This window comes from Eretmochelys imbricata, chromosome 6 (assembly GCF_965152235.1).
Source record: "Eretmochelys imbricata isolate rEreImb1 chromosome 6, rEreImb1.hap1, whole genome shotgun sequence".
Classification (NCBI taxonomy): Eukaryota; Metazoa; Chordata; order Testudines; family Cheloniidae; genus Eretmochelys; species Eretmochelys imbricata.
The window spans coordinates 17258732-17547089 of NC_135577.1; the positions used below are offsets into that span (position 1 = coordinate 17258732).

General features: G+C 47.6%; 5 protein-coding genes across 18 annotated transcripts; 2 read left to right on the plus strand and 3 right to left on the minus strand.

Moving 5' to 3' along the window:
* Window positions 1-65596: 65596 nt before the first annotated feature.
* Window positions 65597-89452, minus strand: LOC144265502 (acyl-CoA (8-3)-desaturase-like). The gene is made up of 12 exons (XM_077818135.1): window positions 89237-89452; window positions 81414-81524; window positions 80630-80827; window positions 79428-79529; window positions 79087-79215; window positions 72897-72957; window positions 72119-72195; window positions 70618-70715; window positions 70168-70264; window positions 69518-69597; window positions 68752-68877; window positions 65597-68025 (listed from the first exon to the last, which is right to left on the minus strand). The coding sequence occupies exons 1-12, from the start codon at window positions 89450-89452 to the stop codon at window positions 67974-67976; spliced, it is 1347 nt and encodes a 448-aa protein (XP_077674261.1). The 3' UTR covers window positions 65597-67973.
* A 28495-nt stretch (window positions 89453-117947) lies between these two features.
* LOC144265503 (acyl-CoA 6-desaturase-like) lies at window positions 117948-152932 on the plus strand. Its single transcript, XM_077818136.1, has 12 exons — window positions 117948-118154; window positions 130378-130488; window positions 132016-132213; window positions 132640-132741; window positions 135665-135790; window positions 141730-141790; window positions 142304-142380; window positions 142574-142671; window positions 146499-146595; window positions 148988-149067; window positions 150544-150669; window positions 152797-152932. The coding sequence occupies exons 1-12, from the start codon at window positions 117948-117950 to the stop codon at window positions 152846-152848; spliced, it is 1335 nt and encodes a 444-aa protein (XP_077674262.1). The 3' UTR covers window positions 152849-152932.
* A 10954-nt stretch (window positions 152933-163886) lies between these two features.
* On the minus strand, window positions 163887-234205 carry RAB3IL1 (RAB3A interacting protein like 1). Of its 11 annotated transcripts, XR_013346304.1 has the most exons (14): window positions 218069-218109; window positions 217104-217353; window positions 216611-216706; window positions 215497-215574; window positions 214515-214730; window positions 210754-210882; window positions 210496-210608; window positions 209361-209384; window positions 206761-206860; window positions 205048-205114; window positions 204386-204509; window positions 175367-175481; window positions 167305-167387; window positions 164373-164508 (listed from the first exon to the last, which is right to left on the minus strand). XR_013346304.1 is itself a non-coding variant. In XM_077818144.1 (12 exons), exons 1-11 carry the CDS (start codon window positions 218092-218094, stop codon window positions 204427-204429), a joined length of 1182 nt encoding a protein of 393 aa, XP_077674270.1. In that variant the 5' UTR covers window positions 218095-218109; the 3' UTR covers window positions 164372-164508; window positions 204386-204426. The 11 variants fall into 11 exon arrangements, 7 of the variants coding, with proteins under 7 accessions (XP_077674266.1, XP_077674270.1, XP_077674265.1 ...); XR_013346303.1 differs by lacking the exons at window positions 167305-167387; window positions 204386-204509 and adding an exon at window positions 191473-191682 and having other exon boundaries at window positions 164372-164508; window positions 175367-175484; XR_013346302.1 differs by lacking the exons at window positions 175367-175481; window positions 204386-204509 and adding an exon at window positions 191473-191682.
* Window positions 234206-253102: 18897 nt separating this feature from the next.
* On the plus strand, window positions 253103-266351 carry BEST1 (bestrophin 1). 4 transcript variants are annotated; one of them, XM_077818146.1, is made up of 10 exons: window positions 253103-253254; window positions 255132-255226; window positions 255395-255628; window positions 258646-258800; window positions 259457-259534; window positions 262050-262202; window positions 262875-262955; window positions 263845-263996; window positions 264553-264782; window positions 264819-266351. In XM_077818146.1, exons 1-10 carry the CDS (start codon window positions 253103-253105, stop codon window positions 265772-265774), a joined length of 2286 nt encoding a protein of 761 aa, XP_077674272.1. In that variant the 3' UTR covers window positions 265775-266351. The 4 variants fall into 4 exon arrangements, with proteins under 4 accessions (XP_077674272.1, XP_077674273.1, XP_077674271.1 ...); XM_077818147.1 differs by having other exon boundaries at window positions 264852-266351; XM_077818145.1 differs by having other exon boundaries at window positions 264553-266351.
* A 1467-nt stretch (window positions 266352-267818) lies between these two features.
* FTH1 (ferritin heavy chain 1) lies at window positions 267819-278071 on the minus strand. The gene is made up of 4 exons (XM_077818149.1): window positions 277800-278071; window positions 275139-275285; window positions 272998-273123; window positions 267819-268144 (listed from the first exon to the last, which is right to left on the minus strand). The coding sequence occupies exons 1-4, from the start codon at window positions 277908-277910 to the stop codon at window positions 267980-267982; spliced, it is 549 nt and encodes a 182-aa protein (XP_077674275.1). The 5' UTR covers window positions 277911-278071; the 3' UTR covers window positions 267819-267979.
* Window positions 278072-288358: the final 10287 nt, after the last annotated feature.

The following is a 288358-nucleotide window of genomic DNA, read 5'->3' on the forward strand; positions in this document are numbered from 1 at the left end:
AGGTCAAAAGCCAGAAATGTTGTTACCATAGAAGCCCACAGTTTAGCACTCTCTCTCACACTGCATCAAATACCATGCCAAGCATATGCAACATTTATAGTTTAATTCTGTTCAGTCAGTTTTCAGTCTAAGACTTCTATGGTACGGGTTCATGGACCACAGGCAGAATTTCCAAAGGTGGCCACACCTCCCTCTGAAATTTTTTGGTGGTCTGCAAATGAAAAAAGGTTGAAAACCATTGTTATAGGACAGACATCTATAGTGTTGGTGGTTGTGAGCAGTCAGACAAAGAAAACCACAGAGTGGTGGGATAATCCATCACACAGAGTAGTGTTTCTTAACCTTTCTGATTCCAGGGTTTGCTGCCTTCCTAAACTGTTATGGACTGCTTGAGAGAGCCGGGGGGGGGGGGGAGGTGGTGGGGGGGAACCAAAACAAAAAACAAAAGTGTTTCACTGGTATTTCTTGCTGTTTTCTTAGTATTGCCAGGAGTTTCCTTTTTGTACTATCTGCATGTAAGACATTTCTTACTTGCTTACCAACACAGGGCCACTACTCCAATTCCGTTTATTTGTTAAAATAAAGTCCAGTTCAACTAGTTATATGATATGAAAAATCTTATCTTTCATTTGAAATAATGTATAAAAATCAGGTTACCAATAATTTTGTAAAAAGAAAGGAGTACTTGTGGCACCTTAGAGACTAATAAATTTATTTGAGCATAAGCTTTCGTGAGCTACAGCTCACTTCATCGATGAAGTGAGCTGTAGCTCACAAAAGCTTATGCTCAAATAAATTTATTAGTCTCTAAGGTGCCACAAGTACTCCTTTTCTTTTTGCGAATACAGACTAACACGGCTGCTACTCTGAAACCAATAATCTTGTCTACAACTGTATATCTCATTTTGTACATTAGAGATGATTCAATTGATTTAGTTTTAAAAAATAATAAAAAACAATCAGATGGATTCACTCACCATACTGTTAATGAGATGTTTGTGCCTGTCTTGTAGACACAAATCTTTCAATCTGGGGATGAATGTTTTACAAGGACACTTGGAGCATCTTTCCAGTGCTCAGCCGGTTGCAGTATTTTGTTTTCGTTGCAGTCATCACTGAAAATCCAATTTTGCAGAGATATGTGGAATGGAACATGAGCAAAGTTTTGACATCTAGTTCACTGAGTTGTGGGTATTCACTCCTGATTTTGATCCAGAAAACAGAGTCACTTAATGAAAGTGTAACTTCAGACCCTCGTGACTTGACAGTTCCAGCAATTTGTCCTCCAATGATAGTGACAAAGAGATCTCAGTTTCTAGAGAGGAGAATGGATCACGAACCCATTGTTTTCCTTTTTGTGGATCAGAGTATGATGGGAAATAGTCCTTGAACTTTTGGGAAGTTGATTTTAGATGGGATGCAATTATGTCACATAGGAGAGGCAGATCCACATCTTTATTGTCATCAATATCTGGAAATGCAAAAGATGGGAACATGTCATAACAATCACACCCAACTCTCTCTTTCCAGACTTGGAGCATTTTTTTAAAGGCCATGATCTTGTCATCCAATACAAAGACACTCAACATAGAGAGATTGAGCTGATGGAAGTGATCAAATATATCTGCCAAATATGCAAGTTTGGCGAGCCATTGTAAATCCTGAAAGTATGCTGCCAGAGGAGACTTCTTTTGAGACAGAAAGGCTTCAAGTTCACGTCGCAGTTCATATACTTGGTTTAATACTTTGCCATGGGATAACCACTACACTTCAGCATGTAAGAATAAGTTCTGACCCCATTCCTTAACACATTGTAGCAAATATGTGAGAATTGAGTCCATTTGCTTTCATAAAATTCACAATTTTAACAACTATACTGAGGACATCATTAAGCTCTGGAGACAATTTCTTGGCTGCCAAGAGCTTTCTGGATGAAACAGTCAGCAATCTTATTTAAATCTAGTTCCCTGGTATGGTCTTGATGCACGTTAAGGACAGCTACATTATTCAGTTGCGTCTGTCCCATTGATAACTGGAGATAATTTTTAAGTCTTCTGAAGCTGTAGAATAAGCATTCTGCAGTTCAGGAGGATACAGGCACAGTGAGAAGGATTCTTATAAATTTGCAGTGCTCTGGAAGGGTTAGGGTTCCAATGCCAGCTACAAAAGTGCCATGCAAATGCCTGTTCTCACTCTCTGATGACACTGTAAATAAGAAAAGGGCAGCATTATCCCCTGTAAATGTAAACAAATGTGTTTGTCTTAACAACTGGCTGAACAAGAAGTAGGACTGAGTGGACTTGTAGGCTCTGAAGTTTTACATTGTTTTGTTTTTGAGCGCAGTTAAGTAACCAAAAAAAATCTACATTTGTAAATTGCACTTTCATGACAAAGAGATTGCACTACAGTACATGTACGAGGTGACTTGAAAATACTATTTCTTTTGTTTATCATTTTTACAGTGCAAATATTTGTAATCAAAAATAATATACACTTTGATTTCAATTACAACACAGAATACAATATATATGAAAATGTAGAAAAACATCCAAAATATTTAATACATTTCAATTGGTATTCTATTGTTTAACAGTGCAATTAAAACTGCGATTAATTACAATTAATTTTTGAGTTTATCGCATGAGTTAACTGCGATTAAACGACAGCCCTATTTGCAACAAACCCATACTTAATGTATGACTAATTGCATTTTTGATTAAAGGCCGAACGTTTCCTTTTCTTTTCTAATCCTTCTTCCTTATTATGTTCAGAGACACTCACATCTCTATTCTGTTTTTCTGAACTTTTGTTAGTTCTGAAAAATAGATTCAGAGGTAACTGCTTTGACAATGACATTGTCTGATTTAGCTAAGTAAAAGCTTTTCTAGAACTTAAATTTTGCTTGCTGCTTTCTGTTAACTACTTTCTTTCAACAAATGTGAACTAATGTGCTTTGCATATCAGCATCATGGCAACCGATGTCAGCCCAGTCAGTTTATTTTTCAGTGTTCAGAAATAATTGAATGAATATAGTCATGTAAAATGCAGTACAAAAAACCTTTACATTTTAAGAATTAATATTCTGTGTCAGGGAAATCTCAGGCACTGGCAAGGAGGCTGCACAGACTGGCCACAGACCAGTCGTTAAGAAAATGACAGAATATAGTGTGCCAATGATCACCCACAATATCAGAATAACATGTTTCTGTTACTCTCACGCACACAGGTCACTATGATATACAGTCTAAGAGCCATAAACACAACCCATCCCAAGAAGCAAATAAAATAGATGGCAAATACCCTGATTGGGAACCAGAAGAGAACACAAGCTGAGGCAATCCACATTTGTTTATACAAAATGACTGCATAAGTAACTGTCTACAATGGAAAACTTGCCCACATACAAATACAAAAAAATACTAGCATCAGCAGCCTGTAGGTTTTCTAAAGGTATTCTTGTTTTGCAAACTAGAATACGATTTCACATCCATGGGGTTGCCAGAACAGAGCATTCAGACTCTGGGCGTGTCTACACCTTTAACTTGGCACACATTTTGTTTTTCTGTGTTGTGATCTGCAACAACCATCGCGCAATCAGCTCATCACACCACATTGTTATCTTGTGACCAAGTTAATGTTGCATTATATCTATGTGGCCATGCAGCACAGCTGTGTCTCACGAGTGCTCAGCATTTTGGTCAGGTTTCCCATGGTACATTGTTCCGCAGCTCTGCTGCATGTCTTCTGAGATGTTTTGAGCTCCACATTCTGACATTTTTACTGGAAAGTAATGGTGTTATGGATATTGTAGTCAAACAAAATAATTTCCGTGACTCCTTGTTTCACCGTGTGGTAAGGCAGATCCCCACACCACCCCAATCAGGAAGGCACCTCTGGGCACAATCTGCCTCAACCCAATGCACTTGTAAGCCTGGAGATGGTACTTTTCCCTTTGGCTTCCTGAAGCTGTAGGACTGTTTTTTTTTGCAGGCTTCAGAAGCATATTGACTTTTTTTGTTTGTTTTACTCTGACTGCAAGGGGGCAGACACTCTGAACAGCACAGCTAGAGGGCTGTGCCCTGGATTCTGAGACAGGAGCAGTGCTCCCAAAGGGAGTACTAGAGAGGGATAGCCAGCCTACCTCACCTAATCATCCTTCCTGTTTCTATGATCCAGTGCCATTTTTAAAGCACTGTCAGGCAGCATGGAGGAAATGCTGATGATCACTGTAATCCTCACACACTCATGAATATAAACAGACTACTGGTAGACTATCTAAAGCAGGGGTCAGCAACCTATGGCACACATGCCAAAGACGGTACGCGAGCCCATTTTTAATGGCACGCTGCTGCCTGCTGGGTCCCAGCTGCTGGCCTCGATCAGCCCGCTGCCGAACCCAGGTTGGAACCCCGACAGGCCACAGTGTGCCATTAAAAATCCTGTCTGCCCTGGCCCATGGGGGCAGGGTGAAGAAGCTTGGTCCTGCCGGCTGCTGCTGCAGGGCAGGCAAGGTCCCTCCTCCCCCGCCTCTTCCCCCGTGCTGGGTTCCTGCCCCTCCTCCTCCGATCAGCTGATGGCCCTTGCGAGGGAGGGGAAGAAGGGGAGCCACAGTGCACTCGCTGCTCCAGGGAGGAGGCGGAGAAGAGGTGGGGACGGAGCCTTGGGGAAGGGGGGTGGAATCAGGGCATATCCCCTCCAGCCCCCTGCCGTGAGCCGCTCTGGGCAGGGAGCACCCCCACAACCCTAGCCCACACCCCCAGTGCTCTGTCCTGACCCCTACACCCCCCCACATCCCCAGCCCTCTGCCCTGACCCCTGCACCCTGCACCCTGCCACGACCCCAGCCTTGGCTCCAGCACCCCCCACACCCCATGCCCTGACTCCTGCACCCCCCTCACACATACCCAGCCCTCTGCCCTGACCCCTGAACCCCCCCACAACCCCAGCCTTGACTCCAGCACCCCCACACATACCCAGCCCCCCCACACCCCATGCCCTGACTCCTGCACCCTCCTCACACACCCCAGCCCCCTGACCTGACTCTTGCACCCCTCACATTCTCACCCCCACCCTGAGCACCAAATGGGAGCTCCTGCACACCGCACCCCCACATTCCCACCTGCACCCCTCACACCAAATGGGAGCTGCCCAGGTAAGCACTCCATAACCAAACCTCCTGACCAAACCCTGAGCCCCCTCCATCATTCTAGCTCCTGGCCAGACCCTACACCCCAAGCCCCAGCCTGCTCCTTCACTCCCAGCCCTGTGCTCAGTGCACCCCCACCATCAGCTCAGTGCAGAGAGAGAGGAAAAGAATGGGCTAGAACCAGGGAGAAGGTAGGTACCCACTCTATGTGGGCAGGGCTGGAATCCCAGATTGGCAGCGGGCTGAGCGGGGCAGGCAGCCGGGACCCTGGCTGGCAGGAGCTGGTGGACGGAACCCCAGACCGGCAGCAGGCTGAGTGGCAGCCACTGCTGATCTGGAGTACCGGCCGCCGGCCCCGCTCAGCCCACTGCTGGTCTGCGGTCCTGGCCACCAGCCCTGCTCAGCCCACTACCAGTCTGGGGTTCTGGCTGCCGGCCCCTTGCCAGCGGGGGTCCTGGCCACAGGCCCCGCTTAGCCTGCTGCTGGCCTAGGTGAATGGAACCCCACGTTGGCAGCAGGCTGAGCGGGCCGGTGGCGTAAGATCAGCATTTTCATTTAATTTTAAATGAAGCTTCTTAAACACTTTGAAAACCTTGTTTACTTTACATACGACAATAGTTTAGTTATATAATATATAGACTTATAGCGAGAGACCTTCTAAAAAACGTTAAAATGTATTACTGGCACGCAAAACCTTAAATTAAAGTGAATAAATGAAGACTTGGCACACCACTTCTGAAAGGTTGCCGATCCCTGATCTAAAGACATGCAGTGACTGTAGAACCAGGGTGATAAGGGCCCCTAAGGAGGCTGACAACAGACACTTCTCTTACTTACATCTTTTCCTGGAACAGTATCTCATGGTGGAGCACTGCATTTGGCTCAGTCAGCTAATATTGACTGGTGGGACAGGATAGTGCTGCAGACCTGCGATGACCAGCAGTGGGAGGCAAAACTTCAAGATCTTAAAAGCCACTTTCTTAGAACTCTGTGCAGAGCTTGCCCTTAAGCTGCAGCAGCAGACCTCCACACATGACAGCCCTCAGTGTGGAGAAGTGCATGGCTATTGCCATTTGGAAGCTTGCCACTCCTGATTGCTACCAGTCAGTTGCTAACCAGTTTGGTGGCAGTAGAATCAACTGTCTGGGCTGTTGTAATGAAGGTGTATGCTGCTATAAGGAAGATGCTGTCCCCCCGTGTCATAAGACTAAGCAATGTGCAGGCAGCTATTAAGGACTGCATGGTTAGGGTTCCCTTATTGTAGAGGGTTCATTGATGAGATTCATGTGCCTACTCTTTGCCCCGCACCCTCAACACCAGGCCTCGGAGTTCATCAACAGAAATGGGTATTTCTCCATGATACTACAAGGCCTTGTTGATCATCAGAAAAGATTCACCAATATTTATGTAGGGCTGCCTGGAAAAGTCCATGGTGACAGGCTGGATTTTTTTCAGTCATTCTAGGAGGTGCAGCTTACCCTCTGCTCTCCTGGCTTATGAAGCTTTCACTGGACAACTGTATAGGTAAAAATATAAAACAAATTTATTAACTACAGAAAGATAGATTTTAAGTGATTATAAGTAGTGAGTGTACAGATCAAAGCAGATTACCTAAGAAATAAACAGAACTTCCTCCTCCTGGTGTGATGGATGGCCATTTTGGTCAGCACCAGGAGGAGGTTGATGAGAAGGTTCTGTAGGAGTTGGAATAGGGGCTGCAACCTGACACACCCTATATAGATGTGTGCCAAGGTGATCTTCTGAAAAAGGGGGAGGTGTCAGGAGAGTTCGTGAACTATGCTAGGTACACTCCTGTGCTCACAGCTCTATGGAGGAGCCACCAGCTAATATCCCCGGCAAGGCATGGAACCAGAGTGGAGTGCCCCTCTCAGGGTGCCCCAATTCACCTTCTCACCCTCCTCAGGTAGCAACAGGTCCTGCCAGTTGGTGTCGGGATGGGACACAAGGGCGAGCAAGTGAATGGTATGAAGCACAAGCATGTACAGATGTTCTCTGGGTGTGGTTTGGAGACAGACTGCCTGGATATTGTGCTGCCAACACAGGTAGTGCATCAGGGATGGCCAGGCAAGATCACACTGCAGGGGCCCCAAACACAAGTTTCTCAGGAATTGGGGTGAGGGGTGGGTGGAGAGCACTTTCCTGCAGGACCTGTTCAAGGAAAGGAAGAGAAGCAGGAGGCAAGGCTGCCCTCATCTTCTGGAACACATGATAGGGAGCCCGCAGTGTGGACAAATCCATGCATTGGCTGAGCACCACAGGATCCACCCAGTCCCTCTGACTGTAGTCCAGGAGGTTTCAGATTCTGGTGCCATCAGCCAGGACTAACCTCCGGCACACCAAGAGAGATTCTGCCACCTACACACATAGATGGGGTTGTGTAGCAGGGGTTCTTCTAGGAAGTTCTTCCTCTCAGTGGCTGCCATGGACCTGGTTGTTGAAACTAGTTCCAGGTTTGAGGCAGTCCTGGTAAAAGACCATCAGCTCAAAGAAGTCTTGGGAGACTTCTTGGGTGGAGATAAAAGAGCTGCCAGTCATATTGGAGCCCTCAAAGGTGGTGGAGGAAGGTGTGCACCAGCATCCTCCATGCCAGACTACCTGCACTATAAAGGAACCTCTGAAGGAAGTGGAGGTGGAATGAGTGGACCTGGCTGTGGCTGAAGACCAGGTCTTGTTTGCCCTCTGTCAGGGGGAAGCTCAAAATACCTGCAGAGACCCAGTGCAGCCCTGGCCAGAAAAACTCCAGGACCTTCATCGGAGGCTGTCCAGGAGTCCTAGGGATGGGCTCAAGGTGTTGAACAGTTGCCAGAGCATGGACTGGACCAGCTGATTGAGTACCAGTGACCCCCCCTGAAAGGAAGGCAGAGGAGCCCCCATCCACCTCTGCAACAGGTCAGGAACCCTGGCTTCTACATTGGTCCAACTCTCCAGTGGGGAGGGAGTGGTGGCAGAAAGATTTACACCCAAATAGAGCAATGGATCCACACCCTACAGAATGGTACAAAGCATGGGTGGGAGGGAGTCTGCCTGTCACCCGTCCCAGACCATCAGACCAGAGTTCTTGACCCAGTTGACCTGGGCAAAGGAGGCCACTGAATAGATGGCTTGTCAAGCTTCCACCCATGCCAGGTCCACCACCATGGTGGGAGAGGGAGCCACATTGAGTGGGTGTGGGCTACATAACCTAATCCTGAGACCTACCTTCTTTCTCTCCCCCTGCTGCCACTAGGTAATGACCTGTGTTGTTTTCTCCTTTTCAGTGTATTTTAGCAGTGTTGTCAACTCTAGATATTTTATCATGAGTCTCAAAACATTTTATATTTTTGGTTGCTATTTAATGGAATAATTTGGGCAATAAACCATTACAAATTAATAAATAAGATGCAATGCAAGATACACAAGAAAACCGTAATTTTCCATAGGCTTTTACTAAAGTGTAAAAGCATAGCCAAGATAAAATAACGAGTGACACAATTTGCATCCAGTAAAAACAACTGCAATGCTCACAATCCAATCCACTGCACCCCCACAATAACAGCTGGATACACATTTGCACATTTTCAGGCTTCAGACTCAGAATAAGAACAAAAGGTGTTGTAACACTACACCCCATATCCTTCTTAGAAATATTGTTATAATATGATTATAGCATATCTAAGATGTATTTTGATACACAAGATGGGTCTTGTGAGGTATCCTTAGAATCATTTCTGTATCTGAAGTTATGAATATTGACTATGTATCAATTACGAGTGAGTTTACACCTGGGGAATGCCCACCAGACAGAATGCAGTCAGTCTGGATGGGCCATTAGGGAGAACAATAGGTCTTTGAAGATGCTACCCTCTCACCTTCCTGAGAAGTTTCCTGGGATGCTACAGACAACTCATGGCTGCTTTGACTCTGCAGAGTCATGTGATCATGTCACCTAGTAATGGATTCCATGATAGAATAGCAGTATTTTTCCACTGAGGGGTGGGAAAACAAAGGGTTCCCGCCATATGTAAAACCTATTTAAGGCCAGGGAGTGACTTAATCAGGGTTCATTTTTCACTGAATCCCCACCCAGGATGACTGCTGGAAACATCTAAGAAACAAAGACAAAAGTGGGGAGAAGAGCTGAGCCCAGGTTGGAAAAGGTGTCTGGCCTGTGAAAGAAATGCCTAAAACAACATTTAGGGTGAGAAATTACTACTTGTAACCAGTTTCTTTAGTGTATTAAGCTTAGTTTGAATGTTTGTTTTATTTGTTCAGTAATCTGCTTTGATCTGTTTGGTATTCCTTATAATCCCTTAAAATCTATCTTGTGTAGTTAATAAGCTTGTTTTTGTTTTCTCTAAAATCAGTTTGTGGAATTCATAACTGGGAGGCAAAAAACTGTGCATATCTTCCTCCACATTGAGGGAGGGGATGAATTTCAATAAGCTTGTGCTGTACAGTTCTCTGTTCAGTGCAAGACAATACAATTTTGGGTTTGCACCCCAGAGGGGGTGTGCACTTGAGTCCTGGGCAATTCCCTAACTTAGTCTTCCCATCTAGAGCTGATTTCAGTGTCTTTCTGCAGCTGGGGGTGTCCCTACCTGTCTGTGTGCTGGAGGAGGCTTGATGGCCTGGCTCAGCAGGACAGCGTAAGGGAGCACAGACTGGTGGAATAGGTGGGCTCAATGGTACCTCCAAGAGTGGCAGGTAACCCATCATAGGCATACCTGAGAATATTGCTCGTGCGGGCAGGCGGTTTATAGTGGATGACCCCTGAGTCATAGAATATCAGGGCTGGAAGGTACCTCAGGAGGTCATCTAGTCCAACTCCCTGCTCGAAGCAGGACCAATCCCCAATTTTTGTCCCAGATCCCTAAATGGCCCCCTCAAGGACTGAACTCACAACCTTGGGTTTAGCAGGCCAATGCTCAAACCACTGAGCTATCCCTCTGCACCTCCCACCCATTGTTAAGGCTTTCTCCCTTACTCATGAACATTGTGCAAAGTACAATATGCAGCTATAATCCCAGGGAAGTTTTCTTCTGCAGCTTTTAAAACATCACCCTAGAACACTCAGCCCTAAAACATCACCCTCTTGCTTTCAGACAGCTAAATGAACACTGCACTGCCATTCTGCAACTACTGAGGTGACAGTTAAACAATTCCTATCTTTTGTCCAAGCGGCCTGTAAATGGCTTCACTGGCCAGGGAACAGAAGATAAGACAGGTCCCCAGGATAACTGGAGCAATGTCCACACCATTATTGATGAGTGGTACTGGGGGTTGTTGTAATAATTGGGCCTACATATTTACCCTACCTGTAAACTCAACTGTAAGAAAAAATGGTTACTCACCTTCTTGTAACTGTTGTTCTTTGAGATGTGTTGTTCATGTCCATTCCAATCAGATGTGCGTGCGCTGCTGACCTGACCCCTTTCAGTTCCTTCTTGCTGGCTATACCGACAGAGGGGAAGGAGAGTGGGTATCGGAATGGACGAGAACAACACATCTTGAAGAACAACAGTTATGAGAAGGCGAGTAACCTTTTTTTCTCTTTGAATGATTGTTCACGTCAATTCCAATCAGGTGACTCCTAGAAGGTGGGGTAGGAATTGCTGATTGGAGTACCGCCTTGCTGAATGCTGCATCATCTTTGGCGTGTTGGGTGATAGCATAGTGAGATGTAACATAAGCACCGATGACCAAGTTTCTCCATGGGGTTTAAGCACGAAGTTTCCAGGTCATGAGGTGGAGGGACTGGAGATCTGGGTGGTGGAGACGACTGTGGTCCTCAGTGATCAGATCAGAACAGAGTGGTAGCACGATTGGGGTGTCCACTGACAGCTCCAGAAGCATGGTGTACCAATGTTGATGGGGCCACACTGGGGCCAGCAGAATCACCTCCACTTTGTCCCTGAGGATCTTGAGCAGCACCCTTGTGTACAAGTGGGACCCCAGTGGGAAGGCATACATGAGGCGGTCTCCCTAAGGTAGCAGAAACGCATCCGTCATTGAACCCGGGCTGTGTTTCTGGAAGGAGCAGAACATTGGGCATTTCTTGTTGCTCTGGGTAGCAAATAGGTCGACCTGGGGAAATCCCCACCTTTGGAAGATGGGATGAACATTTGGGTGGACGGACCATTCGTGGTTGCAGAATGATTTACTGAGGTTATCCGCTAGCTTGTTCTGCACTCCTGGGAGACATGACACCTCCAGGTGAATGGAGTATGCTATGCAGAACTCCCATAGTTGGAGGGCTTCTCGACACAGGAGGGAGGAACGGGCTCCACCCTGTTTGTTGATGTAGAACATAGCAGTGGTGTTGCCCTTCATCACTGCCACGCTTTGGCCTTTTAGCCGGGACTGGAAAGTTTGGCATGCCAGTTGCACTGCTCTGAGCTCCCTGATACTGATATGAAGGGAGAGCTCGTCCCACGATCACAGGCCCTGGGTTCGGAGATCTCCCAGGTGTGCCCCCCAACCCAGATCTGACGCGTCCATTATTAGGGACAAGGAGGGCGGCGGGCTGTTGAAGGGGACACCTACGCATACCATCTGAGGGTTGAGCCACCACTGTAGGGACTCGAGTATTGTCCTGGCACCATAACTACCGAGTCCGGTCTGTTGTGCCCTGGTCAGTATGTCTGGGTCAGCCACGCTTGAAGGGGTCTGAGCCGCATTCTGGCATGCCTGACTATGTATGTGCAGGCTGCCATGTGTCCCAGGAGATTCAGGCATGTCTTTGGCTGTCACCTCTTTGGGGGCAGGGACTCTCTGTGCAGCGCTATACAAACAGTCTAGTTGGGAGAGGGGTTACACTCTCACCGCTGTAAAAGAACTGAAAGGGAAGAGCAGGAATTAAAACTTGTCCCTTGCTGAAAGAAATGTCCATTCACCAGATGGCAGTAATGGTGCGAGCCGCTCCCCCGAGGCGGTAGTGGTTGGGTACTGCCTAAGGCTTTGAATAATGTCTGTCATGGCCTGGAAATGGGTCTCTGGCAGGAACTACCTTGCCTGTACCGAGTCCAGCACCACGCCGATGAATTCAATTCAATGAATTCAATAAGGCTGACTTGTTCACATTGAGGAGGAGCCCCAATCTCTGGAAAGTGGACCTGACCATTCGTACATGAGACTTTACCTGCTCCCTGGTATGGTCCCTGAGCAACCAATCATCTAGGTGTGGGTATACCTGCACCTGCCTCCTCTGGAGGAAGGTTGCTACGACTGACAGGTACTTGGTGAATAGTCAGGGGGCTGTCGACAGACCAAATGGGAGGACCGTGAACTAATAGTATTTGTGGTTGAGCGTAAATTGGAGAAAATGTCTGGTTGAATGGCTATGTGAAAGTATTCATCTTCCATGTCGAGGGTGGCGTACCAGTCTCCCAGATCCAGGGAAGGGATAATTATGCTCAAGGAGACCATGCAGAATTTCAACTTTACCATGAACTTGTGGAGTCCTCGCAGGTCTAAAATGGGTCTAAGACCCCCCCACACACACTTTGCCTTGGGGATTAGGAAATAATGGGAGTAAAACCCCTTACCCCTTAGCTCTTGAGGAACCTCCTCCACTGCCCCTATGGCGAGGAGTGATTGCACCTCCTGGATAAGGAGTTGCTTATGAGAAGGGTCCCTGAAGAGGGACAGGTGAGTGAGTTGGGAGGGAGGGGAGGAGCAGAATTGGAGAGAATATCCCACTTCTACTGTGAGAAGAACCCAGCAGTCCAACGTTATTTGGGACCAAGCATGGTAGAAGTGGGAGAGACGATTCAGAAAACATGGGTAAGGAGCCGGTGGTGTGGTGGGTGCGCCGTCCTCATCTTCAAAAGGCCTGTTTAGCGCCTGATGAAGGTTAAGACTGGCCATGACCTTACCCTGAAGGGGGGTTGGAAGGTTTCTGCATGCCGTTCTTGCCCCTTTGTCTTTAAAAATCCTGCCTCAGCTAAGAAGGATATGAGTGTTGTTGTGGTTGGGGCTTGCGTTGGGTTGCCAGCGATGCATTCCTAACGACTTCTTGGTTGCCCTGGAGTCTTTCAAGCTGTGCAGCTTGGAGTCTGTCTGCTCCGAGAAGAGCCCCATGCCCTCAAAGGGAAGGTCCTGTAGGGTTTTCTGCAGTTCCTGGGGTAGCCCGGATGCTTGAAGCCATGATGTTCTCCTCATGGCTATGCCTGACGAGAGGGTACTGCCGGCCGAATCCACCAAGTTTAGGGACACCTGCAGAGAGGTCCATGCTACCACCTTCCCTTCCTCTATAATGATGGAGAATTCAGCCCTAGAGTCTTCAGGGATCAGTTCTTTGAACTTCAGCATGGAGGACTATGAATTGAAGTTATACCTAGTGAGGATAGCTTGCTGGTTAGCTATACTCAGCTGGAGGCCCCCAGTGGCATAAACCTTTCTACCAAATAGATGCATCCTTTTTGCCTCCTTAGATTTGGGGGCTGGTCCTTGCTGTCCCTGACACTCTTTCTCATTAACCGCCAACACGGCCAGAGAGCATGGCTATGGGTATGATAATAAGTATTCATAGCCTTGGGAAGGGACAAAGTATTTGCACTCCATACCCCTGGCGGACAGCAGAACTGAGGCTGGGGTCTGCCATAGGGTCTTGAGCAGTTTTGATCAAAGGCAGAGCTACCTGTGATGGACCTTCGGGAGTGAGAATATCCACCATGGGGTCCCTGACCTCGGCCATCTCCTCCGCTTGCAACCCCATGTTGCGGGCAGTCTCCCTAAGGAGGTCCTGATGTGTCCTATGATCAATCGGAGGAAGGCCCAAAGCTGATGCTCCTGCCACAACTTCATCAGGGGAAGAGGACAAGGTGGCCAGACGGGGTACAGGATCCTCCGGCCCTCCGGCTACCTGACCTCCTCTTGGTCAGTGCAAGCCCCTGTGGCAGGTTACAGCCTGGGATGCTGTAGCTCGACTCTGTGGCTGGTCCTGTGTTGGGGTCACCTCTGCCGTGACTGGAGCCTGAAAAAGGTGGTTGGGACAGAGTGACCTCGGATCCCTGAGGTGTAGGACTGTCCCTCGGAGGGTGGGGTGGCCGGTGTTCTGATGTTACCGATCTCAACCCCCTTGAAAAGGTACCCTGGGCCTGATGGTAAGTCCAGGGGGTCCAAAAGGGCCATTGCGCTGGGGGCCACCACTGTGGCTGCCAGGCCGGTGGTGCCCTCCTTCATCGCCACTCAGTCCTATGTTGACTGCACCTCCAGTAGTAAGAGTCGGCAGCAGACTCCAAGGAAGCGGATCCCAATCATGAGGACCATGGCGGTGCCAAGGGCCCGTGCACTGACGACCAGTGCTGCGATGAGGAGGGGGACCAGTCCCGGGATGTTGTTGCTGGGGACGGGTGCCTGGAATCTGGCAATGGGGACCAGTAGCCAGTAGTCTTTGCCAGCAATTGAGGATAAAGGCCCGGTGCCGCGGGTTGGTGCCGGTCCTCTGATGTCTTCGTGGGTCAGTGCCAGTTCTCTGCTTGTGCCGGGGATTGGTGTCAGTCTGGCCTCAGTGCTGGGGAGGGGCAGCATCGCATCGCCAGTGCCAGAAGTGATCTCGTGGGGCTCGGTGCCAGGGAGTGGTGACACGGCAAAGGCGACAGAGAGTGGTGCTGGCTATGGTGCCAAGCCAGGGACTGCGAGGGTCGCATCATAGCGGGGTTGGCTCTAGACCAGTGGTGGGCAACCTGCGGCCCATGCCACTTCCCGCAGCTCCCATTGGCCAGGAACGTTGAACCGTGGCCACTGGGAGCTGCGGGTGATCATGCCAGCAGACGGTCAGTGTAAACAAACTGTCTCACAGCCTGCCAGTGGATTACCCTGACGGGCCACATGTGGCCTGCGGGCCGCAGGTTGCCCACTACTGCTCTAGACAGTATCGGTCTTATCGGCACCAGAAGTTTGCCCCTGAGAGCCGGGGGCTGTGCAGCCATCATCTCGATGAGGTCTCTGGCGGTTTCAAAAGTGTCCAGGGTGGAGGGTGACTCTAACACCTCCGCCTGGCATTGCTCTGCTGGAGAGTCACTATGTGATGGACTCAACGGTCCCCTGTGGGGCACTGAAGTCAACGGCACTGATTCGTGCTGACTTGGCACCAGGTCCTTTCTGGTGTGCACCCATGCATCTCCTGACGGTCCTGTAGATATTGGAGCTGGTGAGTGCCCTCTTTCGGCCTTATTGTGTCTCTTGTGCAGCACCGGGAAGGTCAAGTGGTGCCGGATTGCTATCCCTGGGTGCAGTGCGGGGGAGAGCCAGTGCCGAGCGTCTCTTGTGGTAGAGTCCTTCCTCGGCTCTGTGTCGCGTATGGATGCCAGAGCACTCCATACGGATGCGCTCGGTGCTGGGTCCTGGCAGTTCGCAGCTGGCTGTGGGCAGAAAGCAGATTCCATTAACAGTTGTTTTAGTCAGAAATCACACTCCTTTTTGGTTCTTGGCTGAAAAGCCCTGCAGATTTTGCACCTTTCCATCTGGTGCGCTTCCCCCAGACACTTTAGATAAGAGTCGTGGGGGTCACTGATGGGCATAGATGTATTACAAGCACTGCAGGGCTTAAAGCCTTGGGCTCACGGCTTGCCCCGGAGCCTGAGGAGGGTTAGGGATTGGGAAGACACCCTGCTCCCAACCTACTATCTAAACTAAATTAACTATAACACTAACTATAAACTGTTCTGACTAACAGAAGAACGCTAAGGGAGCACTTGCTGAGCAAGTGAGCACTGTTCCAACAGCTCTCATGGATGGTAAGAAGGAACGGAAGGCGGGTCAGGTCGGCAGGGTCATATATTGAGCAGCACCATGAAGACGTCACTCCAGGGGGCTCTACAGCCGACCCAATGGGCACTACTAAGGGAAATCTTTCCCATGACCGTGCACACAGCACGTGCACACCTGATTGGAATCGATGTGAACAAGCACTCGAAGAAGAAGTAAAGGTTCATAAAATATCACAATAATCTATAACAATAAATGTTTATCGGAAAAGATTCAAAAGAGAAACAGACTGTATTGGTACAAACAAAAGGCCTACTAATATAATACTGTATTAAGATCATGCCTGCTAAACATGAAAAGTGTGGGAGAGAAAAATCAATGGATCAAAACTGATTTGTCAGAAATTAGGCCTAACTGGTGAACAAAATAATGAGGGAACAGGCTATTCCAACCAACATTCCCTTTTGGGGTTCTCATAAAGAAAAGACTTTTGAGGGAAAAGCAGTGGAAGAAGCTGCTGTCTGCCAACAACTGCTGTAGTGAGATTTACCATCAGGGCAGCCACCCCCACCATCTTCTGGAACCCCAGGATCTAACATAAAACCATTGGCCTTTGTCATCCTGTGCCTGAGAGCTATCCTGGCCAGATAGGGCCACAGAGAGGGAACCCGCTGTAATTGTTACCTCCATCAACTCCAGCTAAATCTCAAACACTACCTGGTAGTAAGACTTTGTCTTCCCCTCCATGCATCCTTTTTCTTTCCCAACTTATTTAATCTCTTTCCTATATCTCTTTTTCCTTCTGTCTAATCAGAGTCTGGCTTACCCAGCCAAAAACTGTATTTTGCCATACCACTGTAAGCCTGTGATCAGAAAGAGACAGCTAATGTCAATGCCCTAACTACCCTAATGCTAGCACAAGTTTGCCAGCTCTCAGAATGTTGGATAAGACCATGTGCATTCCTTCCTGTGTTTCTCCAGCAGCAAGGTTGCAACTAAAAGGCAAAAACAGAAACAGAAGCTGTGTTTTCTACCTTTGCTGGTCTTTTCCCTCCCTTCTTGTATGGGTTTGACTTATTCTGTCTTCTAGGAAACAGGATCAGACTTTAACAACAAGACCATTAACAACAGCTTCAACCCATCTCAACAAACTTTTTATCTTTTCCCCCAAAAGTACAGTTATTATTACCATCTAAGAGACTGTAAAACAAAGGGGCTAAAGATCTCTCCAGCTAATGGGAAAGGGAATAAGGGAGGCTGTTAAAATGAACATAAGAACATATAAAAACATAAGAATGGCCATACTGGGTCAGATCAAAGGTCCATCAAGCCCAGTATCCTGTCCTCTGATAGTGGCCAATGGCAGGTGCCCTAAAGAGAATGAACAAACAGGTTATCATCAAGTGATCCATGCCCTGTCACCCAATCCCAGCTTCTGGCAAACAGAGGCTAGGGACACCATTCCTGCCCATCCTGGCTAATAGCCATTGATGGACCTATCTTCCATGAATCTATATAGTTCCCTTTTGAACCCCGTTATAGTATTGGTCTTCACAACACCCTCTGGCAAGGAGTTCCAGAGGTTGACAGTCCGTTGCGTGAAAAAATACTTCCTTTTGTTTGTTTTAAACCTGCTACCTATTAATTTCATTTGGTGGCCCCTTGTTCTTGTATTATGAGAAGGAGTAAATAACACTTCCTTATTTACTTTCTCTATACCACTCATAATTTTATAGACCTCTATCATATCCCCTCTTAGTCGCCTCTTTTCCAAGCTAAAAAGTCCCAGTCTTATTAATCTCTTCTCATTCGGAAGCCGTTCTATACCCTTAATCATTTCTGTTGCCCTTTTCTGAACCTTTTCCAGTTCCAATATATCTTTTTTGAGATGGGGCGACCACATCTGCATGCAGTATTCAAGGTGTGGGTGTACCATGGATTTATATAGAGGCAACATGATATTTTCTGTCTTATTATTTATCCCTTTCTTGATGATTTCCAACATTCTGTTTGCTTTTTTGACTGCCGCTGCACATTGAGTGGATGATTTCAGAGAACTATCCACAATGACTCCAAGATCTCTTTCTCTAGTGGTAACAGCTAATTTAGACCCCATCATTGTATATGTATAGTTAGGATTATGTTTTCCAGTGTGCATTTGCATTTATCAACATTAAATTTCATCTGCCATTTTGTTGTCCACTCACCCAGTTTTGTGAGATCCTTTTATAGCTCTTTGCAATCTGCCTGGGACTTAACTATCTTGAGTAGTTTTGTATCATCTGCAAATTTTGCCACCTCACTGTTTACCCCTTTTTCCAGATCATTTATGAATATGTTAAATAGGACTGGGTCCAGTACAGATCCCTGGGAGCCTTATTTAATTCTTTACATTTCAAATGCCTTAATTGCTTTTCCTTCTCTTCTATATCTCTAATAGAAGGTTTAAAAGATTTCTAATCATGTGTTTGCCATGGTACTAAGCAGGGTGAGGTTGCTATATACCAAACCCCGAACATTGTACAACACAGTTTTATATTGGACAGTGACAGGGTCATATTAACACTTCTGACTCTCTGGGCCCACTTATTCCATCAAATTAATAAAACAGGACAAAGTCTTCATGATTCATTAAAGTAAACAGGCATGCACGAGTTCCAAAAGATCCTAGCATCATGGACCTTTCTAGGACTCCCTGCATTTATGTTTGTGAACCTGCCATGTTAGTCCTTTGAGCACCATGGAGAAATACCCCTCTGTTTATAAACTTTGAGCCCTGGTGCAGGGGACAAATGATGGGACAACTGATGGGACCCATAAGCCTAATACAGTTCAGGAACCCCAGGCATGCAGAGCCATAAATAATCTCCCAAGCATTACAGCCCAGCGGAACAATATCTTCTGCAAGGCAGCACATACCTCTATGACAACCCCAACGGTCAATCTCCCCATTCTAAATTGGTTGGCTACTGATCAGTAACATTTTTTTGAGGGAGGCCAGCTTCCAAATGCCAATGGCGACCCACTTCTCAACAGGTATGAGACACTGCATGTTGGTACACTGCAGCTGCAGCTTCAAGGCTAGTTTAGAACAGATCTGAAAAAAAAAGTAACATCATCTTTGTCAATGATTTTCGCTTCAGCATTTATTTCCCAAGCTGCATGCTGCTGCTCCAGCTGCTGCCTGTTTAGTTTGGAGTAAGATTCTTGCTTACTCATTGTACGCTGCTCTGTTTTATTTCCTTTATCCAAAATAAAAAACAGAAAACAACAGACCATAACCTTTTTCTTTACTTGTTTCCAGCCTTCTCACTTGTGAATCTCTCGGTAATTATATTATCTGGTATATAAGTGCCTGAAATGTGATCTTTAGCTGAACAGCAAACTGGTGTAGCTACTGCCATCTACGCCACTGTGACCCTTTCTGGGGATATTGTGAGACACCTCACTACCACCTGCCCTTAGTGTGAGGAAGCCTTGTCTGTGCCTGCCAGAGGTCAGCGTCCCAACAGTCCCTGCCATAGTACTCTCCTCTCAGTCCATGTGGGCTCCACTATCCCTCATGCAGGTTAGCAATAGATACTCTCCAATCCCAAGAGTCCTCCAAGTGTCCTCCTGAAGTGTCCAACCCCTTTTCCACTGGGCAGTCACAGAATTACCAAATCCTCTATTCCCAAAGGAACAATACACCACAGTTTACTAGCTACACCTTAGAACAACTCTGCTTAACACTAGACCACTGTGACACAGGCTTTCAGTAGAAACCATACATGACACTCTTTGGTGAACTAGAATGTAAACACCAGACCCAGGGGATCCGTCTTATACACTCCTGTACCCTCTGCCAGCTGGCATCAAGAGGTCCTTGGGTCACATTTGAATTCAAATCCCTGTTCTACATCAGGTAGAGGGGGATTTGAACCTGACTTTCCCACCTCTCAGGTGAGTGCTCTAACCAGTGGTCTAAATGTTACAAGGAAAAGAGGGGTAACACCTTCTCATTTTTTTGTGAGTGGGAGTTAGGTGCCTAACTCCAGGAGTGGGTTCCTCGCTGTGAATCCCAAACAGAGGGAAGTGCCAGACATTGGAAACCTGCCTGACAGGCGACGTTCTGTCAGAAGCCTGCATGAGTTCCCTCAGAACTTTATCAAAATCAAACTGTCTCCACAAAACATTTAGACAAATCAGTAAAATTCTGATGGAAAAAAAAATGTTTTGTCATAATTTTTCCAACCAGCTCTACTCAAGAGCTCTTCTGCTATCAGCAAACAGCTGCGAAACCCACTGACAAAGTGCATCTCGTCCCTCCTGTAGTACATGATCCACATGGAAGATAACAGTTTAGTACTACCAGTTCCTCTGTTAGCTCTGGTAGAGAACTGTGCTGTGGATCTCCATGTCTCAGCCCAGACAATGACCCAAGTGGAATCCCAGAATGGAATTTTTCTTTTTTCCAGTTTCATTTAAAAAATCCATTAAAAGAAAGATAAGGTTGCAAAGTCAAGTTAGAAAACATCAGAATTCAGATTACTGGTGCAATTCCAATTTCTTCAAGTTGAATCAAAACTGCCCTTGGGACACATGCTTGGAAGTTTTGAATGTACAACAAATCAGTCATGTGATGCATCAGTCCTGAAAAAGCTTCTAAGGAAATCTAATTTAAAGTGGATTTTGTAATGTATGTGTTTGCGCATGCTCACAATAGCCTCCCAGTTGGGCACAGATGTGCACAATAAGCGATTGCAGCTGATACTCTCAGGGCAGAAGCTGCTGTATCTATGTTTAGTCTGAGTGGTGATCTCCTGGCTGTGGGTTTGCCAGGCATACACCTTCAGCTAATTTCATTATACCTTTACTAAGGAGACTGCAGCAGCAGGCTTAATTTTAGGCAGATTAATGAAGAGCTTTTTGTCCCTAGGTACAAATATGTCTTAATAGAAATTTCCATTTCACCATAATCACAACCTGATAAACCAGGTCAGGAAAAGTTACAGAGCTCTTTAAACTTTGCAAGGTTAGTTTTATCTGGGGTTTTGCTGAGGCAGGTGGTTGTTTCATTTTCTAAAAACGTAAGAATCCATGAAGTTAGAGCTGCATTCGTGCTTACTCACTTAATTCTGGGAAGCTTAGCAGCGAGTCTGAGGAATATCACTGAAACTCCCAGTTTCAGAGGTTTCTGCTCTTTAGGAGATGTAGAGGAGAGACACTCTCACCAGAGAGTAAGACTTTGCTCACATGCTGCTTTTAAAGGAGCCTGCACAAGCTCCTTCACCCATCCCTGGGCCATACCTTAAAGAAGAGTGGGTGGAGCCCTGTAAGAGGGAAGAACATGTTGCCAGGAAGATGTATAGAACAGTCTACACATACATATCCTATATGTCTCAGTGAGGAAAAGAGCAATCATGCCATGACCTCCTGAAAAGGGAGGGGAGGTAGATCCATGCTCCCTGATGTTGTGTCCAGGCTGAGTAAGGACCAACCACACAGAATGAGCAGTGAGACAGAGTCACTGGAGACAAATGACTCGTGTATCAGAGAAATTGTAGGAGCGTGGAGAATTCTGCACCACTGCATGTGCACCAAATTCATGTGCCCTGCATTCTTTGCTTCCCCACAGAAAAATGTAAGCAGCACAGGCACGTCATTTCGGGTGCCTAGAGCAGCAGGTGGAGAGGTAAGTCACCACAGGAGGGTTTGGGGGAGAGGTTGGGGATACCCTGGCTGGTGGCTCCTACCCTGAGCTGAGCTGGGAAGGATGGGGCATCCTCTTCCCCTGCAAGGAGCAGCCTGGGCCAGGGCTAGCCCATCCTGAGAAACCTCCCCCAGCTGCAAGAAGCTCCCCCCGCTCCTCCCCCCCGCTTCCTGCCCTCATTGTTCCGTAGCCATGGGGGGACAAGTCACTGTACAGGGAGCTGTTACCCCATCTGCCCAACCTTGTGCATCCGGAGCCCCCCTGCACCCAGATCCCCTCACTGAGCCCCACCCCCCTATAGCTGGAGAACCCCGATTAGACCACCCCAAAGCTGGACCTCCACCCCACCATGTCCCACTCCCCCAGCATCCCCTGCTGAGCCCCAACCAACTTCACCTGGACCCCCCTGCAGAATCCCATTCCCCCTGCACCTGTATCCCCCATAAAAGCTCCTGTGCATCCAGATCCCCCCCTGCACCTGTATCCCCCCACGAGCCACCTACACCCAGATTGCCCCACACAGAATCCTCTCACTGCACACTAAGCCCCTCTATACTTGGCTCCTACTGGGCTGAGCCTGCCTGCTCCACACCTGGATTAGGGGATAAGGCTAGTTGTGTGTGTGAGATGCTGATCCTCCTGCTTGCTTTCTTGGTGCATCTGGAATGGAGGGGCAGGGCCCCAGGGTTATTTCTGGGGCAGACCCAGCCCTTACACTGTGTCAGGGTTGGGTGCAGGCACACTGCCGAGCCTGTGTCCCAGGGAGTGGGGGCGGGGGGCTGCAGGGTGATTTCAGACCTCTTTGCAGCCAGTGGCCTGTGCTCCCCACTACCATGCTGGAGCCTCCATATTTATTTACTGACAAACAAAATATGCAGAATTTTAAAATATTGTGCACAGAATGTTTACTTTTTTGGTGCAGAATTCCCTCAGGAGTAATAACACTGATTCTGGCCTGGTCACAGTGAAGGAAGCTTCCATTTGGCCTCCTGAGCTGTATCAGTGTGTACCTCGCCCTCATGCTGGCAAAAGCCATGTTTCCCTGCAGGCTGTGCAACTTTCTTGGCGTGAACCTCGCCATGTGCTGGCAACAGCCAGGTTTCCCTGAAAGCTGGTTGACTCTTTCATTCACAAGCCGGCTGGGAGCTGGGTTCCTGCATCCTGCTGTCTGTCTTGTATTCCTGACCGGGGAGGGGAAGATAGGGGCTGTCCTTCAAAGCTTCCCCATAAAGACAAAAAGGTTTTTTTTATTTTTTGTTTAGTGGTTTTGAGAAGGGAGAGCCTACAAGCCAACGAAGAAACAGAGAAATGTAATTTAAAATATTTTTTAAATCTTGTGAAAGCTCTGCTACAAAAGGACACCTGGACTCTGCCCAGTGCTGCTTGGAGGCAGAGAATTCTGCAGAGTTCATCCTGGTCTACACTACACAGTCAGGTTGACACAAGGCAACTTATGCTGACATAACTGTAGATATGTCTTCACTTAAATTTGGCTCCTGCCATTGTAAGTGCCCTGCTATGCCGACTTAATAACACTACCTTCCCAAGCACTGTAGAGTCACGATTGATGTAGTTACGTTGACGCAGTGAGAGTGTAGACACTGTGTTACTTACTTTGATCGTTAATGACCTCCAGCTTGGGTTGCTAACCCTCTAGGATTTGTCCTGAACTCTCCAGGAATTAAAGATTAATCTTTAATAAAGGATTATGTCATGTGATGAAACCTCCAGGAATATGTCCAACCAAAATTGGCAACCCTACCTCCAGCAGCAGTCCAACAATGTCCCACACTGACCGCTCTGGTCACCATTGTGAACTCCACTGCCCAGGATTCAGGTAGACAGGAAGCCCCTAATCCCATTTAGAACCCCATGAATTTTTAAAATTCCTTGTCCTGGTTGCCCAGGTTGACAAACACACCTGGCAGCTCTCCATTGCTGAGTGTAATGCCTAGCTGACTGTGCCAGCTACAGGCTCCTGCCTGGAGTAGACAGTAGATATTGGATCTCCTATGCTTGTGGGGAGAAGAGGCTGTGCAGGCATAGTCTGATGCAGTTGAAGAAACAGACATCTATGAGCAACTGCTTGGGGGATGCAGAAGAAAGGCTACAACAGGGACTACCAGCAGTGCTGCATGAAAGCCAAGGAGTTGCGGCAGGCATACCAGAAGGCCAGGGAGGCCAACAATAGATCCGGTGCTGAGCTGCAGACCTGCCACTTTTACATAGAGCTACACGCCATCCTTGGCAGAGATACCACCACCTCTCCCAACACCACCATGGATACTTCTGAGGAGCCCGAGTGACAGGCCCCTGCCATGAACAGCTAGGAGGAAGAGTATGGGGGACAGGCGACTGAGGGACCTAGCTCCAAAGCAAGCCAAGATCTGTTTTTGACTCCACCATAGTCCCACCAGTCAAGCATGGGCAGGGCTGAGGCAGGGGCAGGAACCGCTGGTAAGTATACAGTTTCTTTGAAATTACAGAGATGGCACTCCCAAAGTAGCAGGACACATCTTTTGATTTACTCATTTTTACTTATGCTAGAAGAGGTAGAGGAACAACCAAGAGAGGTAGAGTTGCTATCTGCTTTTCATTTCCTTCTAGAGTTAGGTGGGACAGCCACACAGAGTAGTTTGTTTATGTGCACCAGGTTGCCTGTGAATCTTCTGTAGAGATCTCCATGAAATTTTCATGGAGGTACTCTGCAATCCTCTGCCAAAGGTTTCTGGGTAAGGCTGCCTTATTTCTTCTGCCACAGTAGGACACTTTCCCACGCCGCTCAAAGATTACATCAGCAGACATCATTGCAGTACAAAGGCTAGCAGCATACAGGCCCGGGTGGCATTGGGATGCCAGGACCAGCTGTGCTCTGTTACCATCAGGAAATAAAGAAGGAAAGGAAAACAGCTGACAAAAAAAATTTAATCTCCTTTGCTCTTTGGACTCTCATGGGGCCGGAGTTACAAAACTGAAGCAGAGATCTCAAGGGTCGACCTAGGTTGACCTAATGCCATAAAAGACATTCAGAGCTGATAGATTACTACAATTCTGTCACTTTTTAAAACCATAGACTGTAACTGTTTTAACCTTGTAATAAACTCATTTCTTTTCTTAGTTAATAAATCCTTGGATAGTTTACTTTAGGATTGGCTACAAGCATCGTCTTTGGTGTGAGATCTAAGGTGCAAATTGACCTGGGGGAAGTGACTAGTCCTTTGGGACTGGGAGAAACCTGAGTACTATTGCAATTTTGGTGTAAAGTAAACCATCTCTCACTAAGTCCAGCTTGCCTGGGTGGCAAGATTGGCCCCATGGGTACTCCAGTCTTGCTGTGACTCCATAGTAAGATTTTTACAGCTTTTGGAGTTCACACTTGTTACTGGGTTGGTGATATCTAATTATAGAAGACAACCAATTTGGGGTCTCTGCCCTGCTTATTGACAGTCTGTCCTGAGGTTGTGAGCCACCCAGAAAGTTGCATAAATAGCTCATATTGTTCCTTCCAATGTGCATTACACTATCATTGACACTGAATTTTATCTGTGATTGTGTTATCCATTCAAACTTTGTTACATTGCTCTGTGGTTCCTCATACTCTTCTCCAGTCTTGACGAATACATTTTTTGTGTCACCTGAAAATTATGCCACCTCACAGCTCTCCTGCTTTTCCAGATCACTACTAAATATTGTTATGGCAGGCATCACCAGGTGCCACTTTAAACAGTTTCCAAGTGTTTTTTCTTAGCTTGTAAGCAAGTTTTGATTCTTGGGAAGACATGCTTGGTTAGTTTTTGATTATGCAAATTTGCATGCAGAGGCAGCTTCAGGAGAGAGGGAACTGTGCAATATGTAGAAGAGTTTGCTATCTGACTTGGGCTCTGATTAAAATCAATTCTTGAGGCAGAGTTGCTGTCTGGAAACCAGGCATTAGTGTTGGACTGAGATTCAGAAGAGGTTGCAACTTACCTTATTTACATATATACACACACCAGTCCTGACAATAGGCAGGTAGACTATACCCTCCCTCCCCAGCACTGATTTCTCCTTTAGTGAGACACTAACATTGCATGGCAGTGGGGAAACAATAGTGTCAGAACAGGACACTGGTGTCAGAAACAGGAGCAATAATGTTTTAAACAATGCCAATTCTAGTACAGATCCTTTTAGTAACCTTTTATCACAATGAAACTTTACCATTTATTACTGCTTTTCGGTTTCTATCTCTTAGCCACTTTTTGATCCTTGGCAGTATTTTGCCTCTCATCCCACAATTAGTATCTTTAGTAGCCTATTATGGTGACCTTTTGGAACTTTAAATTATGTCATCTAGTTATCCTTTATCCAGTAGTTTACATATTTGAAAAATTCTAATAGATCAGTGAGGCACAAGTTTCCTTTGCAAAAACCACGCTGGTCAGAGCTTCTTATAGTTTGATTTTCTAGGTGTTTTTCATTTCTATTTTTTATTATTGTTTTGTTCAGAGGTAAGTCTTACTGGTCTGTAATTCCCTGAATAACCCCCTCTAGAGCATTTTTAACTATAATGACTGGCAATGAAAAAAAGCCAAGACAGAATAGGAATGTGTAAAACATGATGGGATGACAGTCAATGGGACACAAGAACACCAGACTAAACACTATATAGGAAAGGTAGATTAGGTGGTGGAGGTGAGGGAATAGCACTAGATGTAAAAGATTCCATGGATTCTAATGCAACTGGATTTCTGAGTGTATTTTTGAGAAACTTCTGTTGGTCTTCTATGGACAGAGCTCAGGGTTCAGAACCCAAACAGCACAAAGCTGCAACAACAACTATACATCAGTGGATACAGTTACATTTTTCTTTTGTTGGACCAGTACTTCTGTGATCAAGACCTAAGTCTTGTCTACACAGGAAAGTGATTCCGGAAAGCTAGGATGTGAATGTAACATGCAGTAGCTATTCTGCAGTAATTCCTTATGTGGATACTCTTATTCTGCAATGAGTGTGCCTTTTTGTGGTTTAGTTTAATCCACTTCCAAAGCTTAACTCCACAATATCTGTTCCAGTCTATTTCCCCACATAGACAAGCCCTTAGATCTGGAGTCCCACCCAGAGAACATTGTTAATGCAGGCAATACCAAATTAAGTTTAAGCCACAGTTTTTCTTCCATAGGAAAGCTTTGTGGGCATTTACCAAACCATACTGCTCCTGAGAAAGAACTTCATAGGTCTTTGAAGGTTCTTTGAGGCCAATGGGTCTCATGGGTACCACCACGTATGTGATAAATTATGCTAGACTCTGGATGACACCACTACAGCATTAGCTGCCAATGATTTAAGCTCCAAATATAGACAGGGAAAGCAGTGAATGTGATATATCTTGACTTTAGCAAAGCTTTTGATACAGTCTCCCACAGTATTCTTGCCAGCAAGTTAAAGAAATATGAATTGGATGAATGGACTACAAGGTGGATAGAAAGCTGGCTAGATCATCGGGCTCAACGGTTAGTGACCAATGGCTCAATGTCTAGTTGGCAGCTGGTATCAAGCAGAGTGCCCCAGTGGTCAGTCCTGGGACTGGTTTTCTTCAACATCTTTATTAATGATCTGGATGATGGGATGGATTGCACCTGCAGCAAGTTCTCAGATGACATTAAGCTGGGGGGAGAGGTAGATATCCTGGAGCATAGGGATAGGGTCCAGAGTGACCTAGACAAATTGGAGGATTGGGCCAAAAGAAATCTGATGAGGTTCAACAAGGACAAGTGCAGAGTCCTGCACTTAGGATGGAAGAATCCCATTCCCTGCTAGAGGCTGGGGACAAACTAGCTAAGCAGCAGTTCTGCAGAAAAGGACCTGGGGATTGTAGTGGATGAGAAGCTGGACATGAGTCAGCAGTGTGCCCTTGTTGCCAAGAAGGCTAACGGCATATTGGGCTGTATTAGTAGGAGCATTGCCAGCAGATTGAGGGAAGTGATTATTCTCCTCTATTTGGCACTGGTGAGGCCACATCTCGAGTATTGCATCCAGTTTTGGGCCCCCGCACTACAGAAAGGATGAGGACAAATTAGAGCGAGTCCAGCAGAGGGCAACGAAAATGATCAGGGGGCTGGGGCACATGACTTATGAGCAGAGGCTGAGGGAACTGGGCTTGTTTAATCTGCAGAAGAGAAGAGTGAGGGAGGATTTGATAGCAGCCTTCAACTACCTGAAGGATGGAGCTCGGCTGTTTTCAGTGGTGGCAGATGACAGAACAAGAAGCAATGGTCTCAAGTCACAGTGTGGGAGGTCTAGGTTGGACATTAGGAAACATTATTTCACTAGGAGGGTGGTGAAGCACTGGAATGGGTTACCTAGGGAGGTGGTGGAATCTCCATCTTTAGAGGTTTTTAAGGCCTGGCTTGACAAAGCCCTGGCTAGGATGATTTAGTTGGTGTTGGTCCTTCCTTGAGCAGGGGGTTGGACTAGATGACCTCCTGAGGTCTCTTCCAACCATAATTTTCTATGATTCTATGACATAAAGGCACCTCTGGATGTTACTCCAAAATTTAAGCGTCTCAGTTAGTGAGAAATAAAGGACAGTGTATTGAAAGAGGTTTTTCTTCAACCCACCCTCTACCTCAGTAGCAATCAATAAGGATGCATCTACTTTCCCACTTCTACAGTTCATAGTCAATGGAAGGTTTATGGTCAATGAAACATAAAAGCTCCACAGAAGTATTTTAGAGCTACAGGCTGCAGACTCTCAGATGGCCTCCACAATTCTTTCTGTTTTTAGTCATGGGCTGCCTATTCCAAGCGTTGATAGGTAAAATATTAGCAGTGTTCTAGATCATCAAGCATGGAATTTTGTTAGGAAGCAATGGCTTAGGGGAGTGGCATCTGGCTGACTAAATTTCTCCAATGTCCCTCCACTTGACCAACAGGAATATTTGTTGATGGATAAGTTAAATTGCAGACTACGAGACCATCGTAAATCATCTCTGAAGGAGTCAGTCCTAGGTTTGCTGTTTAGAAGGTGATGTTATCCTGCATCCTTTGTCACAAGGAGCAATGCAGGGTATCTTTAATTTTGTTTCAGAGCAGCAATGGACAGAAATTCAACAGATGCATGGCGTATTTCTCCTCCAGTAAGAAACAGACCCATTTTAAAGTCCCAGCCTCTACCTATGACTGCTGAGAAGATCAGACAATAATTTGCTCCCATTCCAGTGCACAAAAGCATACATGTCTATGGTAGTATCTTGAACAGATGTCACAATATTTCCATCATAGACCCAGACAGGATAAGACTGGCAGGCAGAGTCAGGGCTAGAACCCAGGTCTCCTATGGTTAGAGAATGGATTTGGAATCAGAAGACACAGGATGAATACCAGGTAGCCATGAATCTGTGTATCCGGGTCTGTAACTTACACATGCATCCACTTCACTCAAGAAAGCAGAATAGCTAGGCAAAGAATGTTTGAGATATGGAGATATGCACTGTCAGCTCCTTGGACTGGAAAAAACCAATCTACAGAATAAATAACTGCTTGGGCAGGTCTGCCTGGTGTTGGCATCTGTTTCTATGTGGGCATGTTGAAACACCCATTTCTGTGACTTAGCTCTTCCACAATCGTTGTTGTTAGAGTACTCCCACATAGGGGGAAGGAAAGGGGAAGGGGAAAAAATCTGTTACCTTTCAAGCTTCTCCTTCAGGCAGAGGAGGGAGAGAGTTTTGTTTATTGTTTTTTCCTTTACCAATGTGGAAAGTGCTCAGACACAGCTGGCCAACGTCAGGCACCTGGCATGACACTCACACATTTGGATGTCCTGTCGCAATTGAGCATTACTGGCTTTTTGCACTAGTGAGAAATGAAATAAATGGTTACTAATCTGTTCCATAAGTGTTATTCTTCATGATGTATTGCACATATGCATTCCACTTTAGGAATCATCAAGCACATGGTTGTTGGAAATTTTTCCCTCAGCAGTACCTGTCAGCATGACACATGTGTCCTCTGCTGCTGCACAATGGTATAAACCCCAACTTCCCTCAGTTTCTTCTTACCAGACAGACTCCAATACAGAGAGGAATGAGTGTGGGCTATGGAATGGACAATATGCAAAACATCTCAAAGAACAACAATTAAGGAACAAGTTAACCATTTATTTGAGTGATTGCACAGGTCCATTCCACTTCAAAGGACTCATAAGCAGTTTGATTTGGAGGTGGGCTCAGAGTCTACCTGAATAACGCTTGGAGGACCACACATCCAAACCTGGCATCATCTCTAGAATGCTGAAATCTGGCATAATGTGAGACAAAGGTATGCACTGGAGCCCACACTGTCACTTTACAAATGTCTAGGATAGGCACTTGAGCTAGAAAGGCCAGAGAGGCCACCTTAGATCTTGTTGAATGTGCTATTACTCTGCTTGGTGGAGCTACATTGGCCAAGTCATAACACAAGCATATAGAAGAAGATATCCAAAATGAGATCCTCTGAGAAGATACTGAGTCCCTTCATCCTGTCTGCCACAGCCATAAACAATTGTAAGGATGATGTAAGCTATTTGATCCTGTCCAAGTAGAATTCTAATGCTTTAACATCCAAAGTGTGAAATTTCACCTCATCATTATGACCATGAGGCTTCAGGAAGAAAGAAAGTAGATATATTGCTTGATTGACATGGAATTGAGACACCATCTTTGTCAGAAACTTTGGATTGGGACATAGGTAAACCTTGTCCTTATAGAAGGCTGTGTACAGAGAATGAGACATTAAAGCATATAATTCATCTATTCTCCTGGCTGAGGTGATTGCCACAAAAAGGCTACCTTCCTTGAGAGATGTAGCAAGGAACAGGTACCTAAAGGTTCAAAGGGAGGACCCATTCATTTTGACAACAAGTTCAAGTCCCAAGGGGGAACAATTTCCTCTACCTGAGGGTATAACCTTTCCAGACCCTTTAAAAACCTTATGTAGAGAGAGTTGTAAAAAGACAGGACAATTATCATTCGGAGGGTGGAAAACCAAAATAGCTGCTAGATGAACTTTGATTGAACTAATGGCCAGTCCTTGTGGTTTTAGGAATAACAGATAGTTCAGACTATGATGCATTGGAGACTGGACCAGGGAAACCCCTCTCTACTGGGACCAGATGGAGAATCCCTTCCACTTAACCAGTTAAGTGTACCTAGTGGATGGTTTTCTACTATTGAAAAGAATATCTTGAACTTCCCTTGAACAAACTCTTCCTGGGAGATTAGCCACAGAGCATCCAGGCTGACAGGTAGAAGACCTGCAAGTTGGGGTGGAGGAAGCGACTAGGATCCTGAGATATTAGATCTGGGTCCTGTGGTAGAGAGAGTGGAGCTTTGATCAAGAGGAACAGCAGAGTGAAATAAAAACAGTGCTGTCAAGGCCACACTGGAGGTATATGTATAATTTGAGCCTGGTCTTTCTGATTTTCAGTAAAATTCAGAGTGAGTTCCTGTTGATATTTAGTTGTATTGTTGCTGGTGAGATATTAATGCTGCTGAGATTTAAATTGTATTGTTAGTGGTGTTAGGCATCTTTTTAGTTATTTAAATTGAGATAAAAATAAATACAATATTAACAGTAATTTCCACATGTCCATGTTCCTCATGGTGGCTCCAGAAACAGTTGGAAGTGTTTGGTGGGCTTTCCAGTGGGTGGCAGCAACAGCACTACTGAGTTATGAAGAAGCAGTCATTGTGCTCAAACTCTTTGCATAGGGATCCCCACCTTCACTTCAGTCAGAGGCATAATCTTCCACCTCACTGATATGGTAACTGCTTCCAGCTGTCCTAGAATCTTCCAGAACCTTCTCCCTCAGTTCTTGCGAGGTCACTCACCAAGCCAGTCTTCTGTAAGAAACTGGCTGATAGTGAAGAATCCTTTGGCCACACACCTTACCACTACCATATACCACAGACCACACACTCATAACCTTAATTCTGACCCTCTACCAATCTTTTAGCATCTCTTTCACCAAACTAATCTGTCCAAACTTCCAGACTATTATACCAAACATCCACAAGTAAGCTTTGGAAGGGGAGTCATGCAGAAGGGAAGGTTGAGGGGCAGTGTGCTGTGTTTGGAGAGAGAAGTTTGGTGAAGAGGTTAGTGGAAGGCTAGTATCCTTCTTGGGGCAGAATTAAGGTTTTGTTTGGTGATTTACTACTGTGTCTGTCTTTGTCTCTGCTTTCCCCTCCGCTCTATGGCCCTTCTCCTCCCCTATCTGGCCACCCATCCTGTCTCACTGTCCACCCTACTGCTTTTGTCCAGTGCCCAGTTCAGCTCTTTCTCTAAGGTAAGAGCAATCCCTATGCTGTCTTGGATATTGGAATTAGACTCTGCAGCCCACCCCCACCCACACCCCCCATGCGCCAAGTGATTGCAAGTCTCAACACAGCAATTACAGAGCAATCACTGTAATAAATGCTTTCCAGCAAATTTCAGAGTATTAGATCTACCAAGTAGGAGATTATAGTGTGATGCCTTGTGAGGTCATAGTAGCCTGGCACAGTGACAGGGAAATGTTCAAGGGAACAGTGGCAGAGCTGAAGAGGTCTGTTCTCCCCTGCTGGCAGCTGCTGTGACCAGGGCAGCAGGAAGCATTCAACCTTCTCTTTATTAAACTAAATAGATTGAGCTGTGAGTCTACAGCTAAAGCATGATTTCTAATCCTTTAATCATTCTCGTGGCTCTTCTCTGAACCCTCTCTAATTTATCAACATCCTTCTTGAATTGTGGACATCACAACTGGACAAAGCATTCCAGCAGTGGTTGCACCAGTGCCAAATTACATGGGTAAAATAACGTCTCTGCTCCTACTCAAGATCGCCCTGTTTATGTACCCCAAGATTGCATTAGCTCTCTTGGCCACAGCATCATACTGGGAGCTCCTGTTCAGCAGATTATCCATCATGACCCCCAAATCTTTTTCAGATTCATGTCTTCTCAGGATAGAATCCCCCATTGTGTAAGTATGGCCTACATTCTTTGTTCCTAGAGGTATATATTTTCATTTAGCCATATTAAAATGCATAGTGTTTGCTTGCGCCCAATTTACCAAGTGATCCAGAGCACTCTGAATAAGTGAGCTGTTCCCTTCATTTACCTATCTGCAAACTTTCTGATTATTTTATGTTTTCTTCCAGGTCATTGATAAAAATGTTAAATAGTGTAGGGCTAAGAACCAATCCCTGCAGGACCCCACAGCAAACACACCCTCTTGACGACAATTCCCTGTCAACTGATACATCTAAAAATATATTTGTAAAGTCAAGAATCAAAGCCTGGATCAAACCCATTGTCCTAGGCATAACAAAGAAACATAATGAAAAAAGACAGTTTTAGCACCAAAGAGCTTACAATTTAAGGTATTTGGGGCAAGGACTATACCTCCGTTTGTCTGTGGACAGGACCTTGCATGTTGTGAGAGCTACCAGAATACATAATTATAATAGGGAGAGAAGAAAGAGAAAAAGGAAATATGGAGAAACAGGTCTTGTGTAAGGGAAGGGACTTTAAAAGGCTAGATCGTCAAGCAACTACGTGCCTGAAACTTAAATACCCAACCAACTAGCTGGCACAGGCATTTGATCAGAGAATCCAAACTAGCCATTGCTCCTAAGCATAAGATTAGAGAGGCCAAGCCGCTGGGGAAGGGGGCAGGACTTGAATGTCAATGGGTACAATATCTACATGTGTGCTTCTTTCTGTATTTGCATAAAAGCAGATGCTCAGCATCTGCATTTCATGCTTTAGATCTGAGATCTCCATTTGTGACAATACAGACTTCCCTAAACCTAGCAACCAGCTCTCAAACAACCACCATTGTGAAAGGGTTCGAAACAATCATTACTGGTGGCTTCAATTTGTCTTTTGTCCCTTAATTCATATCCTGTGGACAATAAGTGTTCTGTAGCAATTGACCAGGAAGTGGCTATAACAGCAGAGTCCAGGTGGGATTTTCAAAAGTGCTATTGACTTTCAATGGCACTTGTTGTTTTTTTAAAATTTTATCCTCCATCCCCAGTCTTTCAGTATTGTTTGCCTCCTCTCCTGGAAGCATTGAGCATACCTCAGCTATTTGAATCCAGTAACTCTTTGCTGGATCATAAAAACAGAGTTAAGAGAACTTGGGATAACAAGAAGGACCACACTAGGAAAAAGACATGACTAACCACTGACTGTGCATGTTCCCAGTATCAAAAATAATCCCATAAAGCACCCTTCAAAGGATCCCACCCCCAACATGCAAGTTTTCACAGGCAGAAATGCCTGAGGACATGCTGCAGGGGCCACTACTGCAAAATAAATTTTATTGTTTCATCATTCAATTCTAGGTGTGAGGGAGGGAACAATACAGAGAGACTTTTCCAGGATTCAGGCGACATTTGCATTTGAAGCATAGGGTCCAGGCAGGTTTGTACTCAGGGTGGCTAGCCTGTGCCACTGCAGAAACACTACTATTTTTAACATGCTAGCTGGATGAGAGCTAGCATGAGTACATTTACACACCCCTAGCTCCAAGTGTAGACATACCCTCAGTTTGTGTAACAGATTCCACTAGAAGTCAAAACAAGGAGCTGGCAAGTTTTCATCTGCTTGTGGCTCAAGAATTAAAGATTTCCCAACTAGGTGTAAGAATTTTCCACACTCCTCCCCTGTGTGCAACTTAATCTGGGCCTCAAAGGTCAGTAGTCTTAGTCCTACTTTGTAGTGTAGCACTTTGCACAGTGAGAGAAGGTGCAGAGGAGAGTTCCCATAGTGTGTGCAAAGAATATCATATGAGGGAGCACTGAAGGGAGGGAGATCCCATAGCAAACAGTGATGTGATAGTGGAAGGTGTGTGTGAGAGAAGAGGCAGGACCACATCTTGGATCTGAAATGCAAGGTAGGAGCACCATGTCCCTACACAGATTAGGAGAAACTCACATCCTAAAATGGGAGAATATGGCCTCAGCAGGAATGTGGTATTATTAAACCACAGTGGTAGGATCTGGAGCCACAACTGCCTCCAATAGAGTGGGAGAAGGAGGCAGGATCCAGACCTGTAGCATCATTTACCAGTGACAGAATGGGCAGGAGTCAAACTCCAGGGTCAGATGAGTCATGGTTTGGTGTTGCAGTAGGTGGCATCCAGACTCACAGCTGGATGAGTTGCAGTGAGGCTGCATCCAGAGCCATGACCAAGGATCCTGTAGGAAAGAAGGACTGTATCTGAATCCATACCTCAGCGCACCATTAGGAAGGCTCTAGATTCACACCTGTTTGTGTTTAGCATGAAAGCTTCTGATAATTGTTCCATTGAGTGGGAACTGATGGGCAACCATTACTGCAGCACTCATAGGAATCTCTCCGGGCCCCTTTCAGGTAGCATAACACATGTCCCATATATCCATCACCTACAAGGAACAAAGGGAGAATTTTGTGCTAGTTCTCATTTGCCCACCATTCTTCAGGGCTTACCAGACTGTTCCTCTGATGCCTCCCAAAGAGCTCACTGACCCCCAAGGGAATATGTACCCATCCACCATGCCTGCATTCTACCTGTTATTAGCCTTGGCTACTTGCTCTTCACATTTCCCTTTAAGCCTTCTACTTTCCTTTTTACCTCACATTGTAGTTTATATTCCTTTCTGTCGATATCACTTGGGCTGGATTTACACTTTTTGAATGATATGATTTTGGCCTGAATAATCTCGTCATTGAGCTATAGTTTGTTTTTATTTGCTTTTCTGCTTTCTTTCATTTAGTAATATACAGATTTTTTTATTATCATAACAGTTTACTTAAATGACCTCCGTGCTGATTCTGAGGAATAAATTCTCACCTTTTGTCTTTAGATTTTAAATATCATCTTCATTTTAAGAAAAGGAGGACTTGTGGCACCTTAGAGACTAACCAATTTATTTGAGCATAAGCTTTCGTGAGCTACAGCTCACTTCATCGGATTCGATGAAGTGAGCTGTAGCTCACGAAAGCTTATGGTTAAATTGGTTAGTCTCTAAGGTGCCACAAGTACTCCTTTTCTTTTTGCGAATACAGACTAACACAGCTGCTACTCTGAAATCTTCATTTTAATAATTCCCATTCCTCAAATTAAGTGTTTTGGTGCTAGTTTTTGATATAATCACTCCCACAATGGTAATGAACTAAATTATATTCCATTAAAAAGACTACAGTAAGAGAATATTATAAGTTGAACTACTAGGCACTCAAAAGTAAAGAAAATTTAATGTTACATGCCTCCTTGTGTGTATGCATCATTTTAAGCCTTTAATTACTTGATCACATATTATTTCCTAAATAACAGTCATTCAACCTAGACTGAAATTGCAGAAAACTTGTGAGTTCACAGATTGTCCTAGTAGTAATGCACAGCATGTAGCTTAATTGCCCCAGGAGTGGATCAGTTGGGGAAGGGAGAGTCAGAATCCCAGTTCCATCCCTGGTTCCCCAGCAGGCGAAGGGGTCAGCAATCTGCTGCTGTTCTCCCCACCATGCTGGGCTCCACTGTGTACACAGCCTTTAGAATGCAGCAACAAATGGAGTGGTTGCTTCTACTCCACTATTGCTGTACTTTGGTTCATCTAAAGTTGGCAGCTTAGTTACAATAGAATCTGCATCTGATACATACTCACTGATATTTCTAATAACTGTGTGTTGGCTCCACAGAATCAGGAAACTCCGACTTACTTGGGCAATACAAGCAAGATCACCTCTCCTCTACATTTAAACTCAACATAGCCCACTCTCCTTTGGCATTACACTGAATCAGGCCCACAATATATTTTAAGAGCAAAAATTAACAACTAAATTCAGAGCAAGAATTAGTTTTCCCCAGGAGCCCTGCAGCCTCAGAGAAAAGAACCTAATCTGGGACTATCTGTGAGGCTGCTCTTCAGAGGAATGGTAAAGATCCAGGATCCAGTGAGCAGTAAATTATATTATTGGAGTGAGGCCAATAAAATATGAAGTATCAAATGGAAGGGATGTGTTGGAGCTGGGCTGCAGTGACCCTGTGTCTAGTGGGTTACTGGGTTAGCAACAAATGTGACGTTTCAGAGTAGCAGCCGTGTTAGTCTGTATTCGCAAAAAGAAAAAGAGTACTTGTGGCACCTTAGAGACTAACCAATTTATTTGAGCATAAGCTTTCGTGAGCTACAGCTCACTTCATCGGAGTGTTTTATGAAAATGACAAATGGCCACATGATGGCACCAGAGCTCAAGTACTAAAACTGGGAAGATGCCTGGATTTACAGGGCCCTCATTTCCTCACATCAGAAGCGGGAAAGCAGTTGAATGTAATATTTTACATCAGTAGTCCAGAATGTGTAAATGCTTAATACTGCAGAAGCAGCATGGTCTGTGAGAAACCATTTCTCTTTCTTTCGGGGAGGAGGATGGACAGAGAAGTGCAGCTAGTCCCTGTCCATAACACTCAGAGGTGAACAACAGGGGAACAATATGTTTAGTTAGAGGAGCCTTGATTAGGAGTTTAAATGATAAACACTTATGAAGAGGGACATCTCTACTACTTTCTGCTCATACTTAACAGAGGAAACTCCCCTACTGCTCACATTTGATCTCAACTCTGTAGACACCGCACTAACAGAGACTGTAAAAACTCCAAAGTCAGAAAACTCAGAGATGATTCCGCAGGACCAAAGGAATTGCCATGCTACATCAGAACAGCAATGCACCTACTCTGGTATCCTGCTTCTTACAGGCCCAGTACCATGGGCTTCAAAGGGAGGTGTAAAGCCATGACAGACAAACATTTATGCAATGACTTTTCTCCCTATGGGATAAATTTCTTCCCTGGCCCATTCTCTTAATGGTTGGCTTTTGTCCTGATGCATGAAGGTTGATACTTCTTTTCATGTCTTATGATTTTGTTGTCCTTCTCTGGATTTTCCTATTTCTGCTGCATCCCTTTGAAATGGAGAAAATTCATCATGGTACGTATTGGTACCAAACACATCGATAAGTGTGAGTCTCAGAAGCTAGTTTTAGATTACAAAAACGGAAGTTTTAAAATTTCTCTAGCATATCTTTATTTTTAAAACCTTCCATTCTCCATTTTCACATACAGGGCTAGTCAGACAACATGCAGTATAGGCATGACAAGATGGAGCAGAAAAGATGGGTTTACATTTATTAGCGACTAGGGAATGTTGTTGGGAGGGGAGATCCAAAACAGAAGAGATAGAGGCCCCACCTTAACCACAACAACCATTCAGTTGGCATAGTGTGCAGAAAAGAAGACTAGTTCAAGTAGGAGCTGGGGAAAAGCAGACAGGTTCTGGGAAGCAGGTCACAGAGATGTGTCAGGAATGTCACAAAGAGAAAAGTAACTTGTATCTGGTAGTACAAATTAGAGCAGAGATTACAGCTGCAATGGAGGAAGAGCAAATTACTTTCATGAAGGTCCTAGTTTCAGATTATGCAGCTACATCAAAATTATTTTTACTTAGTGTAACGGTATTAAATCTACAAGTGTCTGTATACATAGACAAAAACCTTTAGAGAAAAAACGAAGCTAGAAACTGGAAAACGTCAAAAATAGAGCTGGAATTAAAAAAAAAAAAGAAAATAGAAAAAAAGAAGCTAGAAATGACCAGGCAATAATATTAAAAAAAAGGACCTAGACATATACGGACATTTCAGAAACCTAGTGGGCCATACACTTCAAGGCCTTGTCAGTTTGAGATTTCCAAAGAGGCCTCACAGAACTATGTCTACTAACAGGAAAACTACTAATAGGTTAAAATTTAAGCAGAGGTAATATCTACATGAACACCCGCTACTGCAGCACAGCAACTGTAACTTTTGCTTCAACTAGTGACAAATCATAACATTTTGAATCACCAGCAGAAGTGAATGATGGAGGAGGATCAGCATAGCCATCTCCATCAAATGTACATTCTTTACATGAGGAGGGTTGGATTTGTAGATTTCCCCCCAAAAGCAGAAAGGACATTCTGGAGAGCAAGATAACTTTTTTCCTAATCTTCTGCACAGGAGAAAGGCTGCAGATCCATTACAGTTGGATATCCAATAGCAGTCTAATGAGGAATGGTAAGTAACTAAGACACAAATATGTACAGAAAAAGTCCAGACAAAAAATATAGGGCTACTGTATAACCATGGTATGCAGAATCTTCCTGCCACAATATAGATAAATACAAATAACTCAGGTTCTGTTAACTGGCAAGGAAATTCTAGAGGGGAAAATTCACTTTCATTGTCCAACCTCACTCTCTGCGACTGCCTTGTGAAGCAGGAAAAACCTGAGACATTCAGAGAAATCAAAGCTGAAGGTGAAAATTATGTTTCTTGGCTCCTTCCTTTGTGACCTGGAAATATGGTCAGAGAAGCAGGGAACAAAGCAGGGTGGATAAAATTGATTTTATTTAAAAAGAGAAAAATAAAATTTTTATTTAATTTTGATTTTGTTATTTAAGTTATGGTTTTCTTTCTAAAAATAAACCTGTTTAAAATGAAATCTGAATTTAATACAAAATATGTTAATGCCTAAATTATAATCTCTTAAAACACTTCAGTAAAAAATAAATATGCTGAATCAATAAGCCTCTATCAAAAACTTTGAGTTAAAGCCTGTTTTACTACATAAAGAAAGAATCAGAGATGGGGGGACAGGATTAATTTTTGAAGTCAAGCTTTATAAAAATAGCATGTACTGTATTAAGGGCTTGATCCTGTGCAGGAACCAGAGGCTGTGCTACTTGGTGCAAGAGACTGGCAAAGTCATCAAAAGCAGGGAAACTTGTCTCTCTTTCAGTCTATGAATAAAAACAAGGAAGGAGGAAATGAGATCTAAGTTTTAAAAGTTTGAAGGACAGTCTAAGTAATTTAGGAGACTATCTCATTGTCAAAAGACTTAGGCGAGTAGGAATTTATGCTCCACTCACTTTCACTTAGGCATTTTTGAAGATTTTCTCAGCTTGGCCTGAAATAATCAGTTTCATTCATTCACTATGGTTACATATAAGAATGGCCATACTCAGTCAGACCAATGGTCCATCTAGCCTAGTATCCCGTCTTCCAACAGTGGCCAGTGCCAGATGCTTTAGAGAATAATGCAATTATCAAGTGATCCCTCCCCTGTCATCCAGCCCAGCTTCTGGCAGTAGGTTTAGGGACACCCAGAGCGTGGAGTTACATCCTTGACCATCTTGGCTAGTAGTCACTGATGGACTTATCCAGTTCTTTTTTGAACCCACCCATTCATACTTTTGGCCTTCACAACATCCCCTGGCAATAAATTCTACAGGTTGACTGTACATTGTGTGAAGAAATACTTCTTTAAGTTTGTTTTAAGCCTGCTGCCTATTAATTTCATCAGATGACTCCTAGTTTTTGTGTTATGTGAAGGGGTAAATAACATTTCCTTATTCACTTTCTTCACTTCATTCATGTTTTTATAGGCCTCTAGCATTTCCCCCCTTAGTCATCTCTTTTCTCTTCATAATGAAGCTGTTCCATATCCCTAGTCATTTTTGTTGCCCTTCTCTGTACCTAATATGTAATCCTTGTTTAATAAATCATTTAGTTGTAAACATTTTTGATGAGAAGTTTATGCACCCAAAACATTTAAGGTTGTTTTGTTTAATAAAATTAAGTCTTATATGCTGCTTTGTGTCCAGTTACCAATCTACTGCAGTTTAACAAGTCATGAGCAAAAAGTTAATTATCTTTTAAATAAGCAATATATCAGTCACCGTTGTCTAACATACTAAAATATACATTATTATACATATACATCTGAAAATATAAATTATATAATTGCTTAAATAAATGTACATAGTTATAGCATACCCTCCTAGGTAGGAAAAAGATGTACCATATCTAATGTAAAGGCTCTACTTAGTTGTAATTCAACATGTTTTAATGGTTATATCAACCAATGAGAACCATTCTTTAGAAAATAAAGAAAGTACAAGTGAAAAAGTTGATTAAAATCGGTGATTTGAATCAAGGATTTCTACAGGGTGATTTAAATTGCTTGATTTAATCAACCACCCTGGAACAAAGACTATGACCAGCTCCACACCTGCCTCTGAGACATGTCAGAACAGAGGGATTTGAGGTACTGACCAACAACATCCACCCCCTGCCAAATTTTCAGCAGGGTCAGCAAAACCTAGTGGTCAGAGGCACGAACAGCGGCTCCTAGACGAGTCACACAGGGCTCTCGTGGAATTCAGCCAGAGCAGCCTGGACCCCACTGGCCCAGAGACCACCCAGACACAGGGGACTGGGCTCTGGTGAGGGGCTCTTACCTTGGTAGCTGAGCTAATGCAGTTACTGCCTCAGTTTCCCCCAGTGACAGGTTGGTTCTTCAGGGAGCTGGCTGGGGGGTTAGTGCGGGTCAGTCTCCCTCTCTGCAGGAGGCCAAGGGAGGTATTTATATCCCTGCCCCTTTCCCAGGATTCCTTGCTGGAGCCCCCCTGGTCCCTGTGGGAACAACAAAGCCCAGGATGCCCCTGGGTTCTGGGCTGACACCAGAACAGGCAGGGCTGGGCCTGAGGCCGGTCCTCAAAGGGACAGCACACCCTGCTGCTCGCCTGGTCAATGCCGAGCTGACCACGCGGCGGGGGGAAGCTCACTGAACACGAGCTGGGCCAGGCAGCCACTCGTGCGCCGTCCCTTCCCGCCCCTGAGGCACAGCCAGGAGCCACGTCTTCCCCGGGGGGCGGTCCTCAGTCTGTTTCTTTCTCCCCGTTATCCCATCCCCGAGGGCGGGTGAGTCTTTCACTCTCCCCCTGCCCCTCACCCCTTACTGCCCCCCTGCCTGGCTTCTGCTGCTCTCACTGCACTTACCCCTCCAACTGCCAATCCCAACTGCCATGGAACCTACCGGACCCAACATTCCGCCCCACCTGTTCGAATGGGCAAAGGGAGGGGACGTCTCACCCTGGGCGTTACCATCACATGCAGACTGACCAGGAGGCAAGAGCTGCTTAGCTCCCCTCCCCAGCCCAGTGAAATTGCTAGAGCTGTTATCACTAAGAACTGGGTGCGGTGGTGGAGCCTCAAAACACCTCGTTGGCCTCGGAGCTGAAGGCAGCCCGGTGATGAGAGATGCTGCCGGAACAAGGTGCCCCCTGCCCAGCAATCCTAGCGTTGCAGAACAGACCTTGTTGAGAAGAACTGTGCCTAATTGTGCCTTTGTCACATGCATCCGACGAAGTGGGTATTCACCCACGAAAGCTTATGCTCTAATATGTCTGTTAGTCTATAAGGTGCCACAGGACTCTGCCGCTTTTACAGATCCAGACCAACACGGCTACCCTTCTGATACTTGTGCCTAATTGGTGGATGGAGCAGAGCTGGAAGGCTAGTTCAGCCATCAGGGAGAGGATTCAAAAATGCACAGGAAGGAAGTAGTGGGGGGAAGAGTGAGTGAGAGATTGATTGATTGTATTTTCCTGCTTGTCTCAGGTGCTGAGGGCTCCCTAAGGCTGTATGTTGTACAAGGGTGGTGTGGGAACCTACATTGTAAATAAACTGCACCAGATGTTTTACCAGTATAAAGGTCTTTGAGCTGTTTGTGGACTTGAGTAGAGACAGGAGCGAGTGGCCCCTTCCACAATGTGTTAAAAGGACATTTGTCCACTGTAAGGTGGGGATACTGAGGCAAAAGACTACTGCCCAAGTTACTGTGGGGTGGATGTGGGAATCTTTGTGGTTTGGGAGAGTGTTCTTCCTCAGGGAAGAGCTGGATCTGATGAAGAAGAAAGAGGTGGTAGGATACTTTTTTAGGTTCTCGTGTGGTTCCAGGACTTTCTGACTTTCTTAATTTCCTTTGGTTGTTTAGGAGAGAGACTCTCCTCCATGGCAGGGGTTTGGTTCCATTTCTTAATCCCAGGGACTTTGTTCCTCATCAGCATATGTAATTGAAGGGGTAGGGGTATATCCCTGTACAGGCTCAGTTCCTTCTCTTGGGAAGAAGGGGAATCAGATGGAAGGCGATTTAAGCACATGAGACAGGACCCTCTAGCTTTTCCTCATAGAAACGAATTGGCCCTCCCGGAGTTAAAGGAAAACTTTGGACTTAATCCAGAGAATGTCTGGACGAATATGACACTCTGGCTTGTTGAGCCCTGGTATTAGAGAGGATTTACAGAGGTGTTTTCAGAGGCGTCTTGGCTGGTGTAGAGGGATGCAGATCCCCTATATGACATCCAGACTCTGAACCCTGATAGCCTGAGGGGCCACGGTTTAGAGTAACTAATAGCAAAGGTTCCCTTCTGTGGATTCTGAGATGGCCTCCTCACAGATGGAGCATCTTCTGGCCACAGGTATACTCTATATAGTCTGCTCTGCTGTGCTGGGGAGAGGGAAACAAAGAGAAAAACCTCTAGAGCACAGCCCCATTAAAACTTGTACAGTGAAAGAGGGAAACATGAGTTTTGTTCACTGCTACCTTAAAATTAGCTTGGAAAGCAAGGATGGAAATACATAAAGTGAGAGTACAGAACTGCTGCTTTGTTCGCACATGCAAAAAGATAATCTGGCCTGTGGGCAGAAGGAAAATGGCCAAGCCCTAGAGCCTCAGAACAAGTCTGAACTGCCTCGAGAATTTGCTTGGAGACAGGACAAATACACAATCGTCCAGGTGGAGGGAAGAGATCAGGATCCAGAAGGGGAGAAGCTATCAGAGCCCAGACTCATTGGGTTCAAAGTGCATTTATTCATAGGCCCCCCTCTGGGTGTCATTACTCCACACTTTGCTGTAACTGAAACAACTGGAATAAGAAGCCATGCTCTGTCTTAAAGCCCTAAACCTTTTATATACTGCTGTCCTATCCTCTGATTACATAACTACTGTATAAGGGTTCATAAGTATAGGTGTCTGGTATTTTCCCATTAAGCAATAACATGCAACAGGCAGGGTGTTGTGCTAGGATATTGCTGAGCTTTGGGTAAGTTATTTAGGAATGACGTTAAAGGATGAATGTGAAAACCACCTGAAATGTGTCAATATCTCAACATTACACACATGCCCAGAAGATCTCAAACTGCCACTATATTGACATTGAGCCAATTTATTATTGATTTTGATGAAAATTGGGAAAACTGGAAAAGTGCGATTTCCACTAAAATCCAACTACATAATCCAAAGTTAATTGCATCTCAACCCAATTTAAGTCTCAGGAAATTTCCCATGAGAATAAATGTTAGTCCTTTGCCATATATTTTCCTAAGAAAAAAAATCTCAGGTTAATTTAAGTACTACTAATGGAAAGGCGTTGGCATTTATTTCATATATATATTGAGCTACACCTACCCTTCACAGAAACCAAGTATTCTCTGTGGTGCCAGCCTCATTTATTCATGGTTCCCATAGACTCTTACCCTCTAGGGACGTGTTGGGGAATTTTACCTCAATTCATGTTTGATTATGCTTACTGTAAGGTTCTGTAAGGTTTCATATGATTTATTGAATGTTTTTCTATGTTTGTAGTTGATGTAAGGTTATGGGGATTCAAATCAAAGATGGAGTCTGAACATTCAAATTGGCATTTGCCATGAAGGACAGCAGTGACTCCATATTGATACCCCATCTTCATGGACAGTTTTGCATGAAAAGTAACTGACTGTGGGGTGACCACTTCTAACTGGCTCTACCACAGAACTGTCATGCCACCAAGGTTATAAATAGACTGCGCAAAACGGACTGTCTTGCTGTCCGTTCAGGAGACAGCCAAGTGCCATATTGTTTGCGTGGGCAACGGACCAAGATTCATCGGATCCAGAGGGCAACAACATCATCTTAACTGCACCTTACCTGTGGTATCCTGGTTCTTGATCCACCCTCCATCTGTGGGTCCGGGTTCCAGAACCGTAGATCCAGGAACTCCTTCCTTGGACTGAGCCTGGCCTTGGACAATTGAAGGTCCTGGGTCCAACGATCTCAAGCTTCAAGCAAGGCACTCACCATCATCAACCTGTCCAGAAGTCATAAGACTGCAGTACAGTATTTGGGGGATTTATGTTTTACGTTAGGCTGTTACCAAGGGAGGGGTTGTTTGGGGTCATGAGCTTCAGGCTCAATCAGGGAAGCAATCACATCTGCATGTTTATGTTTTTCCCCTGTTATCCCATTCTTTGTTCCCTAATAAACCTGTAGTTTGTTTTCGAAGAATATCTTTCTCTCTTGCTTTTCTGTTTCACTGCACCACACTGGTGGGAGATGGGACTGACATTACTGCTCCATAGGTGATAGACCCTGAGTCTCAGACAAGAACCTGGGCCCTGTAAGCCAGGAGTAGATTCTTCTGTTTACAGACGGGGGGAGGGAAAAGAAGCAGGAACACAGCTACATTATATTCTTTACATCAGGGGTTCCCACACTTTATTTGTTTTGCCTCTCTTGGAGATTCATATGCCCCCACCACCATGGGAGATAGGGGAGGGATAGGCCAGCCAGCTAAACTGGCAATGCTGAGGAGAGCAGGAGGCAGGTGGAGGCAGGTTCCTGGAAGGGTGCAGAGGTGGTTGGAGCCTGAGGCAGGTGGGGAGGCAGGGGTGCCTCCCATTCACTCTAACCACCTTTCCCCCCCGCCCCCCACACCCCTGTCAGTAGCAGGTTACCAGGAGCCCAGCTTGTTATTTGCTGCCGAGCCCAGCAAGCCCCTTTGCAGCTGCCTAGGAGGCTCGGCCTGCTCTGCGCTGCTTGTTTCCCACAGCATGAGGCTATGGTGACCCCTCCAGGTCCTGCCAAATCCAGCGCCTTGGCAGTGCAAATGTGCAGGCTCCTCAGGGCTGCCTACCTGACCTGGACTGGAGTGAAGCCCCCTTCCTGAGCTCAGGCCAAATTTCCAGTTGGGTATGGCAGCAGTCTCCTAATGGCACCATCAGGTAGGGCCTGCAGCAGCCTGCAAGATGTGGCTGACTTGGAAGCACTTCTGCTCTGTGCTGCTCACTGACCCCCTGATAAGTTGGTTGTGCCCCCCCTCCCAGGGGTGCGCACCCCACATTTTGAAAACCGCTGTTTTCCATAGTCATCCACAATACATTGCTTTCTTACTTGTAATGTATTTCTCTGAACTTTTTTTCTTTTGTAGCTTGTGTGAGCAGGCCAAAGAAGAAGCCTATTAATCTGTCAGAGTGATTAGGGACATTCCTGAACATTTCTATTCCATTCTCACACCCCCACACTGCTTGCGGTTCCATTTGAGTAACTCCGTTTACAGCATAAGCTCATGCATTGAGCAAACCATGTTCAGCAATAATTCCCAATCCCAGTGCATGTCCCAGTACTGACACTTCAGGATTTTGTGACTATTTCTATACTCCCCTTCCTCACTTTGCTGATCAGCCCCTGTGGTCAGCCCTTGTATTTGGCTGACACATTTAAGAGTTTCTGTTCGGGCAAACTGCAACATCACATCATGATGTTTAAGTTGTTAGCACATCTTGACACGATATGATGACATTGCAGCTGGCTGCCAGCTTGTCATGGTGCAAATTCATGATATAGGTCACACTTAGAATCATAGAATATCAGGGTTGGAAGGGACCCCAGAAGGTCATCTAGTCCAACCCCCTGCTCGAAGCAGGACCAATTCCCAGTTAAATCATCCCAGCCAGGGCTTTGTCAAGCCTGACCTTAAAAACCTCTAAGGAAGGAGATTCTACCACCTCCCTAGGTAACGCATTCCAGTGTTTCACCACCCTCATAGTGAAAAAGTTTTTCCTAATATCCAATCTAAACCTCCCCCCCTGCAACTTGAGACCATTACTCCTTGTTCTGTCATCTGCTACCATTGAGAACAGTCTAGAGCCATCCTCTTTGGAACCCCCTTTCAGGTAGTTGAAAGCAGCTATCAAATCCCCCCTCATTCTTCTCTTCTGCAGACTAAACAATCCCAGCTCCCTCAGCCTCTCCTCATAAGTCATGTGTTCTAGACCCCTAATCATTTTTGTTGCCCTTCGCTGGACTGTCTCCAATTTATCCACATCCTTCTTGTAGTGTGGGGCCCAAAACTGGACACAGTACTCCAGATGAGGCCTCACCAATGTCGAATAGAGGGGAACGATCACGTCCCTCGATCTGCTCGCTATACCCCTACTTATACATCCCAAAATGCCATTGGCCTTCTTGGCAACAAGGGCACACTGCTGACTCATATCCAGCTTCTCATCCACTGTCACCCCTAGGTCCTTTTCCGCAGAACTGCTGCCTAGCCATTCGGCCCCTAGCCTGTAGCGGTGCATTGGATTTTTCCGTCCTAAGTGCAGGACCCTGCACTTATCCTTATTGAACCTCATCAGATTTCTTTTGGCCCAATCCTCCAATTTGTCTAGGTCCTTCTGTATCCTATCCCTCCCCTCCAGCGTATCTACCACTCCTCCCAGTTTAGTATCATCCGCAAATTTGCTGAGAGTGCAATCTACACCATCCTCCAGATCATTTATGAAGATATTGAACAAAACCGGCCCCAGGACCGACCCCTGGGGCACTCCACTTGACACCGGCTGCCAACTAGACATGGAGCCATTGATCACTACCCGTTGAGCCCGACAATGTAGCCAGCTTTCTACCCACCTTATAGTGCATTCATCCAGCCCATACTTCCTTAACTTGCTGACAAGAATACTGTGGGAGACCGTGTCAAAAGCTTTGCTAAGACTTGTAAGACAGAGGACTGTATCATGGAAAGCTGTGACTCTGAAAAGGACTTTGAGGTCACAGTAGATAACCAGTTGAATGTAAGCTTCCAGGGTGATGTGTGAATCGTCACACATGCTACTGCAGGCTTTCTTGGTAATGGAACCATCACATAGCAAAAAAACAAGTTGAATCCGCCCTGGAGTCTGGCTGTGGGTGCTTTGTCCAAAGCCATATTCTGACTGGTCAGTTGGGCCTCTTGGGTGAAGTGTCTTGGTGCCACATAGGTGTGATGCTCTATACCTTGGGGGAACACCCAGCACCCTCATGTTCATCCTTGTAAAATGATGGTGTGGTATCCAGTGCAAACCTTCGGAAGGCTCATGATGCACTGAGCATTGTTGTTGTAGTGATGTCATAATAATTGTTGTTACAGTAATCTATGTCAAGAAATTAAAATAGAAAATGTCATGCAGATTGGATTTGATTTGAGGAATTTAGAGGAGGTATCTAAATCAGGATTATAATGGAGAGCTCATTACAGCCTTAACTATGGAAAGACTATTGTCTCTGCATAAAAGGTAGATTAAAAATTGAATTTAATTAAATTAAAAATAACTCACCTGTGTGGTTAGGTTGTTGATATCTGTGAGCAAACTGTTGTGAACTGGACATAGGCTGCCAAGATCTATCTGGTTTCTCAGCCTGAGAACATACAGTTTCCTGGAAACCATATTCTATATTTCCTGTCTGCAATTAATGGATTTTAGGATAATCAACATATTAAACTTTCTACCATCAAATAATTGCTACAGCTGGTCAAAAATCAAAAAGAAAAGTGTGTGAAAATTTAAACCATTTTCATTCCATTCATTTTAGAAACAGGCCAATTTTTAAAAAATATTTTGCAGAATTTTTATCAAAACATTTGTTTATTTTAGAAATAGGTAACTTTCAAAAATGATATGTTATGATTTTTTAAATAGAGGGTTTTTTTAAAATGGCTTTTGTAAAATAGGGCACTATGTTACTAACCTATCTAAATCAGAAATGCAAAAAACAAAACAAGACAAATGAACACTTGGAAAAAAAAGCAAAACCTGGGCCACCATCAGCCCCTCACTCCTCAATCACGCCAATCCTCCTGGACCATTCATTACTCCCAGTCCACTTCGGCTATCTCATTTACATGGGCCATGATGATGACCTATCAAAAAAAGATGGATGACAACCAGTTATGAAGATCAATGATGACTGAATATGGAGAACACCAATGACAACGATGACCAAATATAAAGATGACTTAACATGAAGTCTGGGGTAAAATTTTCAAAAGCATCTGAGGCTACATCTTTACTACACACCAGTTTTGGCAGCGTGTTGTGTAGGTGTAGTGTACCTACATGCTGCAGTGAAAAGCACGTCGTGCCTACACTGTGGCGTGTAGCTATACGTCAATGAAAGGATTTGGCAGAGGTGAGGCAGCAGGAAAGGCATCAGCAACTGGCAAGCAGAGAGCTGCATATGGTAAGTACATATACACACCCTTCAGTCATGTCTTTATTCTGTTAAGTCAAGTCTTACCATCTACACATTTCACTAGGAGGGCAGTGAAGCACTGGAATGGGTTACCTAGGGAGGTGGTGGAATCCATCCTTAGAGATTTTTAAGGCTCGGCTTGACAAAACCCTGGCTGGGATGATTTAGTGTGTGTTGGTCCTGCTTTGAGCAGGGGATTGGACTAATGACCTCCTGAGGTCTCTTCCAACCCTAATATTCTATGATTCTATGATTCTACTCTGCTATTTATACCTGTGCTAGGAGGGTTACACGGGTATGTGCAATACATGCCACTGAAAGAAGCAATGCAGATTCACCTTAAGTAATTTAGGAGACTGCATTCCAGATTTTGAAAGATATTTAGGTGCCTAAAGATGGACATAGGCACCCTCTGAAATTTCCAAAAGTACCCATTGTGATGTCCCCCTCTGGTGTTATCCAGACCAGTGATCTGCTAGGTTGCTCCAATCCTTGACTCTGGAAACTAGCCTTACCCTGCTCTGCTGTGAGAACGTCCACTCCTGGGCTGTTCATGCAAAGCCTCTGGTATGTAAGCTACTCCTTGGATTGTGAAACTGAATGACACTAGCCAATATCTCTGGTCCCAGGCACAACCCTAGTAACCTCCGTGTTGCAGTGTCCAGTTATGCCCGCTGGACGCTGCAAGCTTATATGAGTTCAGCAATTTAACGAAGAAATTTATATGTACCAGGCTTGGTATCCCAAGGGGAGTCTCTGACACACTTCAGACTAAACACACTGCTTCAGGTAGAATGAACAAACAAATTTATTAACTACAAAAGATAGATTTTAAGTGATTATAAATCAAAGCACAACAAGTCAGATTTGGTCAAATGAAATAAAAGCAAAACACATTCTAAACTGATATTTATACTTTAGTGCCCTTACAAACTTAGATGTTTCTCACCACAGACTGGCTGGTTGCCCTTCAGCCAGGCTCTCCCCTTTGATCAGCGCTTCAGTCGCTTGGTGGTGGTGTCTGTAGATGGAGGTGGAAGAGAGAGAGCGTGGCAAACGTCTCTCCCTTTTATCATGTTCTTTCTTCACTCTTGGCTTTGCCCTCCCCCACTTCAGAGTCATGTGAACATTACCTCATCGTAGTCCCAAACTGACCAAGGGAAGGGGGGTGACTCACTTGAGAGTCCAACAGATCCTTTGTTGTTGCCTAGGCCAGCACCCTTTGTTGCTGTGAGGCTGGTCTGGGTTTCTCTCATACATGCCTTGATGAGGTGTGAACTGCTCCTCTGCTCTTGGAGAGTTTTGCCTGGGCATGTTTTAAGACATGAAGACACATTTTCAGCCTTATAACTATATACATGAAATTACAACCTATAACATTACTATAGCAACAATGTTCAGTGCGTCATGAGCCTTCCGAAGACACCCAACATGACAAACTTTGCATTGGATACCACACAATCATATTATAAGGATGAACATGGGGGTGCACAGTGTTCCCCTGAGGTACAGAGCGTCACAATGGTATGCAGAGAGTAATTTGGGTATATCTTTTCTCTTATGAGAAGAGACCAGGGTAACATTTAATTAAATTGAAAGGTGAGGAATTTAAAGTTGATAAAAGGAAAACTTTCCACCCCCACCCCCAACATAATAAATGTGTGGAACTCATAGCCACTACACACCACTGAGGCTAAGAGCTTAGTAGACTTTGAAAGAAGAGTTGACATTTATATGGTTAACTAAAAGGTCACAGTTACATTAGGCAATATAATAACCAAATACATTAGGAACATGAACCCTCAAGCATCAGAGCATAAGTCAACCTAACTTATGATGGTTGGGGGTTGCTTTCATAGAATCATAGAACATTAGGGTTGGCAGAGACCTCAGGAGGTCATCTAGTCCAACCCCCCTGCTCGAAGCAGGACCAACACCAACTAAATCATCCCAGCCAGGGCTTTGTCAAGCTGGGACTTAAAAACCTCTATGGATGGAGATTCCACCGCCTCCCTAGGTAACCCACTTTAGTGCTTCACCACCCTCCTAGTGAAATAGCTTTTCCTAATATCCAACCTAGACCTCCCCCACTACAACTTGAGACAATTGGTCCTTGTTCTGTCATCTGCCACCACTGAGAACAGCTGAGCTCCATCCTCTTTGGAACCTCCCCTTCAGGTAGTTGAAGGCTGCTATCAAATCCCCCCCACTCTTCTCTTCTGCAGGCTAAATAAGCCCAGTTCCCTCAGCCTCTCCTCGTAAGTCACGTGCCCCAGCCCCCTAATCATTTTAATTGCCCTCAACTGGACTCTCTCCAATTTGTTCACATCCTTCCTGTAGTGAGGGGCACAAAACTGGACACAATACTCCAGATGTGGCCTCACCAGTGCCAAATAGAGGGGAATAATCATTTTCTTTGATCTGCTGGCAATGCTTCTCCTAATGCAGCGCAATATGCCATTAGCCTTCTTGGCAAAAAGCGCAAACTGTTGACTCATATCCAGCTTCTAGTCCACTGTAATCCCCAGGTCCTTTTCTGCAGAACTACTGCTTAGCCAGTTGGTCCCCAGCCTGTAGCAGGGAATGGGATTCTTCCATCCTATGTGCAGAGCTCTGCATTTGACCTTGTTGAACCTCATCAGATTTCTTTTGGCCCAATCCTCCAATTTGTCTAGGTCACTCTGAACCCTATCCCTACCCTCCAGCGTATCTACCTCTCCTCCAGCTTAGTGTCATCCGTGAACTTGCTGAGGGTGCAGTCCATCTCATCATCCAGATCATTAATGAAGATGTTGAATAAACTGGCACCAGGACCAATCCTGGGGCACTCTGCTTGATACTGGCTGCCAACTAGACACTGAGCCATTGATCACTACCCGTTGAGCTCGACAATCTAGCCAGCTTTCTATCCACCTTATAGTCCATTCATCCAATCCGTACTTCTTTAACTTGCTGGCAGGAAGACCTAACTTTGGTTAGATCCTTCTGTAATTCCCTACTGTCTTATCCAATTTTGACTAACCTACATAATTTTGTGTTCGCTACCAGTTTTGCCATAGTGATTCACCCCTCTTTTATAGGTCATACTCCCCTAGCCATAGAACTGGAACTAGAGATGCTGGAACTAGAGATGCTGCTGCACCCCTTGCTTGAAGTGGTTTCTGTCATACCTGGGGTTTAAAGTTTGGTTCAGTGGCACTCAGCACTCCCACTACACAAATTGTTCCAGCACCTCTGCCTTACTTAGGTAGCCAACAAGACAACAATCTTGGCAAGACATTGGGCAAACTAAGTGACTGTCTCCATTGGCAGAAGAGATCACTGACTAGTAAGAGACAGTCCAAAATATCCAGTAATTAGTACTGGATGATTCCTCTCAGCTGAGGAGTCTCATGTGGGACACTGCAAATTTATTTTGTCACTGTTTATTTTGCCCAGGGAAGTGGTGGATTCTCCATCTCTTGATTTCTTCAAATCAAGACTGAATGCCTTTCTGTAAAATATGCTGTAGCCAAGCACAAATTATTGGGCTCAGTACAGGGGTATCTGGGTGAACTTTAATGGCCTGTTATACACAGAGGGTCAGACTGGATAATCTAATGGTCCCTTCTGGCCTTAAGTGCTATGAATGATGTGAAGTTGCTGAGGGAAACAACGACATAGTTTTGGCTGCAATTCCATCAGTATGCTAATAACACCCAGCTCTTTTTCTCTTTTTGATCAAATTTGGAAAGGACTATCTAGCTAGATAATGAGAAACACTCAATTCAATATTTTAAGTGAAGCAAGCACAGACTGACCAGGCTATCTATCATCTAGAATGGTTCCTTTTCACTATTGACGTCCCAATCAGTGTAAGTGACTGTTTCCTCTTTGCTGGGAATTACATTGTCATTTCTTATCAAATTGCCCAGTGTTGCTTTTAGGCTTCATTTGTAATCATAATTAGTTTCCTTTCTTTCTGTACAATAGTAATTGTATTTATTATATAGGCTACTGAAGGAACATGTTGTTCTCTTATCTAATTCAGTTTCTCTCTAGTAAAAAAGAACTTTATAGTTGTTGTTGTTTTTTGTAAATTCATACATTTATAAGACACCATTACTATTTTTTTCAAAATTACCCTGGCACAGCAGAAACTCATCTTGCACTCACAAGATTTTGCAAGTGGATTACTTCTTGCACTGTGTGAATGCCAGAAATCTGCTTTCATCTGTGTTCTGTGTGGGCAGCGTCTTAAAAGTTTGCATTGTGAGCCTTGCTTTCTTTACTGTAGCAATACCATTTGTTAATTTCTCTGATGGGCTTGCAAGAGCTCAGTGGGGATAGCAGGCTGTAACTTGCCAGAGCTGCATGTTCCTGTGAGTTGATTAATTTTTCTCTTTGCTTATTCTTGGCATCATTTATTAAATTTATGGTTTGGTATTTAGGCCACCAAGATCTATGAATTTGTTTGTATATTTCAGTAAGCATGCATCGCTTTGTTGTTAGTTACAGAACCATAGCAATGTAGGGCTCCAAGGGACCTTGAGACTTTATGTAGTCAAGACCCCTGTGCTGAGGCAGGACCAACTATACCAGGTTATACCCGCACACATATCAGATATTTCTGAAGAATGTACTGTTCTCAAAGTTTCAGAGTAACAGCCGTGTTAGTCTGTATTCGCAAAAAGAAAAGGAGTACTTGTGGCACCTTAGAGACTAACCAATTTATTTGAGCATAAGCTTTCGTGAGCTAGAGCTCACTTGAGCTGTAGCTCACGAAAGCTTATGCTCAAATAAATTGGTTAGTCTCTAAGGTGCCACAAGTCCTCCTTTTTTTTTGTTCTCAAAGTGTGGATTTAGTAAGACTCCTTTGCAGTTTCCCAACATGACAATATTGCCAGTTCAGAGAATTGAGAAGCACTTCTCTCTCACAAGCACATGCACACACCTATACATAAAATCATGAGATTTATTTACATGTTTTTTGTTTCCAGTCCCTGATTTTTGACCTCTTGTTTGAAATCTTACTGACTCCTAATTGTATGCCTGTCTCAGGATGAAAATTCAACCTCAAACAAACAGGAAATGCACATGTAAAAATGGGAGTGCGGGAGGAGTTTCCTTGTCTTCCTTCTAACAAGGAGCCTCTACTTCTTTCTCTTACCTTTGAGAGGACATCCCTTCACTCTGTGCACCCTGCCCTGAGTACTCTCCAGCTTCCCCAATCCTGCTTCTCTTCTCCCTTCTACATTTCCTCTAGCCCCTCTGCACCTACTGCCCCAACCCATCAAACTGCAACCATCCCCATTTTGCCATAACTAGCCTCTAACAGACCCCATCTCTAACAGGCTCTTGTTTCCCCTGCCTTGTCTTTGGCACATTCCAGCTCTCCTCAGTTTGGTTCACGCTCCTCTATGAGAAACTGCAGCAAACCCCTTACTCTCCTCATACCACCCCAGGAGACTCCAGCATCCCACCCTATTCCTGCATTTCTAGTGCTGCCTAAAAAAAGACCCCCATAACTTGGGTCCAGCTGCTTCGTCAGTAACACCAACAAATATGCATAACACTTCCTATCTTGGCCCATAGGCGACAGTCTAACATAGCCTTACAGCTCCTATTATTAGCTAGAATGCCCCTTTTCGTCTGTTCCACTGTTAGAGGCAATTAGGTATCAGCCTGCAGTTCCTACTGGCCAAGATAGAGTTCTCTGATATATTCTTTCCTTGGGACTCCCTGGCACATTGTGCTGGTATTAACATAGTGGTTCCCACACATCTCCTGCTAGCAGGCTATTCTGACTATGGGCAACAATTAGGCTGCAAGCCCTTCCCGACAGTCCCCATCCAGTACATACTACATCTGCCTTATGAGAACAACAGGTTCTCCACTGTGGACCTAATGCAGTCATATCAAACTGACCCCTTCCCCATATCTGGGCACTTTGGCGGCCACAATTTGTGTCCAGTTATAGTTATTGCCCTTCTAAGTGCCTGCGAGAGAGTTTGGGGGTGGGTGATTGTCTCGGTGCTCCTGAGAGCCCCTTTAGGCCCTTGTTTGTTCAGCTCTGCTGTTTAGACCGGTATTACGCTGCAATATGTGCCGGGAACAGCCTACTCCCCTGCAAGGATCTGTTCTCACAGACTGTCTTCTTCTTTTGCTGGATCCCCCGCGAACAAGTCCCCTTCCTGGAATAGACCCTTTAAAGGGTTTCCACCTCGCTCATTCTGTTAGCCACAGAATGGGACTAGATCTGCTCACCAGTGCAAGGAGAAAAGTAGTACCTGTTTGGTATGCAGAGCAGCCCTGCTACCAGCAGTGGAAGCGCTGTTGAGTCTTGCTATGAGGCGTGGAGGAGGGCCTGGGTAGGTGCAACCTCCATCGTTAGAGATGAGGCAGCAGGAGCTCAGAATGGGCCACAGTAATTGAAAGGCGCTGCCAGGATGACTTTGCATGGGAAGTAGGAAGAAGACAAACTGGACATGAGGGCACGTGGACAGCAAGCAGGATATTGGAGGATCACATACAGTAAGAGCCAAGTAGTAGGACATAATGGAAACTGGGGATGGAAGGGCAGAAGAGATGTTCCATAGAGAGAGCGTAGATGGGTGGATGCCACCTAATAACACGAGAAAAAGAAATGGGACACCAGTCAAGTGGTTATAACATGGATAGTCGTAGTGGGGGAAGCAATGGGGAGGCTAGAAGCAGAAGAAGGAAAGACAAATTAGAGATAAAATGTATATCAATGAAAAAGAATTGCAGAAGAGAGAGAACTGCAAAGAGAGAAGATAAATGAAGTTAGAGAAAAATCTGAAGGCTTGAAAAAGGAGAGGAAAAAGAAGAGAGAACCAAAATTAGGAGACATAGTCATTTTAGTTAAATTCTGCTGTTAAATTTACATGATGCGTAATCACCCTTGCCCTAGCTGCCCAAATATCTGGTTTTATATTCGTGTCCCCACCACTCCTGTGCCCCAAGTAATTATTTATATAATAATTAAGTATATGAATATAGCTCATGATAAGAGGCCCCATTCTTAACACATGAAAACATGGCCACAAACACCTCGAACATTTGTTCTATTTGTGTCTTAAGCATTCTGTCATTGGCACTTAGAGTGGAGTGGGCAGCAGAGGAAATGCAAGTGAACAGCGGCCCCTAGAGACCACAGAGGCAAACTTAAAACAGCTTGGCAACAATTCCTTGACTGCTTGAGCCTGCTTGTTCATGAACAATATTTACAAATTGTGGCACTTGTATAATGGAAGAATAAATCCTGATACCATGGTAATGGGTGAGGTATTAAAACCTAGATTATAGAGACAGATGGTCATTATGGTTCAAATGATAGTCCCATGTCTAAAGGACCTTATGGAAATACAATGTTATTCATTAACTGCTTCTTAAACACTACACTCCATGAAAGTCAGTAGACTTGATGTCAACAGACAAATAGAAGAATCAAGTTCCAGAAGCAATCAAGAAAACCCTGTCTCCAGTTCTGCAGCATTTACATCCATGTCTCTCTGGTAGTGATTGTTCTTGCAGGATTAGAGAAACACCTCCAAAGCACCCAGACACAAACGTATTAGAAGGAAGACACCCCAAAAAATCACTGATGGCACAAATGGTAGCTCTATCTTATAGTAAATATATATCTAACTTTTCAGAATACATAACACAGCAAGGAAGGCAGTGATAGCAGCGGGGCAAAAGAATAAGTAGCACAGCAAGTACCTAGTATTATTAACAGAAAACTGTTCCCTTAATGAACTGTAAGTGATTTGCAGAACAATGCGTCTCAGTTATTATAAAGGCTCCTAGACCTTTCCTGTTCCTGACTCTTTGTTGATGTAACCCTTCTGCCAGTTGTAGTCGGCAGCAACAAGGGCCGGGTTCAATACCTAGGGGTTCCTTTTCAACAATACAACACAAAACTGGGTCAAGCCCCCACCCAATAACCTGGGACACTTACATATCACTACCTGGGTGCCTCTAAGAGACAATATTTCCCCTCTCACAAACACAGTGTCTGAGTGTAGAAAAGAAGCTTTTAGTAAAAGGAGGGCAGTAACCTGGCATTAATTTGGTGTAAGCAGAGTCTGAATGAGCTCTCCCCTGACATCTAGTGGTGAGTTATGGAAAAGACTTCAGGAGCTGATCTCATTTGCATGAACACACCCACTCTAGGTGCTCAGCATGATGGGATTGCTTGCCTAAATGATCCCATGTGACTGGTGTTGGATCCCCAGTCTCTTTGTTATTGGGGTGGGAGTAATAAAGCTTTGTTATCCTTGTTGTGTGAACTGAGGGCAGCAGAACTGTACCTGCCATACCCCGATGGAGGGACTCACCCTCAACTGAATGCTACTCGCTAGGCAGTGGACATAGGTTCCAAAGCCCAATGAGTTAAGAATGGATGGAGATAGGTATTTAGTGCTGTGGGCCCTGTGAAGTGCTGTTTAAATTTTCTCCAGTTTTCCACACTTCTAGGAAGTTTCAGCAGTGTTAGGGATTTTAACCACACCCTTCTTTCACTCAAGGAACCCTAGCTTTTCTTTCTGTACCTAGTACCATCTGATGTTTTGTGTTCACTCAGTGCTTGGAGGAGATTGGAGTTATTCTGTAGCTGGATCCACCAGGGTTGCTATGCATAACAAAAGCTTTGCAGCACCCCACCCTGGATCTCTGTCTGGGAAGCTCAGCCTTTAAAGGCAGTCTCCATTACCATGATCCCTTGCTGCCACCCCTGCTCCTCCCAAGGGGAGGAGAGCCACAGGGAGGCCCCAAATGAGTAAAATTCAGCCCTGGCTGAGAGTTTTGGATGTAGATTCCAATGCACCATTTAGCAATCACACTAATGAGGCAGCAGAGCAAATAGCCACAAAAGGATCTTGGATTGCTTTTACTGGACCTGAATTCCCAGAGTGGAGAATGAGTTGTGAGGAGGTAACGTTCATTCCACCTCAGTACCTCTAGAGGGCAGCCATCCAGACATGTCTAGCTCTATACCTGTGATATCACAATATTACCCACCTCCAGCCCCTGGGTACCCATGGACTATGCAAGTATTTCTCCTTCCCAGGGGCCCCTCCATGGAAGCAGGGTGCAGATGACAGGGTGTTGGAGATCATATTTCCTCAGGCTGCCAGCCCAAGTGTTACTAGGGAGAGGGCTGTCATCCAAGTGTCCTCAGACCACAGGCTCCAAGAAGAAAGCGATACCACCCTGCCCAACCCCCCCCCCCCCAGTTCCATCACATTCCTGATGTTTATCTATTGAAAATGGCCCGGAAGCCTGTGGCTGAGCCAATTAATCCCACATACCAGATGTGCCAGCATGCGGGAGCTCGAGAGCTACTGACCATGATTTAGGGAGAGTGGGGCAAGGAAAGAAACCAGCGACAAGACAATATTTAACTGCAGATGCTATTTCCCTGAATTGCTTCAGATTCATCTCCAGTTCTTGGGCTTCTGTCCACAACATACAGCAAGCAGACAGGAACACCAGTGAAACTGCAGGTGTTTTTGAATTCCTCTAGGCACGGCCTGCCACTCCATAGCAGCTGCTGCTATAGCACTTAGCGTGAAAATTCAGTGTTAATTTAAAAACTGGGAGAGAGGGAGGAGGCACCTGCATTAACCTTCTGAAAGGAGAAAGTGAATAAAAAATCATTTGCTTCACATCTACCTTTGCAGTATCTCCCACCCCACCCCCCTTGTGCACTCTATGTTCCATGATCCTCTCCAGTCTTCCCTCCCTCCTCTAGGCCTTCTGTCCTCATCCCATTGCTCCTTCTTTCCCTCTGCAATGTCCCTCCTTCCCAGGGCTCAAAGTATAAAATGAAATAATAATAAAGGAAAAACCCATGTGGCCATCTGCTAAAGCATCTGAGTGCATCACAGCTGCAATGCAGCCTAGCAATTCCGGTGGAGGACACATGAAGGGAGGAGCTTTTTCAGATATAGATTGACAGTGCCCCCAAACCCCTGTTGAGCAGCGAGGATGAACATGAAACAATTCAGAGCAATAGTGTTTGCAAGCCAAATCTCTCTCCTCTGATTGTTTCAGCACAGTCCCACTTACAGGGCTCTAGCCAGCAGCCCCAATCAGTGGGTGGGGTCTGACAGTGGAAACAAGTCAGTGAATGACGACACACTTGAAGGAAGACTGGGGCATTTTCCAAATCCCTGTAGTGACAGCTGTTTGTTTGTCAACACTGACTTACAGAAGTCAGTGTTTGTTTTCTGAGATCCCAATTTTGATGAATCATGTGACTGGTCTTTCTTTTAAAACATGAATGTTCATGTTAAAGTAGCACCGGTTTTGAAACAAAAAATCTTTTTTGATAAAATAACTCCATGGAAATTTTCAAAAAGAGAGATATCAGTTTATTTTGAAAAAGTATAGAATGGAAAGGCCTTCAAAATTTTAAAACTTCCCACAAATTTTTTCTTTTTTGACCAGATTTCTTGACTATGAGACCCTAAAAGAGCTAGATCTTAACAAGGTCCAGTCACAAACTGAGTGGATAGATGATGGAGGAAGAAGTCTTAAAATGACCAACCAGCTTCCAGTTGACAGCGACCAGGCAGGATGCAGAGGTTATGTTAAACATCATGAATGCAAAGACTCAGGGTGTGTTCAAAATGTCCAGTTTACACATTACTGCCACTGAACACTGCGTGGTGATGCTCTGGGCAACAAATGAATAGCCATTTGCATCATCATTAACTGAAGGCAAACTTGCTCACATAAATAATATACACCAGGGATCATACTCTGGGCAAAAAAAATCTGCTGAAGGGCATCTGATGCGGAGGTTACAAACAACTGCATCAGTCAGACAAAATACCAAAACCTTTGCAATCCCAAATGGGTTGATAGTTATCAACCATCAGTATTGCTTCTGGGGGTAATATGGTTTTAACCAGCCCTTCATAGCTACCATCTATGACCATGCCTGAGCTTAACACTCCTCTAGGGTGTAGTCCGAGGTTTGATACAAATCCAGCATACACAGTGCTTCTTATTAAGGCTTTTGAAGAGAATTATATAAGCACCTGCGTGCCTGACTTCAATGTGCTCTCTCAACGCTGAGATGGAATCTCCAAATTTTGAGCGGCCACAAGAGATTTCAGATTTGCCAGTTGTTCCACTTTGGCAATGTTCCACTTTCACAGACTGAGAAACGAAGCAAATAGTTTTAATTTTTAATTTTATAAAAATGCACATGGGCAAAAGTTAAAGGAGAATGTAGCCCAATCAGATACAAATCACTCACTTTGTTCCATGCAAACTCAAAATACAGGCCATACTCTGGATTACACCATTGTCATTACCATGGCCTCGGAGCACCTGTACATAGATTCTGAGTGATGTTCTCACTGGCTGCCTGATTGACCAATCCAATGAGTGCACTCAGTTGATGTGACAGGGGAACATTACTTAATCTCTTGTCACTAGTGGAGCAATCTTGGAGATTACCTACACTTAAATTGCTGCACTTAAATTGTAGCGCTTAGTGAAGACACTACCTATGCCGACAGGAGAGCTTCTCCCATAGTGTAGGTCCCCCGCCTCCCCGAGAGGCAGCCACTGTGTCAATGGGAGAAGCCCTCTTGTCAACATAGTGCTGTCTACACCAGGAGTTAGGTCAGTATAACTGCATCATGGGGTATGGATTTTCCACCCCCAAGTGATGAAGTTATACCAACATACATTTGCAGTGTAGTCCAGGACTTAGATACCTTTAGAATGAATGGCTTTGTATGCACATCAAATACGCATTGGGTACAAAATATGTCCTTTGTAACAACTTTCATTCACTGTTGATCTGAACTGAATTGGCCATGGTAATGTAAATGTGAAAGGCCCCTAAACTATTCATTCTTCCAGTAAAGGGTTGTTTAATACATTCATACATGTTCTGATATCTCCCACTTAATAATGGTCAGCACGTTTTAGGAAGTCTTCTCCCACATTAGCAAAAACATGCTTTGAACTGTGGATTGCTGCTTTTTAGAACAAAGTTCTGACCCTTTAAACATTCATCAGTGTTTCTTAAATATCCTGTAAGGCTTGTCAGCCTTCCAAATTCCTCTCCTTTCTCCTACCACTATGTGGTCATTTCATGTCATTCATTTAAGGCTACATTAATTATGTTAAAGTTGACCTACACAGATGAAAGGAAAATGAGTACTATATGCTTATTTAAACTACACTATCGGGGCAATCAACTGAATAAATTTTCACTCACCTTTTGAACCATCTCTAGTATGTATAAAAGAAACCTTGTGGCAGTTCAGCATGAGTGGAAATTTCAGCCTCTCCAGAAGAGCCACTGGACTTTCAAAAAAAGAACAGGAGTAGTTGTGGCACTTTAGAGACTAACAAATTTATTAGAGCATAAGCTTTTGTGGGCTACAGCCCACTTCATCCGATGCATAGAATGGAACATATAGTAAGATAGATAGATACACATACAGATAAGTTGGAAGTTACCAACTGTGAGAGGCTAATTAGTTAAGATGAGCTATTATCAGCAGGAGAAAAAAAGGTTTGTAGTGATCATCAAGATGGCCCATTTAGACAGTTGACAAGAAGGTGTGAGGATACTTAACATGGGGAAATAGATTCAATATGTGTAATGACCCAGCCACTCCCAGGCTCTATTCAAACCCATTCTGAACTTTCAGTCACTAGAAAAGTCCCAGGATGCATTATTCTGGGACAGACAAGGTGAGGTGATATCTTTTATTGGACCAACTTCTGCGGGTGAAAGAGAGACGCTTTCAAGCTACACAGAGATATGCTTGAGGCTGAGCTGACCTGAATAAAAGCTCAGTGTGTCTTGAAAGTTTGCCTAAGTTGGCCCAGTAAAAGATATGACCTCACCCACCTTGTATCTTATATCCTGGGACCTACACAGCTACAACAACACTGCAATAATTCTGGGATGTCCGTGCTACCAGAAATCTCCAGGACTCTTCTGGAATGTATGGCACTCCAGGATAACACATCCCTGGGCATCTTTAAAGAACATGAAAGAGCCAGTGGATTTTCACAGAGGAAAAATATTGTTCAAATTTTAAGTTTTAGATGAGCTCTTTAGAAACTGAGGCTCTATCTGAACAGGTTTCAGAGTAACAGCCGTGTTAGTCTGTATTCGCAAAAAGAAAAGGAGTACTTGTGGCACCTTAGAGACTAACCAATTTATTTGAGCATGAGCTTTCGTGAGCTACAGCTCACTTCATCAGATGCATATCGTGGAAACTGCAGCAGACTTTATATATACACAGAGAATATGAAACAATACCTCCTCCCACCCCACTGTCCTGCTGGTAATAGCTTATCTAAAGTAATCGTCAGGTTAGGCCATTTCCAGCACAAATCCAGGTTTTCTCACCCTCCACCCCCCCACACAAATTCACTCTCCTGCTGGTGATAGCCCATCCAAAGTGACAACTCTTTACACAATGTGCATGATAATGAAGTTAGGCCATTTCCTGCACAAATCCAGGTTCTCTCACTCCCTCACCCCCCTCCAAAAACCCACCCCCATACACACACAGACTCACTCTCCTGCTGGTAATAGCTCGTCCAAACTGACCACTCTCCAAGTTTAAATCCAAGTTAAACCAGAACATCTGGGGGGGTGGGGGGGGCTAGGAAAAAACAAGAGGAAATAGGCTACCTTGCATAATGACTTAGCCACTCCCAGTCTCTATTTAAGCCTAAATTAATAGTATCCAATTTGCAAATGAATTCCAATTCAGCAGTTTCTCGCTGGAGTCTGGATAAGAATAAATGGACACAAATCAGATGTCAAGAATTATAACATTCATAAACCAGTCGGAGAACACTTCAATCTCTCTGGTCACGCAATCACAGACATGAAGGTCGCTATCTTAAAACAAAAAAACTTCAAATCCAGACTCCAGCGAGAAACTGCTGAATTGGAATTCATTTGCAAATTGGATACTATTAATTTAGGCTTAAATAGAGACTGGGAGTGGCTAAGTCATTATGCAAGGTAGCCTATTTCCCCTTGTTTTTTCCTACCCCCCCCCCCAGATGTTCTGGTTTAACTTGGATTTAAACTTGGAGAGTGGTCAGTTTGGACGAGCTATTACCAGCAGGAGAGTGAGTCTGTGTGTGTATGGGGGTGGGTTTTTGGAGGGGGGTGAGGGAGTGAGAGAACCTGGATTTGTGCAGGAAATGGCCTAACTTCATTATCATGCACATTGTGTAAAGAGTTGTCACTTTGGATGGGCTATCACCAGCAGGAGAGTGAATTTGTGTGGGGGGGTGGAGGGTGAGAAAACCTGGATTTGTGCTGGAAATGGCCTAACCTGACGATTACTTTAGATAAGCTATTACCAGCAGGACAGTGGGGTGGGAGGAGGTATTGTTTCATATTCTCTGTGTATATATAAAGTCTGCTGCAGTTTCCACGGTATGCATCTGATGAAGTGAGCTGTAGCTCACGAAAGCTCATGCTCAAATAAATTGGTTAGTCTCTAAGGTGCCACAAGTACTCCTTTTCTTCTATCTGAACAGTGATACTGAAAGTCTCAACATTACCTACTTTTGTGGAATCTGAACAGCCCAGAATGACAAAAGCTGCTATAGAAAGGTAAGATTATTAGAATTTGTTTCTGCTCTAAGATCATCCTATAGCTGGGTGACTTGGAGCAGAGTCAGCACATGCAGCATTTCCGGCCTTGACTCAGTCTCCCCTTTGGTTTTGCACTTTAAGGCTTCCCCTCAGTTGTTTTACCTCTGTTTGCTATTTCAGTGCATGCTGTATTTCCAGGTGAGCTGGAAGATGGGGTCACTGCACTGTGGGTACTTCTTTTTCAGTGTGACAGAGGGAGAAAATACAGAGTTCTGAGAAAAGTTCTGGACAGCACCCAGCCTGGAAGATGTTCACAGGTGTGTGATATTACACTGCATATTCTTTATGGAAATATGCTTATGATATGAATATGGCATAACTGAGATATACTTTCTGCAAGATGGCTCATGTAACTTATCATTGGAAAGGTTGTGATTTACTGAATGTGACTATCCAATTTGTATGCATGCACCATTTCTGTATCTAAAGTTAGGAATATGGACTAGGTAACAATTACAACTGGGTGTGTATTGGGAAGACACCCACAAGACAACAGGCCATCAGATTTGACAAGCCATTAGGAAAAAACAACAAGACTGTGAAGATACTAATCTCTCTCCTTTCTGGGAGGCGTCCTGGGACATAGCTCTGACGCTACCAGGTCAGGTGGTCCCGTCACCTGATACAAAGTACCACCTTGGACACTGCTGGCATTTTTCCTCTGTAGGGAGATGGGAATCAAACAAAGGATTCTTGTCTCATGTAAATCTTATTTAAGGGTGGGGAGAAAGGCAAATGGGACACTCCTCCATGGCCTACCCAAGAAGAAGGACTGCTGAAAGTACCTGAAGGGACAAAGGAACCAACCTGAAGGGAAAGGCAGGGGACAGTCCAGACTGAGACAGGGGTCCAGTCTGTAAGAAGAAATAACTAGAACTCTGAGCTACAGAAACTCTCCATCCTGCCTAATTCAACATTCAGGGTGAGAAATTACATTCTGTAACCTGTTTCTTTAATGAATCAAGCTTAGTTTGTGTGTTTTGTTTTATTTGCTTAGTAATCTGCTTTGTTCTGTTGGCTATCCCTTTAACCACTTAAAATCTGCCTTTTAGAGTTAATAAATTTGTTTTGTTTGTAACATTATCCAGTTTGTGCAATTCATATCTGGGGGGCAGGGGAGGGGGGAGAGAGAAGCTGTGCATATCTTTCTTCACATTGAGGAAGAGGGCGAATTTTTATGAGCTTGCACTGTGCAGATTCTTCTATACAGCACAAGACAATATACCTTTGGTCTGTACTCCAAGGGAGGTGGGCAACTGAGTGCTGGGACAAGTCTCTTAAACTCAGTCTTCCCAGAACTGATCTCAGTGTCTGTGTCTTTCTGCAGCTGGGCGTGACCCTGCCTGTGTGTGTGCTAGAGGAGGCTTAAGAGCCTGGCTCAGCAAGACAGGTTATAGGGGGCCCATTCTGGCAGAACAGGCAGGCTCAGTGGTATCTCAGCACATCAGGTGGCATCTTGAAGGGGAGCAACCCATCACAAGGTGAAATGTAATTCTGTCCTGAAGTGATTTAAGGTGGGAAGAGAGCCTCCCCTGGGTATACTGCCCAATGGACGAGAGAACTCCCTTCACAGATGTGTGAGGATTCTTCCAGATCCTGAGAACCTGGACAGGGAGTAGATGATCAGGGTAGAGCAGCCACAGACACTGCTGCTGCAGCATGGACAAATAGTTGTTCCCCTAAAGATTCCTTTGACTTGATGGATTCTATTTTAGTCTTTATAGGTTCATATTCTGCCCCCACCTCCAGATTATCTCAGCACCTACCAGGCACGCATTCAGCAATGTGACTAAATTCTGTCAGGTGTGATCTGTTTTCCCCCTCATCCTCACCCCAGGGGGAGAATGGTGTGTAGAGTTTTGTTCTGGTAGGGTGCGTTGGTTTGTGTAAAATGTACCTGCTGCTCTGTGTTTATGCTAGTGATGGCCAGGTTGAAGAAGTGCGCCTTGAACTTGGAGCAGAAGGTGGCAAGGTTTGTGATGGTCCTTAGCTCCTGCAGGAGGTTATTCCACAGTTGCAGACCAGCCCTCAGAAAGCCATGTTTCCTGCATAGATGAGATTTACTTTTATGATGGAAGGGATTGCGGAAGGCAGGGGGTTTCCTTACTAATCCCCCACATGGGGGAAAGTGATGGGAAAGAAAAGGGACAAAATAGGAGAAAACAACCACAGAAGCCCAGAGGATTTCTTTTAAATTTACACTCTTTATTCAACACTCCGGACCTATGATTTAATGGCAATTTAACTATTTCCATTAAACAAAAATGAATTCTCATCCCAGCCGTTGTCGAGGGTGAGGTGACACCGCCCACTTCACAGGCCCTCCAATCTTTTGGATGGTGGCCAGAGAGGGGAAGTTACATTTCTTTCCCAGTCCCCTTTAGATACTATGACCATGTCTACACCAGGAGTGCTTTGCTGGCATAATGACACACAGCAGTATACTCTCCTGGCAAAGCTTGCCATGTGTGGATACAGCTATACCAACAAAACTGTGCTTTGTAATGGCATAGCTTATTCCAGTCCCACCCTCCTCCCGCAGGCAAAACCAGCTATCTACGGAAAAGCAGTTTTGTTGGTATAGCTGTGTCTGCACTAGGGGCTTTGCTGGCACAGTTGTGCTGGTCAGAGGTCACCCCGCTTCTCGCCCCTGACACAGCTGTGCCAGCAGAAGTCTGTGCTGTATTCATGGCCTGAATCAGCTATTACCATAGTTGGGAAAAGTTGTCATAATGTTGTCTGGCTGCAGGAGCTACCACGGGAGCGAGGGGAGGGCAGGGAAGAGGGGATGAGTCCTTGCGTCACACTTGTCCATTTAAGAACTCCAGAGAGAGAAGGAAAGAGGCTGGACCCAAAACTTGGAGAGGGGAGGCTCAAACACAAAGAAATGATGGGGGCAGGCAGGGTGCGAGTGATCAAACTGCAACCTTTAGAAAGGTCACGCGAGATGCTACATCTGCTTTGGCAGTTGGGCTGTTTGGCCTTGTAGGTAGCGTCGGCAAAGGCCGTAAGGCTAATTAATACTCTGGCAGTGTTACAGTGAAGCGCATACCCCTTCAGAGCATGTCTTGGAGGCACATTACCTAATAGGGTACGTCTACACTGCAATCAGAGACCCATGGCATGGGTCTTGCAGGGAGGGTCTTGGAGCCTGGGCTCTCGCCTGAGCCCGAACCCCTATACTGCTATTTTTAGCCCCACAGCCCAAGCCCCCCCCGCACCCAAGTCAGCTGACTCAGTGCTGTGGGTTTTTTACTGCAGTGTAGACGTACATACCCATAGAGAACCAGAGGCACAACATGCTGGCCTGTGTTTGTGTGCGCACAATGCATGTCCCCCACTGCCCTCTGCTGGCTGGAATGTTAGACATGTTCAAGTGGAGTCCTGAACCCTAATGCCTCCACAGTGGAAGATTTGCCTGTAGCTCACATGGGAGCATCCTGTGCTTTTGATGCAAAAAATCCTGAGTTCTCTCCCTATTTACAAAGTCCTCAGCAGCCAAAGGGTGCAGTATAATAAGTGTGCACTCCCAAGGAGCCATGGATTGGTTATACAGTCTTCTTCTTCCTCATCTAAACTGCTGGGGGCACCATGGCAGCCAATCTGGGGGGACTAGAGGTTCCACTTGCATTAACGTCTATCTTTTTAGCGTATCAGTAACTGGTCCATCAACTTTTTCACTTTTAGAGTATGGCACTGTGGAAGCTACTCAGGCCATCTCCAGCAGAAGTTGCAATACGATAATTAACCCAGAGATCCAGGGGCTCACCAGTCCTACCTCTAAAAAAAAAAAAAAAAAACCACTCAAGGCATATATGTAGCAGCACTCTCACTGGACACAGCATGCCAAGCCCCCCACATCTAGGAAACAGCTCTTGCATCCCACCTGTGCCTGCTCTGTGGTTTGGTCTCTCTCTTCTCACACTCATCCCTACGAAGTAGTCTAAGCCCTTGCCTGGTGGTTTGGCCTTTCTTCTCTACCCCACGCCCCCAAGGTCTGGACACTTGGTTTACCATTCTTAAATGCACAAGGATGTTTAACAACATAGCCCCTACACAGGTTCTTCTCTTTCCCACACTTACAATTCTCCTTATTTCTCCCTCTTCCCACCACCTCAACTTCTACCTTCAGTGATCTCAGCCTGTCCCAGCTTCCTTGATTCTTTCACATGGGGAAGGAGCAGAGTAGGGGTTAGATACCAAGCTGCCAGGCATCTCAGAAATATTTATGTTAGATAAAAGGTTTCTCTCCTACAGACACAGCAAGTGAAATGTCACCAGACAGAAGGGCGTTAATTCCCAGACCTACAAGCTGCTCCTCCTTCCCGGCAAGTGGTCTCCTCCATTCTGATCCTCTCTATTATTCAGTACCAAAAAAGGAGGAGTAGGAGAAGCATGAGAAGGACTAAGAACAAACATCTTAGAAAAACCCCACACTCATTACTGGAATTAAGCTTGCCCAGCTCCACACCCCTGGCTCAGCCAGCTCTCTGTCCAGTGTCTTCATGGTGACCATCGTGGGAGGCAGCGAGGGTGGGGGAATACCTCTGTTTGGAGCTGCTGCTGCTTATTTATGTAGATAGGCATCGAGCCAGAGCTCCCCCGAATCCTTCAGAGAGCTGCAGGGATAGAGAGAGGGAGGCGGATTAGTTTAGAAACAAATGATGAAATGTGGCAGCACAGTGAGAGTAAAGATCAATAAAGCAAATTTGAGAAGGGGGGGGGCTGATGAAATCTAATGTAATATTCAAATCCCTTGTATGGAACACATCAGGGAGATGCTCAAAGACACAGTGATTCAGGCTACCGATCCTGGGAAAGACACAGGACAAGTCCCTATGGAGTCACGAGAGACGGCTGTATGATCCAAGGGTTAAAGCAAACAACCCAACAGGAGACAAAAAGGAAGGAAGCAAGCAAAGGAGACGACATGGTTAGGTAAGGTTTCAAGGCTATAAAAAAGACAAAGAAGGAATGAATGAGGCTTGGGACAGACCTGACTAGGAGACCCCACCCCGACATAATTCTACAGTGACAGCAATGGAGGCACCTGAGATGGGAGAAGAGGCTGCTGGCGGAGTGTTTTCCATCAGAGTGTCCACACTAGCTATCTGCAACTGACTGAAACCAGTGGCTAGATCTAAAAGGATCCATATCCCACTCTCAGTCCCATGAACCATCCAATCCTATTTCTACTGCATCTCTTCTGTTCCAGCTGTGGCCCTCCCACCCCACGTCCCTAGTGGACCTGCCCTCCCACAACGGGCACTGTCTTCCCACAAGGCCCAGCGTCCCCATCTTGTCAACAGCTATTGCACAACATTTTTACATTGACTGACACCTACTGCACAATGTCGCCAAAGGCAGTGAGTAGGGGCTTGCTCTGGTACTCGATGCCGTGCTTGGCACACAGGGACTTCACCAGGGGGGCCACCTTCCAGTAGTTGTGTCGAGGCATTGTGGGGAAAAGGCTGTGGAGAGAGAAGGGGGCTGATTCCATGAGATCTCATAGACTTTAAGGCCAGAAGGGACCATCAGGATCATCTAGTCTGACCTCCTGTGCAACGCAGGCCACAGAACCTCACCCCACCCCACCTCACTACTGTAATAGACCCATAACCTCTGGCTGAATTACTGAAGTCTTCAAATCATAATTTAAAGACTTCAGATTACAGAGAATCCACCATTTACACTAGTTGAAACCTGCCAGAGAGCTGGTCTCTCATTTAGTGCTTCACAGGCTTCCTGCCTCCCCTCAAGGAGCCAACCTCACAGGTGGCTTATTCTCACTTTGAATCTGGAATCAATTAGTGCCCTATAGTGTTCCCTTCTCACTATATTCAGTGCCTGTACTCACTGATACCCCATGCGGTTCCCATTCTATCTCCCTCAATGGGTGTAGTCACTGGTGCCCCAGAGAGTTCCTGCCTTTCCATCTGGTGCCCAATACAGTTTCCACTCCTCCTCCATGTCTTGTGCCCCATAGATTTCCTGCCCTTTCCTTTGTGCCTGTTTTCACTGATGCCGCACAGGCTCCCTTGCCCTCCCCTGGTGCCCATAGTGACTGGTGTTCCTTAGGATTCCTTCTCTCATCCCTGCACCCATACTCACTGGTGTTCAATCTGGAAGTTCAGGTGCCCGCTAAACCAGTCATTGAACAGAGACTGATGAACATTACACGTTGCCTGGAGCTGGGGGAGGAAGGGGAGCAGTGAGTGTTGTTCCATGAATGCTCATCTCTCATTTACCTGGACAGCAGGATAACCTGGTGCCACCCTCTCATCCTCACTCTCCTCTAGACTGAACAGACTAATCTGAGGACGGGGATGACAGCTCTTATTCCTGAGGACAGTGAGACCAGGCCTGGACATTCTGGGATATGGGATCAGAGTCCTAACCAATACGGAGCTGGTCTCACCAGCAGGATTAGGCCAAATCTGCCCTGACTCTCCTCTGTGGAGGCCTCCTCACCCTTACAGAAATGGGCACAGGATCAAGATACAAGAAGAAGGAAGGACATAGGAGTGTCTTGCACTGGGAGAGCTCCATGCAAAACCCCAGATCACCTGCAGTCACCATGTCACCCCCAATGAGTGCAGACTCCAACCCTATTACCACGAATTTCAGAGTGCTCACAATGCCTTTCCCTACTGAACCCTGTAACCCTCTACGGGCTCCCTGCTGACCCCTAGCATCTATAGCAAAGTGCCATCTGGTCTGGAATTTACACCCACAGCTCCCGGGGACGGAGACAGTCATACCTGAGTAGAGAACCAGTCCACATTCTTATCGTAATCGATGTGCATGGGGATGTGGTTCATTTGCGTCACCCAGACAAACCAGTTACTCTCTATGAGCCTGTGGAGACAAACACACACAAAGCAGTCACTCACCACATGCCCACCTAAGCCTATGAGAGCCAAGGAACAAACACTCTTCCTGGGCCAAAGCAGTTACTGCTTGATGAAACTTCTCCCATGGATTCCAACCAACCGGACAGCAAAAGGCCCACACAGGTGATGACACCACAGGGAAAATAATCTCCCCTGTCAGGTCATAGAAAGTCACAACGGGCAGAAGATTAGGGGGCAGTTAGGAAAAGAAGAGATGGGCAGGTTGGCTAGAGGACTAGAGAAGGGCAGAGCAGAGGGATTGATAAGAAACAGTTATGAGCTGAAGCAACCATAGGGGGGTAGTAGGGTGAGTGATACCTGACCAGAAGAAAGAGCCCCAGGAGCCCTTTCGCCCCCAGTAATGGCAAGTAGGTGAGGAAGAATCGGATGTAGAAGGTCAGCATCCAGGCCAGGTCCTGTCAGAGAGGAGACAGAGAGAAACCTGCATCGAGGCTGTAGATTACAGCCCTTGCCCACTGCCCTGCACTGGCAGCCCCAGAAACCGCCACTATAATTCACAGTCTTTATCTCCCTCCCCTCCCCTCCCCTAGCATGCGCCATCTGAAATGCAGCCCTGAAGACATCCACCCCTCCTTACTGCCCATATGCTTTAGCTCCACTTCGCTCCCTGGCACGTAATCAGCCTGACCTGGGCCATGTGCCAAAAGAAGGCGTACCCTGAAGGGCCATCTCTCGCTCACCTCCGATGCTAGGATGGGCAGCGAGGGCAGAAAGGAGAGACTCGGAAAGTGGAAGGGGAAAGCAGCAGCAGCTATAGACAGCTTTGTTCTGCCTCATTTCCCTCCCACCATTCCTTGTTCCTCTGCACTTTTCTGCGGGCTTTTCTCTGGTACTTATTCTCTTTCCTGCAATAATCCTCTCTCAGTTGCTTCTCTCCCCAGTCAAGACCCCCTTGCGCCTAAATCTCAGGTGAGAGCTCTTCCTTTTCTGCATTTGCCTCCCAACCCCCATTATCCCTCCTTGTCCCAGCATACCCCCCTACCATACTCCTGAAACACACACCCACCCATATTCTCCTTTGCCCGGTCCACTCTGTGCTGCTGGAGGACTGGGTTCTAGGCCATTTGGGAAGCCTGAACAGTGTAAAGGGGGGATAAAAAGAGAGCTTCTGGGGGCAGGGAGAAGTGGCAGATGAGGCCGGATCTCTGCTACAGGAACCTGGCGCTGCTCTGGGTGCTCTCTCATGCTGGGCTGTATAGCAGGAGCCTGGAGGCCCCACCACTGAAACTGGGTGCGGGAATTAGGAGAAAGGGGCCTTCCCCCCAAAAGAGAAAAATCTATTTTTTTTTTTAAATGTATTTGTCCCAGGCAGATGAGGCACTGAATTTCATTCTCAGCCCCTCTCATTTCTATTGCTTTCCTTCCCGCTCCCCTCAGCTTTCAATGGTTTTCCCCCTCAGGCAGCCACAAACCAACCACTGGTTTGATGTGACATTTGATGGTCAGGCTCCATAGAGCTGCACCAACCCCACAACATGAGGGGAAGGCCCCAGAAACCCTTGCTGACTGACCACCATCGGTGCACAGCAGCAGAGCCCAGATAACTCCCTTTGTTACCACAGTTCTCACAGACTGAGAAGCACATGCATTAGGGGGAAGACACCCGCTCTCTTCTTCTGTCAAAGGATTAGGCACCAGTCATACACCCATCCACTGTGTCATAGTGAGACATGGTGACCAGCCACTCCACACTCAGGACTCCTCCCTCTGACTTTTCAGTCCCAGCTCCTCACACTGAACCTTATTCAGAAAACTAGGGGGAGGCACCGCAGGATCTGGCAAAATTGGACATACTCACCACCCACTGTCTGCGCTGCACTGCAAAGTAGAATATGTACCACTGGAAGTAGAGGGGCACCAGGGCTGGGGGTCCAACTAGAGAAGAGAAAAGAAGAATGCAGAGACATGAAGCAGGTAATCATATTCCAAAGGAATTAATTCGGAGGGTTCTGGTGATTCATAGAATATTAGGGTTGGAAGGGACCTCAGGAGGTCATCTAGTCCAACCCCCTGCTCAAAGCAGGGCAAACACCAACTAAATCATCCCAGCCAGGGCTTTGTCAAGCTGGGCCTTAATAACCTCTAAGGATGGAGATTCCACCACCTCCCTAAGTAACCCATTTCAGGGCTTCACCACTCTCCTAGTGAAAAAGTTTTTCCTAATATCCAACCTAGACTTCCCCCACTGCAACTTGAGACAATTGCTCCTTGTTCTGTCATCTTCCACCACTGAGAACTGTCGAGCTCCATCCTCTTTGGAACCCCCCTTCAGGTAGTTGAAGGCTGCTATCAAATCCCCCCTCACTCTTCTCTTCTGCAGACTAAATAAGCCCAGTTCCCTCAGCCTCTTCTCGTAAGTCATGTGCCCCAGCCTCCTAATCATTTTCATTGCCCTCCGCTGGACTCTCTCCAATTTGTCCACATCCTTTCTGCAGTGGGGGGGTCCCAAAACTGGATGCAATACTCCAGATGTGGCCTCACCAGTGCCGAATAGAGGGGAATAATCACTTCCCTCGATCTGCTGGCAATGCTCCTACTAATGATTGCTGGTACTGCATGGGAGTGGAGATACTCACTTATGAAGAAGTACTTATGCTGATGGTTGTAAGGCATGAACTTCTTCTTCTTCATCCCGAGCTGTGAAAGGAAAAGGGATCACGGCAGGTTACCTGGGCTACAGAGACACTTATACAAGCACTTCGATCACCCTCCCTGAGAGGGAGGCTCAAAAATCCCCTACCAACTCCATCAGGAGAAATGTCTGCATAAATACCTCCCAGAGACAGGCATTAACAGGAACCCGCCAGCCGTCTCTTCATACCTGGGTCCCCCACAGCACTACTTCACCTTATTTTATATCTTCTAAAGGGACCCCTCCCCACTGCCTCTGATGCACAACTGCCTAGTCTAGGCCCTTGAAATGTGAATTCTGACCTGCACAACAAGCTGTTCCCCAGTAGGGGGAGCTGGAACCACTTCACAAATGTGACTCCATTTATTACTATGACCAAGACCAAGGTTTTGTCTTATCACAAGTCCTCTCAAGAGACCATTGAGCTGATAAGAGCCACACAGACAAACAGTGGTACTCTACTGAATAATACACCCAACAGCAGGCCATATGCTCAGGTTTCTCTGTGCTCTCAGGGTTAACTCACACCAGCCTGTTAACCAAGAGGAGAAGAAAGCGAAGTTGGGAAACAACCCACACCCAAACCTCTCCAAGATCCTCACCATCACCCAATCCATATCCTTCAATTCAGAGACAGTGGGGCTCAGAAAACAGGAATGCTCTGATGGGTACGCTAAGTTGTTAATGTGTGCAGTGTTGTTGCAGCCATGTGGGTCCCAGGATATTAGAGAGACAAGATGGGCGAGATAATATCTTTTAGTGGACCAACTTCTGTTGATGAAAGAGATACGCTTTTGAGCTACAAAGGGACCTGAAGAAGAGCTCTGGTGTAGCTCAAAAGCTTCTCTCTTTCAACAACAGAAGTTGGTCCAATAAAAGATATTACCTTACCCACCTTGTCTCTCTCAGTTAGTAAGACAGATCTGTAGCAGGCCCTGATTAGAGCTGTCACCTTTGTAGAGAAGGGATGGACGGTCCTACTCTGCTCTACCCTGCCTCCACTGAAAGAATGAAAATCAGCAAAATGGCTCCATGTGGATGATACTAATCCAGAAAGCTCCCTTCACTCTGGCATGCACAAAAGGTCCCACCACATGGTCACAAGAGAGTGCTTATCACCTGGATAATACAGATAAGCCAACAGACTGAACAGTAACTGAATTTTGCCTTCAGTAATGCTCTGGAATGAACAAGCAGCAGGGTCCTGGATCTGGGATGGATTCATCTTCACCACCAACAATACTCACGTGAGTAGTCCTGTTGAAGCCAATGGGACTACTCATGTGCATAAAATTAAGCACATGCCGGACTGCGGCCTTACTCCCCACTGTAACTTGCTATTGGTTGCAGAAGCTGGCAATATCTAGGCAGGCTGCCTTCTAGAACAGCTGCTTAATACAGTTCCTAGAACTGGAAAAATGCATGTGGTACAAAGCATAATTCACATGCTATGCAAAAATACAGAAACCAAAATAAAACACAATGCTATTAATATATGTGGCAGTGTTTAGAACACCCACCCATATCAGCCTCCAAAGCAGAGACAGATAACCACCTAGACTGTAGCTCATCTCCATGGAAACAAGGATGAATAGATTTTCCTATCTTGGAGACACTTGATTTTCAGTGCCCTATGTACAGATAAGTGAGACCATATCACCGCCATCGTCAAACAACTCCACTAGCTCCCCATAAGCCAGGGGTGGGCAAACTTTTTGGCCCGAGGGCCACAACTGGGTATGGAAATTGTATGGCAGGCCATGAACGCTCACAAAATTGGGGGTTGGGGTGCGGGAGGAAATGAGGGCTCCAGCTGGGGGTGCAAGCTCTGGGGTGGGGCTGAGTGGTTGGGAATGCAGGAGGGTGCTCCGGGCTGGGACCGAGGGGTTCGGAGGGCGGGAGGGGAATTAGGGCTTGAGCAGGAGGTTTGGGTGTGGGAGGGGGTCAGGGCTGCAGGCTCCAGGGGGCGTTTACCTCAAGCAGCTCCCAGAAGCAGCAGCATATCCCCCCTCCGGCTCCTACGCGGAGGCGCGGCCAGGCAGCTCTGCATGCTGCCCTGTCCGCAGGCGCCGCCTCAGCAGCTCCCATCAGCCGTGGTTCCCGGGCAATGGGAGCTGTGGGGGCCACACTTGGGGTGGGGGCAGCATGCAGATCCCCCTGGCTGCCCCTACGCGTAGGAGCCAGAGGGAGGACATGCCGCTGTTTTCAGAAGCCAGGCGGAGTGGGGCAAACCCCAATCCTGCTCCCCGGCGGGAGCTCGAGGGCCAGATTAAAACATCTGCAGGGCCGGATGCGGCCCTCGGGCCGTAGTTTGCCCACCCCTGTCATAAGCACAATCACAGAATCATAGAAACGTAAGGCTGGAAGTAACTTGGACAGGTCATCTAGTCCAGCCCCTCACACTAATGCAGGACCAAGTGTACCTAGACCATCCCCAACAGGTGTTTGCCTAACCTGTTCTTAAAAACCTCCAATGATGGAGATTCCACAACCTTCTTGGGTAATCTGTTCCAGTGCTTAACTATAAAGTTTTTCCTAATATCTAACTTAAATCTCCCTTGCTGCAAACTAAGCTGATTACTTCTTGTCCTAGCCTTGGAGGACATGGCGAACAATTAATCGCTGTCCTCTTTATAACAGCCCTTAAAACATTTGAAGACTTATGTTCCCCCTTAGCCTTCTCTTCTTTAGACTCCACATGCCCAGGGTTTTTTTTAACCTTTTGTCAGATTTTTCTAAACCTCATATAATTTTTGTTGCTCTGCTCTGGACTCTCTCCAATTTGTCTACATCTTTCTCAAAGTGTGGTGCCTAGATCAGGACACAATACTCCACTTGAGGCCTCACCGGTGCCGAGCAGAGTGAAAGACTTACTTCACAAGTCTTCCATATGACACTCCTGGTAATACATCCCAAAATGATATTGGCCTTTTTCCCCCAACAGCATCACACTGTTGACTCATATTCAATTTGAGATCCATTATAACCTCCAGAATCTTTTCTCCAGTACTGCTGCCTAGCCACTTATTTCTCATTTTGTATTTGTGCATTTAATTCTTCCTTCCTAAGTGTAGTACTTTGCATTTGTCTTTATTGAATTTCATCTTACTGATTTCAGACCAATTCTCCAATTCATCAAGATCATTTTGAATTCTAATCCTGTCCTCCAAAGAACTTACAACCTCTCCCAGCTTGGTGTCATCTGCAAATTTCATAAGCATACTCTCCATGCCATTATCCCAGCCATTAATGAACATACTGAATAGTACCAATACAGACCCCTGCAGCACCCCACTGGATATGCCCTACCAGTTTGACAATGAGCCACTGCTACCTTTTTTTTGCCTCTGTTTTCACTAACAAGGTCAGCTCCCAGACTGCTGCGCTGGGCATCACAAAATGGGGAAGAGATGGCCAGCCCTCTGTGGAAATAGAGGTGGTTAGGGACTATTTAGAAAAGCTGGACGTGCACAAGTCCATGGGGCCGGACGAGTTGCATCCGAGAGTGCTGAAGGAATTGGCGGCTGTGATTGCAGAGCCATTGGCCATTATCTTTGAAAACTCGTGGCGAACCGGGGAAGTCCCGGATGACTGGAAAAAGGCTAATGTAGTGCCAATCTTTAAAAAAGGGAAGAAGGAGGATCCTGGGAACTACAGGCCAGTCAGCCTCACCTCAGTCCCTGGAAAAATCATGGAGCAGGTCCTCAAGGAATCAATCTTGAAGTACTTGCATGAGAGGAAAGTGATCAGGAACAGCCAGCATGGATTCACCAAGGGAAGGTCATGCCTGACTAATCTAATCGCCTTTTATGATGAGATTACTGGTTCTGTGGATGAAGGGAAAGCAGTGGATGTATTGTTTCTTGACTTTAGCAAAGCTTTTGACACGGTCTCCCACAGTATTCTTGTCAGCAAGTTAAGGAAGTATGGGCTGGATGAATGCACTATAAGGTGGGTAGAAAGCTGGCTACATTGTCGGGCTCAACGGGTAGTGATCAATGGCTCCATGTCTAGTTGGCAGCCGGTATCAAGTGGAGTGCCCCAAGGGTCGGTCCTGGGGCCGGTTTTGTTCAATATCTTCATAAATGATCTGGAGGATGGTGTGGATTGCACTCTCAGCAAATTTGCGGATGATACTAAACTGGGAGGAGTGGTAGATACGCTGGAGGGGAGGGATAGGATACAGAAGGACCTAGACAAATTGGAGGATTGGGCCAAAAGAAATCTGATGAGGTTCAATAAGGATAAGTGCAGGGTCCTGCACTTAGGATGGAAGAATCCAATGCACCGCTACAGACTAGGGACCGAATGGCTAGGCAGCAGTTCTGCGGAAAAGGACCTAGGGGTGACAGTGGACGAGAAGCTGGATATGAGTCAGCAGTGTGCCCTTGTTGCCAAGAAGGCCAATGGCATTTTGGGATGTATAAGTAGGGGCATAGCGAGCAGATCGAGGGACGTGATCGTTCCCCTCTATTCAACATTGGTGAGGCCTCATCTGGAGTACTGTGTCCAGTTTTGGGCCTCACACTACAAGAAGGATGTGGATAAATTGGAAAGAGTCCAGCGAAGGGCAACAAAAATGATTAGGGGTCTAGAACACATGACTTATGAGGAGAGGCTGAGGGAGCTGGGATTGTTTAGCCTGCAGAAGAGAAGAATGAGGGGGGATTTGATAGCTGCTTTCAACTACCTGAAAGGGGGTTCCAAAGAGGATGGCTCTAGACTGTTCTCAATGGTAGCAGATGACAGAACGAGGAGTAATGGTCTCAAGTTGTAGTGGGGGAGGTTTAGATTGGATATTAGGAAAAACTTTTTCACTAAGAGGGTGGTGAAACACTGGAATGCGTTACCTAGGGAGGTGGTAGAATCTCCTTCCTTAGAGGTTTTTAAGGTCAGGCTTGACAAAGCCCTGGCTGGGATGATTTAACTGGGAATTGGTCCTGCTTCGAGCAGGGGGTTGGACTAGATGACCTTCAGGGGTCCCTTCCAACCCCGATATTCTATGATTCTATACCTCCTTTTTGAGAATGGTCTTTTAACCAGTTCTGCGCCCATCTTATAGTAACTTCATCAAGACCATATCCCTATCTTATGAGAATATCATGGTGGGACTGTGTTAAAACATTACTAAAGTCCAGATATATCGAATGCACTGTTTCCCTGCACTGACTAGGCCAATAATTCCTCAGTTCCAGGGAAAAAAATCAGAAAGTCTGAGCCAGTTACTATATTCATTTGGGTTTATGTTTTAAAAAATGCAAATGCCAAAACCATTTCTGGAAGTGTTACACCAGGGATGTATTTGCACTCCAGCTGGGACTAATTCCAAATCTCACTGAAATTCACTGAGAGATTCCCATTGATTCCAGCACTGAGTCCAGCACTGAATTAGCTAGTGTTTTGGCTGAAATGCATAGGAATCTTGATCCACTCTTGTATGCAAGATGGTGTTTCACTTCCTGGAGCATTAAAATTAGCCAAGCTAATCTAAAAATTAACAAAACAAGCAACTTGTACCCATATCTTGTCACAGCCCTCCTCGACCTGAGGAAATGAATACTGCTTTATAATCACGAATCAATCTTTAACACATTCTAAAACATAGCCAAAAAAGCAACTTTTAATGAAGTTTAACTGTATGGAAAGTTTAAAGAAGTTGTAACAAGCTGTTTGGAGCTGGGGAAGACAAAGTAATGTTAAATATAAGACAACATTTCAAATCTGGGTAATTTTTATACTGATTCAAAAGCAGTTTAATGAACTTTCTCTCTGTTACTCTGAAACCTGACTAAAGCTGGACATTTTCAGGCTAAACCAATTTTCCAAGTCAAAGTTATACCAGGACAAAAAAATAATGGAAACTGGTTGCAACCACAGCTACAGGGAGGTTACTGCCACTCCATGATCTCTCACTTCCTCGTCCTCTCTCTCTCTCAGGAAACTGGATTTTAAGCAAGAGGTCCGTCCCTCCCAACTCCTTCCCAGAATGCCTGAAATACAGAGGCAGCCCAGCTGTTCTGCAGCTCTGCATCATAGTGTTCTCCCCAACTTTATGCTGCTTCCTGACTTTGGATCTTTTTAATGTTGCATCGTTCCAGTGACCCAACTTGCCCCCAGACATCCCTCAGACTCACCTCCACAGACAGTGTCTTTCCCAAAGCAAAAAATAAGGGGTGCATGTTAACATCAGGGTCCTTGCGGAAACAGTTGGGTTTGGCATGGTGCTGGAAGTGCAGATGATTCCACCAGCTGGCCGGTGCACCCTGCAGGAACAAATGTGACCAGAGGATTCAAACATCAATGCTGCCAAAAATAAGTCAACTCCTCCAACACTTATTCACCCATTCCCCAGAGCTGCACCACATTCCCCTCCCTGTCAAGTTTAGGGAACAAGATCCTTCTTGAACCCATGGGGCTCCCTTGCTCATGAGTCCTGTTGAAACTCTGGCGATTGCTCTTAGCACTGAACACTTACTTTCAGATGGCCAATCACAAACTTGTGAACCAAGTGGTTCCATTTGGATTTGCTGAACACCGAGAGATGCCCGAAATCATGCTGGAGCCACCCAGCCTGGGCCTGGAAAACAAAAGGAATCACTGAGAAAAAAGCCAGAGTTTAGTGAGCTTCTGCAACAGTGTTCATTCTCCACACATACAGTCATAGGAACAACACTCCTGCTCTCCTGACTGTTGACCTCAAGCAGCGGAGAGCCCCCTGTACTGGTCACAAGGAGATATTTCCATTCTCTACACACAGTCCCAAACATCACTCCCTCACTATACTGCCACTAGACTCCAGCCCAGACCGGGTGAGGTTACAGAGCGCTGGAGAGTTGTTTATGTGGAGAAGGAGGGGCCAGGAAGAAAAGGCTATGGAACTAAGAATCAGGGCATTTATTCTCTTCAAACTGGTCGGAGCACCGTAACAAAGTAGCCTTTGATGAGAAGCCTGCCTCCTCCCAGTGTTTGCAATTCCAGAGGGACCACCTGGGCAGAGGAGGAACAGCTGGGGCTTTCAGAGCTGCTATGTCCTCAGCTCCAGTGCACTATGTGTTCCCATGGGAGCACAAGGAGGGCATGGCTACTGCCTAGTGTCTCTCAAAGTTCATACAAAACAGAGCAGAGTACAGCCTTGTTTCCACTATAGCAAGACGTCCGGGACCAATGACGCGCTCTAGCAGACTATGGGGAGGAGATACGTAGGATACCAGTTCTAACTCCGCTCACTCAAAAAGCACGCGTCAAGGGGCTGCGTTCCCCCCTCCCGCCCCCCAGACCCTAGGAAGGAGGGGGCTGGAATTCTCGTGAGCCTGCCACATCCAGAGCTTCTGCTGTATTTCCAACAGCTCCTCCTCCTAAGAGAGGCTGAGTCTAAAATAGCTGGGAGCTTCCCACCACCATTGCTCCTCCCTTCCAGCTCCTGCTGTTAAGACACGCAAGGAATGGAGAAGCTGTGAGCTCTCCACGTCCGGAACTCTTCACAGTATCTCCTGCTGGGAGAGACCAGAAATGGAGTCGCATTCAGCTCCCCACCCCCAGCATTCCTGAAGCATTTTCAAGTTTATCTTTCCTTGGCTCACCAAGTAAAAGAGCATCAGAGGTACTGACAGAAGCACCCGGGGATATGTCATTGGTCCCGAGTTTGTGGAAGTACAGGATGATCCCTAAGCAGTATACCTGGACGGTGCCTAGCAGCAATGCAGAGAAAAGGAAAGGCAGCAAGGATGACCCAAAGTACCAGATGGTGAGCCAGGCGGCAGCATCCAGCAGCAGAATGTGCAGGAGAAGCAGGAAGAAGAAGAGGTGGTTGGGGTTGAGGAGTCCCATCCTCTCGACGGTGGTGCGCAGCTCCCGGAAGTCCTCTACCAGCAATTTCTGCAGGGAGACCCAACATTCAGCACTCTCCCATGGGTGTGCAGGACAGCAGCCTCGGGAGCCCTGGGAACTCCAGAGGGGTCACTGCAGCAGGAGTGGAAAGCTGGAGTTCCCTCCGAGGCAGTAGCTGTGACATCAGGGAAAGTACGCAGCTCACATGCTATGACGCTTGGGCAGGTGAAGGGTCTCTGTGACACCGGGGAGAGCCTATGGCTGACTAGATCTGCCCTTCTCATTCCCACCCTCAGGTGAGGGTCACTAGGACACCAAAGGGATCCCCTGGTCCGTAAGAGCTGCCCTCTCCCGTCTGCGTCCCTGTATCACTGAGGGGAGCCTGCAGCTAACATGTTCTGCTCCCCGCCTGATGAGTGTTGCAGTAACACAGGAGGGAACCTGTGACCAACAGGCCCTGTTTTTCTAGCTGGTATTGCCGGACACCAAGCGGAAGCCTCAAACAGGCATGATTCTAAGATGGTCATGTGATTTACCATTTACTGGAAGTCCTGGTTGCCAGTAAATGAGCGATATCAGCACATCCCCACTGCTGCCGCAATCCATCCCAACATCCGTCTTTTACGACACTCACGTTTTTGCTGGGCTCAAAGCTGGGTTGCTCCGATGCCAGTTCCCCAATCAACAGCGAGTTCATGTACTTTCTCACCAGAGCCTTGTCAAGGTGGAATGCCCTGAAGGGATCCTGAAATACAGACAAGAGGATCGGGTGAGATAAATCACACACTGGGGCAGGGGAGCAGACAAGATGCTTCGTGAACATCCCCAGTCTAGCAGAAAGTAATCCAGTGGTGGAGCTACTGGACCCTTCTTCTTTCCCTGCCCAACAGCGATCTCTTCAAAGCCAGAACAGACAGCTTGCAGTAGGAGCTCTCTGCCACTTTCTAGCTAGATATTTCTAATGCATGTCACCATGGTATCTGGGCCCTCTTCCTCCGTACCTCTGAATCAGAAGTCTTTCCTTTCCTGTCCAACCCATAACATGACTCCTTGACCCCATTCTCTTCTACCTCCTGTTTCCTCTCATTTCTCTCCTTTTGTGCAACGCCAGCCATTCCCTCTCCTGGCTCCAACCCCTCCACTTTCAAAATATAAACTTATATGCCCTCTTCTGCACTCCACCTGGTTCTCTAACACCCCATTTCCCTCTCTCCTTTGCCTCTAACCATTCCAAGCAATGGTTTATTCCCATTCCCTCCGTTTCCCACACTTCCAGCTGGGCTAAGGGCAGGCAGCAAAGCTTATGCTGCAGTCGCTCCCCCTGATCACAGGAACTGCTGCGACATCTCCAACGGGCATTGCTAGTTTCGATGCTCTGCACTCTCCCTACTGGGCTAACCAGCATGGTCCATCCACCGCAAAGGGCTGGAAGCAGAGTGCTGCCTCGTTGACCTGCAGAATGGGTGCACAAGAGCTAGTGGAGAAACAGGCTGGGGATTGGGGCAACTGGAGGGTAGGGACAGGACTGGGCTGGCTGAATTGAAAAGGTTAATCAGGTGAAGGAGGAGGGTTGGGGAGGTTCCCCCAATTTTACCCCAGGTTCTGCCACTCACTGCAAACAAAACCCCCAGGCTCTTCCAGGCTCGTCCCCACTGACAATCTCCCACAAAAAGAAAAGGAGTACTTGTGGCACCTTAGAGACTAACCAATTTATTTGAGCATGAGCTTTCGTGAGCTACAGCTCACTTCATCAGGAACATCTCACAGCTTCCCTGTTTACTACTGCTCCCACTCCAGCTGCCTTTGGTTTCCTCAGATGCCTCCCCCACCATTACTGAGCCGTCTGTGTAATAAGCTCCTGACTCCTCCAACACCTGTGCACTGCTGCTTGGGAGAGCCCTGCAAGGGAAATCAGTGACTTCTTGTCACTTGGGAAAATCGTCAATCACTTAGCAGATCTGTGTTCCCTCTGCCCTCTCTGGGAAAGCGTGGCCCCAACCAAGCAAGTCAGGGTTTATATACCTGTATCACTATAGTCACAGTCCAACTTGCTTTAGATTCCAAACCCACTGGAGGGGGCGCACATGTTAGTTTGGTGCCTCACCCCCATTAAAAGTCTCCCGCTTTGTTTGATGTTACATTTCCTCTCCCCGTGTCTGTCCAAGCACTGAAGTTACAGTCTTCCCAGGACTAAGTTTGCTTTCTCTTTTCAAGGGAATCCCTGCCCCCACTCCTGGTTTTCTTTGTTTCCAGTACATTGCTCAGCACTGCATGTGCCCACATGGCATTGTGTTCTTTTGCAAAGTGCTGGCCCTTTAAATGGCACCTAGCCAGGAACAAACAGTTTTCAAATGTGGCTGATGCAGCCATTTCCAGCTCAGCCTTGTTGTATTTAATCAGGAAGGGGAGAGGGCATCCGCTCAGCCCAGGCTTACCTCAACAGGGGAGAGGGAGAGAGGTATTTCCATCTCTGTTCTCCTATTGGAAGAGGGAGAATAAGGGGGTGGTACATGGGCAGACCAGGAGCCGGTGGTACCACAAGTTCAGACCAATCACTACAATGGTGGTTGTACAACCTGGCAGTTAAGTCTCAAGGGAGAGGGGGTAGGGGATTGTGATGGGGCTTTAATGCACCTTCTGAGAAGCATGGTAATGAGGCAGCAAGCCACACATTTAAAGGGGAAGTGCTTTTCCTTTGCTTTTGTTTTTTCTAGGAGTCTGATTTTGGATTTCCAGTATAGAAATATCCAAAAAAGCTGGAATTCACTCCAGCTCAGCAAAAAGAACAGGAGGACTTGTGGCACCTTAGAAACTAACAAATTTATTAGAGCATAAGCTTTCGTGGGCTACAGCCCACTTCATCCGATGCATAGAATGGAACATATAGTAAGATAGATAGATACACATACAGATAAGTTGGAAGTTACCAACTGTGAGAGGCTAATTAGTTAAGATGAGCTATTATCAGCAGGAGAAAAAAAACTTCTGTAGTGATCATCAAGATGGCCCATTTAGACAGTTGACAAGAAGGTGTGAGGATACTTAACTTAAGGAAATAGATTGAATATGTGTAATGACCCAGCCACTCCCAGTCTTTATTTAAACCCAAGTTAATGGTAACTAGTTTGCATATTAATTCAAGCTCAGCAGTTTCTCCTTGGAGTCTGTTTTTGAAGCTTTTCTGTTGCAAAATTGCCACCCTTAAATCTTTTACTGAGTGGCCAGAGAGGTTGAAGTGTTCTCCTACTGGTTTTTGAATGTTATGATTCCTGATGTCAGATTTGTGTCCATTTATTCTTTTGCATAAAGACTGTCCGGTTTGGCCAACGTACATGGCAGAGGGGCATTGCTGGCACATGATGGCATATATCACATTGGTAGATGTGCAGGTGAACGAGCCCCTGATGGTGTGGCTGATGTGATTAGGTCCTAATATGTGGACAGGGTTCGCACCAGGCTTTGTTGCAAGGATAGGTTCCTGGGTTAGTGTTTTTGTTTTGTGGTGTGTAGTTGCTGGTGAGTATTTGCTTCAGGTTGGGGGGCTGTCTCTAAGCCAGGACTGGTCTGTCTCCCAAGATCTGTGAGAGTGAGGGATCATTTTTCAAGATAGGTTGTAAATCTTTGATGATGCGCTGGAGAGGTTTTATTTGGGGGCTGAAGGTGACAGCTAGTGGCGTTCTGTTATTTTCTTTGTTAGGCCTGTCCTGTAGTAGGTGACTTCTGTTTTTTCACTTCAGCAGGTGGGTATTGTAGTTTTCAGAATGCTTGATAGAGATCTTGTAGGTTAGTCTCTAAGGTGCCACAAGTACTCCTGTTCTTTTTGCAGATACAGACTAATACGGCTGCTACTCTGAAACTCCAGCTCAGCTACTTCAGAGGTGAGCAATTCTGTTTCACCCCGTTGTAGATACTCTCTGAAGATAAGAAAGTGTAACACTTGTTGTGTGTCACAGTTCGGGGCAACTGCTCCCATATTCCCTCCATATGGTTCAGCAAGGGCATCCCACTCTAGGCTTCTGGCTCCTCAGCCTTGCCTCTCTTGAGTGGAAACCTGCTTCTCTCTCCCTTCTGAACAGGTATTTCCAGGCTGAACAGTTCCCTACCTACACTGTGTTATTCCCCAGCAAGGCGGACTGCCTCAACAGGCCAGGGTCTGTGCTTTGTTTTCTCTTCAGAGACTAATAGCAGGGCAATTGCGAACAGTTATGAGTTACCACACAGCTCTTTCTAAGCAAGCACTTTAATTCTTAAGGGCAAAGCATTACAGAGAGAACATATTTTAAAACAATAGAAGAACCTACAAGCAGGATAATATGCTTGCCAGAGATCACCCCAATTCCAACATGGGCTCTGGGAGGTTAACAGTCCTTCAGACCCCTCCCAGCAGTTGGCCAATGGTTTCAGGTTTATAACACCCTTTCCTCAGAACAAGAACCCAAGTTTTAGGGCCTCAGTGGACCAAAGACCTCCCAACCCTCTCCTAAGGATTGGGGACCCCCTTGGATAAGAGGGCCTGGCCATTTGCTGGATCAGAAAGAAGCTCCAAGTCAGTTTTAACTCAGGCCATTTAACCATAAGTCCTTTCTTTGTTTGTTGAGCTCTGGAGAATCCAGTTTATGCGAACCTCATCAGGGAGGGGTGCTTCTCTGGAGATGTTATAACCTGAACACCTTTGACTAATCATCCCTCCCTGCTTTTCTCAGTTCCTGGAGGAGCTGTATTTACTCTTCCTGGGAAAATACATATAATACACAATGATATATATACACCACTCATTTAATACAATGGACTCCAAAGATATTAAACACAATTCAATAACATAAGATTTAACTCAGTTCAATAAGGTTTGTGAAGGCTATTGCAGGATATTATCATATCTGTCACAGTTTGTTCCCCGGGTCTGTTAATACCAGATAGCACATAAATCCAACACTAGGTGCCTATGACCCTTATGACTGACCCATTTCTCAGACACTCCTTCACTGGAACAGTGCTTAAAATGGATAGAATTGTCATGATCTTGTGGAGGTTGTGAAGGTCTGCACACTGCCTTAGGCTGCTGGTTATGCCCATATTGTGCAGCTCTAGAAGACACTGGGTCCCAAATTCTATTCCTACCCCGGTCAGTGTCTGGGATTAAAAGGGACGTAATGAAATTGAAATGTCGTCAATCACAATAAGTTAAGAGTAGTTTCAGGTACTATGTCTGCCCCTGAGTCCATGTGCCAAACTTTGTGGTTTACAACCACAACATCCTAATTTTTTAAAAAGTTTTTCTCTCCCCATGTCTAAAAGACTCAGGCAGCCAACAGAGAGAAACTGACTACACAGAGAAAGAGTAAATATGATCTGACTACCCAGGTAGGTGCTACCAAATAAGTACATTTTTCCAGTCCTAGTAATCTTAGTTATTGTTTCTTGTAAAAGTAGCAAAGAAAACATTTTCGGACAGCAGAGTGATTTTTAGGTTGACAGTATCCTTTAATAATACTCTGCAATTATATAGCTCTTTGCAAACACTGGGCTAGATTTTCAAAGGTAGAGGAATATAATGGTGCACACACATTTGCACGTTTAATTTACTCAGGCAAATACTTGATGTGTACCTTATATGCACAAGTCAAGTATTTGTATACGCAGCATATGCAGATGTGGCCTGACTGTCCGTGTATGAATGCACGTGTGCAAGAGTGCACATCTAACCTTGAAAATTGGGCACATTATGGAGATTGCATTTGAAAATCTTCCAGTGTTGCCTTAGATAGTTTTACCTCCTGTGAACAGCTGTTTATACCCACCACAATATCTTGTGCTTAGTACAGACAATACAGTAGAACCTCAGAGTTACGAACAGCTCAGCAATGGAGGTCGTTCGTAACTCTGAAATGTTCATAACTCTCAATAAAACGTTATGGTGGTTCTTCCAAAAGTTTACAACTGAACGTTGACTTAACACAGCTTTGAAACTTTACTATGCAGAAGAAAAATGCTGCTTTCCCCTTGTTTTTTCAGTAGTTTACATTTAACACAGTACTTTAATGTATTTGCTGTTTGTTTGTTTGTTTTTTGTCTCCGCTGCTGCCTTATTGTGTACTTCTGGTTCCAAATAAGGCGTGTGGTCGACTGGTCAGTTCGTAACTCTGGTGTTCATAACTCTGAGCTTCTACTGTACCTAATAACACTGAAAATACTGATCTTACCTAAAACAATTGACAAGTGATGTGCTCTTACACTATGTCTGTAGTTATGAAGTACTAGGTATTTTTCATTATCTCCTTTTTATAGATGAGGAAACTGCAGCTGAGAAAGGTTAAGACCCAAGGACCTGACTCAAGGCCCTTAGAGAGGTTAAGACCCAAGGCCCTGACCATGCAAGCACTTACCTCAATGGGACTACTCAGCTGAATAAAATTAAATGCGCAGAAGTGTTTACAGGTTCAGAGTCATCATTTTCAAAAGTGTTCACTAATTTTGTATGCCTAATTTGAAGACAACTTAAACAGATGGATACCAGTAGGCACCCTCAGTCAAAAATGTTGGCCTTAACCTTTCTAAGCCTGAGTTTCCAAACATGTAAAATGTAATATCCACATGTGGCTGTGCAAATTTTAAATTCAGTATTTTTTTGGGTTGTTCTCTCTGGCAGAAGTTCTCATTGCCACTTCTCAGGCCCAGAGAGTTAAATTGCATTATTTGGGCTGGGCATGTTGTAGTCTACTGGATCAGGAATGGAGCAGGCAATTAAAATTGCTTTGAGTTTCCTCATATCTCACAGCAAAAAAACGGTCTTCTGAAATCTTTACAAACTTCACAGTTTGTGGGTCTACAAAAACCACACAAAGTGAACTAGTGAAAAATCTTACGCGTGAAAATCTTTTTACCACTTTCACCCAGCCCAAGTCCCTACCCTCTGCTGTCAGCTGCCCCGATTGAGATGTCTTGGGACAGCTGACAGTTGGGGTGCACACAGCCAGGGCGTACATGCAAAAATAGGTACCATGCTTTAACAAAGTAGCCATTTATGTGCTGGCCAGTAAACCCCAGAAACCATATGTGGAGTGGACAGACAAGTGATCTCATGAAGCATAATGGGCATAAGTCAGCTTGTGCATGTTTAAAGTGAAAGATCAGCAGCGCAGGGATTTTGGTCTCTGTCTAGCATAAGTTACCTAAATACCAAGTACATCTACACTGCTATATAAAAAATAAATCAGAATTAAAATCCAGGAAAGCAGATGCACTTTAGAGACCCAGTACACCAAAGCGGTTAAGCAAGTGCTTAAATTTTAAGTGTGTGAGCAAACTCGTTGATTTCATGCTTAAAGATAAGCATATGCTTAAGTGCTTTACTAGATTGGGGCCTAAGTGAGGGAGCTGAGGATAATACTGACAGCAATACCCTTGTAAGGCTAAACAAGAAAACCCCATCTCTCCAAATTATTTCTTCCCTGCTGAATCTACATGTTCAGCAACATGCTACCAGGACTCTTGAACAGGACTTTTCTGGTGGGGCCTTCCCTTCACCTTTCATATCAACCTCCAGCTAGAAGATATATGGTAAATTTACAAGTCCAGTGCTAAACATGCTGTGATCTGCTTTTTACCTCACACCGCAGCTTCAAAATCTCTGATTCATAATCAGAATTACACAATAAGTCAAGCTACCACTTCAACAGAGGTAAGCAGATCCCACTACTTCTCTCCCTCTCCCCATTAGTGCATCCCCTTGCCACCAGTAGGGCACATGTTCTACACAACCTGCTCTTTCTTCTTCGTCTTACTACAGACTTTCCGGATCCCCATCGCCATACAGCTGCTCCAGAGAGCCCCTTCCCCAGACTCTCAGTCAGGTACATAGGAGAACTTGGACCACACAGTCATCCTGCTGGCCTTTACCGGGATCTCTGTGTGGGGACTAGTGCTGCTCACAGAACGGTGGAGGTATCACATCACCTGCACAGGGCTTCAGAGGGCAGGTGGCCCTTTGGAACTGGCCTCACTCGGGTGTTCCGCCATCTGTGCCCCATACACACGCCATGCTGCGCCTTTCTCCCCTGGGTTGCTCCCTCCATTCCTCTCATTTCCTGGCACTGCCTCTGGATACAGCCCTTTGATTTTTCCAACATACAGCCCTCCACCCCCACTACAGGGAATAAAATCCCTGCAGTTGAATCCTTTCTTGCCCTCTCCCCCTCACATAACATTTAGCTGGTGCCTAGTACCACCCCTCCCGTTAGCTCGCCCCCCAGGCTCTGCCACCTCCCATCCCGGCTGCCCCTGCTGCTCTCCCCAGCCCTTGCCACACACACCTCCCCAGGGCGTGCAGACACCGCAAAGCAGGGCACAGCCTCCGTGCGACCCCCAATCAGCGTCCGCGATGACCCGCCTGCCCCAGCCTCAGGGCGGGGCTCAGCGCGGCCCGGGGAAGAAGGGGGACCCGCCAGCCCCGGCCCTCACCGTGGCGTCTTGCCCGGCGTAGTGACTGATGACTCGGGCGCCCCCCGGGTGCCGCCGGTAGAACTGGCTGATGTCATAGACCTTCCTGTCGATCACCAGCCACCGCTCCTGCTGCGGGTGCCCCCGGCCCGTGCGGAGCCCGATCTCCTCCCAGGTGAAGCGCCGCGGGGAGGAGCCCGCCGGCTCCGGCTCCGGCTCCGGCTCCGGCTCCTCCATCCCCGCCTGCTGCTGCCGCCGAGCTCAGCCCGGCTCTGCCACTTCAGCCCGCCCCCGTTCTCCGCCGGAGCGCGAGCGGCGCAGCCCAGCCCCCGGGACACGCCCCCTCAGAGCTCATTGGCTAGCTCGCTCCTCCAGCCCCACCCATTAGAGAGCGCATTGGGTCATCTCTTCCCTAGCCCCGCCCCCACCACCGCCCCGCCGAGAGCTCATTGGCTGCATTCCGGCACATTGGCGCCCATCGTGCAAAGGGCGGCAATGTCATTGGTTCTTGAGTCGCTCCGGCCCACACTTGGCTGATCTTTACCATTTTATTGGCTTATTTTCTTGTCAATCATCCCAGACACCCACTCCCATGCTCTCCACGTCTCTGCTGTGAAGGGAGCCCCCTGGGTTTTAATGTTACTCTTCCCCTGAGGCTGCCAGCGGGGGCGGGGGGGAGAAAGGGGGCGTGTCCTGCCCCAGGGATAGCTCAGGGGTTTGAGCATTAGCCTGCTAAACACAGGGTTGTGAGTTCAGCCCTTGAGGGGGCCATTGGGGATCTGGGGCAAAAATTGGGGATTGGTCCTGCTTTGAGCAGGGGGTTGGACTAGATGACCTCCTGAGGTCCCTTCCAACCCTGAGATTCTATGATTCTTCACCCAAGCTCACGGGACCCAGTTCTTAAGCAATCCAGCCCCAATAGCTCTAGATTCCTCTTTTTAATTCTTCCCACTCCTCCTTCCTGCCCCCTCTTAAAAACCAGGGGATTTAGCAACATCAGCCCAGCATTGGTCCCATCGTAAGGTTTGGATTTCGAGCTCACTAGAGTCAGGGTACAACTGACCTTCCCTCGCCCACTGCCCAGCTCCCACTGCCACAGAAGCTTTTGACACCCAACATCCTGACCAGCCGAGTCCTTTGGATGGGCATCAATCCAGTGTTCTGCGCCTGTTTGAGCATCGAAGCTGGAGAAAGGGGATAGCTCTCACCCAGGTGCCACCCTGTCACCCTCTCCCTCCCCCCTGGGGGGGCTGAGAATGGGAACTGGAGTGTCACGTCTGCTTGCCTCTAAAGGCCGCCAAATGGCAGAAGAAATGGATGATTCCCCAACTCCCCTGCTCCTTGACTATATCCTTCTTTGGGCTTCATTCAGCCAGTTGCTTCCCATGCTGCATTTCAGGACAAAAGCACATAGCTACTTCTGCAGGGTTTACAGAGATGCGACGGAAGATCCAGCTGGGTTTGGTAACAATCAGGCGGTGTGGGGAAAGCAGAGGAGAGCAAGTGAGTGAACATGATACCCAGGTTGTGAGCACAGGGTATGGGGAGGAGGACAGCAGGGGATAGTGAACAATGTTAAAGAAGATAAAATGGTGAACAGAGATGGGACATCAGCTACCAGCGATCAGAGATGAACAGTGTGTGGCATGATGAGGTGGAGAGAGGCACCGAGGAAGATGACCCTAGATCACTGGTCAACCAACTGGGAAAGGGAGAAGAAGTGAAGGGCCACGCCACCAGATGAGGCAGCAGCCTGGAAACTGAAGACACCCAGGATAAGTATGGGAGGAGGAAGGAAAGCTGGGGAGCCAGGCTGTCAACAGGGGAGCAACAAGGGAGGAAGACCCAGGCCCACTTTGGCACTTGACCAGAGCTGTCATAACTGTGGAGTTCTTCCCTACTAGAATGACAGAGCGGTGGCTGGGCCAAATTTGAGTGGTGTTGCGACCCCATGGACCAGGTTGCAACACCACTCAAATTTGAGGTGGCTAGGCAGGTAACACCCTCCTCAGCCGCCCCCCGCTCCCTCCCACACACACACACATCCTCTCTCTCTCTCTCTCTCCCTCTCTCTCTCTCTCTCAGTTTTCTGTTGCTGGCTTCTCTTTTTCTATTCATGGGGCTGCAAAGTAACTAAGACCACCTGAGCTGTTGCCACTGCCTCTTATCTAAATTAATAATGTACTTAAATAGCAAACCCACATCCCTCTTCTGCTTTGGGAGGGGACTGTGGCAGTTGTGAGTAGGGTGACCAGATGTCCCGATTTTATAGGGACAGTACCGATATTTGGGGCTTTGTCTGATATTGGCACCTATTACCCCCCCACCCCTGTCCCGATTTGTCACACTTGCTGTCTGGTCACCTTAGTTGTGAGGGATGTTAACTTCTTCAGCACCAGCAGAGACTAGTCCTCTGTATGAACCCTCATTACTGATTTCCAAATTCCCCTTCCTTCATACTTTCAGCTCTGAGCTCTGCTCAGAACATGGACCCAGATTCTCTCCTCAGAGATATTTAGATGCCTAACTCCCACTGAAATCAATTGGAATTAGGTTTCTAAATATATGTGAGGATCTGGGCCTTAGTTGTTAATTAACCATAGGAAGCTGGGGTCACTGGAGTAGATCGTTTGGTCCTTTTAGTACTGTATCTTAGACTCCTACCAACTGAGGTCAGGGACGGATTAAGGCAGGGGCTTTAGGGGCTGCAACCCGGGGCCCCAGCTCAAGGGGGGCCCGCAAAAATAAATAATAGGCAGTGATCTCCAGGGTGCTCAGGCTGCCTTCCCTGGCCCCATGCAGCTCCCAGATGCAGCTGACTGCTGGTACATCTTTGCAGCCCCTGGTGTGTGTGTGGGGGGGGAGGCGGTGCCCAGTCCCTGCAGCTGCGGGGGCAGTGCTGACGGGCACGGGCAGCACATGGAGACATGCTGTCCCCCTCCCCGCAGGGCTGCGCAGAGACGTGCCAGCAGCCCGCCGCTTCCGGGAGCAGCATGGGTCTATGGCAGGCAGGCAGCCTGCCTGAGCCCTGCTGCGCCACCGGCTGGAAGTCACCTGTGGTAAGTACCTCCCAACCGGAGCCTGCACCCCGTACCCCCTCCTGCATGCCAATCCCCTGCTCCAGGTCAGAACCCCCTCCTGCACCAAACTCCCTCCCAGACCCCGCACCCCATACTGCACCCCAATCCCCTGCCCCAGCCCCCTCCTATCACAAACTCCCTCCCAGGAAAAAGACTTGTATACAGTGGCCCCACAAAATCTAAAAGCCTTGGGTCCACAGGAGAGTTAATCCGGCCCTGACTCAAATCTATCTAGCCTGGAATTCTACACCCTTTGGGCTTCTGTATTCTGCCTCTGGCAGTAACCATATCTAATGATTCGGACCAAAAGACAACTCCATCATAATGTACATGCAGTGCCATGCATGAAGGAAAAGCTTCTTTCCTGACCTCTGTGCCAATCAAATGTTGCCTCATAGCTTTTGATTTGACCACCTCTGTTAACAAATAGTTGTTAATAAAATTTACCAGCTCCTTTCTAAATCCAGCCACAGTATTTAAACTGGTGACCTCCTGCAACAGTGAAATTCCATAGGCTGATCACCCACAGTGTGAAGGAGCATTTATTGTAAATTTAGGTGACATTACATTTCATGGAGTGGCCCTATCACATTATGTGCTAAACATTATGGGGGAATGACCAGTTTTCATGGTCTGAAATCCGTGTTTCAACAAAAACCCCTCTAACTCTTCTCTTTAGTAGACTAAACCTTTGAAAAGCTGAATCATGGGAATTTATGGATGCTCAAGAAATGAACCCCACTGGATATGAATCTCTCCACTTTTCTGTGGTCCCACATGTGGGTCTGTGAAGGCTGAGGCCCAGTGAAATACAGACACTCCCAATGCCCTCCCCCCCGAGGACTGGAGGGAGCGTTGTGTAGGTTTCTATGTTGTTAAAAACCCCTTTCACGAAGTATAAAATGCTTGTCATCTACGGCTACTTTGGATTACAAGAGCCGCTCAAAAAGAGAGGCATTTCATGGAGACTACACAATTCATCCAGCTCTGAGCAGGGAAAGGTTTGGTGGCCAGCTACAGATTGCAGACTTCATAACAAACTACAGTATGTCAAGAGCGGTAGATCTTCCTGCACTTGCCATACGCAGCGTCTCAAAGGGCCTCACACAGGCAAGAATGAGACCTTTGTGATGGAGGCTGCATGAGAAAAACCAGTTGCCAGTGCCATTACACACTCACTAGCATCCTACATCCAGCTGTGACCATCTGCATTAGCAGAGAGTTCATCTCCGGTGAAAGGCAGTTAGCAGGGAAATACGATAGGAGAGCAGGTCGCTCAACAGCCTCTACTTTAACAGCAACATTTTTAACTCTCCCTGTCTCTGTCCAGTTGTCCTTCCCCCCACTTCTCTCAAATGTCCATTTTTATGACTTTCTTGGCCTAACAAAGTATATAAAATGTAGCCAGCATTAGTATGTGTTCATAGGCAAGTTTTCCCAGTGAGAACTGGATGACAGATATTATACACAATATCCATTTGGCATTACCGTTTTTTTTCTGATTCAGTGGCAGGAGTTCACATACTGTAAAGCAGTTGCTGCCGTCTCTTTCCTTTGTCCCAAAATTGTACAGTTTCCCTTCCTACCCTTTAATGGGAAGTTGTTTACTATTCCTGGGAGGCTGAGGAATTTCTAGTTCTGTCTTTATATTTTGGGCTGTAGATGTGAAAATGTCTCTCAGATTCCATTTTTCTTCAGTTATACTGGTTACCAAGTCCAGCCTTCTTGGGCTTCCAATAGGCTTTGTACCCCTCAGTTCCTAGTTGCACATTGTGATTCCTGGCTCTGTGTTTGGTGAGAAGCTGTCGAGGTCTGATCATACCCTCATGCATCAAAAAATTGTGCTAGCCCATACTATATATGTTATCAGGATGGTATTAATTGTTTCCTGAAAGCCTTTTAGCAAAATCACTAGATAATTAAATCATTTCAGTATGACTCCCTTACACTTTTTATTGAAATTCCTGTTTAAGTTGTATTTTCCACCCCCAACATGCAAATCAATACAAAAATAACTCTGTTTCCTCCATGGCTAAAGTAAAGTTAATAATGTACCCCCAAATGGGTCCCTCCCTTCACCGCAGTACACTATATACTGCTAGTTTCTGTTCTAGGATGGAATCAGAATGGCTCAAGAGTTTCACAGGGCCTGTACTGCTAATAGCTATCTAATGGAGAGCCTCCTTCAACTCGAGCATTAGGGACTTACGATTTTGGAGCAGAAGAATTACAGTTTTACTCCCACTACCTCAATTAAGTTCTAAATGGTCATGGTGTGCAGCAAGTGACGTGTGTAGACCTCAAAGACTCCAGATTTCATACAATATGTTAAAGGTACAATCCTGCTCCCATTGAAATCAGTGGCAGTTTTGCTGTTGACTTTACTGAAAGCAGGACCAAACCAAAAGTGCCACATCATTTCCCATGGTCCAGCCCTTTTTCATCACTCTGGCAGTGCAAAGGAGTTGGAAAGCCACTTGATCTGCCAAACTGTGGATTTCTGAAGCTCAATGATCACATGAATGACAGAATCATCAATGTGTGCTTTGGACCTGATATCTGCCAGTGTGAGTCTTCTGTGCAGGAATGTATAACCACCTACACTGGCTTGTTATGCTTTTTCCTATCTTCTTTCCAGATAATGACAGTGTTTTTTAAAGGTATGAAGTCTTATTCTCCTGTGGTAGTAATTTCAGGGAGGGGAGACACTCTTATACAGAGATGGGCAAATTGAGCCCCAGATGTCTAGATCATTGTTAATTATTGAACAAGAAGGAACTGTAACTTTATGCTGCTTGGACATTGTGGGGAAGGATTGCTAGGCATAAGCAAAAGATCCTCAGTGCTTAACATGGGTTAGTCCTAAAGGACATATAGAATTTGCTTATTATAGAAGCGTCTATTACTTTTTGAAACTTAAAATTGAAACTCATTTGTGTGTATATGTATTTACCGGCTTTAATCTTGTAAATAACTTTCTTGTTTCCTTTTCCTCTATATCTTTAGATAGTTTATTGTACGATTGACTAGAAGGATTGTCTTTGGTGTGAGATCTAAAGTGCACTTGACCTGTGGGACTGGAAGTAACCTGAATATTGCTGTGATCCTTGGTGTAAGGGACCATCTTTCACAAAGGTAGGCTTACCTGGGTGGCAAGACAGATTGGCCTACCCAAGGGACTGTATGTGACTCACAGTAAGGCTGTAATAGTGCCTGAGAGTTTACACTTGATAATTGGTTGGTGAACATCTAAGTTTAGAACTCACAACCAATCTGGGGCTTGTACCCTGATTCTTGACAGTCAGCCTTGAAGCTGGTACTCATGCCTATGAGCCCCTGTAGGGCAGCTTGACATAATCTACCTGTCTCATGGCAGTTCCTGGCCTCATTCACGAACATGTCAGCAAGGCTTTATAAGGCAATCATCTGAGCTGACATCAGGTGGACAGCTGAAAGGGAGAGAGAAGGAATCGCTTAGAGAGTGGGGTATTGTGAAAAAGTTAATGAGTTTGGAGGGAGTCAGGTCTTTTGAGGAGAAGAAGAGGAGTGGATCATCCGCCAGGAGGCAGCCACACTATATATCTGGGGGGAGACCGAGTTCTGAGGATGGGTATCATACTTCACTGTGGTTCATGTCCTCTGGGTTCTGAGGGTTAACTTGAAGTGCAGCATTAACGCTTTGCCAAGGTGAGCAGCCAGGAGTCGATTTGCTAAATTTTTCAGATATCAAAGCAAAGTTTGAAGGGTGGGAGGGGAACCTGTTCCAGCTGTTGATGTTCACAGAACATAAGGAAGATGAAGTTCTTATTAATAAGTTAGTTAATATTTACATCAGTATTGACCTTTATCTGATGCAATTGCCAGTAACTGGGGCTTTTCTTCACAGAAATCATCATGACATAGTCCATAATTCCATAGTTAAGGAAAATAATCCAAGTAGTCTAAATGTCAGAATTTTTTTAACAGGAAGAGTACATTCTCCAGGCCTCACAGAGAGTGGACAGTCCCCTGACTAGTGATACAACCACACAGAAAAAGTTGGAGAGACCAGGAGTGAGAATGTATTAGTCATGCAACTAAACTGAGGGAGAAGTCCCCAGGATAGTAAAGTGTTCAGGGGACAATGTCCTCCTTTAGTGACTGCACCGGTGTCCATGGTTCCTCAAACAGTAAGTATTACTTCCCTGGCATCTGAAAAATTATCAGAGTTTTACCATTTTGTAGCACTTGTCTTATACCATGCAAAAATTTCCCGGCACTCTTCAGTACTTAGTATTCATCTGAGACAAATCAGGGAGCAGGAGTTCATATTAGAGACCCGTACATGAGGGGATTTTATAGATGTTCTTACCCCATCCACCTTTTAAGATTCCTGAGCTGTTGCTGTGTTGACTATTTCCAATCAAAGGTCTCCAGTCTTTATAGGGATTTAGAATGTTTCAGTATCAAGGTTGTAACAAAGGTTGGTCTTGCCTACACAAGACTAAACCGGGTTACATGGTGTCCCAGCTTGATAAAATATCTGTGTTTTGGGTTTGTAAGACAAACATTTTCTCTCATTTTCAGTAACAGTTCTACAGTGAAATATTTTTTGATGCATCCATTAGTTCCAGTCTTCTAGATATTCAATTAAGAATCCATGAAAAGAAAACAAAACAAAATTAATCCATTCCCAGCATCTCATCTAAGGGTCAAAGAAGGGAAGGATACTTCACAAAGAAACATAAAGTAGATGTGTGGAGAATAGGGGACTAAACTGTAGTCTGTTGGCATTCAAGCCAGCCTGCACTTTGACCCTGTAATCCACATGGCTCATCCAGTGCCCACTCTGGAATGTAAAACTCAGTCCAGCAGTGGAAACACAATGGGAATTTCTGTCTTCTGTTTGTTGGGCTTGTATAGCTAGTCAGTTCCAGCCCAATGTCCCATGGCTGCGGAAAGCAATGCCAACTCAACAGCTATAAATTTCTTCAAAGGGCTGGAACACGTCACTAGGTGGCATCACACATAAATTTGATTTAGTTTTGTCCTCAGATCAAACAACAAAAAATATAAAAATACTTCAGCCCAGAGACCAATAATGAGCCAGACCTGGTACCTGGGTAAGCGCTAGGTATCCAGTCAGAGCTGGTATCCAGGCTGAAGGCTGTGACTGTGATCAGTCAGTATCATTTACAAGCACTACCACTGCCCAGTCTGAGCCTCTAGCTGGGGTGAACATTCGACAGAAAACCTTCATGTGTCTAGCCATTAAATCCCATCCATTAAATCCCTGTGGCTAGGAAGAATCTTCCTCCTTGAAATGTTATTGCATAATTGCCTAGTACGAAGGGATTAAAGTTTCTTATGAAGAATCTGAAACTTGCAACTGTCAGAGACAGGGTACTGGACTGGATGGACCATTGGTCTGATCTGATAGAAGTTGCCCTGTCATGCCAGAGATACTATTCAGAGTGTGTGCTAAGTATCCAGACTAGACTCAGTTCCTGGGCACTGGAAAGAGAGGCTGTAATGATATGTTGGAATGAGGAGATGGAGGGCAACTGAGGCATTTGCTCCTGTGACATGTAAGTCCTTGTTACAAATTGCAGGTTTCAGAGTAACAGCCGTGTTAGTCTGTATTCGCAAAAAGAAAAGGAGTACTTGTGGCACCTTAGAGACTAACCAATTTATTTGAGCATGAGCTTTCGTGAGCTACAGCTCACTTCATCAGATGCATACCGTGGAAACTGCAGCAGACTTTATATATACACAGAGAATATGAAACAATACCTCCTCCCACCCCACTGTCCTGCTGGTAATAGCTTATCTAAAGTAATCATCAGGTTAGGCCATTTCCAGCACAAATCCAGGTTTTCTCACCCTCCACCCCCCCCCACAAATTCACTCTCCTGCTGGTGATAGCCCATCCAAAGTGACAACTCTTTACACAATGTGCATGATAATCAAGTTAGGCCATTTCCTGCACAAATCCAGGTTCTCTCACTCCCTCACCCCCCTCCAAAAACCCACCCCCATACACACACAAACTCACTCTCCTGCTGGTAATAGCTCATCCAAACTGACTACTCTCCAAGTTTAAATCCAAGTTAAACCAGAACATCTGGGGGGGGGGTAGGAAAAAACAAGAGGTAGCCTATTTCCTCTTGTTTTTATCTAACCCCCCCCCCCCCAGATGTTCTGGTTTAACTTGGATTTAAACTTGGAGAGTAGTCAGTTTGGATGAGCTATTACCAGCAGGAGAGTGAGTTTGTGTGTGTATGGGGGTGGGTTTTTGGAGGGGGGTGAGGGAGTGAGAGAACCTGGATTTGTGCAGGAAATGGCCTAACTTGATTATCATGCACATTGTGTAAAGAGTTGTCACTTTGGATGGGCTATCACCAGCAGGAGAGTGAATTTGTGTGGGGGGGTGGAGGGTGAGAAAACCTGGATTTGTGCTGGAAATGGCCTAACCTGATGATTACTTTAGATAAGCTATTACCAGCAGGACAGTGGGGTGGGAGGAGGTATTGTTTCATATTCTCTGTGTATATATAAAGTCTGCTGCAGTTTCCACGGTATGCATCTGATGAAGTGAGCTGTAGCTCACGAAAGCTCATGCTCAAATAAATTGGTTAGTCTCTAAGGTGCCACAAGTACTCCTTTTCTTTTTGTTACAAATTGGTATGTTTAAATAAGATACTTCTGCTGCTTTTCACTGAAATGGACTATAAGGTGGATAGAAAGCTGGTTAGATCATCGGGCTCAATGGGTAGTGATCAATGGCTCCATGTCTAGTTGGCAGCCAGTATCAAGCAGAGTGCCCCAAGAGTCAGTCCTGGGGCCAGTTTTGTTCAATATCTTCATTAATGATCTGGAGGATGGTGTGGATTGCACCCTCAGCAAGTTTGCAGATGACACTACACTGGGAGTAGAGGTAGATACTCTGGAGGGTAGGGATAGGATACAGAAGGACCTAGACAAATTGGAGGATTGGGCCATAAGAAATCTGATGAGGTTCAACAAGGACAAATGCAGAGTCCTGCACTTCGGAAGGAAGAATCCCATGCACTGCTACAGACTAGGGACCGAGTGGCTAGGCAGCAGTTCTGCAGAAAAGGACCTAGGGTTTACAGTGGCCGAGAAGCTGGATATGAGTCAACAGCGTGCCCTTATTGCCAAGAAGGCTAACGGCATTTTGGGCTGTATAAGTAGGAGCATTGCCAGCAGATCGAGGGACGTGATCATTCCCCTCTATTCAGCATTGGTGAGGCCTCATCTGGAATACTGTGTCTGGTTTTGGGCCCCACACTACAAGAAGGATGTGGAAAAATTGGAAAGAGTCCAGCGGAGGGCAACAAAAATTATTAGCGGCCTGGAGTACATGACTAATGAGGTGAGGCTGAGGGAACTGGGATTATTTAGTCTGCAGAAGAGAAGAATGAGGGGGGATTTGATAGCCGCTTTCAACTACCTGAAAGGGGGTTCCAAAGAGGATGGATCCAGACTGTTCTCAGTGGTAGCGGATGACAGAACGAGGAGTAATGGTCTCAAGTTGCAGTGGGGGAGATTTAGGTTGGATATTAGGAAAAACTTTTTCACTTGGAGGGTGGTGAAACACTGGAATGCGTTACCTAGGGAAGTGGTGGAATCTCCTTCCTTCGAGGTTTTTAATGTCAGGCTTGACAAAGCCCTGGCTGGGATGATTTAGTTGGGGATTGGTCCTGCTTTGAGCAGGGGGTTGGACTAGATGACCTCGTGAGGTCCCTTCCAACCCTGATATTCTATGATTCTATGGCATTCCTTGACTGAGTTAAACAGAACACACAATTAAGTGGAAAAATAGCTCTTCATCTCTGTTCTCTCTTCCATGTCCATTTGCTCTGTCTAGGTCTCAGTCCCACAATCTCTTGCTCTCTAATGTTTTTAGACCCAATCCTTTTTAAAAGTTCAGTCTATTTACCTACTAACTTCAAAGATATCTACATGCTTCAAACCTTTCCCTCCAAATATGGACTAATCTATACCTTCAATGTTTTTAATTTCTCACTCATATATTTCAAACTCCCCATTAACACATGACACAGCAAGTACATTTCGTCTCAGCAACATGAATCTCTGTGACCTACCTCCCATAGACAAGTCGTCTCTGCCAAATTTATGAATGTGTGGTTTCACCCGTGATGGAAGAAGCTTCCCTTCACAAATCAAAAATAGCATCTCTCTCTCTCTCTCTCACTGGCTGCCTTTTCCTTTCTGGTCTCTGTCAGTCTTTTCCTTTAGTTCTCTTGCTCTCGCCTCATTTCTTCTGTATTTATCTTTCTTTTAGTTCCACTCTTTTTTCTCCTTCTCTGTCTGATCTAAGTTTTTTGGAGAAAGCAAAAGACAAATAGATGCACACCGAAACAGTCATCTGGCCTGATGTAAGTAATGCTGGGAATACAAGACTCAAGTCATATCACTGTGACATGCTGATAAGTCCAAACAGTCCAAATCATGTACCCAGAGTTACTGACCTGGCATAGGAAATCCTAACATAAGTTTATAAACTAAGGGTTGAGGTTCCTGTGTTTCCACATTACTTCTACATGGCCCATTTGGAGTGTATGTTTTTAGTAGGGCTGTCAATTAATCGAAGTTAACTCACGCGATTAACTCAAAAAAATTAATGTGATTAATTGCAGTTTAAATCGCACTGTTAAACAATAGAATACCAATTGAAATTCATTAAATATTTTGGATGGCTTTATACATTTTAAAATGTATCAATTCCAATTATAACACAGAATACAAAGTGTACACTGCTCACTTTATATTATTATTTTTATTACAAATATTTGCACTTTAAAAATGATAAACAAAATAAATAGTATTTTTCAGTTCACCTCATACAAGTACCATAGTGCAATCTCTTTATTGTGAAAGTGCAACTTACAAATGTACATTTTTTTGTTATATAACTGCACTCAAAAACAAAACAATGTACAACTTTAGAGCCTACAAGTCCACTCAGTCCTACTTCTCATTCAGCCAATCACTAAGAGAAACAAGTTTGTTTACATTTACAGGAGATAATGCTGCCCACTTCTTATTTACAGTGTCACCTGAAAGTGAGAACAGATGTTCGCATGACACTTTTGTAGCCAGCATTACAAGGTATTTACATGCCCGATCTGCTAAACATTCATATTCCCCTTCATGCTTTGGCCACCATTCCAGAGGACATGCTTCCATGCTGATGACGCTCATTAAAAAAATAATGTGTTAATTATATTTGTGACTGATCTCCTTGTGGGAGAATTGTATGTCTCCTGCTCTGTGTTTTACCCACATTCTGCCATATATTTCATGTTATAGCAGTCTCAGATGATGACCCAGCAAGTTGTTCATTTTAAGGACACTTTCACTGCAGATTTGACAAAACACAAAGAAGATACCAATGTGAGATTTCTAAAGAGAACTACAGCACTTGACCCAAGATTCAAAAATCTGTGGTGCCTTCTGAAATCTGATTGGGACAAGGTGTGGAGCATGCGTTCAGAAGTCTTAAAAGAGCAACATTCTGTTGCAGAAGCTACAGAACCCAAACCACCAAAAAATAAAATCAGCCTTCTACTGGTGGCATCTGACTGAGATCATGAAAATGAACATGCGTTGATCTGCACTGCTTTGGATCATTAGCGAGCAGAACTCATCATCAACATGGACACATGTCCTCTGGAATGGTGGTTGAAGCATGAAGGGACATATGAATCTTTAGTGCATCTGTCATGTAAATATCTCCAACGCAAGCTACAACAGTGCCATACGAATGCCGGTTCTCATTTTCAGGTGACATTGTGAACAAGAAGTGAGCAGCTTTACTCCTGCAAATGTAAACAAACTTGTTTGTCTGTACAATTGGCTGAACAAGAAGTAGGACTGAGTTGACTTGTAGGCTCTAAAGGTTTGCGTGGTTTTATTTTTGAATGCAGTTATTTTTTTGTACATAATTCTACATTTGTAAGTTCAACTTTCATCATAAAGAGATTGCACTACAGTACTTGTATTAAGTAAATTGAAAAATACTGTTTCTTTTATTTTTACAGTGCAAATATTTATAATAAAAAATAAATATAAAGTGAGCACTGTACACTTTGTATTCTGTGTTGTAATTGAAATCAATGTATTTGAAAATGTGGAAAACATCCACAAATATTTATATAAATAGTATTCTATTATTATTTAACAGCACGATTAATCATGATTAATTTTTTTAATCTCATGATTAATTTTTTTAATCGCTTGACAGCCCTAATTTTTAGCAATGCTTTAACTGTCTTTTCAGTTTGTCACTTAAATGTTTCTTGGCATTTTGACTCTTAGAGAGATTTTTCAGCTAGCCCATAGTACTCCTGTTCCAGCCAAACCTTTCCCAATGGAGAGAGGCCTCCAGCTAGAAAACTTGGTAGTGACCAAAAATCCTCACCACCTGACAGCTGTGTTGTTGCATGTGTGAAATGAATTGTGAATCTCAGTCCAACTCCCCATGGACATTCATGTCCGCATCACAAAAACAACCCCCACAGATGTCATTAATTGGGCCTATTGTTTGCAGTCTCAGAAGAGTCTGAACTCCTTTAACCTCAGTGAAACAAAGATAATAGCAACTAGAATCTGCTCTATTTTATGCAAATTAAATATGCACCTCTGGACTCTGACAGGTTGCAAATGTGGTCCTGAGTCAGGTAAGATTTGAGCAACACCCTTGCCTTAAAGGTACAAGAAAATACTAGTGTAGCTGATGAGCTGAAAGATTGGGAGGGTGGAGACTGGAAGACACCTCCCATTTTTCAGATCAAATCCTCAGACTGCCAAAGGGCATGGAAAGTCAATTCTTAGTTTCTTCCTTTGGACCCTGGATTCTCCAAAGCCTGGACATGTTTACAAATCCAGGCAACTACATCAAAATCACCACCACACCTAGCCTGAGAAAGGATGAACAACTCGAGCCTGTAAGCTTCCCAGACAGTCTGAGACGCATATGGAGTGCATGATCCTATTCATTCCTCCTATTCAGGAACAGAAGATTCTGCTTCCCTCAGGAGTTGCTCGGAGATGAAGGGAATATCATGGGACTTAATGATGACCCTCTTAGTCCCAGGGTCATCAGCCCTTCAAAGCCCCTCCCCTCCAATGCAGGGAGAGAGGCAATAATCCAGCATCACTTCTTTCTCAGGTAGGTTTCTCAGGGCTAGATTTTTAAAGGTGTTTGGGTACCTGAAGATGCCAGTAGGTGCCTCAGCACTTTTGAAAATCCCACTAGGTGCCTCTCTGCATCTGTAGGCTCCTAAACACCTTTAAAAATCTAGCCCTCAATCTGTTTTTCTTCCTGGGACTGGTGGGTTCTCTCCAGGGATGAAAGTAACTTAAAGGACTTACCAGCACGCTGGAGTCCTGAGCAGGGGGCGTGGCCTCAACCGGAAGAGGCAGGGCCTTTAATTCCCCGGGCCCTTTAAATCAAGATTTAAAGTCCCTAGGGTGCCACAGCTGGGAGCCCCGGGCCCTTTAAATCACCCCTGGAGCTACCAGCTGCAGAGGTGGCTGGGAGCCCCGGGGCTCAGGGGTGATTTAAAGGGCTCGGGGCTCCGGCCGTCACTACCGCATTGGAGCTCCGGGCCCTTTAAATCGCCAACAGAGTCCCAGGGGCTCCCGGCTGCCGCCGCTACCCCAAGGCTCCAGCCGAGATTTAAAGGACCTGGGGCTCCACCGCAGTAGCAGCGGCTGGAAGCCCCTAGCCCTTTAAATCACCACCAGAGCCCTGCCACCACTACCCCGAGGCTCTGGCAGTGGGGCTTGGGCGGCGCTTTAAAGGGCCCGGGGCTCCAGCCACTGCAGGGAGCCCCGGGCCCTTTAAATCGCCTGCCTGGGGAAGCCGGTCTGGTCGGGCACAGCGTACCAGCTCTTGCCGGTATGCCGGACCGGACCAGCTTACTTTCACCTCTGGTTCTCTCAATCTTTCTCCCCACTCACATCCCTGGCCTTGGCCCCCACACACACATTCCCCAGCTCCTTGTTCCCCCCACAACCCTCTGCCTGTTCCCCACTCCATCTGCCAAGCCCAATGGCCACGGAATCATCCGGCCCCAACCTTCTGCCCCATCCTCAGCTAACGGGGCATCACCCAGAACATGCTGCCACCTGTTTGAGCAGCTGGAGGGCGGGGACGTCTCACGCCTTTACACGCTCATACCAGCTACTCACATACTGTGTGGGATTTCACCTTGGTGTAACGGACTGTGAGGAATGTGATTTAACAAAGCCAGTAACCATGGATACACTCATAGGCTATGTGCATGGTTTCTCCCCTAGTCCAGTTTTTCTGGAGCTGTACTGTTTATTTCACAGCACTGTAGGAAACACCAGTTGGTCCAATTATAGCTCATGCCACACACCTGGTGACCCCTAGCCATGCTGCTTGGGCACAGCACACTTTACATTCTCCAGGGCAGCAGGAGGAGCATTAGGAATATTGCACTCCAGGACATTAGGACTATGTTTGATGCACTTCCTTGACATTCCCTAGTTTAATTTACACCTGCTTACTTCCTCCTGTCAGTTGTGTTTTTGCCACACTCTTCTGACCGCTCGGCATGTGTAATACACCAATTTAGACTTCTCTAGACTCATTGAGCCATATTCACAGATGATGTGTAAGGTTGCATAAGTGACACCTGCTTACTGATGAGTATGAGTGAATCTAAGAATCTGACATGCTGAATGAGGAATTATAGAAGGTGTAAGCTTGAACTCCATAGAATCAACTCTGAATCTTCCTCATGCTCATTTTCACATATCTGAAAAAGTTTTATCAAATTTCATAGGAATAACATCAATAGGATTTTATTGCCATTTAATAGGATTCTGCAGAAATTGCCCTACAGATCTTAATAGAGAGTGAAATCCTTCCTGTTATTTTTTAAAACAATCCTAGCAAATGCTAAAGCAGGAATATAAAATTCCATAGAAGGGATAAAAAAAAAAAAACCTATAGGAAGGTGATAGTTTTCTATTAAATTTGGCAGGACTTTTCCATCGGGATCTCTCTCTCTGTCACACACACACACACACATCCACACACACCTGCTTTGTCTATCCATCGCATAGCCTCTTCAGCTGTCTCTTTCTCCTGCTCTACCCTGCCTCTTTCACCTATCCCCCTCTTTCTTCCTTTTTTCTCTCTCCCTCCTTCCTGCTTATGTCTTCCCTCCTCCCCCATCTCTATGTCTTTCTCCTGCCCTCCATTACACAGGATCTTTTGTGTAATTAAAGCTACTCTGTGCCCAGCTCCCAAGCTTCAGCAACAATAGGAGCAGCCTTTCACCTAGTTAGCTGCTGAAACCGTTGTCAGAATAAATAGTTCATTTCCACCTCTCCACTGACCACTTTATGCTGGTTGAACCAAACCAACTCATGTCCCAGCCTTCATGGTGGAGAGGGATGCAAATAGTTCCTGACAGTGCCAGAGGGCTGAGTTGTATAACGGTGATAATGCTGTTCCTTTGGCAATTACCACCAAGCAACTAGGCACCTTTCAGTCACTTCTGATTAAATTAAACAGCTAATACAGTGGTAAACACTGTAAACCATCCAGCATGACAAATGGACAGGTATGTGCACAGGTGCTCCAGCTACTATACCTGCAGGAAATGGCCAATGGCTTTCCAAACCCATCTGCTTTCTCATCAGTGTGTTTACTTGAAAGGGGATCTGCTCATGCAGAAGAGGCCTGAGGCTCAGAGTTTAAATATGTAACCAGTCCTGTTTGGGCTGTCAGCAGGTCTGAACTATGGACCTTCACCACTAGAAAGGTGATCCCCCCAGACCAAATCCACTAGCTGGAAGAAATAACACTCAAACTATTTAAGCAGATCACCCACTAGAGGGGGACAAAGTTGTGGGATTGGCCATCCCTTCCTGCTTAGCCTGTCCCTACAGAGAGAAAGAGAGAACTTGATCTGCATATCTTAGAACAGAGAGACTTCTGTGGCATTGTGGGAAGGTGGTGCAGAGCACAGCTCCCTCACTCCCATGCACCTTGGGAGAGAGGCACTGGATCTGGGTTCTCAACACTAACAGAAGCTGAGGGGGTGATCCAGCTCTAAATAGCCTTGAATGAGATATCTGAAAGTGTCCATACAAGTCCTCCAAAACATCATCAGAGAAAAGGAAATACAAAAACTGAAATACTGCAAACCAGAAAGGTAGGAAGAGAGATCATGGATTCAGCTCTGTAAGCTAGAGGAACACAGGGATTGCTATACTGGATCAGAACCAAGGTGCATCTAGTCTAATATCCTGTCTCCAACAATGGCCAGAACCAGATGCTGCAGAGAATAGTGTGAGAATGCAACAGTAGGCAGATGTGGGATAATCTACCCTCCACATAGGTCTCTTCCTGATCTCAAATAGTTAGAGATTGTCTTAACCCTGAAGTACAAAGTTTAATATCCTTTCCAACATTTTTATTGTCATTCATTATGATAACCTGCGATATTTTAGATGCCCAACACTGCCCTGACCCCCCAGGCTTCTCAACTGCAACACCCTCAAAAATCCAACCTGAGCAAATTTTTTTGCAACAGGTAAGCTATTAAGATGTATCTGAATAAATTTACCCATGACAAGGAGGCTATACAAATGCATATATATTTCCCTTGTATTTGAATCTCTATTTGCATAGAATTGATATGTAAGTTTTAGCTGGCAAAGCCAGAATATCTTGTTTATAGTTTATGCCTGGTTGCCTGCGATGAGGTGGCTCCACCACTCCACCAAAGAGGCTTCCTCTGCAGATACTCAGCCATGCTCTTCAACCGGCCATCTTGGAGATATATAGGACCTGTGGAGGGTTGGCTGATGTGACAAGACTACTTCTGCCCCTACTTTCCTGCCCTGGCAGCTTGGGACTTCAGTGCCCTGCCTGGTTTGAGCCAGACCCACTAGCCTGCTGCAAACCCAGACTCAGGTCTGAACTATGTCCCCCAACAGCTGTAGGCTTAATTGAAAGCAGCTTAAGAAGTGTTCCTGTCTTTAACACTCAGTTGCTCAACTCCCAATGGGGTCCAAACCCCAAATAAATCCGTTTTACCCTGTATAAAGCTTATACAGGGTAAACTCATAAATTGTTCGCCCTCTATAACACTGATAGAGAGATATGCACAGCTGTTTGCACCCCCCCCCCCAGGTATTAATACATACTGTGGGTTAAATAATAAGTAAAAAGTGATTTTATTAAATACAGAAAGTAGGATTTAAGTGGTCCCAAGTAATAGCGGACAGAACAAAGTGAATTACCAAGCAAAATAAAATAAAACATGCAAGTCTAAGCCTAGTACAGTAAGAAAACTGAATACAGATAAAACCTCACCCTCAGAGATGTTTCAGTAAGCTTCCTTTTACAGACTAGTCTCCTTCTAGTATGGGTCCAGCAATCACTCACACACCCTGTGGTCACTATCCTTTGTTCCAGTTTCTTTCAGGTATCCTTGGGGGTGGAGAGGCTACCTCTTGAGCCAGCTGAAGACAAAATGGAGGGGTCTCCCAGGGGGTTAAATAGACTTTCTCGTGTGGGTGGACAACCCTCCCTCCCGCTGTGTAGAATCCCAGCTACAAGATGGAGTTTTGGAATCACATGGGCAAGTCACATGTCCATGCATGACTCAGAACTTACAGATAGCAGCCATGATTCACATGCTACCTTGAACATCCTCAAGTAGACTTCTTATGTGGATTGGAGCCTTCCAAGATTCATTGTCCATTAAGTGTTTCTTGATTGGGCACTTAACTTGCATATTCCTTTCTCAGGAAGCTGACCAAATGCCTTACTAAAACCTACTTAAAATCAAACAAGTATACAGCCAATATTCATAACTTCAAGTACAAAAATGATACATGCATACAATAGGAGGAATAGATTCAGTAGATCATAACCTTTACAGAGATATGTTACATGGCATATGTTGCTGCCATAAACATACAGCTAAGAGTAGCATAAAATCCCTCCTTTATCTGTAAAGGGTTAAGAAGCTCAGATAACCTGGTTGGCACCTGACCAAAAGGACCAATAAGGGGAGAAGATACTTTCAAATCTGTGGGGGAAGGTTTTTGTTTTGTGTTTCTTTGTGTTCTCTCGAGAGGCAGAGAGACATCAGGTCAGGGAAATCCATCTTCTCCAAACAATCTTGAAACGAGTCTCTGATATTACAAAACGTGTAAGTAAACAAGGCAAGGCATGTTAGGTTATCTTTTGTTTTAGCTTGTGAATTTTCCCTGTGCTAAGAGGGAGGTTTATCCCTGTTTTTTGTAACTTTAAAGTTTTGCCTAGAGGGGAATCCTCTGTGTTTTGAATCTGATTACCCTGTAAAGTTACCTTCCATCCTGATTTTACAGAGGTATTTCTTTACTTTTCTTTCTTTATAATAAAGTTCTATTTTTTAAGTGTCCTAAAAACCCAAGCGTCTGGTCTGTGCTCACCTGGTTTACCTATTTGGTTGGTAGATTATTCTCAAGCCTCCCCAGCAAAGGGGATGAAGGGACTTGGGGGGGTATTTTGGGGAAACAGGAACTCCAAGTGGTCCTTTTCCTGAATCTTTGTCTAACTCACTTGGTGGTGGCAGCAGTACCCATCCAAGGACAAGGAAGCATTTGTGCCTTGGGGAAGTTTTTAACTTAAGCTGGTAGAAATAAGCTTAGGGGGTCTTTCATGCAGGTCCCCACATCTGTACCCCAGAGTTCAGAGTGGGGAGGGAACCCTGACAGTAGCATAAAACATATTCTAGTTATGTCATATATACATTCATAAGCATATTTCCATAAAGCCTTATGGGGTGCAACGTCACCGGACCTACTTCACTCTTGATTATGGCCTAATATTCTAAACCCACTGAAGTCAATGGGATCAGGCCCTCATACTGCATAGTATCCAAGAATAACTCCATTAAAGTCAGTGGAGTGACACCAGCATCAGACTTGTGTTAAAGGAGGATGAGGCCTGTAGCTTTTCATAAAAACACTCCATAGATTAGAGACAACATGCTCAATCAGGGAGCTGTGCTTTCCTTAGAGAAATAAGACAATATAGCCAGGATCCATACACTAGCTCTACAGCAGCTGGTAATAGTGGTTGATAACATGCAAACTGATCACATGCATATGTATCCAGCAGGGAAAAGAAAACAGTGGGGCACACAGAGGTGGGCACAGGAAAGCAGCAGCCAAAGCCACAGAAAGGGTTTTTGTGCTGTGCAGAAAAACACCCAAGAATTGAAATTTGCCCTGCAAAAATGTTGTCACAATGGAAAATGCAATAAAGGGAACTCACTTTACCAAGGGACAGGGATCTGACATCCACAGAGCTATGCACGCTATTGACTAACAGGTTGCACAGATCCACACTGGTTATGTCATGCACAACCAGCCCCTTCTCTTCAGCCTTGCAGAATATAGCTGTTTTAGAAAACCAGTGGGTTTAGAAAACCCATTATATCCTGGATCAGGGCCTCATAGCAAACAGCTTCTCAGAATGGCAGGCGCAGTAGCAGTTAGCACCAGCCCACAGACACGGATTAACTAATACTTTATTCATTACTGTTTCAGCCCCCAACAATATGCTAGGCACAGACATGCTATGTGCGTCTATCTCGTGGTTACGTGGCCCCCAACATCACTGGCAGACTGCCAGCAAGGATTAGGCCCTGTCAGAGACACAGAAAGCTTCATGCTATTCTGCTCAGCATCCTGCTGGACTAGCTTATCCTATCCCTAAAGCAGGAGGTCATCCAAAAAAGGCCTCTCTGTCTGCAAAAGCTGCGGCGATGTGGGAATATACACTGAGACTTCTAATGCCCCCTATTGACGCTGATGATACAACAGATTTGATCCATCCATTCTGGACTCCAAAATGGGGAGTGCTTCTGACAACAGTACAGTACATAATGGGCGTGTCTCAGTTCTTAAAATGCCCCCACCACTGATGTGGTCTTTGCTTCCCGATTGTATCAACTGGAATCCGTTGGTAGCCAGGCCCTCTCAGTGCTGCCACAAAAGGCCAGATCTTCAGCTGGCCTGAACTGGCAGCACATTGAATGGTGCCAATGGAGCTCCGCTGGTTTACAGATGCTGAGGATCTGGCCCGAATACTTCAGCAAAATGATGGACACCATGCATGTCGGTCCTTTCCGGAGGTTGTTACGGACTGCTCGGGAAAACATAAGACAGGTGTAGTTCACATCAGCCCACAGACATCATGCAAATTACATTAGAAGCAGCGAGTCAGATCCTCAGATGCACTGGAGTAGTGGGGAGGAACATAAGTAAGTTTTTACCACCTTTCTGCATTGTGCAATCCTGGAGGCAGCCAGGGGCCATTTCACTAGTCCAGGATCGCCACAGCACAGTACACCCTACCCATGTCCCCTCCTTGGTTGGACCAGTTGGGTGGTGTGCAGTTGACTATGCTAGCTTTATTCCACCTGGAGAGTCCCCTTCACCCTTATGAACGCACACACCCACAGAACACAAAAGCTGGAGAAGCACTGACATGAAATAAATGAAGGAGTTAATGTTTACTGAATGACACCAATATAGACCAGAGTAAAGGTTGTTTGGGTGCTGTAAATGTGCATTTCTTACCTTAACATATTTGGATTTCTTTTAAGTGTAACCTTAACTCTGAATTCCCTGGATTTGTAACGTTTGGTTTGGGGATAAATACAACATCTCTCTAGTGTTTTTTATCCTTATGTTACTGATCTATATGCTCAAACTTAACTCCATCTTAATCGAGTTTTTGTCAGAGAATACTATTATACTTTTCTTTCACACTGAGCTAAATAGAACAGGCTGGTGTAAATCAGGAATGCTGCCAGAAAGTCATAGAATCATAGAATCATAGAATATCAGGGTTGGAAGGGACCTCACGAGGTCATCTAGTCCAACCCCCTGCTCAAAGCAGGACCAATCCCCAACTAAATCATCCCAGCCAGGGCTTTGTCAAGCCTGACCTTAAAAACTTCTATGGAAGGAGATTCCACCACCTCCCTAAGTAACACATTACAGTGTTTCACCACCCTCCTAGTGAAAAAGTTTTTCCTAATATCCAACCTAAACCTCCCCCACTGCAACTTGAGACCATTACTCCTTGCTCTGTCATCCGCTACCACTGAGAACAGTCTAGATCTATCCTCTTTGGAACCTCCTTTCAGGTAGTTGAAAGCAACTATCAAATCCCCCCTCATTCTTCTCTTCCGCAGACTAAACAATCCCAGTTCCCTCAGCCTCTCCTCATAAGTCATGTGTTCCAGTCCCCTAATCATTTTTGTTGCCCTCCGCTGGACTCTTTCCAATTTTTCCACATCCTTCTTGTAGCGTGGGGCCCAAAACTGGACACAGTACTCCAGATGAGGCCTCACCAATGTCAAATAGAGGGGAATGATCACATCCCTCGATCTGCTGGCAATGCCCCTACTTATACATCCCAAAATGCCATTGGCCTTCTTGGCAACAAGGGCACACTGTTGCCACCTTATCGTCCATTCATCCAGCCCATACTTCTTTAACTTGCTCCCAAGAATACTGTGGGAGACCGTGTCAAAAGCTTTACTAAAGTCAAGGAACAACATGTCCACTGCTTTCCCCTCATCCACAGAGCCAGTTATCTCGTCATAGAAGGCAATTAGATAAGTCAGGCATGACTTGCCCTTGGTGAATCCATGCTGACTGTTCCTGATCACTTTCCTCTCCTCTAAGTGCTTCAGAATTGATTCCTTGAGGACCTGCTCCATGATTTTTCCAGGGACTGAGGTGAGGCTGACTGGCCTGTAGTTCCCAGGATCCTCCTTCTTCCCTTTTTTAAAGATGGACACTACATTAGCCTTTTTCCAGTCGTCTGGGACCTCCCCCAATCGCCATGAGTTTTCAAAGATAACGGCCAATGGCTCTGCAATCACATCCGCCAACTCCTTTAGCACTCTCAGATGCAGTGCATCCGGCCCCATGGACTTGTGCTCGTCCAGCTTTTCTAAATAGTCCCGAACCACTTCTTTCTCCACAGAGGACTGGTCACCTCCTCCCCATGCTGTGCTGCCCAGTGCAGTAGTCTGGGAGCTGACCTTGTTCGTGAAGACAGAGGTAAAAAAAGCATTGAATACATTAGCTTTTTCCACATCCTCTGTCACTAGGTTGCCTTCCTCATTCAGTAAGGGGCCCACACTTCCCTTGACCTTCTTCTTGTTGCTAACATACCTGAAGAAACCCTTCTTGTTACTCTTAACATCTCTTGCTAGCTGCAACTCCAAGTGTGATTTGGACTTCTTGATTTCACTCCTGCATGCCCACGCAATACTCTTCCCTGGTCATTTGTCCAATCTTCCACTTCTTGTAAGCTTCTTTTTTGTGTTGAAGATCAGCAAGGATTTCACTGTGAAGCCAAGCTGGTCACCTGCCATATTTACTATTCTTTCTACACATCGGGATGGTTTGTCCCTGTAACCTCAATAAGGATTCTTGAAAATACAGCCAGCTCTCCTGGACTGCTTCCCCCCTCATGTTATTCTCACAGGGGATCCTGCCCATCAGTTCCCTGAGGGAGTCAAAGTCTGCTTTTCTGAAGTCCAGGGTCCGTATTGTGCTGCTCTCCTTTCTTCCCTGTGTCAGGATCCCGAACTTGACCATCTCATGGTCACTGCCTCCCAGGTTTCCATCCACTTTTGCTTCCCCTACTAATTCTTCCTGGTTTGTGAGCAGCAGGTCAAGAAGAGCTCTCCCCTAGTTAGTTCCTCCAGCACTTGCACCAGGAAATTGTCCCCTATACTTTCCAAAAACTTCCTGGATTGTCTGTGCACAGCAGATGTCAGGGTGATAGAAGTCTCCCATGAGAACCAGGGCCTGCGATCTAGTAACTTCCGTGAGTTGCCGGAAGAAAGCCTCGTCCACCTCATCCCCCTGGTCCAGTGGTCTATAGCAGACTCCCACCACGACATCACCCTTGTTGCTCACGCTTCTAAACTTAATCCAGAGACACTCAGGTTTTTCTGCAGTTTCATACCGGAGCTCTGAGCAGTCATACTGCTCCCTTACATACAATGCAACTCCCCATCCTTTTCTACCCTGCCTGTCCTTCCTGAACAGTTTATATCCATCCATGACAGTACTCCAGTCATGTGAGTTATCCCACCAAGTCTCTGTTATTCCAATCATATCATAATTCCTTGACTGTGCCAGGACTTCCAGTTCTCCCTGCTTCTTTCCCAGGCTTCTTGCATTTGTGTATAAATCAGTGGAGTTACACCAAGACGAATCAGCTGGATGTGTTTAAAATCAATGCAGCATTGTAGTGGCTGCTTCAGGGGGATATTGAATTAATTCAGGATAAGCCACATGCCATTGCTTTCCAAAACATGAAATTCCTTATCACAAAAAACAGAGTCCATTGTTTGCCTTTTTGATCCAAGTGGTGTCCAACCTTCCTCCCATTGAAGTTACATGGAATTTTGCCATCAACTCCAGTGAGAGCAGGATTGGGCTCATGTTGGGAGCCAAAGACATATTTGGGCCTGATAGAAGCCTGCTGTGAATTTTAAAAGTCTGTTCTGATAACATTTAACAGTGTAAGGATAAGTAGAACCACACATGTGTAAGAAACTGCAGAGTAATCATGTTTGTAAAAGAAAAGAAAAGAAAAGAAAAGAAAAGAAAAGAAAAGAAAAGAAAAGAAAAGAAAAAAGATCAGTTTGAACCAACACTGAACCTACACTGACTGGGGGAGAGTTATCGTGGAAATGAGAGACTAGTACATACATGTAGAAAAGATAACAAAAAGTTACAGATCAGTTTGTGTGACAAAGGGAAGTTGAAGCTGTTTTGTCCAGTGCTGGAGGTGATTGTGGTGAGATGGTCCTGATGAGCGTCCCACTTGTAAGAACTGATCACCACTTGCTGAGTGTTTTGCCTTAATAAAGATTTGTTAGCTCCATCTTCTTAGTAAGTGAATCTCAGTCCAACAGCTCATAGAAAGCAGATGCATCTGACAATGGACCTGCTGCAGTTTTCCTCCAGGAATGTTGACTGCTGTTGGACACATCAAAATTATCCATGCCAAGCAAGGAATATTATGCCCAGACAGAAAAGGAACTAAAGCCAATTGCATTTGGTTGCAGGCACTTTTATCAGTATTGTTATGCTACACTTGAATGAGACTATAAACCGCTTGATTCAATTATTGAGAAACCATTCTTCGCATCACCACTTAGATGACAGAACTTGATTTTCCACTTGCAGAAATACAAGATCCACATTCTTTAGTGCCCAGGAAGAGATATCCTAGAGCATGATGCTCAGTCAAGAATTGCATTGGCTGGTAGCAGGTGTAGGGAATGGCATGCGGGTACATGTCATTCTGAAATATACCTATAAGCAGACGGAAAATGACCAGTATTAAAGAGGCAGCTGAACAAAGTGGCACAAGTAAGTCTGAGTGGATTGTTACACGCTAAAAGCATAGCAGAGCATTGGAACCACGCTCATTCTTGGATGGCATCAGGGCTGATGTTAGGGGGTAGAGATCATATAGGCAGCTACCTACGGCACTGAATTTTCATGGGTTGTCACTCCTACACAGCAATGCAGCACAGCAGGGCTAGCAGCCACCATGGCCACACAGCTCCTGCCTAGTCACCACTCCTGCCAGGACAGTTTTCAAAGGGGGGTGGGTCTGCTCCTTTAAGCGTGTCTACCCAACACCAGCAGAAGTGGAAGGGAGCTGTTTTACCAGTGTAACTTTGGCCTAACTTTTCCCCCAGCCCCTAAGCTTGGGAAGAGCCTTGGTGGCAGCTGGGAGTCTGTCCAGGACTGTAAGCAACCCCACTGACGTAGCTTTGGCCTGGCCACTACCCACCAGGTTAGACAACTTTTGGGAGAAGGGTCTGCTTTTTTAAGGGCATCCCTCCCTCCACCAGGAACTGGGTCCAGACTAATGGGGCTCTGTCCCATCTGCAGCCTTTCACCAGCCAGGACAGCTTTCCAGGGCAAGAGGGGCTGCCTAAACTGTGAAAAAGTCTAGCACTGGCCCTGGGAGGCACAATCCATCAAGTTATTCCACATGTACTCGGGGCGGATATGCCACAACAAACATACACTAGGCAAAGCAGCATGGGAAATACAACAAAGAGCGCAAGGTATAGGTCTCGCCAGCCTTGCCTGAGCCAGGAAACTGATCAGCTTTTCTCAGAGTATCCTGTTTATCCCCAAAGGGGAAGATTGGGCGTATTGGCAGAGCTGTGCAGAGGACGCATGGGTGGGATAGCAAGAGGTGTTACAGGACAGAATTGATGTTCATTGGCACAGCTGTGGGGGTACGGGGCCCAGGACTGGAATAAGCCCGGGGGCTGCGGGACAGGATCGAGCTATGTTGGCAGAGCAGTGCAGGCACCCGGGGATGGCATATGAAGGGGCTGCACTGGCAGCCGGTAGTGAGATACTTTGAAATAGTTATTTGGGGGGCAGAAACAGAATAGGAGACGCTTCAGAGATTCCAAGGACAGAAGGGATAATTATGATCATCTAGTCAAGTGGTCTCCAAAGTTTTTGGATCACGCACCCCCACGGTGCAGCCGAAGAAAGGAGAAGGGAAGACTTACCGCAGGCGTGCCGCCGAAGAAAGAAGACGGGAAGACCTGCCGCCAGCGTGCCGCCAAAGAAAGAAGACAGGAAGACCTGCCGCCAGCGTGCCGCCAAAGAAAGAAGACAGGAAGACCTGCCGCCAGCGTGCCGCTGAAGAAAGAAGGAGGGAAGACCTGCCCCAGGCGTGTCGCCGGAGGGGAAGACCTGCTGCAGGCGTGCAAAGCTGCCGCCAAAGGAAAAAAATGGCAGGGTGCTGTCCGGCGGTGCTCCTCCTGCCGCGCACTCCCTGGGATCCTCTGGTGCACCCCCGGGGGGTGCGCACCCCACTTTGGAGACCACTGATCTAGTCTGACCGACCGCCTATGTAACACATACTATAGAACTTCCCCCAAAGTAATTTTTTTGAACTAGAGCATATCTTTCAAAAAAATCCAATCTTGATTTTAAAATTGTCAATGACAGAGAATCTACCACAACCCTGGTAAATTGTTCCAATGGTTAATTACCCTCACTGTTAAAAATTTACACCTTATTTCCTGTCTCAGTGTGTCAAGCTTCAACTTTCAGTCACTGGATTTTGTTATACCTTTGTCTGCTAAACTGAAGAGGCTATTACCAAATATTAGTTCCCCCTGTAGGTACTTATAGACTGTAAACAAGCCACTCCTTTGTGAAGCCAAATACTTTGAGATCCTTGGGTCATGCCGCTGCAGTTCAGGATTGAGATGTAGAGTAGCACTATGGGGGAATGGAATAGCTGAGGTGTAACAGGTGCACTTGGCACTGTGTGAGAGGGGCCCAGGTTTAAAATAACTTGAATGTTGCAGATCACCCTTAAGGTGAATTGACAAATCTGGGGTAAGAGGGGATTTATGAGAGTGCCATGATAGGCCTGCTGCAGGTGAAGCATGAGGGGTATTGGCAGAGACATGCAGGTCAGGAAAAGAAGGGGATGCCACAGGTCAGGATTGGATTGCCCTGGAGAGTTGTCATAAATGTCCTCCTACACCTGAAGGAAGGCAATGTAACTGCTGAGCCATTCTTTTTGCCTTTGAGCTGCAAAGCCATGGCAACTAAGAATGGGGATCATTTGATCATGAAGTGCCCTGGGGGCTAAAGAAGAAGGGAATTCTCCTACCCACTAATGAAATTGACCCACAAGCACTGTCCCAAGCAGAGAACTGTCCTGCAGAGCGATGAACCTCCTCAGCAGTGGGAGAAACTGCAGTGCCTGCTAGCGATCCTGGCCATAATTCAGCGTGATCAAAGCGACCGAATTATGCTAATTTCAGTCACAGTCCAAAAGTCTCCTTCCACTAATTACAGTCCCAGTGAGATGACCGCCCTGAACCAGCTTTCTAAAATCCAAGCCGAAATGCAAATACAAACAAACAAAAATTAAGAGGCTCATTAGAAATTACACCTCCCCCCCCCCATCCCTTTGCGAAGTACCCCCTTCTTGCTGCCTCTCTGGAGGGAGCGGGCCCCAATCCCAGTGGGATACAGTGTCGAGGCTTCTTCGGGTTTAGGTTGGAATTCAGCCAGCTTTCCCCTTCGCAAGATCAACCCCAGCCAATGGCAGGCCCCGGCTCCGCTGGGGGGCGAGCTGGGATTGGTGCAGGAGCTCTGCTGATCACTGTGGAAACCCCCCGCCCCGCCCAAGTGATGAATGGAGGGGGGTGCGGCTGGGAAGAGGGGGGCAGCGGGCTGAGGTTCCCGCAGAAGGGGGTTATTATCGGCGCGGGGGAAGCCTATCCCCGCAGGGAAGAGCAGCCTAGGGGGCACTTCAGAGCAGGCAGCGGGGCGGGGTGACTGCAAAGGGGCTGGCAGCGGAGAGGGAAGGGAAGACAAAGAGGAGCCAGGGCGAACATGAGAGGCGGGCAGGGGGGCGAACAGGGGATCAGCTGAATTCACCCAAGGGGGGGAAAGGCTCTTTCCTTCCGGCCACCCTCCGGGAGGCGCAGGCAGGCCGCGGGGCAGCGGGCGGTTGGGGCCGGGGGGAGCCAGGGGCGCCCATGGGGAAAGGCGGGGAGAAAGGCGAGGGGGCAGGGGAGCGCCAGGCGCCCAGCCGGCTCTACAGCTGGGAGGAGGTCCAGCGGCACAACCTGCGGACGGACAAGTGGCTGGTGATCGAGCGGAAGGTTTACAACATCACCACGTGGGCAGCCAGGCACCCGGGCGGCCCCCGGGTGATCAGCCACTACGCCGGCGAAGATGCCACGGTAAGGCTCGGCCGCCCCCGGCGGGCTCGGGCAGCTGCCCGCGGCTCAGCCAGTCAGCCGGGCTGGCCGCGGGGGAGCGCCGCTCCAGTCGGCCGGGCGCCCCAGGCGAGGAGCGGGTTGGTGGGTGGGGAGTCGCTAGGCGTCCCGCCCTCCCCCCGGTGTTTGCCTTTGGTCTGGTGCGGCCGCGGCCCTTCGAGTCCGGGATCAAGCCATGCCCAGTTCTCTCCCTGCCTGGCAGGTTGGGGAGCCCCCCCAGCCCGCCCCCAAGACAGGGGCAAGCGGGGTGGGGGGGCAGCGCAGGCTCCGAAGCGGCTCTCGCAGGACAGGGGTGGGGGGTCTGAGGGGGCAGCGCAGGGAGCCGCTTCGCTCTCTCTCCCGCAGGAGGCAGGTCTCTAGGGGGCTCTGCCACCGCTTGGTAAGGAAAGAGCCGGATCCGTTTCTCCCAGGCGGCGGCAGCGGCTGCGCTGAGCTCTGCCTCCCGTTTCCACGGCTTCCAGCCCAAAGCGAGCGGAGCGGAGCGGAGCAGCGGCAGGATCGGCCCGTGGCGCGCTCGCTGGCGGCCGGTTCCCAAAGCCCCTGCCCCAGGCGCGCAGCCACCGAGCCTGTGCTCCGGAGTCAGCGCCTCCGCCCGCCGCTCGCTGCCTCGTAGCTCTCCACGCTGGGTGTGCCCCCTAGACCGGCGTCAGGGGGCCGGAGAGAACGAGCCGCGGGACTGGTCTGCCGTCAGCGGACGGGAGAGGTGGGTCTGACATCGGTGCACGGCAGCTGGCTTCCCCCAGGTGTGCGTTTGCTGCGGGTCACTGGCTGGGAGGTTATTTCCTCCTTAAAGTACAATGGTTTCCTTGGCTGCCTCTGTACCCTTGCAGCAAAGCCTCTGAATGAATGGGCTTTGCAAATGGGCCACATTCGCCTTTCAGTTGCATTAGCACAAACCCACTGCAACCAGGAGGGTTTGCAGCAGCAATACAAATGAGAGACCGCTTTGGCTCGGGTGTCTCCAGTTTGTCACTCAAAGGGCATTTGGTCTTGCTCTGGGGTTCAGCTTGTCTTTGCCAGGATTGTCCCACGGGTTTGTGGTTCTATCGCTGTTGTGTAGCTTCCCCAACTACATCCCACTCCACAGTCCTCAGTGCAACACTGTCGAGTAGGAGGCAGAACGATCTCAAGGTAGGTCCAGTTTCAAGCACCCTCCGCAAAACCCTGTCAGGGAAAGGGACTCCGCCTGCATCAGGCTCACAACTTTTCTATGTACCTACAATCATCAGCCACAAAATGCCCCTCCCATACAGCTGTAAAAGGATATCAGGACTAAACTGACATAGTTAACTGAGGGCTTCAGGAAATTATGACCTGAGTGCTCAGGGGAAGGCAGTAGTGACAAAAACACAACTCTGCAAGGTAATTCACATTCTTGAGTCTTATAAGGTCCCCAGCCTTAAGGATGCTCACACCATCAGCGCCTGAGGATCCATCCCAGACTGCCCAATAGCAACACACCATCAGCGCCTGACCATCCATCCCAGGCTGCCCCATGGCAACATACACCGACAGTGCCTACACTGTTACACCTAAGGACCCACACCAGCGTGTTCAGTTGTCATGAACCAACTCCCAAGGAAGGGCATTGACACCAGGAGCTCCTGTTCGTGTCACTGACACCACCAACTAGGGCAGCTCATATCATTGCTACCACACTGGCCCTTTCTCCTGGGCCACCTATGGACACCCACGCTGATGGTGTAAGATCGCATGTGTTCATTCATCACAGGATGTCCCTAAAACTGCTGACATTGACGGTTCCCATGACAACCCATTCATTCAGCATGGGCCTACCTCTAAAGATGTTTGTACCAAGAGTGCCCATGCCAGCCTGGTTATGTCACGGGCTGCCCGTGCTCAGAGTTTGTCCTACACCGGCCACACCTCACTACGTTCTCACAGTTGGTGCCTGTGGCATTCTGTTTATGCCTCATCTCATGGACAGTCATACTGTCTGAGACCTTGGGAAGACAGACTAGATTTGCACTGTGTTCCATGGTGCCTTTTAAATTGTTGAGAATCCCAAGGGCTTCACAAAGCAAGAGCCTGGATACTATAATGCTGTGATTGGGATGGCAAATAGGGCACCCATTTTGGTGCACAGCTACAACTCACACATCTCTGGAGGTCAAAAACTGTTTTACTGGGAGAAGCCAGGACAACCTCTGCCACTGACATGTTAGCAACACCAAGGAATTTTCAACTCATCTGGACAATGTCCAACTGGGGACAGGCAGAAGAGATCTGAATGTAACATATCCAATTATTTCATAGTACATCTCCCATTCCATCCCCCCACTATAGCACTGAAGGTTAGCCCAAATCCCTATGTGGGACTTGAACCCATGACCTGCCGGCCTAGGAGAAATTGCAGATACAATACAAGAGGTGTATCTGCTGACACAAGAACTTGCTGTCATTGTCGCTCTCTTTTTTCTGGTGGTGAGAGATGAACTCAGTATTAAATATTCAGGAGCTGGTGTTCTCTAGACTGCTATGGGAGTATGTTGAAACATTCCCCTCTCTGCATAAGTCCGTGACATACTTAATGAATCTCAGTCATGTTCACATGGAGGGAATCTATGACCTCGCCGCCCCTGGGATCTCCCTTGAGAATGGGAGTAAGGTGTGAGAGCACACAGGCTTTGCTGAGGTAAGGGAGAAAGTGATTCCCAAACTTTAACAACCCGCAAACCCCTTTCACTAAAATGTCAAGTCTCGTAAAGCACCTTCTAAAAATGAATATTTCCAGGGATTTTCACCCTTACCTCAGCATAAATTATAAAAGCAGTGATCTTGAAAATATAAAATGTGTTTTTATGGCATGCTTATTACACACTATTTATTAATTATTATTTATCATTACAGCTTTTTTATTACATTATGAAATGGCAACACTCTTCCAAGATCTCACTTTTGTAGCTTGTATCAGTTTTGATTCAGCCTGTTATAAGACAAGGCTCCTCTCAGAGGTGCCAGTAGAAAAAAGAGGTGCGGGGACAAAGCTTGTGTGCACCCTGGGGTCTGGGGCGCACCGCTGGAAAAGTGGGGGGGCCAGAAAAGGCCTCTGGAAAAAAAAGGGGAGGGACCTGCGGGGGGGGGTGTCGTGCTGACACAGGGGCAGTACGTGACCCTCACCCCCCCTCACCCCCCGTACAGGCGCCTCTGATTCATGTGGTGTTACTGGAGAGCAGCTCAAAGAAGCATCTTCTGCCTGCTACTCAGATGTCCCCTCCAGGAGTTACCCTACCAATATCCCCTCCACTTTCTTTGAATGTGTTCCCCAAATACATGACATGCATTTCATAATTCTTCCAGGGAGAGAGTCTGCCCTGGATCCTTCCTTCAATCCATTTATTTTTAGGGGCCTTAATAGTCTCACTTCTCTATAGGAAAAGACAGAAACCTGCACACACAAAAAATGCCAGGGTTGCCTGTGAGTCCCCTGTTGCTCTCACACCTTACTCCCATTCTCAAGAGAGATCCCAAGGGCGGTGAGGTCATAGATTCCCTGCATGTGAGCATGACTGAGATTCATTAAGTATATCACGGACTTATGCAGAGAGGGGAATGTTTCAACATACTCCCACAGCAAAAAAATATCCACCTCCCTTTCTATTTTGTATAAAGAGTCGTGACGTTTAAATCTCCTCAGTGTGATAGATATGCCTGCTTTGATCTGATTAGCTCTCGGAAGTCCCCAAGGCTCCGGGCTGCTGGCCCCGTGCTGCCCGGGGTCCCTCTGGACAGCTCTGTCCGCCATTAGGGAATTTTTTCCCGAGAACCCCCTGTAACATTTCGTGAACCCCAGTTTGGGAACCACTGCCCTAGAAGATTCATTTTTTCCATGAACTAAATGATGCTAATCAGATATTCTCTATAATTTCCTTTGTGATTCAAGCGCTCCTTCTTTTTTCTCAGAACCTTTGCTCTGAGTGCCTGATTCTCCATGACCTGGCAGCAAGAGTCCTTGGATATTCACCCCCAAACATTAATTCTGGTTACCACCATCCTCTCTTACTTTTCTTTTGGATCATGTTCTGGAGGTGACGTCAGTCCCACAAAGGGAGTGAGGAGGAAAGAGTCTAGTGACCTGGATTAACTTTTTGAGGGAATACCCAGGGAGGCTTGTTGTCAGATCAGAGGAAGGATGGGCCAGTGGTTAGGGCACTAGCCCAGGGCTTGGAAGAGCTGGTTTTAAGTCCCTGTTCTGCCACAGACTTCCTGTGTGACCTTGGGCAGGTCACTTGGCTCCTTGTATCGCAATCTCCCATCTGTAAAATAGGAATAATAGCACTTTCCTACTTCACAGGGATGTTGTGAGCATAAATACAGTAGAGATTGTGAGGTGCTCAGATACTACAGCAATGGAGGCTATATACGTATATAGGGTATATAGATAGAACTAGTGACTCAGGACAAAGATGCTTGGGCTGGGTCAGAGGACCAAACAGAAAGAGTTCCAAACTGTACCCAATGGAAGCTTATGCTGAAGGCCTTGTTGATGCTGGGGATTTATCCCATTTTCAGCCATTGATGTAGCTGTATCGGTGCTAACCCTTAGGGTATGTCTACACTACGGAATAAGGTCGAATTTATAGAAGTCGGTTTTTTAGAAATCGGTTTTACATATTCAAGTGTGTGTGTCCCCACAGAAAATGCTCTAAGTGCATTAAGTGCATTAACTCGGCGGAGCGCTTCCACAGTACCGAGGCTAGCGTCGATTTCCGGAGCGTTGCACTGTGGGTAGCTATCCCACAGTTCCCGCAGTCTCCGCTGCCCATTGGAATTCTGGGTTGAGATCCCAATGCCTGATGGGGCTAAAACATTGTCGCGTGTGGTTCTGGGTACATGTCGTCAGGCCCCCGTTCCCTCCCTCCCTCCGTGAAAGCAAGGGCAGACAATTGTTTCGCGCCTTTTTTCCTGAGTTACCTGTGCAGACGCCATACCACGGCAAGCATGGAGCCCGCTCAGGTAACCGTCACCGTATGTCTCCTGGGTGCTGGCAGACGCGGTACGGCTTTGCTACACAGTAGCAGCAACCCCTTGCCTTGTGGCAGCAGACGGTACAGTACGACTGGTAGCCATCATTGTCATGTCCGAGGTGCTCCTGGCCACGTCGGCCACGAGCGCCTGGGCAGACATGGGCGCAGGGACTAAATTTGGAGTGACTTGACCAGGTCATTCTCTTTAGTCCTGCAGTCAGTCCTATTGAACCGTCTTATGGTGAGCAGGCAGACGATACGGATTGCTAGCAGTCCTATTGCACCATCTTCTGCCGAGCAGCCATGAGATGTGGATGGCATGCAGTCCTTCTGCACCGTCTGCTGCCAGCCAAAGATGTAAAAGATAGATGGAGTGGATCAAAACAAGAAATAGACCAGATTTGTTTTGTACTCATTTGCCTCCTCCCCCGTCTAGGGGACTCATTCCTCTAGGTCACACTGTAGTCACTCACAGAGAAGGTGCAGCGAGGTAAATCTAGCCATGTATCAATCAGAGGCCAGGCTAACCTCCTTGTTCCAATAAGAACAATAACTTAGGTGCACCATTTCTTATTGGAACCCTCCATGAAGTCCTGCCTGAAATACTCCTTGATGTAAAGCCACCCCCTTTGTTGATTTTAGCTCCCTGAAGCCAACCCTGTAAGCCATGTCGTCAGTCGCCCCTCCCTCCATCAGAGCAACGGCAGACAATCGTTCCGCGCCTTTTTCTGTGCGGACGCCATACCAAGGCAAGCATGGAGGCTGCTCAGCTCACTTTGGCAATTAGGAGCACATTAAACACCACACGCATTATCCAGCAGTATATGCAGCACCAGAACCGGGCAGAGCAGTACCGGGCGAGGAGGCGACGTCAGCGCGGTCACGTGAGTGATCAGGACATGGACACAGATTTCTCTGAAAGCATGGGCCCTGCCAATGCGTGCATCATGGTGCTAATGGGGCAGGTTCATGCTGTGGAACGCCGATTCTGGGCTCGGGAAACAAGCACAGACTGGTGGGACCGCATAGTGTTGCAGGTCTGGGACGATTCCCAGTGGCTGCGAAACTTTCGCATGCGTAAGGGCACTTTCATGGAACTTTGTGACTTGCTTTCCCCTGCCCTGAAGCGCATGAATACCAAGATGAGAGCAGCCCTCACAGTTGAGAAGCGAGTGGCGATAGCCCTGTGGAAGCTTGCAACGCCAGACAGCTACCGGTCAGTCGGGAATCAATTTGGAGTGGGCAAATCTACTGTTGGGGCTGCTGTGATGCAAGTAGCCCACGCAATCAAAGATCTGCTGATATCAAGGGTAGTGACCCTGGGAAATGTGCAGGTCATAGTGGATGGCTTTGCTGCAGTGGGATTCCCTAACTGTGGTGGGGCCATAGACGGAACCCATATCCCTATCTTGGCACCAGAGCACCAAGCCGCCGAGTACATAAACCGCAAGGGGTACTTTTCAATAGTGCTGCAAGCTCTGGTGGATCACAAGGGACGTTTCACCAACATCAACGTGGGATGGCCGGAAAAGGTACATGACACTCGCATCTTCAGGAACTCTGGTCTGTTTCAAAAGCTGCAGGAAGGGACTTTATTCCCAGACCAGAAAATAACTGTTGGGGATGTTGAAATGCCTATATGTATCCTTGGGGACCCAGCCTACCCTTAATGCCATGGCTCATGAAGCCGTACACAGGCAGCCTGGACAGTAGTCAGGAGCTGTTCAACTACAGGCTGAGCAAGTGCAGAATGGTGGTAGAATGTGCATTTGGACATTTAAAGGCTCGCTGGCGCAGTTTACTGACTCGCTTAGACCTCAGCGAAACCAATATTCCCACTGTTATTACTCCTTGCTGTGTGCTCCACAATATCTGTGAGAGTAAGGGGGAGACGTTTATGGTGGGGTGGGAGGTTGAGGCAAGTCGCCTGGCTGCTGGTTACGCGCAGCCAGACACCAGGGCGGTTAGAAGAGCACAGGAGGGCGCGGTACGCATCAGAGAAGCTTTGAAAACCAGTTTCATGACTGGCCAGGCTACGGTGTAAAAGTTCTGTTTGTTTCTCCTTGATGAAACCCCCCGCCCCTTGGTTCACTCTACTTCCCTGTAAGCTAACCACCCTCCCCTCCTCCCTTCGATCACCACTTGCAGAGGCAATAAAGTCATTGTTGCTTCACACTCATGCATTCTTTATTCATTCATCACACAAATAGGGGGATGACTACCAAGGTAGCCCAGGAGGGGTGGTGGAGGAGGGAAGGAAAATGCCACACAGCACTTTAAAAGTTTACAACTTTAAAATTTATTGAATGCCAGCCTTCTTTTTTTTGGGCAGTCCTCTGTGGCGGAGTGGCTGGTTGGCCGGTGGCCCCCCCCCACCGCGTTCTTGGGCGTCTGGGTGTGGAGGCTATGGAACTTGGGGAGGAGGGCGGTTGATTACACAGGGGCTGTAGTGGCAGTCTGTGCTCCAGCTGCCTTTGCTGCAGCTCAACCATACACTGGAGCATACTGGTTTGGTCCTCCAGCAGCCTCAGCATTGAATCCTGCCTCCTTTCATCACGCTGCCGCCACATTTGAGCTTCAGCCCTGTCTTCAGCCCGCTACTTACTCTCTTCAGCCCGCCACCTCTCCTCCCGGTCATTTTGTGCTTTCCTGCACTCTGACATTATTTGCCTCCACGCATTCGTCTGTGCTCTGTCAGTGCGGGAGGACAGCATGAGCTCGGAGAACATTTCATCTCGAGTGCGTTTTTTTTCTTTCTAATCTTCACTAGCCTCTGGGAAGGAGAAGATCCTGTGATCACTGAAACACATGCAGCTGGTGTGTTTGAGAAAAAAAAAGGGACAGCGGTATTTAAAAAGACACATTTTATAAAACAGTGGCTACACTCTTTCAGGATAAACCTTGCTGTTAACATTACATACATAGCACATGTGCTTTCGTTACAAGGTCACATTTTGCCTCCCCCCACCACGTGGCTACCCCCTCAACCCTCCCCCCTCCCCGTGGCTAACAGCGGGGAACATTTCTGTTTAGCCACAGGCAAACAGCCCAGCAGGAATGGGCTCCTCTGAGTGTCCCCTGAAGAAAAGCACCCTATTTCAGCCAGGTGACCATGAATTATATCTCACTCTCCTGAGGAAAACACAGAGAGATAAAGAACGGATGTTGTTTGAATGCCAGCAAACATACACTGCAATGCTTTGTTGTACAATGATTCCTGAGTACGTGTTACTGGCCTGGAGTGGTAAAGTGTCCTACCATGAAGGACGCAATAAGGCTGCCCTCCCCAGAAACCTTTTGCAAAGGCTTTGGGAGTACATCCAGGAGAGCCGCAAATGCCAGAGCAAAGTAATCCTTTCACATGCTTGCTTTTAAACCATGTATAGTATTTTAAAAGGTACACTCACCGGAGGTCCCTTCTCTGCCTGCTGGGTCCAGGAAGCAGCCTTGGGTGGGTTCAGGGGGTACTGGCTCCAGGTCCAGGGTGAGAAACAGTTCCTGGCTGTCGGAAAAACCGTTTTCTCCGCTTGCTTGCTGTGAGCTATCTACAACCTCATCATCATCATCTTCTTCGTCCCCAAAACCTGCTTCCGTGTTGCCTCCATCTCCATTGAAGGAGTCAAACAACACAGCTGGGGTAGTGGTGGCTGAACCCCCTAAAATGGCATGCAGCTCATCATAGAAGCGGCATGTTTGGGGCTCTGACCCGGAGCGGCCGTTCGCCTCTCTGGTTTTCTGGTAGGCTTGCCTCAGCTCCTTAAGTTTCACATGGCACTGCTTCGGGTCCCTGTTATGGCCTCTGTCCTTCATGCCCTGGGAGATTTTGACAAAGGTTTTGGCATTTTGAAAACTGGAACGGAGTTCTGATAGCATGGATTCCTCTCCCCAAACAGCGATCAGATCCCGTACCTCCCGTTCGGTCCATGCTGGAGCTCTTTTGCGATTCTGGGACTCCATCATGGTCACCTCTGCTGATGAGCTCTGCATGGTCACCTGCAGCTTGCCACACTGGCCAAACAGGAAATGAGATTCAAAAGTTCACGGTTCTTTTCCTGTCTACCTGGCCAGTGCATCTGAGTTGAGAGGGCTGTCCAGAGCGGTCACAATGGAGCACTCTGGGATAGCTCTCGGAGGCCAATACTGTCGAATTGTGTCCACAGTACCCCAAATTCGAGCCGGCAAGGCCGATTTAAGTGCTAATCCACTTGTCAGGGGTGGAGTAAGGAAATCGATTTTAAGAGCCCTTTAAGTCGAAATAAAGGGCTTCATCGTGTGGACGGGTGCAGGTTTACATCGATTTAACGCTGCTAAATTCAACCTAAAGTCCTAGTGTAGACCAGGGCTTAGTGTCCACAAGGCAAGCTAGCCTCTAGCGCCACCTCCATAGCCATCATTGTCTTTTCTTTCTAGTCCCTTGCCTTAAAGCAGAAAGGATGAAAATCCCCTGAACTCTCTCCTACAGACTCCCAAGTTTTCTGTACTCTGTTTGCTAGGCCCTTCTCAATAGATGGGACTTAACACTCCTGGGTTCTATTCCAGGCTCGGAGACGTTGGCCAGTACCTTGTGTCCTTTGAAAATCTTAGCCTTATTTCCTTGGGTGACACAGTAACCACATTAGCCAGTCTCATTGTGTGAATAGTGAAAATCCACATGCTGGCAATGGGCTAGGTCACTCGCTAATGGACAGTGTCTGGGACAAAAGAAAACAAAGCCTGAGTCCCCTTGTGATCTCTCAAGCAAAGAGAAACATCATAAATAAGAAAAGGAGTACTTGTGGCACCTTAGAGACTAACCAATTTATTTGAGCATAAGCTTTCGTGAGCTACAGCTCACTTCATCGGATGCATAATGCAGTAAGATCTTCTGCAAGATTGTAGCTCTGGCAGTTTTGCAGCTCTTGAAATCCACTCAGTTGAACAGCAGATTTGTTAGCAGTAAGGATTCAGTGGGACTCTTCTCAATGGAACACACTGAATCCTTACTGCTAACAAATCTGCTGTTCAACTGAGTGGATTTCAAGAGCTGCAAAACTGCCAGAGCTACAATCTTGCAGAAGATCTTACTGCATTATGCATCCGATGAAGTGAGCTGTAGTTCACAAAAGCTTATGCTCAAATAAATTGGTTAGTCTCTAAGGTGCCACAAGTACTCCTTTTCTTTTTGCAAATAGAGACTAACACGGCTGTTACTCTGAAACCTATAATAAATAAGGAATTTGGCAATTTAAACAAGTAAGCAGGTTTCTGGTGACAGTAGATCTTGTGACAGTAGATTTCAGTACCATGTGGACCTGTTGAAATTCACTGGATGGAAGTTCTGTGAAGATTCCGGATTGAATTCCAGAATTTTGCAGTAACAGAAATGACTCAGCTGGAAGGAGGGATCCTTGCCTTTGAGAAACTCCCCACTCCACTGCCAATTTGGTCCAGATTCTGGCCAGATCCTGCGGAGGGAGGGCTGTGTAAAACTAAAGTGCCGGTCAGAATCCCATCAGAAATATAGTCCCTTTTCCCTGCCAGCACCTGTGGGAGCTAGATACCTAAAACTGAGCAGGAAAGGGTTGGATGGAGGAAAAGTCAAGGTTTTGCCATCAATGGAACTGGCAAAGCACGGAGAGGAGCATTTGTTACACACATGCAATGTGCACTGATGGGGGAGCCCCATGCAGAATTCTGGCTGACTCAGCAACTTGGCATCTGCATCCCATCCAGGGTCTCAGGGTTGCAGAGCCAGAACCTTGCACATTGTAAGGAGTGAACTATCCAACACCTTGAAAACTCTGAAGAAAACCTCTCTGAGAAATGGATTTATTGTCTCCCCTCCACTGTGTGGGAGCTGGCATGTTCTGGGTGCATCAGTGGGGGTCAATTTTATGAATTTGCTGAGGTTCCAGTCAGATTTTAAAGCTGAAATCTAACCATCGGATTTGCCAATTGGATAAATATTATAGCCAGTATCTGAACAGAATTTAATTTGGATAACTCCTTTTTACTGAGTCCAGGGAGTGTTTGCTTACTAATTTTAACACAAGGTTTTTCTGAGGTCAACTTTTACCTTGCACAGTATTTCTCAGAGCAGGCTGTGTAGGGCTTGTCTACACAGAGAATTAGTGTGTGGCAAGCCAGAGTGTAAATCTATAGCATGCTAGCTTGCCACGCACTAACTGGCTAGGTGGACCTGCTACGGTGCATTAAAAGTTCCATAGTGTGCTTTGGCATACTGCTGTTTCAGTACTATGGATGTTTTAGGATATGTCTACACTGGGAGCGAGTCTCCCAGGCCAGATCCACACACTTGTGTTAGCAGGACTTAAACTAGTGCATTAAAAATTGCTGTGTAGACAGTGCTTTGATGTTACAACTTGGGCTGGTGCTCAGGCTTGGGCATTCAAGCTTTCAAGCCTGGAGTTGCATTTTCACTGAATATTTTAGAGCTATACAGAGGTCAGGGGCAGATACCTTTCAATAGTCTTTTTCCTTCTGGTGTCCTTTTGTTCTGGTGTTTGTATAGTGCCCAGTGCAATGGGGTCCCACTTTATTATTTTTTGTATTGTTGGTAATGCAAATAAAAATAATAATAATAGAGTGCAAACACTTAGAAAGAAAACCCCAAAAGTCTTTAATCATTCCTCTAAATGTAGTGGACATCATCCATACATTCTTTGATTATATTTAATATCTTTCTTTTCATATACTTTAGGGCTTACTAGAGACATTATACTGAAAGAATGAGACTGATCATCTGCATATTGAGAGATGTTTTTCTGATACATAAGGCAGACAAATTCACAGCTTCTAATTGGGGTGAAAGATATATTGGACTTCATTTTGCCTAGGTGCCTAACTCCCATTGAATTCAATGGGAATTAGGCACCTAGGAGCTTCTGAAAATCTCACTAGGCACCTATCTGCATCTTTAGGCACCTAAATACCTTTAAAAATCTGGCCCTTTGTCTTCAAACTGCATATTCATTCATCTACTTCTCGCAGCATCTTCTAGAACCAGGAGCCCTACACTGAAAGAGTTGCGTATTGTGGGTACTAACAGTGAACTGACACCAGAACTGGGGAAACTGTTGGGGTAATGTGGGGGAAACCCTGGGGAGAAGACATTGCTGGGGACAAACAGGAAGGAGCCAGTGTGCAGTGAGCAATCACTTTTATTGAATCCCATCTGTCTGCCTGTGTTTCCACTCCAGGATGCTTTCCGGGCCTTTCACCTCAACCCCAGCTTTGTGCAGAAGTTTCTCAAGCCATTACTGATTGGAGAGCTTGCCCCAGGGGAACCTAGCCAGGACCGAGGCAAAAATGTGAGTATCTGCAAACCCCTCTCTGTGGGCTCTGTTTCTGGAGAAGAGTCTACAATCTGGTCATTCCACAATTTATCTACAAAGCTGCCCTCCAGGTTCCTGTGTGCAAAGCCACTACATATAATTCACAAACCTTCTTCACAATAGACAGCTCTAGCAAGTACAGAAAACGGCAGGGAAAGACACCCACAGTCAGACAGCTCTGTGTGGCCATGTGTATATCCCACTATTGACTGGTGCAGGGATAGGCAATACTTAGGTCAACTTCTCCTGACCTGCAGCACCCCCTGCTATTCCCCTCCTGCAGGTTTTCAGCAGCTCTGCCTGTGCAGTTCACGCCTGATCTGTGACAACTAAAGAAGAGCCCAGTTCAAACTCACCAGTTTGAACACTTGCAAACTTTGGATAAATATGGATCAAGATCTGGATCCAGTCTTGGTGGCTGGAGTTCATCTCTAGTCAACAACCCTGTTGCTCAAATTCTCATGACCTGGGTCTGCCCATCATTCCGTAATGCATGTCAATTTGTGCTACAGACAAAAGGCCATGAGGCCACCAGAATGAGACTGCTTGTCATCCAAAGCAGATTTGAACCCTCTTCCATCCTCTGCTCCATACCATTGACCATGCAGCCCGAGCAAACGCTGCTCTGAACTTCATATGGGCTTATCCTGATTAGCTCTCAGCAATGGAGAAGTCTGTGAAAGTGGCCACGTTTATGGAGTGAGTGGCAATAACCCCAGTGGGTGAGATGAAACAAACTGCTCTCTCTGAGCACTGTGCTTATGAAGCTGTAATACAGCAGGGCCCTTTATCCACCCCATGTCAATGTGTCCAGCTCTATGCAAGTCCCAAATGTTCCATTCATTCATTATTCAGACCCTGTGCACTACACAACTGACTCCTAAAGTGAAACCCTTTCTCCTCCGTATTGTTCTTTAGCCAACTGAGTTCATGACATGCCTGTTTCATGCACAATAGCAGTGACTACATTAACCTGCATTACCTCTTGACCTGCTTTCATGAGTGACTGCACGCTAACTGAACACATCCCAAAGAGAATGGAGCTGTCTTGGCACTCTAGTCTCTCATCAGCAGAGGTTCAGGGTTATGCATAAGTGAAGAGACTGAATTCTCTCTTTCCGAAGGAGAGGGGAGATGTTCCTTCATAGCCTATATGGAATGAATTACGGAACACTGAGACTGGATAAATGGAGAGGTGTTGGACCAGCTGGTGTAAATCACCATAGCTTTATTGACTCCAGTGGGTCTCGGGTGACTTACACCAGCTGAAGATCTGGATTTTAATTGTAATTCAGAAGGTGGGGTAAGACCCATCAGGACTCGGATCAGGTTCCTGAGTGGGGCAGTGTAGAAATTCTGAAGACTGCATGAGTACAGAGACTAATTCTTCTCCCATTCTGGGGAAAACAGGCAGGGGTTAGTAGTGTGGAAGCCCAAGCTTGAATGGACACATTCACACATGTAAAGAAGGTGCACCTTAAATCCTGCATTTCCATTTTGCAGCCCCAGCTGGTGGATGATTTCCGGGCCCTGAGAAAGACAGCAGAGGATATGAACTTGTTCAAAGCAGATCCCTTATTTTTCTCCCTTTACCTGGGTCACATCATCATGATGGAAGCTTTGGCTTGGTTACTAGTTTCATACTACGGCACCGGCTGGATCACAACCTTTATCCTTTCCTGCATCCTTGCAACCTCCCAGGTGAGAAATAGCACGGAGTAACGGGGGTGCTTGTGTTTCCATGACAGGTGACCTGTCAGTGAATCCAGTTGTTCCGAGTACCTCATTATCACAACACGCCGGACTATCACAACACTCACTTTGGAAGAACATTCATGAACCTCATGCACCCCCCAGACCCCCTCACTGCCTTGCTCTTGCTCATAGTGAGTCTACTCACTGCCTCACACTCAGATGCATTGAGCTCACTGCCTGTCTCTTGTCCCCCTCCCGTAGATCCAATACCAATGAAATTAATACAAAACTCTCCCCCTTCCATGCTTTTTCTGTGCATAGGACTGTGCACATTTCATACAGACACACAATACTTGCCTTCTACTCTGTGTGTCCTTTTCTTACCTTTGATTTCAAGCAGCCCTGTCACCCCTGGTCCTTTTTCCTCTACAGGCCCAGGCTGGGTGGCTACAGCATGACTTTGGACACCTCTCTGTCTTTAAGAAGTCTATATGGAACCATATTGTCCACAAGTTTGTCATCGGGCACCTGAAGGTAAAGGTCGTGTGCTGGATGCCAGCACACACTGTGCAGAAGGAAAATGATTGCAGCGAAGGAGACTGGGGATCCACTCCATCCCATTTCACAGACTGTAGGTGTAAAAACCATACACCCCAGCCCTCCAGTCGGATCTCACCCTTTCAGAGGGAGCAGCAGCCTGGAGGAAGAATTAGTGACAGATTCCAGGTGGAGTTCTTGTGAGGCTCAGATAGGGGAGCCAGATCCTCAGCTGGTGTAAATCATCATAGCTCCAGTAACACAAATGGAACTATGCTGATTTATGCCAGCTGGGGATCTGGCCCATAAGAATGTTAAAATGAAGCATTATACAATCTCCTTTACTCCCCTTCCCGCCCCCCCTTTCCCTACCTAAAGCCTGAGTAACATGTTTATTGATTAAAATGACCATCCTGCCATCTCTCACCCATTCGGGACAATTTTAGAACTTCAGTCCAGGACAGGGTCCAACACAAGAGTCCTATACAACCCAGCTGGCGAAAGGATCCACCTACAGTGGGGAGTCTTGTAGGAAGGGATGGAATGGTAGGCGTTATTAGATGCACATTTAGTTTGGCCTTGGCCATTTTAACCACAGGCCTGGAATGACCCCACTAGCAATAAGAAGTATAAAAAGGCAGCAGTGAGACAACTGTGTCCAGACCTAAGGTGGGGCTTCATCTATTGAAAGCCACAGCAACAGGTCACCTCCTTGGCCACAGCTCTGTTCTCACCTTGTGACGGTGTCCCTCTACCCCTCTTTCTTGAGGCCCAGCTTGGGTGGTACTGACCTGGCACTTCCCAATTTGCAAGCAGAACAAATAATGCTCAATTGCTACCCAACCTGCTTTAATGCAAGGAGAGGAAATAGGGAGTCCTAGCAGAAGAAGCCCATTCTTCTTGGTGTATGCAAAGGGATTAAATATGGAGAGCCTCATTTGCATGAACAAGGTTAAGCACATTGCCAAATTTGGGGTCTAGATGAATTTTCTTCTTCAGGGCACATTTGGCAGTATAGAAGAAATCAAGACAGGAGGCAGGCAAAATATCAGAGCAGAGAGATGATAGCTCAGAGAGAAAGAGAGATCAGCAGGGATCTGGGATGAAGAGACAGGATTTCCCTTCCTCTAGAGCACTGAATAGGGGATAATCTTTTAGGATTAGATTGGCATAGCCTACCTGATACATCTCCTTTCCTTCCGGGGGAGAGGAGGGGCATTCCTGGACCTTTGCCCGTCTCACAATTCTCTGTGTTCCTCCTTCTTCACTTTATAGATGATCACTTGCAGGTCCTGAACAGGGAACACCAAAAACCACAAAGCAATTTACTGCAGCAATCTAAAAACGAGGGCTCCCACGTTGGGGTTGGCTATTCCCTCACTGCCAGCTTCCCAACAATGCCCCGTTATTCATAGCAACCAGAGCTCTCAGATGGCCCAGTCCTGGGACAGCTGGTTTCCAACATGTGTAAGCAGGGGCAAGTAACCTCCTAATGCTCATTAACATGACTAAACTAAAGGCAGCTTTGCGAGATGGAGGCTCTCTGTCCACTCTGAATTCTTGGAAGCAGCCAGCTGCCCACAATGCTTATCACCAGTCACAAGGCAAGTGCTTTGCTGGCCTTCTGCCTGAGCATCCTTGGCAGTGGGATAGCTTGGCACTGTGTTTCACAAGTGCCAGAGGAAAATGAGGATATAGGACCCTTATGGGACACTGTCCAGTCCTTTTTTTAAAAAAAATACTCTCCATTGAAACCTTCTTAGACACTGGAAAATAATATTTCTTTCCTGGCCAGTTTTGTGTTTTTTCCATTGGGCAAAGAGGGATTCTTTTCACATTCTTTCTTGCACTGCATAAGCCAACATGGCTTTGCCTGCCTTATGTCATGCTTGACATCATCAATGAAATGGGTGATGGCACCGATGACAACAGAGCTCTGGGTAAAGGATGCTGTTTATCTTGGGCTTCCCCTGCTGGTGGGATGTCTGCCTGCTTGTCTTTGCAGCATATAAATATTAGGAGTTACATGTAAGCAAGGCTAACTTCTTTTTTCTCAACATGAGTGGCATTATTTTAATACGATATAATAATCCAGACAGATCCAGATCCTCAGCTGGTACCAATCAGCCTGTCAAAACAGAGGATTTAGCCCCTTCACACTTACAACAATTTCAAAGGTAGCTAAGAGTTTGGACATAAACTATATGCCATGGGCGGTTTAGATTATACAAGTGAATGAATATCACAGCAGGGGGATCATCCAGTGGCGTAGCCAGGTGGAGAAAACAGGGGGAGCGGAGATAAGAAAACGGCGCCACCCGCTAGTATTCACCCGGCGGCGCTCCGGGTCTTCAGCGGCGGGTCAGGCAGCGCTCCAGGTCTTCAGCAGCACTTTGGCATTGGGTCCTTCACTCGTTCCGGTCTTCGGCGGCACTGAAGGACACCCCCCACCGCTGCCACTGCAATGCTGCCGAAAACCGGAGCGAGTGTGAAGGACCCGACATTTAAGGGGGGAGGGATAGCTCAGTGGTTTGAGCATTGGCCTGCTAAACCCAGGGTTGTGAGTTCAATCCTTGAGGGGGCTATTTAGGGATCTGGGGCAAAAAATTGGGAGATTGGACTTTGATGATTTTGAGCAGGGGGTTGGACTAGATGACTTCCTGAGGTCCCTTCCAACCCTGATATTCTATGAAGTGCTGCTGAAGACCCGGAGCGCCGCCTGATCTGCTGCCGAAGACCCGGAGTGCTGCCGGGTGAGTAAAAATTAAAAAGGCACCAAAGAATTAAAAAGGCACCACTTCTGCTCGGTGGGGGAGCAGCCGCTGCCCCACTCCCCCCCGTAGCTACGCTACTGGGATCATCTCTCCATTAGCGGGAACCATGCCTCCCCATGGACTAAACATTTCCTTCCTCTTCCCAGGGTGCCTCAGCAAACTGGTGGAATCATCGTCACTTCCAGCATCATGCCAAGCCCAACATCTTCAAGAAGGACCCAGATGTGAACATGCTGCATATTCTTGTCCTGGGAGATTCTCAGCCCGTTGAGGTAAGACAAGGAAGTGGTGGTTGCTGGTGGGCTTTAGAGAACTTTTTCTTTGAGGACAGGGGTTGATCAGTGTCTCGAGGACCAGACCTTTGCTGTTAAGACTTTGTCTTTGAGGAAATGTTGAAGGGACACACCCCAGTTCCCTGCATCTATATTTTCTGACAGGAGTTTGGGTCAAAATTTGAGAGGATATGAGGGCCAGAAAATTCAGTGGCCGATATAATTTCTCATGCTTGTTTCCAGCCCAAAGGTGATCATATGTTTAGGTGGCTTGAGAGGTAGGGAATGAGAGTGAAGAGAACGCAGAAATAGGGTCAATTTTAATCCCGTTGTTCTGAGATATCCAAGTGTGGAAAAAACGGTGCAGAATACTCCTTTGCTGACTTAACCCAAACTGGGCTTCTTTCTGATATTTCCAACTTCTCCTTGGTTTAGTACTTCTGTGAGGACAGGCACCTCTTGTGAGCAGTCAAAGCAAATTCATTTTAAAAGTTTATCTAATATTGAAAGAAATGCCTTACTATATTTGTGTACAAACAGGGGTCCTCACTTCATTGGAGCCTTGGCAAATTCTCTTTAGAGCAGATTGCATGGTAACATCAGAATAATGGTTTCCTCTTGTGTCTTCTGCTTGGGGAGAAACATGAGGAAACTCTGTCAGGGAGGTGGGGGGGAAAAAGACCTACACTAATGCAATTGTAGTGCTGATGTGTTAAACACCAAAGGCTTGGCTGTACTTCATGACCTTATAGGGGCATAGGGGAGAGGAATCCCCCATGTGTGCTCTTTATGGGCAGTCCAGGCTTTGGGTCTGGTCATGCAGGGGTAAAAGGTACTGCATGCTTACTTACTTCCCCACTGGAGCAAGTAGGGGTGGGGCAGGGAATCAGTGAAGCTTTGGCTGCATTTCCCAATCCACCACCCAGCAGAGCTCAGCCAGCATAGCAGGGTGAATGGTAATTATACCCCGGAAGCAAGCGGGGAACGTGGAGGGAATTGCAGCTCCCTGAGATGTAATTCCTTCCTGGGGCAATTCAGCCATGGGTGGTGTCCTTGGGACACAACCTAGTCCTGCAAAAATCTGTAAATTCAAAAGACAGGGGGCCAGATACTTGACTATGTAAATCCATGAAGTCAATGGGGCTATATTGATTTACAACAGCTCAGGTTCAGAGCCATGGTTCCCAAGGCAACTATGAGCCAGCCATACTGCACACAGTAACTGTATCTATTAAAGTAATGCAATTAAATCCAATTCTCTGGGGCCACAATATTTACTGTCTGTATTGCAGAAAAACCCAAGGGAAGGGTATAATAAAGATCAATAGTGGTATATGACGTATCAGCATAAGGACATACAGTAAAAAAAAGCTTATAAAGCCAATGTGTGGATCTGAAACACCACAGCAAAGGCATTTGCAACAAACAGAATATAGGGAGACATAAAAGAAAATACTGGGGCACATTCATGCCACCACAACCCACTTCTATGCCACAAAGAAGCTAATTCCAGATACATGGTGGAGAGGCAGCCTAAAAGGTGAATTACATGCATGGGTACTGAGAGTGTTCTATGAAGACAGAAAGGTCTAACCATATGTCACTGAAATGAATCACCCCGAATGGACCATAACAAACCACTAACCAACCATTACGCTATGGTAACTAAATATCTGGAGTCAGATCTTTAACAGGTGTAAATTGGTGCCACTCCATTGACGTCAATGGAGTTTGCTGACTTACACCATTTGAAGAGCTGGCCCCGATAGCTAGGTTTTGAGGATGATGATCCCATCACTTCACAAATAGCTGAGCAGAATGGGGGTGCTTATAGCAATGAAGGAATTGGTTCTGTCTTCCAAGATGAGTGTCTGACATATATCAGTGCTTGGATGTGCTTTCACTGTTGTATATTGAAACCTTATCCTGATGCAGCCTTGCAGAACTTGGACTGCACTTAATTCCCTTCTCATAAATCTGCAATTCCTGAAATCACCAGTGCCCCGCCGGCCATGTGACTGTATTACAGGTGAAAGGTGTTAGCCTGTTTGAACTCGGATGAAGACATGGACCAGGTCCCTGGAAAATGCCCCTCAATCAGAGGGAAGGGAACAAAATGGAACAGAGGTCAATCAAGATGGAAATGAACAAGGGAGTGGGGAGAAATAGTGAGATAAACAAGTAAGAGGAGAACACAAGTATGGGAACACTGTCTGGAGAACCCCAGACAACTGCTGACAGGGACTGGGCTATTTCCAAGTCTGGAGTGGTGAGTGGAGACCACGAAGAACTAAAGAAACACCCCCTCAGATGAAGAAAGGGACAGAGGTCCCAAGTAATCAGTTGACTACAAAAGAAGGAAACAGGAATGAGCGTGCAGATCAAAGGTTTAAAGCAAAGGAACCCCAGATGGGGACACTGAGCTGAGAACCCTAGACAACTGACAATGAGTATTGGATTGATAGCACAGGAAACTCTTCCCTACCCACAGAACAGTCAGCAGCAGTCCAAGCTTCCCAACACTGCCCCATCATTGTGTGAAGAAGCATTTCCTCACACAACGCACAGTCAACCTGTGGAACTCATTGCCGGGGAAGTTGTGAAGGCCAAAACTATAATTGGGTTAAAAAAAGAATTAGATAAGTTCATGGAGTATAGTTCATAGAATCATAGAATATCAGGGTTGGAAGGGACTTCAGGACGTCATCTAGTCCAACCCCCTGCTCAAAGCAGGACCAATCCCCAACTAAATCATCCCAGCCAGGGCTTTGTCAAGCCTGACCTTAAAAACCTCTAAGGAAGGAGATTCCACCACCTCCCTAGGTAACGCATTCCAGTGCTTCACCACCCTCCTCGTGAAAACGTTTTTCCTAATATCCGACCTAAACCTCCCCCACTACAACCTGAGACCATTACTCCTTGTTCTGTCACCTGCTACCAATAAAAACAGTCTAGATCCATCCTCTTTGGAACCCCCTTTCAGGTAGTTGAAAACAGCTATCAAATCCCCCCTCATTCTTCTCTTCTGCAGACTGAATAATCCCAGTTCCTTCAGCCTCTCCTCATAAATCACGTGCTCCAGCCCCCTAATCATTTTTGTTGCCCTCCGCTGGACGTTTTCCAATTTGTCCACATCCTTCTTGTAGTGTGGGGCCCAAAACTGGACACAGTTCTCCAGATGAGGCCTCACCAATGCCAAATAGAAGGGAATGATCACGTCCCTCGATCTGCTGGCAATGCGCCTACTTATACAACCCAAAATGCTGTTAGCCTTCTTGGCAACAAGGGCACACTCTTGACTCCCATCCAGCTTCTTGTCCATTGTAACCCCTAGGTCCTTTTCTGCAGAACTGCTGCCTAGCCACTTTGTCCTTAGTCTATAGCAGTGCATAGAATTCTTCTGTTCTAAGTGCATCTGCACTTGTCTTTGTTGATCCTCTAATTTGTCTAGGTCCCTCTGTATCCTATCCCTACCCTCCAGCATATCTACAACTCCTCCCAGTGTAGGTCCATCAATGGCTATTAGTCAAGGTGGTCAGGGACACAGTCCCATGCTGTGGATATCCCTAAGCCTCTGACTGCCAGATGCTGGGAGTGGATGACGGGATGGATCACTCAGTGATTTCCCTGAGTTCTGTTCTGTTCATTCCCTCTGAAGAGTATAGCATCGGCCACTGTCGGAAGGCAGGATACTGGGCTAGATGGACCATTGGTCTGACCCAATATGGCCATTCTTATGGCTTAACCCAGATTGGGGGATCACTCAGAGGGGAGAGGGCTTTTTAGGGCCAGTCAATCTTTGGCCTCTCTGCTGCCACTGCCACCTACCATCACTACCTATTGGTGACAGTATTTTGTGATGGGGACACCTGTCCTCTGGAAACTGGATGGAAACCCTAGATTTAGTTCACATACTGGAGACTACCAAACAGCCACTGATCTGATTCCTCCCTCTCTTGTGCATGCCCACTGTTTTTATGGCTATTATTGTCATTGATCTGGACTGCCATAACTGTGCTGATGTCACTGAGGAACTTTCTCCACTAATTGCTGCAGGCCTGCAGTGTGATACAGTAAAAAACTGCAGTAAAAGCCGTATCAGCCAGGACTGCACACAGTATTAAAAGCTGTTACTTCTGCACAGTTTGTCTGAGTGATAGATGCTGTGGGGAGACCAATTATGAATTTCCTGATGTCGGTATACTTAAATCTCAAATGTAACATTGCAGAGGTGCAGTTTTAATGGCTTGAATTGTACCTTAGGGTACATTGATACACAAAAAAGAAAAATCCTGCAACAGCAAGTCTCAGAGCTTGGGTTAACTATTCAGCCTTGTGGGGCTAAAAATAGTAGGGCAGATGTTCAGGCTCAGGCTAGAGCCGTGGGCTCGGGCTGGAGCCCAGGCTCCGAGACCTGGGTCTTGGCTTCAGCCCAAGTCCAAACATCTACACTGCTATATTTAGCCCCACAGCACAGGCTGCTCAAGTCCAAGTGAGTTGACTGAGCTCTGGGACTCTCTGCCACTGGATCTTTTTGCTGTGTAGACATATGATAAAGTACTTTAGTTGCAATTACAGCACCCTGGCCTCTCATTGATGTGAGAGCAGTGCCTAGAGGCAGAGACTGAAATCAGCCCTGCATTGTTCTAAGCCCTGTCCCGACCCTGAGGTGTATACAAACCAAATAGATAAGACAGACAAAGGGGAGGAGGAGAAAGGAAGAATTATCATCCCTGTTTTTCACATGAGGAACTGAAGCACAAGGAAATTAAATGACTGGATCGAGGTCACTCAAGAAAGCTGTGTAGAGCTGAGAATTAGCCTGAGATCTCCTGAGTCCCACTCTAGCGCCTTACTCATTAGACCTTCCTTTCTCTTGCCTGAAGGATGGTTATGAGACTCGTGCATGTTTATTACAGCTGGTTGATATTTTTTCCTCAAAATATTTTATTTGGTGAAATGTGGCTTTTGACTAAAAATGTCACAGTACCTTTTCAGTGTGGCCACAATTTTCCATCTCTTTCATGAAAACTGGAAGCCAAAACCCAGCCATTTTTAGACAACTTGCATTTCAATGAGACTCAGACTCCTAAGTGCCTATGTCACTTTTGAAAACAAAACTTAGGCTCCTAAGTCAGTTAGGCATTGCAACACTGAGGCCTAAAGGGGAAAGTCGATCTAAGCTACACAATTTGAGTTACGTGAATAGCGTAACTCAAATTGACGTAGCTTAGATCTACTTACCGCAGGGTCCACACTACGCTGTATAAACGGGAGACGCTCTCCCATCGACTCCCCTTCCTCTTCTCGATCTGGTGGCGTACTGGAGTCGACATCCAAGCGATTGGCGGTCATCGCCGCAGCATCGATCCCGACTGTAGTGTAGACAAGCCCTGAGTGGAGCAACACCTTTAAAACTCTGGGCCTCAGTATATCTCCCTCAGTTCCCCCTTTGTAACAGGAGGATAATAGCATTTCCTACCTCATGGTACATGAAAGACTGAGAGGTGCTCAGGTACTTCGGTAACAGGGGCTAAATAAGTACTCAAGTTGAATGATTTTAAATGGGAACTTGCCTCTAGTGTAGACAGGGAAGTCATGATTAAACATATTAGCAGGGCAAGATCAACCCTGACAACAATCAGTTAACACATCTTAAAACATGACATATTCTCCTACTCTAGACATAGCCTTGGAGAAGGAAGTACTGTATGCTAAGACAGCTTTCTAAGGGCTTGCTCCTGCTCCCTGTAAAGCAATGGTAAAACCCTCATTGCCTTCAGTAGGGTAGGATTAGGCCATAAATCCCCAGCTCTGACTAAAGAGAATTAACCAAATATAAAGAGGTGTCATTGAGAGTCTCCTCCTGTGGAGAGTTTTCTCATATCCATGGGTGTAACGAGCTGAGACAGTTCTCTGTCATTTATCTCCCCTTCCAGTATGGCAAGAAGAAGCTGAAATACCTACCTTACAACCACCAGCATGAGTACTTCTTCCTAGGTGAGTATGCCCGGGCCCCCTATGCTTCCCTATATGGTGAGATCGAGGGGATGCATCTTTACCTTGTGGCTCCCTTTTGCCTCAGCAGAGCGATTCTTCCTAACTAGCCCCTCCCTATCCAGGACCCGCTATCCCTTTCACATCTTAACTGCAATAGAAGCCTGCACCTCAGTTCCTCCATAACATCATCATTGAGATCCATGGATCCTTACCACCACCAAAGAGGCTAAATAAAGTGAGACAAGTGACTAAGTCTAGGAGGCATCCCCCAGTAGATAAACATGTCAGCAGAAGTCCTGGGCTTGCTCATTGTTAGTCTAGAATCTTCCATACCAGAAGGTGAGCAGGAGATGGAGGAAATACCTCCTCCCTTTGCTGAAAGACAGTAGCAGAGCTCTGGTTTCCCCATCACAAGCTCTTGCCTCAACTCGTATTTTCAGGTCCCCAGCATGTCTGTTCACCTCATGCTACACATCTGTCTCCCTCATCTGCTCTCTTTTGTTTGCCTTTCAGTTTTCCCACCTCTCCTCATCCCCGTGTACTTCCAAATGCAAATCATCATGACCATGATCAGACGCAGGTTCTGGGCGGTAAGTGAAAGCTTGTCTCTGCTCTGAGTGTCAAACTGTGTCTCACGTGGATGGTGAAGAGAACCTTATCTGGGGAGGGAGAGACGAGGCTTCTGTCCACTCTGTAAAGAGACCTGGCTTAAGGAGGGGTGTTGTTGGGGGTGAGGGGAGGGTAAGATGCTTGTAATGCATAATCTCTTCTTTCTTTCCCTAGGACCTGGCCTGGGCCTTCAGTTATTACATGCGCTATTTCATCATGTACATCCCTTTCTATGGAGTTCTGGGATCCCTGTTTCTCCTCACCTTTGTCAGGTAGGAGACACTGCTCTCCCCTACCTCCAGACATGGGCCCCACCCATCCCACGTGATGAGCGATGTCAAGCTAACTCATCTATGCCATGACGTTCTCCCTTATTAATCAACATTCTCTCCACTCATTTACCCCAATCTGTGCTACATCCCACTGCCTTGACTAGCTTCTCTTGCCTCAGTCTCCTCCAGAAGATTTGATTCTGGTGTTTAGTCTCTCTCATCATCAGGAAATCCTTAGTGGTGGTGATGGCATGTGGAGATGGGAAGCGCCATTCCCTCCTTCCTTCCTCACTCATTCCCACCCATGTAAAGCTCCCACACTGGGTCTAAGTCACCTGAGGAATTTTGGATGTGGTTCCTTTCAGAGCCCCTCCCGAGTCAGCTGGAAAGTAACTCAGGAAAGAGGCAGGGAGCTCCCTCCCCTAGGAACTGAATGTGCTGCCTTCACATGATACCCAGCTCCTGCCAGCTCAGGGAGCGAGAAGTCAAATGCTGTCCCCCACTTGGATCCCCTGTATGTAGCATGCTTTGCTGGATGGCCCCTGACCCAAGCACTCACTTTTACACCCCAGTACAGAGACAGTACTATGAGTGACTGGACTGATGTTCCAGACCATAGGATTGTATTGACATCTCCACCCTGGAAGCAGTGACTGTGATGGCTAGCTCATGCCCAAAGGCTGGCCTGAATTTAGATCCATTGTTAGGGTCCTTAGAAAAATAATGTTTTAAAAGAATTTTTGCAAATCTGTGTAAAAACCTTTAAACTGTAGGATCGGAATTCCACCTCCCATGTTATTTTAATGGCTCTGATCATGAGTTAGGAAAAATTCCCATTGATATCAGTGGGCTTTGGTTCAGGCCCTTAGAGAAGCATGAACTTCAAAAGATTTCATGAAGTCATGATAATCATCCATATGTTTAAAGATTTAGCCAGCCTCTTTTGTGTCAAATCCAGTTGAAAATCTCACAGTGACAGACGTTGTAGTTAGATTTCCAGTACTACTTTGTTTCCGTTGGATCACAAATGCAACAAGACCAGCTTTCCTCCCAGTAATGTGGTTAATGAAGCATCACAAAGCTTCCTTAAAATTGCTTATTTAAATTTAAGACAATAAGGAAAGAGTCCAAGGAGTTTTATAGAGCAAACCAGCATTCTAATCCGTTATGAAATCTCTCCCTAGCTGCTCTCTCATTGGTCAGGGAAGCCAGAATTCTTATACTGAGTTACCACTTCTATTCAGGCTGCAGATGCAAGCTCAGATAAAAGCATTTACTTTTGATGTGAGGCCAGGCACTTTTAGCCAGTAGGAGGAAGACAGCAAATTCAGATTGTTCTGATTAAGCTATTTGGCCCATATTACCCTTCAGTTGCTGGATTAAAACACCATGCGAAACAAATATGGTGTATAAAAACCCATCCAGGCCAACATCACAACCTTAGAAAAATTCTTGGATCTTTCTTCACATGCACCACGCTCTTCTTTAATTTGTGTGTGAAATTATTGTTGGTGAAAGTTGCTGGCTAGGCTAGACGAGTCTGGAGACTGAAGTCCTCTGTTTCTTCAAAGAAGAAGTTCAAAGTTCAGAACAAGGACAGTCCTCTGAAAGTCCCTCTCAACCCCGGCCTAGCGAATAGGCATAAAAAGAGAGTTCTGTTTCCATGGTCTATTCCAGTGGTCTCCAACCTTTTTATACACAAGATCAGTTTTTGAATTTAACTGCAACCCAGGATCTACCCCTCCCCTTCCCTGAGGCCCCGCCCTGCTCACTCCATCCCCCCTCTCTCCATTGCTCGCTCTCCCCCACTCTCACTCACTTTCACTGGGCTGGGGCAGGGGATTGGGGTGCGGGAGTGGGTGTGGGCTGTGGGCTGTGGGAGGGAGTTTGGATGCAGGAAGGTGCTGTGGGCTGGGGCAGGGGGTTGGGGTGCAAGAGAAGGTTTGGGGTGCAGGAGGGAGTATGGGGTGCTGGCTCTGGGAGGGGGCTGGGGGAGGACTCCCACCAGGCGGCACTTACCTCGGATGGTTCTGGGTGGCAGCGCAGCAGGGCTAAGGCAGCCTCCCTGCCTGCCCCGGCCCCATACTGCTCCTGGAAGCAGCCAGCACACCCCGGCAGCCCCGGGGGGCGGGGGGGGGGGGGGCACGTAGCTCCACGCGCTGCCCCTCCCTGTAGGCACCACCCCCACAGCTCCCATTGGCGCCAGTTCCCTGTTCCCGGCCAATGGGAGCTGCGGGGGCGGTGCTTGCAGGCAGAAGCAGCGCGTGGAAACCCCTGCCCACCCCCACCTCCAGGGGCTGCAGGCCAGGAGTGTGTTGGCTGCTTCCAGGAGCAACGCAGGGCCAGGGCAGGCAAGGAGCGTGCCTTAGCTCTGCTGTGCTGCCGGACTTTTAGCAACTGGAGATCACGATCGACTGGCAGAGGCTCCAGGATCAACCAGTCAATTGCAGTCTACTGGTTTAGGATTTAGGACGGAAGAATCCCATGCACCGCTACAGGCTGAGGACTGACTGGCTAAGCAGCAGTTCTGCAGAAAAGGACTTGGGGATTACAGTGGATGAGAAGCTGGATATGAGTCAGCAGTGTGCCCTTGTTGCCAAGAAGGCTAATGGCATACTGGGCTGTATTAGTAGGGGCATTGCCAGCAGATCGAGGGAAGTGATTATTCCCCTCTATTCGGCACTGGTGAGGCCACTTCCGGAGTATTGCATCCAGTTTTGGGTCCCCCACTACAGAAAGGATGTGGACAAATTGGAGAGAGTCCAGTGGAGGGCAACGAAAATGATCAGGGGGCTGGGGCACATGACTTACGAGGAGAGGCTGACAGAACTGGGCTTGTTTAGTCTGCAGAAGAGAAGAGTGAGGGGGCATTTGATAGCAGCCTTCAACTACCTGAAGGGGGATTCCAAAGAGGATGGAGCTAGGCTGTTTTTACTGGTGGCAGATGACAGAACAAGAAGCAATGGTCTCAAGTTGCAATGGAGAAGGTCTAGGCTGGATATTAGGAAACACTATCTGACTAGGGTGGTGTTGAAGCACTGGAATGGGTTACCTAGGGAAGTGTTGGAATCTACATCCTTAGATGTTTTTAAGGCCTGGCTTGATAAAGCCTTGGCTGGGATGATTTAGTTGGGATTGGTCCTGCTTTGAGCAGAGGGGTGGACTAGATGATCTGAGGCTCTTCCAACCCTAATCTTCTATGATTCTATGGTTGGTGACCACTGGTCTATTCCATTCTTGATCTCTTTGCTAAGACTGACAACCAGAAACCTAGCAATGATTGGGGGAGGAGGGTGTTGTGAGGAGAACACGTGTCCACCAGGAAGTTGAACAGATCAAAAAGGTTCATTCTGAGTGAGTGTTTCCAGGTCAGTTTTTATTTTATCCATACTGGTATCCCCGTATGTATCACAAACTAAGGGGTGAATCAAAGCTTGTAAAGGCAGGGTAGTGCGAAAGAGCAATCCCCCAGTGAGAATGCGAGATCAAGGGAGATAGCCACTAAGGGAAATACAGTTAGGTATCCTAATAATCATGTTAACGCCTAGACCTAAAATGGAGCCCCAACAGAGCAAGAAAAACCTACTGTAGAACTGATTCCTTCCATTGTCCAGAATCAGAAAGCTGCCTGCTCCCTCATCTTGGGAAATACTCCCCTAGTATCCTATGCCTCCTCTGTGTACAACATGACTGCTGCCTGTACACCCCCTCTCCCCGCTCCCTTTGTTATCACTGTTGGCCTTACCTGCACTACCCTATATGAGGATGGCAAGCTGCACAGATTATAGCCTGATCTGCGCTGTGAATGTTTATGCTTCCTTTTGAAGGTTTCTGGAGAGTCACTGGTTTGTGTGGGTCACACAGATGAACCATATTCCAATGGAAATTGACTGTGAGAAGCACAGAGACTGGCTCAGCTCTCAGGTAATGGCTGGGATATTAATGTCCCATAATAGATTAGAAATTCACTTGCCCTTCAGAGAACAGCTGGATTATCATTGACTACCTGTCCCCAACATTTAGTTTGAGCCCAGTTTAGCAGTTTTACAACATAATAGCCTGGGGTATCTGTCTAGGACCCTTTCCCCCCTTTCCCCCTTCCGCCCCCTACCCCCAACTCTCTCCTATAGGGAGTAAGGCTGACTATGAGGAGATGGAAATCCAAATCTGTGTGCTGAATCTGTCCCCTGAATTGATACATTTTGAGGGGCTAATTAAAGCATTCCTCATTCAGGTCTGGGGAAGTGCAAGGCTCAAGGGGCTTCCCAACAATCATCCTTCATAAAGTGCGTTGACACACAGGTGTGCAAATCAGAAGTAACTCCATGTAAGTCAATGGGCCAGATCCTCAGGTGTAAGTCAATTTAGTTTCTTTGACTTCAGTGGAGATATACAAGACCAGCTGAGGACCTGGCCCAATGTCTTTCTAACTTTTACTGTTCAGGAATAACGAATTCTGAACACATCATGTGAAAACCAATCATAGCAGCTGCAATGGCTCAAAATGCCTTCCACAGACTCACCAAACATATACACCCATATATATATACATACCATGCCTCCTACCTGCAGTGTTCTAAGACTAATTCAGCTCTTACGTGGCCTGCGTCTGCTCTCCATTACACTGGTGTAAATCAGAAATACTTCCAATAATATCAGTAGGAAGTAACTGAGTTGAGTGCAGAATGCATCTCCTACATCAGGTTACAGTATCTACTGTGGCCCGCAAGGGATAGCTTTCAAAGTCTGGCAGTCACCATCTCTCTACTGGGTCCTGATCCAGTAAACACTTAAGCATTTGCTTAACTTTAAGCATGTAAATAATCCCACTGTAGTCCACTACTCATGTGTATGAAGTGAAGCACATGCTTACCTGTTTTGTTGGATGGGGGATTTGGAGAAAGAGCAAATCTGACAATGATTTGGTTTTAAGCTGAGTTCTTTGGAAACACCTATTGCTCATGCAGTCGTCATGCAGAATTCACTGCCACAGCTTAGCAAGGAAAAGAATGTAAGAGGATTTTAAGAAAGACTGTGTAATTGTATGCTCATGAATAACAATGGTAGCTATGCCAGCTAAGCAAATGTTCCCAGCTTGTTCAAACCTCATGCTTCAGGGTTCAGCTGATGATCTGTGTGCAGCTGGGAAGGGAACCTTCCACCCCCCACCTCCCACAAAGTCGTAGTATTACACAGCTGGCTAGATGTACAATGGCCTCTTGTTTTGCCTGGCTCGGAAGCATTGGGTATAGGCTCTGCTGAAGGCAGGATACCGACTAGATGAACCTGAGGCAGTATGGCAACCCCTATGCTGCCTCACACGTGCAGTTCACTTTCCGAAACTTGAGAGAATCCCTGATCAAGCCTCTCTGGTGACAAAGACCTGGGTCTGATGCCTTGCAGCCTTCTCTCCTTCCTAGGCTAGTGGAGCCATGCAAGAGGATGTGGTTATTCCCAGGGGAGTTGGTCACTCTTCTTTTAGTGCTCCCAGCCCTCTCTGTCAATCTGCCTCTGGCTCAGAAGGGATGAACGTCTCAGGAGCAACTTGCGATTGGAGATAGGGAGGGACTATTATGATAACTAAAAGATAGGGATCTAAACAAGTGGGAACACCCTGACATCAGCCCTGTTATCATGAGGGATCACAGGACAACCTGCAATGTGGTTTTCTGCACACCTTGGACCTAAGAGCCATTTCCAAGATAGGCTGAGACTATGAACACCCTAGTAGTTTAACTGGCCTGGCACCATTAGCCTCTTTGCCAGTTACTGAGGTGGTCTTCCTGGTCTCTAGTCCCAGGGCGCATCAGGGGAACATACAGTAGGTCAGCAGTGACCAGATGGGATTGGTCTAGAGCAGTGGTTCCCAAACTTGTTCCACCGCTTGTGCAGGGAAAGCCCCTGGTGGGCCGGGCCGGTTTGTTTACATGCCGCATCCGCAGGTTCGGCCGATCCCGGGTCCCAGTGGCCACAGTTTGCTGCTCCAGGCCAATGGGAGCTGCTGGAATCGGCCAAACCTGCGGACGCAGCAGGTAAACAAACCGGCCTGGGCCACCAGGGGCTTTCCCTGCACAAGCGGTGGAACAAGTTTGGGAACCACTGGTCTAGAGAAGTATAGGGAATACAGCCAGTGCAGGAGAAGCTGCATGAGAGAACATTTCATCCAACAGCTTGGTAGTGCAGTAAAGGTGCACACGATTGCTTGGTCTGAAGTACCCCCTCTGCCTTCTGTAATATGCAGGAAGAAGAGCCCTATACCAATTGCTTTTAGGCCAAGGCTTCATTAAAATTCACTGTTGGCATCTTGTCTTTGCAGTTGGCAGCTACCTGTAATATCGAGCAGTCCTTTTTCAATGACTGGTTCACAGGGCACCTGAACTTCCAAATCGAGCACCAGTGAGTATGGGCCCAGGGGGGATGGGAAGGAATCTTATGGACACAACCAGGTCACCACCTGGCCAATCAGGGCAGGACTTAGGAAGGGGTGCAAGCATTATGGGGCGGCAGTGAGCAGAGAAGGAAACGAGACCTCAGGAACATCATGCATGAAATCAGAAGAAACAACTGCAGTCATCGTCTCATTTCACCACTAAACACAAATAACTTTCACCTGTTGCCACCAGCAAATTCCCCTTTCACCCTCACAATCTTAATTTAGAGTCTGATTCAGGACTCATTGATTAAAATGGCCATTAAATCAGGTCCTTGGGCTCATTTGGTTTGGAGTGTTTCTACTCACTTCAGTAATTCCCTCTGCCTCTTCCCAGCCTCTGATTTATGTAGCTTTAGTGCAACTGCATAGGACTATCTGCAGTTCTAGGTACCCTAGTTCAGCAAAGATGTCAAAAGATAAGATCAATTATGCAAAATGCTGTCTATGACAATACAAAAACTAGAGGAGAGGTCATATGGAGTAAGACTGAAGAACCCGGAAGTTGTCTTAGGGAATGAAAGAGAACCCAACAGAGCAGCAGAGGATAACAAGTTTCAGAGTAACAGCCGTGTTAGTCTGTATCCTCTAAAAGAAAAGGAGTACTTGTGGCACCTTAGAGACTAACCAATTTATTTGAGCATAAGCTTTCGTGAGCTACAGCTCACTTCATTGGATAGTGCATCCGATGAAGTGAGCTGTAGCTCACGAAAGCTTATGCTCAAATAAATTGGTTAGTCTCTAAGGTGCCACAAGTACTCCTTTTCTTTTAGAGGATAACAAGACCACAGATTCTTTATCTGTTTGTCTGGTCTATGAGCTTCCAGACAATTTAGCTTGTCAACAGACGATTAGTTGTTGTCCAAAGGGAATGCAACTCAAGTTGCAGTGGGGGAGGTCTAGGTTGGATATTAGGAAACACTATTTCACTAGGAGGGAGGTGAAGCACTGGAATGGGTTCCCCAGGGAGATGGTGGAATCGCCATCCCTAGAGGTTTTTAAGGCCTGGCTTGACAAAGCCTTGGCTGGGATGATTTAGTTGGTGTTGGTCCTGCTTTGAGCAGGGGGTTGGACTAGATGACCTCCTGAGGTCCCTTCCAACCCTGATATTCTATGATTCTATGACAGCAATCTCAGTAGATCAACTGAGGGTTCCTCACTCCTCATTTTTCTAACACTCCCTGTTTTCTAACCTGATCTTTCATTCTTTCTAAGTACGTTTTTGTTCTGGGGCAAGACAGCAGGAATGGGAATCAATACATTCAGTTTTCAAGAGCATTTCTTTAAAGCCTGGATTTCTCCCTCTCGCTCTTTTCTGTCTGCCTGTTTTGCTTGGAGAGAAGGAGGCAGTAATTAGCCCTAAGAGGAAGCAGAAAGAAGTGTCTGTTTCCAGGGGTCTGTCGCTAGGTTTTTCTCAGGCTCTCTCTACTTCTTTATTCAAGCCTGTTTCCCATGATGCCACGACACAATTACTGCAAGATTGCCCCACTGGTGAAGTCATTGTGCACCAAGTACGGAGTCCACTATGAAGAGAAATCTCTCGGCAAGGCATTCATAGACATCGTCGGGTAAGGGGCCTCAGTACTACTCACGGGGGGATGCAGCCTGTATTGCCAGTGCCCGCCTTCCAGTAACCTCTTGTCCGTTTTAATAGAAAAAAAACCCTCTGCTTCATAGGTACCTGTGCCGAGAGCAGTGGCATCAGCCCTGTAAACTGTTTGTTTGCTGTAGGAGTGATAATCTTTTTGCACCAATCTAAAAAGCGTCTGGATTTTTACTGTAGCAATGATATCGCTCCATTGACTTCAGTGGAGCAACAACAATTTCTGAGCCGGATCCCCAGTTGACATAATGTCATAGAGAAGAAAAGGACAAAGCTGTCTCAGAAACAGCAGGTTCCAACTCTCTAACCCACAGACTCCTTCCACCCTGGCCCTCAAACAAGGAGAAATCAGGAGTGACTTGCTCGATGATTACCAAGTCACCACTGAATTCCCCCAAGAGGTGTTCACCCCTTTCTAGCACCTTTCATACCATGCTATTCAGGTGGCTGGCCCTTTAAAGCAAGGAGCTACAGACCTAAAGTAAAAAGAAAAGGAGTTCTTGTGGCACCTTAGAGACTAACCAATTTATTTGAGCATGAGCTTTCGTGAGCTACAGCTCACTTCATCAGATACATACCGTGGAAACTGCAGCAGACTTTATATATACACAGAGAATATGAAACAATACCTCCTCCCACCCCACTGTCCTGCTGGTAATAGCTTATCTAAAGTAATCGTCAGGTTAGGCCATTTCCAGCACAAATCCAGGTTTTCTCACCCTCCACCCCCCCACACAAATTCACTCTCCTGCTGGTGATAGCCCATCCAAGGTGACAACTCTTTACACAATGTGCATGATAATGAAGTTAGGCCATTTCCTGCACAAATCCAGGTTCTCTCACTCCCTCACCCCCCTCCAGAAACCCACCCCCATACACACACAGACTCACTCTCCTGCTGGTAATAGCTCGTCCAAACTGACCACTCTCCAAGTTTAAATCCAAGTTAAACCAGAACATCTGGGGGGGAGGAAAAAACAAGAGGAAATAGGCTACCTTGCATAATGACTTAGCCACTCCCAGTCTCTATTTAAGCCTAAATTAATAGTATCCAATTTGCAAATGAATTCCAATTCAGCAGTTTCTCGCTGGAGTCTGGATTTGAAGTTTTTTTGTTTTAAGATAGCGACCTTCATGTCTGTGATTGCGTGACCAGAGAGATTGAAGTGTTCTCCGACTGGTTTATGAATGTTATAATTCTTGACATCTAAAGTAGCCATTTTGCACCTGACTATTGCAGACAGCAACTTCCTATTGCTCAGCTGACATTCCCGAAGAAGTGGCACATCCTCAGGATAGGGGAAATAGGTGGACTTTAAGTCACTTTAAGACAAAAGCCCCCTATCTTGAGCCACACCGAGTCGTGTTTGTGCCCCTCCAGCAGTAGAGAGGGCACTTAAAAGCACACATATGCTCAGGATTTATGTGCTGAAGAAGCAGTGGTGGATTACTCCACCACTGCAGAATCCTCAGCTGGTGAAGAGTTAGCGTAACTGGTTCTGTACCACCTACTCCAAAGGGGGCCTGTTGGGGGTCGGAGGAGATGTGGAAACAACAGGCTTCAGTAACAGCCCCTAAGGAACCAATCTAAGCTGGCACAAGTTAGTGCAATCCTTAAAAGGATGGAAAAGTGACAACAAACCACCTTTGCTCTTCCCCCCCTTGCCCTCAGATGCATCAAGTACTGCTCTGCTGCACAGGGGGATTCTGCCAGATGTTTCTCAGGACAGTGGCCACGTGGCTATAACATACAAATTCTCTGAAACGATGAAACATGGGTGTTGCCTGAATTGTAACTAGAAGGAGTTCCTGCTGCAGAACATATTGACCTACTTTCAGTGTAATGCCCATGAAGTCTGTGGAGTTAATCTGATGGACACTACCTGAGATTGTGCCCATTGTGTTTTAAGTCAAGTTGTGTATGGAATGAGATAGGCAGCTCATCTCGCCTTATAGACCCAACATTCAGGAAGGAATATTGACCTCCTGAGGAATGATGGTTGGATTCAGAAGTGGGCAACTCCTTGCAGAATCTCTGTTCAGGCAGGCCTGTGAGTCCTGCTTCACTAATGCCTCTCTTCTCTTTCCATAGGTCCCTAAAGAAATCTGGAGATCTCTGGTTGGATGCCTACCTCCATAAATGAAACTGGATCATAGTGGGGAGGTGCGAGTGATGGGGGAGGGACCGTGTGGTTTTGTTTTTTTTCTGTCAGATTTCAGCCTATATCTGTGTGCACAGTTTGAGGGGAGTTTCCTGATTTGTGAAATGCTACTGGGGTGGGTGGGAAGTTCAAGAGACCTTTTTAAACCAGAGAGATTTTAAAAGTGTTTGGCCCAGTCTTCAGAAGATGAGTTAAAAGATCCATTTCATACCACCAGGCTGGAAATTGACCAAGCTGAGTGGGGTTTTCTGTTTTGGAGGCGGAGGGTGAGAGAGCGGGGTGGATAAACAGAAGAGCAATTTCTTCCCTCCCCTCCCTCTTCCTGAGCCATTCACTGCAGCCCTAGACTCAACCCCCACACACAGGCACTAGATTCATAAACATGATCAGGCCAGCGTCAGAGAGCTTCTGCATCTGTTCCAATATTTACAATCCCAGAAACCCGCATCAGCTTGCACCCTTTTCCCCCTTCTGATGCCGGTGCAGAGGAGCAACAGCGCAGGATTGGATTGTGTTTAAAAACAAAAAACCCAAAAGCCTGTTTGATCACCCATGGAACGGCAAAGTCTCTTGGCTGTGCTGTCTGCTGCATCCTCCCTGGAGAATTGGGAGGCGCAGCTGTGAGCAGCAGGTGCTGCATTATTAGTCTGCCTGCCTCGCTCAGAGCCCTGCTGTGGCTTTGTCTCTCTCTCAGCCTCTTTCTCTCTCTGAGCGTAGCGCTGCTTTCGTAAAGGCCATGGCACCGGTCCTACGCTGAACTCCCGCATTAGCTTCACTGGGACTCTACACAGGCGCAGGTATCCAACTGCATGGGCCTCTGTGCTGGATCAGACTGGGGGTGTTTTTACTGCTCACCCCTGTTCTCAGGGGTCTGCGACTCAGCTCTGGGCTGAAACAGCGAGAGGGATTTAACAATCACTTCATCAGGTTTGCTTTCCATGTGGCCCATTAACACTGCTAAGATGTCTGCTAACTAATAATATTGATATGTATAACAAATTGATCTGCCCATTGCAGATGCTTTATTGTGCTCCTCTATAGTTCACAGACTGCCTTGGGGGGTTGCAGCTACTTAACACAAATACAGCAGAGAACCGCTACTCTGGTTTCACATTTGGTGTGAAACTTTCCATAGAGCACTGAGAAATGTCTTAAATTGTCTAGACCTATTTTCTGTCTGATACACAGTTACCCAAGAACTATTAATGGCTCTAATGGAGGGTAGTTTGCAAGGTTCAGTTGGTTCCATGGCACAGGGCCCAATCCAAAGCCAATTGGTAGCAATAGAAAGTCTTCCATTGGCAGCAGTTGGCTTTACGTTAGGCCCGGAAACTTTAATTTAATACAGTTGAAAGCAAGATAGATGTGACATTCCAGTAACGTTAAGAGCCAGGGTTTCTAAAAAAGGCCTCTAAACTTCTGCCCATCTCTCATTGCTTGTTCAAAACCCACATTTCCTTGTGCAAAATAGGTATTTAGTCATGCAGTTACCTAACAGCGAGTTTGTAAGCACATCATTAGGTCCCAATCACACAACTGCATCCCCCCAGGCAGATCCTATCACCCAGATGGTGCCCTACTAAAATCAACAGGGCTCTGCCTGCCTGGAGGCAACTGCAGGACTGGGGCTTGACACTTGAGAAAGTTTAACCCACTTTAGAAAATGCCTCCCTGAAGATCAGATTTTACTGCACTAAAGCCAGAAAATTCTTAGCGGAGATTGTAATTTAACCAATTCACTGATGCCTGAAGTTTGTAGGGGACTCTAAATATTTGGGTGATTTTACACACCCTGTTGATTGCAATACTTAAATATCACCACAGGTGGTTAGAATGAAGTTTTATTGTCCTGGTGTGTTTCAGTTTCAACCAGACCTTGAACACCTTTTATATTGCAGTCCCTAGGGTTCCAATATCTAATAGCATAATTAATAGTATCCTTCTGTATTTTGTAGTCTTTTTGAACAAGGAAGTAATGAGTTAGCATGGGATTGTGGAAAACACCATTGAAACTGCCTTAATCTCAGTCTCCTTCTGATTCAATGAATGTATCTCACATTCTCTGCTCCAGCAGAGATGAGCACAAACTTACTGCAGCACCTGCTTTGCAGTCTTCCAAATAGGCAGCTCACTTTTCGAGAAGGTTCAAGTTGTTTGCTCCTCCAGTTCTTGTTTCCAAAACAAACTCTGAGTTTGGCTGCTGCTTCCTCTGGGCTCTGCCCCTTTCTCTTTGCTGTCTGTCTTGTTGGAATGTTGTCCATTTGCATGGTAAACGTCCAGAGGAACCTCAGGAGAGGGGTGGCCCAACAGACCCATCCCAAACCAGTAGCCTTATTCCTGTCATGTGCTTTTGTAGTTGTCATTGATCACCTTACAGGAGGGACTTGTGTTTTATTAAAAGAATAATGCAATTCCGGTAGGGCACCCTGCATTGCCAATGCTTGGGAGACGGCAGCTATCACTACTGACAGCTACAGAACCTCAGAACATTCTAGAAGAGCAATGGAGCAGGGCACCATGCAGAAGGAAGGGCCAGTCCTGAAGCAGAACAATTGTTTCATTTGTCCTGAGCAACCACAAACAAAATCATAAAGGGAACAAGTAGGGACAGGCAAGAGCCTGATATTGGCTCTTCCCCCTCACCCAGGCGAGCTGGGTGCTTTAGATCAAACTATAGAAACATTCTTGTTCATGGAAAACTCTGAGTCACTAAGACCTGCAAAATAAAAACAATGCCATTTTATAATTGGGAGAAATTTGAGTGTCATACTGTTATGTCTACTGGAAGATGAAAGTCCTCTCTCTACAGAGGATCAAGTCACTGACACCACCATAACTTGCAGTTGTGTTTATCTTACTTTATGTAGTAATGTAACCCATGCCTGCTGAGTCTGGTGCTCTGTCCCCCTCTAGTGGCAGCTAGACCACCTAGAGATTAATGAGTCTGCTACAGCATTGGCTAAGAGGCATGTGGCTTTTAGCTCATGCAATACAGGTTCATGCATTTAACTCCATAGGTCCCAGGTTAAATGCTGACAACTGGGGTCTGTCAGTGTTACACTAACATGCAAACCAAATTCTCTCATGAAAACTGTATGTGTTGGGAACAATGTCAGCTGTCTCTGTATTTTGCCTCTGGGGCCAATCCCACTTAGTCAACTTCCCAAATGAGCAGTGCTCTTCTCAAAACTTCCCTCTTCACTGGAACTGAGGCCTCTCTTCTCTCCCTCCCTCCAACTCCAGAGAGTCTTTTATTCAGACAAAGGTGTGTCCAGATGCAGCAATTCGATAGAGTGACAAGGTGTCCGTGCATACATTGGAGTAAGTCAGACTGAGCCCTGGTGTAAAGAGATGAATCAGGCTCACTGTATTCAGAGAGATGAAAAAACTTTCATGACGAAATTTGAAATTCTAGTCAGCTAGCCTGAAAGGTGGAGAGCAGTTTGCAACCCAGGGCAGCAGAGAGAGATCCTGGCTTTATTGAAGGCTTTAGAATGAAAGCCAAGAACCACTGAAGTGGCCTTGCATGGCTTTGGTCCCAAACAACCCTAAACTCAGCAATTTTAGCTGAATTCGACTTTGTGTATGTAGGTTTGAACTTGACACTCAAAGTGAAATTCAGGGGTGCAAACGTGGAAACTTAAAACCTAGTTTGCCCAAATCCCCAGAGAACAGCAATCAACGAGTTCCCCTCCCAGAGCGAGCAGGGAAAAATCTATAATGTTTTTTCTCTTTTGATTATTTATTGCTTTTGAATGAGATACAAGCACACAACAAACTCTCGGACATGCAGGGAGCCTGTTGGGGCTTTCAAGAAACAAGCCTGAGCCACACCACGGGTGACTTGGCTTTTGGCAGCACGCAGGCCATTTCCAGAGGCTGTGGGTTGGAGATAAGCAGCTTGTTTCAGACAGGACAATTGAACGGGTAGACATGGGGGGACAATCTTTGCGTCCCTCCAGTTAGCAAGTGGGGTGGGGGTGGAATGTTGTGGTTAGAAGGTTCCTTGGCAGTTGGGATTGGCAGTTGGAAGGGGAAGGAGTGACCTGCTGAAAGGGGGCAGGAGCCCTGGGCGGGGAGATGGGGAGTATGGGTGGGTTGGGGCATGTCGTAGGGAGCTGGGGGACGTGTGAGGGGAACAGGGTGAGAGATGTGAGCATGAGGGAGAAAAATCAGCAGGGGAAAGAGAGGATGAGGAGAGAAAGGAACAAGGCTGAGATCAACTGTCCCACATTTCTCTCTCATGGCATTGTTACCTGACCAGATAATGGCTTCAAGGCTGGATTGTGGCTAGCCCTGCATGGGTGCATGAGGAGGGAGGACACCAGCTCAACGAGCGCTCCCTTTCACAAGGAAGGAGAAGGCTCACTCTCAATCCTTGATCTCCCTGAGTAAAGACTGGACGCGTCTAATGTAAGCAGTAATACTAGACAACCCAAAGAGTTGGGTTTTGGACCCATCCTACTCCCACCTAGTTAGCAGAACAGGGCCAGTGAGGGGGAAGGGAAAGAAAACACACACTGCACCCTTTAAAGGGGTGTTCCAGTTCTCTCTGAACCGTGTGCTTCCCTAGCACTCTGGGAGACATGCTGGGTGAGCCAGCTAGGAAATCTCTGAAAAGCTGTGGGCTAGATCCTCAGGGGGTGTAAATCTGTGTCACTCCATTGCCGTCAATAGATCTGTTCCAGTTTGCACCCGCTGGGGATCTGGCCCTCCAAGTAAATCCTGACAGTAATAGTCAGTTGTGGTGAGGGGTAAAAAAGGGTCAGGGGACCTACTGCTGAGGATTTGTGTACCATGCATTAGGGGACTCAGCCTCATAACACCATCCACACACATCAATAGAAGTCTATGTCAAAATGCCTCCTTTCTGTAACAAGCTGCTATACATCAGTCATGGCCTCTTCCAACAGATACTTTTCTAAAAGCCACCCTACCAGAGCCCTGAAATTTAGAGTGTGTCTAGAGGTAGTTTTTAAAAAAAAAAAAAAAGCAGCAATTCAAAAATCTTCATAGAAAAGCTCCTGACTGTATCCTTCTTCAGTAAATCAAAGGAACTATTTTTTCTAGTGTATCTACTTCTCAATAAATTCATAACTGTTGACTATAAAACCGTTTAACGTGATTTATTCACTCACATTCAACATCATTGCTGTCCATAGCGAAACCTGTTGATGTATATGCTTCTTGGGCAGCTGCAGATGTACAAACACACTGAAGACATGCAACAAGGAGGAGCTATCTAACCTAATTAGGGCATTTTTAGGACACCCATCGCTATATTTTCTGAACACCAGGGCAGCACACCATTCCTTATGTCTGGAGTTGGGTCAAGGATGTGGGTTTAAATCCAGTACTAGCTGGGTTTGGGGTGGGATTTAAGGTTCGTTTACCCAGGGGGTAATGCACACTATGGGGTGTGATTTCTAAAGCACTGTGTTGCATGTTAATTGATCTGTATATACCCTGCTGGTGCACATTAAAGTTTCCCCAGTGTGCTTTTACATAATGCTCTTTCAGCATAACTTGTATAGACTTGTATGATTTAAGGCTGAATCTGGTATGTGGTTCAGGATCCGTTTTGTTAGTGCTGTTCTTGTTGACTGCTTCCAATTCCAAAACACAGCTGAAGAAGCTTTTTCCCATTTTGAATTCCCACACCAGACCCCCAAGCCATAAGAACAGCTGAGGTCCAGACCCACCTGGGCCTCAGAGGGATTAGGATTTAAAGTTCCAGTTGTGGCCTGTCTGCTTATTACAAATGACCACTTTCTAACTAGCCATATTTAGCAGACATGACTTTTGTGAATGTCTCTGGGAAACCCTCTGTGTTCTATGATTGCCCCAACCTCTCACTTTGTGGGGATGGGTTCGTGTGGCAACTATTTAAGCCATTGAAAATAGACATCTCAGCATGCCTTTGTATTGGAGGGTGTAAACCTTGAAGAGCAGGAGAGTTCCTTCATCTGTGAATGAACTTGGAGCCACAAAATATTCTTATGCTCCTAATACAGAAGAAACTATGACAGCCCCTGTCGACAGCCACTCCAGCCCTGCAACAGTCTCTTCTTCCTGTGATTCGGCCCTCCAGGTGAGCCACATTGTACTGCCACCATTTTGAGTCCAATGTTCTTATACAATGTCTTTGGATCTGACTCTGGCCCCCACAATTCTCACACCCTTCTCTCAGGGATCTCAGTCATCCTTATCCCTTTCTCAGGGGCTTCATGCTGCATTACCAGTGGCTGGTAGGGGAACCCAGCCCTCCCACTGCACTGGGTTCCAGGGCAGACCATCAAGGTTCACTGCCAAACTCCTTGCTGCCACCTTCCTACCAACAGATCTCTCCTACAGCCCCTCTAACTTCACCCTTCTTTCAGGGCCAGGACTCAAAGGTCTCTTCCCTGAACTCCCCCAATAAACCTCAAACCAAAAGTATAAACTTAAACCAATGTCTTCCCTCCTCAGGCTTGACCTTTCATACCCCTTTTCCTCTTGCTCTGTTCCTCCACTGAACATGTCGCAAGGCTCTCTTCCTGGAAGCCCAGCCCCTGCTCTTTTATCACCACCAGATCCTGTTCCATCCCAAGTGGCTGCTCTGGCCTCCTGCTAGATTTTGCTACAAAAGAGAGGATCCCAGGGTCAACTCTCCCCCTAGAAAAACAGTTCTGTCCGTGTCAAAAGCTTGATCCTGCACCACTGAAGTCAGTGGGACTTTTGCCACCCACTTCAATAAGAGCAGGATCACGCCTGTAGACAGCAGCATGATGTGGTGATTCAGAGTTCTCACCATGGAACCTCAGGAAGTCTTCCTGCAGTCTTGTTTTGGAATGCAGCTCCACTATGTTTGGGCTTCTTTTGGGTTGGGGGAGGTGGTCCCTGCATGTAAACTTCCTGAAGGCGGCCCAATCTGAGGCACTTGCTTGAATAGTTTCTAGGCTGGCTGTGGACAAAGAGGTGATGTCACAGAAGCAACCTTTTGCTCAGATCTCTGCTTTCATCACAAAGCAAACTGGAGATTGTGTGCAGCTCCCACAGGGCACAATCCTGGGAGGTGCTTCCCTCCCTTGAAATTAATGGGAAGTGAAGATTCTCAACCAGGATCAGGACCATAAGGACAATGATGAACGGGTCAGGTAGGAAGGAGGTTATTGAAGAGAAAGCTCCTGTTTGCACACATCATTTACTGTACATTTTCTCTTTGCACAAATCCACCAGAGACATGATTGGTTGGTAGATTGCAACAAACCTTGGTGCCAACTCTGTCCACATATCTATTCAAGGGACACCATCATAGGACCTAACCACATCAGCCACACCATTAGGGGCTCGTTCACCTGCACAACTACCAATGTGATATATGCCATCATGTGCCAGCAACGCCCCTCTGCCATGTACATTGGCCAAACAGGACAGTCTCTACGCAAAAGAATAAATGGACACAAATCTGACATCAGGAATCATAACATTCAAAAATCAGTAGGAGAACACTTCAACCTCTCTGGTCACTCAATAACAGACCTCAAAGTGGCAATTCTTCAACAAAAAAACTTCAAAAACAGACTCCAAAGTGAAACTGCAGAACTGGAATTAATTTGCAAACTGAACACCATCAGATTAGGCCTGAATAAAGACTGGGAGTGGTTGGGTCATTACAAAACCTAAACTTAATTTCCCCCTACTGTTACTCACATGTTCCTGTCAACTGTCTGTAATGGGCCACTCTCATTACCACTTCAAAAGTTATTTTTCCTCCCTTGGTATCCTACTGTTAAGTGAATTGTTTCATTAGACTGACTTAATACTTGGTAGGCAACTCCCATCCTTGCGTGTATTTATACCTGCTCCTGTATTTTCCATTCCATGCATCTGATGAAGTGGACTCTAGCCTATGAAAGCTTATGCCCAAATAAATTTGTTAGTCTCTAAGGTGCCACAAGGACTCCTCATTGTTTTTATCATGAGTATGGTTATCATGTTACCAATGTTGACAGCAAGGAATGCCTCAGAGAATTTCTGCATGGTAAATTCACTGTTATTCCCCATCTTGTTGCTTTCTGCAGGGTGAGAAATCTACTGGTATTGAGTGAAACTGCACTGCTAATTTATATTGTTGAAAATATTGTTTTTAAATATATGGGCAGCTCCACAGGGGCTATAAATTCGGTTTAGTCCTTTGAAGTTAATAGAGAAACTGATTTACACCAGCTGAGAATTTGGCTCATAAAATACTTTATGTATAATTAAATATATCATTTTGATTAGAGAAAAAGGGAGGAATGTTCTTATAAATTTCTCAAAGATTTATAAGAAGAGAAAAATGGCCTTGTTCACAACTCCACAAATCACAAAGGGTATAAATAATAAACAATGTCAAAACTGTTCATTTATCTTGTTTATCCCTATCACGTTTGACAAAAAAAAGTCATTCAGTTATTGTAACATACAAAATCTAATATCAAAAGAAGATAACTAAAATAATCAACTGTACACAAATAGATAATCACTATGGTCAGTTACGTACAAGCAAGAGAGAGAGGGTGTATTTTTGAAAATTAAGTACTTTGGTTAACAAAAATGCATCTGTGCTAATTTGATTGCCCAAGTTCTCAGAAAAAAAATGAAAGACTTTCCTCCCTGACTCTTGCACTTGATTTCATCTCTACGTCAAGCACAAGCATGAGAAATTTCAATCCTGAACTGTTTTCCAAAGCTATAACTACTGGAAATGGGAACTGAGAACGCAAGCCCCATGTCAAGCATAGCTGTAAGGAAAATAGCAATTGAATAAGTGCATTCTGGCAAAAATAAACACAAATAAGCAAATGGGCCAGCAAAGAAAATGCAGAAAGACCAACATATCTGGGATTCCATTCCATATCATACACGCCAAATCTGATGTTTTAAAACAAAATGGGTTTGTTTTTCAAATTATTTTGGTGTTGAACCAATGGCTCTGGGTCTGGAACTCTGATTTTTCATTGAACAAGTACCGCATAGGCATCAATAATGGAAGATCCAACCACAACACTAACATGCTTCAACCTTTAACCCATTCAGTCCTTGTGTTGTAGCAACCAGGCAAGGTACTAACAAACTTCAACAGGACTTTATTTTTAAAGTGGAAACCTCTTTACCAAGCTGATGCTGCACCCTCGGTAACTCTCACTCTGCCTCCTCAACTTTCCCCCGTCCTTCCTGTTTCCTGACCTTTCAGATTCCCAACAGCCAGTGCTCCCAATTCTAATAATTACAAGCAGCATCTAAACACCACACCTTGGTCTTTTTGAATCACCATGAAGGGTATCAATTGTGAGGGTGGTTACTTGTCCATTAGGAGTCTGATCCAAAGCCCAGTGAAGTCAGTCAGGACTTTCCAAAGGGCTTTGGATTAGCCCAAAGGGCCTGGGCTAAAATTTCTTTTAACTAGATCACCTAACAGCCATCACATGTGGATGTCTACCAGTCTGTGCTAAATTCAGATTGGTGACCTAAATAGGAAGCAGAAACATCATATTCCAGATCCCTTGAGTAGATCTGAGAAAAAACAACCACAGCAAAAATGTAGGTAAAGAATCCAGCCTCTTTTTTTTGCTTGAGAAGTGCTTGTGAACCAATTAGAATTTCCTCAGATGTATTTGTTCAGATTTTGCTGATTAATTTCAGGGAGGTTTTTCACCTATTACTACAAATAAATTCGCTATAGAGTATCCATTATTCAAGATTAATCATTGCAACTGTGTTGGTTATATGTGATTAACCACATAAATCATGTCGTATTGTGCCTGAGATAGGAACATAGCTCTTAGTGTTTGTCCATACTTGGGATTATCCCTAACTCAGACAGGGTGGCCAGTAACCATGGTACACAAAGAAAGCTGCTCAGCACCACTAAAGATTACTTCATTTCAAGCACTGGTATCACCACCGATATATATCATGGCTTTCTTTGTATATGCTTGGGTTTTGCTCTGATGCAGCTATGCCAATTGCTGGCCACCAATGGCTTAATTCAGCAGTTCTTAAACTGTGGGTCGGGACCCCAAAGTGGGTCGTGACCCCGTTTTAATGGGGTCACCGGGGCTGGCATTCAACTTACTAGGGCCCAGGGCCAAAGTTCAAGTCTCACTGCCCGGGGCCGAAGCCCATGGGCTTCAGCCTTGGGCAGCAGACCTGAGGCTTCAGCTTCAGCCCTGGGCAGCAGAGTTCATGTTACAGGCTCCCCACCCCGGGGCTGAAGCCCAAGTTGCCCCCCCACCTCAGGTGGTGGGCTTGAGCTTTGGCCCCCCTGGCTGCGGCAGCAGGGCTTGGGCGGGCTCAGGCGGGCTCAGGCTTCGGTCCCCGCTACTGGGGGTCATGTAGCAATCTTTGTTGTCAGAAGTGCAATGATGTTTGAAAACCGCTGGCTTAATCTGAAGTACAAACAAGGCCTTAAATATTCAGGATGTCATGGGGGCTTTCAGTCTATCAGGGAGACAGATCATTTGGCAGCAGGGAGCAGATAAGCTTGATTGGGGGATGTTGACCCTTTTTCTTCCGGGCCACACAAGCCTTGCCAGAGGCATCCTTCCCAGAACAGTGTAGGTCACTGTGAGATTTATTGGCTGGACGCAGAGTTAACACTTAATCTTCTCTAATCGCTTACACTTAGAGTAATTGCATGTGAGCGGAGTCCTAGTTTCAAAGGATGCAACTGTGACGGGTTGGACCCCTTGGGAAGCCATCTGATGTGCTGAAATACCACTACGTCTACCTGTTCTGCCAACATGGGCCCCCTTTAACCCGCCTTCCTGAGCCAGGCTCTTAAAACCTCCTCTAACACACACACACAGGCAGGGCCACACCCAGCTGCCGATCAACTCTGGAAAGATTCATCTTAAGGGACTTGCTCCAGCACTAAGATGTCCACCTCCCTTGGAGTACAGACCCAAAGATATATTATGAAATTTGCCCTCTCCCTCAATATGGACAGAGGTGTGCACACTTCTTGCCCCTCCAGTTAGAAATTACAGAAACCAGGTTTAATAATAAACAAAACAAGTTTTATTAACTATAAAAGACAGATTTTAAGTAATAAAAGGGGTAACAAACATAACCAAACAGATTATGAATCAAATGAAATCAAACATGCAAACTAAGCTAGTTTCATTAAAGAAATTGGTTACAAATGGTAGTTCTCACCGTAGATATTGTTGCAGACAGTTTGCAAAGTTTCTGTGGTTCAGAGTTCCAGTTATATTCCTTTTCAGACTAGACCCCTGTCTCAGTCTGGACTCCCCCCTTGCCTTCACTTTTTCTCCTGTGGCAGACAGGCCCTGGAGACAAGGAGTCCTGTTTGCCTTCTTCCCCACCCTTAAATAGGATTTACATAAGGCGGGAATCCTTTGTTTCCCAAACTTGATCCCCCTTCCCTTACAGTGGAAAGTTACAAGAAGTCCCAGGTAATGTTTTAGTATCAGGTGAGAAGATCACCTGACTCTGGAGGATCACAGCGTCCATGAGTCAGTGGCAGTTTGGAGCATCCACAGGAAGGCCAAGCTTTTCACAGTCTATTGTCCTCGCTGATGGGCCATCCGCCCTGTCTGGCTTTTCCATTGTTGTACCTGAAGTGTTAGCAGTGGGCGTCACCCAAAGTAGCATAGCTGAAATAAAGATACATAGTCAATATTCCAGACTTCAGATACAGAAATGGTACGGGCATACAAATTGGATAACCGCATTCAGTAAATCATAACCTTTCCATCTTGCATAAAGTATATCTCAGTTATGTCATTCATATCATAAGCATATTTTCATAAGGAATATGGAACCAGATCACTGCGCTCTTGTCAGGAGTCCACGATTCCTGTTCCCCTTTCGTGACCATCCCACATAAAGCAGCAATCATCCCATATAAAGCATACCGAGTGCATTTCATTTACTAGCCTGTAATTTTCTGTCATTATCAAAGTAATTACACCTATGTGCATGGTTCTAGTTGCAAAGGGTGTCATCTAATCTTTGGGCCTAACCCAAAGCCCAGTGAAATTAGTGAGAATCTTTTCATTGATTTCAGTGGGTATTGGAACACGCCCTTTATCTGGACTTAGGGTGATCAGACGTCCCGATTCTAGGGGACTTGTCCCGCGTCCCGACCTTACATCGGTCGGGATGCCCTTTGTCCCGATATCAGGACCATCCAGACCACAGCCGCGGCGCCGCTGCTCACCGCTTCCTGGGGCAGCTCCCGGTGCGCCGGCCCGCCCCCCCGACCCGCGACCCTAGGAGCCAGAGGGACCTGCCTGCCGGATGCTTCCAGGGATGGGAGCCACCCCAGGTAAGCACCACTGGGACTCCGCACCTCACCCCCTGGCAGGTCCCTCTGGCTCTTAGGGTGTGGGGGGGCGCTCTGCGTGCTGCCAGCGCCTGCAAGCCCTGCTCCGCGGCTCCGGCAGCTCCCATTGGCGCTTTTCCCAGCCAATGGGAGCCACGGAGTTCAAGCTTGTGGCGGGTGCAGCACGTGGAGAGTCTGGAGACCCCCCTCGCTGCTCTGACCCTAGAAGCCAGAGACCTCCCAACAGGGCTGGTGAGTACAGCCAGGGAAGGGGGCAGAATGTGATGGTGAGTGTCTGGGAGGTGTGTGGGGGCGGGGGGGTGCTGGGCTGTGAGGGTGTGGAGGGTGCTGGGCAGTGGGGGAGGTTTGTGTGTTTTGGGGTGCTAGACAGTGGGGGCCTGTTGGGGGGTGCTGGGAAGTGGGGGAGATCTGTGTGTGTCAGGCACTGGGAAGTGGGGGTCTGTGTGGGGCATTGTGTAGTTATGGTGGTGGGGCTGTGGGGAAGGGCACTGGGAGGGAGGAAGGGAGGGAGGGGAAATCTGTGTGTATGGGGGGAAACTAGGGAGTGGGGAGATTCTGTGTGGGGTGCTGGGGAGCTGTGGTGGGGCTGTGGGCAGGGGGGCGCTGGGCGGGGTGTGTGTGTGCACAGCACTGTGCATTTGTGGTGGAAGGGTTGTAGGGGGGCTCTGGGCAGAGTGGATCCAGGGGGCGCTGGGCAGGGGAGCTGTGTGGCGCAGCATGGGCCCACCCCCAACAGGAAGGGGCACGCTGGTAGCACAGGGCCAGGCGGACCAGTGTGCCTCTGGCTCCGGTCAGGGCTGTGCACCTGTGTCTGTCTCTTTCCCCCATGCTCACCCAATGTGTCCTGATATTTCACTCTTGCGATCTGGTCACCCTATCTGGACTCAGATCTTTTAGTTGCCTTTCCATCAGGACTCAGGCTAGAGGCTTCAGGAATCCTGTCACCCTGCTGTACCAAACAGCGTCCCCACACCAAATATATTTATCTCCAGTGGAAGAACTCATGCATGACTTCACTATCTGTGAATAATCAAGGACGTAAGCTTATAATCAGCAAGTATTTGCTCATCCATTTGTAATCACAAATGAACATGAACTGGACTGAAGTCAATTTATTTTTAAACTTGAGCAAATTCTTGGGTTGGTTTGTTTTTTTTTAAAACTGAATTCACCTAATTCTTCCCAGTCCAGTTCTGTTGTAGACACATTAAGGAGGGCAGCCCCCCAACCTGAAGGAAATACTCACCAGCATCAACATACCACACAATAAAAACACTAACCCAGGAATCAAACCCTGCAACAAATCCTGGTGCCAACTCTGTCCACTTATCTATTCAAGGGACACCATCATAGGACCTAACCACATCAGCCACACCATCAGGAGCTTGTTCACCTGCACATCTACCAATGTGATATATGCCAACATGTGCCAGCAAAGCCCCTCTGCCGTGTACATTGGCCAAACAGGACAGCCTCTAACATTCAAAAACCAGTCAGAGAACACTTCAATCTCCCTGGTCACTCAATAACAGACTTAAAAGTGGCAATTCTTCAACAAAAAAACTTCAAAAACAGACTAACAAGAAACTGCAGAACTGGACACCATCAAATTAGGCCTGAATAAAGACTGGGAGTGGATGCGTCATTACAAAAACCAATTTCCCCATACTGATTTCCCCCTACTGTTACTCACACCTTCTTGTCAACTGTTTGAAATGGGCCACCCTCATTACCACTACAAAAGTGATTTTTCCTCCCTTAGTATTCTACTGTTAATTGAATTATCTCATTAGCACCCCCCACTTGGTAAGGCAATTCCCATCTTTTCATGTACTGTGTATTTTCCACTCCATGCATCTGATGAAGTGGGTTTTAGCCTACGAAAGCTTATGCCCAAATAAATTTGTTAGTCTCTAAGGTGCCACAAGGACTCCTCGTTGTTTTTATTAAGGAGGATTTTTTTTTAAAAAAAATGGAGAGGATTCAGAGAAGAGCTACAAGAATGGTTGAAAATCTGGAAAATATGACTTACAATGAGAGAAACACTCTTTTTAGGTTATCAAAAAGAAAGTTAAGAGGAGACTTGACCCTGGTCTATACTTACACAGTGAGAAAATTTCTGAGAGCAGAGGTCTCTTAATTCTAGCTGGCAAAGACATAATGAGATCCAGTGGCTGGAAGCTGATGCTAGAAAAATTCCAACAAGAAATAAAATGCATGTTTTGAAAAGTGAGAGCAATCAACCATTGCCAAGGGATGTCTTTAAATCAAGAATAGATGTCTTTCTAAAGGATATGACAACATAGTTCAATCACAAATTACTGGGCTTGCTGCATGAATTACTGGGTGCGTATCTATAGCTTCGGTTATATTAGAGGCCAGGCTGGATGATTATAACATTCCTTTTTGGCCTTAAAATCTATGAACCTGAGAATACACCTGTGTCACCCAGTCCACCAAATTAAACCAAACCATTTTTTGAATAGTCCGCACATAAAAAAGCAAATGAACAATTTTCTGGCTGGCAGAAACTGCTATTTATTGATGCTGGGCCACTCAAAAGTATCTGGATGTTTTTACTTCAAAACTTGCCAAAAATGTTCATTTGGGCTCAAGCAAAGCATGAGAAGTTTTAACATAAAGGACCATTTCAGAGACAGTTATTAGCAATTGGAAACTGGTGTGTAAGATGGAATTGTGTAGTACTAAGAGAAACACTAGACTCTATTTGGCAGTGTATCTGTTCTAACAATTTTACCATAAGAATTAACATCAAAAAGTTAGTAAAGCTGTGTATGTTTAGACATGCTCCTCTTTAGGGGGAGAGTTTATATTGGTTTAGCCATCTGTAGTCATAGCTAGATGTGAGAGTTTCAGAGAGGTACAAATCCCATTTTTCAGAAATGGTAACTGGGGCATCAAAGCATGACTCCAGATGCATGTTCAGACTTAACCAAAGAGACACATGAATTTTCAATTGGTCATAAAAGGATACTGAAATTGATTGAGGCAGACATATAGGGAAAGACAGTTCAAAAATGGAACTCTAAAGTTAACGTCTAAAAAACATGACCTGATTTTAAAAAGTGCGAGCACCCATTGAGCTCAGTGCCTGGGCTTCTCTCTCTTGATCTCTGCTGAACCAATTTATTTGACATCTGACGACAGTCTCCCTGAACTTGGAAGGTGAAAGTGCAAATTCTGTAGGCACCAAGGCAACCCAGGGGAGAACATCCACGTGGGAAAAAAAAAACCTGAGAATTATCCTATGCTTCTTCCCTGATTCATTCTTTGATGTGGTCTCTCATCGAGGTTTGCAACACTGGGACCACATCCTTGGGGAGCTCTGAAAAAGTTCATGTGTCTGGTGAAGCTACAAGACAGGCAGAAGTATACTGTGTATCAGCAGGAGTATTCTCCTCAATGACCACCTCCTTTCCCCTCCTGCTTGACTCATTCAGAAATGTCACAGTCAGAGCTGTGCAAAATTCAGCATTCAAGTCTTAACCCTTTGCAGAGTAGCGAACACCAGGTCTACGTTCATATTCCCAGATGAAGGTCCACATGTTCCCACCTCTTTGGAGGTTTATCAGAACAGGTTGGACAAACACCTGGCAGGAACAGTCCATTCTTGGTCCTGCCTCAGATGACCTCTCAAGGTCCCTCCCAGCCCTACTTCTCAATGATTCTATGGAGCTGAATGTTTGCTATGAGGTTAGACCAGCACCCCCAAACAAAGCTAGTCTGACACAAGTAGCTGCTTTGTAGACATCCTTGCACTCCAATCCCTTGCTCTCATTCATGTCTCTCAGTCCTGCTGAAACTTATAGGCAACCCTCAATTTTCCAACACAAATAAATCTCTAATTCAGTGTGAATGGGGGAAAATCTCTCCTGTATATATTATGATGGGACTGTGATACAGCAATTCAGCATTGTTATGTTGCAGTAGAGCCACACTGTTTAGTTTGTGGTGCATTCTCCCCACCAGCCCCCATAAGGCCTAAAGAGGGTAGAACTATGGTCTTGTGGTTAAGGCACTGGTCTGGGGGCTTAGGAGATGTGGATTCAATTCCTGGCTGTGTTACAGCCTCCCCCAGTGACCTTGGGCAAGTCACTTAATCTATGTGTGCCTCTATTCCCAATCTTCTGCTTCTATGCTGTATCCTCTCTACCCATTTTATCTTGTTTATTTAGACTGTAAGCTCTTTGTGGGAGATCCTGACTCAGTCTACGTGTAGGGTGCCTAACACATTGAGGCCCCAGGTTCAGTTGGCACCCCTATGCACTAACGAAATAGAAATAAAGAATAACAAGCCCAGACTCTTTCCTGTTGTTCTTTGCTTGCCAGGGAGAAAGACATGGTGTCAGAACAATGTTTTGAAATTTTGAATTTGGCTGACATTTCTGTTTGCACGGTGGTGTATTCACAAAGCAAAAGCAGGGAACGTTGCATAGTTCTCCTGATGACATCTGTGAGTGAATCACATAGAGAGGAGGAGGATGTTTATTAAGGAGAAAGCTCCTCGGGGTGGTTTTGTCCGCAGGTGTCTTGGTAACCAGCCATAATAGGAAGTGAATAGACAAAAGTATCAGGACAATTTTGTAATTCGTTTGTTCAAACTGGGTATGCAAAATATGTCGCTGTGATTATGTGAGGCCAATTCCATTTTCAATCAGTTACACGTAGGTGGGCAAAATCTACTGCACATCCAACAGAGGGTAAAGATAAATTGGGGGTGGGGGATTGGGGTGGTGCCATCTCTCAGTTTACACCAATGTCAATCTGGAGTAACTCCAGTGATGTCAGTGAAATGACTCCAGATTTATGCTGGTGTAAATGAAAGCAAAATCTGGCCCTATGGGTGTAATGTTCACTCCAAAATGTCATCAGTGGACTTAGGGTCCAAATTCCTTAAAAACACATAAGGGCACAAACCTGTGTGTGTAAAATGAGCCTGTGCAAACAGGAAGCCTGGTGCTAAGTGTTTTCACACTGACACCCCCAACTGCACACTTACCTGGCACTTGTAGGAGTGTTAACAGTATTGCCAACACCAAAAGCTCAGAAATCATGTGTCAGACACCAAGAAAATCACAAGACTGGCCCAAAAATCATGAGATTTTGTTTTAAATTATACTGTGTTTCATTGTCTATCTTCTGAGCGCCCTGCCCACCCTCTGTGTGTGTGTGTGTGTAATAAATCAGTGTTGTCAGCTCCCCCAAATGTATAGAGTGAGGTGACTTTGGCCCCCACTGCAGGAGTACTCACTGACTGTGTGAGAGTGCAGAGCTTCCAGCTTCTGCCATCTTCCCAATCCATTCATGTATTCTGTATCCCTCCCAGCCCCACATCTGCCCCTTCCTCAGCCAAGCAATTAATTATCCACCCCCCAGCCCCCACATCAATTCTCTTCCTCCAATCATCACATCTGCCTGTCTCCTTGCCCCCACATCAATTCTGACCTCACATCAGTTTTGCCCCCCGCCACCCAGCCTAACCTCTGTTCGTCCTGCAGCCTCAAGATCTGGAGTAGGGGGTGCAGCTGCAGCAGGGTCCCCCTCTTGCCCCTCCCAGCCCTGGTGTTGCAGGGATGGAGAGGGAAGGGGGAAGACCAGGGAGCAGAGCAGACTTACCCATTATTCACGGGAGGGGAGTTGCCCTGAGCTGCTGGGTTCTTTCAGCTACCTTCTCCTCCCTCTCCTCCTACAGGCCATCTCGCAGCTAGTGAGAACCCCTCCTCTGCTCCCTTTCCCCTACCAAAACCTAATCTTGGCTCCTTATGGGAGGGGAGACAGCTCAGCCTGCCTCAGGCAGCAGCCCGGACTGGCTGCTCCTTCCAAGGAGGTGGGGAAGTGAGTAAGGCAGCCAGTCAGAGAGGTCTTACTCCAGGCATATCTGTAGTTTTTGAGAAGGATGGAGCTCCTCAAGTCAGGGTAAGACAGGCTTAAGCGTCAACTAACATCAAGTTACTCCTGAGGAAATTATGACCGTCGGCAATTCAGGATTGTCTAGGTACTTCTCAAGTTTTCATAGAATTGACTACCCAGGAGGATTATAAAAGTCTGTAACTGGCATGTGTTGCACTGGGCGAGATCAATCCCCTTGGCTAACCAAGCCAGCGATCAAGACATGAGGAATACATTGACCAAAAGATCAGGAAGCTGAGGGGCAAATCAAGGGGTTTAAGAATCAAGTACCATATTCTGCCCTCAAGATACATGCATGTCACTCCCACTAATTTCAATGGAACTGTGTATATAGGTAAGATCTGACCCTCAGGTTACTAATTGTCCCCTCAGTTAGTGTTCATGGAAGTAAAGGACTGCTTAGGCAAAGTACAGGTAAGGCTTCTCACATAGCTCTGCCAATGCACCTCAGACCTGTCTAGCAGAACTCCTGACATTCGCCCTTAGCAGGGTTGCTGTGAAAGACTGGAGTTACTTATCACCTGATTCAACTCTCAATGAAATCAACATCAGCTGTCACTGTCACTGACTTGTCAGTGACTGCTCTGGGAATTGGATCAACCTTAATTCTTATCACTTTGCCAGGTGGCTTTCTGCACTAATAAATTGCTTGGCCTGGTGACCGGGAAGGTCACTAGAGGTACTGGAGGGTTTTCTCAGATTTTGCAGTGGGATGAGAACAGATTTGGCTAAAGAGTGACTGACATTTCCACTGGAAAGGATTCTCAACTGACTCCCTAACATGATTAGATAGTGAGATTAGCACGTTGAGCCAAGGGAGCTGAGGACAGATGGAGTCTGCCTCTGAATCACATTACCATCTGTCTCTCCTGCTAGAAGAATGCTTACAGTCAAGAAGAGACAGGTTTCAGAGTAGCAGCCGTGTTAGTCTGTATTTGCAAAAAGAAAAGGAGTACGAGTGGCACCTTAGAGACTCAAATAAATTGGTTAGTCTCTAAGGTGCCACTAGTACTCCTTTTCTTTTTTAGTCAAGAAGTGGAGATTCAAACAAGAAATATTGGCAGCCATTAGGCACATACCCAGAAACTCTCAGAAGTTTTGCATGAAGAACTGAGTGTTCTCTGGAGCCTGTAGATACCTTCATGAGCTCTCCAGAGATCAGGTACGTCTCCATAGCTGACCTCTCTGCCTTCCCTTTCAGCCTTTCCTTTAGCAGTTCCTCCACTTTACTCTATCGGTCTGTTAGAGTCCCTCAGGGAACTGTTCTTGTCCCCCTCCTCTTCGCCCTCTACACATATCACGGGGTGACCTCACTCAATCACTTACCAGGCCCGGTCTGCTTTGCCAGTGTGGCCTGCTTCAATATCCTCTTGATTTCCTTTTCCCACTCATCTCTGTGTCTTTTTCCATGCTGTAACCATGTATGAAATCACTGGGACTACTTGCAGAACAAGGTACTACTCAGCACGAGTAGAGATGGCAGAATGCAACACTCATTATGGTCAGTGGGCATTTTTCCGTATACTTCATCAGGCATTAGATCAGGCCCTTGGTCATGAGAAGGCAAGTGAATGTATCCAGTGCTACACCACTCAGCTGCCACCTTCACTTCTCTAGGTGATCTAGGGCTACTCTCTTTTGAGTGTACCCTTTCCACTCCTGGATATCTGTGATTGAGAGCTAATCTTCCCAAGATTTCCCCTTTGCACTCCCTCAGTTCCAGACTAGCTGCAATTGAGGCCAAATTGCTGAGGCCGCAGTTCCAGTGCAAAATTAGCCTTAAATCGGGGACAATCTCCATGGCTGTGTCTATACTGGAATTTGTTTACTCACTACTACCAGTAGGGGAAGCACTAGTGTAGACCCAATTTGAGGCATCTAGTGTGTGTCATCTAAGCCTGATCAGAGCAGGTCTCCATGGCACAGTGCTTAAAATGCCAGAAGCCAATGGCACGTTGTCTACACAAGGGCTTCCACCATAACTATCATGACTGGAGAGAAATCAGAGGTAGCAACAGTGGCCCGGGATTTTAGCAAACATTTCCTAGTGCAGATGAGTCCTCTGTCCTGCTGTCAAGTGCCAGGCTGTTTGTGACTGACAGATAATTACCCTCTAACTACTGGCTTGTAAACTTTTCAGAGCAAGGTCCAAGTCCTCCTGTGTGTTTATAGAATGCCCATCAAAATGAGGTCCCAATCTTGACTGGGCTGTACTGCAACACAAATAGTAGCCCAATGCTAAATCTGTAACTATGGGCTGATCTTCCTTGCCCTCCCTTTCTGATCCCAGATTCCCCTTTTCCCCAAACAGACCCGTAACAATGTGGCGCCACTGACTGCTGAGATCCGAAGGTTATCTTGATATCTATGCTACAAACTGTTGCCCTGACCTACCAAGGACGTTATGTGACTTCAGTGGGGTGATTGTCCATTTACTTATGTTACAGCTCACTTTAACCCCCAGATAATTCAGACAACTATGATGTGATACAGGACAAAGTTTGGCTGCCTTGACAGCTGGGGTGAAGTCTCTGTTTAAACTTGTTATCAGCCTGGTTGATAGCCCAATAGCCCTCTTTTAAACAAGCAAACACTGAAACACTTGTCCAACAGATGATAGCTGCCCGAGTGATGGTGCCACCGAGATTGCTCCTATGCAGGAAATCCTATGCACCATGTGGGAGCAGAACTGACAATAATTCCCTGCAGCCCCCAACACTCTGGGGGGGAGCCAAGATGGGAAGAGGACGCATAGGCAGTAGCCAGTTACCCTGGGGGCAGGGGGAGGCATAACGATCTAACGCAGACTAGCCTACTTGTCTGCTCTAATCAATATTGGACCAACACAGAACCAGCCCCCAGATGAGGGAACCCTTTCTCACTCCCTTGTGCTTCCTCCTACCCTCCCCGCAAAACCGCAGTTTCCAATGCAGACAACCTAGCCCATGACTTCTAACCTGACAGTGACTTTTTAAGGAACAGAGCCAGGTCCTGGTGGGTAGTGTCTGGTGCCAGGCTATCTGCTTTGCCTGATGCTATAATGATACATTGCTCCATGTTCTGCAGGGATTGCCGCTGTTTCTGCATTTCAGCCAGATTGAGGGTCATCTCCTCACATTCCAGGGGTTTATACATCGCAGTTATGTTGGAAACTTTGTGAAGTACCTGCCTCTTAAACACTCAGCATTACCTGTACTCTTGCTCTGCCCCTCTCACCCTCTCTTTATCTGTGGCTGAAACTGAAACTTGCATCTGTTGATTCCCAGTAACACAAATCTCTCCTCTGCGTCTCTAAATCTGCCTGTTTTAGAGTCTGTCCAAATCTTTGGTGATGGGGGTGGGGGAGAATGGACAGGAAGGACAGTCCTGGGGGAATTACTGTCACTGGCCAGCTAGCATCTTTAGTCTTGTAATCTCACTTTCTCTCTTCCTGTCACTCAAAACTGATGTTAAATTTCACACACACGTGCACATGCGGGTCCACCACAGAAACTAACAGACGTACATGAACCCCGTTCAAGCACTTGAATGTAGTGCAGCCTCAGCAACCTGGTAATTTGAGAGTGTGCAATTCCATCATTTGAGACCGTGAAATTCGGTCCTTATGTGAACATCCCCTGCTAATCCAATCCTGAGTTCCCTCCCAGCTCTGCCAGTGCACGTCAGTCTTAACCTGAAGTCCCCCCTACTCCCCAGCTATATAGGTCCACTAGACTGGGGGTCAGGAAACTTGGGTGCTAGTCCCAGCTGTACCACTGCCTTGTTCTGTGACCTTGGGCAAGTCACTGCACTGTGCCTCAGTTTCCCCTTCTGTAAAAATCGGCTAACGATACGGACTTCCTTTGTAAAGCACTTTGAGATCTAGGGTTGAAATGAACTCAGTATTACTATAATATAGTTATTCCATTTCTGGGCTTCCCACACAACTCTGTTAATAATTCAGTCCTGACTGACAGCCTTCCTGCTGTTTCTGGTCTGGGCTCCCCACACGGCTGTGCCAACGCATCTCAGTTCTGAGCTGCATCCCTCACCATTCTCACATGTGAGCCTCAACACCACCTATTTATTCCAGTCCTGGAGCTCTTTAGACAGATACCTCCTTTTGAATTGTGTAACAAATTGCTAATATGAACCAAAAGCTTTCCAGGCTAGGATAAGCCAACCCCACAACAAAACTCATTTTACTTGTGTCCAAAATCACATTTGAATCCTAATGCTATTTTAAGGAAACTTACCTGGATCTCTGTTACCTAAGTCTTTCAAAGCTGGCAACCTTGCAAGTGTGAGCTCAGCGCATTAAGCAACATGTGTGGGGGAGGAGAGGAGAGGATTGCTTCAGAGCATTGGCACCTGCTGAGAGAAGGAAGAAGATGGCCACCTTGGGGCAAAATGCTTTGCCATAATGTTGGCGACCAAAGTTAGTTCCCTGCTCTCCAGGTTCCTTTCAATGTGCAATGGAGCAAGTGTTTCAAAACAAGCCAAGAGATTCAATTTCAAAGTAAATATAAATAAATAAAATACACAAATGCAACAGAAAATTGAAAATGTAAATGAAGAGAATCAGGCAAGCCAGAAGTTAATGTCCTTATGGCACCATTAATTCCACCACTTTGAAGATGCAGAATAAATATTATAACGAGTAATTCAACCAGCTACAAATGTGGCCAAGTTATACAAGATTTAGTGGTATTTCTGTGGTGCGCATTAATTATTAGTACTAGTATTTATGTGTAACACAACAGTGCCTAGAGGCCCCAGTCAGAGATCAGGGTCCTGTTGTGCTAGATATTGTACACATGTCTAATAAGATTGCCCCAGCCCCAAAGACCTTACAATATGATGAGATACAACAGGTGGTGGTAAGAAACAAGAGCACGGGGAGGCCCAGATGACAGTGAAATGATCATATTTGATATAACGTCCAGTAGTCACAGTCTCAGAGCATCTCACCCCACTGGCGTGAGGTCGGGAAGTATTACTGTCTCCATTTTGCCGATAAGGAAACCAAAGCACAGAAAGGTAAGGGACTTGCCCAAGGTCATAAAAGAAAGTGTGTAGTAGGCTGGAAGTAAAATGCAGATTAACTGATTCCTAGTCCCCTCTGCCTCAACTGCAGGACCACTCATTTTTCACTCAAGATCACTCACCTTGCAGACAGTGCTGCTAGGTGGAGTTATTACTTGCATTACAGACTTCTTCGGAAAACACAGGGGCTGGCGGTTGGGTAGATGATGCGCACTCTTGGTTCTGACTCAGCTTGAAGCCGTGGGCATAGAGGCACTTATGTGGTTGTGCATATATCTGTATTAACACTCTTTATGACAGCAGACACCATAAGGCTGCTCAAGGTCACGCAGCAGTAAATTAGCAGCTGAGCTGGGATCGGAACTGCTGTTCTCCCTAGTGTCACCTCTCACACTAAAGCACCAGTAGCTCACTAGGAGAAAACCTGGGTGCATAGCCACTCCTCACCCCTCAGCCATGGGTCAGTCTTTCCCCCAGCGTGGGGTGATACAAATGGCTACCAGGGCCAAAGAGTTCAGGAAGAAAGAATTGCCCTGGGAAGAAGAGGTTAAAGTCACATGCGGGCGCTTTTCTGCTTAAAAGGCTCCCGGGGACGGAGGGGGTAGCCTAAAACCTGATTTGTGAAGCAATATCCCCAAACTTAATACAAAATCTTGATAAGAATGTTCTTTATGGCAGGAAAAGAGGATTGGTGAGTGAGGGAAAGGGGAAAACAAAGGAGTCAGTTCTCTTGATTTTGCCTGCTGGCTTTAGAACAAGGTAAACACATCTATGGAGTAGAGATATTTGAACTCACATCCTTGAGGGGCTCATTAGACTTTATACAGTCCAGCAAGGAGGGCCCCCCGTTTTCATACAACCCATCTGCGAATGGGTAGTTGAGTGTGAACAGGGAAGAAATGCTCATAGCCCAGAGCACAGCAAGATATGTCTGCACTGCAGTTGGGAGGTCCAAGCTTGCCCGACCCCCTGGGCCTGAGCTCAGGTGGCTAGCCCAAGCCACCACCTGAGCAGCAGTGTCCACACTGCTATTTTTAGCATGTTAGCTCAAGCTGAGCTAGTGAGAGCCTACCTACCTGGGCTGGGAATCACCACCCTCTTTCCTCCCCTCCCCCCACACCAACAGCAGTGTAGACATACTCACACAGACTCCATTCAAAAGTCACCCCACATTCTGTGCTGCCCTCAGGTACATGGGTGAAACTCCCATTCATGTCAACCAGGTAAATCAGAGCAGACTTGGGTTCTCTCTATCTATAGGGTACCCTACCATTTAAAGCTATGGAGGGAATGTGAGCTCCAGGGGTTGGGAAGAGGATACAAAGAGTGTCCTTTTCTTTTTGCAAATACAGACTAACACGGCTGCTACTCTGAAACTAGCTAGGATGACAGTTCAAATCCAATCCAAGCCTCATGACTGAAGTTGGTACCGTCTGAGGGCCGTTTAGTGGCCTAAGCAGAGCAAGATGGTGGGATTCCGTCCATTTCCTAGCGGGGCCAGTGTCCACATCACAACTGGTATTAAGTGTCTTCATGTCAGGGCTGAGGTACGTTGGCAGAGCACTGGAGGGGCTAAACTTGTCAGTATCTGTGCTGTGCCAGTTCTGTGGATGAAGAGAGGATTTCTGCTTCCTGGACCGTAAGGTGGGCTGGCCTATATTACAACAAACCACCCAGGGTATAAATTGGTGGCTCCTTCATGGAGCCGCGAGCCTATAGTACAACAAACCACCCAGGGTATAAATTGGTGACTCCTTCATGGAGCCGCGAGCCCAGGTGTGTTGCTGGCATGGTTCACTGCTACACCCGATACCTGCCCTTTCTGCACTGAGAGGAAGTGTAAAGGGATTCCCCTTTCAGCCCTGGAAACCCTGGCTGGTAAGCCCTCCTGCTGTGTAAACAGCACACACACTCTACCATGTACTGTCACCAAGTGCATCTTTATTATTGTTTTGCCTTATGCTCCAGTTACAAGTCAATTTAGCAGCAGATAGAAGGGGTCCCATTCCTGCTCCAGCCTTTTATACTGCTTGTTTTCTTCTAGCTGGCAAGGTAATTATCTCATTAGCTCATCAGACTCCTTACAGGTGCAAATGACTCCCTCTAACTCTTCAAACCCAGACTACCTTATTCCCTCCTACTCTAACTATGTCCAGTGCCTGTGTCTTCTAAGTGACCAGGTGCTGGCTCCCAAAAGGGACTTTATTTATAGTTGCTAACAGCCCCCTCTCAGAGGAAGATACTGATGCATGTCTACCTGCAGTCAGGCTACCCCTCTTCTGTCTCCTCTACATCTTCTTGGGGTTCTGGCTGCACTTTTCCTCACATCCTTCTGTTTATTCACATCCCATCCTCAGTAAGACCAGGAATCTCATCACCAGCCTCCCCCCGGGACTGGCCAAAATGGCCACCTACCAGTCAGGAGGAGGAGGAAGCTGGCTGAGGATGTTCTTTGTGATCGTGGGCCCAATTTCCTGGCACATCTGCATTCATGGATCTGGGCACCATCCCTCTGGATGCCACCCACTAGCTCCCTTGATTTCAGAGCAAAGGGAGCTGTCCGGGCTTTTCTTCTTGGTGTCCCCTTCCAGATCCCTTAGTTTGAACCTTTGACCCGATGCCTTTCTTCTTTTGTTTTTCATTGCCCCAAGCCATTCAGTTGACCTCTCCCCTCTGCTGAAGATGAAGTCTGATGTTCTCATGGGTAGAACCCTTTTGGGGACCTAATGGTTCTCTCATGCCCCAGACTGGCTTGGGATCCAGCAGCCCCTCTCTCCAGAGGGATTAGGGTTATTGGGCATCACAGGTGGCCTGCGGATTCAGGTGAATTAATAGTGTGCTCTACTTGTTCCCCCACAAGCATCAGGGAACATGGTTGGCACTGATCTCATCCTAATCACTTTAATAAAGCCAGCAGGGCTCTGAGAGCCCATGGGGCATTGGGAGGGAAATGGCTGCCCTGGAGAGGTAGTTTTATGTAAACAAATCCAGATTATTCATGCACATGCAAGTAGGCACACATGAAAATATGCATGGCCCAGAGCCACCCACAAACATATCTGGTCACAAACATACCCTAAAAATATGCACACAGAATCACTGCCGACAATCCCTTGGAGTTTGAGGAAGATTTCCATAAAATCCTAGCCAGACAGTTATCACTGGTGATTCCGCAGGTGGCTAATGCGACCAACCCACAGATCTTGTCACAAGTGGGGCAGGACATTTCCCAATGGAAAGGGCCGATCTGGATTGGTGAATCAGGCTGCGGCGCATTCTTTCCTCCTTTCCCATGTCTCCATTGGATCTCAGAATACTGGGATCCTTGCCACAAGGTCCTTTTCCATTTTGGTCAGTTGAGGGCTTGGGTTTCCCCATGAGCTTATGTCAATATTGCACTTCTTCATGTTGGCTTTCAGGGTGTCTTTGAAGTGCTTTTTTTGCCTGCCCTGCATCCATTGGCCCTGGCTCAGTTGTGAGAACATGACCTACTTTGGGAGTCAATTTTCTGGCTTTCAAAGAACATGAGCAGCCTAATGGAGTTGGGGGTGGATGATCATAGTTTCAATGCTGGAGATTTTGGCTTGGGACAGAACACTGCATCCGTCATCCCACTTGATTCAGAAGATCTTGCGGAGGCTACGCTGAGGGTATCGTTAAAGAACTTTGAGATGTCTACTGTATGTGATGCAGGTTTCAGCACCATAAACAAGAGCAAGGCTAAGAACAGCCAGGTACACGAGAAAGTTGGTTTGATTCAATACGTCATGATCTTCGAAGCCACAGAATTATGGGGAGCTGGGCAAGAACAGACCACTTGCGTCCTCCCACGTGTAATTCTGAAGGATTTCTCAGTCCCTCATTCCTACAAATGGCTTCCCTAGCCTGCTCTTGAATTTCTACAGTGGTGGTGCTTTGGCCAGATGTATATGCGTATACAGGCATGGCCACGAGCCCTTGGCCATATACACATGCACATACTCGAAAGGCTTTGAGTAACATCTGCAAGCAGTGTGCATGGGTGCCTGTGCATAGCTCAGCCCATGACCACACACGCAGCTGAATATGCATGCATACGCATGTGCATCTGGCCGTTACAGGAGAGGTTCGGAGAGACATTTGTTGGAATGAGGTAATGAGAGATCCTGCCAAACTGCAGACTGGAGGAGCCACGTTTTAGTGCGCGTGAATCTGCACCCATAATGATGGGCTCATTCATCCAGACACGTGTACATCTAGGGAATCCTCCAAGTGCATATTTGCAGCCAGCACTCAGGGGCGGGCAGCAGCCACTGGCCAGTTAAGAGCCAGAGGGGCCAGATCCAGCAATAAAATCAGGGAGGCAGGAAAGGGAATCAGCTTTGAACTGCGGCCCTCTACATTCCCATGGCTCATTGCTGCTCTCCAGCCCCAACAGCGGTTCCTAAATCTCTCCAGTAGCAGCCTTCAGCCACACGTATCCGCAGATTCCAGTTTTGTGGATCATGCTGTTATACCAATAAAATAAAAACCAGCAGGATCTTATTAAAAGGGGAAAAGGCAAAATGCCACATTTATTGTGAATACAGAAAGAATCACACTAAGCAGTTAGTTATAGCTATAACATTCCATTCAATTTCATATTTATTCACACATTCATTCATACACACACACACACACACACACACAGACAGGTTCTGCAAAGTTGCTTTCATAGTTACCAGCCTTAGAGTTGCTCATGCCAAGCCACTGGCCAGGTGACCTGGACACGAGGAGGGAGCAGGGCCTTGTCAGATGCTCATCTGACGCTCCTGGAAGTTGGTTTGCAGAATCAGACCCCAAAGTTCTCAGTTTCTAGAGTCCATTTTTATAGGAATTTATTCCTATGCCAGTCTATGGGAATTGCTTCATCATACTGTTGCTGAATCAATCAGCAGATGGCACACTCCTAACGGCTCCGTGTTGTTCTTCGGTTCTCCCATCCTTGAGGCTGTTGGGTGGATTCCAGTCTGCCCTCCGGGGGTCCTCTGGCTGTTTCCACTTGACGCCTTCTTCAGCCGATGGACAATGAATGATCAGGGAGGTGCCAGCCTAAGAATTCAGTTATTATCCACACCAAGCATCCATCCACATACATCCTCTATCTCTATTTTAATCACAATTGTTAACAAAGTGAGATAAATACAACAAAAGGGCGGGGAGTCTCTGTGTGCTGTTTCTGTTGTTACAAAGTATTGCTTTGAGAACAGACTCTGTTTTAGGATGTACTAACACAATTAGCAGCTTGCAAGTTTCACACAGAGAGGGAGAGAAACAGTACCAAAAACCAAGAGACCTCTTAATTAGTAATACCCTGGAATTTACACTACGGGGAATCAAACTCATTTGTGATTTTAATACAGAACTTCTTTAATATGATCCAACAATGCCCCCTCCCAGTCTTGTGCTACATCTGGGGATCTTGCCTTCATCCATCCCCATATGCAACTAGGCACCCACACCAACACCCTCCCCCTTCCACACCAGCAGGCAGCCAAACACTGTACACATTGACACCTTCCCCCTCTCTCCCTCCCATTCCGAGACTTTTTATCACAAAACATGCAAACAAACAAGCTATCTTGGACAAATGGCTGGGAAGCTTTTATCCACAAAGGGCAGGTGCTTAGCCTTGTGAAACGTGGCCAGAGTTTCAAAGGGGCAGGCACATTGCAAGCCAGGTGGATTGGGAGGAATGAGGAGTACATTGACCCACTGTCTTTCTCCACCTCAGAAGGCTTCCTTGCCACCTGATGGACTGCAGAGGGAAAGGACAGTGCGGGGAGGGGGGGGTGGAAGGGCACAAAGAAAAGGCAAATACTTCCCTGGTGTAACTTCATTGCAGTCAATGAATCTGGTCTGTTAAAGACTAACCCAGCCCACAAGGCCCCTCTAACTCATGCTGGGAAAGGGAAGAAACGTTACATGTGTGTTATCATAGGAGCCCAGTCATGGACCGGGACCCCACTGCACTGGGCGCTATACAAACACTGAACACAACCACACATTCCCCATCCCAAAGAGCTCACACACACACTAAGACAAGAGAGAACAGAAGGGTACAGACAGCTGAAGGAGTAGAAGTGAACAATGAGACAACGTTGGTCAGAGTGACAGACAGTGCTCTCTGCATACCAACAGCGTAGGTCTTGTTAAGGTTTTGTAGGCATCACAGCAAAGGCGAGTTTTAAGGAAGACTTGAAGGAGGATAACGGGGCAGCTTTGTGGATGTTGATGGGGAGCGTCTCCCATGTGCCAGGGATAGCATTAGGGGAAGCACCAAAGTGCTTGCTTGAAAATGCAACAAGTGGGCGATGGAGGCTGGCATCCTGGATTGATCAGAAGTGGGAGCGGATATCTTGATATCCTGGACAGTGATTGGAAGTGAAGACAAGAAGCTTACGTTTGAGGTTATAGAGAAGGGGGAACCAATAGAATGATTCCAAGAGCAGGATGACCTGCTCAAAGCAATGGGCTAGGAAAGCTATCCTGGCAGGACCATTCTGAATGGATAGGAGCAGGGCAAGATTACATTTGTCAAGGCCAGAGAGAAAATGTTGAAGAGTGAATCTCCAGCCAGCATGCCCTCATATAGCTCAGCATGGTGTAGCAGGTTCTCATCTGGCACCCCCTTCCAACAGCTGTTCCCGCCCAGCAGTGGACTGCTTCTTCTCTTGACTTAGGCCGCTGGACAGGACACTTTAAAGTCTCACGGCTTCCTGCGTATCATTGTCCCATACAGTGTCCCACAAAACTAATGAATAAACAGAGCATCCTCTGCTGCTCAGACCTCTGCATCCCACTCTTCTCTCAGAGCAGTGCATTTCCAGACTCCTGCTTGCCTGGCATCCTCCAACAGAATGCAGAAAACCCCGGACAAACCAAACCCAACTAATGCCACCTCTGCCCAGCTAGTCCCACTAGGTTCTCCCCACCTCCCTGTTCTGGAGCACCAATTCCTCTTGGCAAGATCCTGTGGGGGATGTGAGTCAAAGGTGACCAAAAGGCAGCTGGAAATCGAGGACATGGGATTCAGAGTACAGTTCTTTAGCTAGGATGATGGCAGAAGAGGAGAGAATAAATGTCTGGTGGAGGAAGTCAGTGTGATCATGGGACTACTTCCAGCAGAGATGCTCCGCAGCATGAGCGGAGGAGTACAGGAAGAGGATGTTGAGGGTGAGCTAGGGCTAGGGGTTGGCAGGGTGGACCTTGTGATTGGAAAGAGGGGCAAAAGAATCAAGGGAGGAGGACAGTGAGGAAGGAGTACTTGGGTCAAACCTGACTGTGACCCCATATGCCAGGTTGCCTGCAATGCCCAGAGTAGGGAGCCAGGCCCAGACCCACAGGACAGGAGCCACTGCTGTGGGGTTAATGTGGGACAGGCTCGCTCTCCAGCCCCTTGTGGCCTCCCCAGGCCTCTCCTCTGCACCAGTTGGGATTAGGGCTACAGTGCTGGAATTGAGGGTGCTGTTGCAGGTAACCAGTTCCCCCATGGCAGCTTTAGCCTAGCTAGGCTTGGAAGGAATCGATTTTTATTCCCAAATGTCAGGAAATGTCAATTTCACTGTCCACTCACAAAGCAATGGCAATATATTTCCATCAATAATCAAAATTTACAGATTGGGAAATTATGAAAAATGCTGCTTGGGGTCTTACCCAAGTCAGAATCCAGTGATACAGCCTTCTGAATCGGAGTTGCTACAAATGGGCACACAAATGAGTAGCAAAAAACAGTTTAATTTGTTGATTTAAGAATAGTTACTCTGTATATTTTAACATGTGATGTTGACAGTTTGTGTTTAAACTATTTATAAAGCTTTAACTGTTTTAATCTCAATCTCCATTCTCATTAAATAATTGTTGTCTGACACACACCCCCAACTGTGAAAACAAACATCGATAAAAATCTGCTTAAAAATAAACACTGATATTATCCATCAAAATTATAACAAAAGAATAACTGAATTCCGCTAAGTCTAACTATCACACTGAATGGGGAAGCTGAAGACCAAGTCAAGTGAACAGCCCTTTTGACGACAGGAAGAGTAGAACCAGGTCAAATAAAGAGGTGAGGATGAGGAAATGTGCAGTTGAGGGGTTACATGACATGGGTCATCAACATGGAAGCTGAAGTCACTGAGGATGAATGTGGGAGACTATGAGGAAAGGGAGAGAGCAATCCATGAATCAAAATCAGAGAGGAAGGCTGATGGAGAGGAGCTGGATGGACGGTGGAGGGAGAGAGACTGGTTGAATGGAATGGTCTAGAATGTTGGCCAATTGTGGCTGGCCCTACTGACGTGTAGGAGAGCATTCAGGGAACCTTTCCCTCTCCCTTACACCTGCCACCATGGATCAGAGCCAGCAGAACTCTATGCTAGTGCATCAGCAGAACCAGCAACTGTAAATAGAATGAGGTGGGGTGAGCACACACTCTCCCAGTGTGAGCAGGAGCAGTGGGTCAGGGCCTGGTTCGTTAACAGCAGGGGCAAGGTACCTTTGCCCCGCCCCCAACGAACTCTGGTACACTGGTGCTGAGTTCCAGCGAAAGCTGCATCACAGGAGCTCAGGCCCTACAATTCTCTAAAATACACAAATAAGGAAGAGCTGCCAAGTGGTAGGGAGCTCGCCAGAGACCTGGGTTCATTCCCCTGCCAGAGTTCCTGTGGGATTTTGAGCAAGTCTGTTAGCCTCTCTGTGCCGCAGTTCCCCATCTGTACAATGGGGCTAACTGCACTGCCCTACCTCACATGCTGGCAGGATAAATACATTAAAGACTGAGAGGTGCTCAGATATGATGACAATGGAAACCACAGAAGTATCTGAGATAGATAGAAATGTGGCTTTTCCTGGTTCATCTCAATTAGAAATAGAATGAAGCGAATGCTGAACGAAGCAGAACGACAGGGGGAGGGAATGAACCTGAACAAGCACCCCTTGCAGGCCACAGAGGGACATGCCAATTCTCCCCATATCCAGCCCCAGGGATTTCCTCCTGTCATAAATATAAAGGGAAGGGTAATCACCTTTCTGTATACAGTGCTATAAAATCCCTCCTGGCCAGAGGCAACATCCTGTTACCCGTAAAGGGTTAAGAAGCTCAGCTAACCTGGCTGGCACCTGACCCAAAGGACCAATAAGGGGACAAGATACTTTCAAATCTTGTGGGGGGGGGGGGGGGGGGAAGGCTTTTGTTTTGTACTTTTTGTTTATGTGTTGTTCTCTCTTGGGACTGAGAAAGGCCAGACAGAAATCCACCTTCTCCAACCCATCCTAATCCAAGTCTCCAATATTGCAACCAGTATAGGTAAGCCAGGCAAAATAGATTAGTTTATCTTTTGTTTTATGTGAATTTTCCCTGTGTTAAGAGGGAAGTTTATTCCTGTTTTCTGTAACTTTAAGGTTTTGCCCAGAGGGGGATCCTCTGTGTTTTGAATCTGAATACCCTGTAAAGTATTTTCCTTCCTGTCTTGACAGGGATGATTTTTACCTTTCTTTTTTTTTTTATAAAATCCTTCTTTGAAGAACCTGACTGCTTTTTCCATTGATCCAAGATCCAGGGGTTTGGGTCTTTGATGATTTTGTAACCAATTGGTTAAGATATTATTCTCAAGCCTCCCCAGGAAAGGAGGTGTAGGGCTTGGGGAGATATTTTGGGGGAAGATGTCTCCAAGTGGTCTCTTTCCCTGTTCTTTGTTTAAAACGCTTGGTAGTGGCAGCATACAGTTCAAGACGAAGGCAAAGTTTGTACCTTGGGGAAGTTTTTAACCTAAGCTGGTAAGAATAAGCTTAGGGGGTCTTTCATGTGGGTCCCTACATCTGTAGCCTAGCGTTCAGAGTGGGGAAGGAACCCTGACACCCCCCCGATGATCTCTTTCTCCACACACAGCCCTGGGACTCCTCTTCCAACAATGGACCTGACTCCTCACCCAGGCAGAGTGCCCCCTGCAGGCGCTGAGAAGAGGGCACAGAAGGAACATCTCCCTTCTCCACACTCTTGTCTTATGCAGCCAAGCAATGGGCTTGATGCTGCTTCAGTTATGAGCACCTGATCTTCTCACTCTTTGATGGACAAGGCCTGTGCCAAATGGCCTTTGCCCTTTTAATCTGGATTCAGTCCAGGTATTCAGGCAGTGTTTTACCAGCATGTTCTGCTTCTTCAAACCTGCTGTCACTCACCAAGCTGTCACCTGTAATTAAGAAGCCTTCCCTTGGCAATCAGTCTGCGAGCTGCAGTTGTACTTTCTAGTACGGAGCCGGCAACATGGGTCTGCAGCAAACCCATAGGGCTGAGTCAGGGTAAAAATGCAGTTAAGGGGTTGCAATACGTATTCCAGCTCGTGGAACGTAACAGTTCACAGATCCTGCTGGGTTAAAATGCACAGAAATCTGCATTTCCACTCACTCTGGCTAGGCAATTAAAATCCATCATGGTGAGAGCATCACCCAGTGGTAGCTAGGGGACATTTCCATTCCCCTGCACAGTTCTGAGGACTCCTCAGAGCTCCTCAACTCAAGAAGACCACCCCCTGGAGACACCAGCATGGTCTTTCCACTCCCACCCCCGCCTAGGCTCAGCATTCAGGGCTCCGCTCCCATTGCTCTGCCAGTGCATCCCAGTCTCGGGTACAGCAACAATGGTCCATCCTAGTACCTGCTGGGATAGATTTCCTTTCTCCTCCGCAAGTTCCGGAGACTCTTCTGGGCTGTCAGCACAGCAAGCCCCAGACGGGGAAAGCTCACCTTGCTGGTAATGGGGAGACCATTTTACTCTCTAGTCTTGGTACTGGGAATTCCTCTCAAAGGGTGTTTTCAGAGTCCCACAATGCCAACCGGATGAGTGCCCCAGCCCCGCTAGTAGCCAGGAGACATTGCACTGTCCACGCTTTCAGTCCTTGGGAGGCCTCTCTCCTCCGGGGCTGTCAGTGAGCCCCAATCCCAGGCTGAGGGGAGGGCCTCCTTTTTAGACATGCCCATTCTTCACGTTCTCCGGTCTCCCACTGCACTGTCAGCACACCTCAAATCGCAGCCAAACGAGCACTCCCCCTGCTCGTACTGGGAAGCTCCTTCCCACCACACCGGCTGGCACAGAGCTAGCGAAAGCTGTTGTCTCTTCCAAGGGCTCCAGAGGCTCCCAGCCTGCTCTTCTTTTGCAAGCTGTACTGAGCAGTTGTGATCTCTCGACCTTGACGAAAGTCCCTGGCTGTGCCACCCAGCTCTGGACTCCTGCGTGGCTGACCAGTGCAGATCCATAGACGGGACATGTAACAGGTAAACAGAACTGGCCGCTTACACTAGTAACACACAAGGAGTGACACAAAAATCCTCCCACATTACTCCCTCAAGACCATTTTTAGTCCCCACTGGCAGGGAAGCCTAGTCCTGTTTGGGGAAGACATCACGATCAACTGTTCTGCAATAGCACCTAGATACAAAGTGTAAAAGGGTCAGCTGGCTCCCAATCACGCCCTCACGGCCAGGGGTGGCTCTGCAGCATCCTGCCTCAGTTTCCCTTCTCAGACTCCTCAGTAACTCAAAAGGCTTTCACAAGTCTAACAGCAGCCACCCTTCTTAGAATCTAATGTGTTAATATAAAGTTCAAAACAATTCATGCTGTCCTCAAAGTCCCCAAATAATTCGAGCTGCTGTAGGCTGTGCTGGAATCCTAGGCATAGCTGACAGGGTGAACCAAAGTAGGCCTGACCTTAGCAGAATTGTCACACACTGGGTATTCGCTAACCAAGTAAGCACAGTCCTGACTTGAGGATGGAACAAGAGCACCCAGAGTTCTCAAGTAACTACACAAATAGCAAGAGATGGTCCAGGGACCACGGACCTCTCGTAAGATAAGGATGGAATGATACCAGGTTAATGGAGGAGGATGTTTTGTTCCAACTAGCAGGTACAAGGTACAGGATAATAACCAAAAACATAGGAAGTGAATACGTGATTTGTTTGTATCAATGTATAAAAGGAGCGTGGAAGGAAAGGGCACCTTTGTACTGGCCTAGGGGACAGCATCCTGCTATGTTGATTGAACTGGCACCTCGAGGCAGGCATAAATTTGTTAGCTCCTATGGGGCACTAATACTGTGCTTTGTTGACAATAAACCTGGCCGGGGCCTTGCCACCAAACTGAGTCTGCCGTCTTTATGACTCGCATTGAGGTCTGCTGAATCAACACGCTGCAGACTCTGCTAACGGGCAATATGCTGGAGCTCCAAATACTGCAGAGCAGCAGCAGAATAGCAGCACCCTGCGGCATAAAGAGCAGCCACTCCTAGGCCTCTGCCGAGTCCCTCCGCAGGCCTCTGCCTGCCATGTCCAACTCTCTCTGGCCCCACGAGCCAGAGGCCAACCCTGCCCTCTCCAGGTCCCTGCCCCTCTCGACTGCATTGTCACATCAGTTTCCAGCTGGGCCCAGTCCCTCCTTCCCAAGAGATCTATTCTCTGCTCCAGCTCTCTCTCCAGGCCTCGCTTTTTCTATCGCCCCCAATGACTTAATTCACTCCCTCCACTTGGGGAGGCAAACAGGCTGTGTCACAGGGGACTGGGCCCATCTCCCCTAAGGGACCAGCTACCCTGTGACACAAACACTGGGGTCCCATTGTGTTAGGCACCGAATGTACACATAAGAGACAGCCCCTGCCCCAAAGAGCATACACCCTAAAGAGACAAAGAGGAATGGAGGCACAGAGAGGGGACGTGACAAGCCCAAAGTTGCACAGCAGATCAGTGGCCAAGACTAGAACTGGGGTCTCCAGCCCATTCCAGTGCACTAATCCATAGGCCCGGGCCACATCTGGAGACAGGCTTTCTTCTCTTCTGCACATAAACACCTGCTTCTTTACACTGGTAACTACGGTTCATTCACATTCCAAGGTTACTTATGGCCCCCCGGCAGGAAGAATCCTCTCTGGGGTGCAGCAAACACCGCCTGTGCCTGCTGGCTCCCTGCAGGCTCTGAAAACATACCTAAAGCTGGAATGAAACCCAGACACACTAGTGGAAGCAGGTTGCCATTGTATATGAAAGTGGGAGGGGAGAGACACACCTCTGGGTGGGAATGGGCAGAGGCATCTCACAGAGAGCCAACTGTGAGGGCAAGGAAGACTTACTGGTCATGTAACCACATGCTTCCTGAGACCCATCCCCTTAGTACCTCTCCTCTGTATTTACCCCACACAGACAGGCTTTGTATTGTATAGAGATGGGGGAAGGGGTTCATTCATACTAGAGTTTATATGGGTGTGCGTGACTGTGTAGCTACTATATGAAGTTATGGGTGGATGTGCAAGAATGAGAAAGCGTTGTCTACAAGTAGGAGTATGTATGATGGGGTGAGACTCTGTATGTTTCAGTGGGGAGTGGTTGTGTTTCTATGTAAAAATACCTCAGCGGGTGTGTTTGTGTATATTGTTAGTGCATATTGTGTTGTGTATACAGGTATAGAGAGGAGCAGTGTGTACATCTGGCTGTTGGGAGGGTGAATAGGCTTGTTCATGTCTGGGCAGGTCACTGAAGTTCTATTAGAGCTGGGCAAATAGCATAAAAAAGCCTCATTTGAACATTTAAATGACCGCTTCAGATATCTTTATGCCTTTGTGTTTGCTTCCTGTGCCTTTTCCAGCATCAAGCTGGGCCTAGCGAGCTTTAACTGAACGCTGGAGAAAGCTCACGAAAGCAAATCTTACAATCACACTGATTCAGTCAGGGAAATGGAAATATAACACGTGACCCCCCCCCCCCCCTTGTCCAATCAAATGAGCATAACTTGAATCTCAAATTGTTGAATATGCACAATGAATGGCTCACGGAGACCTACCGGTGACTGAAATCATCTGGGGAGTGATTTCACATAACAAATACATCCAAGACAATCTGAAGTGGCTCACAGACAAGACACACAGGAAAAGAGGCAACATGTGTCACATCAGTGCCTGGCTGAGAAGGTATCACCCAGCTCTAGGGAATGCCTAGCACAACAGAGCCCCATTCTTGGGTGGCCCTGAGGCACTACTGTAATCAACGTGATTAAATGCCAGTACTATTCTGAACAGCATCATTAGATTGCATCTCCTCCTGTGGTCTTATCTGACTGAAGGGAGCCGAGCCAAGCCAGGGGACTACTGACGGCTGTGTTGAGTTACATAGCACAGTGGCTGCTTACTGATTCCTGAGTGCCTCTGTAGCCATCCCATCTCTACTTTCCCTTCATCCAGGCCCCTTTAAGAACACAGTCACCAGTGACCTTCTTAGCTTAAATCCTTCCATTCACTCTTCCCCAGTTCTCCTCAGGCTAGCAACAGAACTTATCAAATAGAACTCAAAAGCTTTTCAGTTCCTCTTCCCTTCTTTAACTTCCCCTCACAAGCCTTACCTAGTTAGGGCTCTGCAGGGGCCACACTTGCTCCTAGCAGCCGCTGTTTCCACCAGCTTCAGTTTCACACACTCTCCTGAACTCCCCAGTTCAGTGCCAGACTTCCCACCACTAATGCTCTCCACTACACTCTCTCAACCACACCCCTACCTGCAGCTTCCTGCAGCCTTTTATATTGGAATCACAGGATTCTTCTCAGGTGGTGCTCATCTTGCGATCAGACCCAATGAAGCCCTAGGCTCTCCAGCCCACTGCAAGCCACCCTGTTTCAGATGGAATTAAAATTGCTCCAAATTTGGAGTCAGGTATCTGATCGCCAAGCCCCTTGCTGTCCATTAATAACTTGACACACACACACATACACCCATCTCTCTGCTCCTCCAGGGGCACTGGGTCTCCCATGGTGTCCTGCATACGCCGAATGAGAACGTCTCTCTGGACACCAGCTACACTCACAGGCTTGTGGAGTGGGGCCAGTGGATTGACCGTGACATGGACCTGACTCCTCAGAGCATCAGCACCACCTGTTTTGTGGATGGAACAGACTGTTCCCAAGGCTCCACCAACTCTAGCCAGTGCTTCCCTACCCAGGCACACTGTACCTTCAACTGTACAGGCCCTGTACTCAGGCAAATGGCCGGAGGTCTGGGTCTCAGGAACAACAGGAAGAACAGTATGCTAACCGTAGTAATAATGCAAATGGGCCCAGTGCCACATCTAGGTTTTGTGACTCTGTGAAAAGGGGTCTCTGCTCTCTCCCCTGGAATGACCATAGGGAATACACCCCTGGCACGGATCTCTCTCCACTGCTGTCACTGTGTCTCTGAGCCATAGGGTATTCACTGCCATGTTTCCCGTCAGATGATCACCATCCGTGTGGGGACAGGATGGAGTGCCCACCCTTAATCTGCTCCTCACCTGCCTGCAGCGCTGGTGGATCTAGCTTCCTCCTAGGACAGCTGCAGCCTCAGGAGCAGCTGAACAGCATCACCTCCTTCGTGGATGGCAGCACGGCGTATGGCAGCATGGCCTCGCGACTGGCCAAGAAACTCTGCAACTTCACCCGCAAGCTGGGCTGCTGGCTGGGAACCTGGAGTGCTCTGATGGGGGGCAGTCCCCCCTCCTGCCCTGCACGGAGAAGAAATCCCCCATTTCCTGCATCTTGATTAGGAACCTCTGTCCTCCCACTAGCACGCCTGATGTTTCCTGCTTTGTAGCAGGTAGGAGATGCTCAGGACAGCATGGCAGGATAGCAGTATATGTCCATTTAAGCTCCTGTTCCAACACACACTTTAAAAAACTACGGTCCCTTTCTGAATGAAAATTCCCCAAATTCTCCCTGATTCTGGAGTTTCTCCTTCTCTTCCCAGCAATGTCCCTCTCCCACGTGCTCCATTTGTGCTTCTCATTGGGACTTAGACGAGAGGAAAATGATGAGGAACAGTCAGCATGGATTCACCAAGGGCAAGTCATGCCTGACTAATCTAATTGCCTTCTATGATGCGATAACTGGCTCTGTGGATTAGGGGAAAGTGGTGGACGTGTTATTCCTTGACTTTAGCAAAGCTTTTGACACGGTCTCCCACAGTATTCTTGCCAGCAAGTTAAGAAGTATGGGCTGGATGAATGGACTATAAGGTGGCTAGAAAGCTGGCTAGATTGTCGGGCTCAATGGGTAGTGATCAATGGCTCCATGTCTAGTTGGCAGCCGGTATCAAGTGGAGTGCCCCAAGGGTCGGTCCTGGGGCTGGTTTTGTTCAATATCTTCATTAATGGTCTGGAGGATGGCGTGGATTGCACCCTCAGCAAGTTTGCAGGTGACACTAAACTGGGAGGAGAGGTAGATATGCTGGAGGGTAAGGATAGGATACAGAGGGACCTAGACAAATTAGAGGATCGGGCCTAAAGAAATCTGATGGGATTCAACAAGGACAAGTGCAGAGTCCTGCACTTAGGACGGAAGAATCCCATGCATCCACTACAGACTAGGGACCGAATGGCTCGGCAGCAGTTCTGCAGAAAAGGACCTAGGGGTTACAGTGGATGAGAAGCTGGATATGAGTCAACAGTGTGCCCTTGTTGCCAAGAAAGCCAATGGCATTTTGGGGTGTATAAGTAGGGGCATTGCCAGCAGATCGAGGGATGTGATCGTTACCCTCTATTTGACATTGGTGAGACCTCATCTGGAGTACTGTGTCCAGTTTTGGGCCCCACACTACAAGAAGGATGTGAAAAAATTGGAATGTGTCCAGTCGACGGCAACAAAAATGATTAGGGGACTGGAACACATGACTTATGAGAGGCTGAGGGAACTGGGATTGTTTAGTCTGCAGAAGAGAAGAATGAGGGTTTGATAGCTGCTTTCAACTACCTGAAGGGATTCTAAAAAGGATGGATTTAGACTATTCTCAGTGGTAGCAGATGACAGAATGAGGAGTAATGGTCTTAAGTTGCAGTGGGGGAGGTTTAGGTTGGATATTAGGAAAAACTTTTTCAACTAGGAGGGTGGTGAAGCACTGGAATGTGTTAACTAGGGGGTGGTAGAATCTCTTTCCTTAGAAGTTTTTAAGATCAGGCTTGACAAAGCCCTGGCTGGGCTGATTTAGTTGCAAATTGGTCCTGCTTTGAGCAGGGGGTTGGACTAGATGAGCTCCTGAGGTCCCTTCCAACCCTGATATTCTATGATTCTATGACTCTCAAATGGCCTCTCTAATACAATGGCTGCCCCGTACATGGCCTGCTTTGCATGCTCCACCCCATGGCAGTTCTAGGGGACCTCTCAGAGCACATTCTGAGTCTGTAACATGGGTGCCCCATGGAAGACTTTCTATCCTGTTTTTGGGCTGCCTTCTGACCTCTAAGAGCCAATGCTCCAACCTGCTTTCTCCTTTCCAGTTTGGGTTTTCTGGTGGGTTCCATCTCCTCTAGCTAGCCCTGGCTAGGTGTCCCTCCACAGCATGTTTTGTTTCTGCCCCCAAAATGGGTGATTTATTCTATCTGTGCAATGGCCTGCAGAGTGCAGTCTTGGTCTAGCTGCTCCTGTCAGGTCAGCAGCACATGGGAGGAGCTGGCTTTCAGCACTGAGCATTTCACTGAAGTGATATTAGAGTTCCTGCTTTAATGGCCTCTTCCCTCCCCAGGGCACTCGAGATCTGATGAGCATTTAGGAATACAGGTCCTGGCGGGGGTGTTCCTGAGGAAGAACAAGAGAGTCACTGCAGCGTCCACCAGCTCAGCCTCTCCGGGCGTGAGGAGAGCTGCTACCAGGAGACCTGCAAGATCATCGGTCAGGGCATCAGCTTGGAGCTGCCCAACCCGTGGCATGGCATCCCTCACACAGGACCACACCCAACTCCTACTGAAGCCATGGGACAGATTTGCTGAGACTTCAGTGAGTGTTGCATCAGACTCATAGTTGCCACCACATATTTCTCAGCTGTTCTCTTATACCTCGCTGCTCGACAGACCCTGCTCTTTTCAGAGAAGGGCTGAGACTGCTACACACTAAGCCAAGTTAATGCACACGTAGATTTATATAAGAACAGCCCTGACCTTGGGAAACCTTGGTAAAGCTATACAGCAAACAGAAACTAATGCTAGGATCAAACTGCAGCTGGCAGGGGCAGGGAATGGCCCTTTGCCTGGAAATCACGGGACTCCCAGAACTCTGTCTGACTTCAGTGGCAGGTGGCTCAGCACCTCTGAAAATCAAACCTTTAATCCTGGCCCAGGGCAGGAGCAATGGCACAGCCATCCACCCATCCCTAGTGTAATAGAGGTGAGTGAGCTCCTGGCCTGCCTGCTAGGGAAGCCGTTCTAGACTCTGTTTGATGGAGACAGGTGAGGAGTCCTGTGACAAAGCAGCACTTTGTCATTCAGTCCCCAAATGCCGGCTCCGAATTCCAGCACTGGGTGATCACAGCATTAGCTTCCTCAGTTTCCTCAGGCCACCCAGGATTTATCACAGGGAAGGGATGCTTATGTCTGCATTACATAGCTGGGCACTACACATTAGCTACACCTCCCAGCAGAGAGAAGAGCTGGCAAAGGTAACTCTCGTCTGGATCCTGTGCAAGAACGCCCACATCCGCCAACTCCCCACAGACGTCTTGTCCAGCAGCCACTTCCTGGACCACTTTGTCCCCCTGCAACAGTCTCCTCATTCCCAGGGTGGATCTGGCTGCCTGGAGACAGGACCCGACAGGTAAAACCTGGAGCATCTGGCTGTCGGATAAGGAAAGCCCCCAGGCAAGGCAACTGCTCAAAAATGTTCATCCAACAACCATATTGCAAATAAGGTGCATATATTGTAGCTGTGTACCTGGGATGACCTTTACATTTCTAAATCTGCAGAGATTAGCAGCCACGTGGCATTCAGCTCAGTGCACAATTTCAGATCAAACACACGCACACTGTGTCCTTTCTTGTTTGGTCACTCTCCATGCATTCCCTTTGTGCCTGGAAAACCATGATTAGCTAGGGACAGCCCACATTTATCAATACAGTCCATTGCACCGTGTCTGAGACAGCAAGGCTATTTTGTACTCTAGGCCTAGGAAAATATGCTGTCTTCGGTACCAGTGTGTGGTAACTGGCAAGAACTAGGGACTGTTAACTAGAGATGCATGTAAAGCAGTCCTGCGCTCACCAGTAAGTAGTTTTATTGGTCCTACAAAGCCCAAGAACTATGTGGTGCATTCCTGAGTGCCATCTACTGCCACTTTCTCTGTTAATAACCACTGCCTCTTTTACAAAGCACTCCTGTGACACTGACCATGGCTGGGAGCCTGATTAGTTTTTCATTTACATCAGCTCCACACAGGTGTAAGACCATGGACTTCAGTGGTTACCTCTGGCTGACGCAGGGCTGGGGAGCAGAGACTCAGGCCTGTGCGTTGTGCGACCATAGAACAAAAGACCTTGCTGTAATGCAGATGCATGAGGGGGTCAGAGTTAAGGCTGCGGTGGCAATCTCCTGCCTTTAGGAGGGTTAAAATCCAGGCTGCCCCAACCCAGATTTCATGGCATTTTGCACATTCCAATGACCATATCTGGAAGTTTGTCCATACTCTATAAAGTCTACAACCCAATTTCCTTTGCTATAGAGTCAGTGGCCAACTCCCTTCACTGTCTCTCTGTCCCTCTCCCCAGTCCCTGATGCGGAAGGAGCCTACTTTGTTCCCTGTAAATCCTGTGTTCTTTGAGTACCAGTCTGGCTACAGCCCAGAGGGGCCTTTGTCCCTACTCTGCAGCCATGCTAGCATGTTCCAAGGTCAGGCATCCAGAGAGCCAGCAGCAGGAACCATTCTCTGTGCTGTGCTAAAGAGCTGGGTGAAAAACCCCTATAAGTGGGTAAAGCGGGTTATCAGGATGGAGCAGGAGGAGAGGCTGCTTCTTGGGTAGCCAGGACCCGAACCAGACAGTTCCCTAACATTGGACACTGCATTTTCAGAGAGAGAGAAATGGAGTTAAGGGACTTAATTTACAACTTCCTGAAATTTATAACAAGCTGCTTATAGGATCATTCTGTATCACACCCTAACCTGCAATCAAGCTGCTTGTGGTAGCAGTGTATGCCTCATCTATAGTGCCACCTAGTGGGGGAATGGAAAATAACAGAGCTATTATTACTACTATTTTACTAAGAGGCCCCATTGTGCTAGGTGCTGTACAGAGCATGAGCAACCGTCCTTGCCCAGGAGACGTTACGATCTATCACAAACAACTCAGACTAATAAATCACTTTCCACGTACACAGCACCTGAAGGATCTCCAAGCATTCTACGAATGGGGCGGCCAGTTGGTTTACCACTGAAATGCTGCCACCTCTGCAGCAGATGCATGTCCAAGTACTGGTCTGGTGCCCAGGCCCCATGCTGGCAGGCTCTGGGAGTGTGGTGGCCTCTGTTCCCACTGAAGGAGATCTACACATCACTCAATTGCTTATGACCGGCTGCAAGGAGAATGCCACTCACACAGCTCATCTGAGGAGTGAGTACAAAGCATAGGGATGATGGACCCCATGTGGAGAGCACCCTGAGGAAAACAAAACCAAAGAGGACACCGGTCCCAATGCCTGCCTCTGCGTGGATACATCAGTTAGGGGGAAAGGTGATATTTCTAGACTCAGCCCTCTGTGCTGGGAGGCATGAATGACTGATTCTCAACTACACATTACAGGCCAAAGGGCCCATTTCTGATCTCACCCACAGAGGTGTAAATCTAGAGTAACTCCATGACCTTCAGTGGAGTGACTCCAGATGTACACTGAGCTTGGTGTTAGGCCTGTAGTGAGGACACCCTGGCATTCCTGCTCTCTGTGACTATAAAAAGTCTGTTCGATCCATTCTAACACCATTTCTGTTCTCTGATCTGGGGACGCAGACCTTCCTGCAGCTGCTGGGGTTGGAGCAATTTCCCTATTCACTGCAACTGTGACACTATACAGAAAATAAGTTTGCGGCTTAGCTTAACCTCGCCCCTGTGCTTTCTTCATAGCCTGTGCCCAGGCAAGGGAATGAAACAAGGGAGGTACAGCAGCTCGTTTTAGACCCCTTCAGACACAGAAGAGTCCCAAGGGCTGATTCTCCTCCCGTTTATGCTGGTATAAATCCACCGAGAGACAGCTGTAAGGCTGACGTGAGATCAGCACCAGGTCCTCGCTGTCTTACTGTTGTCACAGGAATCAGAATGGCCCTGGCAGCCTTCCTGCCTGTTTGCTCCTGCACAGCCATAGACAGTTTTTCTTCGTTTTTCTTCTGATTTCCTTCCCAGATATTCCAGAGAGGGAAGGACTTGGCTGTGTCTGAAAGTACCAACTGTCCCCCGGGGCAGCCCCAGCAAGCTCAGAAGTTAGAGAGCTGCCAACTCTAACCATCCCCTCCAGCTCTCATCTCAGGAATCCCAGCAGCCACACTGGCACCAGCCCTGATCACAGAATTTCCAAAGCATCCTGGACAAAAGAACAGTGCAAGAGTGGAAGCCAGATTTCCTTTAGCCCCACACGTACCTCTAGGGTGACCGAGTGCTGTGGCACAGACCCAGCAGGTGTCGTACACTCTGGGAGTTCACTCACCAATTCACCCCAGAGTTGTCTAACAGCAGAGCTCTGCCAGAGCCCAACTTGCTGGAGTAACTCCCCAGCTGCCCTGCACCATCCCTTCTTACTCAGTAACTACTAGTCACCTTGGTGGCAATAAGAACGAATAAAGCCTGAGGAACTCAGGCAGGTCACAAGGGAAAAGGACAATGACTGAAAGACACCGGCACTGGCTGGTAGCCATCTTTACTGTAGCCCAGCCTCCACATCCAAAAGCTTGAGGGAAATGGCAGCCAGCTTGACCCAAGGCAGCCTATTTCTTCAGTCCTATGGAAAGGCAGGGGAAATGGTGGCCATTTTGAATAGGGGAAGAAATTCATGAATTTGATGCCATTTGATTCCCCTTCAAGTGTGCCGTGAACATAACTGCCACAAACAGGCGAGAGGGGACTACAGAGAGAGAGACACAGCAAGGGAGCTAGGAATCAATGGGATTACAAGGGTGCTTCACCCATGTATTTGAGGGTAGAACTGGACCTTTACGGGCTCAGGACCAAATTCTGCCCTGACCTACGCCCCATGCAAGTCCGTAGATGTAGGTGTGACTGTGGGAACAGTTAAGCCCAAGGTGGGTATTGGACCCTCTATCAACCCTGCTTTAGGATCAGTATAAGCCTTCACACCCAAACCCTTCTAAGCCAGTGTTTACTTAAATCCCTGTTTTTATTTCCTTTCCCCAAGGGGAATCCTGACAGTTCAATCTTCGTGCTGCTCCTGGCTGTGAACTGTATTTTGACTGATTAAAAGCATTCTAAGGTACACCATTAACTTCCCCATGTAAACACTGTGCACGGTGTGAAGCAAGATTGGGGGGGAGGGAGGGGGGGAAGCACATCCCTCCTGAGCCTTCCCTGTGGGACAGTGCCAGAGGAGGAGGAAGGAAAGGCTGAAGAGCAACCAGTTTAGGTGGGATTTTCCTTCTGAGTGGTTGTTTTGTGCCAGTCTGAGCCCAGGTGAAACTCAAGGCCTGCGAAGATGTACAAGTTTGGGATAGCAGATTAAGCTGTGAGAGCCCTGAGGGAAATGAACGGAGACTCAGCACTTGGGACGTCTCACACGAGGCCCAAACACCACGTGATACGCTGTAGGGAACAGCCACGCGCTGGGCCCAGGGACATGAACTGACAGTCTAACACATCTGCTGGCTGTGACTTACATCTGCTTTTCCAGCCAGGCTCTGCAGAGGCACGCACGGCACATTATTGGCATTACAATAGGCAATGTGCCCAGTGTGAGATAGGCACCCGCTGGCAGGGAGCTGCCATACTCTCTCCAGGAACACACAGGCGCTTTGTGGGGAGGACAACAGATACACCAGCCGACGTTCCTCGCTCTTCTAGGAGGAACCATCATGAAAGTGGCCCAAGGGGGCTGCATCCGATTTCATTTCTGCTCGGGAGAAAAGAAGCATCTTTCAGACAAGCTTCATTTGAAATCAGAGGGATACCCTGGGATGGAAGGAGCAGGCACAGCCCCTCTGTTTCTGAAACGCCTCAGAGCTTAGCCTCAGTTCCCTCTTGGTGGAATAAAGGCTTAATTCATCCTTGCGCAGGGCCCCTTTGCACTAGCCCAGCTGGCACAAAAAGGCCATAGGACCACCCTGAGATCGCTTCCCCTCCCAAAGAATAAACCTGGCAGAGAAGGCCCATACTCCAGCTGTGCCACTCTACCCTGCCTCCGCATGAGCGCCAGGCACAGAGGGCATGGCGAGGCAGAGCACAGGCAGGCTGGAGGGACAGCCCATGGCAGATCCGCTGTGCCCCTGCAATGGCTCACAGCAGCCAGATGCTGGGGCACAGTTTAAGGCAGGCCTGAGCACCATGCCTGGGGACTGAACCATTGCCCACAGTCTCTGAATGATTTCCCTCTGTTCCTGTGCTGGCATGGTGTTGAGTCTGCCCCTATGTTCCCAGCGTGAGTGTGTGTGGTCTCTTTCTCCAGATAATTATCCTCCCTAATCAAATCAAGCCCCAGCTGCTGGGTAAGTCTGACCCCAGCAGGGATCTAGATGCACTCAGCAGGCCAGTTCACTGTTGGCACTTCCCCCAGGCCTGTAGGAAGCTAAATTGCCTCCGCATTAGGGCTAACCCTCTCCCATGGGGAAGGCAAAAGCATGGAAGCTCCACCTTGAAAAGGTAATGTTTCTTTTGCAGCTGGAGGGGAGACAGACTTCGGAGGAATAAAACAGTGCTGAGGCGAGAAAGGTCATCCCGCTCTCAGGAAGAGGGGCTGTTTAAACAGGACAATACCGGTAAGGAGATAATGATGCACCCAGGAGACCAGTCACATCTACCCCTTCCAGTGGGCTGCTAGAAGTTGAGTCAGGCCCTGCCACAATGATTTCCTAGAATCCCACAGGATCCCAAAGTCATGGGCTGGGATCGCCCACTGCTTTAGTGCAGGAGAGTCTAATGTGCTGTAATGACACAGGAGAAAGGAGGCTAAATGCTGGGGAACTCACACCCCCCCATCATTGGGGGCCCATTTTCAAAGGTAATCACTGATATATCCGGGCCCCAATGCTGGTCCTACACCCACCTACTGAAGGTAGAATGCTAGGAGTATTGGTCCTGGGGAAACGGTGTAATTACGAAAAGAGGATCATTGAATAGGTGGGTTTCTGGGACAGACAGTCCATCCTGTGGAGTCCTGTAGGTGGCGATCCTACAAATAGACAGGTGTTAGGAGGCACCAGTCCCATAGGAGAGGGATTCCTGGTGGCTATGCTGCCTCCACAAAATGAAGAGCACTATCCACTGTCAGGCTGTAACACCAGGTAGTGTCCCTTGCTTGGTTCCTGCCAGACCAAGGAGAAGCAGGCCAGATCACAGAGCAGGAGAGACTCTTCATTCAGTGGAATACACAGAGAGACTTAGCTGTCCAGATCCTCACAAATGACTCTGGCTCCCAGCCACCCCTGTTAGCCGCACTAATTCTGCATGAGAATGAGCTCTCATTCAGCTGTGCCTGCTCGAACCAGCAGTGGAGGCCATGCTATTCCACACCTCAGTCCCACGCCTGCCAAAGCTCCAGTGCAGAAATGAATGGGAATTGCCTGGTATTGGCCTCCCCTGCCCCTACTGAAGTCAGTGGGAGTTTGGCTGTTGAGTCTTTAGGGGCATGCTCCAGGTCTGTTGGAAGTGAATGAGTTGCTATAAAACCACGGCCTTAGGACACATGTATTGCTAACTCACGTGCAGAGCTGAAAATTTCCCAGGATCCTCTTATATTTAAGTGAGAACTGACCTCCAGGGCATCTTCAACCCCAGCAGCGATGGGGAATGGCATTTGGCTGCTGTGTAAACTCATCTCAGGTGACCTCTTGCAGCTGGAGCCCACTGAAGGCTGAGGGTGACCTGATGCAGCGAATGATTTAGACTCTAATGTAGCACATTTCTGGACACTTTTCTGCTCTGATCTCACCCTGCACCTTGTTCACCTTTGATTTGCTGAGTTTCTTTCCCAGTCACCAGGTCCCACATGGCAGAAGTGAAGATGTGGTGCTGCAAACCCCCTTAAAACTCAGCATTTGCCTGACCAGTAAAACAATTATAACCAATCTACCCCCATTTACAACAGTGGGGTTTGAACGCAGCAACCTTCAGCTCCAGCATCTACTCCTTGAGCTAAAGAGTTAACTCTCCTGGTCAGAAGGGTAGCAGACACATAAGAATCCTATGCCGCTAGAGGGAGGCAAAGACCCACATTCTCCTAAACTGGCTATACAATCACTGCCATTCCACTCTTCATGTAACACTACCATGGTATCCCCTGTTCCTATTGCAATTCTGCAGTTCCAGTGTCTCGGATTTGCCAGTTCCTACAGTGGCACCAGGGCATCTCCTAGTCGAGGCAGTGCAGGAATCCAGGGTGGTGCACTATGGTCAGCAACTCCACACCAATCCATGTGCCCTACATAAGCTCATCCTGAGGAGCCTTAGTCCAGCTTATCATCACAGAGCGACAGTATTCGGATCCTCATTGTGGCCACTAAACTGCTTCCCTGCCCTCCCTTGGTGTGGCCAGGCCAAATATGGAGTCCGGAATTGTGATTCTTCCTCTAGGCAAAGGTTTATTTTCCTTTATAAAGAGCAGAGTGCAGCCACCTTGCTGTTTAAATTGAGCAATTAACACACTGTTTTTGTCTTACATTTAAAACAAAGTGTCTAGACCAATAACAACTTGCAGTTCTCTAGCTCCTTTCAGCCCAAAGCACTTTACAAACTGATAGGAAAATCTACACAGAGGGATCATCTCACCCACTGCTGACCTGCAGTGACCTCCAGGCTGGAACACAGCAGCTGGTTAACAGCACACAGCAACATTACATAGCAGTTTAGAGCAGAAACCAAAGAAAAATAGATCCAGGTGGAACTGCAAGGAAAGAGCTGAAATCTGAATCTGAGGAGGACATTCTCAGCTTTCCCTCATCACAGCTGGTGTAAATCAGAATAGCTCCACTGGACTCAGAGATGCTGATTCACACCAGCTCAAACGCTGGCACCCAGCCTAGCTTGTCCTTAAATACTCTCTCTCCAGGCCTGTAATTCACAGTGTAAAACAACATCTTCCCTTGCAGAAAACAGCTAATATTTTTTTCAGCCAGGATCAGAGTGAGGATTTCCAGGACACCCAGCTGCTAAAGAGGAATTAAACTTTGCAATCCCACTATGGCTCGTGGCAGAAGCAGAGCCAAGCTGTGGGGCCACAACTGGGTGCTGGTGTTTCAGACCAGCCCTGTTCTAAGTAGGAAGAGGCAAGTACCATGGGAGCATTTCCAGCATCCTCCTCCCAGCTACCTTTGGGGAGCAGGACTTGAGTTTCACTTATTGACCAACCCTTTGCTTGCAAGTGCCACTGTATGCCATCAGGGGGGCACCAAGGGCCACCAGGCAGAGCCTCCCGCAGAGCAGCAGGGCGCAGCCAGCATTCGCACGATCAAAGAAGTGCCTCTCCCAGGATTGCTGCCCCACGCTCAAGAGGCTCTTATGCAACGAGGCATCTGCTGACCTGCAAACAGCCCAGAGGTTCTATTGCCATTTGCCCCCCGGTCCCAGACAAACGCAAAGCGGAACGGAAGGCGACTCACGCAGAGCGTTTTCCTTTGCACATTATCAGGTTACTTGTGCAGCAGCCCCTCTGGGGAGAGGCTGTGATGTCACAGATGATCTGAGACTGGGTGCTAACGGGCCAAATCATGCCTCTGCTGATAGCAGTGGAGTTACATCACAGAGAAACGCGGTCCAGCAGCACCATGCGAGACGGTGTAACAGCACAGGACGGCAGCCGAGATGATGACATAGTAGAAAAGGTTAATTATTCAATTATAAAGACAATCCAAGGCAAGGATCATGGCTTTGCAAGGTTCTGTACAGCACCGTGTATATTTAAATGTCTGAGCCCAAGCCACTGGGAGTCCAAGGATGTCAATGAGCTTTGGATCAGGCCCTCCCAGCACTACTGCATATACTCCTATATTAACGACAGTGGGAGGGGAGATGTGAGCTGCAGGGGGGGCTAGGAGATGGTTGCCCCAGGCGCTGTCACCCACATGCAGTGGTGTCTCAGGGCTCCCCTGCTGGGGAGCTGGGAGACCTTTAAGGAAGCACTGACAAGGCTCGGGTCCAATACAGGAGTCATTGGGTGAAATTCTACAGCCTGTTATACAGGAGGTCAGACTAGATGATCTAATGGTTCCTTCTGGCCTTAATCGAGCAGCACAGAAGTGAATGCCCAGGGCCAGAGCCTATAACTGGCCACTGAGTAGTGACTGCCTGAGTTGGGGGCTATAAGGAGAGCCAGAGAGGAGACAGCCCCAGGGAGGTGAATGCCTGAAGCCACAGCCTAGAAATAGGAGTGGCTACGAGGCATCTGTCCTTGGCTGGGGTTTAAAGCAGAGCAACAGGGAGATGCTCATTCCTGCAGTGACCATAGCAGGGCACCGCTGCCTCACGAGGACCCGAAGAGACACTGTCTGCAGCCTAGTACAGCCAACCTCAGCATAGCTGTGGCCAGCTTTTCTGTTCTGCAATTTCCATTTGCACTGAGACCAAGGCCCCAGGCATGGAGCTTTGGCCTACGCTGTAGCTCTCCGGCTCTGAGCTGGATTACAAAACCAAACCCTGAGCTGAAAAGAGAATCAAACCCCTCTTTGTGACTGAGTGAATGGAAAGTGACTCCGATAGGCGACTGCCAGAGGAGCAGGGAAGCACTTGGAAAACATGCTTTGCATGGCTCTTAGTGAGGTTTTTGTGCGGTGCTGGCATTTGCAGGGGGCACCAGTGAGGGCTGGGGGACAGCTGGGCAATACTGCACCCCTGCTTCAGGCAGAGGGGTGGATGTGGGAAGGCCCAGCTGCAGTTCGGTGCCGAAGGACCCACTGCCAAACGGGGGAGCCCCAGACCAGCCTCGTGCACAGCAGGTCTGGGAGAATCCGCAGAAGCAAGATCGTGTATAAAATTAAAAAAACTGGCTATAGGCAGCATAGAGAAAAGGGTCCACTATGGACAGAACTTAGAGCTGGCCACCCCACAGAGCTCAAAGGACCAGCCCATCTCTGGGGGGAGAGGGGGTGTCTGCATCTCAGTCGCTGTGAGAACGGCAGCAAGGAGGCCTTTGGACGGGGGAACTCATGCTCCTCCCCTCTGCAGTTCATGTCAGGCCAGGAGAGGGAGGGAACCCCGGGGGCATAGATGCACTGCCTCAGTCTGTCTGCCTGCTGGAGTACGTGACCTTCAAGCTGGGGCAGCTCCCTTCAGACGGCGAGGCCCAGCCTACATCGCGCTGGGGTGGAAGCCCAGCTTGGCCATGGACATTTCCCTCCTGAGCCGCATGATTTCCCAGTACATCGGCTCCACTGCAAAGCAAAGGGGCAGGGGGGTTAGCCAGCCCCACGCTAGGCGCCGTGCGAGCCACCTGGCTCAGCCCCCTCCCCTATGAGTGGGACGTAGCTCCACACTGAGAGTACACGTGGACTGGAGTGAGCCACAGGAGTAGGGCCATCCTGCTCAGCCAGCCCTGCAGCATGGGGCACAGCCCCCAAAGCACAGAGTCTGAGCACCTCCTTTCCTTCTCCACCCCACTCCTGCCTGTCCCACACCTCAGGCCTCTTGTCCCCCTCCCTTGCTTCCCTGCCCCTTTACTGACCTCTCTCCCTCAACCTGTCTAGAGCTCTCCACATCTCCTTCCCATTCAGCTAGACTGGGGCCCTCCCATCCCTCCAGAGCATTTACTAGGCCGAGGGAAAATCCCATCTGCCCTCTCACCTCCCTTCACTGAACATAAGGAACCCAGTCCCTTTCTGCAACAGGGAGCAGCCCTTGCAATAGCTCCCACTGACCAGCAGTAGGCAGCCACACCCAACCCTCTGCTGGGGGCCACCAGCTGCCTCTTACCATCCTGTCTCACCAAGCCCTGCTGGATGTAGCGAATGTAGGTGAAGAAGTTGCATACGGCTGTGATCTAGGGGAGAGAGAGAGAGAGACATTGCTGTAAAACGGCCTCACCAATAATAATAATAGCACAGCAGGGGCTGGCCAAAGCAAATGCAGATACGCTGGCCAGAGGACCCCTTTTCCTTAAGTCTGCAGGGTTTGGCATCGCCACCACCCACCTCAGTGCTTTGGCGCCATCCTCTATGGTCACAGGGCTGATTTTCACAAGTGCAGAGCACCCGCAACTCCAGCTGGAGTCAATGGGAGCTCATGACTACTGTCACTTTGGAAATCCTGGCACAAACCCATGGGACTCTCCCTGGCAGGAGGAGGAGAGTAAAGTGGGATAGGCAGGGGAAATGCAGATATAGAGCTAGACTGGGAGTAAAGGGTGGTGGGGTCTAATGTCTGCTCTGCCACTGAGGCACTGTGTGACCTTGAGCAAGTCACTTCATCTCTCTGGGGCCCTATTTCCTCACCTGCAGCAATACTGAAGTACTTTGAGAATTATGGATGAAAAGAGCTTTCTAAGTCCTGTGTATTTTAAGCCAGGGAGGAGAGTTAGGAGAGAGGCAGATATTTATGTGTATTCAGTATCCGAAATTAAGGCTGTGTAAAGATGATGGGGGGAGAGATAGCTCAGTGGTTTGAGCATTGGCCTGCTAAACCCAGGGTTGTGAGTTCAATCTCTGAGGGGGGCCATTTAGGGATCTGGGGCAAAAATTGGGGATTGGTCCTGCTTTGAGCAGGGGGTTGGACTAGATGACCTCTTGAGGTCCCTTCCAACCCTGATAGTCTATGAACAGGGGCTGGCAAAGTTTCACTACAATATTTGTAACTGAAACATCCTAGGCCAGAAATAAGGACCTAGAACTTTTGCACTTTGTGAACATTCAGACTTGAAAGGAAGAACTGAGCTCTGCTGAAGGAAGTTTTACAACATGGGAATTTCTTTTGTTTGAAAACAGCCCTAGAGAAAAACTACACTGTTTGTGCAAGGAGGGGTTGTACTAAATTGGACTGCTTTTGTTGAAGTGACAAAGTTTGAGCTCTGTTGCCAATATCCCCCACAGCCCTATCCCAGACAGAGATTGCTGTAGGGAATGATTTGCTCCTTTAGGCCCCAAGTCAGCAAAGCACTTAAACACATGGTTACCTTTTAGGCAAATGCTTGATAGCTTTGCTGAAGAGAGCTAAGCATAACCATTTGTTTAAGTACTTTGCTGAATCAGGGCCATAATAATACTGAATAATTTATCTGTTCAGTGCTCTCCAGAGTAAAAGGAGAGTCTGCTTCCAGACAGCCTTAGTCACGGCTCTCCACTGCACAGTAACGAAACCCAGCATTCAAGGAACAGTGAAATACAATGTTTGACAAAGGAAATCAAAGCTTCACAGAGAATCAAATCATGGAGAAGAGAGAAGTAAAGACATATTTTGAAAGTTACTGTTGCCTTAAATGAGTGACACAACCCAGACCACTGCATGGTATTGTACCCTGAGAAACAGGGCGGGGGAGCAGCGATCAATGCAGACTGACTGAGAGCCAACCCAACTCTATCAGCCCAATTCACTCCTACTGTCTTCTGTGGAGCTACACCAGGGATTACTCTGTTTCAGTTCCTGGAAGGAGCTGGGAAGACGAGCTGGCCCCTGGGATACTGGAGGACTTACCCTGGCCCTGCAGGATGGTGAGATGTAATAATAGTTCCCAGAATCCCCCAGCTTGATGCGGTGTTTGCAGGCTCGGGACAGGCCACTCAGAGCGCACTTCCTGCCAGGAGAAAGGAAAACAGTGCTTCAGTGAAGGAGAACTCCTGGAGGAACAGAGCATGGCAGCTAGCAGCTTCCTCAAGCCAACCCCCAGCAGCCAGGTCTGAGTCAGTCAGAGCCCAGGAGAGGAAAGAAGAAGGTGGGATTTGAGTTCTCTGCTGCCAGGAACAATTCAATAAAAGCTGCAGGAAGGGGCAAGTACAGGAGAATTCTCATCCTACATTTGCACAGGAGGCACCAGGAGCTACACAATCCCCAGGTAAACTGATACAGGGCCCTGCACGCCAGGGCTCCCCGGGATGGTCTGAAACCAGAAGGACATGCAGTGCTGGCAACAGGCCAGGAGAAAAGCTGTTAGACATTAGGATAAAGCAATGTAACAAGTGTAAAGAGTTCTGTCTGTTCTCTGCACCCTCTCCATCATACATGCACTGTGGGTTACTCAGCCTTAGGAAAAGGGGCTCTATGTTCTGTGAGGGGAGAGGGCTGTTCCTTCATCACAGCTCAGGGCTGGATCTGTTTGGTCAGAGTGCCGTATGACAGCTATTCAGACTGCCCCTGAGACCTGGTCTAGTGCACATCAGAAGGTCTGCGGCCAAGCTCAGATTGTGGTTCAATTTCTCCACACAGAAACATGGCACCATACGCTCCATACTCAGATCTTTAAGTTGTTCCATTCTACTACTATCACAATGGGAGTGGTGGGGTTTTAGGACATATTCCCTCCATAATACAGATTCCCTGATGGACCAGAGCCACTTGGACCACCCAATCTGATCCCTGCATTTTGCAGGGTCTCTCACTATTTTATTCTCATTAACCTAGTCTCCAACCTTCTCTTGAACTCTGTAGCAATGGTGCCTTGACCAACCATCCCCTTCACTACTCCGTTGCTCTGAGCATCCCTCTTAGACCTTCTTCTTCCTTATCTTTAAAGTTATTGCTCTTTGCCCTACCATCTTCCAAGACTGGGAATGTTCCCCTTTCTCAGTTTATATTGTTGTTACTCTGAAGGTATTTATACACCAAAGGCCAGATCCTGAGCTCAGTCACACTGGTGTAAGTCCAAAATGCCTATGCTTTTCCCTTGGCTCATGCCCAGTTCAGAGCCAAAGCCTGGAGCCCTTACTCAAGAAGAGCTTTCACTGAAGCCAATGGGAGTTTTACCAATGTTCCTCATCATCTGTCTCTGTGCACACAACCACTCACTGGGAATTGAACCCAGTTTCAAAACACAAGCCTCTATCATGTGAGCTAAAAAGGACTAACTCCATTATCTGGAGACAGTCGAAGGCTGATAACCTCTTCTACGGTCCAGCCACAAAGGGGATATGTAATACTCTCTGGCAGCATGCTACTACATAGCTCCTTCAACCTCCCCTTCTGCATGTCTTCTCTTCCAATCAGTGTATCATTCCTTTGTTGTCCTTTAACGCGTGCTCTTTCGGGAAGCTTTTTCTGCTGGAACCCACAGCACAGTCGGTCAGTTCTAACCTGTGCCAATGTCACACAGAGGCCAAGTTCAAACATTAACTTTTAAACTTCAAACACGAACTTAAACAAGAAAAGGTTTATAAATTAAATCCCATCTGCAACAAAAGTGGAATGCCCATGTGGTCTGGCATCTTCACTGAATGACCACATGGACTATACACTGGGGCTCATCGCTGATTATACCCAATGATTGCAGTTGGTATCTTGGAGGCAGTGAAGTTATAGTGCCCTCCAGAGTCCCTTTTAATCAGATGGGGCCTGATCCAAAGCCCACTGAAACTGAGGGGAGTCTTTCCAGATCAAAGGCCAGGAGATGTTGGGGTGTCCTGATCTTCTCTGACTCTTTTCAACTGTCTGTAAAAAGAACTCCAGTTTCCAGCATTTGCTGAAAAATTCCAGGAACATTTCCAGCATCACTCCATGCAGCCCAATAGGGATTTCCTGGGATTTCTCAGCATTTAACCACCGTCACATCCTTCTCAGTCCCCACGCCTCTGTGCTGGATGCTGACTTCACTCCTTAGCTGTGAAAGTAGCTAGGATGGCCATGAATCAGGCAGAAAGAATCAGAGAGATTGGAAATGTGACACCAAATGTTCAGGAAGGCTTGTGAGCCTGTTTATCTTCTCTCCCCCACTAGCAAGGGATTTAAACAGACAAACGCACCAAAAAATAAAAGAAGAAGCCTGGCCTATGTTTTCTGAAGTGAGGAGTGATTTGGGCTGCCTGGTTTTCGAGACATATTAAAGGGAGAAGATTTTCAGAGAGTGCCGAGCACTCACACTCCAGAAACCAGGCCTCTCTATAAGTTGGGCCCAAAATCATTAGTCACTTTTAGGCATTTGTCCCAAAGAGTATTGTAAGTGGGACCTTCAATTCACGTTCCGGCATTAACAGGATTAAAAAAGTTACTGGCTAAACTCCAGCCACAAAGCCATTAGTAACCAGGGGAGTTAGTAACTTGTTAATGGATCAGAGATATTTAATCATTGGCTAAAAATCACTTACGTTACAATTTGTGACCGGAACCCGCTGTGAGAAGAGACAAAAGAACAAAAGGCAACCAGTCAGGATACACACAGGACGGCTTGGTTTTGGCATGGGACTAACACTCACAGAGTGATTTGTTTTGAGAAGAGAGAGAATGTGGAACAGCTTGCCATGCAGTCTATGTGTCATTCAGGTCATTGCCTCGTGACATGACAGATGACCTTTGGCTTGGACCAAGCTGACCTAAACACAACAGCTCAGTGAAATCCTCTCTCTTGGTCAAGAAACGTAAAGCTCAGGAGTCTGACCCCTCTCTGTTTGCAGTCATACTGGATTGAACCATTTCCTGCCACCGCCCTTCCTGGGGGAACTGAGGCCCTGTAACATCAGGAACACAGACAGACAAGTGATTCCCAAGCTGTCACAGTAGTAACTCTGAAAAGAGTCGATGCAGCTCTCAGGAGGGATTGGGGTGAAAGACAGGGAGGAGAGATGAGTGAGCTCATTTTGCCACATTTCAAACGCACCTAGAGCATCATGGGTTCAAAAATGTGATGTGAACTTGGACACTATGGGACACATGCATAGGAGAAATTGCAAGAGGGGAGGAATAAAAAACACCACCTGCGGGTCACCCCGTCCTGCCGGCTCAGCTTATGGGGGTTCTCCTATCCACAGTACATAGCAAATTCTACCCTTGAGAGATAATGTTTTCAAATGACTCACCCTTGGATGACTCCCCCCGCCCCGAGTTTAAGTTAGAGGAAGAAAACATTCAGTAAGTTTGTGAACTCCAAATAGTTTTTCCAGCCCCCAAAAATGATTCAGGACTCCAAGGCCTCAAACTCCATGTGGTTCAACCAGCCCCTAGTGGTAAGTGCCTGGATCCAGGCCAGCTGCTGGCCTTGGTTTGGGATGGGAAAACACACTGTGAAATATTAGCTAAAGAGGCGTTTCTACACCAGACTACTCAGCTACTACCCAGTACTGCTCAGATGCTCAGGTGATGGGACCCCTAGAGAGACCTGAGATAGCGCTCTAGAGACACAGCAGAAGACTGAGCAGATGTGTGGGATGGAAGCTGCCGTAGCCTGGGAGGAGACTGGATGTGAGAGTCAGCGATGACTAAGGGAGCACCTGGAAAGTTCCTTACTTTGGTCCGCCACATTCCATTGCCGACACCTTCACCACGGGCAGCGTCTGGGTAGCCACAGGCTCTATGGTGAGTGTGTTCCGCTCCACGGCCTCCCGCACCAGCTCTGATAGCTACAGCAAGAAACACAGAACTGAATTCAGATCAGCAAAGCTCATGTCCGGTGATGTGGCGACTGCGCCCCTCCTCAGCATCAGTACAGCCTGAATGTCTGAGCAGAACGATCCCCCAAGTCCTTGCTTCTGCTCCAGCCCTCACCTCCTGTTTGGTGAAGTCTAGACAGGGCCCCACATCTTCCCGGTAAATCCTCTCCAGGAAGGAGCAGGATTTTTCCAGAGTCGGGGATTCCTTCCAGGCCTGGAACTCGGCAAACAGGATGGAGTCAACCTGCAGCGAGTGTCAGGGGAGACAGAGGAAGAGAGAAGGTGTGGGGTTGGGGAGAGGGGGAAAGACACCACAAGAGTTAGCACACCTATTCCCCAACTACAAGGCTGCCTTGGAACTGCAGAGAAAAGCAGGATCGCCCCCAGGGGAACCTCTGCATCTGCCTTGTCTGCCACCCACATCACCATCTCTGTGACAGATTAACATGCCAGGTGAGGGTAGCTCAATCTGAGGCCTGTGAAATGCCCGAGTTCCCCAAGGGCAAGGCAGAGTTCCCACTGGGGGAGGCAGCCAGAGAGCGAGTGAATAGACCAAATTCCCCTCTCATCCCAGGGCTAGCCCACGATGGCAACGAAGTTCAGGACATAAAGGCAGAATCCCCTCGGAGAAAGAGGTCAATACAGCAAAGGAGTGAGTCAGGGAAAAGTTTTCAGTGAATAGCCATCACCATTTCTATCCATTTGTGTAGCAGGTGTGCTGGCCCTTTAAAGACAGGTCCAAACCCAGCAGCCTGGGAGCTGCGGCAGCCCAGAACTGAGGAATTCTGAGAGGAGCTGTTCCCAGAAGTGATGGGGATTATAGGCAGCAGGGCATGCACAGAAGGGAAAGTAGGGTATAAGAAGCAGCCTTCCTTCAGAGCACCAAATGGCTACATTTGTTATGGGTTCTCTGCAGAGAGGGAGCTTTCCAGGGCCTGGGAGCTGCTACACATATTCCCCTTTGCAGATGGGACTCAAATTCACAGCTGTGAGGGACCCACAGCAAATCTTGCCTCTTCCCTAGTCTCTCTCATTTTATATCCTGCTTCCCTGCCTGCTCCCAGCATGCCCTACAATTCCCATCAGTCCAACGCCAAATCCCAGCATGCCTCGGCTCTAGGCTGCAGCAGTGACAGGACCATGCTGGGCCTGGCCCTATCCTTAAACAGCCAGCAGACCCTGTTATAGTTTGTTAAAGGAACATGGGGAGGGGGAGGGAGGAACAAAACAAGCACAGCATGAAAAAAACATAAGTGAACAAAGCAGCCCAGTCTGTCCTGACAGTGCACTAGCTCTATGCTATGGAGACTGCTCACCTGGTGCCAGGAGACAACTCCAGCGCCACAATATGGAAGTCAATTAGAGAAACAAAACAAAACAAAAAAAATGGATGTTAGTGTCAAAGAAAGGTAGAGCTGAAAGGCTGAAGCTGGGAGAGGCTGATGAATCCCACCCTCCGCCTAGCCTGTCCTCTGTGCCACATCTGTTCTAGCTCAGAGGTTACCTGCCGCAAGGAGGACGACGAGGAAGAGTCTCCCACCAGGGCCTGCCAGCCTGGCTCATAGGTGATGTGGATGGCCTTCCCCGGGACAATACAGAGGAGCAGAGAGAGAAGAGTGGGCACCCCAAACTTTGAAGGACGAGTGGAGAGAAGAGAGACAGACAAGGAAACAGTTCAGAGGGGCAGGCAGAGAAAGAAAGGCAAAAACGTGAGACAGACGATACAGAAAAATCGAGTTCTGCCCATCAGCATGCCGAGTGCCTCTCAAAAGGTCCTAGGTTCTTCAGCATTTCCTTGGCCTATGATTTCAGAAGCGACCAGTGATTTGGGGTTGCTCAGTTTTTGGGTGCCCAGCTTGAGCTGCCCTAAAGAAACCCAATTTTCCCAACATGTTGCACAACCCTGAGGCCCCATAAGTGTGTCTCAAGTCAGGCACCCAAAAACAGAGGCATTCAAATTCACTAGTCACATTTTTAAAAATGTAGGCCCCGGATTTTAGGCAGCTGGTTAGCTGCACCAATGGAAATCCCTTGTGTAGACACAGTTTACACCAGAGCAAGGGCGCAGTAGGGACCTTGCCAGGATTATGCATTTAGTGAGCAAGAAAGGGAAAATAATTACCATCTTTGGTATTCTACAAGCACCTTCCAGCCAAGAATTTCCCATTGATTACAGACCTTCGGTGACTGACCCTCGTAACTATAGCAAGCAATTGACAGCATCAGCAAACACAGCCCTTTGTTGTTTATGAACTGCACGCAAACAGAGCAGGACTTTTACAAGTTTGTCCCCAAGTCACAATTGTTCAGCTAATGCCTGGCACTGGCTGCGCTAGCTTTTCAGCTGTTCGATATCAGCAAGTCAATAGTGCAGCTAACTGACTGGACACCTGAGTCATAGGCTATTGCTTCTGGTCCCTGATTGGATCACCTTGTTTAGCAGCTCACTGGAGTTTTGATTCATGCAGGGAGAGGAGCCTCTTTCCCTATTGCCACAAGAAGGATCCTTCTATTTGGCTACATACTCGGACTTCAGATTTCAACATATCTGGGTTCTTTCTTACCTGAGCAAGAGAAAGGTAGATGTAAACCAACGAAGCAAGACTTCATGGCTATTTAACAGACCCTTCCTTTGATTCTCTCCTCATGTTCACACACAAACTGTGTGTGTAATTCTAATCCCATACACGGTGATATTAGCAGCTGCTGAAGTGCAGACTGAATCCACCCATCCCTACTGCCATTCATTTAAGTCACTGTCAGACAAATGAGCCATCCGAGAGGTCAGCCCAGTCCTCTCTTGTCACCTCTTCCTGGTCTGATTAGCTGTCTCACTTCCTGGTTGCGTTCTAGGTACAAGCCAGACTGGCCAAGTGCCTCCCTGCTCTTGAAATGCTTCCATGCTGCAGACACCAATGCTCCTGGTGGTGGAGGCAAAGCACATGCAGCCCCCACTGCAACCACGTGTTTTTTCTTCCTGCTCAAATACCAAAACTTGCTTCCTCGTCCCTCCAGCTCTCACACCCACAAGGAGTTTTCCAGATGGCCGTGTAAACACTCGTGCAAAGGTGTGTTCACACAACTAGTCACAACACTGTTTGCAGAAAGATAAATTCTGGCAGACCCATGTTGTACTCACATCAGTGTTTAGGGAGACCAAATGAAAGGGGCCACAAAACTCAGTGAAGGAAATTAATAGGATTTTAGTTGAAACAACAGCCACAAAAGCTGTTTGTATTTATTTGCCTGGCTCTATCCAGGAGGCAGGCAATACCTGCTTTGCAGGTAGAGAAACTGAGATGTAGGGAGGAAAGGTGACTTGCCCAAGGTCACACAGTGAGGCAGTGGCAGAGCCAAGGAACAGAAAGCAGAAATTCCGACTCCCAGTCCTGGGCTCTAACCACTAGTCCACACTAGACAGATGGGAAATCAAAGCAAACAGCATTAGTCAGAGCAGCCGTTAGACTGCAGAGGCAGATCAGGAAAGCCAGTTCTCAGTAGTTGCTTACGGCCTGATACCAGCACAGCTACGAGCCTTATCCATACAGCCAGGAAAGTCCTGCAAAGGCATGCAGGTTGTTTGCAGAGGTTCTCTCCTGATCCCAGACTGGAGTTAATCCTGTAAGGGGAAGTCCCCACAGTCTGGGATTTTGCCAAGAAACCTCCAGCTCCCAGCACAGCAAGACTCAGAGGACTCCTAATCCACGAATGGCATTACTGTGAACATCGCTGAAACCACGGAGCAGGGGAAAGGTTGTGGGCTCTGCAGACCTCAAGGGAATCCCTGAGAAGATCCCTCCACCAGCTCCCTCCCCAGCATGTGGGCTCAAGCCCACGCAGGGCCAAGAGCTGATGTGGTGAATGGATTTCACCCACCTCTTTGCACTCGTTGCTGACCGACTCCAGGGGCAGGCTCTGGCTGGTGGCTGCGACTACTGCACTGCTGGCACTCTTGTTCCGCCCGTGCCCTTTCCTGAAGACAGTTTTGGAGGGGCTTTGGAGCTGGGGATGCAACTCCCGGTTTGGAGAGGAAGGTGTGGAAGTGATCACCAGAGTTTTCAAAGCAGTCACCTCTGCTTGCAGCATGTCGATCTGGGAGACAAGGAGAGTCAGCAACGCCACCACCTCCACCCAGCAGAGTCCCATGCACCGCACAGGGAATGCATGCTCAGGATCCCGGGGCGTCCGCACCACCCAGCTACCCACTCAGCCTAGGAGACATCTCTTGATCCATCCACAGCATCCGCCCAGCTCTTCCACCCCCTGCTCGTCCCAGAATCTCAAACCAGGGAGCAGGGTCTGTACAGATCAGAAACAACTTGCAGAGCCTTCCCTGCCCCTCCCAATCCACATCCCCCCAATGGCTCAGGCTCTGCAGGCAGGGCATATTTAAGTCTTGTAGCCAGAGACCCCTTCCCTGATGAGGCATCATCAGCAGATGTAGCTCCATGCCCCCTTGGTACATCCTGATCAGGGAATCCTGTCCCTAACTCCTATCTCCCCAGACTCCCTTATCCATGGTGCCTCTAAGCAGCAGCTTGTCCTGCACTAGGCAACAAACTGCAGCTAGGTGAAGCTGCTGGTCAGTTCTGTGCTTGTGGGAGCCCAGGTGAAATTCAGGGCCCTGTTTTTCACAGGAGAGTTGGATCTGCTGCTGGTTTCAATGGCACGTTTCCCCACATTCAGTAGCAGCTGTGCGGTGAGCTGAGAGACCTACTGACTGTCTAGAGGCCAGTAGTCCAGGAGGTCCCACTGGGAGGAGACTGGATGGGATGTGACCCTCAGCTACGTTGCTATCCCCCTGCCCACAGGCAGCCCTGTGTCTGTACAGCAGGGGGATGGATTGGAGAGTCCTCACCTTTCCTCGGGCCTCCCTCAGCTGCTTCTCTGATGCAGCCTGCTTAGTGTTTGCATCTCTTACCATCTTGTGCGCTTCCTGCAGCAGAGGGAGAACGTGTTACCTCCTGCTCATCGCAGCCAGAGTCCCAGCTACACACAGCCCCTGCGATGAGCAAACCCACAAAGCCAAGCAACACATTCTACCCTGTACCCTGGCGTTTTACATGCAGCTCAGTAGTTCTCCTGGGGGGCAGGGTACTCAAGGGTCCCCCTACCGAGTGTGGCAGCCTTCCCAAGGACAGTGGGGAGCTCAGAGCACAGTGCCCCCGGCGCAGGCCTGTCTCCAACTGGCACAATAAGGCCCTAACCTTCCTCTGTCCAGTGCTAGGCAGTTGAGTGTCCTGGGCTGCTGGAAGACAGGATTTTACTGGCCTGTGAGCTCATCATGAGCCATAGCACAAGAACGTGGGTCCTTTCATTGTTCACCCTCTCCAGCAGAATGCAGTAAAGCAGCTCCCAGGGGTGGTGCACTGAGGGCATTGTGGTGCCTCTCTCCAGGCAAGGGCTGGGTGCTGGCATCTGGGAGAGGGTTGGGGAGCAGCAGGCAGCCTGTAGAATGGGCCACATGAGAACAGCTGCAGCAAGCCCAGGGCACAGCTAGGGCACCAGCGAAAGGACTAAACTGCCTAGCTTCAGCAGCAACAGAAGCAACAGTCGAATAAACCAGCTGCTTTGGGGGGAGCAGGACACAAACACCCAGACTTTCCTAGACTAGATCCTGCCTCAGACACCGCTGGCTGAAAACCGAAGTGTAACGAATACACGTGCTGCTTCATGTTTCCTGCCAGAGCGGCTGGGGTGCCTGGAGGTGGAGTGGGGAAAGGGAGAAGGCCTGTTCCCCATGCCAGTGCCCTGCATGCTGCCCCTCCCCATTAACACAGGTGCCAGCTTGCACCATGCTCTGCCATCCTGCGTATGCAATCGGCCAGCTCTACTGTTCAGACTGGGAAGGGCTAGCCATGGATGCTCGAAACCCCGAGGCGTGGGCAAAGTGAGGAGAGAGCCTGTCCCAAGGGGGACAGTGAGTGATCTCCGTTTAGGGACTAACTGGGGAAGGGGGAGGGAAGTGGTACCTCGAACAGACTGGCTGTCAACTCCTCCAGCTCCTGCTCCAGCTGCTCTCTGACCTTTGACAGCCTCTCACATTCCTCATCCTTCAGCTTCAGCTCCTGCAGAGGGGAAGCCCTGGGACTTCGGCATGCTGGACAGAAGCACATGCCAGGCCCCAGTACGCTCTGCAGACAGCACCACTCTCTTCCACCTGCCTCATTCTCTCCCGCTGCATCCTGCTGCCCCCTCCCGCTCTGCACACACTGACGCTACCCCTCCCCCTGCCCCACATCTGTGCGGATTCCAGCCCCACCTTCCCCACTCACCCCCAACCACTCCAGACGCTCACTCTGGGCTCATTGTTAGTACCCTAACAGGGTGTGCTCCCACCTTCCAGCCCATGGAAACTCCTGCTCCTTCTACCCTTTTCACTCTTCAATTCCTGGTCTGTGCCCCCACCCCCCCCCTTGGTGTGCTTGTCCCCCCCCATATACACACCCGCGCCCAAGGCTTTACCTTCTGGGCTCTGTGGAGCTCCTCCTTCAGGAACTCGGATCCCTTCTCACGGATCTCCACCGAGGAGCTGCGCAGGCGGGAGACATTGAGCTGCGCTGTGGATTGGCCGTCGTCTCCCCCACCTGCCTCCCTGCAGCGGGGTTCCAACTGTGGCAGCTCCTTCCCACCGCTGGATGATGCCAGCGGCTTCCACTGTCCCACCGCCGGCTGCTTCTGGAGCTGCTGGCTGCCTTCCTTGAACGGGGCCTGGCTGGGGGACACAAGCATGTGACACATGAGCCAAGGGTCAGAGATCCAGGGTGTGGACAGCGCCAGGATCCAAGCACCTTATGGCCCCACCCAGCTCTCATCATTTAAGGGGTTCTCCATAGAAAGCTCTCCCCCCAGTGGAAATGAGCCTTCGGCTAATGGCCAGCACTGAGAGGGATTGCGATACCTGGGGAATGATAATGCTGCAGGAAGAGTGTATAGGTCTCAGGAGCGTGGAAGGGTGAGGGGGCGACATGGGGTGGATGTGCCACTTGAGACAAGAACACAGAGCAGGCTAATCCGCAGCTCAGGTTATAAGATCACTGCAGAGTTGAGGGGTCTCCAACAGCATTTGCAGGCCGGCTGGATCGTGTCATGCTGGTGTCTCGCCCCACTGCGCGCACGGCTCTTCCCCTGGCTTGGTGATCCACAGAGGAGATCGACAGTGCTGGACAGACCAGGGCAGCACACATATCTGGCCTGCTGCCCTACGGGAACAGGACAACCATGCAAGATGTTAATTGCAGACAGGTCGAAGGGCTGAGAGGGCTTTAACGGCAGGGGTCAGCCTCATCCCAAAACAGCCAAGGGACTGCTGGGGCTCCATTCTTAAGGGACCTGTAGCTCAGGGGCTAATCCACCACTCCAGAAACTGAATCCACCTCTCTAGAGGCAAGATCAAGAAGGGGAGGCAACTCACAGGCTTCATCTCTCACCATTCCAATTCCAGGTGCCCTGGCATTTGGGGAAGAAGCACAGACTCCCACAGTGCCAGAGTCTCTCTAAAGAGTGCTGAGGGATAACGCAAGGGGCATCAGGCAGGATTAGCTCAGAGGAGCTGCTTTTGCTCTGTGGGTGGCAGCGCTGGGTTCACTCTCCCTCGATGAAGGGCCTTCTAGGAAGGGAAAACCCTAAACAAGCCACTTCCCCCCATCCAGCTCTTCGAACAAGGACCGGGACAGAATCACCAGGGCACACACTGGGTGCAGGAGCCCATTATAAGGGCCAGGTTATTGTCAAAGGGAGATTAGGGTTAATGCAAGGGAAGGGATGGCAGAAAGTCCACCCCACCCTCTGTATCTGTGCTGTCACTCTGCCCTCAGCTGGCACCCAGCCAGGGAGAACTGAACAACCCAGGGAGAGATCACAGTTCCTTGGGAGGAATAAAAGCAGAGGTGCCATTTAGAGGGGGGGGCTCCTCCCCCACCCCAAGTTTCGTACAGGAGATGAGCTCCCATGCAGAGCTCTTAAGGGCAGCACAGCCCGAGTGTGGAATGTGAGTTCTGCAGAGGAGACCTGCTGCTCCAAGCTTGTGGCCCTGGGGCAGGGAGTCAGTATTTTGTTTACAAACAGAGGCAGAGTGATTAAGATAAGAAAGGGCTGGTAATTAAATTAAGGATCTGGAAGTCATTAGATGGGCCTGTAAAACAGAAATCCCTCTGCAGGGGGTGGCGGGTGTTGCAGGGGATGCAGAAGAAATACAGCCAAGCCTTCTGAGCCAAGGTTACATTCAGAAAAGTGGGAGACTTGGGGGGCGCACGTGAAAAGAAGGGGCCAAAACCCAGGGAAGGGATAGCCATGGTATAGAGAAGTTCCCACTCTACCTGTGGTACTTATGTGGCCCCATTACCATAGTATCTGAGCGCCTCAAAATGTCTAACCTATTTCTCCTCACAGCCCCTCAGTGAGGTAGAGCCATGTTGTTATCCCCATTGTACAGATGGGGCACTGAGGCACAGAGAGACTAGAGGCTAGATTTTCAAAGGTATTTAGGCACCTAGTGGGATTTTCAAAAGCGCCTAGAAGGTTAAGTGCTTTGTAAACCCCATTAAATGCCTAGCTGCATCTTTGGATGCCTAAAAACCTTTGAAACTCTGTCCCTAAGGCATACAGGAAGTCAATGGGGGAAGTAGAACCCAGGTCTCTCAGGGCTAGTTCCTTATCCACTGGACCAGCCTCTCTCTCCGCTATATGCTGCAAAAAGAAAAAAAAAAAAAAAAAAGAGGAGGACTCTGATAGATGGGAGCAAAATCAAGAAGGCCAGTTCTCTGAGACTCCAGCAAACGGTCCGAGGCAATTGGGAAAGATATCATGGTTGATAGCATGAAAAGCAGCACAGAGGGCAGGAAGGATGAAAAAAGAAAGAGGGAGAATAAGAGTCAGATGAGAGAAGATCACTTAAGCCCCAAGGGGCGGCAGGTCCTGCCCCAGGCTAGGCTGTAAAGCACTGGCTGCTGTGCAATTTTACATTTTAATTGAAAATCATTTTATCATTTTTTGTTCTGAGTTTGAGAAAAGGAAGGAATGAGAAACTGCCATATGAGTATCAGATGCGTTTATGCCTCAAATTCTTAGGGTTTCAGCTATATCCAGGCCAATTCCAGAACAAAGAACAGAAATTGCATCCAAAGAGTCCATAGAGTCGACGATTATTGTTACGATTTGCATTATTCACTGGGCACCATCTATGTGCTCAGCAGAATATGCCAGGAAATGTAGTCCCTGAGTCAATGTGTATAAAATGTGTAGCCCTGGATAAGATGGCTCAGATATTTAAGTATGAAGTGTATAGTTACTGAGCATCCGATGAAGTGAGCTGTAGCTCACGAAAGCTTATGTTCAAATAAATTGGTTAGTCTCTAAGGTGCCACAAGTCCTCCTTTTATTTTAATATCTATGAGTGAAGATGCTGACTGCAACAGAAGTTTTACTTGATTAAGGACTAGAAGATTTGACCCTCCAACTTTCTTTCAAGAGGAAGAGCTGCCCAGAACTCCTCTGCCTGTTTATTTTTCTTTCCTGCCTGCAGTGGCCCTGATAGACCTCAGAAGTCTCAAATTTTTTCTCAACTTTAAAATGTGGCATTTTCTTGGTGTTTGGTTTTAAATAGTCTCCTGTGAAAACTGCAACGCAATCACTGTAGTGTTGTGCTTAAGAGCCTTCTGGAAAGTAACTAGCCTTTAAACTGAAATCACAGAGTCGCCAACTCTCATGATTTTGTCATGAGTCTCATGATAATTATTGTTTTCCTTAAAGCCCCAAATGCTGGAATCAAGTGGATATGTGATGATTTCAGCCTTCATTCTTAAAAAAAAAAAAAAAAAAAAAAAAAAGACGTTTCGAGCCCTAGGGGCTGTGGAGAAAGCTTAAAAATGTGACCCCAGTGCACCCTAAAGGCTTGAAAAGCAGAAGGCAAAGAAAAAGAACACCAAATCTATTATTTTTACATAATCTCATGAGTTTAAAGCCAATCTCGTGATTTTTGGTGAGCCTAATTCATGATTTTTGAATGTATGTGGTTGGCAATACTGTGAAAGTGACTTGAAAGTGTCAGTTTCATTCCTGTTTAAAGTCAGTTTCTAGTCTATTATCTGTAGTGGGGAAACACCCCTAGAGCCCCAGGCAGGTGCAGTATAAACTCACGGGGCCTTGCCCCAATAGGATGTTTCCAAATGTTAAATGATCTATTCCAAGCTTGGCGAACTGCTAAAAAGTGATAGAAAGTCACCTAGACTTTTCTACAATTGTTGTATTCAATAGTTCGTAACAAAGTAAGAATATACATTAAATTTTTAAACCTAACCAGTGTCCCTTAAGTGACTTGACACAAGATGTCAGAACATGTTAGTATGAGAGCTGAGTGGGTCTAATATTTATTTAATTTTCTTTCTTTATATAGGAATTAGATATGGTGCTCCTGTAAGATATTTCTAAGTTATTATCTGCAAAACAACTCGAGTCTTCAGGTGCCTACGTAGTCCCTGGAATCACGCTTAAAGTTGCCCGCCCCCCCCCCAAAATCTGAAATGACGCTAGTGAATAAAAGCCTCCGTTATTCACAGCAAGGGAATTTTCCAAACCCAGACTCAGCCCAGCTGAACCCTTGGGGAAACAGAGATTGGAAAGAGAAGCTGTGTGTATTAGCAAGTCATGAACCACCAGGGCTCGAGGGTGAGATACAATGCAGGTTGCTTTAAAATGACATGAGCAATGCATCCTTACAAGGGGAAAGACGGTCCTGTGGTTGGAGACTGGGTTGGGAGTCTGAGGATCTAATCCCAGCCCCATCCCTGATTTACTGAGTGGCTTTGGGCAACTCACTTCACCCCATTCGTGCCTCAGTTTCCCTATCTTTAAAATGCAGGTAATTTACACCTCTAGCTGACATGGGTGTTGCAAAGATAATTAACTCATTCATGTCTGTACAGCACTTTGAGAATACTGACTATGTATAAGCGCTAAATTACAGTCCCGGATACATTTTTATATGAAATAAGACCCCACAAGAGAGAGTTGTGGTCTCTTTTCAAAGCCTTGGCCTCAATTTTTAAGGTCTCACCTGCAAGATCCACATGTGGAGTGAACTGCACAGAGCTCCCATTACCTCACTCTGAGGGACAAAGAACAAAGCTGACAACAGCAGGACTCAGTCCTGTGACTCCAGGGAGCCCTGGTGTTTGTGAAATGGCCTCTGCCCTGCCCCCAAACCCAGCACCATGATCCAGGATTTTTGATGGACGTAATTTAAGAGAGACACCAGCAGGTCTGTGTGGTATACAAGCAAATACACAGTGGGCCTAAAGTTAAGGGCATTGGCTCCCACCTGATCCAAAATTTCATTGTGGCAAGTGAACCCTCACCCCTTTCACCGCAAACCCGCATTTCCCACACACACACAGCAACCACCCCTGACTGAGGAGGAGCAGGCTCTATTTTTAACCAAATATTTACCACCCTCAGTCCAGTGCATTCCCACTGAGCAGATATGGGGTCCCTATTTGTCTTCTTTATTGGTTTCAGAGGCTGGCACATACATCCACAGCAGAAACGGGGCCCGGATGCCAAGTTGAGCTCCTGCTGAAGAGACACCTCCAGGAGGCTCCTCTCTGAGGCTCAGCAGCTTTTTGTCAGGAGCTTGCCTCAGGCTCCAGAGGCAATATCCTTGTTTAGCTTCTGAGCTAGTGGGAGAAGAGGGGCTCTGGCAGCAGGGGATGTGCAGAGTTGGGGATTCCCAAGGGACTTGGATCGGGGTGACTCCAGTGTTGCCAGGGGAAGGCGAGGGAAATGCTCCAGCAGGGTCAGAACCCAGCTGTCGGGAGACGTCAGTGTGTGGCGAGAGTCCTTGGGGAGCTGGGGAACGTGCACAGCTCTAAAGGGGAACCCGTCAGGGATCTTCAACAGGGAAAGCTGCAACCCACTACTGCTGTCAGACAATATGGCCACAAATACAATGTGCCATCAGAGGTCAAGATGGCTTCCAGGGGCACTGACGCAGCCAACCCCGGTGTCAATCAATAATCGTCAGTAGCCCCTTGTGGAGGCTTTGTCCTCCTCAGAGCTGGACGTGGGTAATATCAGCCTCACATTTGATCGGTGCTCTGCTGTGCCAGTCCACGGCTGTTCATCATGGAAGGGGGCAACAGAGGTGAGGATAATGGGGAGGTGGAGTAGCCTAGGGGGTGGATTTGGAGCCGGATCCAAATGCAAGAGCCAAAAGGAAGGTAAAGAGGCAAAGCAAAACCAGGAGAGAGAATAAAGAGAAGACAGAAAAGGAGAGAGGCAGAGAGAAGGGAAAAGGTCAGATGAGACGAGGCCCAACAGATCACAATTGCTCTAGGATAGAAGACAGCAAAGGACGAGCAGCAGCCAATATAATTCAGAGACCCTGGTTAAAAGAGGAGAGGCGTGGTGCAGGGAAACGGGGGGTAGAGAGTGGGAGGAAAAGATAAGAGCAGCAACTAATCCAAAAGCACAGGGAATGAGTGCTGCTGGCGGCTAAAGGTGTATTGCACAGGGCCTGCGCCATTGACTTCTAAAGGAGCAGGATTGAGCCCACAGAAGCTTCTTTACTGGGGAGAACGGGAAGGGCATTAATAAATGAGGAGGAGGCTAAAATGAATGATTAAAACCAAAAGGCTGAGAAGCCAAATTCCTCTTTAAAAATTTGCATTAAGGAAAAAAACCAGGAGAAAGAGGTTAGGCTGATTAGGCTGTGATGAAGATCCTATGGTGATTATTGTTTATATAGCACCATGGGCCTGATCCAAAGCTTCCTAAAGCGCACAGAAAGACTCTCAGTGACTTCAGTAGGCATTGGATCCAGGCCCAAGTGAGCTAGGTTCTTCATATGCAGGTTTGAAGACAAGATCCCAGCTCTCAATTGTTGGTAAGAAGCAGATAAATAATTGGTAGGCGGGGGCAGGGGGTGACAGGGAAGAGGGGCAGAATGTATCAGGACAGTTTGTATGGATGACATGAATTCCAGGGTGCTAACAGAACTAGATAACAACTGGAAATTATATTTGAGAAATCATGGGAGAACTGGGAGAGATACCATAGAATTGGATGGGGAAGCAAATGTGGTACCAATCTTCTAAAAAGTAAGAAAGTGTGATCCTGGTAATTGCTATCTGATAAATCCAGCCCATGTGCCATATAAAACAACACAAAAAATACGCAGAGAAAGAAGTCTTTACGCATAATGGGAATGGGTTATTAAGAACAAATCATTCCAAGCAAACTGGATGGCACTTTTGATTGAATTACAAAACCAGGAGGAAGGCAGAATGTATAGCTGGGCTTTAGCAAAGCATTTGATGAGAATGTCACACAAAACGTTACAAGGCAGATCTCATTCCAGTTGGCTTGAACAGCAAAGTGCTGTCACATGGGTTGAATGAAAAGTGGCTGAAGGACCATAAACAAGGTGTAGTGAATGATAAATGGCAGCTTGGCAAGAGGGATTGGTGTCCAGAGGAACATTACAGAGATCGGCATGTGGGGCACGATTTTACCGAACAACCTCATTAACGCTCTGGAAGGGGAGGGAAGCCGCCCACTAATTTAACGTGCAGATTATACTAAATTGGGAAGTGCTGAAAACAGCAGCAAGTGTGTGGGGAAAGAATGGGCAAGAAATTAAATGAGCTTCTGCCAGAAAAAATGAAAGCTAATACTACGGAGCAAAAGTAATCCATACAGAGATACCTCAACGGGTCGGAGGCACTAGGGAAGCAGCAACGCACCTTGGGGCCCTGCTCCAAAGCCCACTGAAGTCGACAAGACTCTTTCCATTGCAAACCCATAGCAAACTCCAACCTAGAGAGAAGTGCACAATGCGATGCAAGCAAAAATAGGCAACTACAGTCTGGGAGTGCACAAATAGAAATATTGCATGACCAACCAGCAAGGTGACGGTTCTCCCTACATTGTGCTGGCCAGACCACACCAAGTCCGTATTATATTCAGCTCTGGGCTGCTCAAATCCCATGTTGGCAAATCAGAGAGTATTCAGAAGACAGCAAGAGAAATAATTAATGGTTTTGCTGCATTAATGTACAAGAGAAGATTAGCAAACATAAATATGTATAATTTGCCTAAATAATGACAAGGAAAATGGGATTAAGAGTCTTTGAAGGGTATAAACACCAAGGAAGGAATTAGTCAGGGTGATCTAACAGGGTATGACTAGGAGGAAAGGGATGAAGCTAATCAAAGGAACATTTAAACTATATGAGACAAACCCACCGCAGCATACCGCTGTAGAAATCAATGGAGCTGCACCAAAGATAAATATGGCACAAAGCAGGAAAGGGAGAGAGGGAGATCTATTCGCCTATTAACATCTCCAGTAAATGATGGGGTGGAATTCAAACATTTTAAATTAGATTGGATAGAGTCCCGAAGAATATATTGCCAGAACAATCCTTCACCAGTCAGGAAATGAACTAGAGGGGACCTAATAGGTCTTTTCATGTAAGCCTCCTCCTTTGCTTTTCTTTGTTTCTCCTTTTCATAGGATGGAGGAAAAGCTAATTCAGAGACAAATGAGGCGAGGGAAGAATTACAGGGGAAGCAGCAAGTAACAACGGTGGACCTAACGGTGATTCACTTAATGTGTTCCCAGTGACAGCTATATGAGGGAGGTGAGAGGTGAGCAGTCAACATGAGTATTTTTTTTAGTAACCCACTAGACAACAGCTACATCCAGATACTCTGCAGCTAATGGTACAAGAAAGGTTGTCTGGCATTGTTCTATGGACAGGATACCACACTTGTAAAATCATGTTAGGGAACTAAGTTCCAGCCCAGGTCTTAGCAAGCCCTGTGGTGCCATGTTTCACCAGGGGTCTCAGAGTTCCTTACCAACTTTAACTAAATAACCCTCACACCATCCCGGAGGGGTAGGTATTATAGCCCCCATGCTACAGACAGGGAGACTGAGGCACAGAGAGGGTAACTGGCTTCCTCCAAGTCACACAGTGACTCAGTGGCAAAGCAAGGATTAGGACACAAGGCACCCGAGTACCAGAGCCTATTTGCTAACTACAAGGCTGTTGCTGTATTAACAACCACATCTAGCGGCCACGTCATGCTTTGTCTCAGAGGGTATCACAGGAGGGTAAGAACCCAGGTCTTGTGATTCCCGGTCTTGAGCTCTGACTGCTAAGCCACACTGCCTCCCTTGCACTTTATACCTACACATGACTCCCAAGCAACAATTCCAGCGATGCAATGCCAGGGTGCAGAGCTCTAGGCTCTAGCTTCCAGCCCCAGGCCTGCTAGTCTGGATAGCACAGGGCTGACTATCCAGGAATAGGGGGCAGACTTTGTGACCAGTCAGCCCCCCAGCTCCCCTACAAGCAATTTGGACAGGTGTTAAACAAAGGAAACATGAGTCTCTCCTCTGAGGGCAGGTGCCACATTGCCCATGGGCCAACAATGAGAAGGGATTGGGAAAACCCCTCCCTACCTAGCCTGCAAAGTAGCGAATGAACAAACCAGCGTCATGATGGACATTTTTAGTCCTGCCTACACTATAACCACATTGCTGAGGAACCCTGCAATCCCCTAACTCAGTTCGACCCTAGCTCCACTGCAAGAAGGATCAGTACGCTCCCCATGTCGTGGGACAACCCTGCTGTAACTAGTCCCCCAGCACAGCCATTGCTACAGTGTAGACGGGATCTTGAAGTACCCAGGCGACTCGGCAGTCAAGCCTTGATCTATATTGCCCTGATGGGGCTTTGAAACCAACATTTCACTGAGACCGAGAAGGTGATGGAGGTTCAGTCCTTTTGCTGTTGCTATTGTCAGTCTGGCTGGAGCCTGTGCTCTGTAGGATGGTGGGGGGTGTTTTGAAGGCTCTTCTCAATAGGAAACACTAGCTAGAAACTTTTTTTTTTTTGTTGGATTATATAGAAAAAAAGAGAAAAATGTGCAGGATCCACACTTTTTCCAGCAGGCCCCACTCGTTTCCTGTGGCGCTGATCTGACAGTTATTTCCTGTACAAACTGCCTGCGCGTCTCTCTGGCTAAACTCTGCATTTGAGTTCACAAGGGGATCCTGGCTCTTCTATTCTGATCTCCTGCCACGGAGCAGCCTGAAATCCACACATGCAGAGACAGCAGGAGGCAGGATTCACTGTGTGGTTCGAAAGTAGAGTGTTGTCCATACTGATTTAGCACTAAGCAGCCAACCAGTCTCCACGTACATCCTCGACACACACCTGCCTCACCGGACTTGCTCAGGCACTCAGTAACACACCTCTGAAAGGCATATGCCCTGCCACAACAATAGATGCTATACTGTAGCATGCAGTTCATCTTTCTCATATTTGCTTTACAGGCAGCAAAGAGCCGGGAAGCAGGCTGGGGTGTTCGGTATACGCTGATAGTTAAGTAGCATCCAGTATTTCTATATGCAAGATGCCACACATAAATATACTCTATTGGCACTTTATTGTGGTACATTGCCTTGTTCAAAGTTTATACACACACTCCACACACACTTTAGAAGAGATCAGACCTTGAAAAATTCAACCCACGTGCTGACAGTTATTAGAAACTCAAAACCAGTGGTTAGATTGGAAACACTTGGGCAACCTGAACTAGAACTGTTCCTGAAGATGCCACTATTAGCGATGGTGTAGTTTTAGTTGCTTGGAAGCTGTAAAGTCCCCCATATTTTACTCTTTCCGGGGCAAGCGTACTACACACACACGCCACATTAACTTGCCCAGAGGCCATGAGCGAACAATGCAGTGTCTGTAGATCACACTTTAAAAAACAAAAACAAAACCAGGGGCAGTTTTCATATTAGGAAACTATTTCCTCGTTAGGTGCCCAATCCTGCTCCCACTGGAGTCAGTGGAAATGCTGACAATGACTTCAGCGGGATTCAGAATCGGACCCAAAATTCCAAGGATGACTCTTCTCCCCAGATGACTCTTCTCCCCACCATCTCATCTCCTTTTCTCATCACCATTAACTCTCTCTCAACCCTTCAGTATTAACCCTGTCTCTTTGCTGTTTAGCGCTCTCTCTCCCCCACGTTTCTCTTTATTCCTGTGGCCCATCAGTTTCTCATCTCTCTTGTCCCTCACGTTCTTCTGTTCACACTGGTAGCTTTCCCCTGCTTTGTGGATTTTGCCTTGCCCCTTTCCCAGCCTCTCATGCAGACACATCACTGTGCAGCTAAAGAGCAGTTTCTGAGGGAGAAAATAATCTCTAGTGAATAAACACAGTTTCCACGTGGAAGAAGAAGAAACTACAGAGGGCATATCTCTCTCCATGCTGCCTGCACAACTCATTTTGACACGCTGGCTGCTCCTCGGGGCCCAGGGCACAGTCGAAGGTAGCAGTGACCTCAGGAGAATGTAGCCTCCTGGATTTGAGGTTCTAGAAACTTTATGAACACTGCAGAAACTAAGGTCAGGTCACCCCCTGCTCCTCCTCTGCTGTTCTAACATGCTCCCTACTTTGGGTCTGAGCAGGTCTAAACCTTTACAGACTCCAAGGGAAACAGACCCCCCGCCCACACAATCAAAAGTCTCTGCCATCCATCCATCCCTCTTTGCACACGCACACAGACAGGGGATGGGATAGATAACACAGGAAAGTGGGTCCCTGGGATCACAGTCCCAGGGACAAGAAGTTGGGGGGAGTAAGAAGCCTCCTTCCTTCCTTCCCTCCCTAAAGGCAGGCTGTCCCCAGAAGGGATCGCACAACCTCACAGCGCTCCCATTCAAGCACTGACGGAGCCATAACCAGCTGCTCCGGAACAGACCCTGAGCATTCATTCAGCACCAACATCCAAACTCTGAGCCAAAGGACCAGCGCTAGTGACGCAGAGCCAGGCACCCAACGACCCCATCGGGTGTTTCTCCCCCCGCACCTGCCCAGGGCCGTTCGCTCGTCCTCAGAGACTTTCCGCTCCTCCTTTTCAGACCTTTTGCAAGTTTCACTCCTTGCCACCGGGCTAGGAAGGAAAGGTGACCGCTGAGCGCTCCACCCCCCCAGCCTGGGGCCCCCACAGCAGGCGCCCTTTGGAGCAGGGCTGGGGCACTGGAACAATTTGTACAGTGGGGGTGCGAAGAGCCATTGAACCAAACTGTAAACCCTGCATGGGATGGAAACCGCTTCCAGCCAGGGGGTGCGGCAGCACCTCCAGATCCAGCACGTATGAGCAGGGACCAGGAGCACCCAGGGGTGCACGCCCCAGAGAGCGCCGCAGGCGGAGCAGGAGGCCACCACAGGCTCAGGGAGAGGCATCCCCGCTGCGGGTCCCACTGCGGCCAGAGGGGACAAGCCGCACCCCGGACGCGCTCGGGGGAGGGGGGCTCCCCTCCCGAGAAAGAGGGGGCCGGGGCGCAGGAAAGTTTTGTAGGCGGGGAGGGAGGAAGCCGGCTCCAGACCTACCCGCTCCACATGCTGGCTCCGGCCCCTGCCCCGCGCCGCCCGCGGCCCCTCACGCCGGGCGCGCTGCTGCCGCCATCCCTGCGCCGGGCTGGGGGCCAGCGGCGACGGCCCGGCCCCGCGCTGCAGCCGGGCGCTGCGGCAATCCCGGGAACCCCAGCCCGCCGCGCGCCGCCGCTCCAGCCTGGCTCCGCCGCCGGGGGGTGGCGGGGAGGGGATTGGAGGTCACATGACCTCTGGGCGGCTCCAATTGCAGCGTGCACGTCCCCCTCCCCGAGCCTCATGTGACTGAGAATTCAGCCGCGAGCCCGGGGCTCTCCCCCAGGCTCGCCTGTCATCCACGCGCCGGGCATCCTGCAGCTCCCCTGCACAGACACTGACGGTGCGTTCAGCGCAGCCTCCCCCACCCACACACACACGCGCTGCATCGCAGGGACCCCCAGTCTCAAAAATCACTGCGACAGTCGTGCCCGGAGACTGAGATCTGCCCGTGGAAGATGGAGGAGAAAGATCCCTGCCCCCCAGTTGTATGGGCTGGCTTCAAAATTCACCAGGAAGGGTCTCTGCTTTCCTTTCCCTGCACCCAGCACAGACGCTGACAGCGCAGATTGTTTCCTCGGGCTCCCTGAAGAGAGGGATGCTAATGAGGAAGATCAATGGGGAGGCCTGGCTGACAGCATCCTGGGCATTTTGAGTTCATCCAGAGGTGCTGGTGCTGGGGGTGCTACCGCACCCCCTGGCTCGAAGCGGTTTCCGTCCTACACAGGGTTTACAGTTTGGTTCAATGGCTCTCAGCACCCCCGCTATACAAATTGCTCCAGCACCCCTGGCGTCATCTGTGTGCTCTGGGGTAAACCATGAGACTGAATAATGCTGATGCTTTGTTCAGGCAAATGCAAATGGCAGGCATTAAAGCAGAATTGTGTGGGTCTTTCCCCCCCACCCCAGTTTAGGACTCAATTCTGTGGCTAATCTGTGCATGACACCTCCATTGACCTCCGTGTATTATGCAAGGAAAGCATCTGCCCATAACTGCAGGATGATAATTACATTATAGAGTTACTGTATTTCTTAATGTCTCAGGTTTCTCTACACCCATTGTAAGGGCCGAATTGGACAGTTTAGTAGCCCAAGAATCTAGTCTACACAATCTACACTTTCCAGACCTAGAGATATGACCCCCCGAAGGGTCAGTCCAGCTCCTCCTCCCTGAGCTGAATTCCATGGAGTTTAGTGTCTTTAAGAGGAAACTTTAAAAACCAAGAGCTTGTCTGGGTTGGATGGACAGTCAAAGCCCTGTGGCGTAGCTGATTCCCCTTACAGACCAACAGCAGACTTTGTACTCAGGGTCCTTCAGCACTAAAAGCATGAGCGAATGCTTGAGCAAAAGGACCTATCAGGCGGGCAGGCAGGCAGTCTCTCTGTCTGGCTGTGGTACTTATATGACCCCCAACACCGTAGCAAAGGAGCACCTCACCATCTTTAATATATTTATCCTCACAACACCACTGTGAGTTAGTGTAGTGTTGTTATCACCATCGTACAGATGGGGAACTGAAGTACAGAGGCTATGTCTACATGGCAAAACAAAACAGCAATCGAGACTCTCAGACTTGGGCTCACACTACTGGAGCTAAAATAGCTGTGTGGCCATTCCAGCTGGGAAACCCACCCCTCCCCACCCAGGCCTCAGAGTCCAGGCCCAAGCGTCTACACCAGGGGTTCTCAAACTGGGGGTCGGGACCCCTCAGGGGGTCACGAGGTTATTACACGAGGGGTCGCGAGCTGTCAGCCTCCACCCCAAACCCCGCTTTGCCTCCAGCATTTATAATGGTGTTAAATACGTAAAAAAGTGTTTTTAATTTATAAAGGGGGTTGCACACAGAGGCTTGCTCTGTGAAAGGCGTCACCAGTACAAAAGTTTGAGAACCACTGGTCTACATGGCTGTTTTTAGCACCCTTGCGCAAGCTTTGTGAGCTCAAGTCTGCAGACCCATGTTCTAAGACTCACTGCCAGAGGTGGTTTGGTTTGGTTTTGTTTTGTTTTGGGGGGAAAGGGTTGTGCCACATACAGATCCTCAGAAAGACTGTGTGACTTGCCCAAGCTCATACAGGATGCCTGTGGCACAGCAGAAATTGATTCCAGCTCTCCCACAGCCCAGGATAATGCTCCAACCATTAGGCCATCCTTCCTCCCAGTGGCTGGTGATTATGTACTGTAGCTCACTCAGGGAGGGAGGTATAACACACAGATCAGTAGGTGATACTGGCACTGTTGTAAGCAGGAGGTAGGTGATTCATATCCTTGATCAAATTTCCCACTGTTGTTGCATTGGGTGCTACCCTCCCATCCCAGTGGGGACTGAAACATTTCTGCTTGCCTGAAGGACTGTTCCTGCAGTCCTCACTTAGGCAGAATTACCATGCACCCTATGACATGGCAAGGTGAAGAGGGAATCAGGGTTTATGTTTATGCCACTATAAGTGGGTCGGCTCCTACAAGCCTGTGAAGCCAGTATTTGTATTTAAAGTCTGGAAGATTATTTAAATTTTGTTTAAATTAAGTTGTTGCCTAGGTACTACAAGCAACATCACTGTATATATACACATTATAAAGTGTATTACAACCAAATTCGGGGCCCCATTGTGCTACGCACTGTACAAACACATAGCAAAAGGCAAGCCCTACTACAAGAAGCTTGCAATTTGAATAGACAAGACACACAGGCAGAGCTATCATCCTCATTTTACAGATGGAAAACTGAGGCACAGACAGATTAAGTGTTTTGCCCGAGATCACACAGGGTCTGTGGCAGAACCCGGCACTTAATCCAGATCTCCTGAATCCCAGTATAGTGCATTAACCACAACTCCATCATCACTCAAACACCCAAGATAGGTTAGTTAGCTCTGTAGAAACAGATCTGTCCTAAGCTGGAGAAGAGGGCATTGATTGCCCAGGGGAAGGAGTGCAATGTTGTCAACTCTTGCAATTTTATCATGAGTCTTGCAATATTTGGTGTTTTTCCTAAAGCTCCAGCTGCTGGAATCAAGAGATTTCCATGAGACTCTTGGCTCTCATATAAAATAATGAGTAAATTCCTAGCCCTGAAACAAAAAAAACTCTTGAAAAGGAAAAGTGAGTGCACCCTATAGGCCCAGAAGACAAGTAGACACCCCCCCCACACACACGTTTATTATTGTTTTTTAAAAAGAGTGTTTTTAAACCAATCTCCTGATTTTTGGGGTCCTGGCTCGTGATGTCTGAATGTTTGGGGTTGCCATTACTAGGACTAGTGAAAAAACAGTGCCTTCTCCTATAGCCAAGATCTGCAGAAGTTCAGATGGTTCCTGTTCTGCCATGGAAGCAGTTTTGCAAGAGTGGACCCCGCTGCTGGTGAAGGGGCCTAGAGATTAAAATAGCATATGGCTGGGAATTTAAATTGGCACCAGCAAGTGCAACCTCGCCCCTTCCCCCCGTCACACGAACACATCACTCCAGCTGGTATCCCCTCCGCCGCCTGCTGAAACAGCTTTCTGATCACAGTAGGAAGTGTGGAATTTAAAGATGTAATAATGTACAGGGATTGGAGAAAAACAGCCAGTGACAGCTGGGTACCAGTATCAACGGGATGGGTCAGAAACGCTAATATAAATTACGCCGTGATTTTAAAACCTCTGTGCATTCTGGGGTTACAAAAACCTTTGCTGAGCTAAGTAAGAATTGTTATTGAGCACAACGCCGGTAAGAGGTGGAAAAGTGGTGCAGAAAATGTGATGCTTGTATTCGTATTGCAAGGACAGGTCTGCCTAGGAGAGGGAGAGTCCCAAATGCAGAACTACCTCATGAGAGCGCCAATGGAATGCACTGCTGTTGATGTGCTTGGGCCTCTGCTGGAGACCATGGCCCCAGTTATCAGCTAGTCCATCCTTGTGCTCAGTACATTAACAAGGAAGGTAGGGGGGAAAGTACCTTTGTGCTCCCTGTATTCTGGGGCACTGTGGGACCAGTGCAGCCCCTGGTGTCAATCAGAGCAGCCACAAGGCTGCTCTAATTTATGTTCTGTCTCCCAAGGTCCCCTACAGGCCATAGGAAACAGAGAACATGCTGCAGTGCTTTCAGACTACCCCTTCCCTTCCCAAGAATAGTGCATTTTGGCCACCTCTTCCCTCCCACTGTTTTACCTGCTCTTAGTTCCTGTCCCATCTCACCCCAGCATGCCTTTGAGAACCCTCACAGTTCTGCACCAATAGAAGAGTCCCCTTACACAGGGGATATTCCCTAGGGGCTGTCTCCCCTAGCCTTTCCACCCACAAAGCAGCACAAAAGGACCATAGGAGAATCAGCTCCACAGTCCAGCAGCTAATAGCTATGGTATTTGCTGAGGACTAATCTAGAATGTGGCCTGCAATTCACCAAATTAAAATAAGAGTCTAACAGAAGTTCTAGAAAATTAGCTCAGTACTAGAGGTGGGTCTCCAGGGAGTTACACACGGATCAGGGGAGAAACTCTGGATCCAAAGGTGTGACAGGATGGCAAGACAGTCAGACGAGCCCTGTAGAATACCACCAAAGGTAGCCCAGCATAGCCCATTCCTTTAGGAGGCCTCTAGACCAGAAAGGAAGAAGAGTATGAAGCATCCCCCAGCACTCCCCACATTTGGACACGAGCTGAAGACCTCCCCAAACTCTTGTATGGTGTAATAGAGGAGGGACAATGGGATCTGGATCAACTGGACTACGGGAAAATACTACAGGTGAAAACAGGCAGACTATTAATGCATGGGCTGTCCTTTGCTACCTCCCTCGTACTCTGCCCCTGCCCCCCATAGCCTATGCCCACCGTCAGCCCCCCTCGAATGCCCTTTCAGCCTGCCCTCAGGCAAGGCCAAGGCACCTAGCCACGGTCAGCTCCACCCCCTCCCTCAGACCTGCCGAGCCCCCTCAGAGTTGGCTCATTACTAGCCTCTTCTCCCCTCACCATTGCTGCCTACCTCTCCACTGCCGTGGGCTCCCCTTGGCCCCATGGCTCACCCGCGGGGCATTCGGATGTGAGGGCAGCAGCTCTCCAGGTCTCAGCAGCCCCAGCCCCTGTCTCACTCCTGGACGGGTAGCCGAAGGCAGACGGACTGTACACAGTGGTCCCTGCGTCCATTGCCAACTGCAGCTGGTGATGGCGAGCAGTGGGTGAGGGGGGCGATCATGCGGCGAAGCCCCTCACAGGAGTCCATGTCATCCACATGGGAGGGGAGAGGGTGTTGCTCAGTGGGCAGCCCTGGGCCACTGCATGTTCAGGATCCATTCAGGCCAAGGTCTGGGAGCAGACAGCAGGGCATCACTACGGGCATCGTCAACAGTGGCCTGGAAGCCCCACAGCTCTGCCTGTCTCCCCAGCCTAGCAGCAACAGCGGGGGCCACTGTGGCTCTAACCTTTGGTACGTCCAAGAAGCAGCTGGGAGGAGGGGAAAGTATCTTCAGCTCAGCCAGGCAGCCCTTAAACTTACAAGTCCGTGTAATAATTAACTCCCAGGGGCTGGCTGTCAGAATGAAGGATTCTGGGACTTGGAAGGGAAAATGCTTCTAGCAAACTGGCAAAGACAAGAAGAAAGACACTTGAGGGGGGAAGGAGCATTAGAACAGAACGGGTTCAGAAACACCTCGCTGGGTGTTCTGCCTCCACACAGCCGCTGGTGCTGTCACGGTGCCCCCCAGCTTCCAAGGACGGGCAGCTCTGGATAGAAGCAACAGGACAAACGCTGGAGCCCTAAGCACCCAAACAAGCTGGAGCGTGAGGGTGGGGAACAGCGAGGAATGTACAGCAGACAGCAAAGATCAACAGAAAGGCAGGCACAACTGAGAATGCCGTGAGGTGCCTGCCTTTCTGGATCTTTAGACTCCTAAATACCTTTGAAAATCTGGCCCTACTTCCTCAGCCACTACCCAGGAGCAGCTCCCACTGAGCCTATGGCCCATCTGCAGCGGCTGGGGAATCAGGCCCTTGTTTTGTATTTTATCCTTCCGCTAACACTGCACAGCACCTCTTTCTCCGATTCACTGCAGACCAACCCTGCCTTGATGCTTCCAATTATTTCCCCACTAAAACACTCATGCAGACGATCCTGGGTTTCGGGCCACAGGTGAGGTACATTTTCCACACCTCCTCCTCATTCTTCAATGAAAAATAACTTGGACAGAACATTTTTGGGCAGCTTCTAGGTACACAAGAAAAGTTACCAACATGGAAAAGTGTTCCATAAAAAACAAGTGTTCAATACCATCCCCGCTCAGAGGGCCCCATCGTAGTATCTCCCACTCCCACACTCCCACCCAACCATCTTATCTTCATCCCCCACCTTCCTACTTCCCCCTCCCCTCCCCCCCCCCCACACCCTCCTCCTCTCCAATCAACCCCAGGTCTCTGCTGAGCTCAGTTATTCTTGGCTCCCAGCACTGCCTGCCTCTCTAACTTGTTCCATAGGCTCATTCCCCTTAGTAGGAGAGAGTTCTGCAAGTCCCCATGTCTCCTCTCACCACCAAGAGCCACCTTTCCAGCAACATCAATCCTTTCCAGAATGCCGAAAGCCTCCGTTTTCTCAACGGGAGGAAACCCAAATCTCTAATCTTTTCCCTTTGATTTTTTAAACCCATTAACACCCTTGCTGCCATCTGCTGCATTTAATCATCTTCCCCGCATCAAGCTCTGTATTTCTAATGAGCCCATCACTAGGGGATCTGAGGCCTGGTCTACACTTAAAATGTAGTTCGCCACAGCTACATTGCTCGGGACATGAAAAATCCACATCCCTGAGTGCCACAGTTACGCTGACCTAACCCTCGGGGTAAACACAGCTAGGTCGGTGGAACAATGCTTCCCTCAACCTAGCTACCATCACTTGTGGGAGGTGGCGTTCCTATAGCGATGGAAAAACCCCTTCCGTCACTGTAGGATGTGGCTCCGCTATAGGGTTATGCCAGCATCACTGCGCCTCCATAGCTACGCCACTGTAGCCCCCGCAACGTGTGCTTGTCCCATGTGCCCAGCTCCGCACCCAGTATCCCAGAGGGGGCCCAACAGGTGCCCGATTCACTAACATTATTGCTGCTTCTTTGGAGCCCAAGGGCCAGATTTTCAAAGGTATTTAGGAGCCTAAAGATGCAGATAGGCAGGCGGGGGCCTAATGGGATTTTCGCCAAAGCAGGTTAGATGCCCAAGTTCCATTGAGATCAGTGGGTGCTGGGCAGTGACACTGCTTAGGCACAACTGAGAATGCCGTGAGGTGCCTGCCTTTCTGGATCTTTAGACGCCTAAATACCTTTGAAAATCTGGCCCTACTTCCTCAGCCACTACCCAGGAGCAGCTCCCACTGCGCCTATGGCCCATCTGCAGCGGCTGGGGAATCAGGCCCTTGTTTTGTATTTTATCCTTCCGCCAACACTGCACAGCACCTCTTTGTCCGATTCACTGCAGCCCAACCCTGCCTTGATGCTTCCAATTATTTCCCCACTAAAACACTCAAAGCCACCTTCTGCTTCATGCCCTGAAGCCTTCTCATTCTCTCTCTCCTCTCCCTCAGCCTGTATGACTGTGGTAAGTGTCTAGTTCCACCCCATCTGCCCTACACCTATAACCCGTCATAGGAGCAGGTCACAACACTGTTCCTACGTTTAGTGAGGGCAGGACCAGACTTTGTGCCACACTCTGGTTACCTAGTCTTGGTCACAATCTGCTGACAGCACATAGGGGCCTGAGCATTGCAGTGACCCCATACCTTCACCAGGTGACTTCCCCACAGCACAGAGTCTGTGGTAACCTGACACACATACACCATGAGACTAGTGGACATTGCAGATGAAAAGCAAAGGCTTTCATTCCCTTTTTAGTTCAATTCCTTGTGTCCTAGATTTCAGTCCCTAAACCATAAGCATAGAATCACAGAAATGTAGGGCTAGAAGGGACCTCAAGAGGTCATCAAGTCCAGCCTCCTGCACCGAGACAGGATCAAATAAGCCTAGACCATCTCTGGTCGATGTTTTCCCAACCTGATTTTTAAAACTTCCAAGGACGGGGATTCCACAACCACCTTTGGAAGCCAATTCCAGAGCTTAATTACCTGTATAGTTAGAAAGTTTTCCTACTATCTAACCTAAATCTGCAGATTACGCCCATTACTTCTTGTCCTGCCTTCAGTGGACATGGAGAACAATTGATCATCATCCTCTTTATAACAGCCCTTAACACGTTTGGCTCCTCTTCTTTTCTCAAAACTAAACATGCCCCATTTTTTTTTAACTTTTTCTCATAGCTCAGGTTTTCTAAACCTTTTATCATTTTTGTTGCTCTCCCTTGGACTCTTGCTAATTTATCCACATCTTTCCTAAAGGGTGTGCCCAGAATTGGACACAGTGCTCCACCTGAGACCTCACCAGTGCTGAGTAGAGCCAGACATTATTTCCCTTGGTCCCCAATCTATGGTTCTGCATCTTCCTCCATTCCAGTGCTCTGGTCTCCGCATACACGTGTGTATACATTCACACAGAGCCTATGAGCTAGGTAGAAAAGTCCAGGAATCCAATGTTTGCTGTAATCAAGGTGCGACTCTGACCTTGGTAACAACAGTAGCTGTTTGAGCCAGGACATGCTGACCAGAACCAGCCAGACCCTCCACTTCCAGGGCACTGAGATCCAATGCAGCTCAGTTCTGGGAAGTTAGAGCGTGGGTTGTCAGAACTGACCCTGTTATCGATGGCTCAGCTTCACCTTCCCAGATCAGGACAGCAGGGACCCAGGGGCCAGAAATCCTAGTAAAGGGGCTGAGGGTCCCAGGCTGGGAACTAGAGGCAGCCCAGAACTAACAGACCCAGACAGGATGTTATTGCCATGAAAATAAGAGAACGAAAACAAGGGCCTGGAAATCCAGGCTCCTGCCGCCCACTCCGTCCCTCCCCGCCTCAGCCAGCTGTGTGGAATGTTTGCACAACTGGCTGGAATGTTTTTGGTGAGAATCCCCCTGGGATCCTTGGATCGGGATCTCAGATTTCAGAAGAACCAGCGAGGGGAAGCCAGCAATAATGAATCCGCTGTCACAATAAAACAACTGCACCCCCTCCGTGGTGTCTGGATGAAAGAGCCAATCTGAGATGAGAGACAGAGTTCAAGAGCAAAAGTCCCAAATGAAGCTGCCGGAAGAGAAGGGGACTGGCGCAGTTGTGACACCAGTGCCACATTGTTAATGTGGATGCTGGCCAGAAACTGCCTTGTCTTGGCACTGAAGAGAGACCTAGCAACGTGCTGGTGCTTCCTGCCAGCTCAGAGCTGTGCAGAGGCTCCAGAGAGGGAACTGGGATCTTGCTCACAGAGCCATGTAGATGTTTTTGCAGGGATTAGTCTGAACCCAGGGGTTAAAGCAGCTTGAAAGAGGAGGGGGAGCGGGGAGGAAACACTGCTTACCCAAACCTGGGAGAGAAGGAGGAGTGAAGGAGAGAGAGCTGCACTGCCCCCGCCCCTTAACGTAATCCTTGTCTGAACCTTTCCTTCCATATCAGGTTCAGAAAAAGGTGGGAAGAGAGCAGGGTTGGATTTACATTAAGGAACTGAACTGGGAGATACGAGATCTAGGTACCAGATGGCCACATCTAGGTACCTAGATGCCACAGATGGCCACATCTAGGTACCAGATGCCACAGACCGATGGGCTAGTTACTTTGGTCCGGATTTGTAATGGTATGTAGGCATCTAATTCCTGTTTATTTAAATGGGAATCAAGTGCCCCTTTGTAAATACTTTTACAGATCTGGCCCTTAGGGTATGTCTACACTTTAAATGCTACAGTGATGCAGCTGCCCTGCTTCAGCTGTGCCGCAGTAGTGCTTCAGTGTAAAGTGGACACTACGGTACTGGAGTAGATACTCCACCTCCCCGAGGGGCGGTAGCAAGGTCAACGGGAGAATTCTCCCATCAACCTAGTGCTGTCTACACCAGGGCTTAGGTGGGTTTAACTGCATTGCACAGGGGTGTGGATTTTTCACACCCCTGAATGACGCAGTTATACCAACCTAATTTCCTAGTGTAGACCAGCCCTAGGTTGACGGAAGAATTTGTCCATTGACCTAGCGCTGTCAACACCAGGGGTTAGGTCAGTATAGCTACATCGTTCAGGTGTGTAGGTTTTTCATAGCTATACCGATGTAAGTTTCTAGTGTAGACCAGGCCTTAGTCTCTCTGCCTCAATGCCCCATCTGTAAAAGGGAATAATAATGCTTCCTTCGTTTGTCGGGCTTTTTGGACTGCAAGCTTCTGGCACAAAGGTGGATTTCTTACTCTGAGTTGGTACATGTCTTTAGCTCAGAACTGGAGGCCTTTCTGGAAGATATCCTTTAGCCCGACACAAGATGTGAAGAACGCGGGAGGTATCATTCTGTAGTATTTTTTATGAAGGTGGTGTGTATCTCTATCTGTTTGATTACTATCATGCTGTCTGCTACAGGGGTGCCAGGAGTTAACTCAGTCCTGGGTGGATTTACATATCTGCAAGAAATTCAACATTGCATATCTGCGGGAAGGCAGACAGTGGCTTTGGGTAACCCCAGGCTATACAGGCATCAATTGCTTGGAAGGTCTCCCCACCAAACTCCGATCAACAGGCTGGCTGTTGATCCCCAGGGGGGGAATCCAAGCAGGGAGCCCTTACAGCAAAGAACTTGGGGACAGTTAGCTTCAGCCTGAAGCTGGGAGTGGGAGGAAGGATCTGCAGAAGAGCAGACTGTAACCCAGTGCCCAGAAGCAGGGGAGTACCTGGGACAAGTGGGACCTACCTAAGGCTTGAGAGAAGTGCTCAGCTCTACCGAAGACAACCTCTGTGCAGGCGCTGTGTTGTTTTACCCCTTTTTCTCTCTGCTTGTGATGGTCCCACGGGTAAGTTCCTAATACTGTGTTTTGAACAAGCGGCTGGGAGTCACAGCATTTTCATACTGTTCCCAGCTCCTGCAGGGAAGTTTAAAGCAGGGCCAAACACAGCTGGGCCTGCTAAAGAAACACGGTTGGTAAACAGGGGTGCTGTAACTGGGAAACCCAGTCTAAACGTGGGGTAAAGCACAGGAGTCCACTCTGAGAGACCTGCAGGTGCTGGGCCTGCCACGTGGAATGGTGCCCATGAAAAGAGAGGTCAAAAGTACAGCTTACCCTGGCACTTCGACACAAGTTATTGGGCTCACTGCAGAGGTAACTGGGTGAAATTTAATGGCCTGTGATACACAGGAGGTCAGACTAGATGATGTGATGGTTCCTTCTGGCCTTAGAATCTAGGAAGGATTATTATCCCCATTTTACAGATTGGGAACCGAGGCACAAAGAGATTAAGTGACTTGCCCTGGGTCAAACAGAGAGTCTGTGTCTGAGACAGAACTCTGATTTTCTGATTCACCATCCAGTGCCTCACCCACAAGACCATGCTTCCTCTCTCGCACCCTTGTGGGAGCTGAAACTCAAAGGAAAACTCTTGGGGGATTAGGAGAGGGTGGAAGGCTGTGTGAACTCCCATGAATGTAAACTCAAGGAAAGGTTCAGATGGGGGCTAGAGCAAGGGGCAGTAAGGCTGGGGGGAGAAGCACAGCTCTCTCTTCTCTGCTAAAACAGAGACCTTGGGAGAGCAGTAGGGTTACCAACTTTCTAATTGCAGAAAACCAAACACCCTTGCCCCGCCCTCTGCCTTGCCCCACAGCCCCGCCCCCTAGCCTGCCCCTTCTCCAAGGTCCCACCCCCACTCACTCCATCCCCCTTTCCTCTGTCGCTCACTTTCCCCCACCCTCGTTCTCTCACTCATTTTCATTGGGCTGGGGCAGGGGGTTGGGGTGCAGGAGGGGGCTCTGGACTGGGGCCAAGGGGTTTGGAGTCTGGAAGGGGCTCCGGGCTAGGGTAGGGGTGCGGGAGGGGGTGCAGGCTCCAGGAGGGAGTTTGGGTGTGGGAGTGGGTTCAGGGCTGGGATGGGGGTTGGTGTGTATGGGAGGGTGAGGGCTCCGGCTGGGGGTAGAGGCTCTGGTGTGGGACCGGAGATGAAGGGTTTGGGGTGCAAGAGAGAACTCCGGGCTGGAGCAGGGGGTGTAGGAGCGGGTGCGGGCTCCAGGAGGGAGTTTGGGTGTGGGATGGGGTGCGGGCTCCAGGAGGGAGTTTGGGTGTGGGATGGGGTGCGGGCTCCAGGAGGGGGCTCAGGACTGGGACAGGGGGTTGGGAGGGGGTCCAGGCCACTCCAGGCGGCGCTTACCTCAGGCGACTCCAGAAGCGGCCAGCATGTCCCTCTGGCCAATGGAAGTTGCGGAGCCGGCACTCGGGGAAGGGGCAGCGCGTGGAGCCCCCATGGTCGTCCCTCTGCCTAGGGACATGCCAGCTTCTGGGAGCCGCAGGGACCCAGGCAGGGAGCCTGGCAGCCCTGCTGCACCAGCAGCGCTGCCAACCGGACTTTTAACAGCCCAGTCAGCAGTGCTGACTGGAGTGGAAAACCGGACACCTGGCAAACCCAGAGAGCCGATGTAACAACAGAAATCCTAGTACAAAACTCCTGATATCATTCTACTTCCTAATCAGGTGGTAAGTCAGACACCAGGCTGCACTCGAAGCTAGGGCCAGCATCTCCCTGCGAGATCCACTGAACCTGGGTCAAGCCTGCAACCTGGGAGCAGCTTGAGGTCTCAATAAAGGTGTACACCAGTTGCATCCTTTATAGATGGGGTCACTGCCAATTCAAATTCCAAAGTTTGTTAAATCCAACTTTAACATAACATCTCCCTTGCAAAGTTTCCATGAATGTTATTTATGTCTGATCCCATAGCAGACTGTCATTTTAAAACATATAAATATTTCCCTGCGGCCTTTGCAACCCAAACATGGCAGAACTCAGACCCAGGAAGGAGAGTGACCAGATGTCCCGATTTTATAGGGACAGTCCCGATTTTTGGGTCTTTTCTTATATAGGTTCCTATTAACCCCCACCCCGTCCCGATTTTTCACATTTGCTGTCTGGTCACCCTACCAGGAAGTGAAGTGGACCATAAGCTAAACTGAATAGACTTTGCTGAGTTTCACAACCTATGGAGTCATTCTTCCTAAAGAAACCTGTTTGTTCACGGGCGGATTGTTAAGGCAGCAGCAGCTTCTCTTTCCCAAGGACAGCTTTAGTCTCCTGATTTGGGCAGAGGGCTGGGAGTCAGGATACATGGGCTCCTTTCCCAAGGCTGTCATGGTATGCAAAGGTCATTTCCCTTCCCTGGGACTCAGTTCCGCACCTGTAAAATGGGGACAGTGATCCTGACCTCCTTTGAGATCTATGGCTGTTAAATGCAGAGGGTTTTCATTAAACAATAAAATAAAGGCCAGCCCAGTTTCTCTCCTGGCAGCACAACACACTCCTGTGTGCTCTGGGCCAGCAGTGGCTGGAAGTGCTGAGGCCAGCTGGGGATGGGAGAAGGGAAGAATGAATAATGCCGTCAGCCTGCTAGTAGCCCCAGAGTTATTTACTTTGACACTAAATACAGAATAGTTTTATGCTGTCCCCGCAGCAGATCAGAGCCACAGGCTGCCTGCTAAATTCCTCTCGGATGGGGGCAGCAGAGTCCCCTGGAGTCCAACATACCCTGTATGAAGCAAGACAAACGGTCCACATTTGTTTCATGTTCCCATTATTTGCACTGCTGAAAGTAGAGTCTCCTGCCCTGTCCTACTCCCTCACTGTGGGGGAGTTCCCCCTACACTCTCCCCTTGGCTGAGCTAGCAAAGGAGGGGATGGGTTAAATCCAGGGCTACCCCAGAACACATGGGGAGGGGAGAGCTCAGCTCAGTCCTGAACTAAGTGCCAGCACATGGCGTCTGAAATGCTTGTGGTGATTGTTTCATCAGCCAAGAGTGACACTGGATTTAATTGGGGATTGGTCCTGCTTTGAGCAGGGGTTGGACTAGATGACCTCCTGAGGTCCCTTCCAACCCTGAGATTCTATGATGATTCTGGTGGCAGGTTCAGATGAACTTGTGGAAGTTTATTAAACCTTGTGCGCTGCTCTGTCCATGTGGCTGTGTTGCCTCCAGCCCGACTCTTCGCACCCCCCGTTTTCCTGGTGCCCCCTCAATAACAGTCCCTGCGCAGAACATGGGCCCTCTGACTCCAGTGCCACTGATAACTGCTGCGGAGCTACCAGGGGGGGTCTGGCTACTATGGGGGGGTCCGGCTCCTTCCCACCCACAGCACTGATAGCCTGCCCCAATTTCCATATATCTGCCCCACTTCCTGTACTCCACAGAACTCTTCTGGGAGCCATGGGGAAAGCAGATCCCCTTTGTGGCATTAGCAGCCGTATCACAGGGAGCCCCACCCTGGTCCATCCCCTTCAGACTGTAGCAGCTCAACCCCTGAGGAAGGGATAATGCTCATTCGTTTCCTCTCCTTGAGCTGAGAGCAGTTGCACCTCGGGATACTGTCTTGGTCCCTCCTGTAAGGGAGATGCGTTATGTGCTTGGACACCGGCAGCATGCTCTGATTATGGCTGTCCCTTGAAGGGGAGACACTGTGACAACCCCTGTACCCCTCACTGAGTCAGCCGTATGCACGGGCGGTTTGGTTTGTTACTACAATCACTCCTGTACACACCATTATCTTAACCCCCTGTCACTTATGGACTCGAGGCTGCGTGCGCTGGCTTGTTATTGTAGGGTCACACCATATTTGAGGCCCTGTCAGGCACCATAGCTTCACTTGTTCTCAGTGACTGAAGACACTGAATTGCCACACACACACACACCCCCGCCCTGTCCTCTGGCTGCCCTAGGGTTGCCAGCTTTCTAATTCCAGAAAACAAAAACACCCGTGCCCCACTCACTGCCCTGCCCCTTCCCCGAGGCCCCTCCCGCCCTGACGCCCCGCCCCCACTCACGCCATCCCCCCTCCCTCCATTGCTTGCTCTCTCCTACCCTCTCTCATGTGCTCATTTCCACTGCAAGGCCCAAACAGGCGTAGTTATTGCTCTGACAGATCTATTATGCTACGTTCAGGTTTTATTTGTTACGGGACGCTAGAGCTGGCAGCAAAATAGTCAAAAAGGGTCATTTAAAAAAAAATGAAATTCCACACACATCTTTCACGCTATCAATTTGTTTGTGCGCAAGCCAGCAAAGGGAATAAAAGTTAGGCTGCAAATTGTAATCACACCGGGATACACACATGCAACAATACACGCACCTCCCTACACAAAGACACACAGTCTGTTACACACATACAACACATGCATGCACACGCCTGCCTACACAGAGACACTTTTTCATATACTTTTCCAGGGGCTGCCTAAATCACCCAGCTGGGAAGGGAGGAGGGTGGGCTGGAGGGGAACGTATGGGGGGAGAGGGGAGAGGGCCAGAAGATTACAAAATTAAGTTGACCTAACTTATGTCGGCATACAGCCGCCGCAGTAATTACGTCACTTGTGTGTGTCTGCACTTTGCTCCTTGTGTCGGCAGTGCGTGTCCTCACCAAGAGCGCTTGTATCGACTTTGCGGTCAGTGTGGGGCATTGTGGGAAGGCTCCTGAAAGCCAGTAACAGTCAACATAAGCAACACTGCATGTACAGTCTCTACGTAAAAGAATAAATGGACACAAATCAGATGTCAAGAATTATAACATTCATAAACCAGTCGGAGAACACTTCAATCTCTCTGGTCACGCAATCACAGACATGAAGGTCGCTATCTTAAAACAAAAAAACTTCAAATCCAGACTCCAGCGAGAAACTACTGAATTGGAATTCATTTGCAAATTGGATACTATTAATTTAGGCTTAAATAGAGACTGGGAGTGGCTAAGTCATTATGCAAGGTAGCCTATTTCCTCTTGTTTTTTCCTACCCCCCACCCCAGATGTTCTGGTTTAACTTGGATTTAAACTTGGAGAGTGGTCAGTTTGGATGAGCTATTACCAGCAGGAGAGTGAGTCTGTGTGTGTATGGGGGTGGGTTTTTGGAGGGGGGTGAGGGAGTGAGAGAACCTGGATTTGTGCAGGAAATGGCCTAACTTGATTATCATGCACATTGTGTAAAGAGTTGTCACTTTGGATGGGCTATCACCAGCAGGAGAGTGAATTTGTGTGGGGGGGTGGAGGGTGAGAAAACCTGGATTTGTGCTGGAAATGGCCTAACCTGATGATTACTTTAGATAAGCTATTACCAGCAGGACAGTGGGGTGGGAGGAGGTATTGTTTCATATTCTCTGTGTATATATAAAGTCTGCTGCAGTTTCCACGGTATGCATCTGATGAAGTGAGCTGTAGCTCACGAAAGCTCATGCTCAAATAAATTGGTTAGTCTCTAAGGTGCCACAAGTCCTCCTTTTCTTTTTGCGAATACAGACTAACACGGCTGTTACTCTGAAACCTGCATCTACACTGACACTGCGTTGACCTAACTACATCGACCTTGACGCTACACCGCTCGTGGAGGTGGAGTTATTAAGTCGGCCTAGCTGGGCAGTTACGTTGGTGGGAGTAAAACTGAAGTGTAGTTAGGCCAATGTAAACTGCCTTGCGTCAACCTAACTCTGTAGAGTAGGCCAGGTTACCACAACACCCTCTTTACAGAGACTAGAAGGTGTCCGTGGTAACAGCTGGCAATTAATCATTTCCATTACTACTAGTAGTATTTGAGCAGCACCTAGAGGCCACAAGTAAGACCAAGGCTCCATAGGGCCCACAAGTAAGACCATAGGGGCTGTACAGCCACAGTGAGAGGGAAAAAGCCTTGCCCAGGATCACACAGCACCTCGTGATGAGAGCTGGGAATAGAACCCAGGTGCCCGGAATCCCTGCCCACTAGACAACACGGCTTCTTCTGTAGCCGGTAATTTTCTTCTGCTCCAAAAACCTGTCTGGAGAAAATAAAACGGATTCCAAATTCTTGCCGGTTTTCAGAGATGTTTGTTGCGGAACAGTTCACTCACTGCAGGGGTGCCCCCTCATGGCCAGATGTGGTGTCGCAGCTCTTTCCTGTCCAGTGCCCCTGCTGATGGTCATTTCTGTCCTCCATGGTCTCGCTTCTCAGTCCTCTTACTAGGTCACTTTAGAATCTCTCCCCTTCTGGCGTAAACATGGAGTCCAATAAACAAAATTCAGATAACTTTGTCCCTACCCAGAGTCATTTCTCTGCAGACTCTTCACCCCTTCCTGGGTTTCGTGGGTTGTTCTCCTGCTCTTGTGCAGAGTGACACCTCCCAGGGCTTTCTGCCAGGAGGCCCAGCTCCAAATTCAGTAGTCCTTCTAGCCCTTATGACGGGGTGTTTCTGCACCACCTTTCCCAGTGGATTGGTGGGGGAACCCAGGCCCATTCCAGTCCAAAGACCCTGTGACAAGCAGCTAAGATCTGCTCCCTCAGACTCCTTCCTACATTCAGATTCCTTCCCACAGCTTCTCCTTGTGCTTACTGAATATCTGCCTCTCTCTAGGCCCTTTCTTCACTCTCTAGCAACCAGAGAAAGCCTGCAGAGTTCTTCCACCCTCTCCCTGGGGCCTCCTTCTCATCAGGGCTTCCTCCCTTTATGTTCACCACCCAGCTCCTCCCCGAACTGGGCTTCATCTTAAGCTGGACCTGGCCCACCCTCCAGGCACCACCATGTGCCTTAATTGAGCTCGCTAACTCCAGTTAACCCTTTCAGTGCCAGTGTGGGGTACATAAACCATCATATTTGTGTCTGACCATGAATTTGCCCCTCATAATCCATCTTTCTTCCTTGGGGGAACCCTGGGCCAGTCACAGCCTCCGTGTGCCCAGGGTTTGCTCATTTGTACAATGCACATAATGAGAATGACCCAAGGCTTCATTACCTGATGCTACTAAAACACTTTGCCCCAGTCGCCCCTTTCCGTAGATATAGCCACAAAAGAAAATTGCTGGTGGGATGCTGCGGGGATTCACCCACAGATTGCAGGGACCCATGAGAACTGGAGGGGAGGAAACTGAGAGAGTGGGAAGAGTGAGTGCACCCAAAGGATTTAGAGGCAAAGGGAGGAGGGAAACAGGCGTCAGCTGGGCAGGTAAATAGGGTTGAGGGTGGCTTTCTAGGGTGGCAGGGGTTACCAGATTCTGTACAAGACTGCAGGGGAATAGCCAGAGGAGAGAGGAAGGGACTGAGGGGACTCAGACATCAGGAGGGAGTAGGGATGAGGTTAGAAGTGGGCACTAGGAAGGAGACAGTGGCAAGGCCCTGGGCAGGGATAAGAAGAGGCTTTGAGAGGAGTGCGGATTGGCAAGGAGCATCTCTGTAGGCTGGAGGGGCAGGAGTCAGTCAGGGGGAGAATGGCTTTACAGTAGGGGAAGCCCCTGGTTCCTGGACTTTCCCCAGTGGTGCTGGGCAGTGCAGGAGTGGAGGAATTGGAGGCTAGAAGAGAGGCTGGGGTTGGTGGGGCAGACATAGCGCCAGGTGTGGACATCCATATAGCTCCTTGTCCACAGGGGCAAGGCCTCCTGCCCTCTCGCACCAAGGTAGGAGATGGGCCATGGCGGGGCCATGCAGGTCATGAGGGAGAGGTATTTTACAGCATTTGTGAAAAATTCCAGCCCCTCTTAATCCCCGGGGCTCCTCTGAAACCGTGACACACAGGAAGGAACCAAACAGGAAAGAATTAGAGGAAAATGCCTCTCTTCTTGTAGCCACCTTGGCTGTGCCAGGAGTTAGCAGCAGCCGCCAAGCAGCCAGCCCTGCCTTCCCGCTCCCCCAGCTGCCTCTGTAAACACACAGGGGCTTACTCAGAAGATTAGACCGGAACGGCGCAAAAGACAAGAGTCTCTTTTGTAATGGGAGTGAGATTAAAGAATCAAGTGACCGGCTGCAGCTCCCAAGTGGGTTTCAGGCTCCTTAGAGCACCCGGTCTCTGTCAGGTTCAATCCCGCATGAGCCTAGGGGGCGGTGGGAGGAGGGGGGTGGCGTGTGCCAACAAAGGACCCAGCGAGGACACATGCAGAACCAAACTTCCCAAGTCTCCCGTGCAGTCCGGAAGCCTGTGCCGGTAAGTACTCGCACCCCATGGGGCTTTATCACATGGCTGGAAAGATTCCCTCAGGGACTGCTAGTTTGATCTGTCTATGTATAGTATTATACCATGCCCATCACCATGGTATATTAGCATCCGTCTTTCTGTTGTGGACACTTGATTGGGTTTGTCTGTCTGTGTGAGTGTGAAAGCTGGTGAATGTCCATCAGTTTCTGGATGTGATTGTTAATCCAAATGGAATGACCAGAACTATTCAGGAAATAACCAGGCAGTGGCTGTGTAGATGATGGGAGAACAGACCTCACCCATACAGAATGCTGGGCAGCCGGGTATCTGGCTATGCAGACTCACTGTAAATGAGTTGCGAGTGTTTTTGTCTCTTTCTGCTTGTCTATCCCAGATCCCAATATGCCAGTCCCAACACTGACCTTACGCTGCATCCCCCAGCCCCAAAGGGCAGAGAAAGCCAGCCATCCAGTCCCATCCTGCAATATTTCCACCCCAATGGGCAGGATGGCAGGGAAACTATCTTAACCATAGCAAAGGGGAAAAGCAGGGGAAATGGCCCGGGCCCTATGCCTGCAGCAGAGGAATTAGATGGAGGTGGGAAACAGCCATTATTTACATAAAGAAGAGCTGAAGTTTTCCATGTTTGGTAAAAATTTATTCTGCATTTGAGTTATGTAATGAAGAGTCTCCCTGGGCGCTTTGAGACATGAACAGCGCGCCTGTAACACACACAACACAGCCAGCTCTATCTAATAGGTCCCCAATATAGCTATGTAAGTGTGTGTACCTTTCTGGGACATAGCCTATATGTGTGCAGGTTATAGAGCAGTTAAAGTTGCAACCAGCCTTCTAAGTCCTAGAAACATATATGAAAATGTACACATATAATGGGCATTACAAGAGGAGTTATCTACTTGGCAGACAAAGGTCCCAGCTGTGTAGCTTTCTGGTATCACAGTGTGGGCTGAGAGCTAATTGTCACTGAAAATGCAACACAAAAGACACTGCCAACGCAGTAGCATCTTCAGAAAGAGTAATAACGCTGGATATGTGTGCGTTCCTTTTGGGATGGAGGGTCAAGTTGGTCTTTGAGATGGTCAGCAATGCAGATTTCCCAGCTTTCCAGGTCCATTTCCCAGGAAGAGGGTTGATTTCATGCTTTAAAGGGCACCTGCAGTTTGGGAGCATCAGCTGGGAGTGAACACTGTCTTGTATTCAACAATGTGTGTGTGTGTGGAGGGAGTGGGTAACGAATTCACAAGTGGACAAAAACTAGCAGGTTCAGATATGGATAAATATTCATGAATTTGAAAAAAGAAGCACACATTCAACAGTATAACTTGTATTAGTCTGTCCAATAGAGGCGTGCAGGTTCTGAACTGATATTTCATTACATCCGTTTTATGGTGGTGTAACTTCTCTTGTTAATTATTATTATCATTATTATACACTCAAGGTTGTGCTAGACACCTAGTCATTAAGCTTCCCAGTGCTATTAACAGACACTGTGCTACTAGAGGGGTTGATTTCATTTCCTGAACACATTTCCTCCCTCAACATGATTCATTATGAAATATTCTGATTTAATTTATGGTTGGAGAGGTACTGCTGGAATTGCTGTTCCTACCCCGGGCATGCTCTGTCTCCTGCACGCACGCATGGTGTCCGGGGATGCTGTGCTGTACTATCTTTCAAAATCAGGACAGACCCATCCACCCAACACCCAGCTCAGCATTGGGGGGAGCTGTCACTAGCTACAGCAGAAAGTTCTCCATTGGCCTTTATTTGAATTTGTGAAAGAAATCACTCTGCCAGTGTTCTTGCAACTTGTGTGTTCATTTTCCAAGAACAGCCTAGGAACAAGCTTCCTGGCAGGGACGGTTGCCAAAAGAACGAGCAAAATTGGAATTCACAAACCTGAGTCTTCATAATAAATACCTGATTCTAGGAGTTAGGCTCATCGAATCAGGGAACAGAAACAATATCACACAGGATCTATGTCCAGTCCAACTAACCAACTAAGCTTGAATTTTGACTATCATAGAGTCCTATGAGATGAGACAACTTCTTGATAATGGTTCAGTGAATACATGGCATAGCAAATAAATGCTAGAACGTTGCAACAGCTCACAAGCAATTCATGGTCAGAAAAGAGGTGACACTCGTTAAATGGGTTATTTACGGTAAACTATTCACTCCTCTTTCCCCTGTGCTGCTGGAGTCACTTTCCTTCTCAACCTGGACATACACTATCATCCACCGCCTCAGCATGGCGTTGGGGCACATTCTTGCAAGAGGTGCTGTCTGCTACTCTCAGCGTGGTGTCGGGGACATGGCCTTGCTGGAGGTGCTGTCCTTCAGAACGTGGACACACACCTGCGTCCAAGCCCAGCATTAAGAGGACAGATACTGTGTTGTTGCCAGTGCTGCCCTTCATGTGGGGGGATACATGCTTTTCTCCCCTGCCTGATCATTGTTCTCATTTGTCCTTAATTCCCCAGAGGCCTGATGCAAAGCCCACTGAAGTCAAGGGGAATTCTTTCTCAATGTACTTAGTGCTGGGGAAAGTTGTCTGAGCAGCAGCTCTGGGCAGCAGGGACCATTTCTAGGGCCTGATCCACTGCCCTTTGAAGTCAATGGACCGAAGGCATCAGCCTTCTGCTGAGGCTGCCAACAGGGGGCCAATTCTCCTCTGCTTTGGAACATACTCCAGAGATGTCTTGGTCTTGAAACCTCCCCCAGCAGAAATGCAGAGTGAAATGTCTAATAAAATAAACACCGGAAAGCTGTAAACCGTGATGTTGAGAAACTGCAAACACTGACGTAACTGCCAGGAAGGGTAATCCTTCAAAGAAGGGGTCCACTACCCAAGAGGCTAGGAAACCTATAGTATGAGGAGAATTCAACCACAGGAAGCTTTCCTTTGCCTTCCCAGCCTTTACACTTTCTCCTTGGACAAGCTGCACTGGAGGAGGAGGACTCCCCAAAGCTGACGTGAATGGAACAGGACGGGCAAGAAGATGTGGATGGCTTCTTCCTTCCACACCACTGCCACCCACTCCCAGCCCCCACCACTTGTGCTCATCAAAGAGCCACAATTCAAGCCAGAGCATTCGTTTGTGGGTGGGATCAACACACTTTGCTGTTCTCTGATCTGTTTAAACTATCTCCACTTCGTCCTGGAGATGTGCCCAAGCCTGATTTAAAACATTTCTTAACAAACTGCCTCCCCTCATCTTCCCCTCCCTCTTCCTCTCTCTTCTCCACCAACCTATCCCTTCCCTGTTTCTGTCTCCTGTCTCCACCTTTACCTCGCTCCTTCTTCCCCGTTCTCTTTCTGTATTATCTACCTTTCTCTCTCCCCTCAGAGCCTTCTTTCTTTCTTTTTCTTCCCTTTACCCTGTCTTCTCTTTTTCCACCTTTACACACATTCCCGGGGGCTTTACATCACTTCTCTGGAGTCTGCTTTCAGACCTCTTCCCCTCCAACCACGGCTGCCAATCACCCAGGCTCTAGGTCTGTGTCCCAGTCACTGTGTCTCTGCCGGAGCAGCAGGTGTGACCCTTTCTCTCTCGTTCCTGCCTTCAAATACTTTAAGCTGGTTCTGCCACCCATCCAAGGGGCACTACAGAGCTCAAGGAATTGGTAGTGAATAGGAAGCCTTTTGCTACTAGGTCACAGGATAAACCTAGGCCAGGTCAGTTAGTGGCTGAATATTGATACCACCGAGTGGCTGCTTTGAGCTGGTCTGTGTGACAGGAGTTAGTGCTCCCAGCCCAGATCTCAAAATCTCAAAAGGGAACAGGTCAAAATCCACCATCGCAACTGGCTCCAATCTGCCCCCTCGTCAGCTACGTCTGAAGAGAGACCAAGGACTGAATGGAGACTGTGCTCCCTTCGTGTCCCTACAGAGGCGCTTTGGGAGGGGCACCTAGCACTGCCATTGGCCATGCTCAGGGCTGTCCATCCAGCATAGTCCAGGAGCACTGAATAACAGTAATGACAGAGCCCCTTCCCTGTTCCTGAGCCTCAGTTCAGCAGCTGGGAATGGCAAGAGTCAAACATCAATCCCAACACAAAGAGACCTTAGCAATGCATTGTCCTGGGAAGGGAGGAAGGGTAAAGCTGGCAAACCCTTCCCCCTCCCAGCAGCAGAATGGATTCTACTGGTAACTGTCCCAGTTACCAGTGGAAGAATCTCTCAGAGAAAAGGCCTGAACAGTCCCTTCAAGGAGACCTGGACACACCATCAGCTTCCCCCACAGCACCACTGCCCTCCGCTCTCCCTGGGACACTGGCCAGACTTCTTGCTTGCAACAAAGTTTGCTCTGTTGTGGGTTAGGTTACTGGATATGGATCTTTTATGCAAGACCAATCTGATCCAGGCTTTTTGCAGTGGATCCTTTGAGGATTCCTTCAAAAAAATTATGAGAAACATGGTGTATTTTAGCAAGATTTGTCTTTCCTGAGACAGCAAATCTACAAGTTCTACAGGCACCCAGATACTGAGGTGATGGGCATGGTATAAACACCTAGATAGATAGATAATGGTAAATCAGGGAAAGATAATGGTAAATCAGGTAGAGATATGTCCTTCTGAGTCTTCCACAGCCAGAGGCTACCAGTCCAGATGTTTCATTAAAGTGCCAGGGCTCAGCTCCAACCTAAACCATAGGAAATTCAACAGGCCCACCTCCAGCTAGCACATATGGGCCAGCCTCACTACTTCCTGATGTTCTGGACTGTGTTTGCTTTTGAGGAATGGGCCGTGGCATGATTCTCTGAATTGGATTTCTGGGCCTACCTGAAATGGACTTTGGGGTGTCCCCAGGAAGAGAAGAACCTGAGTTTCTGTGCACAGCTGGGATGGACTCCTAGTTTTGCTGTTTCTGGACAGCGTCCCCACACTGCACAGAAATCCTTTACTAGCTCATCATGTGTACCCCTTGCTGTACCCCAGCCTCCTTCCACCCCCTTAGCAGGTTTCCTGATGGCCTCAGTGTCTCCATGTTTTGTTTCTCACAGGCTCTGTGATGACGGTGACGTACACAAATCGAGTAGCTGATGCCCGCCTGGGAACCTTCTCGCAGCTCCTGATCCGATGGAAAGGGAGTATCTACAAACTCCTCTACTGCGAGTTTTTCATCTTCATCACTCTCTACTTCAGCATCAGCCTCACTTACAGGTAAGCTACCTCTTTCAACTGAGCCCTGAGAGACCCATCCAGGTTCTGCCCATTGTTCGGGCTGTGTCGGTTGGAGGAAAATGATACTGGCTACTGGGGAAAAGGAACTGGGCAAGAAATGTTCAGTTCAGGTCCTAGCCTGGTGAAGCAGTGTCAGTGATGATGCATTGCAGAGGTTCCATTTCCCAAGAACAGCCGAGACTTGCTCCCTGGATCTGCTGAGACGTGAAGAGAGGAAAGCTCTTTCCTCACTGTTCCAATATAGTTTACTATCTGACAGCTTTTCATTATCAATGGGGTTAGAGTTTCTCCGAGGTTACTCGTGAAATATACACAGGGTGACCCTTCTCCTAAGAAGAAGCCTGGATTCTCTGTGAAGGGAAAGTAAGTTATGTATGATGGTTACCCATCCTTCCAGAAAAGAGCAGTTTATGGTTAAATTAATGCAGATAAGCTGGATGTGCATATACAGGGGACATCTCCACTCCTCAGGAAGATGGTTTCTCTGGGCTTAGATAGTGGAAGTACAGAGGATAACCCCCGGAAGGGTGCTGTTGGGAAGAGATCCCTTAGATGGCACAGCCTGGCATTTCCTCTGGTGTCTCTCATGGAGCAGACAGAATGATTGGGGCTACTAGTTTGTCGTGGAGTCTGGTGCGGGGGTCATGTGTTCTGTGACTCTGTTTCTTGGAGGGAAAGTCACTCAGCTCATGCAGCTGAGCTAAGGTGTATCTAGGTGGCACTGAGGCCAAGGCAGGAAAGCAGCTCTGTATAAAGGCAGAAGCAGCTCCTTCCCAGTTTGCTACTATTAGAGTCTGAATGACAGGCATCAGAATAGAGATTACAATTAATTTAAATTCACCGGGGTGCTAAATCCAGTTCAATGGTACATTTCTGGTATCGTACAACATCTCTGTACTGGCCACTACGCCTCTCCTGGCTTGGACATTTGCGTATTGCCCATGGAGTCAGAAAGAAGGGGTCAGGCATTGCTTCCGATAGTCAGGCCTAGTGGCTGCAGCCTGGGCCACAGCTCGGCATAGGATTGGGCCTGAGCCAAGCGTGGTCCTGGAATCAAGATCTGGGGGCAGGCTGGAGTCAAAACCGAAATCAGAGTCTGTAGACAGGATCGGAACCGTAGCCAGAGTCCAGGTGTAGCCAGAGATCGAAGCTGGGTGGTCAGAGTCCAGAGACAAGACAAGCTGATACCAAAGCCGGAGTCCAGACAGGCGCCGAAGGTAGAAACTGGATAGTCAGAGTCCAGGGGCTGGGGGGGGATCCAAAGGCAGAAGAAAGGTTGGAGCAGGTCAGTGACACGGCTGGAGTGAGGCTACTGCAGGGCAAGGACAGGGTTCAGGCGGGACTGGGGCTGCAGCTGGAGTCTGGTGCACTGCGAGGCAGCAGGAGAGCTCCTGGCTGGGTAGCACTGTTACTCCGTCTGCTCTGCTCTGCACCTCTGCTGGAATTGTGGAAATACCTGAGCCTGGGGTCATCTGACGCAGTCTCTGCTACTGTATGCCTGAGGGCTGACAAACTCACTGCAGCACCTGAGCCAGCAGCCCTAGTTTGCCTCACAGCAGGCCAGGAAGTATCTCCTGAGCTGGCCACTGTGTCATTTCCTTTAGCACAGACATCTCCTAGATGGGATGGCAACATGTTTCTTGTGGTGCGTCCCCTGGGTAAGACAGAGTGGAGCTCCCTGGGACACCTCTCCTGGGTTGACAAGCGAGGTGTTTCCCATGGAACATCTCCTAGGTCAGGGAGCATAGTGGTTTCATTGGCTTTGCTCATGGACTCCCATCCACACAGGGCTGGGAAGGGTGAAGTCTCTTCTGAGCGGCTGATAGCGAGACTGTGCCTCTGGGTTTCCTTTGCAGGCTGATCCTGAATGCAAGCCAAAGGCTGATGTTTGAGAAGCTGGCTCTGTATTGCAACAACTATGCTGAGCTGATCCCTGTGTCCTTCGTGCTGGGTAAGGAGTGTGCGGTTGGGGAGTGGGATGGTGCTTCCCCTTCCGATCCGGACAATGCGCTGCAGGCCCGTGGGATGCACCGGGGACATAGCCGGCCACTCCTCCCCCGCAGACCCTGCTCCATCAGGCAGGTGTCTGGATGGACTCATTCGGCCAATTCCGCCCTAGGTTTCTACGTGACCCTGGTGGTATCTCGCTGGTGGGGACAGTACGAGAGCATCCCATGGCCCGACCGCCTCATGAACCTGGTCTCCAGTAACGTGGACGGGCAGGACGAGTACGGGCGCCTCCTGAGGCGCACCCTGATGCGCTACAGCAACCTCTGCAGCGTGCTGATCCTCCGCTCCGTCAGCACCGCTGTCTACAAGCGCTTCCCCAGCACGGAGCACATCGTGCGAGCAGGTGGGTCCCCTCTCCAGCTCTAGCGCAGCTGCGAAGCCGAAGCCCTGGGAGGGCTGCCTGGGCCCCGCGGTGTGGGGGCAACAGCTGCATGGCCCCGGGATCCAGAGATACCCACTGGAATCCGCGTGGCTCAGGAGACCAGGGCGAGGGGGGCAATCTGTGAAATCCAAACGAATCTGTCTGACCCGGACAAGAAGGGCCGGGGACAGGCAATGAGCATGATGGGCACAATCCTGTAAGGTGCGAAGTGACTGCTGGAGGTGCTGATCACCTGCCACTGAGATTTCTGGGGCACTCCCAGCCCATCCAGGAACGGCTCAGGCTTGAGCCCTATGTCATTAGGAGAGAATGCATCTCTGAGATCGACCTAGCCAGTCATGTTTTTTCCTGTTGTTTGAGCTTCGGAATAGTGCAATTGAAGGCTAGTTTCTGATCACAATGAATTTGTCCTCTACTGTGCACATGCACACACGTTGGTTATTGCAGGTTTGGGGTTGTGTGCCTTGATTTGTTATTGCAGGGCTGTTCCTGAGGACACTGGGCTGTACACACTTGCTCTTTATTGCAGGGTTCATCAGCAAGATGTAGTGGCAGGCTCTGGTTTGTTTCTGTAGCGTCACTGAGCAGAACAGGATGGCTTTCATTCCTGCTCCCATTGACACTTTGTTAGTGTAGGTTTGCTCATGAGCTGCGCTGACATGGTGAAATGCTCCCCCCACTGCAAAGGGCCAGCAGAGTCCTCTGCACTACTTGAGACTTCAGCATGAATCTAAGTGTTGGGGCTTGAACAGGCCTCCTGCACTGGGGTGGATTTTGCCCAGGATCAGTCATTGTCGTGCATGATTAAGCATTGTAAGTTATGCTCATGGGGGGGTGGCTATTGACAATTTGTGTACTGTTGGAGGGGAGGGAGGGAGTACACATTAAGAGAATAACACAGATGAAAGAAGCACATAAAGGCAAATAAAAGTTGAGTCTCTCATATCCGCAAGTCTCATAGGCATTCCTGACCTGTTTCTCAGATTGTTGCGCTCTCTGGTGGTCATTGAAGGTCATTGCTTTTCATTCAGCTTTTTAGTTTTTTACCTTGTTTTCTCTGGTTTTGTTAAATATGGTTTGTCTTTGTCAATCAGCAAATCAGCACCTTGAACATCAGGTTTACTTCAAACATAGAGCAGCTCATAGCAAAGAGAATTCTGACAGCAGCTTAGCTGCAGGTAACCCCAGACAGTAGCGATGTGGTCAGAGATTTCATCTCTTTAAAGGCCTTTTGTTGATAATGATCTCGACCAGATAGGATTCGTGGTCAGAGGCCCTGGGGGTTTTTCACCTTCCTCTGCAGTGTGGGGCATTGGTCACTTGCTGGAGGATTCTCTGCACCCTGAAGTCTTTAAACCACGATTTGAGGACTTCAATAGCTCAGACATAAGTCAGGGGTTTGTTACAGGAGTGGGTGGGTGAGATTCCGTGGCCTGCGTTGTGCAGAGGTCAGACTACACGATCATAATGGTCCCTTCTGACCTTAAAGTCTGTGATTAAAGTCTATGATTCAAAGGTGCGTTCTGAGCAGCAGTTTGGAAGCCAGCAATTTGGTTGTTTTAGTTCTCGTACTGACTGTGGAACCTTGAGCAAGCCACAGCTGTCTTGTGCCTCAGTTTCCCCATCTACAATTCCTCCTATTTACCAAAAGGAATGATAATAGTTTTTATCAGGGGTGTTGCAAGGGTTATTTAGTTGTGTGGGATGTGTCCAATATTGTTAGGGGGGTGCTTCGTGGGTGGGACATCTGTTATTCCTCTTCAAAAGGCATGAGTGCCTGACATGAATGACACATTCCAGAGCTAATGCATCGCACATTTGTCCCCAGTGGGTTTCCATAAAAGCCTCTTCTTACAAAGCAACAGTGAGCCCCAGCATTGAGAACAAGGAGAGAGGACGCCAGGTTTCAGGGTGTGAGTGCTCTGAGACCTAGACAGGCTTCACTAGGTACACAGGGTAATTGCAGTCTGCTCCAGAGAAGTTTGTAATTACATGGCACTGACCCTGTAAATATCCTGCTCCTCTGGTGTAAACGCCTCATGCAATACCTGGTGCTTACAGATGCTTTCACTGGAAATACCCTGACCCATGGGCCCCATCCTATCAATACTCTGCCCCTTCTGGGTAATTATTCTGGAAGTTACCTGCCCTCTTAGGGTAATTGCCTCCAAATACCCTGCCTCGAGATGGACCTACCCCACAGATATTCTGCCCTTTGGAACTACTCCAGCTTGCACCACTTAGAACTACTTGGGCTACTCAAAATTATGCCAGGACTGGTTCGGCCAAAGACCAGGACAGAAGAAAGATAGCTTAAGAGCTTTCCCCCTTCTCCCCTCTGCTCCTACACAGATCACAGCTCGCTCAGACCCAGGAATAAGGGCCACCGAGTGCAACATAGGTGTAAAGAACTACCAGATCAGATGCACAGGGGATGTGGCAGCAGGAATGAGCCCCTCTCTATCAGACAGTGGGAGCCTGGCCCTTTGAACACTGACTGATTTTCCACAATGAGAGAACTCTTAGGACAATCTTAGGATGTGCAATGCTGACCTCTAGACAGGGAACACAACCGGTGTGGGAGGTTGTGTGTGTCACAGTGGAGAGCTCAGAGGTGCATGCCAAAATTTTGGAGAGGCACAATCCCCAACCAGTCAGAACTCCAGTCAGGCTCTGCTGCCCTCAGGGCTCTGCCCCTGGATCCTCTCTCTCCTTGGTCCAAAGCTGGCCTGCTGATTTGCAGGGCCAGAGGCATGTGGGGACAGGCACATGAGTTTCCACAAGAGACTGGGCCAGCCTGTGAGCGGCAGAACTTCCCTGACTCCATGGAATCTCCTGATGTGTGGGTCAATTTGCTTTGCTAGGTGAACACCCACCCCTGGCTTCCCTTTCCCTGCGGGTTTTTCATGTGTCAAGGAAAGACTGGAAAGGAGAGGCTCTCATTGTCTTCCATCCCCCATCTGCTCTTGCCCATTTAGGCCTCATGACCCCAGAAGAGCACAAGAAGTTTGAGAGCCTGAACTCTCCCCACAACAAGTTCTGGATCCCCTGTGTGTGGTTCTCGAACCTGGCTGTGAAGGCACGGAACGAGGGCAGAATCCGGGATAGCGTGATGCTCCAGGGCATCCTGAACGTGAGTTCTGGAAACAGCCAGAGGGCATGTTAAGAACGAACCAGCCCTGCCCTCCTCTCTGGGTGGAGCTTCCTGCTGGTCCCCCAGGGGAGCAGGGAGGGTGAGGTGGGGCTTAGAGACTGTACCAATCACATCCGTGGTGTAACTCTATTAATTTCAATGGGAAATGTGCTCACTCATATCTATCACTCAATGGAGTGGAGAAAATGGGATATTAGTCCAATGCGGTGTGGGGTCCACTAGAACAGCAATTGTCTGAGACAGCCCAGGACTCTAGACGAGGAGACGGTTGCTCTTCTCTCACCCTGCTTTACAAGGATGTAATGCCGTTGACTCCAGAGGAGTTACTCCCAGTTTGCACTGGTGTGAGAGGAGAATCAGGCCCTGACTCCAGTAGAAAAAGGGTCCCTTCAGGACAAGCCAGAGGTCCCACTGGTGCTCCAGTGTGGTGGTGGGGAGGGCAGAAAGCTCAATATTTAAGAATGGGCAGAGCCCAGGAGTGACTGACCATAGAAAGTGAATTCCCTGCCCTACCTGGAAGGTATGTCCCCTTGGTGGAGGAGTCTGGAGGGGAAGGAGGATGGGAGAGTGTGAGTGTGAGGTAGCTTTTCTGCGGAGGGGAGCCATTCCTTTTTCTCTGGTGTTCCCCACTCCAGGAACTAAACACCTTGCGTAGCCAGTGTGGGCGACTCTATGGGTATGACTGGATCAGTATCCCTCTGGTCTACACTCAGGTGAGTGCAGGAGGTCTTCTGTAGCCGCTGCCACACCCAATGGCCTCTGCAAGGCGAATTACTGCAAGACACAATGTGCTGGGAAACAGGCAAGGCTCTTAAATACACATGTGGTTCTCCACATACCCACCCCTCCCCATGGACCCCTAGATATGCCCCATATCCACACATGGACCCTCCCCAGTGCACACCCTACATACACAAACTTACCCACACACACAAACACCGACTTATGCAGCAAACACGTGTATCCCAGCACACACGCACCGATTCCAGGCATGCACACCCACATTCCTCATCAATTCACAGAGAGACAACCCATAGACAAACCTATGGTGGGTGACTCGTGTGTCCCCACACACGCCATACATATGAATGAACTCCAGACACACACACACACGTATACCTCCTACACATATACACCTCCAAAGCCTGCTCATCAGCCTGGAAATGCTTCAGCTTCTCCCCACTCAACAATGCTGGTACCTTAGCCCCGAGGACACTGCTCTGGGGGCACTGGAGAATGCAGTGGGCGGTGCCATCGACACTCCCGGTGTGCAGAGAAAGCTGTTTATCTGCATTGGACACAAGGCGCTCTCACCGTTCAGTAGACCTCTGGCAGCAACGCCGGGGTAGACAGCTTGGCACCAGCCCCCTGGCTTGTATAACACAGCTGCTTAGGCAATGCTCACTCCCACTAGTGTGGTCTGCTGTGAAAGAGGAACAACTCCGGTTCCGGATGGCTGTGAAGGCAAAGGTTAGTGGGGGATTTATTCAGAGCCCTGTGCAGATCAGATTCTCCTGCAAACCAGGATCAAAGGCAAGAGAATGTCAAGGCCACAGCTGGTCACAGTGGTGTTCCACAGGAGCTCGGTCACGATGGGTGGCCATGGGATGCTTTCCTGGAGGGCACAGCACAGCGCTACACCGCCTCTGCTCACACCCTCATGCGCACACACACACTGTGCACTAATGCCCTGGGCTCGCAATGTCAGCTCCACGCAGCGTTCAGCTCTTCAGGGTGACGAGGCATCCACAGACAACAGGGAACTGCACAGCTCAAGCCATGTCCCAGGAGTACAGAGCGGGGATTCAGCTAATAATGGGGCGTGGCCAGGGGTTGTTAATTCACCATGGATCCTTGGCTCCAGGGCCAGAATGCCGAGCCAGACCAGCCTGCTGAGGCTGCACTTTCTGGGTGGGAGGAAGGTCACGCGCTCAAGGAGGAAGAGTCTGCCCATGCAGGCTCCTCAATCATGATAACGGAAACAGTTTCTCTCTGCTTCCAGGCACCTGCAATGGGAGTTCTGCCAGAGATATCCAGCCACAGTCCCCTGACCCAGGGCCCTACTCCCCTAGACATTGTGAGCCAGACATGTCCACAAGTGCCCCTGAAGCTTTGCCATCTCGGCTTGGGTGCTTTGCTACAGGCCATGGGGTTTGTCCAGAGCAGGGTGGCAGGGCACCTGGCAGTGTTGCCAACTCACAAGTCTTGCCATATTTGTTTTTGTCTCTGAAAGCCCCAGCTTCTGGCGTCAGGAGACGGCACGAGAATCTTAGTTTGCATTCAAAAAACAAGAAGAAAGTTTCCAGCCCTCATGGTTTGTAGAGAAAAGCTTGAAAATGTGCCACAAGTGAAATCTGTAGGCTGAGAAAGCAGAAGGCAAATTAAAAATAGATGTATATAAAAACCCCTCATGGTTTAAATCAATCCCATCATTTCCGGGAGCCAGACTCATGATTCTTGAAAGTTTGGGGTTGGCAACACTGCAGATAGCACCCTGCTGGGAATTTTAGCAACCTCCAGCATTTGGGGGGCCACACTGGTATCTCTTGGTTTCCACTGAGAACCAGCCCAAGAACCAGCAACCCAACAGACCCATTGCTCCGGCAGGGAAGACAGCACTTTGCCACCCAGCTGGTGGTCTCTGCATCTGGGGCAGAGCTGGCAAGACTCCCTCAGTGTTTTGCCACCCAGCTGAGACATGGGGCACTCAGGGAAGTTTTCTGGGGGCAGGAGAGGGAGACCAGATTGCGCTTCCCAGCTCTGCAGATGATTTGTTGTGCAGCTTTGGGCAGGTCACACAAACACTCGGTGCCTTAATTTCCACATTGGCCCTCAAAGACATGTGCTTTGCAGGTGGACGGTGCGGTAGAGGGGCAAAGCACTTAGCAGTGCTGTCCCTGGGTCTAGCTTGTCCCCAGAGTTATATGGTCATTGAGGGAACAGGGAAATAATTTGCAGGGGGTGGAGGGCATTTAAAAATGGCTGCAGCAGAAAGACACCTTCCTGCTGAGAGGGAGGTGGATTGGGGCAGTGCCCATCCAGAGAAGCACCCAGCTTTGCCTTCTGAAACACAGTCTTAGAAAGGCCACAGAGTGAGCAGCCCTGCAGAGCTCCTCGGCAGCCTGCGGTAGTCTGGAGGGGTTGGAGGGGAATCTGAGGAAGGATGGCAAGGAAAGCAAGCTAGGAACTGAGATCTGTTTCTGACTGCATCCCCCTGCCCTTCCCCAGGTGGTCACGGTGGCCGTTTACAGCTTCTTCCTGGCCTGCCTGATTGGCCGGCAGTTCTTGGACCCAGAGAAGGGGTATCCTGGCCATGAGCTGGATCTGTTTGTGCCTGTCTTCACACTCCTGCAGTTCTTCTTCTATGCTGGCTGGTTAAAGGTGAGTCCAAGGAAACATGCCCTGACCTTCTGGGAGCCTTCTTTCCCCAACATGGGAAGCCTGGAATTGATTCCAGACCCAGGCAGGAGTTTCTCAGATCGCTCTGGGGGACATCCCACTGTCCGAGTGATCCAGCACTGCCATACAACAGGCTCACATTCAAGTCCCAGTGCTTAGCTTTCTCCATCTAGGCCAGCAGAGGCTGAGGGCACTGCCAGGGTCTTCCCTGTATCTGAGTGCACCTCCTTGCAGGAGATCTGGATTCACATCCTAAGCCCAGAGACCTATCACTGGGGCCTGACCAGCTGGTGAGTGCTCTGAGGCAGTGGGCTTCATTGGCCCTGAGGAGAATTTTTCTGTGGCCATCCCTCTGGCTGAATCCAGGAGTTACAGTGACTGACTGAGGGGAGGCCTGGCTTCCTCCTCCTCAGCTGCAAGGCTAATGGAGTGTAACACAGCAAACAGCAAACACACATTAGCACTAACTGTCCCAGAAGCCACAGGGCAGCTAATCTTCCCTTTTCAACTCCCTCACTGCTGCTGATTGGAAGAAGAAATGTAGCTGAAAGCTACTTCCCAGGCCTAGTGCTGGAGCACAGGGTCCCAGTGGCCCTGCAGGTTGCTCCCTCGGGAAGGGGGTTTGAACCCTTGCCATGTGCTCTCAATGCGCAGGTGGCTGAACAGCTCATCAACCCATTCGGAGAGGATGATGACGATTTTGAAACCAACTGGCTCATCGACAGGAACCTGCAGGTAACGGTGGGACCTGATCCCACACGGCAGGACCATCAGAGATGAGAGCGGAGATAGGGTAGCACCCAGGGACTGAGTAGACTCATGGCTCCCAGGTCTCCAAACACAAGGAGAGAGGTCACGTGGCACCTCTTCTCTATCATCCCTGGTTCCTGCTCTGCACTGCAGACAGCATAACTTTAGGGCAGGGCACTGAGTGTCGGGGGACGGGGGGTCTGCATGCTTGATGAAGCAGCCCGGCTCCTTGTTCCCTCAGTAGCCGAGGAACCAGCCCACGTGCATGGAAGATTATGGGACAAGATCTGCCACACCACTGAGCATGTGACTTTCTGCATATGCTGCTCCAGCTACATGATGGCTGGCGAAAGCGCGAGAGGGGCTGTGTCCCTGCATGCTCCTCCTGTGTCCTTCTCTATCCAGCCCGTGCTCATGTTTAAGGCTTTACGTGACTTGTCTATGTCTCACTGCACTCCCACTGCTGCATTGTGCTGTGCCATTCTGGCCCCTTCTCCCCTCAATGACCTTGTGCCTTTTCCACACAGATTCTTGGGCCTAGAACAGTCTCCCTCCGACTGGGGACCAAGCAACAAACTCCACCTTCTTATCCCTCCTAAAATACACCGTTCCGTACTCCAAATAGTGACTCCCTCACTTTCCCCTTCGCTCCAATTTAAACAACGTTGTATACATAAAGAACAACCCTAGTAACTAACAATCCATGTACCAAACCCAGCTGCTTATTCATTGGGTGCTTTCCTGTTGCATCCCTTCCCTAGTCAGATTGCAAACTCTTTGGGGAGGAGAATTTGTTCTCTTAAATGAAGGTACTGCACCATGCACGGTGATAATTTTACCCCCTTGAGTCTGACATTCCCATCATCCCCTGCAGGTCTCCCTTCTCGCTGTGGATGACATGCACCAGGATCTGCCCTTCATGGAGAAGGACCTGTACTGGAACGAGTCCTACCCCCAGCCACCCTACACCGCAGCCACTGCTGAATATAAGCGAACATCATTTCTTGGCTCAACCTTTGACATTAGGTGAGTGAAGCTTTCCTGCCACATGAAATTACCAATGGAGGCCAGATTTACACCCCATCCCAAGGCCACAGTGTGTTGAATTATCTCTGGACTTTACCAATGCTCTTCTAGGAAGGCAGCAGTTCTTCCCCGGCCACAAATATCCCCCCGCTGGAGTTCAGTGTTTCTCAAATCTTCCTTTCCATGTGAAATCATGGTAAGAGATTGTGGCTATATAGCCCAGAGAGAGAGAGATTTAACTTCCTTAGTCAAAACATGTTTGTGTTTGCATCGCTTTGTGTGTAATGATGCCTCTGCCTGTCTCCAACACGAGTGTCCACAACAATGTGCCTGTTACTGCTCTCCATAGCAATACAGAGGAAGACATCAGGGGCTGAGGTTTGCCAGTGCTTGCCCTGTGCTGCAATCCTCCCCCCTAAGCTTCACTGATCTCTACTCACTGTTCTAGTGGAAGGCAAAAGTCCATTCAGCAAGGTCCTTCCTACACTCTCTGGAGGAAAATTCCATCCAGAATTCATAGTCACTGTACATAACAGCCTGTTTTGCCTCTTCCCAGCATGCAGAAAGAAGAGATGGAATTTCAGCCGCTGGAGCAAATTAAAGAGAACGAGGAGGCGAACCACTCTACACCACTGCTGGGACATCTGGGCCGCCTGCTGGGGGTCCAGTCACCGAGTTTCTCCAGGTCATCCTCCCGGATGAACCTGCCACGCAAGAGGAATGACCCCTTGTCCCCCTTCCCTCATTGCTTGTACCAGGATGTAGGGAAATCTGGAAGCCCCTGCAGTGCCAATCAGCAAAAGGGAGACTCCTCCCACCCAGGCTCCAGTTCACATGAGCAATGGGACAATGAAGATCGAAAACTGAGAGAGTTTGATGCCTTCATGTCAACCCCCTTCTTTGAGAGACCTGGCTTTTATAGCGCTCCACAGACACCAATCAGCTCCATCCCGCTGATCTTCCCATCCAGGCGCCCAGGACGCAAGAAGCCCCCTGCTCTCTCCAGCATTGTGGCCTGTTCGACTTCAATGAGAGACAACTTTGCCAACCTGTCACCTTCCAGGGCTACTGATGTGGACAAAAGCCAGAGCTCCCTTGGTTCTGCAGTTAAGGAAACTTTTGTTTGGCTAGGAGAGCGAGAAAAAGCCCCAGACTCCCTGGTGGTGACAGTAGAGGAAGGAGAGAATAACACGTTGAACAATAAAATGAATGAGGTTGCCCCTGTTAGGAGCCCAGGGCTTCAATCAATAGTATCGGAAAGCCCCAAGTTTCCCTTCCTAGCAGAGGCCCCAGACCATGAAAAACAGGGCAGCTTCAAGAGCTTGAAGAGTCTGAAAGGCCGCCGACATCCCTGGCAAACTCTAGAGAACGTGACACCAGCAGCCACCCCAAACTCGGATAATCATAGCAACTTTCATACTCCCAGCATGAGAACCCCTGGTGGCAGTGGGCCCCTCTTCTTTTCATTCACCCCTGTGACATCCCCAGTGCTGGAGAGGTCACGCTTAGGGAACTCAGGCACTGTTCCTAGTCCAAGCTCAGATGATACATCCAGTGCTCCAGTCCAGGCTTCCATAGAGGTTTCTGGGACTGGAAGAGAGACAGGAAATGGAAATGCTAGTGCTCATCACACTGAGGAACAGAGAAGAGCAGAGAGTCCCTCACCTAATGACTCCGGTATCTCCTTAGCAGAGGGTGACTACGTGGGACTGATGGAGGTGATCATGGAAGCCAGTGAGAACGTGTCTGATGAAGGGAAGGTGGATAGATACAGCTAAATGAAGAGACCAGTTGATTCCTTCTGACTGCTGAGATACCCACCCTGTTAAGAATACTGCAGTGTCTTTACACCAAACAATATTGGTGCTCAAGACATATAGAGCTTCTACAAAGAGGCAATACAACCATACCAGCCATGTACTGCCAAAGGGTGGAGCTTCAGTACCTGATGGCCTGAACTTGTTCCCAGCGTGAGTTTACTAGTGATGAACATGGTGCAATAGAGCGTACAAGAACAGTTCATGGAACTTCAGTGTCACACCTTTGGGAATACCTATACAATTAAAGCAAAAAATTTTATAAAATTCTTCATAAATTGCAAGTACCTGAGAATGGAGCAACATAGGCCACCAGCCTTTTGGCAACTTGGGCACAGACACAGATTAACTCAGAAGCCTGTTTCCTAAATATGCCTGGAACATTGACCCATCTTACAAAACCACACCACCACTCAGCTGGTGTCTGGTGACTCACTGGTGTCTGCCACAAGAGACCCAATAACAAGTGCAGGGGGATATTTGTAAACATTAGAATTGTGGTAAAGTTTGGGGAGGAAGAGAGGAGGAAAGGGCTGAATAGCTATGGGGCAGGTGATTTCATTAGACTGGAGGTAGCTGATTGTGTCTAGGATTCAACTCAGAGGAGATGAGCATAATAAAGCTTAGTATTGCTTGCACAGTCCAACTGTTTCTCCACCCCTGAAGTATTTTGCCCCTCCTCTACTTCCCCACACCAATTAATCCAAGTGCTTTGAGGAGTGTGTTAGCACTCTTGTTTTTTTTTAAAAAAAAATAGAAGGGGGGGGAGAGGAGTTTATATGGCAGATTTCAAAAATATTCTGAATGGAAAACCCCTTAGTCAGAATCCTATTCTAAAGTGCACTCTGACAAACAACACAAGCTGAGGTCAAACAACAGGTGCTCTACTTCCTCATTGCAGTTTCAAGAAAGCACATCAGTGAACAGAAGCTAGGGATGACTGCTCTCTCCTTCCCCACAGCCCTGCTTTAGGAGAATAGCCAGAAGCCTCTTATCTACTGATCAAAGCCCCCAGGCAGAAATTAGTTCATGCAGGTTTTCCATTTTAAGACACCCCTCCCACACACACCTTTGTTGCACCCATTTTGTTAGCTACAGAAGCCGTTGCATTTCAGACACCAATCACAATACTTTCTAGAAGCTTTAAGCGTTATTCGGAACAGCAGATTACTGTAAAGACAGGCTGATGAGCTTTCTAGAGATCAAATGAGTGAAGTGTTGCTCTGCAGTATGTACCTTGAGAGATTTGTGCTTCAGAACCCACAGCCCTGATACAGTTCCTCAGTTTACACTGAATGGTGCTGGTGTTCCAGAGGATGTGGCGTCTTCCCCTGTGTATATATATATCCCAAAGACACTCAGGAGCTCTCACTGACTCTGCTTGCCTTTCATCTAAACTAAACTGAAGTATGGCACTTCTTTCCCTGGAGGAAGTCTTTAGAGGCAGCCTGAGAACCTCCTGCTGAAGAATATTAGTCCACACTTCTTCCATTCTCTGCTTGTCATGTAAGCATTTGAAGTGCTTAGCTTTTCTTCCCCCATGCCTTTTCAGCACAGCAAGCTAGCTAATAATGCAAGGTGTTTCTCAAAGCTTTGGGGGTGGTATCTAGAGAGGGGTCAGGGCATAAACATTTGAGTAGAAGAGCAGAGACTTTGTTGTTGTTCTTTGGCCACTTTCTTTATGATGAGCTTCCCCAGTGTAGCTTTTAGCTAAGTCTTCTATGCACACAAACACCCCCCCTCCAGTGTATACTCATGGACTAATCCCTACAGTAGGGATTAAGTGGGGAGGTATTCCCTACCCCTGAGTCATAGTCTGTGATCTGTGGTGAGCCCAAAGGAACAGTGCCCAGTCAATGATGCCAGATCTGCCCCCCACTAATGTATTCACACAGCTGACCCCCATTCTGAAATGGGTCATCACGGGATAAGTCAGGAATATGCTGTGAAACCTCCAAATGTAGGATTCACTCCCATATTACAGTGCAAGGCAAATAAAACAAACTTGAAACAAGTCACTTTATTGGATGTAAGGTGTTACAAACACAAAGAAACAAAGGTGAGATTTTTTGGTACAGAATGACATTATCCAACAGTAGATGCATGCACTGCTGGGCAGCAAGCTAGGAGACCTACTGAAACCCATGGGTGGCCTATCCTGAGGCTTTAGTTCTCACTGTCACTGTCCCCCAGGGTGTGCTTGTCAAAGAGGTACTCTGCCATCCCATATTTGGGTGCCCCCATCTTGCGCAGGTTGGTCACATGCTCACCCAGCTCTTTGATGGCCTTCACCTGCTCATCCAGGTAGTGGGTTTCAATGAAGTCACACAACTAAAGAGGGGAGAAGACAGTTAAGTCAGTATTATTTATTCAGCCAATGGGAGGCCTTGACAGAATCAAAGAATGGAAAGTGCCAGAACCCAAGATCCAGAGGGAGCATGGCACTACCTCCTAAGCCAGTGTGTTAGGCGGAAGGGAGGCTGATTTCTTACTACATGTTTCTTCCTCAGGGGGAGAAAAAGAACTGCCCCTCCCCCCCCCCCCCACTCCTTAAGACAGGGTTATACTCTTGAACCACCAGAGGAGAAAAGCCTTTGATTTACCAGAGACACCAAAACATCTCAAATTATTCTAAGTGGAAGATCCCAGATCACCTATACATAGGCACATCCCAGTGCCCAGTAGTAAACTGATAGGGCTTCTGTTTTTCAGGGTTTATTTTTAGTAAGTTGAGTTGTGTTTGTCTAAAGTTAAGGTTTTTGGAGTTTGTGTGAATACCTTACTCATTAAGAAAAGGAGTACTTGTGGCACCTAGAGACTAACAAATTTAAAAGCTTATGCTCTAATAAATTTGTTAGTCTCTAGGTGCCACAAGTACTCTCTTTTTGCAGATACAGACTAACACAGCTGCTACTCTGAAACCTGTTATTACTCATTAAGGTACATACAAAATTACAGTATACATTACTGTAATCAGTAATCTTTGTAATGTGTGCTGTTTCAAACAAGATCTTTAGTATGCAGCAGCAAGGTCTACACAGACTAATTAATGCACAATATAGTGTACTTTAGTAATCACACCTCTGTACTCCACATACAGCTCTGTGCACAAAAGCCCTTAGATACCAGAAATGATTGTGTTTACTGGATAAATACCAGTTTCATTTCTGGAATCAGGATATTTTATCCTGACATCATAACCAACTCCAAAGCAGCTTTCACCACAGCTCAAGACTATGCTAGAGTCACTTTCACCTTCCATTATTTCTAGCTATGGAAGCCTCCTGTAGTATTTACATTTCTAACCTTTACTATTTATACCCTTTGAATACTTCGATTGTTCATGTTTTCTTAAAATAACTAAAGCCAACTAGGTACATTTAAAAGCATTTACTCAACCCCTGATCTTGTTGCTTGCCCCTGAATTTCTACAATGGAATCTCAGAAGATTTTCATAACACATGTGCCTGCATCATTAAATCAACTTCTTCCCACTCCCCTCCAAATTCTGTTTAAGTTTCCAGCTGTGAGGAGTCTCCATAAAGTTGTATTCACAGGAGACCTGCAGTTTTTCAGACATTAATTCAGGATTCACAGCTACTTTTACCTCCCATGCATAAGAGCAGCCCAAAGCTTCATGGGTATCTTAGAGACAGCTATTAGATGCATATTAAGCTAAGAATCAGAATGAATCCACAGCCAGTCACCAGGCTACTGAGATGAGGAAGAGAGGGAAGAGCATCTTTGCCAGCAGGCTGGCTAACCTAGTGAGGAGGGCTTTAAACTAGGTTCACTGGGGGAAGGAGACCAAAGCCCTGAGGTAAGTGGGAAAGCGGGATACCGGGAGGAAGCACAGGCAGAAATGTCTGTGAGGGGAGGGCTCCTGCCTCATACTGGGAATGAGGGGCGATCAACAGGTTATCTCAAGTGCTTATATACGAATACACAAAGCCTTGGAAACAAGCAGGGAGAACTGGAGGTCCTGGTGATGTCAAGGAACTATGACGTGATTGGAATAACAGAGACTTGGTGGGATAACTCACATGACTGGAGTACTGTCATGGATGGTTATAAACTGTTCAGGAAGGACAGGCAGGACAGAAAAGGTGGGGGAGTAGCACTGTATGTAAGGGAGCAGTATGACTGCTCAGAGCTCCGGTACGAAACTGTAGAAAAACCTGAGTGTCTCTGGATTAAGTTTAGAAGTGTGAGCAACAGGAGTGATGTAGTGGTGGGAGTCTGCTATAGACCACCGGACCAGGGGGATGAGGTAGATGAGGCTTTCTTCCGGCAGCTCACGGAAGCTACTAGATCATATGCCCTGATTCTCATGGGTGACTTTAATTTTCCCCGATATCTGCTGGGAGAGCAATACAGCAATGCATAGACAATCCAGGAAGTTTTTGGAAAGTGTAGGGGACAATTTCCTGGCGCAAGTGCTAGAGGAGCCAACTGGGGGGGGCGCTTTTCTTGACCTGCTGCTCACAAACCGGGTAGAATTAGTGGGGGAAGCAAAAGTGGATGGGAATCTGGGAGGCAGTGACCATGAGTTGGTTGAGTTCAGGATCCTGACGCAGGGAAGAAAGGTAAGCAGCAGGATACGGACCCTGGACTTCAGGAAAGCAGACTTCGACTCCCTCAGGGAACGGATGGCCAGGATCCCCTGGGGGACTAACATGAAGGGGAAAGGAGTCCAGGAGAGCTGGCTGTATTTCAAGGAATCCCTGTTGAGGTTACAGGGACAAACCCATCCCGATGAGTCGAAAGAATAGTAAATATGGCAGGCGACCAGCTTGGCTTAATGGTGAAATCCTAGCGGATCTTAAACATAAAAAAGAAGCTTACAAGAAGTGGAAGGTTGGACATATGACCAGGGAAGAGTATAAAAATATTGCTCGGGCATGTAGGAATGCTATCAGGAGGGCCAAATCGCACCTGGAGCTGCAGCTAGCGAGAGATGTCAAGAGTAACAAGAAGGGTTTCTTCAGGTATGTTGGCAACAAGAAGAAAGCCAAGGAAAGTGTGGGCCCCTTACTGAATGAGGGAGGCAACCTAGTGACAGAGGATGTGGAAAAAGCTAATGTACTCAATGCTTTTTTTGCCTCTGTCTTCACTAACAAGGTCAGCCTCCCAGACTGCTGCGCTGGGCATCACAAAATGGGGAAGAGATGGCCAGCCCTCTGTGGAGATAGAGGTGGTTAGGGACTATTTAGAAAAGCTGGATGTGCACAAGTCCATGGGGCCGGACGAGTTACATCCGAGAGTGCTGAAGGAATTGGCGGCTGTGATTGCAGAGCCATTGGCCATTATCTTTGAAAACTCGTGGCAAACGGGGGAAGTCCTGGATGACTGGAAAAAGGCTAATGTAGTGCCAATCTTTAAAAAAGGGAAGAAGGAGGATCCTGGGAACTACAGGCCAGTCAGCCTCACCTCAGTCCCTGGAAAGATCATGGAGCAGGTCCTCAAAGAATCAATCCTGAAGCACTTGCATGAGAGGAAAGTGATCAGGAACAGTCAGCATGGATTCACCAAGGGAAGGTCATGCCTGACTAATCTAATCGCCTTTTATGATGAGATTACTGGTTCTGTGGATGAAGGGAAAGCAGTGGATGTATTGTTTCTTGACTTTAGCAAAGCTTTTGACACGGTCTCCCACAGTATTCTTGTCAGCAAGTTAAGGAAGTATGGGCTGGATGAATGCACTATAAGGTGGGTAGAAAGCTGGCTAGATTGTTGGGCTCAACGGGTAGTGATCAATGGCTCCATGTCTAGTTGGCAGCTGGTGTCAAGTGGAGTGCCCCAGGGGTCGGTCCTGGGGCCGGTTTTGTTCAATATCTTCATAAATGATCTGGAGGATGGTGTGGATTGCACTCTCAGCAAATTTGCGGATGATACTAAACTGGGAGGAGTGGTAGATATGCTGGAGGGGAGGGATAGGATACAGAAGGACCTAGACAAATTGGAGGATTGGGCCAAAAGAAATCTGATGAGGTTCAATAAGGATAAGTGCAGGGTCCTGCACTTAGGACGGAAGAATCCAATGCACTGCTACAGACTAGGGGCCGAATGGCTAGGCAGCAGTTCTGCGGAAAAGGACCTAGGGATGACAGTGGACGAGAAGCTGGATATGAGTCAGCAGTGTGCCCTTGTTGCCAAGAAGGCCAATGGCATTTAGGGATGTATAAGTAGGGGCATAGCGAGCAGATCGAGGGACGTGATCGTTCCCCTCTATTCGACATTGGTGAGGCCTCATCTAGAGTACTGTGTCCAGTTTTGGGCCCCACACTACAAGAAGGATGTGGATAAATTGGAGAGAGTCCAGCGAAGGGCAACAAAAATGATTAGGGGTCTAGAACACATGACTTATGAGGAGAGGCTGAGGGAGCTGGGATTGTTTAGTCTGCAGAAGAGAAGAATGACGGGGGATTTGATAGCTGCTTTCAACTACCTGAAAGGGGGTTCCAAAGAGGATGGCTCTAGACTGTTCTCAATGGTAGCAGATGACAGAACGAGGAGTAATGGTCTCAAGTTGCAGTGGGGGAGGTTTAGATTGGATATTAGGAAAAACTTTTTCACTACGAGGGTGGTGAAACACTAGAATGCGTTACCTAGGGAGGTGGTAGAATCTCCTTCCTTAGAGGTTTTTAAGGTCAGGCTTGACAAAGCCCTGGCTGGGATGATTTAACTGGGAACTGGTCCTGCTTCGAGCAGGGGGTTGGACTAGATGACCTTCTGGGGTCCCTTCCAACCCTGATATTCTATGATTTATCACTCTAAGCATTATTTTCAGTCAGCTTTCCAGAAATATGTTCAGATAGATGTTCTCTGCTGTTGAAAAAAGCCAGCTCCCTCAAGACACAACTGAAGTAAAGGGTTGCAAGACAGCCTAATGCCACCCATGTGCACACCACAGTGGTTTATCAGCCAATTCAACAACCCATCAGTTCTGTCAATGTTTTTCATAGGACTGAGTGGATGTTTACATTAACTGTAGGAAAGGGGCTAAGATACAGGCTGCCCTCCTTCAAAGGAGGACGCTCCACTCTGAATTTTACCCCTTCCTCAGGTTTGGGGCAAATCCCAGCATGTGTTGCAGAGATTGCATGGATGCCCCCCTCCCCCAAACCCTTTATCATTAAAGGCTTGCATAACCACATTCCAATCACAGCTTAGCTTTCACTTACATGAGGGTCATTCTTGTCAGTTGCCAGCTTGTGCAGATCAAGGAGTGACTGGTTCACATTCTTTTCCAGGTGCAAGGCACACTCCATTGCTGTCAGCCCATTCTCCCAATCATCACGATCTGGTTTCTAATATAGGAAAGAGAAAGCACACAACATAAGAATGGCCATACTGAGTCAGACCAAAGGTCCATCCAGGCCAGTATCCTGTCTGCGGACAGTGGCCAATGCCAGGTGCGCCAGAGGGAGTAAACCTAATGAGAACGATCAGTGATCTTTCCCATGCTATCCATCTCCACCTGCTGACAAACAGAGGCTAGGGACACCATTCCTTACCCATCCTGGCTAACAGCCATTAATGGACTTAGCCTCCATGAATTTATCTAGTTCTCTTTTAAACCCTGTGATAGTCCTAGCCTTCACAACCTCCTCAGACAAGGAGTTCCACAGGTTGACCGAGCACTGTGTGAAAAAGCTTCCTTTTATTTGTTTTAAACCTGCTGCCCATTAATTTCATTTGGTGGCCCCTAGTTCTTAAGTTTATTAATTAACTTAAGTTCATTTGGTGGCCCCATACCACAACTTAGCTACCATCAGAGGCCACACACAGCAGCAGGGCAGAGAACAGACACTCAGTTCAACAGAATCTCATTGGAACCAAGACACTGGACTTTGAAGGTTTAAGTTTGGCAAGTTACCTTTCTGAACTATGGTCCATCTTACCAGATTAGTTAGGAATATTTTTACCATAGTGGCAGTATAGAGGTGCTGTTCAAGAATCTATATAACCCCAGAGCAGCCTAGTACTAAACAATCTGTGTAGACTACAGAAGTGTTCACCTGGTTTAAAGAGTCCCAAATCTATCCAAGATTTTATTAGCGCCACATTATCTAACCATCTCTCCAAAGTGATCTTATTGGTGTCTCTCTTGAGAAGGTCTGACATTAGCAACAGTTGCTAATATAAGGCCACATATGTACAGGTGACAGCTTTACTATCTAGAACAGTGGAGGGTTTTGCCTACCCTTGTTTGGTGGATCAATCCTCTATGTAAGTTTCAAGAAATGAAGCTTCTATACATGGGAAAGTGACCTAGTGGGCAGCCTGAAAATTAAGTGTCATGAGACAACTCACCAGCAGCTCAGTACTACAGGGAAATCTGGTCTTCAGCCAGGTAAGCCACTGCTTTAAGCCAACCCAGGTCTCCAAAAGAAGGGGTGAGGAAGTGAAAACCAGAATATTTGTTGTGCAAGGGCCAGTGCTCCTGACCCGTGATTTTATTCAGGAAGTGAAGATAGTAGTGTTAAGTAATTACTGGTGTTCTGAAAGGCTTTGCAACACATGCAGTCTTCTGACCAGACTGATGCTCAAGAGCACCTGTTGTAGCACTGGGGATATGTAAAAACATAGAACAGTTCAGTTGCTTCTAGCAGCAAGATTCTCCTGAATGCCTTTATTAGTTTTACTTTAAATTTGAGACTCACAATGAAGCATTTTGAATCTCTTTAAAGAGTCATTTCTATACCACATAGCTGATACAAAACCACCACTAAGCCAGTCTGGATATGTTGATTACAGACTCTTAGCTAATCTACTCCCATGGGATTCTGCAGTGAAGGCATAGCACACCACTGGAAACACCATGATATTAGGGTTTCCCTGGCAACCATGAATCTAAAGAGGACTAACATCAGTGGCAAGACAAAACAGAAGCTGAGCTGAGGGAGAGCTCCAGTTGATATGATTTGCAAGAGACTAGCATGGGAAGGTGGTTATTTCATGTACAGTGTAGAACCAGCTCTGAGTACATCTTTAGACTAAATGTGTTGTGTATCACAGGAAAGACATACATACTAGGAGATTAAAAATACTGTAGTACCAGTATCAAACTATCATGGATGGTTGTATTTACCAGATCTCTGCACTGCAATTTTTTCCCCCAGTGCCTATTCACAAGTTCATAAAATACAAAATATCTATGTGCCTACTGTTACACTACTAGTGACTTGTTAGCCAACATTTGAGGAGATTGCCCATACTGGCTTTCATAGCCCGTCTCTTCCAGCCTGGGAGCAGGCCAGAAGAGGAAGTTACCATACTGCACTTTATGCCCTTGAGGCATCTCCTTAGCATGGCTGCTAACCTTGATGTCCTGCAAAAAGATGCGACCGCCCCTCTGGTTCTGCAGCTTCATGAGTTTTTCAGCATGCTCACGCTCCTCGTGGGACTGGTGCAGGAAATACTTGGCAAAGTTCTTTAGAGCCACATCATCCCGGTCAAAATAGAAAGACTGAAAAAAAAATTCAGATACTGCAATCAAGACTTCTGCATTCACAGGCTCCCAGACCAATGATCTTAATAATCAACTGAATTCGGTCATTCCTACTGTTCCCTTCATTCCGGAGCTGTCAAGTTAGCAGGCTTTGGGATGTGGTGTAACTTCCACTCTATAGCAGATTGCAACTTGATACCTGTGCTCTAAAAGGGACTGTGTGTGCACACATGCCCAGCCATTTCACCCCTGCACACCCCTTCACCTGAGGTGGGAAGCCAGTTTGACTTTACGGGGAGTTAGCAGAAATCTTAGTTCAAAACCCCCCCCGCCCAGCCGAACTGTATCCCTTCTGAGCACCATACTTTAAAAATCTGACAGTAGAAAGGAAGAGAAGCTGAAGAGATCAGTTTAGCATGTATGAAGTGCTATACACCCCTACTACAGTAAAAATGTTATCCAGGAAGTTGGGGGAATGGGGGGGGGCGCGCGCGTGCTGGTTAGTCAAAAATGCTGGTTAAGTTAGAGTTATACTTACCAATGGAGGGAGGGAGTTTGGGTGTGGGAGGCAGCGGCTCAGAGCAGGGGGTTGAGGCACAGGAGGGTTTTGGGGTGCCAGATCTAGGCAGCTCCCCACAAGCAGCCACATGTCCCTGCTGCTCGTAGCAAGGAGGCACAGCCAGACAGCTCTGCACACTGCCTCAGCCCACAGGCACAGCCCCCACTGGTTCCCAGCCAATGGGACCTGAGAAGCCAGCGCTCAGGGCAGGGGCAGTGCCCAGAGCCTCCAGTGGCTGTTCTTCTGCATAGGAGCAGCAGGAACATGTCCCCACTTCAGGGAAGACATGTGGAGCCAGGTAGGGAGCCTGCCGGCTCTGCACCAACTGGACTTTTAATGGATATCAGAAATGCTGGTTTCTAGAGCTTTCAGGTTGGTAAAGTGCCAGATACCACAGCTTTTACTGTATTGGGAACAAGCTGTTGATGCTGATTACAGTTCAGTATCGTGCTCCTGTAACAGCTTAAGATGGCCATTTACTATCTGAACACATTTTTGGGCCAGATACTTCTTTGTGCTTTGCTTAGCCCTTTTTTAGAATGGAAGTTGTAGAAAGTTCTGTTCTCACTTTTGGAGAAATGAATATGTTTGTAAATGATAAACAAGTATCACTTTGACATTGTTCTTTTTTGCTAAATTGGATTATGTTTTGAGCTCTGTACAGGACCTAGTGCTATATTCCTCTAACATCTTGTTTTCTCTAGGTCACATGTTAAAAAGCATGTCCTGTTCTTTAACTTCTTAACCACACTTTGGTGCTTTTTTGAAGTCTGATCGTATGACCAGAAGTGAGACATTTGGAAAGATACCAGAGTCTGATCTACTTCAGAGCAGATTGCAGAGTGACCCTTAAAGAGCTTCTCAAAATGTGCTCTTCTTGCAAGAGACATTAGCTTTATAAGCCACTGGGCAGGTGATAAAGCTAATCTAAAACTAGTATAACAGAACTTTGATGTCACTGCAAATGACTAGAGGTGAGCATTTGGCAGCACTTTAAGTCAAGGGATCGGTGTTTACAGTGTTTGTACAGAGCAGTAGGCACCTACTTAGTTGAGGTCAATTCACAACTGAAGGGAGCAATAAATACACAACCCTGCTCTCCTCTGATTTGAGATGCCAAGTGAGTCTGAATCTTTCTAGTATCTGCTAATCCAAGAGTGAAGTTTCTAGTGCTGTTGTGGCAATTCATGTGGCACCTCAGAAGTACACCAAACACTCCCATCTACTATCAAGGCTAGTTTGAAGTTCTCTCTCTGCCTCAAGGGGCATCCCTGACCAGAGAGTTTGAGTCCGTCACTGAGGAGCTAAAGATACACTTATGGGCTGTGAGCCTACCATCTTCGGCGCAGTACTCGGCCTCACCAGCAGGGAGAAAACCCTTAACACACGGATAGTCAAGGCCTACCGACAGAGAGAAGCGCCCCACCCCCACCAGAAGAAAGAGGCCCTGGGCGAGGGACCCACCCCAGGGGCGGCAGCTGCCTGGCCAGCAGGCTCTGCTCCGGCCTCAGCCCCAGGCCGGCGCCGGGAACAGCCCCGCGGGGCAGCTGCCTGCGCCGCGCAGATAAACCCGGGCCGCGCCCGCGGCGGCTCAGCCAGGAGGCGCCTCCCCTGCGGGCCAGGCCGCTGCCGGGCCGGGCCGGAACCGCTGCGTCACCCGGCTCCGCCTCGGAGCCCGCTCGGAGCCGAGTCCCCCGGCGGCGGGGGAGGAGAAGGGAGAGCGGGGCAGGCCGCGAGGGCAAGGCTGACCCCGCCCGCCCCGCCAGCGCTGCCCCGCCCCCCGGCAACAAAGGAGGCGAGAACGCGGGCGGCGCCGCAACGCCCAGGCCCGGCGAGACTCGGCGCTTCCTCCCCGGCTCCCTCCGGGCCCCCGCGCGCGGCTGAGGCGCCTGGCAGAGGCCCGGCCCATCGCCCCCCCCCCCCCGCTCCCGCAGTAGTAACGCGGCCAAGGCCTGGCCTGGCCCGGCACTCACCATGCTGAGGTACACGTAGGAGGCGTAGAGCTCCAGGTTGATCTGGCGGTTAACGGCCGCCTCGCAGTCCTGGTTGTAGTTCTGGCGCACCTGGGATGGAGACGAAGACATGGCGCTGCTGTTCCTGCTGCTGCTACGGGAGCCGAGAGGATACAAGGGTCGGAGGCGGGGGGGGAGTCCGAGCGGCGGCGGCGGTTCCGTCCAAACACTGTTGAAGCAGGAACCTCCGGGGCTCGGGTCTGTCTAGGTCGCGTGGTCTGAACCCCCGCAGCCCCCGCCGCCGCCTTATATACCCACGTCGGAGAGCGCGCCGGGAGGCCACGCCCAGCCCGCGCGCGCGCTCGTCAGCGGGGGCCGGCGCAGCAGAGGGACCCGCCCTGCGCAGAGGCGGGGCCGCCTGTCTCAGCGTGACTCAGCGGGTTGCGCCGCTGGGCGCGTGTCTCGGCTACACAGCGAGGGCCGCGGGGCCCGTGTGCGGCTGTCCGGCCTCCCCCTCAGGACCCCCTGTGCCCGCTCGCAGCCAGCCGGCGCTGAGCCACACGCAACGCCAACCTCGGTGCAAGCAGAGCCTTGCTCTTCCCCTCTCCGCCCAAACCCCTTCACTGGAGCAGTCCTGGGTCCTTCTGCCCGCCAACAGTGACACACACCCACTTTCTCTCTCAATTCATGACAGAATAATGCATCCCATGGCTTGGGAGGATGATCTGGCCCAGCTGTGTATATCCCATAAAGGACCATCCACACCTGCAGCACTTTGTAATAATAATAATAATTAATAAAGAAATAACAATAATACTTCGCACTTCTATAACGCCTCTGCTACAAGGATCACAATTTGCTTTCAAAACGTATGTTGGTATCGTTGCTTTTAGCTCACTAGCACCTTACTGAGGGCTGCTTTAGAAATATAAACAAGAAACACTTTTAACACTTCAATCTTAGATTTAATTTGTCATTGCCCAGACATTACTTTTGTTTCCTGGTGTGAGAGAAATGGGCCTTGCTCTGATGACATCTTTTTCAGGACTGAATCTGCTCAGTTATAAAACCCAAGGAGCCAGAATGGCCAGAGTCTCCTAGTCCATAATAATAGTGGTCTTGAAGCCAAATTTCTCTTTATGTACATCTGTATAACACAAGTGAAATTAGTAGGGTTGCCAAGTAGTAAACTGAGGGCAGAATCTGGCCCTGAGTGTTTTGAAAGGTAGATGCATATTCTCCTAGAACAACAATAAGAATAGCAGTTTTAACTACCTTGATATGAACTGGATGAAGTACTTATTAATTAAGGTAGGGTACTTTGGGGAGAAGTAATTTCTTGATCACTTACATAACAGTTGTTTTTCTGCCAGTTTGTTTTGAAGATGACTCCAGTTGTACAGGAAATTAGTGTAAATGCTCCATTGGGTAACAATGACGGCTGCTAATTTAAGTTTGATATCGTAACAGACACGTGATGCATGGATGTAACACAATGACAATGCACTTTAAAGAGAAGATTTCACAATATGAGACAGATAACCACAGAATACTATTTATGAATGACTGATTGGAGGATTACTGGGGTTTTAAAACACTTTTGACAAGAGTCTTCCAGAAAAGGCTCTGAAGGAAAATAATAACCATCTAATTTAAGTGAAAATCCCAGTGGGTCTTACAAACTAATCAAACAATAGGGAATTAACTGAGTTGTAAGAAATCTCTGCCCCTCAAAGTGGAGGGAATTCTTTGATAGGGTCTTGCAGCAATCCATATCGGGATACATGATTTTATATGTTAACAACTTAGAGGAAAAAGAGGACAACAAGTTGGTAAAGCTGACAAATGATATAATAATGGTATAACGTACACGAGTTCTGGTAAGAAACTAAATTTTATTTCCTGGTTCAAGTCACTTGATCTGGGTCAGGGTGAGAAAGTTTAACGCCTTTATCATATGACAGGAGTCAGTGGTGTACTATAGAATAATTCTTTTCCTTATTTAAATTAAATGCAGAGAAAAACATAGTGTCAGTTAAAATAAGAACCAAAAACTAAGATGGCCAGTTAGTAAAATAGTAATAGAGAAGTCATGGATGAAGGTCAGGGTAGACAATCCAAGCTCTCTGACAGATGGGAGGAATATTTTTGCATCTGATTGAGTACTGCCAACCCTACACGTTCAAATATCATGAACCAGGGCCCCAAAATCATGAGATTTTTTAAAAATAATAAATCTTGGGTTTTCTTTCTTTGTTTTCTGGTTTCTGAGCCTTTAAGGTATACTATGGTCACAACCACAGCCAAGGGCTGGAAACTCCCTTTTTCTTAAAATGAAAGCTAAAATTCTCGGGTAACTTCATAATAGGATCTGGGACTTTATAAAAAACACCAAATATCAGGAGACTCATGATAAAATCACCGTGACTGAAACTCAGCAGTTTTCTGATCAAAAGTTCACTTCTTGTTCTCAAAACAGTTCCTGGTGCAGTGACCTTGTTCAGTCATTGACATGGATACACAACCTAGAGCTTACTGTGACTCATGGAGCTCATGGAACAATGATTAAGAAATCAACTTGCAAACATCTAGAAGATAATCAGGTAATAAGTAACAGTCAGCATGGATTTGTCAAGAACAAATTGTGTCAAACCAACCTGATAGCTTTCTTTGACAGGGTAACAAGCCTTGTGGATAGGGGTGAAGAGGTAGATGTGGTATATCTTGACTTTAGTAAGGCTTTTGATACTGTCTTACATGACCTTCTCATAAACAAACTAGGGAAATACAACCTAGATGGAGCTACTATAAGGTGGGTGCATAACTGGTTGGAAAATCATTCCCAGAGAGTAGTTATGAGTGGTTCACAGTCATGCTGGAAGTGCATAACAAGTGGGGTCCCACAGGGATCAGTCCTCGGTCCAGTTCTGTTCAATATCTTCATCAATGGTTTAGATAATGGCATAGAGAGTACACTTATAAAGTTTGTGGACGATACCAAGCTGGGAGGGGTTGCAAATGCTTTGGAGGATAGGATTAAAACTCAAAATGATCTGGACAAACTGGAGAAATGATCTGAAGTAAATAGGATGAAATTCAATAAAGACAAATGTTAAGTACAGTGGAGTCGCATCATACGCGCACTTAACTTAGGTGAATTCAACTATATGCACTCGGCAAAAAAAAAGAATAACAATAACTCGCAGCGGTAGAGTACTGTACAGGAGTCGACGGGAGAGCGCTCGGGGGTCGATTTATCGCGTCTAGACTAGATGCGATAAATTGACCCCCGCTGGATCGATTGCTGCCCGCCGATCCGGTGAGCATCTCGCCGCGCTGAGTGTGATTCTAGTGTTTAAAGATACGTATTTTTCATACAACATGGCCCCTAAACACAAGCCAACTACTTCATCTGGTGCTCAACTGAAGAAACAGCGATCTGTTCCAACGCTGGAGGAAAAACTGGCTGCATTGGACTTATTGAGAGATGATATGTCGGTCTCCACCATGGTGCGTAAATATGGCCTCAACGAATCTAGCATCCGTGCCATCAAGATTCGAGAGAGAGAAATTCGTCAAGCTGTGGCATCAAGTGCTCCGATAACTGCTACGGTGACAAGCCAGGTGCGTGATAAGACTTTAGTGAAAACTGAAAAGGCATTGAACTTCTGGCTGGAAGACATGAACCGTAAACGGGTGCCTATCGATGGCAACACGTTGCGAGAAAAGGCTCTTAGCCTCTACGCGCTGTTCAAACCTCCCGCCAAAGAGGGACAGCCTTCTGATGAAAAGGAATTCAAAAACAGCCAAGCAGTTTTAGGAACCGCTTTAACCTCAAAAACGTGCAGACTACTAGTGAAGCTGCATCTGCCAGTGAAGAGGCAGCAAAAACCTTACCCCGAACAATTAAAGAAAATCACAGAAGAAAAGGGCTACCTTCCGGAACAAGTTTTTAATGCTGACAAGACTGGGCTCTTCTGGGAAAAAATGCCCAACCGCACTTACACTTCGAAATCAGAAAGACAAGCCCCTGGCTTCAAAGCAGCTAAAGACCGTGTGACTGTGTTGTTATGTGGCAATACGGCTGGGCATTTAATAAAGCCGGGCTTCCTCTACAGGGCTGCAAATCCCCGTGCCCTAAAAGGCAAGAACAAAAATCTCCTGCCTGTGTTCTGGCAATCAAATAAAAAGGCTTGGGTGATGGCAGCATTATTTCTGGATTGGTTCCACAAGTGTTTCATTCCGGAGGTCAAGCGGTACCTCGAAGAGAAAGGACTTGACTTTACAGTTTTGCTGATCGTAGACAATGCTCCTGGCCACCCTGCGGCACTCCGGTTTGCGCATAACGACGTTGAAGTCGTCTTTCTCCCTTTTTTATTCTTTCATTCTTCCGTCTCTCTCTCTTTTTGACTATACGCGATTTTCGCCTTACGCGCTGACTTTAGAACCTAACCCCTGCATAAGATGTGACTCCACTGTATTCCACTTAGGAAGGAACAATCAGTTGCACATGTACAAAATGGGAAATGACTGCCTAGGAAGGAGTACTGCGGAAAGGGATCTGGGGGTCATAGTGGATCACAAGCTAAATAGTAGTCAACAGTGTAGCGCTGTTGCAAAAGAAGTAAATATCATTCTGGGATGTATTAGCAGGAGTACTGTAAGCAAGACACAAGCAGTAATTCTTCCACTCTACTCCACACTGATTAGGCCTCAACTGGAGTATTGTGTCCAGTTCTGGGTGCCACATTTCAGGAAAGATGTGGACAAATTGGAGAAAGTCCAGAGAACAGCGACAAAAATGATTAAAGGTGAAAACATGACCTATGAGGGAAGATTGAAAAAACTGAGTTTGTTTAGTCTGGAGAAGAGATGACTGAGAGGGGACATGACAACAGTTTTCAAGTACATAAAAGGTTGTCACAAGGAGGAGGGAGAAAAATTGTTCTTAACCTGTGAGGATAGGACAAGAAGCAATGGGCTTAAATTGCAGCAAGGGCAGTGTAGGTTGGACATTAGGAAAAACTTCCTAACTGTCAGAGTGGTTAAGCACTGGAATAAATTGCCTAGGGAGGTTGTGGAATCTCCATCATTGGGGATTTTCAAGAGCAGGTTGGACAAACACCTGTCAGGGATGGTCTAGATAATACTTAGTCCTGCCTTGAGTGCAGGGGACTGGACTAGATGACCTCTCGAGGTCCCTTCCAGTTCTATGATTCTATGTTTTTCATTGTCAGTGACTGGATGTATGTGTGTATTACATCTGTCAGTACAGGAATACGGTCAAAGGCATTATGGATGTCCTAAAGAAATAGCCAATATCCTTCTTGGTTTTGTTTAGACGTCTTCTGTCCCTCCTGAAGGACTGACCATCAGATGTGGTTGTTACATATGACCTTAGTGTGGATGATATATCAATTACTTTGGCAGGTTGCCAGCCACTCTGTTTGAAATCTTACATTTTCCTCCACTGGTAAAAGAAGTAACATTTTGACACTTTTTCTCTGCATTTTTCCTGTTTTAGTTTCCTGCCATATTGCTCTTTTTGCACCTACTTCAGGTTTTTTATTGTTATATTTGGCTCAAGAAATTTGCCAGATGTTCACACTAAAGTTTTTCTTGTTTTGCTCATGAGTCTGTAAACTGGTGACCCTAAAAAAATCCTTGTGCAGTACAGTGCAATATTCTAGAAATGCTAATGTTGAACCTACAAAGTGGCAGTTCTCTTGAATCGAGTTCTTTCCTGTTGGTACTTGACTTGCCTGCTAATTCTTTTGACTGTGCACAACATGGTGTATTTGAACTTATATAACAGAGAATTGCCAAAATGAATTATCTGTGAATTGTGGGCCAGTGCTATTTATTCTTCCACAATCTTGTGGTGAACAAACTGTGATTTACAATGTGTTATTACATTGCTACACGAAACATTGTGCAACAGCTCAGTTTAAAAACACTTGAGCAGTAGTCCGCTAAGAGATAATCTTTCTCATTTAACTCAGATAGTTCTGTGCCAGACTTAGGCTAAAGGTGATCAGGAATGTCATGTGGTTTCATCGGTTCTTTTACATTCTGCTTTCTGTATTGATTGTAGATTTCACAATTGTAACCTTAGCTTTAATTACAACATTTATGCCTGGCCAGAATAAGACATCTTGGGCTCTCCTCTTACACTTCTCACTATCCAGGTGGACACAATGAAGTACGCATAGCATTTCCAACCCTCATGCGGTATGTTTTTTATAATATGATGCCCTTTGTACAGAATCAATTCATATTCAGCAATTTCATATTTATAATCCCAGTAGATTTTATGCTTCCAGGTTTGTAGGCTTTTTCTCTCTAGGCCATCCATCTAGAACAGAGGTGGGAAAACTACAGCCCACGGGCCACATCTGGCCCGCGGGACCCTCCTGCCCAGCCCCTGAACCCCTGGCCCAGGAGGCTAGCCCCCTCCCCCTGAGCTCACTGTGCCACCGGCGCAATGCTCTGGGCGGCGGGGCTGGGAGCTCCTGGGGCAGCGCAGCTGCAGAGCCCGGCCTGACCCGGTGCTCGGTGCTGCACGGTGCGTGGCTGGCTCCAGCCGGGCGGCACGGCTGTAGCACCGCCAGCCACCGGTGCTCCAGGCAGCACGGTAAGGGGGCAGGGAGCAGGGGGGTTTGGAGAGAGGGCAGGGGAGGTCGGGGTGGTGGTTGGGGCGATCAGAGGGCGGGGAACGGGGGTTGAATGGGGGCAGAGCTCCTGGGGGGGCAGTTAGCAAGGAGGGGGGTTGGATGGGGCGGCGAGGGGCGGTCAAGGGCAGGGGTTCCGGGGGCAGTCAGGGGACAGGGAGAAGGGGTGGTTGGATGGCAAGTCAGGAATGAGAGGAGGGGTTGGATGGGGTGGCGGGGGGCAGTCAGGGGTGAGGGTTCCGGGGGGTGGTCAGGGGACAGGGAGCGGGTTGGGGTGAATGGGGCAGGTGTCCCGGGGGGGCATCAGAGAACGGTGGGGGGGTGTTGGATGGGGCAGGAGTCCCGGGGGGGCCATCAAGGGGCAAGAAGCAGGGCGGGGTGGGGACCAAGCCACACCTGGCTGTTTGGGGAGGCACAACCGCCCCTAACTGGCCCTCCATACAATTTCCGAAACCCAATGTGGCCCTCAGGCCAAAAAGTTTGCCTACCTCTGATCTAGAAATACTCTTTCAAACTGTTGTAGGTTTGTGTTTCTCATTTGTGTTTGCCCAGTACTGTTCTAGAAGTGGGTAGTATTTGAGTCATATTTATTTCAGACTCTTCTCCCTGAAGCATTTTCTTTTCACTGTTCATGGACGCTCTTGAAAACAAGTGTGTCTAAGAAGGTTCTTACCCAGCCTTTATTTCACAGTTAATGAGTAGTTCTGCAATTTTGTGGTCATTTTCATACTTTTCACAATGCTTCTATAATAAGGTTTCCGGGGGGTTATACTCTGTTTCTATCACAACTGATTACTTCTCATAAATGTATTCATGAAGCTGTTCACAATCAGAAACAATTGCCACCATTTCCTTGTTAACCTCCACATAGATCTGTTGTGTTTTACTGAGTGCACAAGGAAAAAGAACCTGATAGTCCAAATGTATTCCTTCTAAGGAGTCAGTAACCTGACTGTTACCCACAACAGCCCAGGGACTGAGCTAACGTCTCATGAGAGTACCCTTGCTTCATTGATTTGTGCCCACCCTGGCTTTGGGCTGCTTCTGTAGGCAGATGCCATTGCCTTGTTGGCCTGAGATGGAGCCATTTCCCATGCTGCTGGGAGGCCAGCATGTATGGCCTTCCTACACAAGCTCCAGGTTGTTGAACCCCTGTGTCCCTTTGGACAAATGGAGCCAGCTCCCTTGTTATTTATAGTTCAGCTATTTTGCACAGAAGGCAATGTGATCTAGTGGTTAGAATACAGGACTGGCCCTCAGGAATTCTGAGGACAATATCACCTAGCTTCCTCACAGGGTTTTTGGGAGCGGGATTAATTATATGTGCAAAATGCTTTGAGGTTCTCTGATGAACGGTGCTGCAGAAACACAAAGTGCTGTTAGATTATGGGATTGGGTGGATGAGGTCAGAATTTACCAGTATCCAGCATAAGGCAGCTGGGGCCCTGTTTGTGCAGAGCTCAGTCCTCCTGCATCTGTGGGGATTATAGATAACCGGCTATGCTGGAGTGTATTGGACTCTGGAATGTAACGTTATGAAAGAGAAGCCACACCTATTTGGTTCAGGGCAGAGTTTAGCAAGTTTTATGGGAAGGAGCATGTCTCACCTAGGGCAAACAGCTGCACATAGGACTGGGCCTAGCCTAATACTGATAAAAACTTTCCATGAAAATTAATTTTGTTTTTAATGTGATCTAATTCATTTTGACTGTGTCTGTGCCCCCTTTGATGCGAATATCTCAGTGACTGTGTTTGTGGGCAGGAATATTGGCTGGAACTATGAATTTTAAGCAAATATTGGAGACTATTTGCAGAAAGTGAATTTTGAACTTGTAAACATAGAAACCAGATATAAAGAGTTGGTCTTATCCAGTCAGGGGGCTAAAACATACCATGTAACCATGCGTCTCAGCAATACTAAGTCCCCACTTCTGCAGCCAGGGCTGGATTTAGGGGCAGGCAACCCAGGCGACTGCCAGGGGTGCTGGACTCGGGGGGCACCAGGCTCGGGGTGCTGTTTTTGTTGTTAGCAACAAAAGGGAAAATAGAATGTTTGAAGTAAAACGTTTCAGGTATTCCATATGTGGATTCATTTTTCACTAACCTCCTAGAACAGTGGTCCCCAAACTTGTTCCACTGCTTGTGCAGGGAAAGCCCCTGGTGGGCCGGGCCGGTTTGTTTACCTGCTGCGTCCACAGGTTCGGCCGATCGTGGCTCCCAGGGGCCGTAGTTCACTGCTCCAGGCCAATGGGAGCTGCTGGAAGCAGCGCGGGCCGAGGGACGTATTGGCCATCGCTTCCAGCGGCTCCCATTGGCCTGGAGCCGCGATCGGCAGAACCTGTGGATGTGCCAGGTAAACAAACCGGCCCGACCCGCCAGGGGCTTTCCCTGCACAAGTGGCGTAACAAGTTTGGGAACCACTGTCCTAGAATGTTGTGGACCTTTGTAGAATCTTGTGGAACCTTGCAGACTTTCTGAGAACTACATTTTCCTTGAACCTCCTAGAATGTTGTCAGCCATTCCCTCGTGGGTATATAAGGGGCAGGGCATTGCCAGTCAGTCAGTGAGATATAAGAATGAAGTGAAGTGAAGTGAGAGCCCAGCTGCGATATTGTTAGGATGACCATATATCACCGTTTTAGCCGAGACAGTCCACTTTTTCAGCTCTGTTCTGGCCATCCCTACTTTTTCATTAAAACTGGGCATTTGTCCCTGGTTTGTGCAGGCAGTGCTGCCTTCCGAACTGTCCCCCCAGGCAGCAGCCCCCTCTCTCTGGCTGCAAGGCAGAGCAGAGAGCAGATTCTGCTGTCCCGGGGTCAGCTCTGAAGGCAGGCATAGCACCAGAGAAGCACTACCTTCAAATCGGTGTTGTCCCTGCCCCGTCCCCGCCAGGCGCTCTCCACCTGCAAGGCAGAGCAAAGAGTGGCAGCTGCTGCCCGGGGTGATCAGCTCTGAAGGCAGCAATGCCTGCCAGCAGCATTGGAGAAATGTGCTGTGGACAGGCAGCACTGCTTTCAGAGCTGACCCCCTGGGCAGCAGCCCCACTTGCCGGCTGCAAGGCAGAGCAGAGAAGTAAGGGTGACATAGTACTGCCACCCTTACTTCTGCGCTGCCTCAGAGTCTGAGCCTTCCTTACTGTGAGGCTCAATAGAGAATGCTTTGAGCAACTTGACCAGGAGGCTGTACAGAAGCGATAAATTAATTTTCCTATCAACTCAGCGCAAGGTCAGCAACGAGAAGGTGGGAACCCCATTTATTGATGGGCACAAAACATGGCTAAATGGATTGTCAGCATCAGCAGGGTTGACGGATGCCGCACGCAGGTCATCCGATGGGGGTTAGTGTCCATGCTCTAATTTGTAAATGCTGGTTTTTGTTGAAAGAAAAGGAGTACTTATGGCACCTTAGAGACTAACCAATTTATTTCTCTAAGGTGCCACAAGTCCTCCTTTTCTTTTTGCGAATACAGACTAACATGGTTGCTACTCTGAGACCTGGTTTTTGTTGGTTAGCTGAGTTGCAGCTGTAGGCTGAAAGCAGCGTGATGGTCTCTTCACAGCTCCAATGTTTGCCTAGCTTGGGAGCCTGAGTGATGAAACAGTGTGAAATAGGAAGGGGTTTTAATTGCATATTATGTGGTAGCTAAGAGTCCCCTGGAGGCCAACAGGCTGCCTGCCATAGAGGCAGAGTGCTGTGTTCAGATGCTGGGCCACTTGCAAATCAATTCTAGCCTGGTGTTTCAGTAGCAGATTTACCAGGCCACAGAGATCTCTGGTATAAACTCTTTTACTTGAAGATTAACCTGGCCCATAGCAAGGAATTGATTCAGCAAAACAGGTGCTATCAGGAGCAGGGTCCCAGCCAGAGGCAGACTGACATCATGTATCCAAAAAATCCCTACAAGGAGTA

Bases quoted from the DNA above. Each gene is read 5' to 3' on its own strand.
- LOC144265502 (XM_077818135.1), bottom strand. From the start codon at position 89,452: ATGGAGGAGCCGGAGCCGGAGCCGGAGCCGGAGCCGGCGGGCTCCTCC. The intron at 68,878-69,517 runs GTGAGTATGGGT...CTCTCTCCACAG, and splicing joins AACTTCCAGATTGAACACCA to CCTTTTCCCCACAATGCCTC. The intron at 68,026-68,751 runs GTAGGTGTCAGT...CTATCCCTGCAG, and splicing joins GCCTTTGGCGACATTGTGCA to CTCTCTGAAGGATTCGGGGG.
- LOC144265503 (XM_077818136.1), top strand. From the start codon at position 117,948: ATGGGGAAAGGCGGGGAGAAAGGCGAGGGGGCAGGGGAGCGCCAGGCG. The intron at 132,214-132,639 runs GTGAGAAATAGC...TTTCCTCTACAG, and splicing joins GCATCCTTGCAACCTCCCAG to GCCCAGGCTGGGTGGCTACA. The intron at 141,791-142,303 runs GTGAGTATGCCC...TTTGCCTTTCAG, and splicing joins GCATGAGTACTTCTTCCTAG to TTTTCCCACCTCTCCTCATC.
- RAB3IL1 (XM_077818137.1), bottom strand. From the start codon at position 218,094: ATGCCAGGGCACCTGGAATTGGAATG. The intron at 214,731-215,496 runs GTGAGGACTCTC...CTTGTCTCCCAG, and splicing joins TGAGGGAGGCCCGAGGAAAG to ATCGACATGCTGCAAGCAGA. The intron at 191,683-205,047 runs GTAAGAGGCAGC...TTCTCCGTGCAG, and splicing joins GGGCTTGGTGAGACAGGATG to GGCAGGAGGGGGGACTGCCC.
- BEST1 (XM_077818145.1), top strand. From the start codon at position 253,103: ATGACGGTGACGTACACAAATCGAGTAGCTGATGCCCGCCTGGGAACC. The intron at 255,629-258,645 runs GTGGGTCCCCTC...TTGCCCATTTAG, and splicing joins GGAGCACATCGTGCGAGCAG to GCCTCATGACCCCAGAAGAG. The intron at 258,801-259,456 runs GTGAGTTCTGGA...TCCCCACTCCAG, and splicing joins TGCTCCAGGGCATCCTGAAC to GAACTAAACACCTTGCGTAG.
- FTH1 (XM_077818149.1), bottom strand. From the start codon at position 277,910: ATGTCTTCGTCTCCATCCCAGGTGCGCCAGAACTACAACCAGGACTGC. The intron at 273,124-275,138 runs GTTAGCAGCCAT...TTCCTATATTAG, and splicing joins TCTTTTTGCAGGACATCAAG to AAACCAGATCGTGATGATTG. The intron at 268,145-272,997 runs GTAAGTGAAAGC...TCCCCTCTTTAG, and splicing joins CTGACAAGAATGACCCTCAT to TTGTGTGACTTCATTGAAAC.